The 288,358-nt window shown below is 46.7% G+C and overlaps 1 protein-coding gene across 1 annotated transcript; it reads left to right on the top strand.

Annotated features, from left to right (window-relative positions):
* Positions 1 to 55,337: 55,337 nt before the first annotated feature.
* LOC148436328 (catenin alpha-2-like) lies at positions 55,338 to 282,397 on the top strand. The gene is made up of 8 exons (XM_088465042.1): positions 55,338 to 55,469; positions 83,668 to 83,863; positions 158,064 to 158,230; positions 207,021 to 207,140; positions 212,944 to 213,210; positions 274,043 to 274,246; positions 276,628 to 276,835; positions 282,276 to 282,397. The coding sequence occupies exons 1-8, from the start codon at positions 55,338 to 55,340 to the stop codon at positions 282,395 to 282,397; spliced, it is 1,416 nt and encodes a 471-aa protein (XP_088321168.1).
* The last annotated feature ends 5,961 nt before the right edge of the window (positions 282,398 to 288,358 follow it).

Below are 288,358 nucleotides of genomic sequence, written 5' to 3'. Positions count from 1 at the left end.
TCCAGCCCACTTTAACCCCTATGTATAATGGCGCAATTATGGGGTAATGGTTTAAACACTGTAACTGTCTAATTTACCTGAACCCCAAAAGCATCTACCCTGGAACAATAGCTACCTAATAAAACAAACCCCATGTTTAAATTCGTCCCCTACCCTGAGTTATGCCTTCCCACAAATCCCCCATAGAGAACAGTAGAAAAGTGGTCCTAATGTGTCCGAAAAATTGAGTTGGAACTTTAGATCACTCCCAAATTCTAATTTTTTATTTTTTTGCTCTGCAATTTGTCATGCAGCACCGAGCGACAATTCTACCTGTCCATGCCACATTTCAGCTCGGTAACTCCAATAGCGTTTGAGGCGTAGCCCCTTAAACACCATGCCCCCCCCTCCCATCGGGAGTTCTTTATTGGAGAATGCCGTTTTTTTCGATTCAGCCTTAATATAAGGGCACGACTGCGCCCTTATAATAAAGCACCAGAAAACGTAGGTTGGAAATGGAGGTAGAGCTCTGACTGTTCTTCTTATCTGATCTACCAGAATCAGTCACCCAGTAGAAAGGTTTCTGGAGGGAGCAGATCTTTCCCGACTATTGATTTGTTTGTCTGACAAATATATTTTACTTTCCATCCACAATATTTTCGGCATTGCGATGTGGCCCCAGCTAATGCATCACTGTAGAAAAAGACAAATGACTGTAACATCTTGAAAGTTCTAGTTGTCTATATGTCAACACCGGGATGTGAAGTTTGTGAGCAATTTATTCAGTTTAATTGCTGCTGGCTTTTAAGCTTTTAAAAGGAGACATTAATTTGCTTGTTCGCTGTTTTCCTAATGCCAAAATGACAGTCATCTGAAAGCAAAATACTTTTTTTTTTTTTAGAAGCAAAATACTTTTAAACAACATAAAAAAAGTATAATGAGTCCGTTATATTCAGCGCCAAAGAAACCACTTTGGTATAAAGGCGGCTTAACTCTCTCACTGCAAATGCTTATAGTTATCTCTTAGGGACCTCGTTGTCCAACTTCCTTTAATTAAACAAAATGTTTCAGTTTGAGTTTTAGCTCGTCGGTTCTTCTTGATTATCTTTTCAGTCAATGCCACTAATTATCGTGGTTATTTTATTTTATCTAGCGGAATCCCCCAGTGAGTTATATTCCTTAAATAAAAAGTAGGTCAGTTAAAGACTCAAAATCATCAAAAGGTGCCTTATCTCACATAGTGCACTTACGTTGTCGACATTCATACTGTTGACACCACAATATCGACATTTTCACAATGTCGACATCTGAAATGTTGACAGAATGCCAGGGTTAGGGTTAGGCTGCCGGGGGAGGCAAGGGTTAGACTCCAGGGGGGTAGGGTTAGGGGGATAATACTTACCCAAATCACCGCTTTATCAGATGTATGCGCCAGAAGTGGCGGTCACATGACCACCGGGACCCGGAAGCCGCACTGGTGCGGCTGCAGCTGTCGGGACCAAGAAAGTGATGGCTAGGCTACCAGGGATGTTCTATCATGTTGACATTCATCCGTGTAGACTTGATGAATATTATTATTATCCTTTTAGAAAATGGGACCATGTTCTACAGTGCTATGCAATCCTGACCTGCAGTTCTCCCCAGTAAGCAGGCATAAGGGGACATGTATCCAGCGGTGTGCACCCTGTGCAGGCCCCTTCCCATACTTGCCGACGTTGAATTTATCCTCCCCGAGGGAAGTCCAGGGTGGAGAATAAGGTGGGTGGAGTTGGATGTGGGACCGGCCGAAACGCCATAATTAAGCCCTGCCCCCTCCCAGGAATTCGCTGCGGCGTCGCATATTTAATTAGAGAGGGGGGCTGAATTACGCAATTCTCATAGAATCACATCATTAGGCCCCGTCCCAAACGCACGGACCCACCGATTGCCGCTAAAGAAGTGGGCAGAATGCGGGAGTAATGCCTACCCTTCCCGGGTGTGCGGGGAGTTACCCAAAAAATCGGGAGCCTCCTGCATATTCCAGGAGGGTAGACATGTATGACCCTTCCTCTCTCCGCAGGGTATTTTAAATATGCTCCCTACCATGTGACATTATAGCAGTGTTATAATACTTGCTTATACTTACGAAGTGCTGTATCTGTAATGGGTGCAGGGTGTGTGGCACACACGGGCCCCTGGGTCCATAGGGGCCCACACCACACACCCATTTAGTATACTGTACTTACCTCTCTGGTGTCACACGTCGGCACTGCGCAAATCACTCGCCATTTTCCCAGATATTTGCGCAGTACAGAAACCACTGAGAAGATGACGCGGCTGCCATGTTCCCGGAGACCAGCGCAAGCGCAGTATGCTCTGGCACAGTTCCGTAGTCTACTGGCATCTACCCTGCGGAGAGAGGAAGGGTCATACATGTCTACCCTCCCGGAATATGCAGGAGGCTCCCGATTTTAATCACAGCATTACCGGATTCTCCTTTGAGCCATCATCACAGCATTACCGGATTCTCCTTTGAGCCATCATCACACCATTACTGGATTCTCCTTTCAGTCATCATCACAGCATTACCGGATTACCCTTTAACTCAGTTATCTGCTGTTGCACCGTCATAATAAATACCAACATTACCTAAAAAATTTGAAAAGCCTGCGAAAATATCCACGTTCTGAGAAATGGTCGCAAATTTCGTTTAAATATGACAAAGACGGCTCAAAAATACAAATATGACATACTGTATGCAACAATTACAAAATAGGCAGAATAACAATGAATGGATGTGGTTTGGGTACGAAATTATGACAGTGAACGTGTCGACATTTTTCATGTAGACAGCAATGAAATGTCGACATGTTAGACTATCGACACTTCATCCTTGTAGCTCAGCAGTGACATACCGTGTCCTGGTGGCTGCATTGGCTCCAGTGGCGTCTTCTGGGTCCTGGTGGTCATGTGACTGTCACTTCCAGGTCACAGCTCCGATCCTTCGGCGTTCCGGTAAATATTTCTCTGCGAGTCCTGACCCTAACCCCTACCTGAAACCCTCCCTCTGGTGCCTAACTCTACCCCCCTCCCCCAGTCTAACCCTATCTTACCCCGCAGCCTAACCCTAACCCGCCCATAGCCTAACCCTAATATTCTGACAATGTCGGCATTTAATCTATCGACATTACCAGTGACAACAATTATACAGTGGAACTTTTGGCTAAATCCCATGGATATGAATACAACCAAATCGCATGGCAGACAGAAGAATGAGACCTCTGACGTGAAAGACAGGCATGGCAGACAATACTCAGAATAATGTGCATTTTATGATTTATCTGCAAACTAAATGAAATCATATCACCCTACTGAAGCATAAAAAATATGCTTTACACAAGACCAATAACTCCTGACATATTAACCTGGTCATCAAATAACTTTGAAAGCAAGTGGCTGGCAGGATGTTCCAATTAATGTAATGTGTTTATAGACTCCTGTGGAGACAGTGTGGCAGACCAGGAGTAACTTAATGTTTGTATTGTTCTAATTTGCATTTAAATTATACAACACATTAAAACTGGGAAACAAGATAAAAACAAGACAAACAATTGCCTATATATCAAGCACAAAATGCTTATTAAACAAGCACAAAATTAAGTAAAAACATATATTTATGTATGTTTTCCTTTGTAATTTCATTTTATTGGAGCCGTAATAAGTTTGCAAAAAGAATAACTTTAACTTATTCCATACTGCCTGTGTTACCTAAAGCTCCATACTGTACACTTTGACATTTTTTTTTATGCATTCTTACTTGTGAATTAGAGATGACTGAATGGTTTGAAATGCGTTGAAATGTAGCCAACACGTGGGATTTGGAACATATAGCATTAGAAAATATGCAAAGCAAGGCAAACACATCTGAAATCACTAATCGTTATGGTATCACGTGGTAGAATGAAATTTGTTGTTAGATCTACTTACTGTAAATGGGTTTAACTTGTGTTTGAAATATATGCGAAACGCGTAATTCAAATATCAGATGGTATGTTGCTTAAATTATCTGCAAGCTGTAAATTGGCAATGTCTCTATGTCATCTCCAAAAATAGAAGCTTAATTTTGTTTTTCAAGGAGTAAATACTAAATTCGGAGAAACTGTGCCTTTAACCCATTTTCTTGAATATAAAATATCTGAGGAAAAATATATATACAGGTTGAGTCTCCCATATCCAAAATGCTTGGGAACAGTATTTTGGAATATTTGCATATCATAATGAAATATATTGGGAATGGGACCCAAATCTACACACAGAATGCATTTATGTGCTATATACACCTCATACACACAGCCTGCAGGTTTATACAATATTTTTAATAATTTTGTGGCTCAAACAAAGTTTGTGTACAGAAATGAAATTCAGTTATGTTTCATATACACCTTATACACACCGCCTGAAAGTAATGTTATACAATATTTTTAAGAATTTGTGCCTTAGACGAAGTTTGTGTACACTGAACCATCAAAAATCAAAGGTTTCATTATTAGTCGTGCTAAAATAATTCAGTATTTCGGAATATTTGCATATGGGAGACTCATTCTGTATTTCAAGGCATTTTACAGAAATTATTGTTCAGAAAAATTAGAAGAATGAGCAACATACAGTAAGCTGGTCATTTGATGCAAAACACTTCCTTAATACAGTAGAACAGTTCCACTATAACCGTATTTTGCAAAGAGATCTATAAGTAGATTTATATTCATTTTAACAAAGTTTTTGAGAAAACCAATCCCACTGACCCATAAAATCAAACCTGGATTTACATGTACTCTATGTATAGAATACTGGGAAAATGACTCTGTGAGAGGCCAATCTCATGGCCAAGGGGAGTAGTTAGTGTTGGAAACCGATCTTTACTCTATACAAAAACACAGGTAACTGCGGAATGTTAAGTGCAGCTCAATTCAAACTAAAGGGTCTATGTACTAAGTCAAGTGGACGGAGAGAAAGTACCAACCAATCAGCCCCTAACTGTCACATTACAGGTTGTGTTTGAAAAATGAGTTAGGAGCTGATTGCTCCTGGGGTGGGGGTTGCCTAACCCCAACCTCCCCCCAGTGGTGCCTAATCCTAGCCTCCCCCTTTCCCGAGCCTAAACCTAGCCCTCCCCGGGGGTGCCTAATCCTAAATCTCCCGGGGGTGCCTAAACCTAACCCCCCCCCCAGCTAACAGCTAAAATGCCTCGGCTTACCTTCATTCGGGATGCTGGGCGTCAGGATTTCTGGGTGGGGCTGTAGATAGGGCTCTGGGATTTGGACACCTATCTTTAGTCTCTGGTCGAGCTTCCAGCAGCGGGGTTCCGACGGGCAGCACTCCGGGCGGCGGTATCTTAACCGCATCCCATTTAAAATGACCACATTTACTGTAATGATAAAATCAATCATGATTGCTGGGACCCCTAGGAGGGGCAATCAGAAATGAGCGAGTTGAGCATATTTTATCGCACAATCTCACCTACTTGTCACAGAGAAACATGAGGTGCAAAATTAACACAGAATCTCACTGCTAAATGAATCACCGTCTTAGTATCAGATATGGCATAGAAATGTCTGTCTCCAGAAATCCCCATTCTTATAGACTCTGATGAATAGGAAATCCTCTGGAGTCAACAAATTGTTGAGCAAATACATTTCTGCAGTTTGCATCCTAAGAAAAATGCAAATACCCCAAACGATTGGCTGCTCTTAATGCTATCAAAACACATACAGTATACAATTCCATAGAAAGTACAACAGTCATTTGCTCCATCTAAGTTCATTTATGAGTTTTTTTTTTTTTTGTTTTTTTTTTAATTGTTTTCTGCCCATAAACAAAGAAATGCCCAAGGAAGCGATCACAAATCAGTGAGAACTGGCAGCAGAGCCTGGAATGCAATCTAATTGCATACGTTTTAATAGCAGGCACACGGAGAGCTGCCGGGGGTCCTGCTGTGCCCTCTAAACTAATTAAGAAAGTCTAAACTGCACCTGTCCCATACACTTCCAGGCACAGCGAGACTGATATGCATTTCCAATGTTTATTGCTAGTATTGTTTATTACCCACAAGTAGAACCTGATGTGTTAAATTTGCAAAATATGTTACATTTAAATTGCTTTACCGTCCTTGAAACTGAGAACTCATAAACTGATTAACTATTCAAATGAGCTTCCCTTACATCTATATATGACTGTACACAATCTATACGTTCTCAAACACCTACCCTCCAAACTTTACACCTGGAGTAATCAATGTGGAATTACACTGGCCCTTTAGGGTAAGATAGTATTTTCCATCTTCAGATTAATGACATATACTAGGTTGGTTATAGCAGTCTTATAGCAGCATTTTTGAAGAGCATTGCTTTATGTTTCTTGATTCAGTCTGTGTTTTTCAGCTATGTCTTTATATCATCAGACAGTATTGCTTATTGTTGCTCCTCTGGTATATGACACAAAAACGACCTCTGCAGAGAGCACAGCAAAGCTATGCCTTACCCCAGGGCAGTGTCAATAAAGGGGATGCGAACGCCAGCATCCCGTACACAACCCGAATAAAAAAACCTGTGCTTATAATATGAAGACATAGATGAAAAGCATAGATGGAAGCCAATGTATTCAGCAGGACCCCCTATAAGTGCACCGCTAGATGGGTTTAGGGAATGCTGTCATAGTTTTGTTGTACTGTTTTTTTATATGTTCTCAGTCACTAGGAGTGTTGTATTTGAATACACTCCCTGCCATAGTACTTACAATACCTATGTCAGTGAGACTCACAAATTTTGGGGGGATCTCCCGGATTCCCAAGAGAGTAAGCCAACTTCCTGGACCCCACCCAGTTCTCTAATGCAGTGGTCGTGGATTTAATGATGTAAATCGTGCTGACCAGACAAGGCCGTTGGGAATAGTGGGCGAGCGGTGCAGTCGTCTGCTGTCCCACGAATACTGCATCTGGATAACAGGATGCCTGTAACAGCACCCTGAGGCCAGTAGCACTATCTCCTGCTGCAGTTTACCACCTCCCCCCCACCGTAACGTCACAGGTTTGAGATGTGGCAGGGACAGGGTGCGCCACCACAGTGACCTAACAATACCACTTGCCCCGGGCTTGGACCTCCCCTTTGACATGCATGCACGCATTCCGAGACCCTTTTTAGTTCTTCTTTCCTTCAAACATGGTAGTACTATGGCGGGGGGCCCTTTTTTGCACCCACTATTTCTTGTATTGAGCCACTAACAACAATACGTCATTATTTTAAAGAAACCCTATAAAAATTGTTGAATTCAGACCAGAATTACTTCGTTGTGCGGCCAGTGGAAATATTGGAGTAGGCAATCGATAGTATTGAGTAAGAGCAGTGGGGTCCTGAAGGGGAGGTAAAAAGTTCCCAGGCCTGTCTGTGGGATTGCTGGGGAGGCCTAATCACACCCCCAGAAAGGTGCAGCCACGCTCCCCCGTAGCTTGTTCAAAAGTGGGGTGTGACGACGCCTCCTATTGACAGTGCCTACCCCAGTATCAGGGCCCAGCCTGGGCTCTTGTCGGTTCTAAAAGTAAACACCCAATTCTCAGCGACGCTTCCTACTTCCAAAATGAAAGGAATCGACTGTGCACTTATTTCTGAGAAGATGTTCCCAAATCATTGGTTTAGAACAGAGCAGAAGAAAACCTTTATGTATATGTATACCATTATCTATTAAACTATAAAGAGGGGTGGATTAAGTCACATAATATTAATGATCCTTGCTTGTGATATGTAGCACATGAATGGCGAACAAGTGTACCCAGCCCAGGATCCAGCCCAGATTCTGAAGCACAGGAGCCCACAGGGGCGTCAGACTCCATTTCTCCATGATAATATATATACAGTACATCAGCAGTAAATGGTCAATGGCAGTACCCCATGATATTGGGTAACCCTGGTGCACATTACTGCTTGGCTTGGATTGGTCAATGTTTGCAAAAGCTCTCAGCCGCTGTGACAGTATCTACCAGTGCGTTTTAATACAGAGAACCCTGTGTATATATTACCATCATGTCTAAGGAAAAATACAGTGCACTCGGAAATAAGATTTAAAAGCTTCATTAAATGAAAACACCACCCTGGAGCATTGAGAATCTGCTGGTTAGTGCAACCCTTCACAATGGAATTTTCCTATCAGCCCTATAATATCCTTATATTTAACAGACTGCACAGTTTAGAGGGAACAGCGCTCATCATGGTTCTCGTCCCAAAGATCTATGTTTTTCATTTGATATTGTGATTAGTAATGATGTCTGTGTGTTACATATAGCTCTTCTAGTGCGACCATTCGGCCAATGATAGTACAGTCTGGCAAAATTAAGGACATAAGCATTTTTGTTTTTGCGAACAATAGATATTTTTGTACGGCGTATGTACCGAAAAAGTCTTATACTTCCATATGCAGATTTTGCCCTTTACGCTTTGGGAGATAGAATAGGGAAGGGAAGAGGGGAAAGTTTTGGCTGGGTACAGTAAGGGCAGTGTCGGACTGGGACACAAAGGGCCCATCGGGAGAATGATGTGATAGGGGCCCATATTTAGGGGTGTGACCAGCCTCTAAAGGAGCCTCTAGAGAGTGCATGGACTGGGTTCCTTCCAATACTGCTAGTGCATGCATGATAATGTACCAGATTCATAACAGGAATGCATTGTAGAAAATGCACTATAGTCCTGTGCAGTATAATGTAACATATGTATAATGTATAGTTCAAGTGCAGTCTTGAACCTAATCAATAGAGGAGGGGGTGGGCCCACAGGCAGTGGGACCCACCGGGGGATTCTCCTGTACCCCTGTGGGCCAGTCCAACCCTGAGTAAGAGGGTAAAATGCATCTTAGCCAGACCACAACACAGATGCCAATGCGCCTGTTTGAAAGTTTATATCTTGTAGATGCACCACTCCTGGTGCAAATACGCACAAATCTTTTTCACTGCTTCCAGTTTTTTTTGAGTTACGACTACTCTGCTTCATAAATAGGCCCCAAAGTCCTATCCGTATAATTTGAATAGTGCAGACCATCAGGGCTTATGCCCTAACTGTCACGACCCTGTCTAGTTGTCACCTTTTTGCCTTGAGACTTACTCCTGTCAGCTGCCCCATGGATCTGTGTGTGTAATTTGCCTGGAGGATTTGCTCTGATTATTGCACCTGGCCTCTCCTCTGTCTGTGAGCACTGCTAGCCCTGATTGGAGTCGCAGGTGTGGTTCTGATTCTCAGAGCTGCAGAGATGAATACTCCCTCTGCATGTTGTGCCTTCCACCACTCAGAATGCTACTACCAGACCACCTGTCCGTATCCACCAATTGCTGCCAGACCCATGGTATATATATCCTCCCCTGATAGCACTCTGGGCCTGAACATCTCGTCTTCCCGTGGTGTATGGTTCATGCTGTTTCTGCATTCAAGTATATCCCTGAAACCTGCTACAGCAACCCCTGGTGCAATCCAGAAAACCTGTTACAGCTGTACCTGGCAATCCAGTAAATCTGCTGGCAGCAACCCCCGGTGCTTCCAGAAAACCTGCTACAGCTAAACCTGGCAATCCAGTAAATCTGCTGACAGCAACCCCTGGTGCATCCCGAAAACCTGCTACAGTAATACCTGGCATCCAGTCGTCCTGTTACAGCAATACCTGGCCTGTGCTCTGCTGCTAGTCCTACTCCTGGTTGGTCCCTGGCACTCTGTAAACCTGCATTGTGTCATCCTGCCTTGCTTCCTGCTGTGGATCAACTCCTGCCCCTTTTACCTACCTACTCCCTCCCTGAACCTAAAATTCCCAAACCTACCCATTCCTTCCTGAAACCTGTTATTCCCTATTATCCAATCCAGCCTGCACCTGAGTTCCAGCCTTTGTCATAGAAATTCCAGATTACCCTGTTTAGCCCTCGTCTCAGCATTACCTGACTTCCCTTCAGCCATTGTCACATTCCAGTCCAGAGTCAAGTTCTTAGTTCATCAGTTCAATTCAACAAGTCTTCCTGCCGGTCCCAGTCCGGTTCCTCCAGTTCCTGTCATTTATCATCAAAGGCAGTTTTCACTGCTACACAAGTCTTGTAAATAGAGCTATCTACATCACCCATGGTTCCGGTCCAGCCGGCCTCCAGAGAATCCAGTTAATCACCTGAGACAGGTAACTCACAAGCACCAATCATGACACTAACTTACCAACCCCCGGACTGCTCCGCAAAATGTGTCACTGAGCCTCCAGACCTCCCAATTCTCTGGGGAAAAGGCCTGACCTGGGAGGCTGTCTACTCCCTCTGGTATTGGGGAGTCTCCCAGACATGCTGCGAGAGATGGCAAGTATGGTCCTATGGGGAAGACGCTGTTTGTCGACATTTACAATGTCGGCAATTACTTTCTGGACAGCGTGATGCAGATGGGCATATTAGTACTGCGCTGGCGTTATGCCATCGGCACTACGCTGTCCACATACTAATTGTCGACATGCCCATCGACAAATCATACCACTTCCAACCTAACTTTGTTGATTATTGAATGAGAAATTAGGTAATAAAGTTGTACTTCCACTCCCCCACGTACAGTGCATGTATCCTGCAATCCCGACAGCGAAACTTCAGCAGCAGATATTCACAACTATAAAACATTCCACTTACGTGAGTGCTGAGGAGGGCAGAAACTTAGCGGCATTTTACCTCACAGCCCTGGCAACTGGTAAATCTTCAGATAATCTTACATTTTTCCCTTCCAAGAGCCGCATTAATTCAATTGAGGCCAAGTGCGCTAAAAAAAAAAAAAAAAAAAGATCAGATATTCTCCAACATGCCCACTTCATCAATTAATCAGAAAAGCTGCATGGCAAAAACCGTCTACCAATCAGCTCGTGACTAATTGACGGAGTGATTATTAATGATGAAGGATTTAAGGCGGCTGGCTTAATTTTAATGGCTGCAGATTTCTCAGAGCTTTATTCTTTGGAAAGTGTGACTGGAAGCTCGATGCATTCATCACTGAACGTCAGGCATAATTCAGATAAATTGACATAGCTGCGAAACATTTGTAAGATGGTTTCATGAATTGTGAATCAGTTTAATTATGAGACATATGTGTCGTACATCACCTAATTTACATATCAGGGGTCCTTGAAGGATAGGTGCAGACGTTGTGTCATTTGTCTTGCTAAATGTATAAACTAGATTAACAGGGTCTATTTTGCATATATAATACCTATCCAGTTGCATAGTGCCTAAGTAGGCACTTAAAGCACTGACTGAATTACGTAATGTCACCCATATAGATTTCTCCAAATGACACACCCACATGGCACCCCCATGGTGCCATCAAGGAGAAGCTGCTTCTGCTCTCCTGAGAGTGTGGCACTTGGCTACGATGTAACAGCCATTTGCCACTTCCAGCCGCAGGAGGAGAGTATGTGTCTCCCACCTCTGGCCTACTAAGGTAAGCAGCGGGGTCCGGGCACAACAAGTTTGATAAAGTGGTTCCAGTTATAATCACTCTGCTGGATAGTGTGTCTAACCAACAATGATAGACTGGATAGGGGTTATATTGCCAAAATAGATAGCTGGGTATATATTTTATACATTTTACTAAAGGGGGAAAAATTAAAAAAAACACAGACCTAAATTTAACCAGTGGATCTGATTCTGTTAAGGGTGAGCCACCCTCAGTGTAACATTTTCGTACGAATATATGCTTTTAATTCACTAGGAGCCAGCGATTTATGTACAGTACATGGTTCAGACGTCTTGAGTATTTGGTCAGGAAGCGCGTCAATAGTGTCACTGCTTCCTCGTGAGGCTACATGGTTTAATATGTGACGTGGCGTATGGTGCGCTGAATCCAGAGCACTAAGACAGCTAGTGCATTCAAGCAAGAGCTTCATCGTGAAGGTCCAAGTACATTCAAAGCAAGTTAGAGAAAAGTTTATGAAAAAAATCACCTATCAGAGTAAATACAATTTGAAAAGCTTTTACCATTCCCTGCGGCACTGTCAATCCATCCAAAAGAATATATCACAGCTGTGAATATGTCTAGAAAAAGGCAAATCTTTAAATCCAAGCATCCAAGGGACAATTCTACTTTTTTGGGAGGCACCCAGGCGGATTATCACAACTGATAGTGATATGAGAGTCTGTCCATGGTACAATAACGGCCAGAACATTTCTGTAAATAAAACCATTCATGTATTAGGAACGCCAGTGCATTATATAGCTGCAATAGCGCTAGTGTTCAATGTCCCTGTTTGACAAAAAATAAATAAAAACTACCAGCCCTGTTCGGTTCTATTGTAGAAAATAGGTAAGGTAAGAGGTGAGAATGCTCAGAGTTTGGTGGAGATGACAATCTCAGGGGATTTTAGGCATGTTTTTCATCTTGCAAATTTACTAAGGGCAAACTCTGGTGGGTTTTTTAGTGGGTTTTGTTTTCTCACTTCTTTTTCTCGGGCGAGATTTAAATCTCGCCTTAACTCGCCATCGGCAAAAATCGTTTTTTTTTTAACATGTGAGAAATACATCTCGCAAATTTACCAAGAATCGAGATTAAAATCCCGGGCGAGATGCCTGCAAACTCGCTGCCAAATTGACGTTTTAAACTCTCACCTCCAGATCTGCGAGTTTTGCTGAAACATATACAAATCTTTTTTTTTTTCCTTAATATTTTTTTGATTTCGTTAAAAAAATGACGTGAGGTCCCCCCACAAAAACACTAACCAGCCCCGGACTTGTCAGCCTGTTCTGGTACCTAAAATTACGGGGAACAAAATTAATAGGGTTCCACCGTAAATTAGGTACCAGCACCAGGCAGCAGGGTCAGAGCTGGTTTTAAATATAGGGGCAAAAAATTAGCATAGGGGTACCCCTATAATTAAAACCAGCCCTGGACTCTTTCTAGCGGGGGGCTGATGCCATAGCCAGGGGTGTCCTTTCACCGGGCCCCCCAGCCGCAGCTTCAGCCCTGACCGCTAGTCAGCCCAGGCCAGGGATCCCTGGGGAGTTGAGTACCCCTCCAATAAAGGGATACCCCTCTCCAGGGCACCCCTGGCCTAGGCTGATAGCCCGGGGCTAGCCCCGCATGCTGGTACTTGGAAAACCACAAGTACCAGCATGCAGGGCATTAAGGGCCTGCTGGCACCTGTAGTTCACATGTAAAGGAATGTGTAAAAAAACACAACACACACCGTGAGAATAAAGTTTTATTACATACATACATACATACATACATACACACACAGACTTACCTGCTGCCAGATGTTCACGTACCCTTCTCAACGTAAAGTATCCGTTTCCAAAGGAGGAGCCGCTCATTGGCTAAGTCCACGTGGGTCCCAGCCAATGAGCGGCCGCTAATGGAAGCCGCCACTTATTGGCTTGCGGGCCGGACACTGAAGTCATTCGCGATACTGTAACACCATGCTGATACATGTTGTTACAGAGTGTCCCCCCACCAAATAGGATTTCTGCGGAGAACTTCGAAGGACAAAAGGTGAGTATTGGCTTTTTCTTTCAGGTATTTCGAAATGGATACTTTACGTTGAGAAGGGGACTTAAACATCTGGCAGCAGGTAAGTCTGTGTGTATATGTATGTATGTAATAAAACTTTATTCTCACGGTGTGTGTTGTGTTTTTTCTACACATTCCTTTACAGGTGCCAGCAGGTCCTTAATGCCCCGCATGCTGGTACTTGTGGTTCTCCAAGTACCAGCATGCGGGGGGGCACCTGTAGTTCCACTGTAAAGACAATGTTGTTCATTCTATTTTTACACTACACATACACTATCAACCCGCCACCCACCGCCCAGAGGTGGTGGGGATAGCCCCGGGCTATCAGCGTAGGCCAGGGCTGCCCCGGAGAGGGGTACCCCTTTATAGGAGGGGTACTCAGCTCCCTAGGGATCCCTGGCCTGGGCTGACTAGCGGTCAGGGCTGGTGCTGCGGCTGGGGGGCCCGGTGAAAGGGCACCCCTGGCTGTGGCATCAGCCCCCCTGCTAGAAAGGGTCCAGGGCTGGTTTTAATTATAGGGGTCCCCTACGCAAATTTTTTGCCCCTATATTTAAAACCAGCCCTGACCCTGCTGCCTGGTGCTGGTACCTAATTTACGGTGGAACCCTATTAATTTTGTTCCCCGCAATTGTAGGTACCAGGACAGGCTGGCAAGTCCGGGGCTGGTTAGTGTTTTCGGGGGGGACCTCACGTCATTTTTTTTAACAAACCCGTTTTTTACAGGTACAACACAAGCAGCCAGCACATATCTCACTGATATGTGCAGGCTGCTAGCTCAGGCGAGATTTGCAGAGATAAAACACTGCAATCTCGGGAGAGAAATCTCATCTTCACTTGCAACTCGGGCGAGAAATCTCGATTTGCGTCACCATCGAAAAACTCACTTTCAGCTAAACTCGCTTCTTAGTAAATAAAAAAAAAAAACCTCACCCGAGTTGTGGCGATGCAAATCGAGGTTTAAAAAAACAAATCTCGACCAATCTTGATTCTTAGTAAATGTGCCCCTTAGTCTCTTCTGTAACTTGCAAGCAGACAGGGACACACATCTTTAGCGACTACTGTGTGAGAGATGTATGGTAAGTAGGGCAGGATCAAATTGGGATTTCAAACTGTCATCATCACCGTGAAAAAAGAAATGTGTCAAACTGTGTGATAGCACTTGTCAGGCAAAGGTAATGGACTTCAACCAGCACTTAACAGCGAGAACCAAGCGAGGGTGCCTCCTATTAAAAATCTTTTCCAGTTAAATGTTTTATCATCTCTTACAATAGGTGAAATGCTTTTGTGAAGTTGTTTTCAGTGAGAGAATGAGCTGCATGTAATGTAATGTTCTTTTCCTGTGTTCTCGTTAATTGGGTAGACAGAGCGGTGTTATTTCTAAATAACCAAGCAGGCTTATTAAAATTATAAAATAACCCAGAAGCACCATAACGAGCTGCTAGGAAAATTATTTATTTGTGGTTAGGCAGCAAAATCTTTCCTAGGCAATGGAACATATGGTAGATAAATAAATATTTACTTATTTTTACACACAGACTTAAATGAGAAATTAATGGGAAGAATGACTGGCTTGTAAGTTACATATGTTCGATGTGTTGATCAATAGTTATTGCAGGTACAGCCAGGGACTGATTAAGGGTGTTCAGCCGCCCTAGGCTTATAGAGTTGTAAACCCCTCTCCCTGTCAACGTTGTCTTAAGGGAATCGTTATGATTTACCGCGGGACGCCTGCCTGGCGGTCGGAATCCCGACAGCGGCTGCCTGACATGGGTGAAAATCCTGATCGGCCCTAAGGTAAGTATTCACTAACCTAACCTCCCCCCCTAACCCTAACCCTCCTTAGGGGTGCCTTACCCTAACCTTCCCCTCAATGCCTAACCCTAATCCCCCCTCTAAGTGCCTAAACCTAACCCCCCTTCCCCGCTGCCTAAACCTAAGTCCCCCAGGGGGGTGCCTAACCCTAAGTCCCCCCGGGGGTGCCTAACCTAACCCTCCCTCCCCCTAGCCTAACCCTAACCTCCCGGGGGGATGCCTAACCCTAAGTCCCCCTAGGTCTCCCGGCGTCGGTAAAATGACAGGCGTCTAGATTTAGACGCCTGTCAATTAACCCTCACCGGGATAAAGCAGGTAGGAAGCCGGCTGTCGGGATTATGTCCGCCGGCTTCCCGACTGCATACCGTCTTGGGGCAACTCCCGGATGCCTAGATGCCGGGGCATCGGTGTAATCCAACATGTTGGCTTTTCCTGATTTGCAGATTCCGACCAAAATATGATTAGAATCAGCAAATCAGGGATTTTTAACATGAAGAATTTCACAGATTCTCCGAATGGGACCCTGGGCTGGTGACTTGCACAGCAGTGAGGAATTCACAGTCAGTTCAGATCAGAATCTTCACAGCTCATGGGATGGAACCGGCTCTTCCTGGTTCTCTTACAAAGGGACAATGTGTCTAGGAAAATGAGAGGTGGAGCGCCAAGCTCCTTTACCCTAAATGTGCACCAAGCTCCAATCCCCTATCCATTCAGCCCTGCACCAGCTGGCAAATCCCTCGGTGCAGGGTAGGATCTTGCCAGTGGCCAGAGCCAGTGAAAGATTTTCAAGCACCCTAAGTGAAGCTTCATCCTACTGCCACTCCTCTTGCAACACCCTCCTCCCATACACTTAGAGGTGGATGTACCTTCCCCTTGAACCTAGATTCTGCCTTGGGTTCCTCCCAGCGGAATATCTGGAGTTGGGCTTTTCTCTATGATTAGTTTTGCTTCTGGCGTTTTGTTGTGGTCCTCCAGGAGAGGTAGTTTTTTATATAATTTCAATTTGGCACTTGGTGGTGGTGCACCAGGAGTGGTAGTTTTTTATATAATTTCAACTTGGCGCTTGGTGGTGGTGCACCAGGAGTGATAGTTTTTCATATAATTTGAATTTCAATGTGCTTTAAACACAATGCTGTACCTGATTTATCATATTCTTTTCATTTTCTGTTTGCATTCCAATAAAATTTTATTTGCATTTATTATGTAGGGGCAAAAACAGGATTTATAGAGCGGGATTTCCACGCACCCATCATTGGCACCCTTATGGACAGTGCCAGTCTGCTCTCTAGCCTCTTCAAGTAAAATAGTGATTTATAGCTTTCTCCATGCTTATAGAGCTTTTGCACGCTATTCAGGACGTCACCCACGCACTGCATTACTGGGAATGCTGACCTCTTGCTTTAAGTTGGTCGCGATCTAGTGGCAGGAGCTCCGCGAGCTTCCAGTAGATCGCGTTCAACCTTTTGGCTGGGCCTGATATGGGGAATGTGGCCGGGGGTCGGGGGCAGTGTGTGGGGGCCCCCTATGTGTGGGGGCCCTAGGACGACTGCCCCTGTTGCCCTGCTTATAATCCTGCCCTGCTGATATATACGCAGGACTGCAAAGTGTTACAAGTATGTGCAAAAGCGGTAGTGGGCGTCTCTATACTGGCTTTGCGAAAGGTTCCCGATGTTGAATTTGCAGATGTTGGAAGGCATGGCTCTATCGGAACCCATGGTGTAAACTTACCTCCCCCACTGCTCGGTACTGTATAGTATGGAAGGCTAATGTCACCCAAATAGTTAAGTGGAGAGACCATGAGAATTAGAAGGAAGGTTTAAAATAAATTAGAAAAGGGCTTTCTTTTCTTCCAAATATACATCCCCCAATAGATCATAGTTTGACTGCTTTTGGTGGTATTTCCCGGTGACCTGCAAGGCATATGGGGGAAAAAACTCACTCACTGTTTTCTGTCCTTTAAAAGAAAACCATTGATCTTTAAATGCTCAGATTGCAGTTGTTGGAGTAAGAATAAGGAATGACGGCTGCATCTGTGTACTGATAACGGGTAAATCATTAGAAGGGATGCAGTCAGGAAACCGACGGCCGAAATGCCGACCACCGGCTTCCTGACTGTCTAATCCCGGCAATGGTCTAATGACAGGCATCGAAATCCCGACACCTGTCATTGCCCAACGCCTTGCATACCGATCGAAGCCGGGCGGTGGGCGCGGACAGCCGCGGGGGGGGAGGGTTAGGCACCCGAGGGGGGAGGTTAGGGTTAGGCCCCCCCGAGAGACTTAGGTTTAGGCTGTGGGGAAGGGGGGATTAGGTTTAGGCACTTACAGGGGGGGTTAGGGTTAGGCACCTGGGGGGGAGGTTAGGGTTAGGAACCCCTAAGGGAGGGTTAGGGGGGGTTAGGTTAGTGAATACTTACCTGTCGGGATCTTCACTGCCGGTCTTCCAGCGTCGGGATTTGAATCGCCGGATACATGTTTTTAATACCGATCCCCATTAGAATGGGAGAGTCTGGGTCTGTCTTACCTGGAAGCATTGACTTGCCAGCTTTCTATTGCATTGGTTCTTGTACGTCAACCATAGTGGCTGCTCGCTACCTTCCACGTAAGTGCCATATGGTGGAGGCAACCCCAACATGCATTTTTCTAGACATTGGTTTGTTGTGTTGCCCTTGGATGCAAAAAGGCATCTGCTGTAGCTATAAATATATTCAGTGCAGGGACCTGAGCTATCTGTTGTAACTAGTGATGTATCTAGAGCTATCTGCTGTAACTAGTGATCAGTAGGGACTACTGGGGGCACTGCATGGGGGGTGTACTATTGGGGCACTGCATAGGGGGGACTACTACTGGGAGCACTGTATGGGGGGGTGGCCGCTACTGGGGGCACTTCATATGGGGGTAGCTGAGTAATCAGGGGCGTTTCTAGAGAGGAGGGGGCCCGTGTGCAGTCTCCGACACGAGCCCCTCTTCTCTGTCTGGCGGCCGGCTCCACACTGAGCAGTGCGCGGCCAGCACCACACTAATAGTCTCTGGGCTCTAGAGTGTGCCCAGAGTCTATAGCGCATGCACAGGTCACCAGGAAAATGGCCGTGGCGGCCATTTTCCCTGTACTGCACACGCGCAAATGACGAGAAAATCGTTGCGGTGGCCGTTTTCCAACCGTTTTTAAAGGCGCAGACACTGGAGCCGACGTGGGACTCCGGAGAGGTAAGTTTTATGGATGCAGGGTATGCGGTGCAGACCCCCCCTGGACCCATAGACTCGTGTGCCCCGCACACCCTGCACACATTATAAATACGCCCCTGCTAGTGATGGATCTAGAGCTACCTCTTGTATCCAGAGAAGTGCGCATCGATCTTCCTGAAAACGAACACACCCGAACTTCTGGTCCCAACTCAATTTGAGTCCCGGTACTTTTAGGGTTTCCGAGTAGAACTGAGTGACGGCTCGGGTCTGCTGTAAGTTCGGAACTCGGAATTAAAAAAACAGAACCTCTGGTTATGGATTGCACGTAAACAGGTCCAAATTACATGATCTTAGCTGTTGTTATGATTTTTAAACTAATCCAAAACCGAATCCGAACCAAAACACTTGAGTGTGGTTTTTTACCAAAACAAAAACTGTAATATTTTGGGGGTGGTTTTGCCAAAACCAAAACTAAAACACCGGGGTCCGCACACATCTCTAGTTGTATCCTAGGGTACGATGATAAGCAAATCTATGGGGAAAATAGAATTGTCTAAAGGTGCAGTTCCCCCTTAACAAAGTAAAACCTATTTGTTATACGTATAAATTAAAAATCTCCCATTTTGGGGTGTTTTTGTAGTTGTTAGCAGAATGTCCCCACTATCACCTCCATGTTGCACCCCTTATGCTCAACAACTCCATTATGGTTCATACAGGTTACATTAAGTATTTTACATTTTGCTTTAATATTGAATTATTTCTTTGTTTTACTTGATATGTATTTGGTATAACAAGGTGCACCATGACATTGCGCGTGTGTGCATGCGTGTGTGCGTGCATGTGTGTATGCGGGTTTGTGTTTGTGTATGTGGGTGCGTGTGTGCATTTGTGTATATGCGTGTGTGTGCATGCGTGTGTTCGTGCATGTGTGTATGCGGGTTTGTGTATGTGCGTGCGTGTGTGTGCGTTTGTGTGTGCATGCGTGTGTGCGTGCATGTGTGTATGCGGGTTTGTGTATGTGTGTGCATGTGTGCGCTTGTGTATGTGCGTGTGTGTGCATGCGTGCATGTGTGTATGCGGGTTTGTGTATGTGCGTGCGTGTGTGCGTTTGTGTATGTGCGTGTGTGTGCGTGCATGTATGTGTGTATGCGTGTGTGTGTTTGTGTATGTGCGTGCGTGTGTGCGTTTGTGTATGTGCGTGCGTGTGTGTGTGTGGGGGATTCTTCTTGTTTTTGAAATTGTATAAATAATGTATTTAGCAAAGAGAAAAGAAAGTCTCCAGCTCCTGTATGTACGAGACCGGCGTTCTGAGAAAGCTCTAGGGATTATGTTTTCTGAGTATATCCGTGTAATAAAAAAACATTCTCTATGTCTACCAGGGAACGCCAAACTTCCTACTGCCTTGTGCGGCAGGAAACGTGTGTGTGTGCTACAGCTTTTCATGCATCCTCCCGAGTCTCCCAACGCAGAAGAAATGGAGAATTTTATTTTTGTTTTCCACCACCTATAAGATAAACGAAATGACTGTATAGGAGTGGAGAGGGTTAAACCTCCTAGGCTGGGGGCAGACCAGTGTGGGGAATCATGTGATAATTAGGGCCTATGGGTTCTTAGGATTGTAGGTTTTAGCAGGAATATTAGAGTTTGTTGGAGGCGGAGTCAGCCTCTTTTGTTCCTGTCTTCAGAGTTAGTAAGTGTTTTTACTGAGCTCTGTGTTGCTGGGCAATTTATATCATAGTCCTACTTCTGTAACCTCCCCCCATTTGCCTGTGTTTCTTTCTTTCTTTAATTCCACATCCTATCTCTATTGTGTTAAAAAAATATCCTGTGCTCCCTATTTTTGTGACCCTGATTTCTTTGCCCCACAATTACAACCCCCCCCCCCATTTGTGTCATGCCCCGCCCCAGGCACGCAGCACGGACCCCTGCCCGTTAACGGGTACCGGAGGCTAACGCTGGCGCCATAGTGGGAGCTCTTGATCGGCAGGATGGTACTGAGGTGGCCAGTGGGGAGTCCCCGGCGCCACAGCGGCGGCAAAGCTTAGGCAGAGCCGCCGCGATGAGGCCGGCGACTGCTCGCCCCCAGAGGTTAGGCGCGGCGGCTCTGAGCAGCAGTTAGTGAGCCCACGGGCGGGCAGAGCCGCCGCAGGGAGGTCAGCAGATGCTCGCCCCCTGCTGGTGCAGAGCCTACAGGGGTGCGCACGCTCCTTTAGAGGAGGTGTAGGGAGTAGGGCTAGTGCCCGGATGGGCAGCAGGGATCATCCCCGCAGTTCAGGTAGTGAGGAGGTGAGAGACCTGGCCCTGTCAGTAGTGTAAGGGCTAGGTCAGGCAGGGAGGCTGGCGGCCATTACAGGGCAGTAGGAGCAGGCATAGGAGGGGAGGGGCTAGGAGACAATATGGAGGATGATTGGCAGGCTGTGCACAGCTCTGATGGCAGCAGCCTGTCAGGTCCTGTTGTACAGCCCGAATCCACTGCTGCTGGTCAGCGCTCAGCATGTGGGGGCGGGAGAAGCATTCCTGCGGTTGCAGTTTCCGGCTCAGTGGATATGCAGATCAGTAGTTGGCTTCCTAGTCAGGCTTTCGACCCTGCAGCATTCGCGGCCATGATGTCATCTATGGCATCTGCATTTGCTCCCATGGTGGCGGCATTGGGTCCTAACTATGCAGCTAGTGCGGGGGTAGATCAAGGGCAGCGTTCCTGCTAATCTGGGGCCTGCTGTAAATCAGTTCATGCAGGATTGCAGGGCTATGGGTGCCTCTGCGGCTTAGTTGGCAGCTGGTCCAGAGATGTCTGTGGTGGCTACTGCTGTGTCTTCTCTTGCCGTGTTGGCTGGGTCCGGGGTTTCGGCCCTGGGGCCAGCTTTACTGTATTTTTCAGATGCTGTTGATGGCGGGACTATGGAGCAGGATTACAGCGTCGAGGAGGCGTCATCATCAGCAGCTTCCGGGGGGGGCAAGGCTGGGTCGTCAGTTGTGACCTCAGAGGTTTTTGATGATGATATTTCTGATTCTGCCTCCTCTTTCTCCTCTGTTTCGGACTTGTCGTCGTCCTTTTCCTCCTTGGCTTCTTCAGCCAGCAGAGCGATGAAGGCGCGGAAGAGGGCTGCTAGATATGCACGACGAGAGGCGGCAAGGCGCGATAAGAGGGCAAAATGGTGGCGTAAGGGGAATAGTTTGCGTAAGTCCGTGTAGCCCCAGGGTCAGCCAGGTGTGGTGTATTGCGACAATACAGCGGTTTTGCGGGGTTTGCGTGCTTATTGCAATAAGAAAATTAGGAAGGGCGATTACGTGGACATGTTTATCTTAACTGAGCAAGCCAAAAAGATTTTAAAGCAGCTAAGCTTAAAGGCGGTGTGGGGGTGGAAGCTTTTCGCTCTTATGATAACTGGCTGGCTGGGTTTTTGCATATTCGCAGCATGCTACCTGAAAGACCGCCCAGGGGAGCACCTGAACGTAATACGGTATATCCACCTGATTCACGGGATGCAGCATAAATCCAGGGGCAACGCCTGGAGGACCTTTGATGGGGAGTTTAGGCGCAAGCAGGACGGATCCAAACACTTAGATTTTGGGTGCAAGGATGTGGAAGTGTGGCTTGACGTCACTCAACCACTTAAAGGTGGAGCGGAGGAGTCTCGGGCAGGCGGGTATACTAATAAGGGGGGGGTCTGGTGCATGGCACCCAAATTCTGATCCCTTCCCTGGGCGCCGGCAGACGGGCCCCGGGCGGCTTTCCGGGCAGACGCCTGTTAAGGGTAAATGTTTTGCTTTTAATAATGCCACCTGTCCCCAGGGCCAATGGTGTCGTTTTCGACACCTTTGCTTGCGTTGTAATGGATTGCACCCCGCCTCTAATTGCTTCCGGTTGTCGGCCCAACAGGCATCCAAGTCGGGAGGAGGAGCTATTCCCAAAGCCGGAGGTAGCGCTTGCGCTAAATAGGGCCCCAACACCTATCTGTTTGGATGCTATGTCCAGGTGGCTAGAGTGGTACCCTAATAGACAGGACGCTGAATTTTCGTTTTTCGGGTTCGAGTTGGGTTTTAGTTTACCCGTTATAGGCAAAGTTCGAGTCTGTTCCCCTAGGAATTTACAATCCGCTCAAGTTTTTCCTGAAGTCCTTCAGGCAAAGATTGAGAAAGAAGTTCAGTTAGGACGGATGGCGGGTCCCTTTGCACATCCTCCAGTGGGGAACCTGATTCTTTCCCCAGTGGGGGTAGTGCCCAAGAATACTCCAGGAAAATTTTGGCTGATCCGGCATCTGTCTTATCCATCGGGGTCCTCAGTTAATGACGCTATACCTCCTGAATACTGTTCAGTGAGGTATCAGTCTGTTGATGATGCTTTCAGTATCGTTAGGGCATATGGATGCGGGGCCCTCATGGCTGAGATGGATGTTGAATCAGCCTTTTCGTTTGCTCCCTTTGTGACCTGAATCGTTTAGGTTCAGGGGTTTTCGCAAAGGGGGGGAATACTTTATAGACAAGTGCTTGCCTATGGGGTGTTCGATTTCCTGCGCATTTTTTGAAAATTTAGCACCTTCCTTCATTGGTGCATGGATTTTTCTTGTGGGGATCATGGGATAGCGATGACTTCCTCTGCGTGGGGCCCGCTGGTTCAGAGCGTTGTAACGAGCTACTTGGTTCCATGAGAGCGCTGTTTTTTATTTTTTCTTGTACCAATGGCAGACGAGAAGACAGAGGGTCTCCTCTCGTGTTTGTCGTTTTTTAGGTATCAGGATTGATATCTTGTCTGGCTTCTGTCGTCTTCTGCGCGATAAACTTGACAAATTGCGAAAATCCATTTCAGAGTGTTTTTTTGCGCGTAGAATTTGTCTTCGGCAGGCCCAATAGCTTTTGGGTTGTATGAACTTAGCCTGTAGAGTTATACCAATGGGTATGGCATTTTGCCGAAAGCTAGAGAGGGCCACGGCGGGGACCGCACCATTTGATCGGTTTATCATCAAAAATAAAAAGAGACCTGAAAGTTTGGGTTTCCTTTCTGGCGGATTTTAATGGGGTCAGGGTCTGGTATCCCCTCTTGTGGACAATGTGGATTTGCAGCTTTTTACTGACGCAGCAGGATCTTCGGGGTTCGGTTGCTACCTGAAGGGATCCTGGTGCATCGCAACTTGGCCGGAGGAGTGGGTTTGTACAGGTTTGACAAGGGATATGCTGCTCTTAGAGTTGTTCCCAATAATGGTGGCCTTGGAGGTCTGGGGCGAGCGCATCTGCAATCGCAGCATTTTGTTCAGATGTGACAATCTGGGCGTGGTGCGATAAATGGTCAGAGAGCAAAGTTTTTACGGGTTTTGCGTGTGAGAGTGGGAAGTTTTTTCCGTGGACAAGGCCTCGGTGGTAAGGGTCAGCATCAATTGATGCTTTCTTTTATTTGGCAGCTGTACGTATCTGGCAGGTCAAGAGCAGTAGTCTCACGATATCTGGCAGGTATTTCGTTTTCTCCAAATTGAAGGGAATCCCTGACCTTACAAGGAGTTTTGTCATCACAAAGGCCTTGAAAGGATGGGCGCGCGCTGAGCCAGTTACCCCCGATAAAAGATGGCCCATACAAATTTCCTTGTCACCGTCCATCCTAGGAGCAGTTGCAGACGTGGCGGTTTCTGGTTTCGAAATGCTTTTGTTTGAGTTAGCTTTCTCCATGGCTTTTCATGGTGCTTTCCGGGTGTCAGAATTATGGATAGTTGGCCATTCATTTGTTTTTGGGCAGCTCAGTTCATGACCGCGCAGGAGGCGCCATTGTTTCCGGGATCTAGTGGAGTTAGATGGCTAGGGATCAGAGGTATGTTGAGGGAGAGCCTTAAGCCTAAACTATTGCAGCAGCTTTAGCGGTATGGCTTGCCGAGAGTCTTGGTGATACATCTAGGTGGGAATGTTCAGGGCAAGGGACATCTCTGGAGTTAAGGCATGTGGTGGTGGATGCGGTGGTGGATGATTTGGGTCAGATTATGATGGCTTGGCCATCTTGCATAATAGTCCGGGCTTTCATGTCCCTAGATTGTTGGCGTGGTGTGGTTGACGGCAGAGCCATTGACAAAGCTCAGAAAAAAGAGAACTTGGCTGTTTCAAAATATGTGTTGAGAAATGGCGGGGCGGTGGTCAGACATCCTAGTATTAAATTTAGGTATACTTACCTTTTTCGGTCTGACGGGGTACACTTAGCTAAGGAAGGTTTGGTTCTTTTTCTTGAGGATCTGTTTGAGGTTGTGGTTTCTGTGCATTAGTTCTATGGTGGCGGTGCAAGGTTTCTGTTAGCAGAACCTTGCTTTTGGCGGGAAAGAACGGCAGGTTACCTATTAGCACTGTGAATATTGGTTTACTTTTTGTTTCGCTCACCTTCGTTGACTGTTAAAGTCTGCTGGACCACCCCGCCGGGGGCAGCATCATCACCTTTCCGGGTGGGTAGTCAAGGTAGAAGGCTTGAGCGTATTGTGTTGTGGTTAGAGTGTTTATAGTGTTAGGCTTGGGCTGTTGTTAGCCGTTCTTTCTTTGCCACCATATTTAAATTAATTTAATTAATTTTAGTAATTAATTCATTATCTGTTAATTAAATAAAATAGCTAACAATTCTGCCAAATACAAGTCTCTGTGTCTTTATTTCAATTGCGTATGTTTTATTGTCAATGATTCACGCACTGGTCAATCCTCAGACGATGGGAGGTTTAGATAAACGAAATGACTGTATAGGAGTGGAGAGGGTTAAACCTCCTAGGCTGGGGGCAGACCAGTGTGGGGAATCATGTGATAATTAGGGCCTATGGGTTCTTAGGATTGTAGGTTTTAGCAGGAATATTAGAGTTTGTTGGAGGCGGAGTCAGCCTCTTTTGTTCCTGTCTTCCCACCCTCCCTCCCTAAATTTTATGTTATGGGCTCTCTTTGATTTGGGTTTGGTGATTTCTTCGTTGGCTATTTTAGGCGGGAAAGAACGGCAGGTTACCTATTAGCACTGTGAATATTGGCTTACTTTTTGTTTCGCTCACCTTCGTTGACTGTTAAAGTCTGCTGGACCACCCCGCCGGGGGCAGCATCATCACCTTTCCGGGTGGGTAGTCAAGGTAGAAGGCTTGAGCGTATTGTGTTGTGGTTAGAGTGTTTATAGTGTTAGGCTTGGGCTGTTGTTAGCCGTTCTTTCTTTGCCACCATATTTAAATTAATTTAATTAATTTTAGTAATTAATTCATTATCTGTTAATTAAATAAAATAGCTAACAATTCTGCCAAATACAAGTCTCTGTGTCTTTATTTCAATTGCGTATGTTTTATTGTCAATGATTCACGCACTGGTCAATCCTCAGACGATGGGAGGTTTAATTATAGGAAAACAACTTATTGTTATGAATGATGTAATAAAGGGTGTATTGGGCCATTGAGCCATACCAAAGTTTGTTTGAACCCATAGCAAGAATAGCCCATTAAGTACAATTTAACATGATATGCTAGCACTGTACACATGTATTTTGGACATACTGTAGGACCTGATTCTCTACGGATCGCTATTGCGATCGCAGCTGAGATTACACACGCAGTTCAACTGCGATAGTATGCTAATCCATTGCGATCGCTATGTTCTCGCAGCACTACACAATGACGCCCACTTTACCTTACACACATCGGCAATGCTTAGTAAGACTGCGAAACCATCGGTACAATGGAGAACCATCACAGCCTCACACACACTCGCACAAGCTCTGACCTTACTCACAAATTGCTAACTTCCTCGCACGCTATGAAACCTAATTTATGCACGCCCCTGCAACGGCGTTGAAACGCACTGGGACGCCTGCGTTTTGCCGGCCACCCCACCAAACGGCACTTCCTGCCAATCACTCTGCAATGGGTCTGCCTGGTCACTGCCGAGTCGTGCACGCACACTGCGATGCATAGTGCGCAGAGCGCGACAATCATCCGTTTGCGTGCGTATTAGCAACTGCAATCCTTGCTGAATCAGGCCCATAGTGTATAGCATGACCGGGTGACCCCCTACTCTGTATACAGTTAATTACGGGCATTTTGGTAAAATAGCCATGTCCTCACAAGAAATGTGCATGACGTGCAGATTGTGTAGAGTGGCCCGATCTATCTAGGATTGAGGGCACCTCAGAGTGTAGGTCACTGTGGGTGCCTGCCAGAGAGTCCCATTAGGACATAAAGCAATTAAAAGCAAATATGACCAGTGCAACCAGTGCTGCCACACCGTCCTAAGGACGCTGAGGGTGACTCTGGGGAACCTCTACAGGCCCATTCCAGGCACCCTAGAAGCCAACTGTAGGGGCCACAGGGCAGTGGCAGCAGGGCCGTCGAGAGCTGCACGGGGCCCGAGAACTGGGGGGGTGTGGCCAAATCAGAAAGGCATGGCCACACCCCTATAAAAAAATAAATAAATACCATGCGCAGAGCCGCGAGCTACATCCCACTCAGCACCTGACCCGAGCTCTCTAACTAGCTTGGGCCAAAGTAATCAGTACCCGCCAGCCCCCTCTCAGTTCACCTGAGCTGCACTGCCGTCCCTTAGGTCCTGCACCCAGGGTGGCGACACCATACGCACACCCCTACTTACAGTACGCCCCTGCATAGCCACAGGGGCATATCTATAATGGGTGCAAGGTGTGCGGGGCAAATGGGGTCCAGGGGGGCCCCGCACCGCACACCCTGTACCCATAGTATTACCTCTCCGCAGTCCCACGTCGGAGCGGGGGTCCCGCGCTGTAAAAATTACGGGAAAATAGCCGCCGTGGCCATTTTCCCGTCGTTTGCGCATGTGCAGTACAGGGAAAATGGCCTGCACATACTCTATAGACTCTGGGCGCACTCTAGTGCCCAGAGTCTATAACTCCAGCGCTGGCCGCGCACAGCTCAGTGCGCAGCCGACTGCCGGACAGAGAGGAGGGGGCCCGTGTCGGAGACTGCACACGGGCCCCCTCCTCTCTAGAAACGCCCCTGTATAGCTTTGTATTTAAATAATATTTGAATCAATGTTTTTAAAATGTGTACTTATATTGACTTATGATTTACTACAATATTAAGTTCTAGAAAAGTTGTGGCAATAAAGCTAGATTACACTTCATATCAGTGTAAAAGTATTATCAGCGAGCTATATAAGGAATCTATGAATACTGGCTCTATTGGGAGTTTCTGTCTTCCCTGTGCAGCGACCTCTGCTTTGATTACTGTGATTATATCCCCATAGGTGGCGGCGTATTATCGAGTCTGCGTCTTGATTCGGAGCTGATTTCCGGCTGATTCTGCTGGGGGAGCAGCAGACTCCAATTTGTTCATATTGTTAATGTGAGCTTGATGCTTTTAAAAATATATTGTTCTTTTTCCTATCGGGTAGCAGAAATTCTTACCTGTCTTGGGGTTACCTCTTATTTCCAGGCGGCATTACCCTGAGAGGCTAACACAAGAGCGGCGGGAGATTTTTCGTGTTACTGTGCGCTGAAACAATAATTACACTTTATTTGTTTTATCATTTACCGACTTTGGGCCTGATTCAGCACCGTACGCAAATGCGATTCCACGCGCAGGTCGAGCGATTGTTTAACGCGCGTATAAGCCGCACTGCAGGTGCGCAGCAATCGCAGTGCGATTACGGACGCACAGAGGAATCCATTGCAAAATGAGTGACAGGCTGACATCGTTTGGGGGTGGTGACAGGGGGGTGGTCAGAAAAACGCAGGCGCGTCTGTCCGTTTGAACACCGTTTCATGGGCGTGCATAAATTAGCCACTGAAATTACATACGCAGCATGAAAGCTCTCTGCGTGCGAGGAGACTTGCAGTGTCTGCGGCTGGTCAGATTTGTTGTAAATGCGGCGTACTTCACCGATGTGCGTCGATGGTTGCGCAGAAGAGCGATGGATATGACAAAGCAGCAGCGGGGGTCTTTATGCGCGGCTGTGCTGTGGCCAGCATTAGCATATTTTCGCTGCTGCATTAGGCACGAAATCGCAGCTGCAATTGCAATTGCGCACGCTGCTAGATCAGGCCCTTTGACACTAATAACGTTTTTAAGTAGTAGTTATTTTATCCGCCGATTTCTGGTTTGGTGAAATAAATGAATGGAAAATACTGCACAAAAAATCCATTTTGGAGTAAAACTAATATCGCAGCTTAATCAGGGCGTATAGAAAAGGTGACAGCAGCTCAGTCATGTCCCCGTCCTTCCTCGTCGCTTTGGAAAGAATTTAGCTTGAAGGAATTAATCCAGATATATATCGAAAAAGCAGTATTGACATGATTTCCATCTCAGTAAGTTCTCCTCCACCTACGGCTGTAATCGGAGTACTACACAAGCTGATGTCCTCAGGCATAATACATTGCACCAAGCGAATGTTCCTCTAAGGGGTGACTTCTGTGACCTTTATTGATTATCAGTGATCTCCAGCGTGACACATCTAATGGAACTAAGACAAGTCTTTCTCAAACACTGTAACTGCAACCTTGCATTTATGCCTTCTAACCTCATTACAGAGACATTATATTCAGGACCGGACATTTCAAATCCTTTAGGGAACTGAAATTTTCCAAACTGTTGCGCAAAATATAGTCACCTTGAAGTTTTGCACCAGCCAAACCATACAGCAGGCTGCGTTCCCAGTTTTGAACTGGGCAGAGCAGGGGAATTAACGCCCGAGGGGGCCCGTATACATTGGGCCCTAGGGATGGTCATCGACCATAGATGGTCAACAATCACTGATGGCCAATGGTTTTGCCTTCGATGGTGGAAATCCAATGGTCCTACGCCATTGATAGCACAAAGCCCCACATTGTTTTCTATTTCCTCCCTGGTTCCTGGACACGGAGCCTAGCCCCCCGCCCTTCCAATGCGCCCTGCAATGACCCGCGCCACTTCTGATTGGCCCGCTGTCTGGTGATAAATAGAGCAGGAATGACCACCTGTGGGCAAAATCATCACTGCTTCATCATCAAATGTTTTCTATACCATCAATGTTGACCATCGATGGTACCAATTGCACCATCAACTATAGCCATTGATGGTAAACCCATCGATTCCCATACCTAGCGGGCTCCCCTCCTCTGAGCTGTGCCCCTACCATCTCTCTAACATCTCCGGGAAGTGGGTCCCACCTCCTACGCAGCGCCATCTTCCACGGCGACATATTCTGGAAGATGTCACATGAACACAAGAGCAAAGCCTCTGGCCCTGTCTATGCTTTCACTGTGCAAGGCATCTTTCCAAAGATGTTACTGGAAAAATGGCGCTGTTTAGGAAGGGAGACACACTTGCCTGCGGCATTAGCTATGATCTGGGTGCAGGGTGTGCCTTGTGGGCTTCCTATACCCAGGAGCCCATGTGCAACGCACACCCATCACCCATTATGAATACGCCTATGGGGCAGGGAGGTACAGAAGAGCAGCTCTTAGCCAAACCTGCCATCACCAGAATGCTCCAATCAGCACAGAGTATTTCAGGGGATGAGAGAAATTATCTTGTGGAAGGCAGTGACCTAGTCAAATGAGCAGGGTCCCGCAGCACCACAAGGTAGTTAGAGGTGGGCTGAGCCGGGGATGGGGGGGGGCAGTGAGTTGCAATTTAGGTGCTTCGGGGAGCACCACCACAGTGCAGTCCATAATTCAAATAGGGGAGTAAACACCAACTGCCAGTGAGTCCCGGCTGGCAATGTTTGGCAGCATTAGAGGTGGCAGTTGGTGTGGCTCCCTTATTTCAATTTTGGACGGCGCTGCAGCCTCACCTCTGGAGCCGCCACTGGTTATAAAATATAAATACAATCATTGCTTCTGGGCATCATCTCCTGCCCGTCTATCACACACGGAGCGTCCATCTCCTCAATGTTACACCAACCAGAGGTCATGACATTATAAGGAGAGTGGGTAGGTTGATTGAGGCCCCATAAATCAGCTTTTTTTTAATGGGGGAAGGGGAGGGGGTTGACGTATAGAGAGGGCATGATATTTAATGAGTGAGGGTGGAGGTAAGGAGTCACATCTGGGGTATGATGTTTAGTGAGGGAGGGGGCTCCGATTTAGGATATGAATTGATGGAGTATGGGGGTGCAATGTAGAGTATGATGGAAGGGGATTGTGGCTATGACTTTTGATGAGGGGGGGGGGGTGTGGGTCAAATCCGGGTTACATTTTGTTAATGAGGAAGACGGCAGATTTGGGCTATAAATTGCTGAGGTGAAGGGTTTAGATCTGGGCCATAATTTTTAGTGACAGAGGGGAGATCACATTTTGAGGATGATTTTTAGTTAGGGATGTGTAAAATTTGGGTTTGATTTTAGACAAGGGGGTCAGATCTGGGGTCTGATTTTAAATGAGGGACGGTCAGGTCTGGTGTCTGATCTTATTACACGTGTAATAAAAGAAATCTATTGGGAATGATAATTTGTTATTTCTTTCAACACTATAAGGCGGCCACTATTTTGCTCTTAAATCAATGTAGATTGTTTGTGTAAATAAATGTATGTGTCTTTGCCAAGTCAGTAAGTCTATGGGGTCTATTTACTAAGCAGTGTTAGGAGACAGAGTGAAAAGTGATAAGGTACCAGTCAATCAGCTCCCAACTGTCATCTCACAGGCTGTGTTTGAAAAATGACAGTTGGGAGCTGATTGGCTGGCACATTATCACTTTTCACTCTGTCTCCTAACACTGCTTAGTAAATAGACCCCTAGGACTTTGCTATCTACATTGTTTTGTCATGCCCATTTATTCCGGCATAGATTGCTGGTAGAAAAGCCGGAGGACCACCTGCTCATGCTTTCCCCCCTTCCCAGGCTGAGATTTGCCAGCCAGCCCCTGAGCGTGGTGAATGACACGAGGCTCCCGTCACCCAGGAAGATTTTGCTGTCAGTGCCAAGTCTGCAGGAAGTGTACATGTCCAACTAGCTCTGCGTAATTCTCATTACCGCCTTGGTGCTGAGTGAGTTAATCCTACAGTAGATGCTCTGGGGAACGTGTGGCAGTAGAAAGCTTGAGCAATTACACTGACAGATAATCTGAGATACCTGAGGTAGTAGAGCTACTTCTGGGTCTCTGCAGCTACAGTTCAGGATGTCAAACACTGAACACTTATCCTGCAATTTATTTCAAAGTGCTTGAGCGCAAGGATCCGCTGTTAGGCCTGCGTCTCTGCATTTGTGCAGCTGCGAGCCGGCGCCAGAGGTCAGTGCACCAGCTCAGATGATGCGCACTTGACGAGCTACAAATGCTATTTCTCATTCTTTGGATTTCGCTTGGCACTTGTAAGATTTGTTGATCTTGAAAAGCTTAATTAAGTTTCCCAGCATCATTTCACTTTCCTAATAATCCCATAGGTTGCATGGCGCGTCTTCCGAAGGCCACAATTACTAAACACTGCACTGCTTCCAGCAAATTGCCCGGAATACAGAGGTCTTACACGAGGAATTCATTCCTGCTCCAAGCCCGCGCTGTGCCGGGAAATTAAAGTATTATTTTCTTTCACATCTATCATGTTTTTACTCTCGTTATTAGGGATTATTGCTAATTAAGGATTTGGAAACAATAGTCACATGCTGTGTGTAGTGTGATTGTGAGAGTTACAAAGATGCCGGTAGGATTACTGGAGGAAGAAATTTGATATTGCCAGGATTTTGGGACGGCTAATAAGTTTGTGAATCATCTATAAATAAATGATGATAAATTTGTGACAAAAGTGACCTTGAAATTATGCAATGAATTGGTAGAAAAAAATTTGAAAATTCAACTGATTTAAAAAAAAAAAGTGTTATACCCCTTTTCACTGCTGCGATAACCTGGGTTATTGCTGGGTCTACCCGGGTCACAGCTCAGTGTAAAAGGGTCCCTGGTAAATAACCCGGATCAAGTGACCTGTGAATCCAACCCAGGTAACTACCAGGATCGGACCCAGGATGGACCTGGGTAATGTTGCAGTGTAAACGGTGCAACCCAGTTTATCTGACCTGGGTCATGCCTAAAATGAGCTGATTGGTGGTTGTGGAGCAGTCACCTCCCACTTTTTATGATCTCACAAGTTTAGCAGGGCAGACCCAGGTTCAGTGTGAACGGGGCTGACCCGAGAATAACCCAGATCGATGGTGCTGTGTAAATGGTGTCTGACCATGTCTGAAAACCCAGGTCGGACCCGGGTTTTTGGTGGAAAAGAGGGATTCGATTATAACGGGTTCGACCATGTTCAAGTCAATTTCACCACATTTGATCTTGAGTTTCGGTATAGTATGCGACAGTGACATACATGAAGACAAAACAACGACATATTGATCATATTGACATGCAGCAAGTCAGCATACCGCATGTCGACACTGATGAGATGTCGACGTGGTCATAATAACGACAATGCATTTCTCAGGGATCCCTAATGCTAACCCTAAACTCTAAAGCAAAGCCTAGTGTCGTCATTTTGTCCATGTCCATTCATTCATTTTCCAGTTGTTGATTTGTTAGATTTCAACATCACAACTGTTGATATTCTGGTCTTGACATTACAAATGTTGATATAGTGAACGTCGACATACTGACTGCATACCGCAAGCTTAAATGAATGTACTTTAACTGATTCTAATGACGAATGTGAACTTTGAAAACAGCAATTTTACTTTTTGTGACTTTATGAATAAAGGGTAGTAATTATTATTATTTAAAGAATAATTATGCTGCATACTTCATTTTACTGTTATAACTACTGGCACTTAAAACAGGACTGCTATATGAAATTGCCTGCTAAAGACACAGAAACACAGCATTGCTGCAGTTTGTTGAGAACTGATTGTTCAAAGCTTCCTTTGCTACCATGGAAACAGTCAGAGCAGTAAATGTGTCATCACCAGTGTTTATATGGGCTTCAGCAGGCAATTTCAGGCACTAGTATTATTCCAAGTGTTAAGAGTTATTATAGTAATATGCAGTACCCAGGATAATGATTTTAATTCTGTAACATTTTTGTTATTACCGTTAAACCGTATCAATATTGTCTGTTCCCAACTCTAACCGGTTTATGGATCACCTGTGTATGTTTCAAGTAAAGAAAAGTACATCTTGTTTCATAGAATTTGGCTTTCAGTATATTGTATATTGTAACTCACAGCTTTGCCAGTCCTTAAATCGGGACAGATGGTGGTTGGATGTGTGACTGGGGATACATCTCAATGGGGGTGTGGCCACACTCTCAGGGGCGTGTCTAGTGTTCTCTGAACTTGGGAGGTTAGATTTTGGGTAATCAATTTTAAGTTTCAAACTGATGGACATATTGTATTTTTTTTATTTATTTAGCAACGAGACTATTCCTAAATGAAAATAATATTTGTGATACTTGTGATGTGGTGTGGAGGCTTAATAGCTAGCAAAGCCCTTTTTTGCAAATTAAGAAGAGATTGTTATTTTAGGGGAATTTAAGTCAGTCTATGTGTAAGCGGGTTGGTATTTTTCTGCATGTTAGATTGGTAGGATGCACAGGCAGTGATGCGTTGTCTATGGTCACTCTAGAAGAGGGGTGGCGAACCTCAGGCCCGGGGGCCGTGTAAGGCCCCCGGATTCACTTGATCTGGCCCTCTGAGCTTTTTTCTGCTAGTCTCATCTGATTCCGAGGGCCTTATACGGACCCTGGGCAGGAGGTTCCCCATCCCTGCTATAGAGGGTGATAAAACTCTGCATAGCCCAAAACTCCATTGTTATGACCTCTCTGATCTCAGCCTTAGTGCGAACGCCCCATTAGCACCCAATTACACCCTTACAGTCACAAGCAAAGACGCGACTCTACATCGCCCATACCTACAGTACTGTACGCTCGTCTACGTAGCAAGCACAGTGCTGAACACACGCAAAATACGCCTCCAAGCCAACTTGCGTTCAGCGCTGTACCGGCCTCAGAATTGGTGTTGTAGTCTGTACTTGGTTCCCTATACTACACACTATACAATTATTATTTGTGCTGTATATTTGACACTTATGCGGTTTGATATTTGTGATAAAGAGAAGTTTGACACAGTAGGTTTCTATTATTTTGTTTGGTCAGTTATAGTAATTCATGTTCATATACAGTACATTAAATAAATATTTAATCATTTATACAATTCATACACTGAAACTGTAATACATTTTCCTTGGATATTCTTTATAAGATGTCAACATTTTTATTATAAGACATTGTACTGTTTCTAAATTAAATCAGCCTAATTACGGTTAAACACAACTGAGAGATAATTACTTGTTATATTTCAGTTAGCTCAGTGGTTAATTATCCCATTCATTATACTGTATAGAAAATGACATACTGTATATTTTTTTTATGACATCATTTTTTTTAAAGATACTTTTCTTAGGAAATCATGCATCATTTTAAGCGGAAAAAGTAATTATTTTTAAACGGTTTAACACGTGGCTGTATTAGGGAATAAAAATGGGTCCCCCGGCACCAACATCTGCGGGGCCGCTGCCATGCGAGCTGCTTGTCGTATAACCATGGAAACGCGTAGACAGGGCGGTGCTTTGTGCAGAGGTATAAAACAGCCTGAAGTGTTCCTATGTGGTCACTTTTTTCTTCTGTAAATGTAAGTGAATTGATAAATATTTTAAAAAAAATTTACTGTGTTTAAAAGCTCACTTGGTGTATTGGATATATATTTGATCTCCTGTCATGTTCAGCACCCTCCTTGCTTATATCCTCTCAGTATGTACTACACATGACCGCCTGCTCTGAGAGAAAGCAACATGGCGGTCTCCCGTCATCCATTTTATATGCCCGTAAAAATTATCCATTAAGCGCTTTCCTATTCCAGAATAGAGGCCCAAAATATGCTAATGGTAGCAAAGATCACCCGAGCATAAATACGCCCACTGCTGCCTTCTTACCTGCGTGCGACGACGAATACCTGCGTAAATATCGGTAACATCAATGCACATTGGCGACCATCTTGCCCTTGCGGTAGTTCTGACCTGCCGGAGCTTTGGGAGCTATTCTGACACGCAGAGCTGCACATGCACTTGCAGTGGCTAATTTATGCACGCCCATGTAACTGCGTTAAAACGGACAGGCGTGGCTGCGTATTTCTGACCACTCCGCATTACCACCCCCCAAACGCTGACAACCTGTTGTTCGCTCTGCGATGGGTTCCTATGTGCGTCAGTAATCGCAGTGCGAACTGCGGCTTATACGCATGCGCGATGGCAAACAATCGCTCCACTGCGTACGTAATTGCCATTTGCGTCCGTCTCTGGATCAAGCCCTGAGTCCGCACGATATGCTGATGTCGGACATAGTTTTTTACTGCACACGCAGCCAAGTTGCACCACGAGTCCCGATTGTACCCGCTCGCAGTCGCAGTTGCGATTTCAGGCGCAGAGAGAAGTAGGCTGGGCGTTCCTGGGCAGTGACCGGGAGGTGGCTCTTCAGACGCACGGTGATGGTCCCTCTTATGGGCCTGTTATGGGTTTGTCGCGGGCATTTCGCTGACGTTTTCACAGACACTTAGTCGCTTACAGTGTAGGCCATAGACAGACAGGCAATCTGCACCCAGCATAGGGCTGGTGCAAGTTTTAATGGTGAACTGCAGCGTCTGGAGACCCTTGAAGTGAGCGTCTCTGTCCTTGCACATTCACATGCATGCCTGGCCGGCTCGAAGGCCGTTCCAGCGATGCAGCCGCAATGGGGCGCCAACCCCACAGGGGGTGCTGTGTAGGCGCCACTGGGGCAGGGACTGATGACTGGCAGCAACCGGTAGCGCACAGCAACCTCCACAATGAGTGACCTAGCTTCTGGCTGGCCCATACAGTGCTGGGTTCATTGTCCAAGCAGCCCGAGCCATGACCTGCAAACAGTGATGCGGCGACTGCATGATGTCATCACAGGTAACGCAACTGCTTGCTGACCTGCCCAGTGCACTGCAGTGCCAGTGACTGACTCACACACTGAGGTTGCTATGTGACGCGGCTGAGGGATGGACTGGGAGCTCCTCTCCTGCAATTAGGTTGTCACTCTTCTGTGTGATTTATTATATTACTGGGTTGGGTACGGGATGCTGACGGTCAGAATCCGGATGCCAGCATCCCGGCAGAGTCACAACCCCAACAGAAGGTACGTATACCCTACTTTCCCTTCCCGTAGCCCTCCCTCCCCACAGCATAAACTTAATCCTCCTCCCCTAGTGCCTAACCCTAACCACCCCCGCCTGCAGCATAAACCTAACCCATCCCCCATAGTGCCTAACCCTGACCCATCCCCCTAGTGCCTAACCCTCCCCCCTAGTGCCTAACTCTAACCCTCCCCCTAGTGCCTATCCCTAAACCTCCTCCTAGTGCCTCACCCTAACCCATCCCCCTAGTGCCTAACCCTAACCCTCCTCCTAGTGCCTAACCCATCTCCCCTAGTGCCTAACCCATCCCCCCTAGTGGCTAACCCGAACTCTCTGCCAAGTGCCTAACCCTAACCCTCCTCCTAGTGCCTAACCCTCCTCCTAGTGCCTAACCCTAACCCTCCCCTAGTGCCTAACCCATCCCCCCTAGTGACTAACCCGAACTCTCCTCCAAGTGCCTAACCCTCCTCCTAGTGCCTAACCCTAACCCTCCCCTAGTGCCTAACCCTAACCCTCCTCCTAGTGCCTAACCCATCCCCCCTAGTGGCTAACCCGAACTCTCCGCCAAGTGCCTAACCCTAACCCTCCTCCTAGTGCCTAACCCTAACCGTCCTCCTAGTGCCTAACCCTCCTCCTAGTGCCTAACCCATCTCCCCTAGTGCCTAACCCATCCCCCTAGTGCCTAACCCTCCCCCCTAGTGCCTAACTCTAACCCTCCCCCTAGTGCCTAACCCTCCCCCTAGTGACTATCCCTAAACCTCCCCCTAGTGCCTCACCCTAACCCATCCCCCTAGTGCCTAACCCTAACCCTCCTCCTAGTGCCTAAGCCATCTCCCCTAGTGCCTAACCCATCCCCCCTAGTGGCTAACCCGAACTCTCTGCCAAGTGCCTAACCCTAACCCTCCTCCTAATACCTAACCCTAACCCTCCCCTAGTGCCTAACCCTAACCCTCCCCTAGTGCCTAACCCTAACCCATCTCCCCTAGTGCCTAACCCATCCCCCCTAGTGGCTAACCCGAACTCTCCTCCAAGTGCCTAACTCTAACCCTCCTCCTAGTGCCTAACCCTCCTCCTAGTGCCTAACCCTAACCCTACTCCTAGTGCCTAACCCATCTCCCCTAGTGCCTAACCCATCCCCCCTAGTGGCTAACCCGAACTCTCCTCCAAGTGCCTAACCCTAACCCTCCTCCTAGTGCCTAACCCTAGCCCTCCTCCTAGTGCCTAACCCTAACCCCCCTAGTGCCTAACCCTAACCCATCCCCCCTAGTGCCTAACCCATCCCCCCTAGTGGCTAACCCGAACTCTCCGCCAAGTGCCTAAACCTAACCCTCCTACTAGTGCCTAACCCTAACCCTCCTCCTAGTGCCTAACCCTAACCCTCCCCTAGTGCCTAACCCTAACTATCCGCCTAGTCCCTAACCCTAACCCATCCCTCCTAGTCCCTAACCCATCCCCCCTAGTGCCTAACCCTAGCCCATCCCCCCTTGTGCCTAACCATAACTCTTCGCCAAGTGCCTAACCCTAGCCCTCCTAGTGCCTAACCCTAACCCTCCCCTAGTGCCTAACCCTAACCCATCCCCCTAGTGCCTAACCCTAACTATCCGCCTAGTCCCTAACCCATCCCCCCTAGTCCCTAACCCATCCCCCCTAATGCCTAACTCTAACCCATCCCCCCTAGTGCCTAACCCTAACCCATCCTCCCTAATGCCTAACCCATCCCTCCTAGTGCCTAACCATAACCCTCCCCTAGTGCCTAACCCTCCCCTAGTGCCTAACCATAACCATTCCCCCCTAGTGCCTAACCCACCCCCCCTAATGCCTAACCCATCCCCCCTAGTGTCTAACCCTCCCCTAGTGCCTAACCCATCCCCCCTAGTGCCTAACCCTCCCCTAGTGCCTAACCCTAACCCTTTCCCCCTAGTGCCTAACCCTCCCCCTAACCCTAATACTTACTATTGGAATGACAGTCGGGATGCCAGCGCCAGGAATCTGACCGTTGTCGAGATTCTGGCACTGGCATTCTGAACGCTGGCATCCCGGCAGCCAAGATAATAACTACATCCCATTATCCTGTGGAGGCCAATGTGTTTTTTTTTCCGGTGGAGAATAATATGTGTTTTATTTTTTTTCCTGTGGAAGACAATGAGGGGAATTCACCTAGGTGCGAGTTTGAGAATATGAGGTAGTTTCATGAAATTCACACACCCGAGAAATGTGCAATCCAATTAGAAATGCCAATTCACACTACTCACTGAGGTGTTGCGCAAATTTTGTACAAAATGTGAACTGGGAGATGAGTATGGCAACGTGGGGAAAAATGTGACAACTCGGATAGTAGAACCATACTGGAGGCACTCTGGTGCGTGCCTAAGGTGCACGTGTGCGCCCGAAAAGGGGGCATGACCACGGGAAAAGGGGCATGTCTTTAAGATGCAACCCCTTTTTATACCACTTGGGGGCGTGCCCTCCATTTACGGACATGCTGGGCTGCCCCCAAGCGCACATGTCTCTGCACCCAGCATCCACTCACCAGCGGTAACCGCTTGAACACAATTTTTAGGCTGTTTTAGCGGGGCGCTGCCAAGGGGGCATTGATCCCAGGTAAGTTACCATTTGGGACCCTTGTTTAGGGTTTTCTAAGATGGAGCCTTCGGCTAGTGATATGTAGCGTGCAGGTGTATCTAACTTTATTTAACGTGGTTTCTGTGGGTATAAGAAGTTCTTATATAAAAAAAAAGTTGAAATTAATATACAAAAAAATTCTTTTCATCGTAACTACCAGGGATGAAACTCGCAGAATTGTAATTTCATGAAGGCAACATAAATTGAGCAGCTGTGTGTGATTAGTAATCACTTTTGTCAGAAAAATGTTATGTAGCCGTCTAATCAATCTAGAGTACTGAGTGCACGGGCAGACGGTTTGAGCCTGTTCCAAAGGACATTTTTTAATCATTCAGAACAAATCAATCACATCTTTTGGTTCCGAGCTGGATTAATGCCGTAAGTCTGTCGTCAAACATCTGCATTTCCAGAACTAAGCTGTCCCCTACTTGCCCTTAACATTTCTGTCATTGCCACAAGGTACCAGAGCACAAAGGGCCACACAAGGCAAAATGAGGCAGCTCTCTGGGGCAGCTGGTATTATGTACAGGAAAATGTACAGAATTAATTTCCAAAAGCATAAAGGTTACATAGCTATAGAGACATGGATACAAACCTTCAGAAACAGTTTGTGTACCCATATGTCAAACTCACCATACAGAAATAGGGCCCTTTGCATCTTAACCTGGTATGAAGACATACATATACCCAGGCCTGTACCACCAAATCATCAACCAACATCAACTATCTGACCATGACCATGCTCTAAGAGCATACAAAATGGTACCTCCTGGTATTATGAAACTTTCTCTTCCTCCTCATATCTGTTACATCCCTGGCACCCTGGCTACGCTAACATTTGTGGAAAAAAACCTGGGAGATTACCTCCACCAGCTTCAAAAGACACAAGTTATTACCACACTTACTGCCACACAGCACCGTGATGATCCAGTAACACAGTGGCAGTTTAGTGCATATGCAGATACTTTTATAGGAACAAGTAAACAAGTATTGCATCTGGAGTCTAGACAGCCTGACCTTTAAGTTTGGTGAATAATATTTGCTCAGATGTGATGTTATTTAGACTGATGAGTCATGCGTAATAACACACAGTTAAGAGAAAGCACATAGTGATTAACCATTTAAGAACATATCAAAATCGCCAAGGCTTAGTAAATCTCTCCCAGAGTCCTAACACTGAGTAGGAGAATGGTGGTTATATTCTGAGTAGGAGAATGGCGGTTATATGCTGTGTAGGGGAATGATGGTTATATGCTGTGTAGGGGAATGACGGTTATATGCTGTGTAGGGGAATGATGGTTATATGCTGTATATATGAGAATGATGGTTATATGCTGTGTAGTGGAATGACGGTTATATGCTGTATGTATGAGAATGGCGATTATGTGCTGTGTAGGGGAATGACGGTTATATCCTGTATGTATGAGAGTGGCGATTATATGCTGTGTATGAGAATGGCGATTATATGCTGTGTAGGGGAATGACAGTTATATGCTGTATGGATGAGAATGGTGATTATATGCTGTGTAGGGGAATGATGATTATATGCTGTGTAGGGCAATGACGGTTATATGCTGTGTAGGGGAATGACGGTTATATGCAGTGTAGGGGAATGAAGGTTATATGCTGTGTAGGGGAATGGCGATTACGTGCTGTGTAGGGGAATGACGATTATGTGCTGTGTAGGGGAATAGCGATTATATGCTGTGTAGGGGAATGACGATTATATGCTGTGTATGAGAATGGCGATTATATACTGTGTAGGGGAATGATGATTATATGCTGTATAGGGGAATGGCGATTATATGCTGTGTAGGGGAATGACAGTTATATGCTGTGTAGGGGAATGGCGATTATATGCTGTGCAGGGGAATGACGATTATATGTTGTGTAGGGGAATAGCGATTATATGCTGTGTAGGGGAATGACAATTATATGCTGTGTATGAGAATGGCGATTATATGCTGTGTAGGGGAATGACGATTATATGCTGTATGTATGAGAGTGATGGTTATATCTATGCTGTGTAGGGGAATGACGGTTATATGCTGTATGTATGAGAATGGTGATTATATGCTGTGTAGGGGAATGATGGTTATATGCTTTATGTATGAGAATTACGGTTATATGCTCTATGTATGAGAATGACGGTTATATGCTGTGTAGGGAATGACGGTAATATGCTGTATGTATGAGAATGACGGTTATATGCTGTGTAGGGGACTGACGTTATATGCTGTATGTATGAGAATGGTGATTATATGCTGTATGTATGAGAATGGTGATTATATGCTGTATGTATGAGAATGATGGTTATATGCTGTATGTATGAGAATGGCGATTATATGCCGTATGTATGAGAATGGTGATTATATGCTGTATGTATGAGAATAACGGTTATATGCTGTATGTATGAGAGTGGCGATTATATGCTGTGTAGGGCAATGACGGTTATATGCTGTATGTATGAGAATGGCGATTATATGCTGTGTAGGGGAATGATGGTTATATGCTGTATGTATGAGAATGGTGATTATATGCTGTATGTATGAGAATGACGGTTATATGCTGTATGTATGAGAATGGCGATTATATGCTGTATGTATGAGAATGACCGTTATATGCTGTATGTATGAGAATGACGGTTATATGCTGTATGTATGAGAATGGCGATTATATGCTGTGTAAGACAATAGATGAAAATCAGTGGCGTAACTAGGGTATTTGGAGCCCAGGGCAAATTTAAAAATGTAGCCCCATGACACCCCCCCCCCCCCCCCATATTCACGTGTGGCAAAAAAAGGGCGTGGTCACAAGGGGCGGGGTCACTTAAAAATGGGGCGTGTCAGCAGGACACATATATCCCTTTCTGGTCACTCTTAACATTCCTTTCCATATGCACCTTAACACCTGCAGTGCTCCTTATACAGTCCGCCCTATGCAGTGCCCCCCAGTAGTGGTCCCTCTTATGAATTCAGGCCCACAGTAGTGCCCCTTGTACAGTACCCCCAGTATCCAATGTCCCCAGTAGCAGTGGCTCTAATGCAGGCTCCCAGTAGTGCCCCTTGTACAGTACCCCCAGTAGTGGTCCCCCTTATGCAGCTCCCCATTAGTTCCCCTTATACAGTGCCCCCAGTAGTGGTCCCCCTTATGCAGGCCCCCAGTTGTGCCACTTATACAGTGCCCCCAGTAGTAATCCCTTTTATGAAGGCCCCTTGTAGTGGTCCTCCCTATTTAGTGCTCCCAGTGCAGTGTACCTTGTGCTTCCAGTAGTAAGCCTCTTATATAGTGCCCCTAGTAGTAGACCACCCTTATGCAGTGCCCCTTATATAGTGCCTCCAGTAGCAGTCCCCCCATGCAGTGCCCCCACTAGTGCTCCGGCTATGCAGTTCCCTTTATATAGTGCCCCCAGTAGTTGTCCCCCTCTATGCAGTGCCCTTTATATAGTGCCCCGAGTAGTTGTCCCCCTCTATGCAGTGCCCTTTATATAGTGCCCCCAGTAGTAGTCCCCCCCATGCAGTGCCCTTTATATAGTGCTCCCAGTAGTAGCCCCCCTCTATGCAGTGCCCTTTATATAGTGCCCCTAGTAGTAGTCCCCCCCTATGCAGTGCCCTTTATATAGTGCCCCCAGTAGTAGTCCCTCCTATGCAGTGCCCTTTATATAGTGCCCCCAGTAGTAGTCTCCCCAGTAGTCGTCCCTGATGGAGTGCCCCTAGTAGTAGTCCCCCCGATTAGTGCCCCAAGTAGAGGTCCCCCCAGTGGTGCCTCCAGTAGTAGTCCCCCCAATTAGTGCCCCCAGTAGAGGTTCCCCCCAGTAGTGCCCCCAGTAGTAGTCCCCCCAATTACTGCCCCCAGTAGTAGTCCCCTCGATTAGTGCCTCCAGTAGTAGTCCCGAGTAGTGCCCCCAGTAGTAGTCCCCCCGATTAGTGCCCCCAGTAGTAGTCCCCCCGATTAGTGCCCCCAGTAGAGGTGCCCCCCCCAAATACAGAGTAAAAAAATAAAAATAAAACTTACCTGCATCCACGCTCCTGCTCTCGCCGCTGCCGTCCGCACGTCAGCCCTCCCGGGCTGGCGCGCTCTGCATTATGGGAGAGACATCATGACGTCATGACATCTCTCCCATTACCCACTGCAAGCTCCGGGGCTGGAGCTCATGAGTGAGCTTCAGCCCGGCTCTTGCAGTGGGTGCTGCAGCAGTCAATGAGAGTGTCTGACTCTCATTGGCTGCTGTTTAACACACACATCGCCACCACACTGGAGGCGATGTGTGTGTTAGAATGCACAGCTTGAGCCCGCCTCCCACCCTCCGCCTGGCGCTATTGGGCAAGCACTCAGGGGGAGGGAAGGGGCTCGGCTGTGCGACACAGGACCAGCGCTGGGAAGCCTAGCGCCGGTCCTGTGTAAATGTGTAGTGCTGACCGCACTCTCTGTGGTCGGCACTACACTGGGTAACTAGGACGGGCCGGCACCGTGGCCGTCGGCACCCCCCCCCAGCTCTCTGCTGGTCCCACGGCACCAAGGGCACGTGCCCCGCTCGTCCTGTCCAAGTTACACCACTGAGGAAAATTCCTGTGTAGAAAACCGCATGGTGGAATATACTATATGCAGGGGTTAAAGTGGGCTGGGGCTGAGGGGCTGCCGAGATCGCAGTCTCTGCAATCTGAGGGGCTTCCATCCGGAGACAGGTGAGAGGGGATGTAGCTGGCAGCATTTCTGCACTGTAACCACAGGGCGCGGCCATCTTGGATCCAGGTCACATGTCTAATTTGGGCCAATCAGCTTGCAGCTTGGGCTGGAGTGCTAGCAACCAATCCTGCACTACCTCAGGGTACTAAAGGGCTGTCAAGAGGCTCTTTAGTTCCAAGTGCAACGTCTATCACAGCTTATGCTGTGAGCTAGTTCTCTGTGCTCCCTTGCCTCAGTATTCCACAGTATCAGTGAGTTCCAGTGTGTTCCAGTATCAGAGTGTTCCAGTACCAGTGTGCTCCAGTTCCAGTGCTTCCCAGTACCTCTGTCTCATAGCCCACTTCCAGTCCGGCTCCTGGTCTCCAGCCGCCTCCGGCACTCACCATCTGAATACACCTGGCTTACCCCGGTTCGCTGGTACTGCCAGTATAGCCATAACCGTCCTCGCCCTACGTGTATCCTCCATTCATGAGTTACACCCCGATAAGACCGGCTGCCTTCCAGTACCAAAAAGCAACCCTTCCAGCACCGTCCAACTCCACTCCAGGTTCGCTCCTAGCCGTGACACTGACTATATGTATGCTTTGTTTACATGGAATCACAGCCACATTCCAAATAAAGCAACACTTACTATTACTCATAGAATCGCGTCATTAGGTCACAACCTCTACTCGCGGTCCCGCCAGTCCGCAAGAAAATTCTCCTTATTCTGCCCAATTCACTAAGAAATGGGCAGAATGTGGGAGAAGTGCCTACCCTTCCGGGGGTGCGCGGGGGAGGGGGGAGGTTGGCCGTAAAGTCGGGAGTCTCCCGCGACTTCCGGGAGTGTAGGCATGTATGAATCACAGCCACCTATAAATTTGCACCGATCACCATTAATTATATATTTTTTTAATATCTTTTAAAGAAAATTTCCAGGTACGACATTGGTCGTCATCACATTCATCACCCAGCTACTTTCCATTCTATTATGTTGACTTTTCCATGCAGCAGAGATGAGCAGCTAACCACCTGTGATACGTTACATAACATCTTGACTTTGCAGAATGCTCTCAGTGAATCTTTGTGCGCTTATGTTAGAGAATAATTGGCAATCTTAGTACTGTGTTGTCAACATAGACGTACAGTCTTTTTTATTCCTTACTTCAACCGTGGGCAGTTTTTACTGAGAAAATATATCAACAGGGCTGCAGTAGTTCCATATTCCATGGGTGACCTTATTAATACAAAACAAAATATGTTACGACAGGTTTCTTCCGTGACCCTGAAAATATGTCTTACAGCCAGGGCCCACCCTAGATCATACGCCCCCAGTGTGAGAAATTTGTCGCACCCCCCTCCAAACACATACAGGAAAAAATACACAGATTGGCCCACACAGGGAAAAAAATAAAACACACACACATTGGCCCCCACTGTAAAAAAACATATTACCCACATTCATTGCCCCCACAGGAAAAAAAATTAACATTCATTGCCCCCAATGTAACAAAATAAAGTACACAGAAGACTGACGGCAGGACAGACTCTTTCAGAGGACTTGTAAAGGATGTTGGCGTTGCAGAACTTCACTAGAGGAACTTGCAGTAGCTCCCTCCCGGGCCAGTCACTCCTCCTCGCTCTCAGCCACGGCGCGTGGAAGCCTCGGTGAGCCACCAGTCACTGCAGTGTACTGTGACCTCTGATAAGCTCCGCCACCTACCCTCTTGCATGAGAGGAGCTGCCACTGCTGATGATCTGGCTGACCGGATCCCGGCGCCTGTGTAATTGATCTGGCTTGTGCCGGGACCAGCACATGCACATAAGTGGCAGTGGTGCCGCACATGAGCATAATACCAGCATGTGAGGACTGCATACCATCGGCTGCAGCACCTAGTGCCCAAAAAGGCAGAGCAGCGCATCCACTGGAGGCACAGTCTCTGCTAATCGCAGCCCGGACTGGCAGTCCCAGGAGGGGACACCTTCCCCTGGGGCTGCCTGTCCTGTGCGTGGCTGGCAGGAGGGGCTTCCAATGGGAAGCCACTGCCAGTCCCAGTGTAGACAGTGCAGTCACGGACCACAACTGGCTCACTGAGGTGACGGATATTCCTGGGAAGGGGGTGCAGTCTTGCAGGCCCTAGGCCAAATATGCCACTGCGCTATGATGTCACTCCACTGGGGAGCCCTTTTATAGGTCAGAGCCACCTAGAAGATGAGGCCAGTGTTGCCAGGGCCAGAAGTTAGTTTATAGGTCCTGCAAAATATGGCCGTGGTGCTGCCACCAGTCACCGGGCCTCAGCCCCACTATGTGGTGGCACCCTCGTGTGCCCCAACTAATGGTCCTAACTTGCTTTGGGTCCTTAGGCTTATTTTGTAAATTTTTTGCTTCATGAGAATATTTTATAGGAAAGAGTTCCAATGTGGTTTCCTCAGTGTGCCCAAAATGCCCGCATCTTTGTGACCCCCCCCCCCACCAACATCTCTCATTGGATTATTGTGAGTCGCTCCACCTGCTTTAGACCTTGCCAGTGCTAATTTTCCCAGCATGCACTTGGTGAATTAACCTTTTTTATAGAAATACCAGCAAAATATACTGACAATATTTTTTTCCCCCTGCACCATGTATTATTGCAGGCAAGTTTGACCTGTTGTAACTGGGTGAGACCTGACTTGTCAAACAAGATGAATCTCCAGCATCTTAAGCTGTGCTTTATTGTTTGACATTTACAATACAGTTACATCAGGCAGATGTCGCTTCTCACAGGACAAAAAAGGCTAAGTAGTGGCACTACAAGTGGAAGTATTCACTGGCGACCATGTGCATGTTGTCCTTGTATTTCCCTAAGAGCGTGTATTGTATATTTAGAGTATGACCCTGGTTCTCACCGGCCATAGGTACTTTACCAGGATCGGGCACGATACTACTCACCACTGAGTCGGCCGGTGCTATAAAGGTGCGGGGGCCCCAATGTTTTTAGGGTTCCCTAGAGGACCAGTTCCAACTAAGTATACTGGGCATTGTGTTAATGTAAAAGAAGGCAAGTTATCTCATACAGCTTATTGTCATTGTGGGCCCCCCAACCCCATTGCATTTCACAGCTATTCTCCCACCTCGCACACCCCACCCGAGAAGTGACGTCATGCGGGAGGTTTGTCCACTTTCCCGGGAGAGGTAACTTGCGTTCCAACTACATCCTATACAGACCCTCCAACATGACCCGTTCCATTAGGTACAGAATGATCTGCTCCTGGACTTCCCTATTAATTGATGATTGCAGCCACCTGTGGTGAAACACCTGTCTCATCAATCACCTACAGTAGTTCAACACAAGTGGCTGCAATCAATAATTAGGTGGGAAGTCCAGGAGCAGAGCATTCTGTACCTAATGGAACGGGCCATGTTGGAGGGTAGGCCTATATCGCTGCAATGTGCAGCAATACAGTACCGGCACCGCCACTGAACTAAAGCAGCAGATATTTTTATGTACAATACCAATAGCAAAGATGGCTGCCGCGGTACAGATGTTAGGATGTAAAATATACATACAGAACACAGTGTTTGGGGGGCTCTGTGTGTGTGTGAGATCTCTGTACTGTAGTTCTGCACTGCAGTGGGATCTGAATACATTGTTAATGAGGAGCAACTTTTAGGAGAATAAGTAATAATTTAGATTTATGTTGACTTCACTGAGATAAGATAAAATACAAACGTCTACCTGCCGTTCCCCTACCCTCTCCTCTACAGCTCTGGAAGACCAGAGCGCACCTACTGTACGAAAAAAGATTAGTGTCTTGGTAGGGAAGGGGGGGTGTAGTGTATATTGTGGTTGGAGAGTATTGAAGTTATGTGGGGAGGTAAGATACAACAGGGGGGCTGAACTAGCACCCTGCTGGGGCCCATGGCATCTTAATCCGACTCTACACAGATGCAGAAGGCCCACTCATGCAAATGTAGAGCTGGAACTTTGAAACTTTCCCGGGAAACCACCTGGCCGAGACAATATTGGAGGGAAACTCAGTAGAATTTCCTTTCTATCTTTCTTAGCGGACTCCTTCCAAAAAGTTGAGTTATCAGGTAACGGTATCCTGCAAAATATGACAGAGACAGAGACCATGGATATATATTTTTGCCGCTGCGGACTAGAATAAGTGGATTGTTCTTTTATAAGCGACATTTCTCCAATACCATATATTCTGAATTTATTATTGCACTGCCTGCGTAACACGGCCAGAACACGCTGTGCGCTTTCTTTTTTTTTTTTTCTAAAGCCTGATATTAGAGTCTCCTAAAAGGGCACCGGAGAATATAACAAGAGCGACTCGACAGGCTAGAGAGAAACACACTGCAATGTTTTGACAGCGAGAATACCGGCACCAGCGAGGAGAAAATTCATCACACAGAGAGTAATTGTTCCTTTGTCTGCTCCTGGTTCTGTCTGCCAGCTACAGTTGAACATAATTGAACATTTGTATATGTTGCATGTTTTCTGTACATGACAAATGATTTATATTCCCGTCCTCGCAGCAACATGCTCACTCTACTTGTTCATGTGTGACAAGCAACTTAGCTAGTGGTTCCCCCAGTAGCTCTTATTCCTTTTGGTGCAGGCAGTGTAAGAAATATCGCTGTAAGAAATGCAAATGGCGCCTGGCATAGCCGTGCGTGAGAATGCATATAGTAATGATGGTCTCTAAGGAGTAAATGTCATAGCCAGGGACGCCGAGAGGGAGGGGGGGAGACTAATTACTCAGGTGCGGGCTTGTTGGAGGGGCCCGGGTTCGATGCCACCCACCTCCCTCCTACCTGTCAGCAACCTAGCACACGCTGCTGTTTGCTAGGCTGCAGTGGGAAACCTCTTGCTGCTGCTGCAGCAGTTTCCTCTACCTGTGGGGGGGGGGGGAGCGGTCACACTGATCGCCCCCCCCCCCTTCCTGGATTTGCGACAGGCTGAGGGACTCACAGCGCCCCCCTCCCCAGTGTGGCAGGCGCTTTTCGGCACTGCAAAAAGGAGTTTGTCCTAAGGGGGCGTGGCCATGCCTTCCCCAATTAGGCCAGCGTCCCCTTCCCCAGGCTCTCTATGGCCCTGGTCATAGCCTGTGACTTGCAAGCATTGGCGAGTTTCCGGCAAGTCTGCCTCCGATATTATAAGAGATCGGGGGCGGAATGCGGCAAAGCAAGAAATACGGTCAAACCCCCAAAAATGCACCAAGCCCAGGAATGCCCGGGAATGCGATGCTTTCCGGGGCTTTGATACGGTGGGCAATGGCATCTTCAGATGCACAGGGACAAATTGGAAGTGATCTTAACTCCCCAATCTTATATCAAACTTCAGCCCCTCCGCTAACCATCCTTTTGGACAACCCCCGTCAGCTAAACCTCAAACCAACCCGGTAGTAGCCACACCGCGGGAAAATGTATATTTCGAACAACAAAGCCAATATTTTCCTCAGGCCGATAAGGGCCTTACGTCGTTTTGTTCTTTAGTGGTACTTGTAGTAATTCTGCTCTCGCTGGTTGGTTTTATTGGACTAGTAATGCTGAAGCTGGTGCGTAAAACAGATGTTTGAAGGAATGCTTTGTCAGCTTCTGTGTCACATTAAGGTTCTGTCTGATCTTTTTCATAAAAAATAACACCTACATTTTGCAACTGAAAACAAAATGCCATCTGCTATTGTACCGAGAAAGAAACATAAAGTTTGAGGTGTAAAATAAGGACAGGGCATGTAAGCCCGCAGGTTAACTTGTACATACAGTACATCAAAATCACAGGCAGGCATTCCCTGCCAGTAGCTGAAGGGGTCTATTTACTAAGCAGTGTTAGGTGATAAGAAAGTGATAAGTGATAAGGTGCCAGCCAATCCGCTCCCAACTGTCATTTTTCAAACACAGCCTGTGAGATGACAGTTGGGGGCTGACTGGCTGGCACCTTATCACTTTCTTATCACTTATCAGTAACGGGAACATATAATTGTGGAAACGTTTACAGAAGATAAATAAACTGTCCACCCAGGGCAAAGGTACATGGTCTCCCTTCTGCGTGTTGCCCCACAAGGTTTGTTAAACAAAGCAAGCCTGGTAAATTCGCTAAAGCCACCGCTGTTTGCATCAGCGCGCGCAGGAGCCAGCAAAGGTGGTGCCGCAACCCCCCCCTGCCGGTCATGACCTATCCTTTACCCTCCCACCTCCGAGACATAAACTACCCATCTGGGTGGTCCAGTTGAGCAGTCTATGTCCGAGAGTAAGGGAGAGATAATCATGACACATCGGGGGGGGAGGGACCGTTGCGGCACCCCCTTCGCTGGCTCCTGCTCACGCCTAGGGCTGTTTGGACATGCTGATCTACTGAGTAAAGGCATTTTTAGTAAATACCCGGTCGTCTTCCTTCAGAATCAGTAAATCAAACTTTAATTGCGACATTGTGGAAGGATTTTTTTTTTTTTCGGGGCCAATGTACTAAGCCTTGGAGACACAGATAAAGGACCATCCAATCAGCTCCTGTCACTTTGCAAACACAGCCTGTAAAGTGACAGGACCTGATTGGTTGGACCTTTATCTCTGTCCACTTTTTCTCTCTGCAAGGCTTAGTACATAGACCCATAAATATTACAAATGTTAAATATACGCCAACAGAACAATTGTTTATTTTTAATTTATCTAATTACAAATATTTCTGTATGTATAATACTTTATAAAGTCTGCTTGCATAGCTCAGCTTTTTTTTCTGTACCATCTTTTTTTACGCTGCTCCATAATCCCCTTGGTACCTCCCAGAGAGCTCCTGTCAATCTTATTCATGTGTAAGAATTTGTGTTAACTTATCTGTGAACAACCAGAACCCTTTAGTGTACAACCTTTCACAAGCAGGGTCCTCCTCCCTCTTGTCCTCTCCTTAGCACAATCCCTGTCACCTGTGCTCCTTGCCATTTGTCTCATCCGATGCTGTATACCGGCTTACAGAGGAGTCATGAACTGCCTCCCATCCCTGCGACTTACCACTGCTTGTCCTATAAGACTGTTGGCCTTACCCCTTGTCTTCATCTTACCGGTTTTATCATTTTGTTGCTGCACGTTGTCATTGTAGAGAAGGAGAAAATTGATGAGGTAACAGAGGTACCCTGAATAGCCTGAATTCGTACAGCTGACAGGTGTCTCATTTTGTTTACATTACTTTTACGTTTCCACTCACAGCACTGAGGTCGTTGGTTCGATACCCACTACGGCCCTAACTGTGTGGAGTTTGTATATTCTCCCTGTGCTTGCGTGGGTTTCCTCCGGGTACTCCGGGTTCCTCACACACTTCAGAAATATACTGGTAGGTTAAATGGCTCCTAACAAAATTGCCCCTAGTGTGTGTGAGCATGTGATAAGGAACATAGGACCTCATTCAGAGCCGGTCGCACAGAGCGTGCGGTCGGTCTGAATGAGGGGAGGACGTCTTGAATTTTCAAGATGTCCTCCTTTGCGGTGGTAAGGCTGTGCGTTAACACCCACAGCCTTACGACCGCCTAAGGTGATGGTCGCGATGGTCAAGACCATCGCGACCATCGGGGCTTACGACGAGACCCTAGGGTAGGGTCTCCCTTGTCGTAAGCCCCGGAGAGCTTACGGCTCTGTCTGAGCCGGAAGCTCTCCACTGACATCACTAGTGATGTCAGTGGGGACGCCCTCAAACGGTAGGCGTTCCCATGGGAATGCCCCTGTTTGGGCTGCCACCCCCCCGGCCCGTCTTCCAAACGGGGCGAGCTGTCAATCAACATCGACAGCTTGCCCCCTTTGGATCGGTACCCGCTACGACCGGCGCTGTCGGTCGTAGCGGGTCTCGCGCATGCACACGACGGCGCCGGCGTGCGCATACTCTGTGGGGGGCCATCGACCCGGTCCGAGCGCATCGGCGCTAACGACCGGGTCTGAATGACCCCCATAGAGTGTAAGCTCAACTGGGGCAGGGACTGATGTGAATGGCCGAATATTCTCTGTAAAGCGCTGAAGAATATGTGTGCTCTATATAAATAACTGGTAATAATAATAACGTATATGGAGATATTTCTTTTATGTCCATCGCTCTCATCAGCAGTCTTCCAAGCAGTAAGTGATGGCTTAGAGAACAAAATAAACAACTGAAAGAATCGGTATTGACCAATAGCCTAAGTGTGCATATGTGTTAATTAAGAAAGTAAATGAAAATGTTAACAGCTACTGTATAATATGCAAATTTTTAAATGGGGGCATGGAGCCATGGCCCTACCTGCATCATGGTGGGCATGGCCATGCCCCAAGGCATGGTTAGCATTTTTGACTTGCTAGGCCTCCCTCAGCCACTATTGAATTGGCACATACATGTAGTGTCACCGGCTTCCACTCCCCATAGTAAGGGCGGCGTGTTGTATGTATCGCCAACAACATTGAGATACATCCCGCCCCTATTCACATGCATACTGGGATTTTTTAACGCCGGTATGCAGGAATATTCCAGATCTTCCTATATAGAGTTGTCCCAGCGGTGTACAGACTTCCGGATTTATGACCCAGGAGTCCTAATGTGCATACGTGGCCATCAGTCAACCCATGTGCAAGCCAGGGTGGACGGAGAGGGGGTTCTTCTCTGGAGGCTCTTGCAAAAAGAAGCCCATAAGCTTCTATAGGTAATGCCATGTATAGATGGTTTTGCCTATTGGGCGGAAGCTGAGGAATGTTGCGCTTGCCAGACCTTGCTACATATCGGCACATCACAGCACCATAGAATTCTGTGGGGGCTGCTGCGCTGTGGACTGCGGCAGATATGCGGAGCCCTGTAAAACATATGGGGTTCCACATCTATTGCGGTAAACCCCTGTAAATGGTCGTTTTCAGAGGATAAACCACAGTTTCGGCTTTAATACATCTTGCCCGAATTGAGTGAAGACTGTGGGCCTGATTTAGACCCACTCGCAAGCACTATGCGCTCACGAGTGGGTCGATGTTTGGCCACTGCGCATGCGCACGCCGGTGCCAGCTCCGACGTTCGCATGCACGAGACCCAGCTAGCGACGGGCGCTCCGTCGCTCCGGGTCTTGCACCAAAAGGGGGCGGCTGTCGATTTTGATCGACAGCTTGCACCGTTTTGGAGGCGGGCAGGGGGGGGTGGCTGGCCAAACGGAGGCGTCCCCGATGGAACGGCTGCCGTTTGGGGGTGGCCCCACTGACATCAAGAGCCAGAAGCTCACTGGGGCTTGCGGGAATGAGACCCTACCGCAAGGTTGTCGTCGCGACCATCACCTGGCCGCTCGCAATAGCTGTGGGTGGTCACCCACAGCTATGCGAGTGGCCCGGAGGCTGCACCAAAAAAAAAAAAAAAACGCCCTGATTCAGAGCGAGCGCTATTTCAGAGCGTCCGGCTCTGAATCAGGCCCAGTATCTCCTAACTTGCCACAAACCGGTATGAAAGCGCCAATTGTGGGAAATCTGGTCAATTGGGGGTTACTTAATGTAAGACTTAATTGGGCAAGATTTCTAACACTGTGACAGAAGCGTGGAGTCTGAAATCCTGTTCACCCAATGACTAATTCAGTATGGCCAACGGGACCCGCTGAATATCCGCACCACCAGTATATAATGATAGAAACCGTAATGCAGACTGCCATGGAATGATGCACACTTACTTCACGAACCCATGGTGGAACCTCTGTCCATCTTCAGGAGGTTCAGGAGTAAATGAAGCAAGAATAGCCCCAGAGGTATATTGCTCTCACTAGACCATTGCTGGATGCTTGTTGTAATGTTTTCAGACATACTGTACATGTGGTACCCCAGGTGTTGGTGTGGGCACAGATAAGTTAGATTTAGAAGATACCTTACAGCTGAGATGCCAGCTCCAGTGGATCTTCCCTCTTCTCTGGCAACAACTGCACAAGCTTATCTGCCCCAGGCTGTAGCAGAGAGGCAAGTGCCATACACACAGTAACATGACATAACATGACAGCCAACTCTTCTCAAGCTGTAGCAGAGAGACAAGTCCCATACACACAGTAACATGACATAATGTGACAGCCTTGGTAAATAGAATAATCAAGTAGATTTAATAAGTAGCTCTCAATAGTTTTCAGTAGGGATGTTTCCATTTATCAGCATTTACTCACACAGCATCTATGGATCTCAGCTGCGTCTCCCAGTGCTCACGCACTGTCTCCGAATCTCAGCCTCAACCTGCTGGTGCTTCTGCAGCGATCCCCAGCACACCATCAGCAGGTATTCAGTGGCGCTTGGCACCACTTCAGCGTAGTCGCATGCCCAGGCTCTATTCCTCAGACCTGCGGCATCTCGTTCCGCTATCCTGCTCCGCTTCTCTGCATCTCCCCATCTCCCCAACTTTACTGCACATGTGTAACCACAGAACTCCCTTTCCGTTGCCATCTTGTCCCTAGTGGCAGCCTCCTAAACTACCATTCTCTCCTATAGAGCCAGGGGTATTGCATACATTTTGAATGAAGAACCTTTATTGCTGTTTGACATGATACCACATCCATACTATCTCTTTAGATTAAGGGCCTGATTCAGAGCCGTTCGCTATTTGCGGTCGTTCGTTCAAAAACAAGGGGTGGCTATTCAAATGATCCGTTCGCAAATTGCAGTCTGTTCACACCTCTAAGTCTGAACGAGCGAGCAAAACATACGCTTGTTTATTTGTTAAAAACGCCCCCTGGCCGCTCGCACCGTACGTCATGTCCGCTATTTATTAGATTAATCGAGTACATCGACCAGCGTATGAACTGCTCGCTATTCTTGTGGTTGGTTTTTGCTACCACAATCTTGCGAGCAGTTCTGGCTATAAAATAACCCAGTGACGTGGTCAATGACGCTGCTGTATTAATTATGCACACCCATAAAACGCCCGTTTTGACCTTTAAGCACGCCTGCGTTCGGATCTCCACTCCCCATTTTCAAGCACCTTCCCCTGTTACCACCCACATACGCCTCATTCTGTCACTCAAAATAGCAGGCATTCGCTATATTGCGAGCACATGAATTTCGGCCACACTGACTGGTTCGCGCATGCGTATAACGATCCGTACGCATGCGCAGATGTGCGAACATCGCTCGGAACGAGCGTACTGCCGCTAGCGAGTGGCTCTGAATGAGGGCCTAAGTTCGAGATCTGCTCTCAGAGGCCTCCAAAGAATTGCCCAGACTGCAATAATAATTGGACACATTAAGAATTGAAAAGTGTTTAGTTCACAGATTTTCTGATCCATTGCCTCCATTAGGAGAAAGTCAGCGTTGAAAGAACAGGATCAGATTAAAGGAAAGCCAGAGATATTTCAAATACTTAACACAGGTACAAATTAGGAAAGGGATCCTCAGATGTGAAGATTTAAATGGCACATTCTGTGGTCAGCCAAGTGCTGGTATTAGCAATAAGTGATATGTAGCTTACAGGGAACGGATAAAGTACTTTGAATGGCAAATATAATAGTTCTGGTAATGAGGGGTAACACTCAGCTTACCTTTAAATGGAGATTACCAAGGAGATGGAAGAGCTAGTAATAGATCTAGTGCAGCAAAATACGTGCTCCAATCTGGTCATTACAGTATATAATGTCACAAATGGAAAACGCAACGTAATAATCAGATTTTACAACAGTGTAAGTACTAAGTATAAAACCTTATACATGCCTTTATAATTGTGACTAGACAGTTGGTATTTGTCTGATTTTATAAAAATAAAATAAAAAACAGTTGCCTAGGGCAGAGGTTCCCAAAGTCTGCCATTAGACTCCACATTTTAGGGATATCCATTCTTGAGCACAGGTGACTTAATTAGTACCTCAATCCATTTGATTTAACCATTTGGACTCAAGCTTGGATATCCCTAAAACGTGGACTGTAATGGCGGACTTTGGGAACCTCTGGCCTAGGGCATCGGTTCCCAAACTGTGCGCTGTGGCACCCTGGGGTGCCCCGGGACACTTGCAGGGGTGCCTCAGCACCAAATCAAATTATTTATGGTCCATGTAATGTTAGTATGTGGACAAACAGAAGGTCAAACTTGTCCACCACCCATAACTGAGCCTAAGGTTTAAAGGTAATCACAATTATCTTCACTTTACTACATTTGTTTCTGAATTTCTCAATAACAAAGTTTGGCTTAGGGGTGCTGTGAAAACAATGCTGATACTCTATGGCAGTGGTTCTCAAATTCGGTCGTCAGGACCCCACACAGGTCACGTTTTCCAGGAGCTCAGGTGTACTCATTACTCACTGACATATTTTAAAAGCTCCACTGGTGGTGCTAATTATTTCACTTGTGATTCTGTGAGGAGACCTGGAAAACATGCACTGTTTGGCGGTCCTGAGAACCGAGTTTGAGAACCTGTGCTCTAGAGCGCCGTGATTCTAAAAAGTTTGGGAACCTCTGGCCTAGGGTCATGGAGTATATCCACCTGAGTATTATTAATTCCCCCTTTCACATCGCAAACATCGGGTCGCACCAGGGATTTTGTACACAGGTCCACCCTGGGTGAGACTCCTTTTAGACTGGCGGCCCGACCTGTCTTATTGCCGAGTCGATAACGTCACCGCCATTAAGTGTCAAGTCGGCGCTTGGAGATGACACCATCTCCGAGCGCTGGCTCTTCCTATGCAGTGAACGGGACCCGGGTCACACCGCAAGCCGTGTTGAACTGGTGTTCAACCCTGCTCGTTACCCGGGTGATTTCAACTTGCCCCTCTCACACTGTACAATAACCCGGGTTGCTGCGTATTTACGTGCAATAACCTGGGTTATGGCTGAAAGTATGAAAGGGGTATTAGACTGTTGAATGATTCCAAACCAAAGTACAGATGAGTTCATCAGAGAGCAATCTGGCATAGAGGACCTTATTCAGAGGCGGCCGTACGGTCTACGACCGCACAGCCGCCTCAATGTTTTGCCAGTGCGCATGCGCACGAGGGAGCCGGCTCCCTTGTGCGCATGCGTGAGACCCACTACGACCGACAGCGCCGGTTGTAGCGGGTCTCTTTCCAAAGGGGGCAAGCTGTCGATGTTGATTGACAGCTCGCCCCGTTTGGAAGGCGGGCCGGGGGGGTGGCAGCCCAAACGGAGGCATTCCCATGGGAACGCCTGCCGTTTGGGGGAGGCCCCACTGACATCACTAGTGATGTCAGTGGAGAGCTTCCGGCTCTGACAGAGCCAGAAGCTCTCCAGGGCTTACGACAAGTGAGACCCTACCCTAGGGTCTCGTCGTAAGCCCAGATGGTTGCGATGGTCTCTGACCATCGCAACCATCACCCGAGCGGTCGTTAGAGCTGTGGGTGTTAACCCACAGCCTAACGACCGCAACAGAGGCGGGCGGTTAGGATGCAAGTGGCCGCCCAGTTCCTGAGCGACCGCTTGCGTCCTCCGACCACCTCTGAATGAGGCCCAGAGACCCCGTGATGTTTAAGATAACTTCTTCCAAGCATATTACATGCATGGGTTTTATACACTTACAAGATACATATGACATGCACAGTATATAAATAAACTCTAGCAGGCAGAGCAACAAGGAAAGACTAAAATAAAGACATACTCGGCCTGATTCAGAGATGGACGCCGGGATTTGTATTCAGACGCTGACCGGCGGCTTCGCAAGTCCAAGCGATTGCGTACAAATACGCAGCTCAGTTTATCGATGGTGTGAGTAACCCTATAGTTGCTCAGAATGGACGCCAGGACTGAGACGCCGGAGCCATATTATCTGCGTAGGGGATCGCAATCGCAGTCTGGGACCCATCCAAAAACGGTCGTGACCGGGCATGCATTTGAGCCACCACTCCCCCGTTACCTCCCACAAACGGCCCCCGACTGTCAATCACACTGCGGACAAATCCTCGCTGCGACCATCACCGGTAAATAAACCTGGCACATGCTCAGTGTGACTCACACATGGATGTAGAACACCGATAATCGCTCAACTGCAGAAACATCGGCTTTGTGTACATCTCTCAATCAGGCCCAGGGTGTCATATCAAATTTACTTTCATTCTAAACGGAAATCTTTCATCATATTTAAGCAGCACTTTGAAAGGCGACAATCTAGTATAATCCTGCAAAAGAACATACAGTATACAAATCATAATTCTATGTCCTATTTCAGAACCTAGTGTTCAAAGCCATGCAGTTCCCTCCAAGGGGGGACAGTTACTAAAGTACGGCTTCTCGAAGTCGCCATTTTTTTTGTGCAATCTTTTTGGCAGTTTTGCTAACAGTAAATCTGCTGGTTTTCGAATCGACACATTGAACGTTGGTGGGTTTTTTTATGTCAAAATGTTCCATTTATCAAGTTGTGGTTTAACAAACTGCTGGAAATACCGTCCAAAGTAAAGAGTTGATTGTGAGAGGTGAGCCAGCTCAAACCACATACTCTCTGAGCTATCCTGCCTGTAAAATCTAATTCGGCAGATAAGGAATTAATAAGGAACCAAGGGGGTCAATCAGACCCACTCGCGAGCGGCAGTACGCTCGTAAGTGGGTCGATGATCCCCACTGCGCATGTGCACAACGGAGGGAGCTCCGTCGTGCGCATTCGCGCGAGACCCGGCGAGCGAAGGACTTTCCATCGCTCCGGGTCTCGCACCAAAGGGGGCGTGCTGTCGATGTTGATTGACAGCACGCCCCCTTTGGTGGGCGTGCCGGGGGCGTGCCTGCCAGACGGAGGCGTTCCCATGGGAACGCCTACCGTCTGAAGCCGGCCCCACTGACATCACTAGTGATGTCAGTGGGAGTGATTTTGGCTCTGATAGAGCCCAAATCACTCCAGGGCTTGTGGCTGGGAAACCCGACCCCAGGTTTTCCTTCGCAAGTCCGATGGTCGCGATGGTCAAGACCATCGCGACCATCTTGTTGGATGCTCGTATATGCTGTGGGTGGTCACCCACAGCTATACGAGCGTCCAGGAGGACGCTCCATTTTAATGGAGGAGGGCCCTGATTCAGAGCGAGCGCTCTGGTCAGTGCGTCCGGCTCTGAATCAGGGCCCAAGCGTGGTTCTGCCGGTTTCTCATTTTATGGCACCTGCAGTGGGAGTGCAAGGCTGTGGCTGATTTTTGGACTTAGGTGTGGGATTGCATTAGAGATACGCTCCCAGCATCCCAAAATATGTTTATATATGATATGGCATGTCGCCGCAGGAACTTTAGTCTAACGTTGTATATAAATATATGTCTTTATTGTGACAACGCTAGGTAAGGCTGTTATTGTCAGAACGTGGCTGGCAGGGGAACCCCCCGGGATGGTGAAGTGGAAGGCGCTTGTGAATGATACCATGGATCGTGAATGTTTTATGTACAGACGCCCCACAATATCATTAGATCTGATCACACTGGTATCAGTCTAGATAGGGGAGGCGACCTGTTGTGGTGTCTTTAGATGGTGCCTGAGGGAACTAGTTTTGCAATAATGTATTTTAATTTGTGCCCATAGTTTTTAAATTGCTTTCTATACAATTGCTTTAATTGCATGATCAATGCCATAAAAACTGTAGATGGTACTCCAAACACAACGGGGTGCAAATAGACCAAAAAGTGCACCTTTAATCACCAGCCTAGAGTTGAGATACACTGGGGTCACCCTATAGACCCCTAAATTGGCATGTGTACATATAAAAATGGTATCACTAGTAGTATAGGCAAATAAGAAGGCAGGATGAGAATAAATAAATAAAAATACTTTCCTTAAGACTGTATTTTTCTCAGTAGTCGGTCAAAATGTCATCATAAAAATAAAAATATGAACAAACATAGTATAATTCCATAAAATATGACTTATTCCAAATAGGATCATCAAAGTATATTAAACAACAATACATAAACACTAAAATTCACAATATATACTGAGGGTGGCTTCTGGTGTAAGTGCAAAAATATCTAAACTGGTAAAGTGCAGGTAGGCTTTACACTGTGCAAATAAGCAACATACAACACAGACACAGCAGCCAAATTAGCACACCGTACCAGAAAGCCACCCAGATAGGCTTGGGGCGCAAATAAGGTGACTCCGAATTTCACCTTATGTGTCTAACAGTGATAGTCCTTAGTAGTCCTTGGTCATCAGATGTGAAGTAGCATGAAAGTTGTACCAATGCATTTTGAGCATAAGCTCTTCCTCAGAGCATAGCCCATAACCTACATAAGGACGCCCACTTCACCTACACGTACATCCGTAATGGTTAGCAAGACTGCAAAAACATCGGTTCAATCGAGTACCATCGGACCCATACACACAGCTAAGGCAGGTCAGACCTCAATCACGGAATTGCTAACTTCAGCGCACGCTATGAGGCTTCAGGCTGCGTATGGTATCATAGTGTTAATTTATGCAAGCCTGCGTTAAACTCACCACCCCCACCCCCGTCACGACCCACAAACGGCACTTCCTGTCAATCACGGTGCGATGGGTCTGTGTAGTCACTGCGATCGCAGTCCCGATCATAATGATTGGTTTGCACAATCGCACTGCGATGCATACTCCTGCATATAAGCTACTGTGGGCCTGATTCAGACCCATTCGCTAGGCTGCATTCGCACGTAGCCTACCGACGTTTGCAATGTGCGCATGCGTATAAGACGCAGTGAACGTGAACCAGTCCCCTTGTACATAGGCGCCTCGCTAGAATAAGTGACAGGACGAGCCGTTTGTGGGTGATGATGGGTTGGTTGATGGAAATGGGTGTGTTGTAGTGCGAACGCAGACATGTCTGTGCGTCTGAACGCCATTTCAGAGGCGTGCATAATTAAGACGCAGCATCATAGTACACGTCACCTGGCTGCATTAAACACAGCAGCACTCGCAGTGAATCCGGAAGGGTATGGTCAGCCACAATTGCTGCGTATGGGTCCGATGTTACTCGATGTTATCAATTGTTGAATACACTTCCTGTAGATGACGTGTGTTACTAAGGGAAAGTGGGCGTCTTAAGACAGGCTGGTGGGCGTCTAAAAACACACCGCGATCGCACGCCAAGACATAGTGGGCATGTTAATGCCTTGCCGTGCGATCGCGGAATTTGCATACTTTGGCAGCTGACGGCTGCGTGTGAACGCATCTAGCGAGTGGGTCTGAATCAGGCCCTCTGTTCCTTGCTAACTCAGGCCCAAAGATGTTTGAAGAAAAGAGAAAGAAAAACATATAATCACGGTGTACGGTATCAACCACATAACAATCATTGAGGACTTTATCAGTCATATGCTGGAAGCAGATGGGTTACAGAGAGCAGTAACATGAGGCAAAAAAACCCCATGGAGCTAATTCCTCTAACCTACTGGCACAATGGGGTGTAATTCAGGAAGTTGCCACTTACTGGGGGTCCTCCGTCCTCCCACCGCTCACAAGTTACTATTGTGGAGAGATGTTTTTAGAACTTTGAATGATCAGAGATACATTTAGTGAGGACAAACTACAGAAGTGTTCATCAGAGAGCAATTCTCACAACCGTAATACTGTAAATACAGCAGTTATTACATAATTACATAATTAAACTTTAGCCTACGCAGCAGATATGTAGAAACATTCTCAAGAGAAGACTGACCGAAAGACACAATATATTGATAATAACATATGAGGAAGTCAGCAAGTATGAAACATGTGCTCCCATATCTCTGAATCAGGGCGTTTTTTATTTTTTTGGAGCCGACCATCGACCCGCTTGCGAGCGCATAGCGCTTGCGAGCGTGTCTGAATCAGGCCCAGAGCTCTATGTTTCCATCCCTGCATGCGATTATCAATACATTCTTGTGAAAATAAGAAAACTCGCCATGTGAGTTCAGTCGTTATCTTTTTACATCACAAATGCAAATTAACTGCGAATTGTGATTAATAGGTTACTCAGGGTTTATTACCGTTCCACAGATCGTAGGGTCTAGCCATAATAGATTTTCATAGGAGACAACATCGTAGGTGGGTTGCTGTCATCAATTCTTCCTCCCAAAGTTTATCTGGAACGTTTCGGTCCATTAAACTACATCTGGATATCCCCACAAGAGGGCAGATCTTCCGTTCTACAATTCTGCTCTGCAGTTTTGGTTGCTTGGTGCCTCCTGCTCCTTAAAATATGCACGTTCCCCTCTGCTGATATATTCGCCTCCTTGTAGACTTGCTCTGACATTTGACAAATGAGGCTGAAATGTGTTTTCTACATTATCCACTTTTTTATACTCCATTAGGTGCATATTTGTGCCCCTGGAGAAGATATCTTAGTCACAAAATGCTTGTTTTCAGCCTCTGTTCCCACTGGCCTGCACACATCACTATAGATCGGTTATAATGGATGATTTGGCATGCGGAAAGGATAGCAAAACACTCCTTCTTGTGCTATAATGCAGCAGGTTCATGCCAAACGTGTATTGTACGGTGAGACATCTAAATCAGAAGTCTTGTGTTTAGTTCAGCAGCCCATTTGTTGCAGCCAGATGCCTGTGTCCCAGGCACATATGCAATGAGGGAAATTAGTGGTAATTTTAGCTTCATTGTCTCCACTTTTGAGCCCTTACAAGCGACAATCTGCCATTCCCTCAGCTGGGATTTCTCAACCATGTTGGATTGTGTAGATTTTGCATTGGTTCCATGTATAGCACAGCAGGCCCCCGTCTCACTCGGAACATAGAGTCCATGTATAACACAGCAGGCCCCCATCTCACTCCGGAACATAGAGTCCATGTATAACACAGCAGGCCCCCATCTCACTCCGGAACATAGAGTCCATGTATAACACAGCAGGCCCCCATCTCACTCCGGAACATAGAGTCCATGTATAACACAGCAGGCCCCCGTCTCACTCCGGAACATAGAGTCCATTTTATTTGACAATGATTTTGTGTTTTTGTCTAGCATGGGGAAAGCTGGGCCAGTTCCTTTCACATGGACGTTTTCCCCATTAGCAAGGAAACACCCAATCTACTGAGTAGTTACAGTATGCTGCTGAGAATCTTACTAGCTATAATTTCTCCAGCTTTAAGAATTGTTCCTGCTACCAAGGCTTCTGTCCCAGCTCTGATTATTCTTCCTGCTGTTGGAAAATTAAACACTTCAGCGCAAAAATATCAGGCTATAATTGGCAAGCCAAAGGAATAAAGGGAAGTTTTCACCGTACTTCTCTGGCAATAGTCATCGATTAATTTGACAAATGCCAAAGCAAGTTCGATCCCTATCTAATTAGTGCGCTATGTGGTTATAGGTAGCGACGATCTGATCACAGTCTCCTCGTGACTGGGGGCTGGTTCGTTAATGGTTCATCCTGAAGAGCGGCGAGCATGCTTATCGAATGCAGTCGTAAGGATTTCTGAAGAGCCACAAGCTTGCGAATGGTCAAGAATTTCCATTTGTTATATTATTCATTTAAGTAATTAGACACTACATAGCAACGGACAGAATGTTTGGAGTTTTATTGTCATCCTATAGTACCATACCGAGGGGATTGCCAGAGACCATCGATGGTTAGTGTGCATCAATGGTACATCCCAATATTATTGTTACAGTCTCCTAGGACTCACCATGCAAGACCTCTAGAACCACTGAGATGAGGTTTTCACCAATAACAGCCACCCGCTGTTCCCATAGAACTGGAAACGTTCACCGGTACTAAGGTGGCCACCTGAACTTAACTCGAGATAGTAGAGGCCTGCACGGTTAACCTAGGGCCGCTAGATGTTATGCAACTGATGGAGATATGGCTTTGAGAGCCGAGGTGGTACAGACTAAGATGCAGCCTTATAGGCCGAGGTGCGGCTAGACAGCCGGGAAGCGTCTTTGAAACCCGAGATGGTAACAGACTGAGATGTGGCCTACTGGGCCGAGGTGCGTCTACACATCCCGTGTGTGTGCGGGCTTTGAGAGCCGAGATGGTAACAGATTGAGGTGCGGCCTTGTGGGCCAAGCTTTGGCTGATAGCCGGGATGTGGCTATGAGAGCCTAGATGGTAACAGACTGAGGTGCGACCTTATGGGCTGAGGTACGACTGATAGTCGAGATGTGGCTATGAGAACTTAGATGGTAGCAGGCTGAGATGGTAATAGCTAACTACAACGAGCGGTGAGACTGCAGGCACAGCACAACCAGAAGAACCATAGGCAGCCCAAAATTAACAATCTAGATGACAGAGTGAGAGTGTGGAATTAGAGTTCTTGAACTTAGCAGAACAGGCACAGATGAGCAGGACCACGGCTGGCAGGAAGGAACCGGAAGGACACATTATAGCTGGCAAGCCGGCGATGAACCAACAGGCTTAAGAAAGGTGTTGAACCACTGGATGCAAGGCAGGTGATTAATGGAATCTACAGGTGAGAAAGAGGAGTCATCCAGTATCATGAGCCGTAGACCGACGTTCCAATCCCCTAGTAACTGAAGGATTCTGGGAAAGTGACTGGCGACCAGGAGGAGAGACACACGGAGCACGAGTAAGTAACAAGGCGCACTGGCGACTTGCAACAATTATATAGTTTCACCATCGATTGAGGGGTTCCAATGACGAGATACTTTGATTTCCAGTACCGCACATCCCTGTTCCTTTGTGCAAATGCAGACCTGAGCCATTGATGGTTTCTCCCGATGGTTAAAAACCCCATCGAACATCAATGGCTAACCTGTGAAGAGCCATCCCTACGCAGGGGTGGAAAACCTTACTGCACAGGGATCCAAGAAGTAAGCAATGAAATAGTAAAAGGGCTCTACATTACCATCTAGTGGCCACATGTTGTTCTACACTCCGGGGGGGAATTTCTATGGGAAACTGTCATAACATTTATTCTCCGAGATAATCAGTACAGTGGCAAAAAAAAAGGTCCCTGACAATAATTGCAAAGAAACAGCTGAATCTAATAATTAATTAGTATTTAGTTTCCTGGAAGTCTGTAGTAGCGCCAGTGTGCAATAATAGGCCAATTCCCAGTAGCCAAGAGAAGACAATAACAGCTCCCTGGCTACACAATGGGTTACACTTACACAGACACAATAATATAATATTACAATGCAGTTACATCTCTACGAGCAGGCAGCAAAGGAGGAAGGTTATTACCACCTGCTCTCAGACACTTCTAAGATTCTCTCCAGCCATGCCACAGTGTTAGTAGCCCATTCACAAGGTGAAATCATAGCACTAAGGACATCTGAGCGATTATTTGCAACTACGCATGTGCGAAAAGCAGACCCAGCGACAGGGGAGAGGGCAAAGGGGACACTCGCACTGGGCCCAGAGGGGTCTGAGGACCATGGACACAAAAAATGCAGCACCAGAGGTGTATTAAGAGAGGAGGGGGCCCATGTGCATTCCCTGTGCGGGACCCCCTCCTCTCTCCCCAGCTGCTAGCTGCGCACTGACCACAGCAGTAGACTCAGGGCACTAGTCTGTGCTCAAAGTACACTTGTAAGAGGGGTGCAGTGCAGTGCCTCCTGCCGTGCAGGTGTAACCTTGTGGCTTACCTGGCGTTGCACCCTCCCACCTTCAGGCCGTATGTTGATAAGACAGTCCTGGAATTCCAAACTGGACATGGGCACGACTACCTAGGCGGAAGGAGATGATGTGAGAACCATCCTTCCTCACGTCGACCGACTGACCCTACTGGACCGAGAACCGAACAAATATATTCGGATTTTAAGTGAAGATCATCACTGGCACTTTTGGCCACAGATCCCGAGTTCACCTATAGGTACTCACGCACCAGGTAAAGACTCGACCTTGCCTGGGATTCAAGGTCCACTGTCCACCCAGAAGGAAGAAAGACAGAAAGGGACAAACAGAGGGCCTGATTCAAACCCGCTCGCAAGCGCTATGCGCTCGCAAGCGGGTCGATTGTTAGGCAGTGTGCATGCGCGAGCCCCGGAGCGAGCGCAAAAAGCACTCGCCCCGGCGCTCGCATCCAAAAGGGGCGGCTGCCGATGTTGATCGACAGCTTGCCCCGTTTGGAAGGCGGGGAGGGGGGGGGTGGATGGGCAAATGGAGGCGTTACTGCAGGAACGCCTGCCGTTTGTGGGCCACTCGTGATGTCAGTAAGTGGACTTCATGCTCTATTAGAGCAGGAAGTCCACTGGGGCTTGCGGCAACGAGACCCTACCGCAAGGGTCACAAGCCCGATGGTCGCGATGGTCTTGACCATTGCGACCATCACCTGGCCGCCCGCTATAGCTGTGGGTGGTCACCCACAGCTTAGCGAGCGGCCAGGAGGCCGCTCTGATTCAGGGTGAGCGCACGCTTTTTGCGAGCGCCTCTGAATCAGGCCCAGAGAGAGACAGTACGTATAGATATTGATCACCATGTCCACTCTTGTTCTTCGTCTGCTCACTTGCCTATAGATCCCTGTAAGGAGATAATCAAACACAACAGCTACTACACATGCTGTGTCACGCTGCTACACATACAGTGCCTTGCAAAAGTATTCACCCCCCCCCTTTGCATTTTTCATGTTTTGTTGCCTCACAACCTGGAATTAAATTGGATTGTGTGAAGGTGTGCATCATGTCATTCACAGAACATGCCTACAACTGTGACGTTGTGTTTTTTTTTATATTGTGAATCAAACAACATTTAGGACAACATATCAGAAAGCTTCAGCGTGCATAATTATTCACCCCCCTAAAGTCAGTACTTTGTCGAGCCACCTTTTGCGGCAATTACAGCTGCAAGTCGCTTTGGATAAGTCTCTATGAGCTTGCCACATCTTGCCCCTGGGATTTTTGCCCATTCCTCAAGGCAAAACTGCTCCAGCTCCTTCATGTTGGATGTTTTCCGCTTGTGAACAGCAATCTTCAAGTCTGACCACAGATTCTCAATTGGATTGAGATCTGGGCTTTGACTAGGCCATTCCAACACATTTAAATGTTTCCCCTTAAACCACTCGAGTGTTGCTTTAGCAATATGCTTCGGGTCATTGTCCTGCTGAAAGGTGAACCTCCGTCACAGTCTCAAATCACAGACAGATTGAAACAGGTTTTGCTCAAGAATATCCCTGTATTTAGCACCATCCATCTTTCCCTTCACTCAAATCAGTTTCCCAGTCCCTGCTGCTGAAAAACATCCCCACAGCATGATGCTGCCACCACCATGTTTCACTGAGGGGATGGTGTTCTTGGGGTGATGGGATGTGTTGGGTTTGCACCAGGCTTAGCGTTTTCCTTGGTGGCCGAATAGTTAAATTTTAGTCTCATCTGACCAGAGCACCTTCCTCCATACATTTGGGGAGTGCCTTTTGGCAAACTCAAATCGTGTCTTCTTATTTTTATCACTAAGTAATGGCTTTTTTCTGGCCACTCTTCCATAAAACCCAGCTCTATGGAGTGTACGGCTTATTGTGGTCACATGCACAGATACACCAGTCTCTGCTGTGGAACTCTGCAGCTCCTTCAGGGTTACCTTTGGTCTCTATGTCTTCCTTGCCCGGTCTGTGAGTTTTGGTGGGCAGCCCTCTCTTGGCAGGTTTGTTGTGGTACCATGTTCTTTCCATTTGATGACGATGGATTTGATGGTGCTCCAGGGGATCATCAGAGATTTGGATATTTTTTTATAACCCAACCCAGAATTGTACTTCTCAACAACTTTGTCCCTGACTTGTTTGGTGAGCTCCTTGGTATTCGTGGTGTGATGCATCTTGCTTAGTGGTGGTGCAGCCTCTGGGTCCTTTCAGAAAAGGTGTGTTTATACTGACAGGTTATGTGACACTTAGATTTCACACAGGTGGACTTCATTTCACTAATTATGTGACTTCTGAAGGTAAATGGTTGCACCAGAACTTTTGAGGGGCTTCATAGCAAAGGGGGTGATTACATATGCACATGCCAATTTTCAGAATTTTATTTATAAAGATTCTTTTTTATATATATATTTTTCTAATTTCACTTCACCAAACTAGACTATATTGTGCAGATCCATCACATCAAATTCAGATAAAAAAAACAAATAAATTACAGGTCGTAATGTAACAAAAGAGGTAAAAAGCCAAGGGGGGTGAATAACTTTGCAAGGCACTGTACTATGACAATATCACCCTCAATCTACAGTCTGTGTAGTGCAGCTTGTATAACAATAAACTACTAGTAAACTTTTCTCCTGCAGGAATAACAATCACAGATGGTAATCACACATGAGTAAAACACAGTGCTGTCCCTTTAAATGCTTGCTACCTGCCTATCGAGAGCTGGCCAGCTCCTCTTATAGATGACTGAGGAAACACTACCTTTTGGTGGGAGCCTGACAGCTCTCCACAGGGTATTTGGAGGGTGAGTGCCGTACAGCAACTCACACCTCTCTTGCACATTTACACAGGGGCTACCTACTGCAGGGCACAAAGGGGCTTGGGCCTAATGCCCAGAGTCCCCTTCCATACTGTGGCCTCAGGCCTATGGGCCTGCCTAATGGTGGGCTCAGGTAGTGGCCTGGACCTAATGCCCAGGGCCACTTTATACAGGGCTCAGGCCTATGGGCCTGCCTAACCGTGGGGCTTAATGAATTGGGCCTGGTGCCATCTTATATGTGTACAGGCCTAAGGCCTGGCTGATGGCCACGGGCCTAGTGCCCACCTACTTTTTTTATATGTGACCTGGGTGTAATACTAAGGTCACTTGCACCTAATAGGGGCAATTAATCCCAATAGGGCCTAATGCCCGCTTTGCAGCGCTCGGGCCTAGCGCCCGCCTATATGCCCAACAGGCCTAATGCCTGACTGTGCTGCATGGGTCTAGTGCCCGACAACCCTGGTGGTCTAGGGAGGGGTTAATTAATACCGGTGGCCTAAGGCCACCTACCGGTATGTTGGGAGAGGCTGCAGTGGAGAGCTGCGTTAGCTCTTTTGCTCCCCACCACTGCAGCACTTCATCGGTCCTCAATTTCTTTCTTCTGCCGCTGACCCATCCTGGCCAGTGGCGCCACCTCTTCCTCTCTTCACCCAGGCGCCGTCGATCTTCCCTCTTGATCACGGCGTTTTCTGGCCTCTTCCGCGGCCGCTGGAACTGTTGCCGCAATGCTTCTCTCTTTGGGAGGTCTTCTCTCCTCCCCCTCCGCCGCCGGACTGACTGTCCCCGCTCAGCGGCATCTAATACAAGATGCCGCAAGTGGGTGGGGCTATGACGTGGTGAGCCGCGATTGGCTCGTCACGCCTGCCTGCTATTGGCTGCTGGTCTGCGAGCCGTGTTCGGCTCGCGGCCAGAGACAAACACCCGCCGCAGCTTCAAGGCTACTGGATGGCCCCCACCCGGAGTAAGCCCGCGCCCGGAGCCTAGTACTGCCCGCCCCACCCGACGCTTGACCGCCGCTGGGAACAGATACTCTGTCCCAGCGTCGGCTTTCCGTCGCCTATACTCACTCGGCGCTGGGAGCAGAAACAACATCCCAGCGCCGGACGCCGATGTGCCGCGCAGGGGACACATCTCTGCTTGCTGTGCTGGGGTCAGACACTTGATCCCAGCACGGCTTTCCACATACTTTGCATACCCAGGTCACCAGGAAAATGGCGCCGAGTTTACATACAAAGATGCTGTTGCGATCGATTCAGACGGTATAAGAAGATGGCGGCAATATGATGGGAGTTCCTGGGCAGTGACTTCTCGTTTGTCTGGGATTTGCACGTTATCAGGTTATCAGCAAGTTAATTGCTGCAGGTGGACAAATGAATGAATCCATTAGAATAATTGGTTCACTAGCGCTGGGTGGGGGGGGGGCTGCCAGAATGTCAGTAAGTATGGTTTGTAGGTCATTTGCATACAGGCGACCACCAATAGATGCTGCTGCGTGTGCTTATGCAGAATCAGACCCTAAGGGTTAATGGTCATGATTGCAATTTAATACACTGCCCTGTCAGACTAGGTGTAATCAGTCTATAAATGACAATAATAATGGCACAGTCTACTTTAACACTCTGTATAAGCTCTATAAATAGTTCTCTATCAATGATTATTTTAAAGGGATGAGAGTCCCCTCGGACAATATTTATCATGATCAGCCAAGACACTCGGAGATAACTTATTACTATTCACCCCGACCCTCCTGTGCTTCACTGTTTAATGCTAATTGCTAATTATCATAATATGAATATTTGTGTTCTCCTTCTGTGTTTTTAAATTGACATCTTGGGCCAAATGTAATAGGGTGAGGGTTTAGAAAATGTGAGCGTTTAGTAATAAATTCTCACACTTTTTAAACTCGCCCAACGTAATAGGGTCTGAGAACAGGCAAACTGGCATGTGTTTCAGATTCAGAAAACTCTCACGATTTAAACTCTCATCCAGATGTTTTCCCATTTTGAAGATACAATTCGACCAATGTGAGAATTTACTGCTAATTACCATTGATTTATAAACGTGGGCCTGATTCAGACCCGCTCGCAAGCGGGTCAATGGTGGGCCATTGCGCACACGCGCGGCGTGAGCCCCGGAGCGAGTGTGAACTTCACTCGCTCCGGGGCTCGCTACAAGACAGGGCGGCTGTCGATGTTGATCGACAGCTCGCCCCGTTTTGTAGGCGGGTGGGGGGGTGGTTGGACAAACGGAGGCGTTCCCGAAGGAACACCTGCAGTTTGTGGGCGAACCTACTGACATCACACGTGATATCAGTAGTGGACTTCCTGCTCTTTTAGAGCAGGAAGTACACTCAGGCTTGCGAGACCTGAGACCCTACCACAAGGGTCTCCTCGCAAGCCCGATGGTCGCGATAATCGCAACCATCGCCAGGCTGCCCGCTAAAGCTGTGGGTGGTCACCCACAGCTTAGCGAGCAGCCTGGAGACAGGGTTTAAAAAAATATACAAATTCCCTGATTCAGAGCGTGCGCTCACAAATAGCGTGCGCCTCTGAGTCAGGGCCTGTGTTTTAATCAATAACTGTTACTTGGTGTTCATCTAAAAATAGGTTGGTCATGCGACAGGTGGAGCGATATTTTATAATTAATTATAACATATTAATTAATAATTAACCCTCACCCCAAAGATGATGAATTACTGTATTGAGGACATGACTGGCGATTAAGTTCTCCGTCTACAACTATCTTTATTCTGCTGTTGTCAGTGCCACGCCCCTTCTTGCTGCTTTGTGATTGGCTGACCGTAGCAGTAACCTAATGAAGAGACTGGAGACAAGCACTATGGCAGCACTGTGAAGACGCAGGAAGGCATAGACAGCGGTTAGCGGATGGTGTCTCCTTTATCTATAGTGCAGTGTACTATAGGACCCAGGTCGCGAAAAGAGCAAAAGGGTCTCCAAAAAATAATCAGGGTCCAGTGACCCGGCAATGCAACTTGGGTAGCGAGCATGGTTCTCTCCTGGTAAAGACCCCGGTTACAGGGCAGTGAAAACGGATGACCCTGGTTATTGAACCCGGGTCCCGTTTACAGCATGATGTCATCTCCAAGTGCCAGCAGAAAACACAACCATGCTCCCGTGTGCAGTGTAAACTGCCCGACCCGGGAATAACCCGGGTTGGAGCCGCAATGTGAATGGGGTCTGTCCCAGGTTGGAACTGTGTTACACTGCAGTTAATAAACTGGGTTATTGCCGGTTTAACCCGGGTTGCTGCTCGGTGTAAAAGGGGCCAGGGTTGGATTCCTGAGTTAAGTGACCCGGTAATCAAAAGCAGGTAGCTTGCAGGGTTTGACACGGGAACGACCCGTGTAAACCTGCAGTGTAAATGGGTAACCCGGGTCGTCCGTCCCAGGTCCCGTTTACAGCATGGGGAGATCCGGATTTTCCAGTGCTTGGAGATGGTCATCTCCAAGCGCCGGCAGAAGAGTTTGACCGCACGAGGGTGCAGGGCGATGTCACCGTTGGTGCCACAGTATGAAAGGGGTATGTCCCGGGTCTGACCCAGTTTGGAACCATGTTCCAAATCTTGAGTGAGACCCGCCACATAGGTGTAAAAGGGGTATAACAGATACGGGTTGGGTATGAGATCCCAGCGGTCGGGATGGCGCTGGTCAGAATACCGACAGCGGCATCCAGACACCTATAAGGAAAAAAGGTAAGACTAACCCTTACCCCTAACCTCCCCCCCAGTGCCTAAACCAAACCTCCCGCTCCCCGCACCCTAAACCTAACCCGCCCCCTAGTGCCTAACCCTAACACCTGATACTTACCTTCGGGATGCTGGTGGTCCGGACTCTGGTGCAGGGATCCCAACGCTGTCGGGATTTCGGCGCCCGTATTTAGCCCGTTGGCATCCCGCACGCCCGGATGCTGACTACATCCCAACAGATACATTGTATCACCCTGAGTGACTGAGCATCTAGCAATGCTACAGTACTTTATCATGTCGATCATATTTCCTAGAAGGAAGACAAGCTGGGAATGATTTGCGTCTGACCTACTCGGCCAGACCTGGCAACATGACATTTGTTGATAGTGTGAAGTGTGAACGTGTTTACGCTGTTCTGATGACTGAGGAGGCCGATTGCTAATATCACAGAGTGTCTCACAGAAATGGGATTGAAATACCGGCGGCTGTTCGGACCAACTCCTGGGGTGGTGCCTAACCCTAAGTCCCTACGGGGGGACCCTAAACTTAACCCTCCTGGGGAGTGCCTAACCTCCCCCCAGTGGTGCCTAACCCTAACTCCCCCTTTCCCCCTACCTAACGCTAACCAACCCTGGGGAGTGCCTAATCCTACCCCCACCCCCACGCGCGCTCGGCTAACACCTGGGTGCGGACTCTTACGGTTGGGATGCCGGCTGCCGGGTTTCCGGCGCTGGTATCTAGATCGTAAGAGAGATAGCGGCGTCTGTATTTTGGTATTTTGCCCCGCGTCGGTATATACCGACGGCCGGCATCTCGTCCTCCGGGATATTGCCTACATCCCGTCTCACAAGTGGAATGTCTTAAATTAGCCACAAAATGTTCAATCAACAGTCGGCAGCAGCAGCAGCATCATGTATAAACGTAGGGATAGCTACATGTGGTCTAAGTACAGTATTCTGAGCGTGTCCCTCTGTAGGGCACGCCGGATATACGGGGTGCTATCTTGTGTGGTGTTTTGTACCCCATGTGTACGGACAGCTTCGCACAACAGTGCTGGTGCCTATTGTCTTTTGCAAATTGCTCTCTAGAATACGGGGCATATTTATCACAATCTGGACTTTTAATGTGGATGTGATAAATATTTCACGGGCAAAATGTGAAAATAAATATTTTTGCTGACTTTTACAAAGTTTCTCGTCAGGGAACGGGCTCTGATTGCCGAGGTAAATGGAGGGACCGCTTCAGATATTGGAGATACAGTATCTGCTATGATCCCGCCATTGAACATCTGGGAGGCAGGGGAGTAGCGTGTAGCCAGGGCGCCCGGAGCACGTGCGTGCTATGGCGCAACCCCCCCCTCCTCAAGTGTTCCAGGGAGGAGATGGGTCCATATGGGATTAAAGAGAAGTAAAAATAAAGAATTGGGGCAGCCCCCTGTAGTATGCCCATATGCAGTGCCCCCTGTAGTAGTGCCCATATGCAATGCCCCCTGCTGTGGTGCCCACATGCACCCTGCTGTGGTGCCCACATGCATTGCCCCCTGTAGTTGTGCCCCTGTAGTTGTGCCCCTTAAAGTAGTGCACCCCCCATTCTGTGCCCCCAGTAGTAGTGCCCATAAGCAATGCCCCCTGTTGTGGTGCCCATATGCAGTGCCCCCTGTAGTGGTGCCCATGTGCATTGCCCACTCTAGTGGTGCCCATATGCAGTGCCCCTTGTACACTGTATAGGTGCCCATATGCAGTGCCCCCAGTAGTTGTGCCCCTTAAAGTAGTGCCCCTGTAGTTCTGTCCACCCCCCTGTAGTTCTGTTCCCCCCCTGTAGTTCTGCTTCCCCCCAATGTAGTAATGCCCCTGTAGCTCTGTTCCACTCCCCCCCCCCTCTCCCAGCACTTACCTCATCCTTCGCGGGCGTCGTCCGGGGTGTCATTGCCACTGCCGCAATGATTGGATCTAGCTAGATCCACCAGGCGCGGCCATACAGGCTCCTCAACGCGCACTGCATCACTGGGAACGCTGGTCTCTGAAGTGATCGGAGGCTTCCTTAGCCTCCAATCACTTCAGAGACCAGCGTTCACAGGACAATTCTGGCACCCGGCAGGCTGTTAGCTTAGCCAGCTCCGGGTACACAGCGCGCGGCACCTGCTGACAAATTTGGCGCCTGTAGCTTGCGCTCCACTGGAACCGCCCTCCCTACACCCCTGCTGGGAGATACTTAATATTTGCAGGTATCCCATGACAACAGCTGCTTCAGGGGAACATTCCACCAATGATAAATAGGCCCTTTAAATCTCACCCACTGCATCTTCATTTTAAACATATCAGAACACTTGTCTGCTTTGAAGCTACACTATTACAGAGTATCATCCTTGCTCTATTATAATTCAGTCCAGTCTTGTAAATTTTATGGCAAGGAGGAAATGCATTTTGTACTCTTGTATAGCATAAATATTAATTAAATCTGCTGGTGGAAATAATAAACGTGACATGAGAACTACTGTGCTGGCGCAATAAATACAGAAGAGGAACAGTGTTTATTGGTGCTTATGTTGAGGGATGCTGCGATATAATAAGGCAATAAAGAATGTTTTTGTTAGCTCTTTTCCCTGTGAATATTTGTGCATCAATGAATTATGCTCTTATAGGTGGATGTCGATGGCGACTCTGGATAGAGTCGCCAACCCCGACACCTTCCTAGGAATAGACACCAAAGACTGGACAGTGCATGTAGGCTCATTCGCAGAGCACATCGTTCCTGTTTTTGCACACAAGTACAAGCGCTAGAGAGTCAAACGCATTTCAGTCTCTCCACTTACAACTGGAAAGGTATAACTGGACTGTAATGGGGCGTTCTCAGGAGGCTAGGTGTAGCGAGGACATGTCAACAAAATTACAGAAATGCAGAGTTGGAGATATGTCTGATTTCAGGTGGATCTTTTGCACCTAGGATTGAGCTGGTGCAAGTCCGCGTTGATAATGATGATTAGTAGCAAACTAGGCCTATGACTAGGATGGCGAATGCACCGCAATATGGGTATGGGTGAATGCACACATTTTTACCCCCTTGTATACAATGCTAGAGCTCGTACTGTACGTCCAACTTGCATTCAACTCTGCAGTAGGCCCTTCAGTGGAATGATCTTCATTATCAGAGAAACTCAAAAATGCCTGTTTTGGGGGGGATATCCAGCGAATAATAATTGATAAATAAAATAGTCCCCTGTCTGGGTGGCTGGCAGGCAAACCTTTTTTTTTTTTCCCCAGAGAGATTTTGAAAGGAGATACAGTAATGATTTGTAAGAGGACAGTTCAGAAAAATGTCTGCCAAGTGCATTCTTAAAGGGCACTAAACTTGCTAGTTAATCAAAAAGATGAACCTATAGTACAGTATATGGGATTGCTCCTTTAAGTTATATCACTTATATGCTCCAGTTGAAATCTGCGTTAATAGATCTCCTCTCATAGGTCAGCTCTTTGGAGTTCTTACCTGGGATGCTGTCTCTCGCACGTGAAGTGTTTCCTGCTGCATCGCTAGTGGCTGCTGTCTCTGTAGTTGCTGCTTGCACTCTACTCTCTCTCTAGCTGTCACTTTGCTTGCTGTTGCTATTTTGTGCATACTTATAATCCCCCTCTATACGCTTTCCCTCTCTATGCTACTCTGCCTGTCATTTCACTTCACTGACTATAATTGCTCCCTGTTCAGCGTCTTCTATGTTTATTGTCATTTAACCTGTTACCTCACCTAAGACCATTTCATTTACCTTTTTCGTCTTCCTCCAAATCTCTCACTGACTTTCTGTTTAGTCCTAAATATCTTCTGATGACTCTGGCCAATATTATCATTGTCACCTCAAATCCATAGAGACCTCCACCCTTAGTACAAACCACAGAGCAATATCTTTATTAAACGTAGAGCTTTTTATCTAGGCCAGAGGTTCGAAAACTCCGTGCTCAAGGCACCCTAACAGCCCAGGTTTTAAGGATATCCATGCTTGACCACAGGTAATTTAATTAGTAGTTCAGTCAATTTGATTGAACCACCTGTGCTCAGCCATGGATATCTCTAAAACCTGAACTGTTGCGGTGCCTTGAGGACTACGTTTGGGAACCTCTGAGTTAGCTACCTCTTCCCAGGCTGATCCATCCCGATTATGGCCCGTATCCAATTTGAAGCGTTAAGTCCGGATCCACGTTAAGTTACCGCCGATGATGTAATTATCGCCTGTTTTGGTTTTACCCCATATTCAATATGAAAGACTTTCCGTCTAGGCGGAAAGTCAATGCAATGTAATAGGCGGTAAAGTATCGCGTATGAATGGCAGGCGGAAAAAAGTGCAGAATTGGGGTTTTGGGGTGCAAAGTTTCGGGAACCCCCGTGCAGCCTTCAGACAGTCCCCAAAGGTAATCTGTGTCAAAAAAATAAAAAAATAACTTAAGGACACCCCAAAAATTCACTTTGAAAAAGGGGGCGAAATAATAAATGTTGGGGTACAAACTTAAAAACTAGCGAACTTGACTCTGGGGGGGTCCCCAAGTATGCCCCAAGTGTTTTTTTGATTGCAAGTGTTTGCGCCAGGTGGATTTTTCATGATTTTTCAACTTCACTTTAGCAACTTTTAAATATGCTGACCCCCATTTTCATGTACCCAAAATTTGCTGGGATAAGTTACTTTCTGGAAAAAATACTCCTGAATACTATTCTGCACCAGGTAAAGAAAAACGCTATTTAGCAGCTACTGAGCCCATTTAAAAACACCAAATACCTTTAGCAAGCCAAATCGGGGGGTACTATAGGGAACCCCCATGTCAGAGCAACTTTTGGGGGGTGTCAGGCTGATTTCCCCAAATCTGACAGGACTTTCTGCTTGTTTCAGTTTCACCGGGTCCCGTTTTCACCTACTTTCAAATTGAATACGGGGATACGCGGGCATGCGCGCGATACTTTTTCACCGGCAAAACAGTCGAAGTAGCCAAATCGGGGGGTACCATAGTGAACCCCCATGTCAGAGCATCATTTGGGGGGTGACAGGCTGATTTCCCCAAAAATGACAGTGCTTTCCACTTGTTACAGTATTGCCGGGTGCCGTTTACGCGTACTTTCAAATTGAATACGGGGTAAAGCGTGCACGCGCGCGATACTTTAACGCCTACTAAACAGGCGAAGTTGGCGTTAAGTCCGGGCCGCATTAAGTTAATGTGACTCAGCTCAAATTGTATACGGGCCTAAGTTGGGTTTTATCACTTATTCAGGATGGATATATATATAATATATATATATATATTACATACACACAGTAAATGTGGCCGTCGGCACGCTGCATTATATATGCTATGCCTCAGGCACACAGAACCTCAAGTGCAGTGTCTACCAAGCACTGGATGCACAGAATTCTAACTGCAGAGATCACAATGATAAATTGTGTCATGATGTTTCGTGTGTCTGCTCTGCTGTTTCTGGTGAGAAGGTGGAGGAGGATCTCTGATAGTTGTGATCACTTACAACTTGGTTCTAAAATCATAAGCTGCAATTGTCAATGTGCTTGATCGCCTCCAGGAACTTTCCTTCTCATGCCTTAAACATTCTGCACATTTTACTCAACACATTGCTGTTCTTATCTTCCTGCTGTATTATGTACCAAGGCCTTTATACATACCCCCCCCCCCCCCCTACATTTGAATTTGGGTAATTGGACCAGAGAGGACACTCTACCACGCATGTCCAAATATAGAGTATGGTCATGTCATGCTGGGGGCATCATTACATCATGTTGAGGTGTGTGCTACATCCTTTGGGATCCACCTAGTGTTTGTGAAACACTAGATTGCCCAAACCTATCTTCCCTCCCCTGTAAACACCCCAGATGCACACAGGACCTGCTCACGCCTTTCAGGCAGCAGGACAGACCCCTAGATACAATATGAGGACAGCTGGGAGGTATGCTCTATATAAGTAGACAGATTGGTTTGGTTTCTGTTCATCTTGGATATGGCACTGCTCGTTACAGCTCGGTGTACTGAGCACTATAGTAGCTGCCAGCAAAGAAAGTACATGTGGCTAGTGTAAGGCAGAAGTATTAGCTGCCAATGATAAAGCCACCATTGATGACGGACATTTCTATTTCCTCTTCTGGTTCTTTTGTGCTGCATGGTCACCAAGGGCACAGAGAGTGTGTGGTGGTGGGGGGGTGAAGCACTCGGGAAGCCGACGGACGGAATCTTGACCGTCGGCTTCCCGACTGTCTAATCCCGGCAAGGGGTTAAATGACAGACGTCGAAATCCCGACGCCTGCCATTTTACCTACGGACAGCCGCAGGGGGGGAGGGTTAGGTTTAGGGTTCCGGGGGGGGGACTTAGGGACAGGGTTAGGCTAGGAGAAGAGAGGGTTAGGGTTAGACACCCCCGGGGGGAGGTTAGGGTTAGGCACCCCCGGGGGACTTAGGTTTAGGTGGTGGGGAAGGGGGGGTTAGGTTTAGGCACTTGGGGGGGGAGGTTAGGATTAGGTACCCCTAAGGGAGGGGGGCTGGTACTGTTTACCTGGGCCTGATGGAGGGGTCCAGCAGGAGCCTGGGCTGGCTGCTTCGGGGGGACAAAGGATCCCCTTTGCATTGTTGGCACCGCTTCACAGCACCGCGCATCGTGTTGTTAGGGTTTTTTAATTTGGGAGGTGGCATGACCAAACCTCCAAGATTTAGACGGGGAAACATTGATGGTTTACACCATCATTGGTCAGCATTGCTAGTGAAACCAGCGGATGGTTGCGGCACAATCAGCCCATATATGCATCGACAATAGTTGCAGCTGCCAGACATAACTTTATAATATTCACACACACCATGTAGATATTATAATGAATGATTAGCTATAATGAATTAGAAGGAAAAGTGGAAAAGGCCATGGGGACAGCTGTTTATGGCAGTGTTGTGTTTATTATTTATCTTGCTAGTGGGTATCTGACAGCCTTTTCCTTATTTAGGAAGACCATGAGCATAGAGAGTGTCCAGCAATCCCAGAGTACTACAATACTCAGCAATGACACATTATTTGTATTCCATCACCAACACGTGGGATCTTCATCCTCCCAGATGTCACAGCTCCGCGCTCCCTCCAGCGGCACGGCAGTAATGATGCTGATCGTACGGTGTCAGCTCTAAAATGTCCCAGAACTATATCAAATAATTGTATTTAAGCATATCAGAACAAATGCACTGGCAAATTACAGTACAGGAGCCCTTCCAGGCCTCACGTATAATGCTGGGCCGACCGCATCTCTGTACAACACTGAGAAAATACATTCGGGATCACGGATGTTTCCTGTCTTGAGACGAATTCACACTCTTGTGATTAAAATATTAGATTTTTTGAGAAATATTTTAGTTTAAACCTTAGAGGTGAAAGGCGTCACCTCCCATGTATCATTTTGCTAAGCTCACCATGTCCGTCCGCTCGCTGTGACGAGGATGTGATTCCAAAGGAGACACTTGTAAAGTTCCCTTTGTTTTACAGTGTGGGGATTCTGGCCGCAAAGGAGGGGGGGGAGTACTATTAATATAATCAGTCAGGCAATAAGGCCAGGCGCTCAAGTGTAAGGATGGCATTATACCTGGGAGCTATAGGTGACGCGATGAAATGTCAGCCGTGTCTTTATCCAGGTCATTGGCTGTTCCCCTGCAGTTTGGTGATCCATTAGCACAGTGGAAGGGAGAAAATTAATGCACGACTATTGGCATTTGCATTAAGCTATACGGTGGAGGAAAACAGTGCATGGAGGCTTATAAAAAATATCAGAGGTATTCATTACATGTTCCAAATATACTTTTACGTAATTAAGTATTAATTCCCAGCAGGTTGCTTCCGGTATTTCATCCTATTACAGCTGATGACATGCTACCACCTAAAATCCATCTATATTATTATTATTATTATCATTTATGTATATGGCGCCTCAAGTGTTCCGCAGCGCCTTACATAGTACATAAACAAATAGGTGACCAGCGACTTACAATACAATACAATACAGGACAAGGACAATATACATTGCTACATTAGCGACCATAACACCCACATAAGCAGCAGAGCATAAGCAGCAAAGTGTTAGGTGCCCTAGTGGGGAGTAAGAAGTAGATGAAAGTAAAGTAAGGAGAAGCACAAGAGGGTAGAGGGCCCTGCCCATAAGAGCTTACATCCTAAATGGGAGGGGCAGACAAATAGGTGTGACACAAATGGGGTAGACAGGGAGGAAGGAACATGTAACAGCAAGTTAGGATGAGAGCCAGAAGGCTTTAATAGTAGTGGGTCTTGAGAGCCCGTTTGAATGATTGTAGAGAGGTGGAGAGTCTGATGGGAAGAGGGAGAGAGTTCCAGAGGTGGGGAGCAGTGCGGGAAAAATCTTGGAGGCGGGAGTGGGAGGAAGTAATAAGCTGGTATGAATAGCGGCGTGCATTAGTTGAACAAAGAGGGTGCACAGGAAAGTGAAGGAAGATGAGATCAGAGATGTAAATGGGAGAAGATTGGGTGAGGGCTTTGTATGCGAGCTTGAGAACCTTGAACTTAGGGCCTGATTCAGAGCCGGACGCTCTGAAAGAGTGCTCGCTCTGAACCAGGGCGTTTTTTTTTTTTTTTGGAGCAGCCTCCCGGCCGCTCGCATAGCTGTGTGACCACCCACAGCTATAGCGAGCGGCCATGATGATGGTTGCGATGGTCAAGACCATTGCGACCATCGGGCTTGCGACGAGACCCTTGTGGTAGGGTCTCGTTCATCGCAAGCCCCAGAGAGCTTTCGGCTCTAACATTATTTGTATTCCATGACCAACACGTGGAATTTTCATCCTCCCAGATGTCACAGCTACGCGCTCCCTCCAGCGGCACTGCAGTAATGATGCTGATCGTACGGTTTCAGTTTTCCAATTACATCACTTGTGATGTCAGTGGGGCCACCCCTAAACGGCAAGCGTCCCCTCTGGAACGCCTCTGTTTGGGCAGCCACCCCCCAGGCCGGCCACCAAACGGGGTGAGCTGTCACTCAACATCGACAGCTCGCCCCCTTTGGAGCGAGACCCGGAGCGACGGATTGCCCGTCGCTAGCCGGGTCTCGCGCATGCGCACGACGGAGCCGGCTCTGTCGTGCACATGCGCTGTGGGCCACCATCGACCCGGTTGCGAGCGCTCAGCGCTTGCGACCGGGTCTGAATCAGGCTCATCATTCTGAAAGGGAAGGGGAGCCAATGTAGGGCTTGTAGGAGAGGGAAGGCAGATGAAGAGCGTTTGGAGAGGAAGATGAGCCGAGCAGGAGCATTGAGGACAGACTGGAAAGGAGAGAGATGGGATTTGGGGAGGCCAGACATGGAGGAGGTTACAATAGTCCAATCTGGAGATGACCAGTGAGTGTATGAGGATTTTAGTAGCATCCTGGTTGAGAAAGGATCTGATCTTGGAAATATTTTTGAGATGGAAGCGACAGGAGTGTGAGAATTTCTGGATTTGTGGTTTGAAGGAGAGGGATGAGTCCGACGAGGAGAGACGAGGAGGGGGTGGTCAGAAGAGGGAGTTGAAGGTGATGAATAGACATTGGTGATTTGAGGACTAGGAGGAGATGAGGTTCTTGAAATATGACTGTTAGAGAGGGAAAGGGCAGCACTGTAGGATGAGAGCATACATTTGAAATGGAGAAAATCTGCCTTAGAGTGTGATCTTCTCCATTGTCGCTCGGCGGTTCGGGAACACTTTAGCAGGTATCTGGTGCATTTGGAATGCCAAGGTTGAGGTGTGGTTCTGCGAGGGTGAGAAGTGATCGCCAAGTCAAGAGCAGAAGTAAGGGAGGCATTGTAAAGGGAAGTGGCTTGTTCAGGGCAGGAGAGAGAGAGAGGATAGGGGAGAGAAGTGAGTCAAGCAGGGAAGAAAAGGAAACGGTGTTGATAACCTCAATGTTGCGCTTAGTGATGGTGGCTTTAGGAGGTAGAGGAGGGGAAGGAGAGAGGGATAGGATAAAAGAGAGAAGGTGATGGTCAGAGAGGGGGAAGAGGGAATTGGAGTAATCAGAAATATCACAATGGTGAGTGAAGACCAGGTCAAGCGAGTGCCCACTCACATGGGAGGGTGAGGAGGTCCATTTTTAGAGGCCAAATGAAGATGTGAGGGTGAGGAGTTTGGAGGAAGAGGATTCTGTGGGGATATCAATTGGAATGTTGAAGTCACCTAGGACAGGGTTGCCTACCTTTAACATTCTCTTCCCGGGAGAAGCCCGGGTAAGAGATACAGCAGGGGGCCGACGGGGGCAGAGCTTGACGATTGCCGCGGGTATTCTCCTAATTCTGCCCACTTCACTAGGAAGTGGGCAGAATGCGGGAGAAATGCTTACCCTTCCGGGGGTGCGGGGGGTTACCCGAAAAATCGGGAGCCTCCCGCGAAAACCGGGAGGGTAGGCATGTATGACCTAGGATGATAGAGGGAAGGACTGAGGAGAGGGGGCCAGGAAGCAAAGCTGTCAAGGAACTTCGTGGGAGAGACTGGGGAGATGTATCAAAGCTTGGAGAGCGATAAAGTACCAATCAATCAGCTACTAACTTTCACGGTACAGGCTGTGTTTGAAAAATGACAGAAACTGAGGTACTTTATCTTATTGGGGGTATTTATAGAGCCCCATTTATTACAGGGCAAAAATCCCAGTGGCCGGCCGTAATGGGTGTTATAGACTGCGATAGGGCTTCGTTCTATAGTGATAACACGTTTTGGGGAAGCCTATTTAACAAGCATCACGGCTGTACATTGCCAAAAAATGATGTGTAATGCTTTATTTTGAGAACAGAGAGCATTTTCCTTAGTTTTTCTGGGCAACTTAACTACTGGGCGCCATACGGAGCAATTGATTTGTTACTCCATTCGGGTGAGAGAGACGCCGGTGCCGAAATTTCTGCTTGCACCATCCTGCGGTAGCTAGTAGCAATGTGCGAAAAATCCATGGATTTTACACAGAGTTTAGATGGGCTGAAACACCTTGCGCAGCTAAACCCGGTGTTTTGCCCGCGACTAGTGCAATAATTAATTGGTGGCCAAAACAATTAAATTGCTCCGTCAGGTGCCATTAATTATCGCCACCCAAAAAAACAATTGAATCCCCCCATATGACTTTTTTTTTTTTTTTTAAATCGGAATAATCTGATGAAAAAAAGACTACATTGGGCAAACATCACAAACAGGTGGATGTACTGAACAGCGGGTGAGCGCATCATTACTTAGTTACTTAGCTGGTACAGTATGAACACTCTCTGGACTTGAGATGACTGACAGATCACTGAATTGAAGGAGAGGCTCTATGGGGGACAATAGATCTCGGCAGAGACACGCATACCATCCATTTAATGATATATAAGTCATCCCCTGGCTGACGTTCCCCTGGAGGACAGTCTGCACATGGATAACATAAGCGGAACTTCCAAGTCTTTCAAATAAGGACAATCGTGCGAGGTGTGCACACTCCATCAATGTCACCCCTTTCTTCTGGATGATAATGCAGTGAAATATCAGTCTTTAACCTGTTAAGAGAGCAAGGGTTTCTGTATGGTCACAATATGCTGTAACTTTGCATTAGTTCCTTAGTATACCGCACTGGCGAATGATGTATGTACAAATAAAAGTTGATGTTAATAAAAAAACAATAACGATTAAACAATTATAGACAATACTCTCGCATGCTCTGTAAGTGCAAGTTAATTATTTAGGAGTAGGAGTTAGGGACGGTAAGAATGGTTTCAGTAGGAAAATATGGGCCAGTCCTGGGGTATCTGAGACCTAGATGGGACCTCTAAACGTGATCGCATTTTGTGGGTGAACGGACTCTATATGATAGCTATGTACAGTATGTGTTCTGATTCATCTTCATTTATCTCGCAGGTGACTACTCTAGTAAACACAAGCAACAAAGGCCCATCCGGTAAAAAGAAAGGACGGTCTAAAAGGGCCCATGTGCTGGCGGCTTCCGTGGAACAGGCCACCCAGAACTTTTTGGAAAAGGGGGAGCAGATTGCAAAAGACAGCCAGGATGTAAAGGAGGAGCTTATCTGCGCCGTGGAGGACGTCAGGAAACAAGGTACATACGAGATCTTTTTCTTCACCCAAAGTGTCGCACACCTGCCATGAGTCCTGGTTTTACCAGGTTTGTCCTTATTTTGTGGAGAAGAATGGTGTCACATTGGGTGGGGTTTCGAATCATCTAGGGTTGATTTGGTCTGGTCTGATCTGGTTGAGGTTTGGGTTAATCTGTAAACTGGGTGTGTTTTTGATTGATCTTGGCATCGTTTGGGCTTAACTGGGGGTAGTTTGGTCTGACATGGGTGTGGTTTGGTGTAAACAGGATGTTGTTTAAACGGATCTAGGTGTGGCTTGCTTCGATATGCTTTGGTCTTGCATGGTCATGGTTTGGGCTGATATGGGCATGGTTTAGCCAAACATGGTCACCGTTTTGTCTTATCTGGGTGTGGCTTGGGCTGATCTGTGCTTGGTGTGATCTGATCTGACTGTGGTTAGTACTGATGTGGTCATGGTTTATTCCATGCTATTATTCCTATTGGGAATGTTGGCAGGTCTTGTTTTGGAATTAAACTTTTCTGCATAATAATCAAACTCCATGTCCTACCCCAACCAAACCACTAAAGAAGAGTAAAATCCTGGTAAAATCATAGTTTCTCATAGATGTGTCACTATTCAGCGTACTGCCGTTCCCCACTGTGAATGTAATTGTTCATGGAATTAGTAGTCTGCAAATAGAGGTGGGACACGGAGGATTTATTCATACTGCTGTGAGGAGTGTTTGAGGCAGGTCTGGGAAAAGCAATTTTTGCTGGCAAAGAATGAAGAATATGTAGGATTGGGTACAGGTTGGTTGCCGGCAGTCGGGATCCCGTTATCAAAATCTTGACGCCGGGATCCCGAGAGGCTTAACATATCTACACTTGTTGGTCGGTATGCACACCTTCCCCCTCTCCCTACCCTAACCCTCCTTTCCTGGTGCCTAACCCTAACCTCCCCCCCTATTGCCTGAACCTAACTCCCCCTTCCTGCACCCTAAACCTAACCCTCCCCCCTTAGTGCCTAACCCTAACTCTCAACCTAGTGCCTAACCCTAACCCTGGACCCTAACCCTCCCACCAACCCCTGATACTTATTTTCGGGGTGCCGACGTTTGGTATTCCGGCGCCACTATTTAGACCATCAGCTTTCTGTCACCCGGGATGCTGGCTACATCCCGTTCACGCTATTTACTGTAACAATAATCTGTAATATCTCCTGTAAAGCGCACCGGGGACATGGTTACACCTCCCTTGCACTCCTGGACCCCTACAGAGGCTCGGGTGATCCATGCCCATGCTTATCCTCCCCTCTCAACACCCCTGGTCCGGCATTAGAGGCTTAATATATTGCTTTTTACTTCATTTAGTGGTAATCAGAGCTTGATAAATAGGCTACATAGTATTCTGACTGTTCAACTTATTGATTCTGATATCTGACCTTTCTGAGTACCTGCCCTGGGTCTGTGCATAACTCCCAACATCCTCAGGTCTTGACAGCCGGACATGGGGTGTGACCGCGGAAAAAAGGTGGCATTTTTTTTTATTTTTTTTTTTAAAAGCCAAACTTTTATTCCGTACATTGTTAAGACAACTGCCGCCACAGCAGGCAGCACTGCAAAAGCCCCCCAAACCCCCATCACAACCCCCGCAGGACGAATATCCTGATCACAGGACAGTCACAATTTTGAAGCTTTGTGACCTCGGCTTCCATTCACATAACCTTTTGCTCACCTCAGGCCTATCTTTGCTCTGTCTCTTACACATTAACATGAGCTGATGATCTCTCCATGCCCTCTCTGTCCTTCCTAGTTCACATAGATAATTATCTTGGAGTCCCCAACCCCTCTGCTATTGACCAGTACTCTCCTGCTGACCATCACAGCTAATGAGCTCAGGTTGCCCGGTACAGAGGTCAGGTGCTAAGTACTGCCCTGCAGGCCCTGGGCGCAATCAGTTGTGCAATTACCGCCTCTGGTATCATGTGATGAGATACCACTAGTGCGCTCTTTCATTAATATTATATCTCACCATTTTATTTTGTTTGAAAGTCTTATTTCTACACTTCTCTGATTTTACGCTGATACAGCTGACCGCACTGCCGCTAGCGGCCCATTTATAACGTATTGGGGTTTTTACCCGATAAATATAATTTCTTACCTCGTGGCAATAAGAAATGAAGTACCATCGGCATGTATCACAGCTCACACGCAGGGACGGGGGATATTAGCGCTCACTTTCCGCATGTGCGCTCTGCTGGCAGCGCATGCGCGACTGGGGACAGGGGGCGCGCAGAAGATACTGTATCTGCGATATCTGCTGCGGCACCCTGTACATATCCAGGGGATATCCAGGGGATCCATAATATTTGCGGGTACCCTTAGGAGAACGGGTGTTTTGGGGGGGATATCTCGCAAGTATTAATTGATAAATAGGCCCCATTATATAAGTCTGTTAAACCAACTTTTCAACTTTGGAGTTTGCAAAGCGCAGAGTAAATGTAACAATGATAATAACAGCTCAGCAAAAGTTTCTTTTTAAAAACCGTTCTTACAGCGTTGTGCCCCCTATTCTCTGTCTGCGAGCTTGGTCTGATCAATACGAAGAAGTGGCTAGTTTTCTGTAGCCGACTGAAAGTACAAGCCAAGAAAAAGTGTCTTTCTAAAGAAACCTTTCAGGTATTATAAACATTAAAAACAACCTTTCTTGCAGGTAAGATAATGTGCAGCAGACAATGGGAGGGGATGAGATCCGCTGTATGAAATGCCTCCCTACAGACAAACATACTGAATGCATCCTTTCATCCTCAAGCACAGCAGCAAGAGGGTACTCGCCGTCTATTACGGCCGGGCACTTACTGCAGCACTTTTTATAGTTTAAAGTAAAAATCGCAGAGCAATTTTGGTCCATCAAAATTAGAGACACGAGCGACGTTTAGTTCCTGCAACCAAAAAAAGGCATCAATTCAACACAATGTACATTGAAATCGATGCCAGTTTGACCAATTTGGTATTTTCAGTTGTGCTAAATGTCTCTGGGACATGTTTATTAAATATTGGGAATTGGTCCCAAAACGTATAATTTCTTATTGCTTATTACGGCAATAGGAAATAATGTATTGCCAATAAGTATTAATAAAACACATGCAGGGATATAATAAAACACATACAGGGATAGAGGCTCTGATATAAGGGCCTGATTCGGCAAGGATCGCAAGTGCTAAGACGCACGCAGTCGGCCGATTTTCGAGATCTGCGCATGCATCGCAGCAGTGCGCGTGCGCGAACTAGCCGCTGCGATCGGGAATGAGATCGCAGTGTGTACGCAGACCCATAGACCCATCGTGATTGACAGGAAGTACCGTTTGTGGGTGGTGAAGGAGGGGGTGGTCGAGCGAACGCAGGCGTGTCAGCGCGTTTGTACGCCGTTACAGGGGCCTGCCTAGTTAAGCCCTTGCGACGGCATATGCAGCCTGAGCTCTAGATACCGACGGGAAGTTTAGCAGTTTGTGAGTGAGGTCTGACCTGCCTTAATTGTGCGTGAGGCCCCAATGGTACTCGATGGTACCGATGTTTTCACAGACTTGCAGGGTATTATGGATGTGAGTAAAGGCAGCAGTCCACCGTACATACAGTACATCAAGGCGGTTGTTAAAATTTTACCTCAGTATTATCTGAGGCTGCACATGATAACATAGGGGCCGATTTATCAAAGGGCAAAGGTTCCAGCACAAACTGGTTCCAAATCCCCTTAAATATGGTGGGGGTTACTGACTGATATAATACTGCTGATTGATGAAATAGATAAACTAATTTTTTTCCAGTACAGATTTTTTTTAAATATAATATGTACAGTATAGCGCTATTCCAGTATAGCCCATAATTTAAGTATTCTGTATAAGTATTAATGGTTTGATTCAGCACGATCACACGGCTATGTTCGCACGCACCCACTAGCTGCGAAAATATGCAATCGCACGGCAACCGCAGCGCTGTACCAAAACGCCCGTCACTGTATAAAGCCGCCCACTTCCCATCCGCAAGTCAGCAATAACATTGGTAACATCGAGTAACATCGGAACCGTCCGCACAGTTGTGGTTGACCTGACCCTACCTCACAAACTGCTAAACTTCCAGTCGCCATCTAGACCTCTGCCAGCATATAAAGTCACAGGGGCTTAATTATGCACGCCCCTGTAACGGCGTTCAAATGCACAGGCACGCCTGCGCTCCTTCGACCACCCCCAAACGGTCACTTCATGTCAATCACTATGCGATTGGGCTGCGTGCTCACTGCGATTGCTTCCCGATCGCAGCGGGCAATTCCCGCATGTGCACTGCGATGCATACGCAGGCGCAGAGCGCAAACATTGACCGGCTGCATGCGAACGCAGCCGTGCGATCCTTGCTGAATCAGGCCCTAGGTGCGGTATCCTATTAGCCGTGGCAATTTCCTGCGGGTAATTAAAGCCAATGTGACTATGCATTTAGCCCCAATGCCGCCACTTAACGGGGGTTTTGTTTCGCCTACCTCAGGGAGGCGAAACCAAATCTCCAATAAGTTTTTTTTTTTTAATGAAAGTACATGGGTGCATCGAGATAAGAGCCCGTTGTTTTTCGTGTGGAAAATTAGCATAGGTAATAGGATAACCCCCTAAGTATTTACCTACACTTTAACATTTTTGTTTAATTTTTTTGATGAGAATAAAAGCTGAGCACGTCCAGGGGGTGGGGCTATTGATATAGCACTACCCTGAGTTTCCTTAGGATGCAGCAGTTGTGCTGTGGGGCAGCGATGGTGCCATCCCCAGAGCCCTCGCCCTGTGCAACGGCAACGCATGCACATCCCTAGTTACGATTCTGGTGACTGCAATACAGAAAGCACCTTAGTGACCGCCTACAGTACAGAAAGTGTCTTTGTGCCCACCATACTATACAGAAAGCATTCTAGTGGCCTCCACACAATCTTGAGAGCATTCTAGTGATACCTAGTCAATACTGAAAGTATTCCTGAGACTGTTATACAGTACAATACATAGATTATTTTATCAACTGATATACAATACAGAAATAATTACAGTAAATTATATACAATACAGAGAAAATTATAGTGACAGATTTATGAAATGGAAAACATTGTATTGATTTCTATAAAATACAGAAGTCATTCTAGTGACCACTATACAGTTTAGAATTTATTCTAGTGACCACTGTGTAATATAGAGAGCATTCTAGTGATCTCTGGGCCTGATTCAGACCCGCTTGCGAGCGCATAGCGCTCGCAAGCAGGTCGATGGTGGGGTACTGTGCACGCGCGCATGCGCAAGCCCCGGAGCGAGAGAGAATTTCTCTTGCTCCGGGGCTCACTACAAAAGGAGCAGCTGTCGATGTTGATCGACAGCTCGCCCCGTTTTGTAGGCGGGGAGGGGGGTGGCTACACAAACGGAGGCGTTCCTGAAGGAATGCCTGCCGTTTGTGGGAGGCACCACTGACATCACCAGTGATGTCAGTGGAGAGCTTCCTGCTCTGTTAGAGCAGGAAGCTCTCTGGGGCTTGTGATGGATGAGACCCTATCAAGGGTCTCATCGCAAGCCGCGATGGTTGCGACCATCACGACCATCACCTGGCCGCCCGCAAAAGCTGTGGTTTGTCACCCACAGCTTAGCGAGCGGCCAGGAGGCTGCAACAACAACAACAACAAAACACCTTGATTCAGAGCGAGCGCTCTTCAAGAGCGTTCGGCTCTGAATCAGGCCCTCTGTACACAGTTCTCTGCCCCTTTCCTCCGCCCCGCCTACTGCTAATGTGACATCACAGAAACAGTACAGTAAGCAGAAAAAAGGGTAGTTTTAGAACTTTCTATGTTCCATCCTGCAAGCTGGCTGCGGCGCCAATTACACATTACTATATAGCGAGCATTATAGTGACTGCTATACAGTACAGGGAGCACTCTAGTAACTATACACAATACAGAGAGCATTCTAGTGCTCTTTATGCGCAGAGGGCATACTAGAAGTTCATATACTATACAGAGAGAATTCTAGTAACAAATATATAGTACAGTGAGTATCTTAATGAATACTTACCAACTCTGCCAGAATATCCATGGGAGCCCTGAATTTCAAGGGCCCAGTCCGGATTCTTGCCCAGTCTTCTACATTAAATTGTAGCCCTACACATGCTATTCAGTGCAGCATGACATAACCATGAACATGGGAGGCGAGGCCGCAATGGTGCGATCATGGTAGAACCCACACTTCCCCAAGGTTTTTTTTCAAAAGTTGGCAAGTATGTATTAATGATCTTTATACATGAGAGAGACTCTGAAATAATAAGATGCAATACAGAAAGATTTTTAGTGACCTCTATACAATACAGAGAACATTCACATGACCAGGGCTGCAACTGGGGGGGGGGGCTGGAGGCGCCGTGCATCGGGTGCACCGCTGCACCCACCGCCAGTGTCCTCCAGCCCGATGCCGCAGGGGGGCTCCAAGCCGGACGTCTGCTGAGATTTTATTACCAGCGGCCGCCTGGCTCCTTCCCTGCAGTGCCGCGGTAGCCGGAGGCTGGAGTTCCCTCCTGAAGTTCAGCTTCCGGCTCTCCCCACGGGCACTATGGGAGAGACGTCTTGACGAGGAGCAGCCAGGCGGACTGGACGGTGGCGGACTTAGGAGCGGGGTTTAAGGTAAGTATTTTTTTTTTGCGTGTAAGCGGCACTAAAGGGGCATTATTATATGGGCACTGCTACAGGGGCATTACTATGGGGGCATTACTATATGAGCACTACAGGGGCATTACTATATGGGCACTACTACAGGGGCATTACTATATGGGCACTACTACAGGGGCATTACTATGGAGGCATTACCATATAGGCACTACTACAGGGGCATTACTATGGGGGCATTGCCATATGGGCACTACTACAGGAGCATTACTATATGGGCACTACTACAGGGGCATTTAAATGGGGACATTACCATATGGGCACTACTGCATGGGCACTACTACAGGGGCATTTAAATGGGGACATTACCATATGGGCATTACTATGGGGGCATTACCATATGGGCACTACTACAGGGGCATTACTATGGGGGCAATACTACAGTATATGGACACTACAGGGGCATTACTATGGTGGCATTATCATATGGGCATTTCTACGGGGGCATTACTATGGGGGCACTACTATGGGGGCATTACTATATGGGCACTACTACAGGGGCATTACCATATGGGCACTACTACAGGGGTCTATAGGTGCAATGCTGAAGGGGGCATTGCTATAGGGGCACTGCTGCAGAGGGCATTACTATGGAGGAATTACCAGGGGGGATGCCAAATTACTGTCTTGCCCCGGGTGACAGAAATCCTAGTCTCGGCTCTGACATGACCACCAATCAACACTTAATGCAAATTACTGGCCAGTATCTCCAACTCTTACTACAAAATGTGGACCCCCCCCCCAAATCTCGAGTGGCCTTGCCATGCAGCCCCTCAGATCTCTGGAGGGAATACTGGCAGGCAGTAATAAGAGCCGTCTTACCACTTTGCCAGCCAGTCCTGGATGCCAATTCTGGCCCACACCTGGTAAGATACTTTCCAAAGTCAGAGGTATCCCACCAGAAACAAAACAATTGGGAGACTGAGCTGCTCTCTCCTACCTGTTATTATAGCTTAGACCACCTGCTGCTTCTGCTGCTGCTGGTGATGTAACCTCTGTTACTGCTGCTGCTGGTGATGTAACCTCTGTTACTGCTGCTGCTGGTGATGTAACCTCTGTTACTGCTGCTGCTGGTGATGTAACCTCTGTTACTGCTGCTGCTGGTGATGTAACCTCTGTTACTGCTGCTGCTGGTGATGTAACCTCTGTTACTGCTTTGCCAGATCTTGAAATGTTGTAAACACCAGTGCCCGGCAGTAGTCCTGTGGTGCCGGTAAGGACCTCATTCAGAGTCGGTCGAAGCGGCCACACGGTCGTACGCCACCGATGTTCGCTATACTGCGCATGCATAAAGTTCGCAATGCGCGTGCGCAAACTAGCCGCTACGATCAGAAATTTCTCTCTCCTAGAACACAGCCAGGTCGGTAGTTTGAGTGACAGATGGAGGCGTTTGTGGGTGGTAACAGGGGAAGGTGCTTGAAAACGGGGGAGTGGAGATCCGAACGCAGGCGTGCCTCATTATGCGAACGGCGTTTTGTGGGAGTGCATACGGTTTATGGGAGTGCATAATTAACAAAGTAGCGTCATGGCACATGTAACATGGGAGGTTTTTACACTGACATGATCGTAGAGCTTAAGAGAGGGTATGGTCAACCTTAAGCTCTACGACCAGTTCCGATGGTTCCCGATGGTCTCGATTAATCCTTATATGCCCAGAGATGACGTGTAATGCGTACGAGAAGGGGGCTTATTTTTTTGTCTTCCGACCGCTTCCTCCCCTTGGTCGGCCAGCTACCGATCCGAACTTAGGGATGCAACTTGCGAGGGAATCATTTGCATATACGGCCCCTTTTCCCGTACGACCGAGCGGCCGCTTCGACCGACTCTGAATGAGGTCCTAAGACCCCAGTCAGTGTGCTGGACCCCTGTAAGTACATCAGGAAGCCCAACATGTGACAGGGGCGGTAGAGAGGAAGGAACAGTTCAGTCAAAATCTTCATATGTCCAGAATGCAAAAAGAAACCCAAAGACTTCCATTAGGCAGCGCCGTCTATAGATTACATTGCCTAAAAGAAGCGGTTCCCTCCCAGAGTCGCCCGTGGCTCGTGCATGAACTGGCTGACGGCTGCGCATGCGCAGAAGTGCTCACAACGCAAAGGACAGCTCTTATCAGAAGACCGATCCTTTAAACGCAATTGTACATGCATACGGTATTAATAAATGCTGCTTGCACACGGTAAGTGGAGAAATGTATCGCAGTCAAAATGCAATGTTTGATACATCCCACCGTAAGTCCTATGTTGAATATAGAACAGAAGATTCACTTCTCAGCATCTGCAGATGATGTAACAAGGACCAGCGGATGGACAGTCCGGCCGTCCTGCCAAGACCAATCACTTCCTTACAGAAAGTCTGACGCTGCTCATCTGCGCTAAAGTGGCTCAGCCTCAAGCTGTACAGGGGAACGTGACGTGTGCACTATGGGCCTGATTCACTACGGATTGCTATTCTGCTTATACGCATGTAAAATGTTTGCATTCGCATTGCAGTCACTGCCTGGCATAAGGACGACCACTTCCCCTTACTCACATCTGTATACTTTGGCAACATAGCAAAATAATCGGTAACATCGAGTAACATCGGACCCATACGCACAGTTAAGGCAGGTCAGACCTCACTCAGGAATTGCTCACTTCAGCGCACGCTATGAGGCCTCAGACTGCGTATGGTATTGCAGTGGATAATTTATGCACGCCCCGGCAACGCCGTCAAAATGCACTGGCACGCCTGCGTTCGCCTAACCGCACTCCCCCATCACCACCCACAAATGGCACTTCCTGTCAATCACTCTGCCATGGGCCTGCAGTAGCTTGTCTGCGCATACGCATGCACAGAATGCAACAATCGGTCGATTGCGTGCGTATAAGCAACTGCATTCCTTGCTGAATCAGGCCCTATGTACATAGCAGCGTGTTCATCCTATGGAAACATAGGGCCTGACTCAGCAAGGAACGCACAGTAGAGAACGCACGCATTCGGCCGATGTTTTTGCACTACACATGCGTATGGATCGCACTGCGGGTGCGTGACTAGTCATTGCGATCGGGTTAGGATACGCAAACTACACACAGTGTGTACGCAGACCCCTCCGATATTGTTTGACAGGAAGTGCAGTTTGTGGGTGGTGACGGGGGGTGGTCAGGCAAATGCAGGAGTTATAACTCCGGAATAGGGGCGTGCATAATTGAGGCAGAGCAGTGGCATACGCAGCCATACCGTAAGCTGTACACAGGAAGCGGCCAAAATCCTGCGGCAGGTCAGGTCAACCATTAATATGCTACTGGGTCCGATGGTTCTCGATGTTACCGATGTTTACGCTGTCTTGCGTGCTGATCGGGTTGTCAGTAAAGGGAGATGGGCACCTTAGTATGGGGCTGGGCGTCTGCGTCTTGTGCTGCGGTCTCCGTGCGTGTGCACTGATTAGCATTTACTCGCAGCAGACAGGTGCGTGCTTCTGCTAACGTGCGTTCCTCGCTGAATCAGGCCCATAGTCACTAACATTGGTGACGTCCGACAAGCAACTCTGGGTGAGACGGCTTTATACTGCATTATTACTGACAAAGTATTTACTGCGTATCTGCAAAATAAATCGCCCGTGATAACACCCAGAGAACATAATAAGATCTGCCGGGTGTTTAGTCATCCGCTAAAACTCGCAAATGGAAAATAATAATTGTAGTACAGACAAGCTCTCCCGCGTTATCTGTTGTCTCTCCCGAGCATCCAGCCTGAGCGAAATGAGGTGTAATTTATACGTACTGGCGGATTTTGCAGCGTCTGTATTGTGTAAGCAAATATTGACCTTGCCCGCTCCGCTTCTATAGCTAGTTACTATGGGACAGGATCAAACGGAGAAGGGAGCAGCATTTACAAAAGAAAGACCATATAAATATAAAAAGCAATCGATTGCGAACATGATTATTGTACAATGAAGGTGTAATTTCTAGGTTTACTAAACTTTCCAAAAATGACAAGAGGTGGTGTTACCCGTAGCAACTAATCAGTTCCTGACTGTCATTTATCTATTGCATCCTAGAAAATGATAGACAGAATATGATTGGTTGCTATGGGCTGCCCCATTATCCCTTTCCCCTCTACGGGGTAACTCCTGTTAGGGCTGATAGGAGGTATGCATCTGCTCTATATGTGAAATCAATTGTTTTCTGAAATCAGCAAAGATACATTACCGGTTAAAAAGTTTGGGGTCACCGAGACAATTTCGTGTTTTACATGAAAACTGACTTTTATTTATCAAATGAGTTGTAAAATGAATAAAACATATAGTCGAGACATTGGCAAGGTTAGAAATAATGATTTTTATTTGAAATAAGAATTTTGTCCTTCTAATTCTGCTTTCGTCAAAGAATGCTCCTTTTTGCAGCAATTACAGCATTGCAGACCTTTGGCATTCTAGCTGTTCATTTGTTGAGGTAATCTGAAGGAATTTCACCCCACGCTTCCAGAAGCATCTCCCATGAGTTGGATTGGCTTGATGGGCACTTCTTGCGTACCATACGGTCAAGCTGCTCCCACAACAGCTCAATGGGGTTGAGATCTGGTGACTGCGCTGGCCACTCCATTACAGACAGAATATCAGCTGCCTGCTTCTTCCCTAAATAGTTCTTGCATCATTTGGAGGTGTGCGTTGGGTCATTGTCCTGTTGGAGGAGGAAATTGGCTCCAATCAAGCGCTGTCCACAGGGTATGGCATGGCGTTGCAAAATGGAGTCATAGCCTTCCTTATCCAAAATCCCTATTACCTTGTACAAATCTCCCACTTTACCAGCACCAAAGCAGCCCCAGACCATCACATTACCTCCACCATGCTTGACAGATGGCGTCAGGTACTCTTCCAGCATCTCTTCACTTGTTCTGCGTCTCACAAATGTTCTTCTGTGTGATCCAAACACCTCAAACTTCGATTCGTCTGTCCATAACACTTTTATCCAATCTTCCTCTGTCCAATGTCTGTGTTCTTTTGCCCATATTAATCTTTTCCTTTTATTGGCCAGTCTCAGATATGGCTTTTTCTTTGCCAATCTGCCTAGAAGGCCAGCATCCCGGAGTCGCCTCTTCACTGTAGACGTTGACACTGGCGTTTTGCGGGTACCATTTATTGAAGCTGCCAGTTGAGGACTTGTGAGGCGTTTATTTCTCAAACTAGAGACTCTAATGTACTTGTATTCTTGCACATTTGTGCACCAGGGGCTCCCACTGCTCTTTCTACTCTGGTTAGAGCCTGTTTGTGCTGTTCTCTGAAGGGAATAGTACACAGCGTTGTAGGAAATGTTCAACTTCTCGCATGGCATAGCCTTAATTTCTAAGAACAACAATAGACAGTTAAGTTTCACATGAAAGTTCTCTTTTTCTGGCCATTTGGAGAGTATAATCGAACCCACAAATGTGATGCTCCTCTATACAACTATGTAGATATTTCCTTAACAGCCGCTTGCAGCTAGTGTAGTCATTTACCACATTAACAATGTATAGAGTGTATGCATAGGAAGGCATTGCGTAAAAATACACATACAAGCACTTTTAACCATCGCGACCTGGTCACGATGAAGGATGGCGTCGGCCAGCCGGGTAAGACTCAGCTTACGCAGGCTGGCTGGCTTGCGAGGCCAGGAAACTGCGTCCATAGACGCAGATCCTGTCCTTTTCATTCCTGGCCTTGCGACTCGCCCCTCCCCCGCACCGCCCAATAAATGCCTCTGCCTGTCAGTCAGACATAGGCAATGCTGAATCAGCCCCTTTGCACACTGCGTGCTGCTAAAATATGCAAAGGCCAGAGGAGGCCTTGTGTCTTGTGTAATAAGACGCCCACTGCCGGCTTCTGTGATCCAATGGCTGCGTCCAAAGACACAGCCTCGGATCAACTGCGTGACCATCGGACATCTGAGTAACCCTCCGGTCTGTCTGTCTTTCTGTATTAGAGAATAGTAGTATAGGTATAAATTACGAGCGCTAAATTACTGACTACACTTCCAAATCAATAATAAATTTATTGTACTCTAGACAATATACATAAAACATATAACACAAACTGTACAAAAATAAACTGATTGTAGGCACAGCATCTAGCTCACATCAGACCTTTCAAATATTTACAAACCCACAAACAAGAATGTAGCAAAAGATGTTGCAAATACTGTTGCAGTTCAACAGTATAACAGCAGCAGCAAAAACAAGAGATATGGTAAGAACTTACCTTTGTTATCTCTGTTTCTACGAAGTCCATAGGGTCCACAGGGTTGACCTTGGGGATATAGCTGGATCAGGATCCATGGGCACCACACAGTTAAGCTTTTAGCTCCCAGGATGCACTTGGGTCCTCCTCTATACCCCGCCCCCGAGCAACAGGCACCTCAGTTGGTAAGCAGCCTAGGCCGGAGGAAGAGACTAAACAGAGAGAAGGAAGACTGGAACACACAAGAAACCATACTCACAGAAATGGGAGACGGAAAACCGGTGACCAGCCACACAGCCCATTTGAAGCCAGGTGCGTCAGGGCAGGCGCCCTGTGGACCTTATGGACTTCGTAGAAACAGAGATAACAAAGGTAAGTTCTTACCATATCTCTTGTTTTCTACTTCAGGGTCCATAGGGGGTCCACAGGGTTGACCTTGGTGATGTCCCAAAGCAGTTCAACTAAGGGCGGGGACGCTCCTGTGCTGAAAGGAGCACCCGGCGCCCAAAGGATGCATCCTGAGAGGCGAATGTGTCAAATGCATAGAACCTCAAAAACGTTTGAATTGAAGACCAAGTGGCCGCCTTACACAGCTGAACAGCAGAAGCGCCACGTCTAGCAGCCCAAGAAGGACCCACAGAACGAGTGGAATGAGCCTTAACAGAGGCTGGCACAGGTAAACCCTCCTGTGCATAAGCCTCACAAATAACGGAACGAAGCCAACGGGCTAACGTTTGTTTGTTGGCAGGCCAACCCCTCTTGTGAAAACCAAAGAGGATAAACAAGGAATCAGACTTCCTAACCGAAGCCGTCCGTCCACATAGATTCTAAGTGCCCGGACCACATCTAAGGAAGTCTCACCAGCTGAAAGATCAGGGGACTGAAAAGCTGGCACAACAAGTTCCTGATTAATGTGGAACTTCGAGACCACTTTGGGCAAAAACTCAGGACGAGTGCGGAGCACCGCTCTGTCCTGGTGAAAAATCTGGAAAGGAGGGCGATAGGAAAGCGCCCCCAATTCAGACACCCTCCTGGCAGAAGCAATTGCCAGGAGAAAAAGTCTTAAATGTCAGCCACTTGAGCTCCACCGACTCAAGAGGCTCAAACGGAGGACCTGCAGGATCCGCAGAACCACCGCCAAGTCCCAAGGAGCCACAGGAGGCACAAAGGGAGGCTGGATCCTGAGAACACCTTGGAAAAAGGTGTGAACATCCGGCAGTATTGCAATCCGCCGTTGAAACCACACAGACAAGGCGGACACATGAACCTTCAGAGATGCAAGGCGTAAGCCGAGGTCCAATCCTGATTGAAGAAATTCCAAGATCCTAGAAACTCGGAACACCTGAGGATCATAATGTCTGGACTCACACCACTGAAGGTAAGTGTGCCACACCCTGTGATAAATCCGTGCTGAAGCAGGCTTGCGTGCCCTGAGCATGGTACCAATAACCGAACTGGAGAAGCCCCGAGACCTCAAGACGGCTGTCTCAAGAGCCACGCCGTCAAAGACAGCCGACCCAGATCCTGGTAAAGGCAGGGCCCTTGAGACAACAGGTCCCGACGCTGAGGAAGAAGGTACGGCGCGTCGATGGAGAGGCTCCTGAGATCGGAGTACCAAGGCCATCTGGGCCACGCCGGAGCCACCAGCACGAGTGTGCCGCCGTCCTGCTTGAATTTCCGCAGAACCCGAGGAAGTAGGGATATCGGAGGAAACAGATACGCCAGGTGAAACGTCCATTTCACCGACAGCGCGTCCACCAGACTTGCGCCTGCGTCTCTTGTCCTTGACCCATAAACGGGCAACTAGAGACTTCAAGTTGAGGATAGGGCGATGAGAACCATTGGGTTTCTGCACCAGAAACAGAGACGAATAATATGCCGTCTCTCGTTGTGATTGAGGAACGGGAACAATGACCCCTGCTTTCAGCAAGGACTCTATAGCCTCCTGAATCTGTAACGCCTTGGTCTTGTCCTGAGAAGGACTGGTGCAGAAAAACTGGTGGGGTGGTCTGTGCCGAAAAGACAGGGCGTACCCCTGGGAGACCACTTCTCGAACCGAGGCATCCGTGGTGGTATTGTGCCAGCACTGGGAAAATAGAAGAAGTCGGCCTCCTACTCTGAGGTCCCCCAGAGGGAGGCCCGTCCCATCAGGCCGCAGGTTTATCTTCCTGCTTGGAAGAAGGGCGCCGAGCACTCCAGACTTGCTTCTTGGGTTTAGAGGCAGTCTTACTCGCAGACTGTCTCGGGAAGGACTGACCTTTTGCCTTACCCTGAACCCGAAAAGAACGAAAAGCTGAACTCCGAACCTTAGCAGGCAGTGCCACCGAAGGGAGGAAAGCCGACTTGGATTTAGCCAGGGTATCCACTATTTTGTCCAAGTCCGGACCAAATAGTAATTCCCCATTGAAAGGTAAGGCCTCCAGGCCTTTCTTTGAATCAGAGTCCGCTCTCCAGGACCGCAACCATAAGGATCGGCGTGCAGACACCGCTGCAGCCGATACCCGTGAAGTCAGCAGACTAGCATCTAAAGAAGCTTCCCCAATGTAAGAAGCAGAGTCCCGCATCTGTCCCAACAACGCCCTCTAGACATCCGGAGCGTCGTCCGGGAAGGTATCTTCCAATGCATTGGCCCACCCCTCAATGGCCTTGGCCACCCAGGAGATGGCCATGGACGGTCGGGCCACCACCCCGGAGGGAGTAAATAGACTTTAAGCAAGTCTCAACTTTCCTGTCCGTGGGATCCTTCAGCGAGGATATCGACGGTAATGGTAAGGTAGCGCCCCGAGTTAAACGGGTGACATGGGAATCCACCGCCGGTGGAGTTTCCCATTTTTTACAATGTGCCTCAGGGAAGGGATAATTAGTAGCCAACCGCTTCTGAGGAAGGAATCTCTTACTGGGCGCCTGCCAAGCTACCGTCATATGATCCGTCAACTGATCCGACAGGGGAAACACCGCAGAAGCCACCTTAGTTTTTTTGAAACTAGGAAACTTCGACTAAGGAACCGGTGCCTCATCATCTGTAAGAAGAATGGCTCGCACCGCCCTAACCAGTGCATTAATGGACGACTTGGTATCCATTTCCTGGACCGAGGCGTCCGAGTCAGTGTCATCAGGGACCTCCCCATCATCTGAGGAACCCTCTGAGTCCGATACCTGAGCCGCCCGCGCCATGAGTGGGCGTTTTGAAACCCTAGAAGGCATGTCAGTCTGCAACATTGACTGAAAGGCCGAGGATGCGGCCGCCAAATTTTGCACGGAGTTGGAGAGCACATCCACCCAGGGTGGAGGAGTCGCCATAGGGGCCTGCAAAGGTACCACAGGCTGCTGTGGCACAGGGGAAGCCTGTATATACATAGGCAACCCCGCATATGGACCCACAGACTGAGACCCAGGAGGACTCCGCAATAACTGCGGGACACCCGGGGAATGGGGGATGGTCGGCTGGGGTAACGCCCTAGTAGGGAGAGCAGTCGGGACCGACAGATGGTCCGCAATAGACACCAGCACTTGAGAAAACATCGCCCACGGTGGTTCCTGCGTCAGAGAAGGTCTGGATGGGCCAGGAGCCACCTGGTACCGACTACACAGGCCATCCTGTGACAAATCCTCCCTATCCACTCCTGCAGAACACCGTCCGCAGGAGGCCAACACCGGAGCCACTGAGCGCTCAACCTCCTCGTCTGACATGACAGAATATATTATATATCTGGCAACAGGGCAGAAGTAAACGCACTCACCAGTGTGTTGAACAACAGCCCACAATATGGCACTGTGTCGCACACAACTGTATGTGACGAACCTCACAAATACGTGATTTATATAGGTGAGGTCAGTAGAAACACCCTTCCCCCACACACCTGTAGGGCTTGTAGGAGAAGTAAAGGGACAGGTATAAGCTGACAGTAAGCGGAAAATAAGCACAGACAGGCAGCACTAGCAAAAGTCACATACCATGCAGGAAGATATACTCACTGCACCTTTCCACTACAATCAACCTGCCCAGATTCAGTGTCTGGGAGGGCTATAGTGCTGTGTACACTGTCCTTAAATCAGGGGAGAGGTACACAGGGGGACCGGTCCGCGTGCTCCCTGAGATCTGCGTTGCCACAAAGAAAATGGCCCCCAGAGACCTCAGAGGAGGAGTGGCCGAAGAGTCTGCAGCTCAGCGACGCCAGACTGCGTGCTGAAAGGCGCGCTGAGCTGAGGGGAGGAGCCGCTGAACAGGGAAGGCTTCCTCCCCTGGCTGGCCATAACCCCAGGGATGCTGGCTTAACGCTTGCCTGTTATCCCTGGTGGTCTAGTGGTCCCACGGGTTATGGGGGGCCCGCCGCCACTACCAGCAGCCTAAAGGACTGCATCTTAAGGCATTCCGCGCGCCGCCGCTAGCCAGTGACGCGCGGCTTACCTGAATCCCCGGCGACTCCGGCAGCAGTCCTGGGAGGTAGACAGAGTCCGGCTAGTACGGACTCTGTCCTCCCACCGCGATCCCCAGATTAGTACTGGCATCGCGGCGCCAGTCGGGGATCAGAGCGGCAGTGTGGGCATCTGTATAGACAGCCCTTCGCTGCCGTCTGTAGTAAAAAGAGAGATTAAAATAAATAAAATCTACCCTAAAATAAAAAGCTTCTGGGGGCTGCTCCTGCAGCCCCCCTGCGCGGTGACCGACTCCGGCCGGGCACCAACTTACACTGAGGTGCCTGTGGCTCGGGGGCGGGGTATAGAGGAGGATCCAAGTGCATCCTGGGAGCTAAAAGCTTAACTGTGTGGTGCACATGGATCCTGATCCAGCTATATCCCCAAGGTCAACCCTGTGGACCCCCTATGGACCCTGAAGTAGAAAACATGTTTCATCCTCCAATTGGTGTCATTTTGCCCAAGTACCATCTGAGTAGGACGATACCAGTACAGAAGAATGCAAAATTTGATTTACTATTTGAATAAAGCTGTTTTTTTTATGCGATACTGTTTACATCATTTAATTTATTAATTAAAAAACCCCGACAAAACTTGTTTCACAGCTTATTAGCGTCATTGAGCTACCAAAAAAATGGTTCCTTCTCATCCCTAATGTCCTATTAAACGTGTTTGTGAGGAAGAAAATCCTTCCATCCTTATATTAAGATGAAATGTACAGTATATATATACAGTGTGTGTGTGTATATATATATATATATATATATATATATATAGTAGATAGAATAAAGCTGTTTGTGGAAATGTTTCACATGGATAATTTTATGTTACTGTGATTGGTTTGGAATTATTGTAGGCCCTATACAAGCACGTTCTGGACCCTGAGGAAGTCAGAGCTGACGAAACGCGTTGGTTGGTCCTGCAGCTTATCCATTCTGCTCCATATTGGGTATCTATTCCAGTAAGGAGCTCCCACTTTTCTGAAGTGTTGTCTTGGATACAGATAAATTCCATCCTCCAGGAGTTATGGTGAAATTTGTGATATGCTCTAATTACATTTTATTGAAGTAGGGTTTTTAATCTTGTATACTTGTATTATTTTTTTTGGAACATACTACACTATTCTGTCTGGTGTATTTGGTGCTGGACCCTCGTTTTACATAGTTTGGATTGTTCTTCTGATTGACCCCAACAATAGAAGAAGTCGTGGGTGTAAAGACTACCAGATAAGCATCATTTGCTCTGTTATTCTAAGTATGCAGTTTCAAATGGAACGCTAATTGATACTTCCTGTTTTGATATATTTATATGTTATTTTAAATCAGATTTTTTTTTCTGCCCCTCATACTGTAGCATTCTAGAAATTGTATTAGAAATACTGAAAATATTGAGCAATAAACCTACTAGAATAATTCCTGATAGGTGACACTGCCTGCTGAAGACTCAGACACTTTAGCGACAAACGCTACCATGGGAACAGACAGTTCAGTCCACAGTTTGCTACCATGGTTACAGATGTTGCTAATGCAGCTGCGTTGTGCACACGTTCTATCTCCCAAATTCCAGCAACAGTATGTTTCAGATATTACAACAGGCAATATCAGGCAGATGTACTATTTAAAATACCAAAATAGCTGCATTTCTTGTCAGGCTGTATATAGATGCTAAAATGTAACACACAAATTAAAGTGCTTCTACTTTACTTTGTACATCTCTCATGTAAATAACACAAACAATCTATTTTCTATCATAGAGATAGATGTATGAAGGACTTAGGGCCTGATTCAGAGCCGTTCGCTATTTGCGGTCGTTCGTTCAAAAACAAGGGGTGGCTATTCAAATGATCAGTTCGCAAATTGCAGTCTGTTCACACCTCTAAGTCTGAATGAGCGAGCAAAACATACGCTCGTTTATTTGTTAAAAACGCCCCCTGGCCGCACGCACCATACGTCATGTCCGCTATTTATTAGATTAATCGAGTACATCGACCAGCGTATGAACTGCTCGCTATTCTTGTGGTTGGTTGTTGCTACCACAATCTTGCGAGCAGTTCTGGCTATAAAATAACCCAGTGACGTGGTCAATGACGCTGCTGTATTATGCACACCCATAAAACGCCCGTTTTGACCTTTAAGCACGCCTGCGTTCGGATCTCCACTCCCCATTTTCAAGCACCTTCCCCTGTTACCACCCACATATGCCTCATTCTGTCACTCAAAATAGCAGGCATTCGCTATATTGCGAGCACATGAATTTCGGCCGCACTGACTGGTTCGCGCATGCGTATAACGATCCGTACGCATGCGCAGATGTGCGAACATCGCTCGGAACGAGCGTACTGCCGCTAGCGAGTGGCTCTGAATGAGGGCCTTAATTTTTACATAACATCAGGTCGTCTTATACACACACATTCCGCAGCACATATCCTAACCCACTGCTCCATGCTCCTTCTTCACTATCTACCCCTCTGTGTCGCCCCTGTCTGTCTGCCCTTCCCCTTTAGAATGTAAGCTCTCACGAGCAGGGCCCTCATCCTCACGTGCTTCTCCTCCCCCTACTTATAGTATAATTTACTCCTAACTCCCTACAATGGCACCTACCACCTGGTTGCTCATGTCCTGCTGCTTGTGTTTTGCAGCTGAGTTTATAACCTTTCCCTTGTCCTGCATTGTTTTGTATTACTATTAACTGTTTTTCTTGTGTGCTCATTTATGTACTGTGTAAGGCGCTGCGGAACCTTTGTGGCGCCATATAAATAAAGGATAATAATAATAATAATAATACCAGGGGCTATCTGCTGACTTGCAGGACCCGGCACAGAGGAGTTGCGCAGATCATTGAAGAGCTTTTTCCGTTTTCCTTCCTTCACAAGAAGCAACCACAGACTCATCACAGACAAGCAAACAGTACTTCAGTGTTTGTTCCTTTGTAAAGATTAATGATTTGCGCAGTTCCCTAAATGATTTTTCTGTGCAGTCAACACAATTTATAACCCTGCATCCATAAATCAATATTTGGGAAAAAAAAAAGTGAAGCAGTGTATGTACCCTTCGCTATTACCATATTCTACTACAATACTCTGAAGCAATATCAGGTACTGGTACCTGGAGAAAATGTTACAAGCAAGACGATCCAAGATTGATCGCAGCTTCCAGACATAGATGGTTATTTCTTTCCTGTTTCCCGGAAACACCTATAAGAATTAACAAATATACAGAGAAATCGGTGTGTACCGTACCTAAACTGAGTACCTGTACTACTGCTTACCTATACTAAGTACCTGTACTACTGCTTACCTATACTAAGTACCTGTACTACTGCTTAACTATACTGAGTACCTGTACTACTGCTTACCTATACTGAGTACCTGTACTACTGCTTACCTATACTAAGTACCTGTACTACTGCTTACCTAAACTGAGTACCTGTACTACTGCTTACCTATACTAAGTACCTGTACTACTGCTTACCTATACTGAGTACCTGTACTACTGCTTACCTATACTAAGTACCTGTACTACTGCTTACCTATACTAAGTACCTGTACTACTGCTTACCTAAACTGAGTACCTGTACTACTGCTTACCTATACTAAGTACCTGTACTACTGCTTAACTATACTGAGTACCTGTACTACTGCTTACCTATACTAAGTACCTGTACTACTGCTTACCTAAACTGAGTACCTGTACTACTGCTTACCTATACTAAGTACCTGTACTACTGCTTAACTATACTGAGTACCTGTACTACTGCTTACCTATACTAAGTACCTGTACTACTGCTTAACTATTCTGAGTACCTGTACTACTGCTTACCTATACTAAGTACCTGTACTACTGCTTACCTAAACTGAGTACCTGTACTACTGCTTACCTATACTAAGTACCTGTACTACTGCTTAACTATTCTGAGTACCTGTACTACTGCTTACCTATACTAAGTACCTGTACTACTGCTTACCTAAACTGAGTACCTGTACTACTGCTTACCTATACTAAGTACCTGTACTACTGCTTACCTATACTAAGTACCTGTACTACTGCTTACCTATACTAAGTACCTGTACTACTGCTTACCTATACTAAGTACCTGTACTACTGCTTAACTATACTGAGTACCTGTACTACTGCTTAACTATACTGAGTACCTGTACTACTGCTTACCTATATTAAAGTACCTGTACTACTGCTTAACTATACTGAGTACCTGTACTACTGCTTACCTATACTAAGTACCTGTACTACTGCTTACCTATACTAAGTACCTGTACTACTGCTTAACTATACTGAGTACCTGTACTACTGCTTACCTATACTGAGTACCTGTACTACTGCTTACCTATACTGAGTACCTGTACTACTGCTTACCTATACTGAGTACCTGTACTACTGCTTACCTATACTGAGTACCTGTACTACTGCTTACCTATACTAAGTACCTGTACTACTGCTTACCTAAACTGAGTACCTGTACTACTGCTTACCTATACTAAGTACCTGTACTACTGCTTAACTATACTGAGTACCTGTACTACTGCTTACCTATACTAAGTACCTGTACTACTGCTTACCTAAACTGAGTACCTGTACTACTGCTTACCTATACTAAGTACCTGTACTACTGCTTACCTATACTAAGTACCTGTACTACTGCTTACCTATACTGAGTACCTGTACTACTGCTTACCTATACTAAGTACCTGTACTACTGCTTACCTATACTAAGTACCTGTACTACTGCTTACCTAAACTGAGTACCTGTACTACTGCTTACCTATACTAAGTACCTGTACTACTGCTTAACTATACTGAGTACCTGTACTACTGCTTACCTATACTAAGTACCTGTACTACTGCTTACCTAAACTGAGTACCTGTACTACTGCTTACCTATACTAAGTACCTGTACTACTGCTTAACTATACTGAGTACCTGTACTACTGCTTACCTATACTAAGTACCTGTACTACTGCTTAACTATTCTGAGTACCTGTACTACTGCTTACCTATACTAAGTACCTGTACTACTGCTTACCTAAACTGAGTACCTGTACTACTGCTTACCTATACTAAGTACCTGTACTACTGCTTACCTATACTAAGTACCTGTACTACTGCTTACCTATACTAAGTACCTGTACTACTGCTTACCTATACTAAGTACCTGTACTACTGCTTAACTATACTGAGTACCTGTACTACTGCTTAACTATACTGAGTACCTGTACTACTGCTTAACTATACTGAGTACCTGTACTACTGCTTACCTATACTAAGTACCTGTACTACTGCTTACCTATACTAAGTACCTGTACTACTGCTTACCTATACTAAGTACCTGTACTACTGCTTACCTATACTAAGTACCTGTACTACTGCTTAACTATACTAAGTACCTGTACTACTGCTTAACTATACTGAGTACCTGTACTACTGCTTAACTATACTGAGTACCTGTACTACTGCTTAACTATACTGAGTACCTGTACTACTGCTTACCTATATTAAAGTACCTGTACTACTGCTTACCTATACTAAGTACCTGTACTACTGCTTACCTATACTAAGTACCTGTACTACTGCTTACCTAAACTGAGTACCTGTACTACTGCTTACCTATACTAAGTACCTGTACTACTGCTTACCTATACTGAGTACCTGTACTACTGCTTACCTATACTAAGTACCTGTACTACTGCTTACCTATACTGAGTACCTGTACTACTGCTTACCTATACTGAGTACCTGTACTACTGCTTACCTATACTAAGTACCTGTACTACTGCTTACCTATACTAAGTACCTGTACTACTGCTTACCTATACTAAGTACCTGTACTACTGCTTAACTATACTGAGTACCTCTACTACTGCTTACCTATACTAAGTACCTGTACTACTGCTTACCTAAACTGAGTACCTGTACTACTGCTTACCTATACTAAGTACCTGTACTACTGCTTACCTATACTAAGTACCTGTACTACTGCTTACCTATACTAAGTACCTGTACTACTGCTTACCTATACTAAGTACCTGTACTACTGCTTAACTATACTGAGTACCTGTACTACTGCTTAACTATACTGAGTACCTGTACTACTGCTTACCTATATTAAAGTACCTGTACTACTGCTTAACTATACTGAGTACCTGTACTACTGCTTACCTATACTGAGTACCTGTACTACTGCTTACCTATACTGAGTACCTGTACTACTGCTTACCTATACTGAGTACCTGTACTACTGCTTACCTATACTGAGTACCTGTACTACTGCTTACCTATACTAAGTACCTGTACTACTGCTTACCTAAACTGAGTACCTGTACTACTGCTTAACTATACTGAGTACCTGTACTACTGCTTACCTATACTAAGTACCTGTACTACTGCTTACCTATACTAAGTACTTGTACTACTGCTTAACTATACTGAGTACCTGTATTCTCTACTTATACTGTGTACTATACTTTATACCTGTACTGCCTACCTATACTGCATACCTGTACTCTGGGCCTGATTCAGAGCTGGACACTATTTGCGCTTGCTCGTTCAGAAAAAGGGGCTGGCTATTTAAATGAACTGTTCGCTCTTTGCGGTCTGTTGACGCCTCTATGTCTGAACGAGTGAACAAAACATGCGATCGTAATTTTGAAAACAACGCCCCCTGGCCGCTCGCATCCTACGTCATGTCCGTTATTTATTAGATTAATCGAGTACATCGAAAGGCATCTGAACTGCTCGCTATTCTTGTGGTTGGTTTTTCCTACCACAATCATGCGAGCAGTTCAGACTTTAAAACAACCAAGTGACGTGGTCAATGACGCTGCTATATTAATTATGCACACCCTTAAAACACCCGTTTTGACCTTTAAGCACGCCTGCGTTCAGATCTCCACTCCCCGTTTTCAAGCACCTTCCCCTGTTACCACCCACAAACGCCTCATTCTGTAACTCAAAATAGCAGGCATTCGCTATTTAGCGAGCACACGATTTTTGGCCGCACTGACTGGTTCGCGCATGCGTATTAAAATCCGTACGCATGCGCAGTTGTGCGAACATCGGTAGGATCAAACGAGCGGCCGCTTACGAGCGGCTCTGAATCAGGCCCTCTGTACCTACTGTATACCGCATATCTGTACTGAGTACCTGTACTGCGTACCTATACTGATACTGAGGACCTCATTCAGAGTCGGTCAAAGCGGCCGCACGGTCGTACGGGAAAGGGGCCGGATATGCAAATGATTCCCTCGCAAGTTGCGTCCCTAAGTTCGGATCGGTAGTTGGCCGACCAAGGGGAGGAAGCGGTCGGAAGACAAAAAAATATGCCCCCTTCTCGTACGCATTGCACGTCATCTCCGGACATATAAGGATTAATCGAGACCATCGGGAACCATCGGAACTGGTCGTAGAGCTTAAGGTTGACCATACGCTCTCTTAAGCTCTACGATAATGTCAGTGTAAAAACCTCCCATGTGCCATGACGCTACTTTGTTAATTATGCACTCCCTTAAACCGTATGCACTCCCGCAAAACGCCGTTCGCATAATTAGGCACGCCTGCGTTCGGATCTCCACTCCCCGTTTTCAAGCACCTTCCCCTGTTACCACCCACAAACGCCTCAATCTGTCACTCAAACTACCGACCTGGCTGTGTTCAAGGAGAGAGAAATTTCTGATCGTAGCGGATAGTTTGCGCACGCACATTGCGAACTTTACACATGCGCAGTATAGCGAACATCGGTGGCGTACGACCGTGCGGCCGCTTCGACCGACTCTGAATGAGGTCCTGAGTATCTGTACTGTATAACTGTACTGTGGACCTATACTGCATACCTGTACTCTGTACCTACTGTATACTGCATATCTGTACTGAGTACCTATACTGCATGCCTATACTGCTTACCTACACTGCATACCTACAGTCAGGTGCATAAATATTGGGACATTTACAGAATTTTCAGATTTTGGCCTCTATTCACCACCACAATGGCTTTGAAATAAAACAAACAAGATGTGCTTTAACTGCAGACTTTCAGATTTAATTTGAGGGTAATTACATCCAAATCGGGTAAACGGTGTAGGAATTACAACGGTTTCTATATGTGCCTCCCATTTTTTAAGGGGCCAAAAGTAATGGGACAAACTAAACAATCCTAAATCTAACTTTAACTTTTTAATACTTTGTTGCAAATCCTTTGCAGGCAATTACAGCCTGAAGTCTGGAACGCATAGACCTCACCAGACGCTGGGTTTCATCCCTGGTGATGTTCTGCCAGGCCTCTACTGCAAATGTCTTCAGTTCCTGCTTGTTCTTGGGGCATTTCCCCTTCAATTTTGTCTTCATCAAGTGAAATGCATGCTCAATCGGATTCAGGTCAGGGGAATGACTTGGCCATTGCATAACATTCCACTTTAAGCCTTAAAAAACTCTTTGGTTGCTTTTGCAGTATGCTTTGGGTCATTGTCCATCTGCACTGTGAAACGCCGTCCAATGAGTTCTGAAGCATTTGACTGAATATGAGCATATAATATTGCCCGAAACACTTCAGAATTCATTCTTCTGCTTTTTTCAGCAGTCACATCATCAATAAATACAAGGGAACCAGTTCCATTGGCAGCCATACATGCCCACACCATGACACTACCACCACCATGCTTCACTGATGAGGTGGTATGTTTTGGATCATGAGCAGTTCCTTTCCTTCTCCATACTCTTCTCTTCCCATTACTCTGGTACAAGTTGATCTTTGTCTCATCTGTCCATAGGATGTTGTTCCAGAACTGTAATGGCTTTTTTAGATGTTGTTTTGCAAACTCTAATCTGGTCTTCCTGTTTTTGAGGCTCACCAATGGTTTACATCTTGTGGTGAACTCTCTATATTCACTCTTGTGAAGTCTTCTCTTGATTGTTGACTTTGACACATATACACCTACCTCCTGGAGAGTGTTCTTGATTTGGCCAACTGTTGTGAAGGGGTTTTTCTTAACCAGGGAAAAATTCTTCTGTCATCCACCACAGTTGTTTTCCGTGGTCTTCCGGGTCTTTTGGTGTTGCTGAGCTCTCCGGTGCATTCTTTCTTTTTAAGAATGTTCCAAACAGTTGATTTGGCCACACCTAATGTTTTTGCTATCTCTCTGATGGGTTTGTTTTGATTTTTCAGCTTAATGATGGCTTGCTTCACTGATAGTGACAGCTCTTTGGATCTCATATTGAGAGTAGACAGCAACTGATTCCAAATGCAAATGTCACACCTAGAACCAACTCCAGACCTTTTACCTGCTTAATTGATAATGAAATAACGAGGGAATAACCCACGCCTGTCCATGACAGTGGCAAACGCAGGAAATTTTAGATGGGGGTTTCCAAATGCTAGATTTTAGAGTGCGTGTGGACAATCCATGAATAGGGCATAATTAGCACTTATATAGGAGGGGGGTTTCCAGGCAACAGGAAACCCCCCTGCGTTTGCCTATGCATGAAATAGCTTTTGAGTTGATAGTCCCATTACTTTTGGCCCCTTAAAAAGTGGGAGGCACATATAGAAACCATTGTAATTCCTACACCGTTCACCTGATTTGGATGTAATTACCTTCAAATTAAATCTGAAAGTCTGCAGTTAAAGCACATCTTGTTTGTTTCATTTCAAAGCCATTGTGGTGGTGAATAGATGCCAGAGTATGAAAATTCTGTCAATGTCCCAATATTTATGCACCTGACTGTATACTGATACTGAGCACCTGTACTGTGTACCTATACTGATACAGAGTACTTGTACTGTGTACCTGTACTGTATATATATACTACGTACCTATAGTGTACCTGTACTGCGTACCTATACTGTGTACCTGTACTGAGTACCTATATTGTTTACTTGTACTGTATACCTGTACTGTATACCTGTACTGCGTACCTATACTGTATACCTGTACTGCGTACCGATACTGTGTACCTGTATTGTGTACTTGTACTGTATACCTGTACTGTGTACCCATACTGCGTACCTGTACTGTATACTTATACTGCGTACCTATACTGTGTACCTGTACTGAGTACCTATACTGTGTACTTGTACTGAGTACCTTTACTGCATACCTATACTGATACTGAGTACCTATACTGCGCATTTGTACTGAGTGCCTATACTGAGTACCTATACTGCGCACTTGTACTGAGTGCCTATACTGAGTACCTATACTGCACACTTGTACTGAGTACCTGTACTGAGTGCCTATACTGCACACTTGTACTGAGTGCCTATACTGAGTACCTATACTGCCCACTTGTACTGAGTACCTGTACTGAGTGCCTATACTGAGTACCTATACTGCACACTTGTACTGAGTGCCTATACTGAGTATCTATACTGCCCACTTGTACTGAGTACCTGTACTGAGTGCCTATACTGAGTACCTATACTGCACACTTGTACTGAGTGCCTATACTGAGTATCTATACTGCGCACTTGTACTGAGTACCTGTACTGAGTGCCTATACTGCACACTTGTACTGAGTACCTGTACTGAGTGCCTATACTGAGTACCTATACTGCACACTTGTACTGAGTGCCTATACTGAGTATCTATACTGCGCACTTGTACTGAGTACCTGTACTGAGTGCCTATACTGAGTACCTATACTGCGCACTTGTACTGAGTGCCTATACTGAGTACCTATACTGCACACTTGTACTGAGTGCCTATACTGAGCACCTATACTGCACACTTGTACTGAGTGCCTATACTGGGTACCTATACTGCGCACTTGTACTGGGTGCCTATACTGAGTACCTATACTGCACACTTGTACTGAGTGCCTATACTGAGTACTTATACTGCGCACTTGTACTGAGTACCTGTACTGAGTGCCTATACTGAGTACCTATACTGCACACTTGTACTGAGTGCCTATACTGAGTACCTATACTGCACACTTGTACTGAGTGCCTATACTGAGTACTTATACTGCGCACTTGTACTGAGTGCCTATACTGAGTACCTATACTGCACACTTGTACTGAGTGCCTATACTGAGTACCTATACTGCACACTTGTACTGAGTGCCTATACTGAGTACCTATACTGCGCACTTGTACTGAGTGCCTATACTGAGTACCTATACTGCGCACTTGTACTGAGTACCTGTACTGAGTGCCTATACTGAGTACCTATTCTGCACACTTGTACTGAGTGCCTATACTGAGTACCTATACTGCACACTTGTACTGAGTGCCTATACTGAGTACCTATACTGCGCACTTGTACTGAGTGCCTATACTGAGTACCTATACTGCGCACTTGTACTGAGTACCTGTACTGAGTGCCTATACTGCGCACTTGTACTGAGTGCCTATACTAAGTACCTATACTGCGCACTTGTACTGAGTGCCTATACTGAGTACCTATACTGCACACTTGTACTGAGTGCCTATACTGAGTACCTATACTGCACACTTGTACTGAGTGCCTATACTGAGTACCTATACTGCGCACTTGTACTGAGTGCCTATACTGAGTACCTATACTGCGCACTTGTACTGAGTGCCTATACTGAGTACCTATACTGCGCACTTGTACTGAGTACCTGTACTGAGTGCCTATACTGAGTACCTATACTGCACACTTGTACTGAGTGCCTATACTGAGTACCTATACTGCGCACTTGTACTGAGTACCTATACTGCACACTTGTACTGAGGGCCTGATTCAGAGCCGGACGCTCTGACCAGAGCGCTCGCTCTGAATCAGTGCGCTCCTACCTTAAAATGGAGCGGCCTCCAGGCTGCTCGCATAGCTGTGGGTGACCACCCACAGCATATGCGAGCGGCCAAAAAGATGGTCGCGATGGTCTTGATCGGGCTTGGGACAAGACCCTTGTGGTAGGGTCTCGTTGCCGCAAGCCCTGGAGTGATTTTGGCTCTATCAGAGCCAAAATCACTCCCACTGACATCACTAGTGATGTCAGTGGGGCCGGACTCAGACGGTAGGCGTTACCAGATTTTCATTTCAACCAATCAACTAGTTGGCTGGTTGGATGTAAGTTGGTCTAGTGTGTGGCCAGCTTTAGTGTGAGACCCATAACGACGGCTTGGCCGCCGTTATTTGGGTCTCGCACATGCGCACGACGGAGCTCCCTCCGTCGTGCGCATGTGCATTGGGGGAACATCGACCCGCTTGCGAGCATCCTGCGCTCGCGAGCGGGTCTGAATGACCCCCTGAGTACCTATACTGAGTACCTGTACTGCGCACTTGTACTGCGCACTTGTACTGAGTACCTATACTGAGTACCTGTACTGAATGCCTATACTGAGTACCTATACTGCACACTTGTACTGAGTACCTGTACTGCGCACTTGTACTGAGTACCTATACTGAGTACCTGTACTGAGTGCCTATACTGAGTACCTATACTGCACACTTGTACTGAGTACCTGTACTGAGTGCCTATACTGAGTACCCATATTGCATATCTATACTTCTTACCTGTACTGCGTAGCTATATTTAGTACCTACAGTATATTGAGGACCTATACTGTGTACCTATACTGCATTCCTATACTGAGTATAGTATCTTTTAGCATCTTTTAGTATCTGGACTTGCAGCCAACCATGATGTGCCAGAAACAGACATCCCACCTTTGTCTGCAAGCTAAGATCGAGCTAGAAATTCATCCTACATGCCCACAACTCTCCTACTAGATGGAACAGGCCCATGCATTCCCAAGGTCGCCGCCCAGAAATGCCCATTTCGCAGTTAGTGTGGTCCGTGGAAGGATGGATAAATAAGCAGCACTAGCGAACTCCGTCTGTGTGAGCACCTCACTTATTCTGTGATCCCCCTTATCATCACTGTGTATAGTTTTATCCTTCATCTTTATAAAACGAATAATTGGAGATGATTGATCACTAACTGGGCCCATGGTTAGCTGTTTCTAATATGTGAAATATGCCTGGTCTGTGCATACTCGCCTACTCTCCCCGACTCCTGAGAGAGCTGGGTACCCTCCCGCATCCCGCACAATTTCCTAGAGCAGTCAGCATGGCAGGAGCTGGATGACACGACTCTCTGTGAATTGCATCATCATGGCCCTGCCATGATGTCATAATGGTGTGACCCGGAAGGTTAGACTGTGGGGTTTGGGCCATGTGGCATGTTACCTCCGGCTCAGTGAAAAATGGCGCGTCGTGGCCCTGCCCTGACCATACAGTGCCATGAAATAACAGCATTATGGAGTCGGGGGCGGAGCCTTGATGGCGCAATAAAGCGTGAAATGTGTTATCGGCTGCCCGAACCGCCCACTTCACTCAGGGAGACTACTCTTCCGGGCATCCACGGGAGCCACCCGAGATTCTAGAATGTCTCAGACTTTCCAGAAGACTAGGCCACTGTGCCATGCTGTAAAAGGGTTTTGGTATGTAATGCCGACGGCTCATTAGCCGAAGGATGAAATACCGATGCCGGAAGCCCGAACGGTCTACATCCCGGCAGGGCATGGTAAATACCCTAACCCTCGCATGTCCCCCCCCTAACCCCACTTAGGGGTGCCTAACCCTAACTTCCCCCCCGGTGGTGCCTAACCCTACCCCCCCTTCTCCTTGCCTAAACCTAACCCTCCCTGGGGGGGGTGTCTAACCCTAACTTCCCCCCCGGTGGTGCCTAACCCTACCCCCCCTTCTCCTTGCCTAAACCTAACCCTCCCTGGGGGGGGTGTCTAACCCTAACTTCCCCCCCGGTGGTGCCTAACCCTACCCCCCCCTTCTCCTTGCCTCGGGATTTCAACACTTAGCTTTAGTCCCGGGTCGGGCTATCATTGTTGGGATTCCGGCCGACAGTAATCTATCTACAGTTATGGGCCGATATGGTCTTCTTGCCAATCTGGCTTGGCCTGGCGATTACACTTTATAGATGATGCCTCACCTGGGGGAAGATGTACTAAGCTTCGGAGAGAGATAAGGTGGAGATAAAGGACCTCATTCAGAGTCGGTTGCGAGCGCCGATGTGCTCGTAACCGACGCGATGGTTTGGCCTGCGCACGGGAGAAACTCTGTCGCTCCAGAGCTCGTTACCAAAGGGGCGGCTGTCGATGTTGATCGACAGCTGCCCCCGTATGGTAGGCCGGCCGGGGGGAGGGTGGTTTCCAAAATGGAGGCGTTCCTTTACAAACGCTTACCGTTTTGTGAGCGGCCGCACTGACATCATCAGTCAGTGGGGAGCTTCCTGCTCCATCAGAGCAGGAAGCTCCCTGGGTCTTACGAGTGCCCAGACCCTACCCTAGGGTCTGGTCGTAAGCCCCAATGGTCGCGATGGTGATCACCATCAACCTGGTCGGTCGTTAAGCTGTGGGTGGTAACCCACAGCTTAACGATCGACAAAGAGGCGGCCGTTCAGGATGCAAGCGGCCTCCCTGATTCTGTGTGACTGCTTGCATCTAACGACCGCCTCTGAATGAGGTCCAAAGTGCCAACCAATCAGCTCCTAACTGTCATTTTTCAAACACAGCCTTTAAAGTGACAGTAACTGATTGGTTGGTACTTTATCTCCTTTCCACTTTATCTCTCTCCCTGGTCCCTTACTAACTTTATTTAATCCTTTATAGTTTATTTCTGGATCTAGAAAAACAGACAAAGGATTCAACAGTTTTCTTTCATTTTTTTTCCCCCACCCTCAACTTAACGCAGCGACTGTCACCCATAAAATTATTGCTTTAATCCCAGATGTAGAAACAAATGAGCAAATTTTTCTATAATGTGTGTCTGGATCTCCGAGCCTTCGGGACGCAGCTTTTCAAAGTACGCAATGTACCGTGCTGAATTGCTGTGAAACAAATGTGACATTTAAGCCACGAGATTTATCGTGACAGCCACAGACAACAAGTTATGCAAAAGCTTCGGAAATCGGCGGAAGATGAAATTCCTCTGCTGAAACCGCGATGGGCTCGCATCTTTTATTGAACTGATTTGTCCACATAATAGTCAAAGGTTTAGCTTTCCGATGGTGGCATGAAGGAGAGACTAACTCACAGCAATAAAACACTGCGAGACACAAATTACCAGGAGATATGAAGCACTATCCTCTGCTAACCTTGGCTGTGCTTCACCTCTCGGAGGTCTGACAGCTCTGCTTGCGGAGCACTCGCCTCTGCATGCTGCACTGCGTTTGTTTCATTTTTTATTTTATTTTATTCATTTTATCGCCCAACTTCTGCAGGGTGGGGTCCGTCGGGCGCTTAGAACGCTAATGTTCATTTTTTGATTGACATATGTTTATACTTTATTTGAATATGGTATACCAAGAGGAGATTTCAGTTAAATGTTCTGCGTCGCAGTGCAGCCACAGCACAATGCACCATAGAACAGTCATACATTATAATACAGTGCAGAACATACGGTACGACATCTCACACTATACATCATGCCCCGCGCTATTCATTCATTGCATAAACAAGACACATTTTCCTACAAAGTACAGTGGGTGTGAGGGAGGGAATCCCAGGCTGAATTGAAATGCAGATGGGTGTCTCGACACCCAGTGCTGTCCTGTGCACCCCCCCCTTCCCTCACTGTGCCCTCCCCCAGAGCATATAAAAAAATAACAGAAGCAGGTGGTTGGAAGGCGGGGATCTTCTGTAGCCGGACCCAGGCGCCCCTGTGCGGCCGCACTAACGGAGTGTGCCTGCTACTGTGCGGCCGCACGCACGGAGTGTGCCTGCTACTACGCATGCACGTTCTTGTGTCGTAGTTGCCCAAATTTAGCCAAGTGCCATCAAAGGCTGCCCTTGGGCACACTGAGGAAGGGTGAGCAATACACCATAATGTCTAATCTTTTTTTTTTTTTTATCTTTTCTATATGACAATAATTTTTATTGAAATTATATTTTCCAGTAACTTGCCAAAGGAAAACCATAGTACAGTGATGGGCGACAGGCGGACCTGAAGCACCCCTGAGTCTTAACTTTCGGTCCCCAGTTCCTTTCTGCTTTATTATCAGATTTATTTGTTACAGCATGTGATACTTATTTAAAATGCCTGCTGATATGTTATTGCCTATAGCAGTGGTTCTCAAACTCGGTCCTCAGGACCCCAAACAGTTCACGTTTTCCAGGTCACCCAGCAGGTGCACAGGTGTACTCATTACTCACTGACACATTTTAAAAGATCCACAGGTGGAGCTAATTATTTCACTTGCGATCCTGCGAGGAGGCCTGGAAAACATGCACTGTTTGGGGTCCTGAGGACAGCGTTTGAGAACCTATGTCATATAGGGCTGAATGTAATAGGGTGAGAGTTTAGAAAATGTGAGAGTGAGTTCCCCTCTAATGTAATAGAGTCCGAGAACAGGCAAACGCGCATGTTTTTCAGACTCAAAAATCTCTCATGATTTAAACTATCATCCAAATGATTTCCCATTTTGAAAATACAACTCGACCAGTGGCGTAACTAGGGTATTTGGAGCCCAGGGCAAATTTGAAAAGGGAGCCCCCCCCCCTTGTGCGTGCATGTCGAAAAATGGGCGTGGTCACTTAAAAATGGGGCGTGTCAACATGACACACACCCCTTTATCGTCACTCAGGACATTCCTAGCCATATGCACCTTAACCCCAGTAGTGCCCTTTATACAGTACCCCCAGTAGTGGTCCCCCTTATACAGCCACCCATTAGTTCCCCTTATTCAGTGCCCCCAGTAGTGGTCCCTCCCAATGCAGTGCCCCATGTAGTGGTCCCCCCTATGAAGTGCCCCCAGTAGTGTTCCCCCTTATGCAGTGCCCCTTATATAGTGCCCCCAGTAGCAGTCCCCACAATGCAGTGCCCCCAGTAGTGGTACCCCCTTATGCAGGCCCGTAGTGATCCCCCCATCCAGTGCCCCATGTAGTGGTGCTCCCTATTTAGTGCCACCAGTAGTTTTCCCCCAGTGCAGTGCTCCTAGCAGTAAGCCCCTTAGATAGTGGTGCCCCCAGCAGTAGTCCCCCCCATGCAGTGCCCCCAGCAGTAGTCCCTTCCCATGCAGTGCCTCCTGTAGTCGTCCCCCCTATAAAGTGCCCCCAGTAGTGTTCCCCCTTATGCAGTGCCCCTTATATATTGCCCCCAGTAGCAATCCCCACAATGCAGTGCCCCCAGTAGTGATCCCCCTTATGCAGACCCCCAGTAGTGATCCCCCTCTATCCAGTGCCCCTTATACAGTGCCCCTGTAGTGGTCATTCCTATTATTGCCCCCAGTAGTGGTCTCCCCAGTGCAGTGCCCTTACTAGTAAGCCCCTTATATAGTGCCCCCAGTAGTAGTTCCCCCCCCCCCAGTAGTAGTCCCCAGTAGAGATTCCCCCTCCGGATACAGTGCCCCAGTAGTAGCCCCCCCTCAGTAGTAGACACCAGTAGTGCCCTACCCCCAGTAGAGGCCTACCCCAGTAGTAGCCACCCTCTCCCCCTTTGTGACCCCAGTAGTGCGGACACATTAAAATAAAAAATATATATATACACTTACCTGAATCCACGCTCCGGCTCCGGACACCGCTCCCGCCGCCGCACATCAGTCCTCCCGTGCTGGCACGCTCAGCATTATGGGAGAGACGTCATGATGTCTCTCCCATTACCCACTGCATAAGCTGGATGGCGGAGCTCATGAGTGAGCTCCAGCTCGGCTCTTGCAGTGGGCACTGCAGTAGCCAATGAGAGTCTGTCTGACTCTCATTGGCTGCTGGTAAACACACACATCGCTGCCAGGCTGGCGGTGATGTGTGTGTTAGCACAGCCAGAGCCCGCCTCCCACCCTCCTCCTGGCGCTATTGGGCAAGCGCTCAGGGGGAGGGAAGGGGCTCGGCTGTGCAGCACAGGACCAGCGCAGGGAAGCCTAGCGCCGGTCCTGTGTAAATGTGTAGTGCTGACCGCACTCACTGCGGTCAGCACTACACTGGCTAACTAGGGAGCCCCAGGGAGCTTCCTGCTCTGATCGAGCAGGAAGCTCCCCACCGACATCATTGCTGATGTCAGTGAGGCCACCCCAAAACAGCAAGCGTTCTGTCGGGAACGCCTCCGTTTGGCCGGCCACCCCCCCTGCCCGCCTCCCAAACGGGACTAGCTGTCGATCACCATCGACAGCTCACCCCCTTTGGTGCGAGACCCGTAGCCACGGAGCGCCCATCGCTAGCCGGGTCTCGCGCATGCGCACGTCGGAGCCGGCTACGATGTGCGCATGCCCAGTGGCAAACATTGACCCGGTTGCGAGCACTCAGCACTTGCGACCGGGTCTGAATAAGGCCCAGTGTGAGATTTTACTGCTAAACTCCCACATTTTCTAAACTCTCACCCTATTACCGTACATTTGGCCCGTAGCCTTCTGTTTATTTGATTAAATGCATTGTTTTAACAGAACCTATTATGACAATTAAGGTTAATGTTAGAGGGCCCCTGAAGGGTTCAGGTTCTCTATTGCTATTGAGAGGGGACAGTGGCCTTCATTCAGAGGCGCTCGCAAAATGCGAGCGCGCGTTCTGAATGTGGGTGGCCGCTTGTATTTTGAAGTGTGGCCTCCTGGTCGCTAGCTAAGCTGTGGGTTACCAGCCACAGCTTTAGAGACCGACCAGGTCGATGGTCACAATGGTCAAGACCATCGCGACCATCGGGGCTTGCGACGAGACCCTAAGGTTGGGTCTCGGCAACCGCAAGCCCCAGGGAGCTTCCTGCTCTGATCGATGCCAGTGCTGATGTCAGTGCGGCCACCCACAAAACGACAGGCGTTAAGGAACGCCTCCGTTTGTGAAACCACCCCCCCCCCTCCATGCCTACAAAACGGCGGCAAGCTGTGGATAAACATCGACAGCCGCCCCTTTTGTAGTGAGCTCCGGAGCAAGAGAATTTCTCTCTCGCTCCGGGGATTGCGCATGCGCAGTGCGGCCGCTGCGCGTGCGCAGGGCCTAAACATCAACCCACTTTGAGCGCTCAGCGCTTGCGAGCGGGTGTGAATGAGGTCCAGTGTCTGTGCTACCTCTCCCTCTGTAGTCTACAGGTCTGGGACTCTGGTCTTGATTCAGCCCCGCTCGCTGGATGCGTTCGCACGCAGCGAAAGTATGCAAATCGGCGATCGCACAGAAAGGCATTAGCATGCCCGCTATGCCTTGGCTTGCGATCGCGGTGTGTGTTTAGATGCCCACCAGCCTGTCTTAAGACGCCCACATATGCACATCATCTCCAGGATGTGAATGCAACTATCGGTAACATTGAGTACCATCGGAAGCGAACGCAGCACTTGTGGCTGACTATACCCTACCGCACGCACTGCGAGTGCTTCAGTGTGTAAAACAACCATGTGACGTGTACTATGACGCTGCGTATTAATTATGCACACCTCTGAAACTACGTTAAGACACACGGACACGCCTGCATTTGCACCACCACTCCCCCGTTTCCATCGACCATCCCGTCACCACCCACAAACGGCTTGTCCTGTCACTCAAGCTAGCGGGCTGGCTATGCGCAGCGAGCGAACACTTCCCGATCGCATGGACTAGTTCGCACACGCGCACTGCGATGCGTATGCATGCGGATTGCAAACATCGTCAGGCTGCGTGCGAACGCAGCCTAGCGAGCGGAGCTGAACCGGGCCCTCTGTTCCTTAGAAGCAGAGGTATGCTGACATCAACGCGACCTCACATGTCTTTTCTCCTCCGTACTTGATCTCAGAGGGTACAGACCCTGCTACAATCCAATGTGTCACCATCGCTTCGCTGGATGTGTATAAGTCACTGCCGCCACTGGCTATGATTCTATGTAGAGTGTGCTACACTACATGCACTACACCTGTATTAACCCCATACCTTCCTGGCTGCATCTGGGCACCTGTCATACCAGCATTAACCCTGTGTTACCTGCATCCTGTTATCCGCCGGTTAATAAACCACTCACCTTGGTTAAGTTATCTACTGTGTGACTTCTATCTGACGTCACTGACACCTCTACCAACATCTATAGGTCCTGCCAGTTACCTATCACGGTTACCAAACGTTATCATACATAAGAAACATTAAATGATCTCACTGTAGACCCTATAGCACGTTCATCCTTTTCCGATGGCGTTGTCATGGGCCCCCACAGTTATTTCCCCCTCTTTCCCGGGTATTGCTGAGGGGTGGTCTGTATCTGCCCGGAAGTGGCTATAGAAGAGCAGTGTTTACAGTGCTGACATTTGTTTCTTTTCCTCTGAGAATGAAGTAGGTGAAATGCTTTACGCAGACGCCAGATGAGCTGATATGCTGCCTGGCACCTGCGCCAGGAGAGTGCGGGGAATGTAAGGGCGCCCAGCAGCTGGAGTAATTCTCCACTAAATTGTCCCTTTCAATCTTCCGTCTGTCACTTTGTTTTAGCACCACGAGGAAAAGCAAAATCAGAACAGCCAGGGAGCTTTCTAAATGGGCAGTGATTGAAAGCGACGATTGCCCTGGTGGCATTCACCTCACAAACCGAGGCAGGATATCATTATATCCGACACTATCATGAAAGCTAATTTGGCTGCAGCAATTTGTACCTGGGTCCTGTCCGCAGAGTATTTGTTAGAGGCGTGCCCTGGTAATTAACCCCTGCTGTTATATTCTGAGTACAGGGAGGGCGGGGGTATTTGTTCTGGAACACCAGCCATTCTAAGGCCATTACGTCACTGCAAGAAGATAACATTTCCTTTCTTAACAGGAATAATGTGCAGTATGTCAGCGGTGGGGAAATGTACAAAGGAGATTAGTAGTTGTGTTGTGAGTTTCTGCAGGCAAGAAGAAAAACTTTTGCTGAATGCGACAGTATTGTGTTTGTATTCATATATCATAGAATAATACATAAAGGGCCTGATTCTGAGTAGCTCGTAGAATCACCCACAGCAGTGCCTATTGGTGGGCACCCGTCTGCGACTTTATGCAAATGCCGCTACAAACGCCTACCCTGATGTACATCCGTGTGTCCGTGCACGCTATAACACCGAATGGTGTGTCCTCATACGCTACTACCGGTCGCAACAGTCCTAAGGCAGGTGCCATTTCTCCGTCTGCCCGTGACCGCGTCTGTGCGTCTGTGAACGCACTGACACGCCTGCAACACTACGCAGTTTTATCCACTGTCCAGGAACGGCCATCAGTTTTCTACATTACTTCTAACACCGTCTGTCTCGACCTCCAGGATGCTTTGGTGCGTAGAAAAGAGAGGGGGTTTTAACCCCCTATTGTTCCTCAGCACACCGAATCATACTAGCAACAATACATGAACACTATATGGTAATAGAATTTCAGAGAGATTGGTTGCATGCATTTGCAAATACATGGGAAGCTGCTAGGCCTTGTCACGGCTTCTCTGTCACTAACAGTCCCTAACACTAAGGGGTAGGGGTGTGCACCGGCCACTTTTCGTGTTTTGTGTTTTGGTTTTGGATCTGGATCTTTCTTCGTGTTTTGGATCTGGATTGGTTTTGCCAAAACCACCCTTCCGTGTTTTGGGTTCTGGGTTTTGTGTTTTGGATCTGTATTTTTTTTTAAAAAAGCATAAAAACAGCTAAAATCACAGAATTTGTAGGTTTTTCTGCTCCTATGCTATTATTAACCTCAATAACCTTAATTTCCACTCATTTCCAGTCTATTCTGAACACCTCACACCTCACAATAGTGTTTTTATGTCCAAAAGGTTGCACCGAGGTAGCTGGATGACTATGCTAAGCGACACGAGTGGGCGGCACAAACACGTGACCCATCTAGGAGTGACACTGCAGTGGCAGACAGGATGGCAGTTAGAAAAACTAGGCCCCAAACTGTACATAATGCAAAGAAAAAAAAGAGGTGCAAGATGGAATTGTCCTTGGGCCCTCCCACCCACCCTTATGTTGTATAAACAGGACATGCACACTTTAACAAACCAATCATTTCAGCGCCAGGGTCTGCCACACAACTGTGGCTGAGATGATTGGTTCGTTTGGGCCCCCACAAAACAAGCTGGCAATTAATGTGTCCCTGCACAAACTGGCTCTACGGAGGCAAGATGTCATCCTCATCCTCCTCATCCACCGATTCCTCACCCTCTTCAGTGTGTACATCCTCATCCTCACAAAGTATTAACTCGTCCCCACTTAAATCCACCACCACAGGTCCCTCTGTACCTTCTGGAGGCTGGTCTCCCTGGAAGAGCTGATAATTCATTTTGATGAACATCATCTTCTCCACATTCTGTGGAAGCAACCTCCTACGCCTTTCGCTGACAAGGTTCCCGGCTGCACTAAACACTCTTTCGGAGTACACACTGGAGGGGGGGCAACTCAGGTAAAATAGAGCCAGTTTGTACAGGGGCCTCCAAATTGCCTCTTTTTCCTGCCAGTACAGGTATGGACTGTCTGACATGCCTATTTGGATGCTGTCACCGATGTAATCCTCCACCATTCTGTCAATGGTGACAGTATCATATGCAGTGACAGTAGACATGTCAGAAATTGTTGCCAGGTCCTTCAGTCCGGACCAGATGTCCAAACTTGGTCCTGCTTGCCCTGCATCACCGCCAGCGGGTTGCTTAGGATACTTAAGTTTTTTCCTGGCAGCCCCAGTTGCGGGAGAAAATGAAGAAGGAGCCGTTGACGTGTCACGTTCCGCTTCAGCTGACAGTGTGTTCACCAGCAGGTCTTTGCACCTCTGCAGGCTTGTGTCGGCCGGAAAGAGAGACACCACATAGGCTTTAAACCTAGGATCGAGCACGGTGGCCAAAATGTAGTGGTCTGATTTCAACAGATTGACCACCCTGGAATCCTGGCAAAGCGAATGAAGGGCTTCATCCACAAGTCCCACATGCCGAGCGGAATCGCTCCGTCTTAGCTCCTCCTTCACTTTCTCCAGCTGCTTCTGCAAAAGCCTGATGAGGGGAATGACCTGACTCAAGCTGGCAGTGTCTGAACTGACTTCACGTGTGGCAAGTTCGAAGGGCTAAAGAACCTTGCACAACACGGAAATCATTCTCCACTGCGCTTGAGTCAGGTGCATACCCCCTCCTTTGCCTATGTCATAGGTGGATGTATAGGCTTGTATGGCCTTTTGCTGCTCCTCCATCCTCTGAAGCATATAGAGGGTTGAGTTCCACCGCGTCACAACCTCTTGCTTCAGGTGATGGCGGGGCAGGTTCAAGAGTGTTTGCTGGCGCTCCAGTCTTCGGCACGCAGTCGCTGAATGGCGAAAGTGGCCAGAAATTTTTCGGGCCACCCAAAGCGTCTCCTGCACGCCCCTGTCGCTTTTCAGAAAATTCTGCACCACCAAGTTTATTGTGTGAGCAAAACATGGGACGTGCTGGAATTTGCCCAGATGTAATGCCCGCACAATATTGGTGGCGTTGTCAGATATCACAAATCCCCAGGAGAGTCTAAGTGGGGTAAGCCACTGGGCGATGATTTCCCTCAGTTTCTCTAAGAGGTTGTCGGCGGTGTGCCTCTTACTGAAACCGGTGATACACAGCGTAGCCTGCCTTGTAACGAGCTGGCGTTTCTGAGATGCTGCTACTGGTGACGCTGCTGCTGTTGCTGCGTAAGGTGATACATCTACCCAGTGGGCTGTCACAGTCATATAGTCCTTAGTCTGCCCTGTTCCACTTGTCCACATGTCCGTGGTTAAGTGGACATTGTGTACAACGGCATTTTTCAGGACACTGAGGACACTTTTTCTGACGTTTCTGTACAGTCTCGGTATCGCCTGCCTAGTGAAGTGGAATCTAGACGGGATTTGGAACCAGGGACACACTACCTCCATCAATTGTCTAAATCCCACTGCACTAATGGCGGATACCGGACGCACGTCTAACACCAACATAGCAGTCAAGGCCTCAGTTATACGTTTTGCTTCAGGATGACTGCTGTCGTACTTCATCCTCCTCGCTAAGGACTGTTGGAGGGTCAATTGTTTAGTAAAAGTAGTGGTGTTCCTACTTCCTCTCTGGGATGATGAACGACTCCCAGCAGCAGCAGCAACAGCAGCAGCGGCAGCAGTAGGCGTAGCAATGCAGGATCCTCCGGAGGAATCCCGGATAGGAGAGTCAGTCATGCCAGTGATATGGCCTGCAGGACTACTTCCGATCCTGACTAAGGAGGAAATTGACGAGGAGGGAGTTGACGGTGTGGTTTGCAGGCGCTTGGATACAACAGGACAACGGGATTTAGGTGTCCCTGGACTGCTTACGGTCTGAGCCAAAGTTTCTGAACTTGACAGTAACTTTTTATGAACGCGCTGCAGGTGCCGTATAAGGGAGGATGTTCCTAGGTGGTTGACGTCCCTACCCCTACTTATTTCACCTTTACATATGGTACATATGGCAAGACAGTTGTTGTCCGGATTTGGATAGAAATATTGCCAGACCAAAGAGGTGGAATGTTTGGTCTTCTGCCCAGGCATGACCGTGATGGGCTTTTTCATCCCACGGACAACAACTGTCTCCCCCGGAGCCTGATTTAAACAAACCACATCACCATCAGAATCCTCCTCGCCAACTTCCTCCTCAGCGCCAGCTACACCAGTATCCTCATCCTGTTGTACTTCAACAGTGACATCTTCAATTTGCATATCAGCAAGTGGACTGTGGGTGCTCCTTTCAGCACTTGCAGGGGGCGTGCAAATGGTGGAAAGAGCCACCTCTTCCCGTCCAGTGCTGGGAAGGTCAGGCATCGCAACCACCACCACACTTGGACTCTCTTTGGGGATTTGTGATATCTTCTTAGAAAGCACAGTTCTTCGCTGTGCTTTTGCCAGCTTAACTCTTTTGATTTTTTTAGTGGGAGGAGTGCTTCCATCGTCATGTGAAGCTGAACCACTAGTCATGAACATACTAGGGATCGACCTTAGCCGTTCCTTGCCACTCCGTGTCGTAAATGGCATATTGGCAAGTTTACGTTTCTCTTCAGCTGATTTAAATGTCTTTTTCAAGGTCATTTTCCTGAACTTTGCCATTTGGGATTGTATGTGCCCTCTACTATGACATTGGGCATCGGCCTTGGCAGACGACGTTGATGGCATGTTATCGTCTATGTCATGACTAGTGGCAGCAGCTTCAGCACTAGGAGGAAGTGGTTCTTGATCTTTCTCTATTTTATTTTTATCGGAGAAAGTTTGGTCCTCCATTTATGTTATATCGATTTGATATATACGTGCGGCTAAACACAGAAAATAAATTTTTTTTTGGTTCGGACTGGAGTGTACTTTGTGGGTTACAGCACCCTTTAACGGTCAAGCCAGCCGGCCCTTTACTTATGACACAGGCGCACTCTTGGCACTACTTTGTTGATGCACGTGCGGCTACTGCGCACACAATTCACAAACACAGAAAATAATTTTTTTTTGGTTTGGACTGGAGTGTACTTTGGGGGTTACAGCACCCTTTAACGGTCAAGCCAGCCGGCCCTTTACTTATGACACAGGCGCACGCTTGGCACTACTTTGTTGATGCACGTGCGGCTACTGCGCACACAATTCACAAACACAGAAAATAATTTTTTTTTGGTTTGGACTGGAGTGTACTTTCGGGGGTTACAGCACCCTTTAACGGTCAAGCCAGCCGGCCCTTTACTTATGACACAGGCGCACGCTTGGCACTACTTTGTTGATGCACGTGCGGCTACTGCGCACACAATTCACAAACACAGAAAATAATTTTTTTTTAGGTTTGGACTGGAGTGTACTTTCGGGGGTTACAGCACCCTTAACGGTCAAGCCAGCCGGCCCTTTACTTATGACACAGGCGCACGCTTGGCACTACTTTGTTGATGCACGTGCGGCTACTGCGCACACAATTCACAAACACAGAAAATAATTTTTTTTTGGTTTGGACTGGAGTGTACTTTCGGGGGTTACAGCACCCTTTAACGGTCAAGCCAGCCGGCCCTTTACTTATGACACAGGCGCACGCTTGGCACTACTTTGTTGATGCACGTGCGGCTACTGCGCACACAATTCACAAACACAGAAAATAATTTTTTTTTAGGTTTGGACTGGAGTGTACTTTCGGGGGTTACAGCACCCTTAACGGTCAAGCCAGCCGGCCCTTTACTTATGACACAGGCGCACGCTTGGCACTACTTTGTTGATGCACGTGCGGCTACTGCGCACACAATTCACAAACACAGAAAATAATTTTTTTTTTGGTTTGGACTGGAGTGTACTTTCGGGGGTTACAGCACCCTTAACGGTCAAGCCAGCCGGCCCTTTACTTATGACACAGGCGCACGCTTGGCACTACTTTGTTGATGCACGTGCGGCTACTGCGCACACAATTCACAAACACAGAAAATATATTATTTTTTTAGCACTTGGGGGGAGCACCCCTGATGGACAGAGCACCCCCTGGACAACACTACAGCACCCCTTTAGGACTGGGACACTGCACAGGACTTTGGAACTGACTGCACAACACAGTCCAGCCAGCCCCTATGGACTTTGAAGTAGTGGACACAGCCCCTATTAACAACAGCAGCACAGCACAACACAGCCAGCCCCTATGGACTTTGAAGTAGTGGACAACAGCAGCACTACACTACACTACACTACACAGCACTAACTCCCACCCTCCCTCTTCACTGTCCACAGCCGAGTGAGAAAATGGCGCCGACGCGGGTACCTTATATAGGATCCAAAACCCGCGAGACTCGGAAGGCGGGATGATGACGTTTTGCCTCGATGTCAGATCCGAGTCAGGCGGGAAAAGTCGAGCCTGACTCGGATCGGACTCGGATCGGGGGGGCTCGGGGGGGTTCGGATTTCAGAAATCCGAACCCGCTCACCCCTACTAAGGGGTTCACGTCCGGGGCACAGAGCACCCCAAAAAATGTCCAGCCCAGGACCCCCCCCAGGGCATCACACGAAAATGGAAAAAGAGTGACAGTGCAGTGTAAAGTATAGATGTGTGCGAGTAATTACTAAGTGATGAAAGAGATTAAAATATATGTGAAAAATTACATGAATAAAAAACAAACATATAAGGTGATGTGAAAAGTAACTATGTGTATTAAGTGGTGATGCCCTGAGGAGGCGTAGCCAGAGTAGCCCCAGGGGCCCTACGCCCAAACGCTCACCCCAAATGTAATATATGGCAATTAAAGCCTCATAATAAAGGCACATATGTATTTTGGCAAATGTAAGGCCTCATGATAAAGGCACATACAGCACATAAATGCATCCAAGTTGGGAGTCACCCGTGGGAACTCCAACTAGCACTACTAGAACCAGCATTCCCTGCCTTGGTGCGTATACTGTGTAACGCATGCGCCATAGAAGTTTTCAGACATTTTTGAGCATACGCAGTCGCAAAACATCCCAAGCCCCGCCCCCACGCAGTGCTGATCTGGCAGCCATAAGGTCGGCAGGTATGCCTTCCCTGCATGTTTGATGATTGAGCAAAAGTTTTGTTCCTGAAATTAAGCATTTTAGTAGATTGTGAGCTGGGGGCAGCGAAATGTAAGGAATTTATTTAAAAAGAAGGTAATTTGTTTTGCTGCAATAAAGTCGTTGCATAAAGACCACATTATTAATTGCAACAAAATCTCTTAGGGTATATTATGTCCCGTGTATTACGGTGGTGATGTGAGAGAGCGGGGGAGAGGGTGGGTAGTGCCTCTGGAACTGCGCTAAGGTTACAGCAATACGCTGATATATTATATCCTCTCTCTGTTACTTTCTTAGTAGGTCTTTTCATAGTTTAAACCACCACAGTGAATATAACTAGCTGCAGGGCCTTCAATAAAATGCCATAAAAAGGAAGGAAAAGTCAAAATAATCATAAATCACTCGTCTTCACGGAAGACATAAAAATGTGCTCTGGGATGGAGTGCGCAGTGTTTTACAGGCTTAACACGAAGACTTTTCTTATGTAAGCAAAGACCAACTGCCGCCGTTCCGATACTGCGACGTGTGGCCTCGCAGTTACCGGCGGTGCTGTTCATACACAGAGAATATAGTATTATACAGTAGCAGATAGGACTTTCACTTACACAACCTGTGGGTTTTAATATCAGTGTTGAATAATTGGTAGTCCGATGCACAGTAAAAGTACATTCATTTCTGATTTCATTGCAGCAGGGGATTACATCACATCGGCCATCGCGTGGTGCTAGTCTACCTGGCAAAGTTTCAATACACAAACTTCTTACTCCTAATTTTGTACCAGCTCCTTATAGTTACTAGCTCACTACATTATGTAGTTGAGACACTACTATGTCAGTATAGTATGTCATATATATATATATATATTATATATATAATGTAAAAACATCAATCTTTTAAAGTGAAAGAGCTTAATTTCTATTGGCCTTATGTAAATCTCCAGGGAATAGTAATTGGTCAGAAGTCTGTAAAATTCCAAGGACAGTTCATACATCATGAGTTTGCATTAAGTCCATGACTGCACCAACTTTTCTGGCACAATCTCCATGGTGTCAGAAACCCCGGATCACTGGTGACAGATGGCTTGTTGTAATATCTTTGGATAACAGATGGTCAGGTTTTGGGTACGTGATATCATCTTCCAAGATCAGGAGGTATTGCTTGCACAGATTACACTAAGCACATCTTATCATTGGTACCATACACTTGCTACTTAATACTTATGCAGGGTGGGTACACACTGGCCAACATATCGGCCATTCAATTGAACGGTCGATCTATCGAGTGTCCGTCGGCCAGTGTGTACCAGCCATAGCTGGTACACACTGTTAACGTTAACGTCTGTGTCTGTTAACGTCGTCGTTCACAGGGGATCGGTATGAATGACCGCCGGACATAGGTCCGGCACTTCAAATCTCGACGCCGGAAGCCCGGCAGTAGTGAAGATCCCGACAGGTAAGTTAACTAACTATACCTAACTCTCTCCCCCCCCTAACCCTAACCTTCTCTTAGGGGTACCTAACCCTAACCTCCCAACCCTAGTGCCTAACCCTAACCCCCCCGTAAGTGCCTAAACATGACCCCCCGTCCCCGCAGCCTATACCTAACCCTCTCCCCCCCTAACCCTCCATTAGTGGTGCCTAACCTCCCCCCCTAGTGCCTAACCCTAACCCCCCCCCTAGTGCCTAACCCTAACCCCATAGTGCGCTGTCTTGGAGTTATCCTGGACTCCTCCCTCTCCTTCAAGCCACACATTTAGCACCTCTCACAGTCCTGCCATCTCAGAGATATTTCCATGACCAGACCCTTTCTCACCCCGGAGACAACTAAGACCCTCATCCACTCACGGGTCATCTCCCGATTTGACTACTGTTATCTCCTCCTATCTGGCCTCCCTGACTCCCACCTCTCTACACTCTAATCTGCCCTCAATGCAGCTGCTCGGCTCATCTTCCTGTCCAAACATTCTACATCTGTCTCCCCTCTCCTACAAACCCTAGACTGGCTCCCCTTCAATACATCGCTGGGCGGGACTCACTGGCAGTTGGTGTGGCTCCCCTATTTGAATTTTGGACAGTGCTGCAGCCCCACCTTTGGATCCCCCACTAGTTCTCACACTCATTTACAAAGCCCTCACCCATTCCTCTCCCATTTACATCTCCGACCTCATCTCCCTTCAAACACCTGCCCACTCACTTTGCTCCACAAATGCATGCCGCCTCTTCTGCCAACTGATGACTTCCGCCCACTCCCACCTCCAAGAGTTTGCCCATGCTGCTCCCTAATTAGAGCTCTCTTCCTCTCCCTACAAGACGTTCTACCTCTTTACAAATCTTCAAATGGGCTCTCAAGACCCACTACTTCATCAAAGCCTTCCAGCTCTCATCCTAAGCCACTGCGCCATGCTTGCTCACTGTTTACTCCATCTGTGTCACCCCTGTCTGTCTACCCCCTCCCCTTTAGAATGTAAGCTCTCACAAGCAGGACCCGCTTCCTTCATGTGCTTCTCCTTTCCCTTACTTATACTATCATATACTCCCTACAATGGCGCCTAACCCTTGGTTGCTGTCGCCTTGCTGCTTATTTGAGTGTTATGATCGCAGATGCAGCAATGTTTATAAAGGGATGTAGTTCAGTTCAATACCGACCTCCGAATCCCGACAAGGGACTTAAAAGAGGTGGCAAAATACAGACGCCTATCTTCTTAATCCCGATGCTGGAACGCCAGCCCAAACGAGGTAAGTGTTAGCTGTGGGGGGAGGGGGAGGGCTAGGTTTAGGAAGCGTATCAAGGGTCAGGTTTTGGGGGGTGGTGGTTTGGGTTAGGCTTCCGGGGACTTCATACTCATTCCGTTTATAAACCATGTCCTTGTCCTGTAGTTTTTGTACTATAAGCCGTTGTTTTCTTGTTTCGTTCATTTGTAAGGCACTGCGGAACCCTTGTGGCGCCATAAAAAATAAAGGATAATAATAATATTAATGTTACGCTGCAGGTGGGACAGATTTAAAATGTGCAGAGAGATTTAGATGTTAGAGGGGCGTGTCCAAACCCAAATCTAAATTGCAGTGTAAAGCTGCATACACACACAAAGATTTTCTGTCCAACCATCCAACTAGTTGATTGGTTGGAATGAAAATCTGGTAACGTATGGGAGTAACTGATGATCAGCAATTTGCTCCTAAATGCCAGAAAACAGATGAAAATGGTCGTCAGACAAGTTTGTTAAATGTTTGATCTAAATAATTTGTTCAAACAACAGTTTTTGTCCATTTTCCGGCGTTTGGGAGCAAATTGCTGATTGTCTTGTGCTTAAATTCATACCTTACCAGATTTTCATTCCAACCAATCAACTAGTTGGATGGTTGGACAGAAAATCTTTACGTGTGTATGTATGCAGTGTAAGAATAAAGCTGTCCAGCATTTGTGGGCTGCATGCAAAAGCAGACAGTATTTACCCTGTATGCAAAAATACAGCTTCCCTAGTCAGCATAATTATACACCATATATACAATATAAATCATAACCCCTCTTACACAGTTTTGTCATATACTGTGTGTGTTTAATACTGTAAATGGCCAAAAAAAATGATCTTCTTTATTTCAAGCTAAAGCCTCGTTTGTTTAGGAATTTTATTTCTGTTCCTGCTCTCTGCAATGTGTACTTCATTTTTTATATTGTTTTGTTTTTTTATATCCTGCGACTGTATTTCCCATTCCTGCACTTGTTCTCACAATAAAGCTTTTTTATGCTTTCTCCCCAGTCTTTACATTTTTGGAGAAAAAATACCATATTTTCTCCTGGGCTTGGAACAGTAGTACATTAATACTGTTCTAGTAATAAGAAGACAGCAATAAATAGTCGGGCCAGAGTAATTGAAAACTCCAGCCCAGTAACTCATTATCGCGGCAACTTAGAGGGCAGGATTACAGCATTACGGATCGAGAACTCGACCCGGAGAATTGAGGAGTTAATGGCGTCTTCTGAACTCTCTGTGTTTTTTTTTTTCGTCTCTATTTTTTCCTACGTGAAACGTTAAATAAACAAAAACTCCCCGGGCTGTCAGAGGCAGAACGCTACAGAGAAGTTAAGTCAAACCAGTTACTCTGCAGTGAAGGCAACAAACGGATAGCTTATGTCCAGATAAAACGCTTGTGGTTACAATCTAAATAAGTAATAATTTAAAAGACAGTTACTGTCGATCACCACCTAGGGGTCCGTTTGAACATACCTTATGTTAACAGACTATGAGGGAGATGTATCAAGCTTTTGAAATTGTGGAGAAGTGGAGAACTTGCCCATAGCAACCAACCAGCTTTTACTGTACCTATCATTTTATAGAATGTACTTGATAAACGCTACACTGAAGCAGTTTGGTTCCTATGATACATTTCCCCTTATGGGGAGTCTATATATGAAATCAGTGGTAAGCCCTTTCTCTGGGTCAATGTATTCAGAGGTCTGGTCTTGGCAGAAGACCAGAAGGATATTTTATCACTCGTTACTATTCTTAAATAGTGCTCCAACCAATCAGCTCATATCATGTGTTTGGAAACTGACGGTGAGGAGCTGATTGGCTGGAGCACCATTTAAGATTAGTAACAAGTGAAAGCAAGAATATCACTTGTTGATAAATGAGGCCCCTAGATAGATCCATCACATCTCCCAGTGTCCACTAGTTATCTCTAGGAACCTATATAAGCAGATGAGGGAATTGGGTCTCTTTTCCACATTGTTGGCACTCAACCCCACCGCCCGAGATTATACCTCTTACTGCTGCCCACACAAATCCTGCTCTAGGATTGATACGCCAGTAGGTTACAATGGTAACTCCCAACTCTAACTGGAATTACAGACTCAAACTACTGTAAAGCTTGGTTCAATCTACTGCAATACCCAAACCAGATCCTTTGGACTGTACCAGCTATTGTCTAATAAACATCCTCAATATTGATCTTCAACTATTCACAAATGTCTGGGCCAACAGTCTCAATTCAGTTTTGCCAACTTTAATGGTGCGTACACGCGGTCCGATATTTATGAATGATGATGATATCGTTCAATGAAAAATCGTTCATATCGTTCATTTTTATGCAGTGAACGACCAACGATGCGCGAATCCCGCATGGACGATAACGATATCTATGGTCTTCCATACATGCAGGCCAACTTGGACGATTTCATCACGGTTTACATGTTCAGAGATGTGGCATAGATATCTGTCAGTGTGTACAGGGCCGTAGAGAGCCCGGCCGGGCTCGGGTAAAGGAGGGGGCGTGGCCTAATCATGGGAGGCGTGGCCATGCACCCTTGAAAAAATAAATAAAAATAAATTACCTTTACAGCGCTGTAAGCCCCCAGCCCGGTGTTAATCGGAGGGGGGGGGGTGCTTAGTGCGATTGCTCCTCCCACAGCCATAGGAGACTGCTCTGGCTGCTGCAGCAGCCGCAAGCAGTCTCGCACTGCAGAACAGCACAAGTGTGTGCTGAGCTGCTGTGAGGGAGGGGGAGGCGACGCCGGACCCGGGCTTCGCCGGGCCCCTCTAGCAAGCGGGGGCCCGGGTAAACTACCCGCTCCCCCCCTCTTGGCGCCTATGAGTGTGTACACCCAATATCGTTTGTCCTGCACTACAGAAAAGTTCAACAGAATTTGTTCAGCGATATCGTTGGTTGTACAGATTGTACCGTGTGTATGCAGCTTAAGTCATCCCGGCCAAGTGGGCTTTGTCCTGTCCAGGAATAAGGTAGACAATAGGGGGTATATTTAGTAAAGTGAGCGTTTTTAGAAGTGAAGATGTTGCCCATAGCAACCAATCCTATTCTAGCTATTATCTTCTAGAAGTTGCAAGATAACTGTTAAGTAGAATCTGATTGGTTGTTATGGGCAACAGCTCCATTTTTAAAAACTCTCACTTAATTGTATCAGACCCTCCAACATGACCCGTTCCATTAGGTACAAAATGCTCTGCTCCTGGACTTCCCTCTTAATTTAGGATTGCAGACACCTGTGCAGAAACACCATTCTCGTCAATTAACTAGTTCAACACAGGTGACTGCAATCATACATTAGGTGGGAAGTCCAGGAGCAGAGTGTTTTGTACCTAATGGAATGGGTCATGTTGGAGGGTAGGTTATATATACCCCTAGGAGTTTAAGGATTGAAATGAAGCATTATATCAATAAAATTTAAATTCCTTCACTATATTTGTTCTGGATGCACAGAAGCATTTGGCAGTGTTGTTGGGCCTGTTATGAATGAAATGTTATTGAATCATGGATTTAACTCTACATACAGGAAAGTAGTGGTCTGTCTTCCTGGTGAGTCTGCACGGACATAAATATAATCGTCTACATAGCAATACATGTTGGTAGCTGCTCAATCACTTCAGTAATATCACTCAGGTGCATGTAAGGGAGGGAATGGGTCAGCGGCAGCCCGACAGGAGCAGAGTGCGACGCAGCGGAAGCCCGACAGCGCTGGAAATCCCGATCGTGGATAGGTAAGTATCCACTATCCTAACCTAACCCCCCTAACCCTAACCCTCCTTAGGGGTGCCTAACCCTAACTTCCCCCCAAGTGCCTAACCCTAATCCCCCCTCTAAGTGCCTAACCCTAACCACCCCCTTCCCCGCTGCCTAAACCTAAGTCCCCCGGGGGGGTGCCTAACCCTAAGTCCCCCCCGGGGGTGCCTAACCCTCCCTCCCCCTAGCCTAACCCTAACCCTGCCGGGGGGGTGCCTAACCCTAAGTCCCCCCCGGGAGCCCTAAACCTAACCCTCCCCCCGCGGCTGTCCGCTCGCGGCGCACGGCATCACTATGATCGTGATGTTGGGCGCCGGTTTCCCGGCGTCGGGGAAATGCGGGCGTCTACATCTAGACGACCGGCATTTCACCCATCCCGGGATTAGACAGTCGGGAAGCCGGCTGCCGGTATATAGGCAGTCGGCTTCCCGATTGCTTCCCTAAGGGAGGGGTTAGTCTAAGGGAGGGGTTAGTCTAAGGGAGGGGTTAGTCTAAGGGAGGGGTTAGTCTAAGGGAGGGGTTAGTCTAAGGGAGGGGTTAGTCTATACAAGAAACAACAAAAAGTATTCCCCCAGCACTCAGAATGAAATCAGCAATAAGATCTGAAAAACTACATGGTGGTAGATAATTCAGAGATCTCAGTTGCATATATTTACAAAAGTATGGCTAAGCCTCCGGGCCACGTCACGGCGTCTCTGATAGCGGAGGTCCCTATCACTTGGTCAGAGTCTGGGGTACAGAACCCCAAAAAAGCTGGCGAAGGCCAGCCACCCCAAGCAAGCACACCAGTGAGAGACTAAAGTTTTAGTATGTGTGAAAATGAAGTGATGACGAATAGGCCCCTAAGACATTATCGTCTCTGCGATTACAGAGGAATATACAGTATACACCGTTTACAGCAGATAGGAGTAAAAGCAGCTATTACTGCACTTTGCTAAATGCCAGGCACTATTTTCCTGGGAAGCCTCGGAATTCATTCAGGCAGATAGCAGTAAATGTCAGATGACCTTTTTATGCATTAGCATGAATTGATTTGGTAGAAAATCCCGCAGCTGAAATGTTAAAGCGGCAGAGAGCACCTGCTCGGAGGTGTAATGCTCTCACTGTATAGATGTCACTGAGGCGAGTCCCAATGCTCTCTGAAATGTACCATATTGCAGCGTTAGAGATTGGCTGCATTTATTTATTCTTTATGTTAGAGTCAGAGGTTTATTTCTGGTCTCTACAGACATCATTTACACACTGCTGCTGGAGGTGAGATTCTGCCTGACATTTGGGTGTTGCTATCATCACCGCGGGTAATATTACCGTATGGCATGCTCGCCTACTTTTGAAAAAGCATTTCAGGGAGATTGTGAAAGCAGTACCTATGAGCGTGGCGGTAAAGTGGGCGTGTACTGCTACATCTGGGAGGCGTGTCATACATCGGAGGGGCGTGTACTGCTACATCTGGGAGGCGTGTCATACATGTGATGGGCGTATACTGCTAGATCTGGGAGGCGTGTCATACATCGGAGGGGCGTGTACTGCTACATCTGGGAGGCGTGTTATACATGTGATGGGCGTATACTGCTACATCTGGGAGGCGTGTCATACATCGGAGGGGCGTGTACTGCTACATCTGGGAGGCGTGTCATACATGTGATGGGCGTATACTGCTACATCTGGGAGGCGTGTCATACATGTGATGGGCGTATACTGCTACATCTGAGAGGCGTGTCATACATGTGATGGGCGTATACTGCTACATCTGGGAGGCGTGTCATACATCGGAGGGGCGTGTACTGCTACATCTGGGAGGCGTGTCATACATGTGATGGGCGTATACTGCCACATCTGGGAGGCGTGTCATACATCAGAGGGGCGTGTACTGCTACATCTGAGAGGCGTGTCATACATGTGATGGGCGTGTACTGCTACATCTGAGAGGCGTGTCATACATGTGATGGGCGTGTACTGCTACATCTGAGAGGCGTGTCATAATACTGACTTACATCCAAATGTACACGAGCCCAAAAGCAGTTAGTAAGATCTATTTAACACACTGATATATTACAGAAAATGCATGTAGCCATAGGAATCACTGTGCCTTATAACAAATGCAGGGGAATGATACTAATGATCCCATTTAAATGTAAACATCTCTGTTTACTTTTATGTATAACATATTCATAATGGGGATAAGATAGAATCAGGGACACTGCTAGGCTCTTCAGGGAGACAGGGAGATTGCTACTGTTTCAGGGAGACTCCCTGACAATCAGGGAGAGTTGGCAAGTATGCCGTATGGGCACGTCGTCAGCCTCCAGGGAGTAGCTGCCTATCCTGGCTGTATTTATCGGTTTCTTACCTATTTCTGACATTTTACCTTCCCTACCTTTCTCCCAGAGCCTTGTACACATCACATATGTGCAAGATCTCTTTGTGATATACTCATGTATATTCCTAGAATATTCAAAAAGTCAGTGGCATCTAGGGCTTCCATGTGTCCCCATTTTCTCAGGACAGTCCCCTTTTTACTACTCCAGATCTCTAACACAAAATGCCTGTTCCAGCATAAGTCCAGAGGAAATAAACAGATTAAGAGACAATAGGTTTCTATAAGTTATATGAGGGCTTTATGGCCACGGAAAACTTGAGTTTCCGTTGGGAATCAGTGTGATTTACCACAAATCCCGACAGCGTAAGCCCGGCAGTGAAGATCCTAACAGGTAAGTATTTTTTCTATTTACTAACCTAACCTCCCCCCCTAACACTAACCCTCCATTGGGGGTGCCTAACCCTAACCCGCCTCTAAGTGCCTAAATCTAACCCCCCCTTCCCCTAGCCTAACCCTAACCTCTCAGGGGGTGCCTAGCCCTAAGTCCCCCCTGGGAGCTCCTAACCTAACCCCCCTCCACACCCGTGGGTGTCGGGCTCCCGGATTAGGTCTAATGACAGGCGTCGGGATTTTGACGCCTGTCAATAGACACTTGCCGGGATTAGACAGTCGGGATGCCGATGGTCGGCATTTAGACCGTCGACATCCCGACTGCATACCTTCCGTTGCATAGTTATTGAAGCTCTAGTGATGGGACAACTATGTGTTAGGATATGCCAAATCCCAGCTACAGATAACAGGTGGCAGAGTACTGTCAGCTGCAACATGTGAGGATCTTACGCAGTACCAGCTACAGATAGCAGGCGGCAATGCATTGTTAGCTGGAACATGTGTGGTTCTGCCGCAGTACCAGGTGGCAGTGCAGAGTCAGGTGCAACATGTGAGGATCTGCTGCAGTACCAGGCACAGATAACAGGTGGCAGTGCAGAGTTAGGTGCAACATGTGAGGATCTGCTGCAGTACCAGGCACAGATAACAGGTGGCAGTGCATTGTCAGCTGCAACAAGTGAGGATCTGCCGCAATGCCAGGCACAGATAACAGGTGGCAGTGCATTGTTAGCTGGAACATGTGTGGTTCTGCCGCAGTACCAGGCACAGATAGCAGGCGGCAATGCATTGTTAGCTGGAACATGTGTGGTTCTGCCGCAGTACCAGGTGGCAGTGCAGAGTCAGGTGCAACATGTGAGGATCTGCTGCAGTACCAGGCACAGATAACAGGTGGCAGTGCATTGTCAGCTGCAACAAGTGAGGATCTGCCGCAATGCCAGGCACAGATAACAGGTGGCAGAGTACTGTCAACTGTGACGTGAAAATCCGCCCAAAAAAACAGCCACAGGTGAAAGGTGCCAGTCTTCCGATTCATCTACTGCAATCATCACTTCCTGAAGGCCAAGTCAGTTATGACTATTAAGCTGGGTACACACTATGAGATATGTTGTATGATATATTGTGTGGATCATATAGTGTGTACACCCATGCACGCCAGTCATTCATTGCATCATCCCATATTCTGTTCTGCACGGCAGGAAAATGCAATGAACGGCACCATTGTACGAGTGAGTACGGCAAGTGCAATGTTCTGTCGCTGGGTACACACATCATATAGTATGTACCCAGCTTTAGATGTTACCTGTTTGCAGCGGGTCCCATAGGTAGACGTGGCAACGCTATGCTGGTTATTGTGAAGCTCATACATCGATGTGTCTGAGCCTGCGGTTGGACACAAAATTCAATCGCACATCTCTGATGTAATCTCACAGACACGTCTTCCTCATCCGCCATGACGAAATGTACGAAGATCTTCCACTCGCTGTGACCAAACAAACAAAAAACTATATAGCAGTCCAAACGCAGGTTCAGAAACATCGATGTATGAGCTTCACCATAACCAGCACAGCGTTGCCACGTCTACCTGTGGGACAGAAAAACAGAAGCAGTCTCATTACATTTCAGTCTGCCCTCGTATTTAAGGCCCATTCTTCTACCAATTACCGTAGCAAAGTTGTAATTAAGGAGGTGAAGTATCAAGCCTTCTAATGGTTGGTGAAATGGACAAGTGAAGATGTTGCCCGTAGCAACCAATGAGTTTCTGGTTAGTATTTATGAAGCACATTCTATAAAATGGCAGATAAAAGCTGATTGGTTACTAATGACAACTTCTCCACTCTTCAGAAGGTTTGATCCATCTCCCCCTTAGAACATTCTGTTCAGGTGCCGGTTTATTGACTTTGGTTTCGTCCCTCACGATTCTACATCCTCCAGCCCATCAACTCTAGGCTTGTTTCTTATGGTTCTACCTTCTCCAACCCATAGACATCAGTTCCTCCTTTTCCAACCAACAGACATCAGTAAACGAGAGTTACTACACACTTGCAGCACTGTTTGATTGAATCAACAAGATAGTTCCTTTTACCATAGGTAAGTATTTTTCTTGGTGTTGTTGGACCAAGTCGTATACAAAAGATCTTGTTGTCCCTCCCTGAGTGTTTTTCTTGGAAAGACGACTGTTATTTTCAACTGGTTCTCCCAGTTCTTTCACACTCAAAAGTAGAAAAAAGGGCAACACATAATGCACATAATGTAGTACTTGAAAAACTTCAAAATATGTAATTCACATATATGTTCACACTCGGCTATAGACATATGACCATATGATAAAGTGTGCAAGAAATCCAAACGTGTCATAAATATGCTAAAACAGAGTATATTGCAAAGTAGATAATGCTAATAATCAGGGGAGGTAGATAATACATAATACAAAAGAGGGACTCATACCGTGATCAGCACCAAACCTCGGTGCTAGGAAGTGAGTATGGATGAGAGGTTTCCGGAAGCCTTCCCTTCCTCCCTTCGAGCAGAGCTGTCTGGCCATTCACGGGGAGTTCCAATTCAAGTCTAGGAATGTGTAGACAAGTCCATATAATGCCACCAACACGTTTCGAGTGATCACACTCTACCTCAGGGCTGTATGGACTCACAGGGCTACATGGTGGCTATTTAAAGCTCCTCTAACCCAGTAGTGCAAACAAAGCAAATCTAAAAACTTTGTTCGTGTTTATAAAAATACATAAATAAACATTTCTAGTTAAGAACATTTAACATAAAAGTAACATGGAATAAATACAATTGTAAAATGATCAAGGAATTTGGAGATCATAGCCCTCATTCTCCCCATTTCCGGGTCCATTAGGGATGCAGAATGTCGCCAGTATGGGCATGTATGTAAATTTTTGATCTTGCTAATAATAGTTAATTGTTAAAAAATCACCGGAAGTGACACAGCCGCTTGTGAGCAAAGTATACACTGGAAAGGTGGGCGGGGTAACGCCAATTCTGGTAGTCAGGCTATATAACCGATAGACAAAGGAGGTCAGAGGTTGTTCTTTAGATGCAAAAACTTTTTAACATCTTGACAGATAACTGGGCACAGAGCTTGGCCCTATGATACCGGTATATAAAGGATGTGACATTTATATGGGATGGTCCCAAACAGGATCTAGAGACCTTCTGCTCCTCATTAAATAATAATGAGGCGAACATTACTTTCACCTTCGATATAAGTATTAAGTCTGTTAATTTTCTAGACCTGACAATATATCCAAAAGAAGGCCGCCTAGAAACTATATTAAACCCACTGACTCACAGAGCTACATAAATAGGAAAAGTCATCATCATAAGAATTGGATCAGAGGCATTCCCAAAAGCCAAGTCATTCGCCGGAAGCGATTTCATCTCACCAGGTGAAAGTACAAGTAATAAAATCCTGTCACAGGGATACGAAAAGGAAACTGTAGAACAAGAACAACAACAGGTATCGCTAATGAAGTGAGAGGATCTCCTTGAATCCAGAAAACATATAAATATGGATAAAACCAAATATGATTTTTCCTTCATCACCTCCTACAGTGCTAACCATAAGAAATTAGAATTAATTATCAAACGACATTGGTACCTTTTAAAAGATGGACCCCCTATTAAAAGGCAGGATTCCGTGTAGTTCCATCACTTATATACAGGAAGGCGCCTAATCTACAACAACACCTAGTACATACGACGCTAACAATCCAATAAGAACGGAGGGAGGGCTTCCACAGGTGTGGTTTGTGCAGTTTCTGTAAAGCAATTACAAGCAAGACACCATCTAAAACTACAAACTTTAATTTACAGGACAAAGAATATGAAATCAAAAATGTTATTATCACACTAGTAATGTAGTGTACTTAATAGAATGCACATGTGGACTTCTCTATGTGGGCTACACTTCCAGGCAGTGTCGGACTAGGCCATGAAGGGCCCACCAGGGGGATGCAGTGATAGGGGCCCATACTTAGGGGTGTGGCCAGTCATCAGAGGGGGTGTGGCTAAACATTAAAGAATGCATGGTCTTGGCCCCTTTAAATCAGGGTTGCGTAAAATTGGATTTTTTTACAAAAAAAAATCAAAAACGGATTTATTTCATTTCAATAGGATTTTTTATAATTATTTTTTAAATAAATGTTTAAAAATTTTAATAAAAAATCCTATTTAAAACAAAAAAAATCTATCTATCTATCGATATATATATATAATATATATATATATATATATATATAAGCTACTGCTAGAGCATGCATGATAATGTACCAGATTAATAACAGCAATGCATTGTGGAAAGTACACCTTAGTCCTGTGCAGTATAATGTAGCATATATATGTATCAAGTGCACAATCTGGAACCTGATCCCTTATGGAGGGCTGGGCTCTCAGGCAGTGGGGCCCACCTGGGGTTTCCCCTGTAACCCTGTGGGCCAGTCCTACCCTGCTGTCAGGGCCCTAAAAACACGTATGTCGGAGCATGCAAGTAACATAAAAAAAGGGCCTGGAAAGTGGAAACATATAATTTACCATCTCATTTTAATACCACACACGAGTGCAATCTAAGCTGTGTGAAACAATTCTTAGGAATCCAATCTATTAAGGTATCATGGAAAGACAGAGAGGAGGAAAGCATGCTAGCAAGGGCAGAAATGTCCTGTATATACCAGCTAGAAACCATTGCCCCTCGAGGCCTGAATAAAGAATTTTAATTAAAGTGGTTGATATAATACCCCCCTAGTCTTTGATACCTTTAGCCTTGTTATTTTAATCTGCGTAATTTTAGCTCCTTTTTATAATTTCAGCCTCTTTTATGCTGCCGTTATGGATGCCATACGGTTGGGAAGTCCACGCCCTACAGGCTTATGATTTCAGGTCTCTGATACATACCGTATCCACGTAGTATTATGCACCCTAGTTATTTTAGTTTATATCAGATTTCTGTCATTCTTCTGGGTTATCCTTATATAATTATTTTACTAATTTAGGAATATGCCATTATATATATTAACATGGGCAATTTTATAGGTCTTATTGATATACATATGTTTCTATTTTTATATATTAACCAATTGTTCAGACACTTTTCATGTTTTAACTTTATTGTCATTTGGTGGAATTTTTAATGTTCAAGGACTTGGTTAAATTGCAATTTTCATAGTTGACCGAAAGTACACGATCATACATTCCACGGAGGGAAAGGTTTTCCCAGATGTTTATAAAAATCTGCATAGCCACTCCCATAAGGGACAAATAACCTCTGACCTCCTTTGTCGATCGGATATACACCCTGCCTACAAGAGGCGGCATTACACCGCCCGCCTTTCCGGGGTGTACTTTGCTTACAAGCGGCCGTGTCACTTCCGGTGATTGCCGGAGGTAAACATTGACAAAGGCTTTTTTAACAATTAACTTTATTAGCAAGATCAAAAATTTACATACATACCCGTTTTGGCAACATTCTGCAACCCTAACGGATCCGGAAACGGGGAGAATGAGGGATATGATCTCCAAATTCCTTGATCATTTTAAAGCCCTGTGAGTCTATACAGCCCTGAGGAAGAGTGTGATCACTCGAAACGCGTTAGTGGCATTATATGGACTTGTCTACACATTCCTAGAAGGGAAGGCTTCCGGAAACCTCTCATCCATACTCACTATCTAGCACCGAGGTTTGGTGCTGATCACGGTACGGGTGCCTCTTTTTTATTACGGATTATCTAGCTCACCTGATTATTAGAATTATCTACTGTGCAATACACTGTTTTAGCATATTTATGTCACGTTCGGATTTCATGCACATCATATGGTTATGTCTGTAGCAGAGTGTGCACATTTATATTAATTCAATATTTGAACTTTTTGAAGTACTACACTATGGCCCGTATTCAATTTGAGGTGAAAAGCCATTTTCTCGTGTTTTTGGTGGAAACTTATTGCCGATGACGTCATTTTCGCCTGTTTTGGCTTTACTCTGTATTCAATTTGGAAGACTTTTCGCATAGGCGGAAAGTCAATGCAATGTAATAGGCGGAAAAGTTTTGCCTATGAATAGGAGGCGGAAAAAAGTGCACAATTGGGGCTTTGGCGTCCAACGTTGCAGGAACCCCCCTGCAGCCTTCAGACAGTCCCCCAAAGGTAAACTGTGTAAAAAAAAAAACACTTAAGGACACCCCAAAAAATGACTTTGAATTTGGGGGCGTAAAAAAAAAAGTTGGGGTACAGAGTTAAAAACTAGCGAACTTGACTTGGTCCCCAGGTATGCCCCAGGTGTTTTTTTGATTGCAGGTGCATGCGGCAGGTGGATTTTTCATGATTTTTTTTCAACTTAACTTTAGCAACTTTAAAATATGCTGGCCCCCATTTTCAAGTACCCCAAATTTGCTGGGATAAGTTATTTTAAGCAAAAATTTCTCCTGAATACTATTCTGCACCACGTATAGAAAAACGCTATTTAGCAGCTATTGAGCCCGTTTAAAAACCCCAAATACCTTCAGCAGGCCAAATCGGGGGGTACCATAGGGAACCTCCATGTCACAGCATCTTGGGTGTCAGGCTGATTTCCCCAAATCTGACAGTACTTTCCACCTGATTAAGTTTCGCCAGGTCCCTTTTTCGCGTACTTTCAAATTGAATACGGGGTAAAGCGGGCACGCACGCAATACTTATCCGCCTACAAAACACGCGATGTAGGCGAAAAGTCTGGGAGGCAGAAAAGTATTGCGGTCCGCTCAAATTGAATACCGCTCTATGTGTTGCCCTTTTTTCTACTTTTGAGTGTGAAAGAACTGGGAGAACGAGTTGAAAAAAACATCCGTCTTTCCAAGAAAACACTCAGGAAGGGACAACCAGATCTTCTGTATACGACTTGGTCCAACAACATGAAGAGAAATACTTACCTATGGGGAAAGGAACTATCTTGTTGATTCAATCAAACAGCGCCGCGAGTGTGTAGTAAGTCTCATCTGTTGTTATTTATCAGACTTTATTGGTTGCAGTGGATACCAAATCACTACATACTTTGGCAGCCACGAGTTGGTGCGCCAATGCCTATTCAGACTATTTTCTATTGACGATAGACATTAGTGTTGTCCCTCAAGGTCTAAGCGTCTTACCTGGTTGTGGGGTGGATCGCTACCCCCCACCACGTGGTTCTCTCCAGGGAGCGAATACCTTGCAGTGAGGACATAAGGAGTAAGCTTTGCTCTCATACACAGCAACCAATCAGAAGCTAGATATTATCGGCCTAATGCAAGTTAAACAATGACATTGTGTCTGATTGTTTCTTTGGTTCTTTGCCAGGGGAGTTGAACACGCGATCCTCCAGCTGTTGCGGAACTACTCATCCCAGCATACCTTGCCACGGTTTTAGCATACCCAAATAGCAAAGCTGTGGCAGGGCTTGCTGGGATGTGTACAGTAGTTACAAAACAGCTGGAGGGCAAATTTAGCGCTTAAATACATATATAAATATAGACAGAGCATTCTAGGGGGTCTATTTAGAGTTAGGAGATAATGTGAACAGTGATAAGGTACCAGCCAATCAGCTCCTAATTGCCATTTTTCAAACACAGCCTGTGACATAGGAGTTGATTGGCTGGTACCTTATCACCGTTCACTTTATCTCCTAACACAGCTTAGTAAATAGACCCCCTAGGGGAGCTACTGTACAGGAAGTTTTTGTTGGTGGTGTGGCCCTTCTTCAAGTGTAACTTGTCTACTCTCCCAAAGCTGGCTGGATATTTCAGAATTTCGGAGAGGCCAGTAAAACAGCCCTTATAGGATGACATGTAAAGTTTGCAAACAAAAAGTATGGTGGTCGCTCATATCAGCTTAATGACTTTGCACAGGTGCTTGTAAAGGGCGGGGTTTACACTGAACCACAGAAAAAAAAGATTCCCTCCAGCTCACTGCAGCAATATCAACAAAAACATACTTAAATCCTACATGATAATAGAGATTCAGAGGTATTAGTTACATACATTTGCAAATATATGAATAAGCGCCAGGCCATCGTCAAAGCTTCTCTATACTGGCGTCCCTAACATTAAGGGGTTCACATCCGAGAAGCAAGGTACCCCAAAAAATTGCAGTCAAGGACAATCCCCAGGGCATCACATGAAAAGGGAAAAAAGGTGATAGTTAAGTGTAAAGAATAGATGTGTAAAGATAAATCAATAAGTGTTAATGAAATGAGAAAGAATTAAAATGACATAAATAATTATCATTATCATCTATTATCATGTAGGATTTAAGTATTTTTTGTTGATATTGCTGCAGTGAGCTGGAGGGAATCTTTTTTTTTCTGTGGTTCAGTGTAAACTCCGCCCTTTACAAGCACCTGTGCAATGTCATTAAGCTGATATGAGCGACCACCATACTTTTTGTTTGCAGTCTTGAGAGGCATGAAGGGAGCCAGCATTGTGCTCATACGCAAACGCAGGGGGGGGGGTCCGGTTGCCTGGAAAACCCCTCCCCAGGCCACACTATAACCACAATAGAAATAGTAATATAATAAATTTTACTTCTTCTCAGCATCACAAATGAAATAATTAGCACCACCTGTGAATCTTTTAACATGTGTCAGCCAGTAATAAATACACTTGTGCACCAACTAGGAGATATGGAAAACACGCACCGTTAGCTGTGCACTGCTAATCAATACGGCTAATTATTGATACTGCATAATAATACACTATCCAGTGCATGAGACCAATATGTACATATATGTCCAGGGCAGGGCTAGGTTCTTCTGTTGCTCCCCCAGGCTCCCGGACTGGCTCCAATGCTCTCGAAAAGTGCCCACATCTGAAATAAAAACAAACATTCAACTCAGGCAGGATGGCCCTACTGCCACATATAATGGCATACTGTGATCGCTGGTCCTGTATATGCTTTAATTATGACACACAATACACTTCGTATGATGCAAAATAAAGCTGGATAAGTGCTAATTATGCCCTCTTCATGGACTGGCCACACTCACTCTAAAATCAAGCATTTGGAAACCCCCCCTCTAGAAATCCTGCGTTTGCCACTGGTGCTGGTCCTTATAGTGCCATGTGGAGATTTCTGGAGTACCTCCTAGGTGAGTCAGCTCTCAGCTTATACATGTGCTGTTATTATGCAGTACACTAATTTGTAATTATATGACCCAGAGAGGGTGCTACTATTATGTAGCAATAATTAGTTTGGGGTGAGCGTTTGGGAGTGGGGCCCCCGGAGTTGCTCTGGCTAGACCTTTTTCAGGGCATCACCACTTAATTCACATAGATATTTTTTTTATCACTTTTCTAATTGTTTGTTTATGTCATTTTAATTCTTTCTCATTTCATTAACACTTATTAATTTATCCTCACACATCTATCCTTTACACTTCACTATCACCTTTTTTCCACTTTTCGTGTGATGTCCTGGGGATGGTCCTTGGCAGGAATTTTTTGGGGTACCTTGCTTCTCGGACGTGAACCCCTTAATGTTAGGGATGCCAGTATAGAGGAGCCTTGACGATGGCCTGGCACTTATTCATATATTTGCAAATGTATGTAACTAATACCTCTGAATCTCTATTATCATGTAGGATTTAAATACTTTTGGTTGATATTGCTGCAGTGAGCTGGAGGGACTCTTTTTTTTTCTGTGACATCTAAAGTTTGTTGGGGATATTTGACAGTTTAAATACAAGATAAAATTCTGGCATGGATGAAATTTCAGTTTCACTTTAGATAAAATTCTTGCGGCTGCCTTACTTCACCAGCCCGAGCAGTATACCACACTACTTACCCTGCCAATCAGAATTTCTGAAGGTGTCGTTTTATGTTGTTCACTTTTCACAGAGCTGAGAATGTAATTATAAGGTCTAGAAATTTTAATTTAATTATATGGTGTATTGTAGAGAATCAATTTTTTTTTTTTTTTTTTTTTTTAAGGCTAACTCTGTATATTGCCCTGTAGCTCCGCAGTTGTAAGAATTTGTGGAGTCCACATATGAACGCCACATGTGATTAAAATCTATATGTTATTATAGCAGGAAGCCATTTGTCGCTTTGATATAGAAAATAAATATAGTATAGTCCCTTTGCCCTAAGTTCTTTTAACAGATCGGCACAGAGAGAGACTGGCGATCCTAGCAGGTCATCTCTTGTGGTACTACAAATGCCATCATTTTCAGATCTAAATGAAATGAAGGCCCTGAAAAAAAAAACCCCAACCCATCTTCCGCTCAAAGTCATGTGTTATAAAATGATAATTGCACTGGGACCTGCAGAGTCATGCGCACTAGTGATTACATCACCTCAGCCAACTGGAAACTTGCGTCAGTCATTTTAACCACTAAGTGCCAGCATGTATTTATATTTTAGTAGTATTTTAGGCATTTGGGACCCAAATGGAGGATTTCAGGTAATAAAGTGCAAATAATTATTATTTACCATGTTCAAAAGATATAGGGGTCTATTTACTAAGCAGTGTTAGGAGACATAGTGAAAAGTAATAAGAAAGTGATAAGGTGCCAGCCAATCAGCTCCCAACTGCCATCTCACAGGCTGTGTTTGAAAAATGACAGTTGGGAGCTGATTGGCTGGCACCTTATCACTTTCTTATCACTTTTCACTCTGCCTTCTAACACTGCTTAGTAAATAGACCCCATAGTAATATAGAATAGATTTTACATAGTACAGTGTACAGTATATACTTAGTGCTCCAGAGGAAGGCCCCAAATTCACTTCAAAAAGTCCACTTTTAAAAAAATATGATTCGTAATTCATTCTGCTCTCACGGAATGGTCTGAAAGCTCTCGAAAATCAGGTCCCGGCCGCCCGGAAAAGTGGGCCGATCTCCCGGCCGACTAAAACCCGCCCGCACCTCCTCCGCAGCCGTCCACTTGAGTGTGGTCCAAGGAAGGGCAATGAAGCGATTCATCGGTATGGCCCCACCCCCTGCTTCACAATGCCGGTAATCTAACCATTGTGTAGACTTGTCGCCAACTATGAATTACCTTAAAGAGAAGACAATAAAGAGTTGTTTGTGAACAGGGGAGTCAAATGTCAGATTTTAATATATCTAGATAAGAATATAAAAATAGCAGAATTGGGACCATACACTAATCAGGGTCACATATATATCTGAGGGCAAAGCACCAGGGACAGTGATTGAAAGCAAAATGGAGGTCTGCTGCACTCTCCTGTCAGCACGTGGAGCTGCACCCCACCCACTGCACCTCCCCTCTAACGACCCCTCATTACCCCATGGGTGGACTTTGCAGAAGAGGGAGAAAGTCAGGTGTATGGCAGTCACAGCTCTCCAACAATCAAAAGTACAATTTAGAGAATAAACAAATATATCATGATGGCTTATCAGAGGTCAGTTGGCATGGTAACAACAAGGATGTAAATAATTAAACAGCAAGCAGCATCAGCTATGATATAAGTAATGCTAACCCTGAGATTTATGTTGAAAAATGGAAAAATTTTATACTGTAACTTGCATTCATGACCTAAGTATATAACAAAGGAACCTATAAATTGATATTTATACACAAAAATATTTGTATACAGCAATAATTACACTGACATAAAGAGGGATAATATAGTAAAACATCCAGTGAACTCACTATGTAATATTTTTGTTTATCGTCCCCCCTCCCATGTGCCATAGGTCCAATACATAGGTCCATAGGTCCAGTAATCCTATACTCTAATGTGGATAAATATGAGGTACTTGGCAAAAAAGCCCAGCAACAGGATGTTCATTACTATCGTCATTCAAGGTGGCTCGGGTTGCCAACCTATCGAGAGCCACCCATTCCTTTAATTGGTGGTCGGGTTTTACCAATATAAATCAGTCTTTTGGGCATATTATCATGTGTACCTCAAACCCAAAGCTACAGACAAGATGTCGTTGTATATAGAATGTTTTTGCCTGAAAAAGGATGATGAACGTATGGCTCGTTATAAGTACCAGCATGTTGTACAATTTGGCCATTTAAAACAGCCATTGTGATTAGACAAGAAAGGTGTAGGTCCTGGTGTACCCAAATGATCAATATCATTTAACAAGGATCTCACATATATTTCTTCCACGTGAATAACATGGCATGAACCTTATATCGCTAGAAAAGAGGACCAGATCTGATTGAATCATGGGCCACAGCTTTTTTTGAAGATTGGATAATCAATGTAATGGCTACACTGATAAAGGTTCAATGTAATCAGATATAACTGGCAGTGGTCTTTTCTTTAAGCAATGTTACCTGGTTAATAGGGCCCTCATTCAGAGCTGTACGCTCTGAGCAGAGCGCACGCTCTGAATGAGGGCCGCCCTCCATAAAAATGGAGCGTCCTCCTTGACGTTCGTATAGCTGTGGGTCACCACCCACAGCCTATACGAGCGTGCATTTTGATGGCCGCGATGGTCGTGACCATCGCGACCATCGAAACTGCGAGCCGGAGCCTGCGGTTGAGGTTTTCAACCGCAAGCTCCGGAGTGATTTTGGCTCTATCAGAGCCAAAATCACTCCCACTGAAATCACTAGTGATGTCAGTGGGCCGGCTTCTGACGGGAGGCGTTCCCGTGGGAACGCCCCCGTCAGGGAGGCACGCCCCCGGCACGCCCACCAAAGGGGGCGTGCTGTCAATCAACATCGACAGCACGCCCCCTTTGATCAGACACAACGAGCGAAGGACTTTCCTTCGCTCGTCGCGTCTGGCGCATGCGCACGACGGCGCTCCCTCCGTCGTGCGCATGCTCAGTGCAGAACATCGACCCACTTGCGAGCTGACAGCCGCTCGCGAGTGGGTCTGAATCAGGGCCAAGGACTCTACTTTTGGTACTTTCCACAAATTGTCACTCATACCCACTCACAAAAATCTTTAAACTCAATTTGAATTGGCAAATTGAATTGGCACCCACTGGTGCTCTTTGTATTATATGACGGTCGGATGCTCTCTATTTTATATGACAAACACTGATGTTCTTGCATTGTATGGCAATCACTGATGCTTTCTGTGTTTTATGGCTGTCACTGAAGTTCTCTGCATTTCATGCCATTAACCGATGCTCTCTATTTTATATGGCAGTCACTGATGCTCTCTGCAAATATATGGTGTTCATTGGTGTTGTCTGTATTATATAGTGGTCAGGTGCTCTATATATTATATGGTGGTACCTGATGCCCTCTGTATTAACTAGCAGTCGCTGATGTTCTCTGCATTATATGGCAGTAATTGTGATGGTGTATGAATTATATGTATGAATTATATGGCAGTCACTGTGATGTTTTCTGTATTACATGTTGATCAGTGATGCTTTCTGCATTGTATGGCGGTCACTGGGGCTCTGTGTTATATGGTGGTCACTGATGCTCTCTGTATTATGTGGTAGTCATTGATGGTCTATGCATTAAATGGCAGTCATTGTGATGGTCTCTGAATTATATGGCAGTCATTGTGATGTTCTTTGTATTATATGTTGATCAGTGATGCTTTCTGCATGGTATGGCAGTGACGGTGCTCTATGTACAGTATCATATGGTTGTCACTGATGCTCTCTGTATTATATGGCAGTCATTAATACTCTCTGCATTATATGCAAGTCATTGTGATGGTCTGAATTATATGGTGGTCACTGTGAAGTTCTCCGTATTATATGCTAATCAGTGATGCTCTCTGCATTGTATGGTAGTGACAGTGCTCTATGTACAGTATTATATGGTTGTCACTGATGCTCTCTGTATTATATGGCAGTCACTTATACTATTTGCATTATATGCAAGTCATTGTGATGGTCTCTGAATTATATGGTGGTCACTGTGAAGTTCTCTGTATTATATGTTGAACAGTGATGCTCTCTGTTTTGTATGGCGGTCGTTAATGGTCTCTGTATTACATGACGGCCACTGTGATGTTCTTTTCATTATAAGGTGGTCACTGTGATGTTTTCTGCATTATATTGTGGTCATATAGGTAGAGCTTGGCTACCATCTATCGGGGGAGGGGGCGCCGACCCGGGTGACAGAAAGTATTAGAAAAGTCACCAAACAATAATATATTAATGCTAATAACTTTAAGTTCCGATTATTCCTAAAATGTGTGTGCAGTGGGCAATGCCAGATTAACATCTGGATGGATGGGACTATATATCCCCAGGCTCTCACATGAAAATAGGCCCAACATCATGACAGCATGATAATGACCAGTCCCCAGCTGGCCACATACAGTAGTCTACCATAAATCATATGTATTAAAATTGGATGTCTATTTTTCACACAAAATTATGACATTTTTATATTTTGACATGTTTAGTGAGACATTAGGGCTGATAGTGTAGGGGATTCACACGCCCACCTGACACTGACCACACCCACATGGCACTAGCCACACCCACACAGCACTGGTCACTGCTCTTCCCCTTCTCACAATAGGTCCTTCATCATTTTCAGCACCCGGCCCATATAGTGCTTAATCCAGCCTAGGCAGCGGGTCCTCCCTTACTGTACTGTGCTATGAGTCCCGTCCTTTCCTTGGTCAAACATCGATACAGCAGGTTTGCAAAATTGAAGCAAGCGCAGAAGATGGTGCCAGAGCTTTAGCTAGCTCCTGTGCGGATCTATCTTTCCAAATATATCACCATAAACATGGCACCGCTGGTGAGTATGGAAAGGGGGGACGCCGCACGTCTAGCCACAGGGTATACAATCGGGAAGCCGGCTGCTTTTATACCGACAGCCGGCTTCCCGACTGTCATATCCCGGCGAGGGTGAAATGCCGGGCATCTAGATGTAGACGCCTGACATTTTCCCGTCGCCGGGAGACAGGCACCCGGCATCCCGATCGAAGGGATGCCGGGCGCTGCGAGCGGACAGCTGCGGGTGGGAGGGTTAGGTTTAGGGCACCCGGGGGGGACTTAGGTTTAGGCACCTCCCAGGGAGGGTTAGGGTTAGGCTAGGGGGAGGGATCCCCGGGGGGGACAGGGTTAGGCAGCGGGGAAGGGGGGGTTAGGGTTAGGCACTTAGAAGGGGAATTAGGGTTAGGCACTTGGGAGGGAGGTTAGGGTTAGGCACTCCTAAGGAGGGTTACGGTTAGGGGGTTAGGTTAGTAAGTACTTACATATCGACGATCGGGATTTCCAGCGCTGTCAGGCTTCCGCTGCCGGGAACTCTGCTCTTGTCGGCCAGGCGCTGCCGGGAATCGAACCGATTCCAGCCACAGTGGTTGGTCCTGGGTGCAGGGCGAGTAGCGCAGGCTCCTCTGGGCCCAAGTGCACCACAAACCCTGCACCCATGATAGATACGCCACTGACTAACTCCCGCCTGCACCGGGAGAGGTTGGGCAGGGGAAGGAGGGGGCACGCTAATGTAGACCGTGTACAGTAAAGGTGTTTACATAATGCGACTTATGCGGACCTGCAGAAAGACAAATGTCCAGTGTCGTAACAGTGCGCCGCGTGCTGCCCCCACCACCTGAGTGTATGATGTTATGGCGTGGATGTTCCTAGCGGCTGTACAGGCTGCAGGGTGTGTGCCTGGAGTGCGGCACTGCAGCAGCGATACTGGTTGCCGGTCTTTATTCCAGGCACCCTGCTAATCAGATGCAGGCCTGTGGGGCAGCGATGGTGCCACCCTCAGGGCCCGGCGCCCTAACTGATGACATCACTCGCACACTCTTAGTAAGGGCCCTGCACGTGTTTGTTAGACGGCCACTACTATAGAGCTGGTGCAAATAAATGCTGATTATTGCTTTTTGCAGCCCACACTGTATACTGCTGATGCAGAGCCCCTTAAGCACATCTTTCTTACAGCAATTTACTCCTATTTTCCTAACAACTCTGCATCACCCCCACCGTGCCCACATTCACTAACCCATCCATCTTCCTGCCGTGTTATCAGAAGGGATTGAAGAAATCTGTATTAATATTACTGCTACATGGCATTTTGTGGGAACGATGTCCGCTCCCCTCCTCCGATCCCTTGCATGCTGTTTCCGGCTTGTAAATCCTGCACACCTGCAATCAGTAGTCCTGTACAGAAATGGAAGTCATTTGACAAATTGTCTTGCGGAGCTCTGTTCTGCAATTTGAAAGAAAATAGCACTTAAGGTTTGACAAATCTGGTGCCTAAAACACAACACAACAGCAACCTGTAATGCAAAGCGTGTCTGATCGCTAAAAGCGGGTGACGGGGGGTTTACTGATTGCAAGTCCCCCGACACCGGCTGCACAGGTCAAATGATGGCGTTTGAAGCAGAGGCAGCTGATTGGAATCTTTAAATTCCACTTCATTCGGCTAAAGTGTCCACAAAACAGGCGTTTAAGGTGCCGTTTAGGCAAATGGTTAAAATGTACATTTTGTAGGGAGTGCAAGATGTGATTTCAAACTTTTTGTCTGATGAATTATGTTTTTCAAGAGGATTTGACCACTGGGTGGCAGTGTTCTATTGATCCCTAAGTCTGGGCAGAAAGAAATGCTACGAATTTCAAAACAATCAAAAGTAAATGTATAATGTAGAGTTACTGCAGGATCTTTTTTTTTACAGAATGACTTAAATTTGTTTTGACAAACGTTCATACAAAACTACAACCAATACACAAATCAATTTAAAATACAGTTTTTGTCATTTGTATACACAGCTGCGCTATTCCTCGTAACATATTGTTTTATCGATTCTACAATTTATAAGCAGAATTACAAAGACACCGGTATGATACACACACACACACACACACACAAATCAATATCAGAGGCAAAATACGCACATTACAATATTGAAAAATTAATTACACAGAATACACTACACATGTTCTAATTATGACATAGAAATCACTCTGAATGGGATCGATAAATATGGAGAAAGCCATTCAAAATTGGCTGCAAACATAAAATCAGTTTTTAATCTGCCGTATATGACAAATGCAACCAGCTATAGAAAATGAGAGTCTGGGACGGCGCTGGCCTCAATCAGCCAGGAGACGTCTCTGTCAGCAAGAATGAATTTGAGTCTAAAGTGACAGACACAAGTCAGCAGGCACTTCCATCTATTTCATATTTATTTTGTTCATTTATAATAGAGCATTACAGATTTACACCTCTCAGGTGCTGGAAATATTGATGATGGCATCACGCGGTCGCTGCAGGTGTGTCGGCTGAACGATCACGCTGTGAATCCCCCTGTTCCCAGAGGTGCTGTGTTGAATTGGGATCTGATGACTATAGTCAAAGGAATGTATGGGGCTGATACAGGAGCGTATTTATAATGGGTGCACACCCTGCACCCATATTATACTTACCTCTCCGGAGTCCCACGTCGGGGCCGGTGTCTACACTGACCGGCACATGCACTATAGACTCTGGGCACATTCTAGTGCCCAGAGTCTATAAGTGCGGCGCTTGCCTCGCTCCGCTCAGTGAGCTGCCGGCCGCCAGACGGAGGGGAGGGGGCCCGTGACGGGGACTGCACACGGGCCCCCTCCTCTCTAGAAACGCCCCTGGGCTGATAGATCTGCAACAGATCACCCCAATTCCTGTTCTGCTGACGGCGGGGAATCGAGGAAATCCAATATGGTGGACAATTTAGATTCGGAAATTCTGACCAGAAAATGGTCGCAATCAGCGAGTCGGAGATTTTAAACATGTTGGATTACCCTGATTCCCAAACGGATCAGTGATCATCGATGTCCGCCGATCAGGGTTTTAGATTGCTGATCGGCGGATTGGATCGGCATCGGCAGAAAGGGGAATGGGGCCGTAGATGTATGGCCCGCATTAGATTACATTTCTTCCCTATTGTGGTGTTTGGTCTGAACAACAACTGAACCTCTTGACCATGTCTGTATTCCTCCTTTATGACAATGGTTCTCAAACTCAGTCCTCAGGACCCCAAACAGTTCATGTTTTTGAAGTCACTTAGCAGGTGCACAGGTGTATTCATGACACATTTTATAAGATCCACAGGTGGAGCTAATTATTACACTTGTTATTCTGTGAGGAAACATGGAAAACATGACCTGTTTGGTGTACTGAGGACCAAGGGGCCTATTCATCATCACTTATTTTTCACAAAACTTTTGCAAAAAATAAGTGTCAGGGTTATTCATCACATTCCGAAAGAGCATTCTTTTCGGAACTTGATGGTGTTACTGAAGATTTACAAGGCAGCCACAGCTATGGGACTGCAAAGACCGCACTTCAGACATGTGACCCGGACTACCACTGTGGGCACTGCATAAGGGACACTACCACTACAGTGGGCATTGCACAAGGGGCACCAGAGCCGTAACTAGACTTTTTGGTGCCCTGTGCCAGAAAGAGCATTGGCGCCCCCCTCATTTTTCAAAGGGACATAATGCACCCAAAAAAGGGCCATGGCTTCATGGGGAAGCGTCAAGGAAGAGAAAAGAGATACCAGGAGATGCTGGGGATGAAATAAGAGGAAGCTACAAGCAAGAATGATAATAAACAGAATTTGACAGGCCCAAACAGCGCCCCCTGACCTGTGGTGCCCTGTGCGATGGTACCGGCCGCACTACCCTAGCTGCGGCCCTGAGGGACACTATTGCTGTGGGCATTATGTGTAATTGGCACTACTGCTGTGGGCATTATATAAGGGACACTACTACTGTGGGCATTATGTGTATTAGGGGCACTAATGTGGGCATTGTGTAAAAGGGGCACTACTGTGTGTCATAACATGAATAAGGGACACTACTATGTTTTGTAATGTGAATCGGGCACTATGTGCAGGGTAGTGTGAATAAGACTGTGCTACTGTGTGGTGTAATTTGAATTAGGGATACTATTGTGTCCACGCCCCTTTTGAGACTATGACCCTTTTTTGAGACCACACCCCTTTTTGTGGCGCGCATTGTCTCTTTATTAAAAAATCTGGGGGGGGGGAGTGAGTTCCACCATGTCTCTAGGACCACTTTAAGCAATGGATAGATAGATAGATAGATAGATAGATAGATAGATAGATAGATAGATAGATAGATAGATAGATAGATATTATGATCGAGCATTTTGCTATTTAGTTTTTATTTTTTTCTTTAGTTAATATAATGCATATAATGATGGTAGATGTATTTTTCTGGTAAAACTTTTCTTTATAAAGTACATAAATCATAAAAAGACATAAAAAAACCAATGTTATTGGGTTTCACAGTATCACCTGCAAAATATACTTTATGGTGATAATTTTGTGTATAATTCTAAATCTAAAGGGGCATACTGTATGTATTAATAATCTCGGCACTGCCGCCATTATTTACACTCTGGCCTTCATTCAGAGGCGGCCGTACGGTCTACGACCGCACGGCCGCCTCGATGTTTGTCAAGCGCGCATGCGCACGAGGGAGCCGGTCGTAGCGGGTCTCTTTCCAAAGGGGGCGAGCTGTCGATGTTGATTGTTTGGAAGGCGGGCTGGGGGGGTGGCAGCCCAAACGGAGGCGTTCCCATGGGAACGCCTGCCGTTTGGGGGAGGCCCCACTGACATCACTAGTGATGTCAGTGGAGAGCTTCCGGCTCTGACAGAGCCAGAAGCTCTCCGGGGCTTACGACAAGTGAGACCCTACCCTAGGGTCTCGTCGTAAGCCCCGATGGTCGCGATGGTCAGAGACCATCACCCTAGCGGTCGTTAGAGCTGTGGGTGTAAACCCACAGCCTAACGACCGAAACAGAGGCGGGCGGTCAGGATGCAAGCAGCCGCCCAGTTTCTGAGCGACTGCTTGCATCCTCCGACCGCCTCTGAATGAGGCCCTCTGTATCGCGACGGATATTTTCATTTTGAATGAAAATAACCCTGCTATGTACTAAACTGAACCTGCGAGCTACTTCCCCAGCATTTCCCAGTGTCAGTTTCCCTTGAACCACTGTGAAATCTCCTGCATTGTGCTATTAGTACAGAGCAACAATTCATACAATTCATACAATCTTGCAGAAACTACGTAGTCTACATAATTTTATGAAAACACGACTTGATAAATAGCCTGTTAAGAGACATCATTCTCAGAGATTTATTGGCGATGATGCACAAATTATTTTAAGAGGCATTTACTCTAACTAGGGTTACCAGGTCATGCAGGTAGATACGTACACAAGCAGCGTAGTTGTACTGAAATCACATGCACATTGCAGCAAGAGCGGAACTAAACATTTGTAGGTTTATTATTACAGAGAATTAAATTATCTGTATAAATAATAACAGATTCCGCCATATGTGAGCCCAGTGCCGGCGGTATGAGAACGTTGCTTATCCCAGAAATGTCACCTTTTCTTTTCTTCATTACAGGAGACACCATGCGGATTGCCTCCTCAGAATTTGCAGATGACCCTTGCTCATCGGTGAAGCGCGGCACCATGGTGCGAGCTGCCCGAGCGCTGCTGTCCGCTGTTACCCGCCTGCTCATATTAGCAGACATGGCTGATGTCATGAGGCTCCTGTCCCATCTGAAAATTGTAAGTATTCTAAGCTCACTATTAGATGTAGTGCTGTAACCTGGACATTCTGTACAGTCCCTGCTGAGTGCATTCTGTACAGTCCCTGCTGAGGGCAGTCTGTGTACAGTCCCTGCTGAGGGCATTCTGTGTATAGTCCCTGCTGAGGGCATTCTGTGTACAGTCCCTGCTGAGGGCATTCTGTGTATAGTCCCTGCTGAGGGCATTCTGTACAGTCCCTGCTGAGTGCATTCTGTACAGTCCCTGCTGAGTGCATTCTGTGTACAGTCCCTGCTGAGGGCATTCTGTGTACAGTCCCTGCTGAGTGCATTCTGTGTACAGTCCCTGCTGAGGGCATTCTGTGTACTTTCCCTGCTGAGGGCATTCTGTGTACAGTCCCTGCTGAGGGCATTCTGTGTACAGTCCCTGCTGAGGGCATTCTGTGTAAGTCCCTGCTGAGGGCATTCGGTGTACAGTCCCTGCTGAGGGCATTCGGTGTACAGTCCCTGCTGAGGGCATTCTGTGTACAGTCCCTGCTGAGGGCATTCTGTGTACAGTCCCTGCTGAGTGCATTCGGTGTACAGTCCCTGCTGAGTGCATTCGGTGTACAGTCCCTGCTGGGTGCATTCTGTGTGCAGTCTCTGCTGAGTAATGAGGTTTGGGTGAGTACCGAGGGTTTGTGTTAAGTATCTGTGGGGTCTAGTTACTAAGCAGTGTTGGGAGACAGAGTGAAAAGTGATAAGGTACCAGCCAATCAGCTCCCAACTGCCATCTCACAGGCTGTGTTTGAAAAATGACAGTTAGGAGCTGATTGGCTGGCACCTTATCACTTTTCACTCTGTCTCCCAACACTGCTTAGTAACTAGACCCCTGTATAACCATTTGCATAGAGCGACTCATCTGATGACCTCAGTTTCTTCTACTTTAACATTCACACCTGAAACATACAAGACATGTAACCAAAGCAGCAATACCTTTATATCCAGTCTACATTATTTATGTACTGTGACCTCCTTACAGTGTGTCGTCTTCTGATGGCTACGGTGCTTTAGAAGATATGGCTGTGATCTTGTTACAGAGTGATGCTCCTGAGTGTGGCCGAGCAGCTCTCAGGCCCACGACTTCATTTTGTACTAGGTGGTTTTACAGCTTTTAAAATATCAGTAGAAGTGTTGACATTTCCAGTCTGTTATCTAGTGTATCACTGTTATTCTGAGCACGGCTGGATTGGTGCTGTATAAAGGCCAAACGGTATATTCTGGATATATCAGGATTGTCCAATTTGCATGCAGTTCAAATCTCACACATACTGTACACACACAACCTGCAGATTATTATGCTCCATTTGGAAATTGTAACAGTCCCAGTGGTACATTTATCAATATGCCCTATCTGCCCCCCCTCCATAAATTATGTATACCACTCACGGCAAGTTGCAGAGACAGATTAAATACTATCCGATGCAGGAACAGCTGCTCCGTACAGCAGGTATCCCCGCGAGTACTAACATTACTAATTCCGTCCCTAGTAGTTACAATCTGCCGGCTGTACACATACACACTGCCAGAGGGGGTGCAAAGCTGAAGGGAGCAGAACGATCCAAACCGATCCATCTTCGCAACCGAGACCTCCGGGGCTCTGGGAGCTGATGGCGTTAGTACCCACAATCAAATTCAGAAAGCGTTCAGTTTTACTGGATCACTCTCGGCACATTTACCGTGGGGGGTTACAGAGCACCTATCTGTATCCCATATCTCCCAGCTGTCATGATTTAAGGGGACTGGTCTGCCACCTTGACAGTCACCACCTTAACCCCAAGTCAATGCATTTGAGAAATATATCCTCGGCAGGGCCGGCCCTAGCCCAAATAGTTTGGTAAGCGAGTATATTTTTTGGTGCCCCCAGGCATATTGTTGCGCGTGCCCAAACACCAAACATATTAAGGGGCCGTGGTCTCATGGAAAAAGTCATAACCGTGACACACGCCCCTTTCTCATCACTCTGGGAACAGTCCTTTCCATTCCATATGCACCTTAATGCAGTCCCCCCCAGTAGTGCCCCTTACACAGTACCCCCAGTATGCAAATCCCCCAGTAGTGGTCCCTCTTATGCAGGCCCCAAGTAGTGCCCCTTATACAGTACCCCCAGTATGCAATGCCCCCAGTAGTGGTCCCTCTTATGCAGGCCCCAAGTAGTGCCCCTTATACATTGCCCCCAGTAGTGGTCGCCCTTATGCAAGCCCCCAGTAGTGATACCCCCTATGCAGTGCCCCTTATACAGTGCCCCCAGTACTTGTCTCCCCTGTGCAGTACCCCTTGTGCCCCAGGAGTGGTCCCCCCTTATGCAGTCTCCCAGTAGTGCCCCTTATATAGTGCCCCCTGTAGTGCCCCCCTATGCAGTGTTCCTTGTGCCCCCGGTAGTAAGCCTCTTATATAGTGCCCCCCTATGCAGTTCCCCTTTTACAGTGCCCCCAATAGTGGTCCCCCCTGTGTAGTGCCCCTTGTGCCCCCAGTAGTAAGCCCCTTATATAATGCCCCCAGTAGTAGTCCCCCCTATGCAGTGCCCCAGTAGTAGCCCCCCTTGTAGTGCCCCTAGTAGTAGTCCCCCCTTGTAGTGCCCCTAGTAGTAGCCCCCTTGTAGTGCCCCTAGTAGTAGCCCCCCTTGTAGTGCCCCCAGTAGTAGTCCCCCCTATGCAGTGCCCCAGTAGTAGCCCCCCTTGTAGTGCCCCCAGTAGTAGTCCCCCCTATGCAGTGCCCCAGTAGTAGCCCCCCTTGTAGTGCCCCTAGTAGTAGTCCCCCCTATGCAGTGCCCCAGTAGTAGCCCCCCTTGTAGTGCCCCTAGTAGTAGTCCCCCCTTGTAGTGCCCCTAGTAGTAGTCCTCCCTATGCAGTGCCCCAGTAGTAGTCCCCCTTGTAGTGCCCCTAGTAGTAGTCCCCCCTTGTAGTGCCCCTAGTAGTAGTCCCCCCTATGCAGTGCCCCAGTAGTAGCCCCCCTTGTAGTGCCCCTAGTAGTAGTCCCCCCTTGTAGACACACACGTAATAAAAATTTAAAAAAACACTTACCTGAATCCTCGCTTCGGCTCCTGCTCCTGCCACCGCCATCCGCTCCTCCGTCCGTCCTCCCGGGCTGGGCCGCTCTGCATTATGGGAGAGAGGTCATGACACCTCTCCCATTACCCACTGCGGGAGCTGGAAGATGGAGCTCATGAGTGAGCTCCAGCCCGGCTCCGGCAGTGGGCGCAGCAGCCAATGAGAGCGTGACAGACTCTCATTGGCTGCCAATTAAAACAAACACACAGCAGCCGTTGCCGGCCGCTGTGTGTTTGTCAATCACTGTGTATTGCTGACCGCACTCCGTCTGGTCAGCGATACACGCGCGGTGCAGCTGTGTCACAGAGACACAGTCTGCCCGCATGGTCGCAGCTGAGACGCCCTCCACTATATGGCGCCCTACTCAGCTGTGTACCATGCATATGGGTAGAAGGGAGCTGCGGGAAGTGACACCGGTGTGCGCAGAGGTTGGGGAGGATGGGAGATGGGATGGGAGCAAAAGTGCTGGGCACGTCCCAGGATCCCGGAAATTGCGCCATTGAACAGCTGCGGCGGAGCCGTGAACTTTCCCTCTGGAGATACAAACGTAGGAAGCGTGAGTGACGGGTTACCAAGCTTTTTTTAGGGTGGATGACAGTTAGAGTTATTATCTGATAATACTTGTACTTAAAAAACAAAAACTTTGTCCGAAGAGTTAGCGGTAAGTAAGAGGTTATTTACCATTGCATACTGCAGCCACCGATGCAATTGGAGAACCCCTAACTGTCCATCTTATATTAGCTCTGGAAGCTCATTCTCTCACTGCTAATGCTTGGTTACCAAGGACCATAAACTCTATTGTCAGATGATGGATGTAACCAGACGTTCTTTAAAACCATATTTCTCAAAATAAAGACACAGACAAAGTTAATGCCATTCAAAAATAATAGGTCAGCTTTATTTACAATAATGAGTATGGTGGCAGAGGAAAGAACGGCCAATCATCGGCGCCCACTTGACTTAGGCAAAAGATGTCCCCCACTTACCAGGGCCAATATCCCAGTTAATGGTAAGTGAGATATAAAATACTTGCAAGGGCCACTCTCCCTTTATAGCAAGTGAGACGATATCCAACACCCATACCGATGCACCATTTTGGCCCACCCGGATGAGAGGTGCTGCTGACCCCAGTAGGGTGAAGTCAGCCTAACACGTGCATGAAGGGGTGTGCACTGCTACTACTGCAGCAATATGGACGCTATACAGATTGCCGGTCTTTCCCGCCATGAAATAAAGCTAACACAAGACACAATAGGGAAGGGAGGGCGGAGATCAGAATCAAAGAGGCAGAATATCCTACAGACATTACACATACTCCAAGTAACCACTCCCTCTTAACAACAAACAACCTATCTCTGTGACTTAACAACTGTCAATCCTAAATTACCCCTCCTATCACTTTATTAACCCATCCATCCCTGTATAGAGGTTTATATGCCCTCTGTTCTATGCAAACCTGTTATCTTTATTAAATAAGTGTTATACTACAGAGAGACTATTGTGTTCTCTACAACCAGTGTATCATTATTATTATTACTATTACCAGTTATATATATAGCGCACACATATTCCGCAGCGCTTTACAGAGAATATTTGACCATTCACATCAGTCCCTGCCCCAGTCGAGCTTACACTCTATTTTCCCTACCACATGCTCACAGTAGAGTTAACTTGGTTGTTGGGGGCCAATTAACCTGCCAGTATATTTTTGGGTTGTGGGAGGAAACCCATACAAGCACGGGGAGAATATACAAACTCCACACAGTTAGGGCTGTGGTTCTAACGATACTGGATCAGAACCTCTATACACACCTTCCTATACCTTCTAATGTCCTGCCTATACCTTCTAATATCCTGCCTATACCTTCTAAGGATGATGCTAATTTGCGTACGCAGTCATACCACAAATAAAGACTTAGACGTGGAATCTGTGGTTCCAAAGCACAAGTGTTATTCAGGTAAAAGTTCAGACAGTTACACGCAATTGATCTAGACACAATTTAGGTGCAAAAGGAAAATTATACAGACCCAAGTACAGTATACATACGCAGGCGCTTCCGGACCCGTAGATAGGCATCAGCAAGAGACCCCTAGTCATACAGCGTTCAGCACGAAGACTGAGAACCAGCGTTCGTGCACACATATTTATACCCCCCCAGAATAATAACAATAGGGAAGTTAGTTGCTGATGTCATTGGTTCCCAGGGGAGAAGCATCTGTTACAGCACATTTAACAGGCTGGTTCAAATATACTCTCCCTGCCTCTAACAGCTGGGGATCTTTCTCTTCACGCCCCCTGCAACATCCTAACAGTTGTTCCTGAAATATAAATTTTGTTGCTTGTAGGCTCTGCGATCCATAACTTGAGTTTGCATGATGCGACCTCCCCACCGATAACACCGGAATACTGTAAAAAGAGTACGCATCAGTACAAGACCAAACACGACTTGTTTAGCATGTATAATACCTTAGTTATCAAATCTCTTTATTTCTCAGCATTTAAACTAACTGACCCAACTTAAATCATACACTTTAAAGCTTATTGAACCTTATGTGTGAATATGTAATGTGTGGATAATGACGGTTTGATATAAGGACGCTAGTTAACTTGGGGCGGATGCGTGCGCATAAAACTAATAAAACAGCGGTTTCATACAAAGTCCTATGTATTCGCTAATATGCGACTAGTTAACAGCGCAATTGTGCGTATTAATGTGTGTATGAGAAATGGTGAAAAATGCAATCGCATGGTGCTAATAGTATCATCGCCACATGTACTAAAATGTGAGTTTATCATTTTCAAGATGGCGTCTTGCGGCCAGTCACAAGATGGCGTCACCGCGATTAAATTTTAAACTGAACTTGTCTCAGCCAATTATTCAGCTTCGACAGTTCGAATCAAACCGAGTAATGCTAACCATTACGCCATCCATGCTGGCAACATATTAATGCAAATAAAAAGTATGGTGTCGCTCACATCAGCTTAAATGACATTGCACAGGTGCTTGTAAAGGGCGGGGTTTACACTGAACCGCAGAAAAAAAAGAAAGAAAAAAAAAGGTATTTTCCCTCCAGCACACTGCAGCAATATCAACAAAAATACTTGAATCCTACATAATAATAGAAATTCAGAGGTATTAGTTACATACATTTGCAAATATATGAATAAGCGCCGGGCCAACGTCAAGGCTCCTCTATTCCGGTGTCCCTAACATTATGGGGTTCACGTCCGAGGCGCAGGGAACCCCAAAAGATTCTAGCCAAGGACCATCCCCAGGGCATCACACGAAAAGGGGAAAAAAGGTGATAGTGAAGTGTAAAGTATAGATGTGTAAAGATAAATCAATAGTGTTTATATAATGAGAAAGAATTAAAATGACATAAATAATAGACAAATATAAAGGTGATGAAAAAATATCTATGTGAATTAAGTGGTGATGCCCTGAAAAAGGTCCAGCCAGAGCAACTCAGGGGCCCCACGCCCAAACGCTCACCCCAAAATAATTGTTGCTACCTAATAGTAGCACCCACTCTGGTTCATATAATTACAAATTAATGTACTGCATGATAACAGCACATGTATAAGCCGAGAGCTGACTCACCTAGGAGGTACCCCAGAAACCTCTGAATCTCTATTATTATGTAGGATTCAAGTATTTTTGTTGATATTGCTGCAGTGAGCTGGAGGGAAAATCCCTTTTTTTTCTGTGGTTCAGTGTAAACCCCACCCTTTACAAGCACCTGTGCTATGTCATTAAGCTGATGCGAGCGACCACCATACTTTTTGTTTGCAGTTCTGTGAGGCATGAAGGGTGCCAGCATTGGGAGGATGTGCTGGTCCGTATAGTGCCATTTTTTTAATACAAAATAAATGTCCGATCAGGACATGGTGGACTGACAGGGGCGGAGTTGTAGCCGGAAGGAGGGGCCATGGAAAGAACACTGGCAGCCGCGCAGGGGAACAAGTACTGTAGAGAAGCATCAGCCGCACCGGGATGGAAGGGGTGGGAGCGGCCGTGGACAGAGCTGGTGGAGATGGTGGACAGGCCGGCTGTCAGGCACGGGAATCTGTGCTGGGAGGGGGTTCACGCCGGCAACAGCTGTGGCTATCGGGAGCCACAGCTGCTGCTTTCTTCTATTGAAAACAGGCTGCCGGGAGGGGGTCATGCTGGGTGCTCGATCACTGTGGTCAGCAGTGATCGGGACACACTGGCGGGGAATCTGAGGAAGCAGAGGGACCAGCAGGTCCCTCTGACATCGGCGGCTGTGGGAAGATTAGCTTCCCGCAGCTGCCTAGTGGGCACTTCTGACTAGTTGTATCAGATACGACCGTGCCAGGCAAGTGGTTAAACAGCCAAAAGCTGAAGCCATCCACACCTTCCAAATATTGGTCTAAAACAGTGATGCTGAAGCTTGGTCCTCATGGAGCCCTAACAGTGCATGTTTTCAAGGTGACCTCAGGAATAATTAGTGCAACCTGTAGCTCTATTGTATTAGTCAATTACCACACCTGTGCTCCAGCTAGATGATCTGGGAAACATGCACTGTCAGGACAGTTAATAGGTGATTTATCAGTCGGAATGAGGGAGGGGAATGGGAACATAGTTTATTAGTGGTGGATTGTACTGCCATGCAGCGCCCCCTGTCCCTTCAGCCAGATATCTTTTCAAACTTTACAAAACACTATACAATGCTGCATACAATAGTATGGAACAACACATAAGACATAAATCACATGATTTAAGATTCAAACGCATTGTCGTACCCACTACCTCCAGCCTGTGAGCTATTACTGTTATATATAGCTGTTCAGTAATGGCGTCTAGGGAGTCATTCATTATATGCACAGAGTGGGAGGGGCTAGTTCTGTAGTCTAAATGAATAAGATTCTGAGGTCCATTTATCATCACTTAATTTTACAAAAACAGGTGAAAATTAACATATTCAGTTCACCTACTTTTGTGTAAATGAAGTATGAGGCCTATTCATTATAAAGGTAATGCAAGAGATATCCTGCTTACTTTTTAGCCACGATGTGGCCTGCTGTCCCCATACATTAGTATGGGGACCAACATTAATCAAACTCCAAAAATAATATATTTTTGGAGTTTGACTGTGGGAAATGACACCGTCTTAAGATGGTGTTTGTTCCCGCACCACAGCTTCTTTCTATGGGAAGGAGTCCCAGGTTGCGAAGAGAGATCCTCCACCTCTGTCCAGCTCCTTCCGCTGGAGGTGGCTCGTGGTTGAACCAATGCTTATGCACATGCAGTCAGGGGAGCTGAGAGGGGGGGAGCGGGTAGGGGCCCGGTGTGGGCCCGAGTCCGGCACCGCTCCCCCCCTCTTACATCACAGCAGCCCAGCACATGATGCTGTGTGCTGCAGTAGCACTGTTGAGTCAGACTTGGAAGTGCTACCCTACCTCCCCTGAGATCCCCGGCTTGGGCTGACCAGCTTGGGGTGTGAATGCTTTGGCCATGGAGCCCCGGTGATAGGGTCTCCTTGCTGCAGCATGTCACCCCAGTCGGTTTGGGTCCAGTGCTGGTTTTAAATATAGGGGGACCCCTATGCATTTTTCCCCTCTATATTTATAACCAGGACTGGACCTGCAGCCACGTGCTGGTTCCTAAATTACGGGGGAACCCTACCCCATAATTGTAGGAACCAGGACTGGCTGAGCAGTCCGTGGCTGGTTATGCTTTTGGGGGGAACCCTACATAATTTTTCTTTACATTTAACCTGTTTTTTACAGGTACAACACACAAGCAGCCTTCATATGTATCACTGATATGTGCAGGCTGCTTGTTCAGGAGAGTTAGGCAGAGTTAGGTGAGTAATCTACTTCAAAACTTGCTACTCGGGGGAGATATCTCCATCTGCTTCACCGTCGGCCATCTCACTCTCAGCTAAACTCACTTCTTAGTAACTTAGGCCCTCATACAGAGCCGTACGCTCTGAGCAGAGCGCACGCTCTGAATGAGGGCCGGGCTCCATTTTCATGGAGCGTCCTCCAGGACGCTCGTATAGCTGTGGGTCATCACCCACAGGCTATACGAGCGTGCATTGTGATGGTCGCGATGGTCGAGACCATCGCGACCATCGAATTTGCGAGCCGGAGCCTGCGGTTGAGGTTTTCAACCGCAAGCTCCGGAGTGATTTTGGCTCTATCAGAGCCAAAATCACTCCCACTGACATCACTAGTGATGTCAGTGGGCCGGCTTCTGACGGGAGGCGTTCCCGTGGGAACGCCCCCATCAGTGAGGCACGCCCCCGGCACGCCCACCAAAGGGGGCGTGCTGTCAATCAACATTGACAGCACGTCCCCTTTGATCGGACACAACGAGCGAAGGACTTTCCTTCGCTCGTCGCGTCTGGCGCATGCGCACGACGGAGCTCCCTCCGTCGTGCGCATGCTCAGTCCATAACATCGACCCACTTGCGAGCGGACAGCCGCTCGCGAGTGGGTCTGAATCAGGCCCTTAGTTTCAGGAGCCTCAAATCACACAAGTTTCGGCGATGCTAATCGAGTTGAAAGAAAAAAAAACTTGATCAGACTCGATTCTTAGTAAATTTACCCCTATGTGTTCCTTTAGGTATATCAGGGAGAGTGTCGCTGTTATTGCGGATGGTTGCGTCTAGTATACAGTACCTGCCATTCTGCACGGCAATACTAAGAAGCATTGCACTGCCATGTGATTGGCTAGCAGCAGATAGCCGGTGGCGTGTACAAATATATATTATATTATTACTGATAAGTATCTCTCTCTGAAATATGAATCAATGGAAGGTGATGAGCTCCAGCATTAACATCTTAAATCATCATCACGGTGGCTTTATTGTGGCGCTCAGTATTCCAGACATGGAATCTCCCCATCAATTTCCTATACCTCTCACCATGTATCATGCTCAGCTGTTTATTAATTGTTGTTCAGCCGAACAGTCAATAGTAATTATGTTTTTAAAAATGACTAATAGTCCGTGAAGAGGGTTCTTGACACAATATTGATATCCAGCCTTATTGCTTCTATATTAAACAACTTATAAAGAACGGTAGCTCGATTTATTGTGCTTTTTCTTTTTCTTTTTCTTTTTTAAAGGAAAACAGAGATGAAAAAAGTTGTCTTCTAAAAAGTTGTGACCAGTAAGTTTTCTGTATGTTGTAAGAGAAGTTGAGAAGTTGATATGCCCCCGCAGCTAACGCCATCTAAAAGTGGCTATTCAGACGCACAGAGATGGACGTGTTATGGAATCTATACGTTTAGTTTCTGAACGTACATGGACAGTAAGAAATACGCCATTGTTTTTTTTAAAAAAATCCACTTTTCCATTTTGGGTGCTGATTTTCATAGAAATACTGGAAATAAATAAATGACATCAGGTAGCTCAGGGGAGGAAAAAGGTCCAGGTGGGAGAGAAGGGATGTAGGGATAGGGATAACGGCCCCAGCCTTATTATGGGGGCATGGGAGCATTGACGCGTTTCATAGGGAAATATGTTATAACCGGAGAGATGGCGGGATGCTGTGTGGTGATAGTGGGGTGGGATGAGGGATAGACAGAAGACTGCATATGTCTGACCTCGCAAAGATCAATAACTTCAACCAATAATATAGGTGATATATACTATCGAGGAGAGTATCTCTAACAAATAGTAGGACTATATTTTATTTAATTATTCTCACTCATATGTAAGGTAAGGGTAGGGTAATGGTAATTTTCTCTCTTCCGTCATCCCCATACGAGACATTAGGTGTTGGAAAATATAAACAGAACTGATGGTGTATTCATGGGATGAGTGGGGCCATGGTCCAGCTCCTGTCTGAAGCTGCAGCAGGCTGTTACATTCTTCACTCTCCCTCTCCCTCACCCCTCTGTACACATTGCAGCCTCGATACTCAATAATCTACTCCCTTCTTGTGAACACACATGAGCTTTTTACTTATTTGCCGTATATAAACTGACAATAACACACTCAACTTGTCGCCATAAAATATCACAACATCCAGACCCTACCCACTCACAATGGATTATAAATCCAGCAAACCTCAGACACATCACATGCCTACCAACACCCTCCAATCCACTAAAATGTGCCTTATGGAATGCACGCTCTTTCTGCAATAAGCTAACATCCATCCATGACTTCTATATTTCATATAACCTCAACCTTCTGGCAATAACAGAAACATGGCTCACACAATCAGACACTGCCTCCCCTGCAGCACTCTCACACAGTGGCCTACACTTCACACACCTCCAGGCCTGGCAATAGTAAAGGAGGTGGAGTAGGAATATTACTGTCACAATCTTTTACATACACAGTTCTCCCACAGGTACCATCACTCACATTTACATCGTTTGAAGTACATTCTATCAGGACTTTCACCCTTTTCTCTATGCGAGTTGCTGCTATCTTTCGCCCACCTGGACCATCCAATCAATTTCTGGAACATTTTTCAGCCTGGCTCCCTCACTTCCTATCCTCACACATCTCCACCATCATTATGGGTGATTTCAATATCCCTATTGACAGTCCACAATCTCCTCATGACTCCAAACTTTTCTCTATAACCTACTCTCCTTGGCCTCTCCCAATGGACTGACTCCTCTACTCATCAGGATGGCCACTGCCTTGATCTTGTATTCACCAGACTATGCTCAGTTTCTAATTTCACTAATACTCCTTTCCCTCTCTGAGATCACAACCTGATCACCTTCACACTCTCCTCCATTACATCAACCTCTTTGTCAATCAAATCAACCAAGCCACCTCAAACCAGCAGAGATATTAATGCTATTAATTTTCAACAACTAGCCACCTCTCTACAACAATTATACTCATCAATTTCTGCACTCACTTCTCCTGAGACTGCTGTATCACAAGTGGCTCCAGCTACCACACTCCACGTAGACTTAGACATCAACCGTGGCATTCTAACTTAACAAGACACCTACAAAAACGTAAAGTAGAAAGTCAGTGGCATAAATCTCGTAATCCAAGTGACTTCCTAACATATAAGGCTGTTTACCACTCTTATCGTTATGCGCTGGACACTGCCAAACAAACATATTTCCAATCTCTCATCTCTGCCCAAGCCTCTAACCCCAAGCGACTTTTTTATACATTTAAATCACTTCTTACCCCTCCCTCACCCAACTCACCTGTAACTATCAGTGCACAAGATCTTGCTTCCTATTTCAAGGACAAGATTGATAATATCCGAAATGAAATGGTGGGCTCTTCCCCAGCCAGAGACCTGCTCAATTCCCTACCTGAAGCCTCTGGCACATTCTCTTCATTTGACCCCACACAAGAAAATAAAGTCTCTACACTCTTCTCATCCACCTACTCTACTTCCTCTCTTCTGGATCCTATACCCTCGCAAAATGGTAAAGCTCTGTCTCCTGTGCTCATCCCACCCTTAACTAAATCTGTAATCTCTCTTTCTCTACTGGTATCTTTCTAACACTGTTCAAGCATGCAGTGATTACTCCCATTTTGAAAAAACAAAATTCTGACACTAACTTTCTCTCAAATTACCGTCCCAGCTCCCATGCCCTTCCAAGTTACTGAAGAGACTTGCCTACACCCGCCTCACACACTTTCTTAACTCGCACAACTTATTCACTTCAGTCCGGCTTTCATTCCAAACACTCCACAGAGACAGCACTGACTAAGATAGTAAATGATCTGGTCACTACCAAGGCTAAAGGCCATTACTCACTCTTTATTCTTCTAGAGCTCTCTGCTGCCTTTGACACTGTTGACCGCTCTATTCTCATACAAATACTACAATCCCCAGGTCTTCAGGACAGCCCTTTCTTGGTTCTCATCCTACCTATCTAATTGTTCTTTCACTGTTCGCTTTTCTGATTCTGCCTCCTCTTCGCTACCTCTATCAGTTGGAGTACTGTAAGGCTCAGTCTTAGGTCCTCTGCTTTTCTCAGTCTATACCACGTCTTGGTAAACTAATCAGCTCTTTTGGTTTTCAGTATCATGTGTCCGTGGACGATACTCAAATCTATAAATGATATAAAAATGTAACTACACCTGGGCGCAACAAATAAGGCAGCAAACTATAATTATAGACAAGTCACCAAAATCCTGTCAAATCATAACAAAACAAAAACATAAAGTATATGATTCTTGCGCCGAACGTTTACACGTTGGAACAAGTTCAGTGCAAGAATCAGATACTCAAATCTACCTATCCTCCCCAGATTCATCACCATCTGTATTGGTCCGTGTCACTGGATGTCTTTCTGCCATTTCATCTTGGTTGTCATCTCGCCACCTCAAACTTAATATATCCAAAACAGAATTAATTATATTTCCACCGGTCAATAGTAGTTACCAACCTGATATTTCTATCACTGTTGACAACTCTACAATCAACCTCACCCCACAAGCTCGCTGCTTAGGTGTCATCCTTGACTCTGAACTGTCCTTTGTTCCCCACATTCAAACTGTCTCAAAATTATGTTACATACATCTAAAAAACATATCCAAAATTCGACCTTATTTTACACAAGACACTGCAAAATCTAATACGTGCACTCATTATTTCCCGCATTGACTACTGCAATAGTCTCCTTACTGGTCTTCCCCAAAACGGACTCTTGCTGCTACAATCCATTTTGAATGCAGCTGCGAGGCTGATCTTCCTCACCAAACATTCATTGTCTGCTGATCCGCTCTGTCAGTACCTCCATTGGCTGCCAGTCTTCTACCGTATTCAATACAAAATATTTACACTCACACATAAAGCTATTAACCAAACCACACCAACATACATCTCTTCACTTATCTCATAATATCTTCCAACCCGACCTCTCCGCTCTGCACAAGATCTGCGTCTCTCATCCACTCACATTAGTTGTTCCCATGCACGGTTAAAGGACTCTTTTCGGCTGCTCCCAGCCTGTGGAATGCCCTCCCATGCACAATAAGACTTTCCGCTAGTCTCCAAACATTCAAGCGTTCTCTGAAAACTCACCTCTTCAGACAAGCTTATCAGATTCCAGGACCGCCCACATAACGTCATAGCTTCCCTATCTAACTCCCTTCCTACAGTATACACACATCACATATTTTCTTCAATTTCACATCCTCCTGACCTTGGCCAACTTTCCTGTGTGACTGGAAAATACAGGCCAACAATATCCTCTGCAATCTGGCTGGACCAATTTGCAGTATGTAGCACCTATCCTTGTGTATCAACACCTATTTCCCTATAGATTGTAAGCTTGCGAGCAGGGCCCTAGTCTGTGTTACTGTCCAGTGTTGCTCTATTAATGTTGTTTCCATTTGTAAAGCGCAACAGAATATGCTGCGCTATATAAGAAACTGTTAATAAATAATAATAAATAATAAATTATGTTGTGATCACATCCCCTAATTGAGCCAAAATTTAAGACACTCTGGGACTCTTCACATTGGCCACCGACTGGTGTTCTTAGGAACTGGGTCACATGAAGCGCTGGCTTCCAGCCATAGTGGAGCATGTTCCAGCCGTTGCCACATTAAAGTTGGAATGTCTGCATTCATTTTAGAAACCTGTAATATCCCTAAGACAGACATTCCTGTCTCACTGCAACTAACTGGAATGCTCCTTCCTAAGTAAATAGTACTATAATCTAAGTAGTAGCGTGTACTTGCTGTCTGTGTACATTCTGTCTACTCCATGTTAATTGCTGGTGATGGTTGGTATGTCTGCTTTTTAAATGGTAGATGATGGCAGTCCTTTAAACGTTTCGTATTGCAAGTCTCATGAAAAGTAATTTTTTTTGCAGGTAATATAGCATGTAGGTTCCAAGGACAGTCTGGTGCCACCTTGTGGAAAATATCAAAATTTCATGTACAGGTTTTAGATTTCTGAATGAAGTACAGCAAAATATGACATGAATCGAGTTTTGCAGAAGAGCAAAGTTGCGGCCCTACAATCCTCCAGTTCCACTCTTGCGTCGTTTTTCTGCAGAATATATTTCCGCACTAAACGAGTACATTCAAATTTTTATAAAATGTATAGTCTGTGACTAGGTGAGGGTAGGGGTGGATATATACATTTTGCTCCATGGTGTGGCCAGGATACGACTGGGGACTCCTCAGACTAAATCCCGCCAGCAAGAAGCAATAAATACAGCATCATTTTAATAAAACAAAAACAGTTGCAATATTTATATTTAGAGATATAATATAATGGGCTCTATTTACTACAATCCGCATATTGAATGCGGATTGTAGTGTGATATTACCGAGTGAATTCGCATTGCGAATTCAGGCAATATCACAGGGATTTACTATAAATCCCTTGCAGGGACAGAGCTTGCGATAAAGCTCTGTCCCTGCGGATCCCATCCGCACTCTAGTCGCGGTATTTTCGGAAAAAATACCGCGACTAAGAGCCCGCGCATGCGCCGACCGACCACCGCTACTACCCCCCCACCGACGCTAAGCCCCTCCCCCGGCGCTAAGCCCCGCCCCCCGATCACGGACCCCCCGCGACCCCCCCCTCCCCCCCCCGCGACCCCCCCTCTCTTCATTACACTTACCTGCATCCTCCTGGCCTCCGGTGATCTTCTCCGGGCTTCCCGATCAGGTGATCTCCCATACTGCACTGGGACCCGATCACCTGATGACCGGGCCCCAGTGCACTGTGGGAGACCAGCTGACCGGAGAGGAGCCATCACCGGAGGCCCGATCACCGGTCCCTGGATTCAGGTAAGGAAAAAAAAAATGTTTAATTTTTTTTTCTTTTTTTTACAGTAATCAGCTTGCGGTCTACTTAGACCACATAGCTGATTACTGGTACCGGCTCCCGCCTCTGCTCTCTCCGTTAGAGCAGAGTGGGAGCCCGGTAACCGGGGGAGACCCTGGATAACGCCACCTCCAGGTGGCGTTATTATCACAGGGCTTCCCCCGGTATTTTTTTACAATTTATTTTTAGTAACTTGCACACAGATCACATTTCCCATTACAATTATGGGAAATGCGATCTGCTTTACTAAAAATAAGTGATACTGGGGGTTGGAGTAGAATTTTACTAATTCTACTCCAATTGCCCTGTAATAACTACAGGTGAAACTAAAATAATGTGAAAAGGGTGTGAAAACACCCTTTTTCACTTTATTTTAGTAAAAATAATGTTAATAAATAGAGCCCTTAGAGTTTTATTAAACATTATTATTCTGTGCTCTGTGATACATTCCGTGGCTTGCATTGGTGTGTGCGCAGACGCCGGCACAGGGGGTGCCACTTCGGCACTTCCCCCTCCTCCAGGTCATGGATAACCCTGTCCACACCACCCAAAGGGACGTAAACTACTCACCTGGATGGCCAGGTGAGTCCAGGTGAGAAGTGTATGTCCCGGAGGAGGGGGGGACGGGGGTAGTTCATGACCTGGCGGAGGGGAAATTGCCGAAGCGACACCCCCTGTGCCGGCACCTCCGCACGCCTATGGGGGCTTGGATACGGAGGGTAATGCCATCTTTTGATGGAGTTACCCTATAGAAGCCTATGGGCTTCTCTTTGCAGAGTGATGTGAGAGGGATCCCCCTCCCAGCACCCTCCGTGTCGCGTGTGTCATTCTGTGCGTGCGTAGAATTACACCAGAGGGAATTCTGGGTCATAGAAAAGGGTAGCTCTTACCGAGAGACTTGTCCTTTACGTTTTTGTTCATGCATACCGGCGTAATTAACGTCAGCATGAATGCGAAGAGTACTGGGATGCATGACGCATCCCAAAATGCATCTCAAATACACAAACATACAAAGTGCACAATAACAGTAAGAGTCAAAGACAGTATTTATGACACTGTTAGTGGAAACGCAGTGTATTTGTAAAAAATATTGTGACATTGTTGGTGGACAACGCAGTGTATTTGTAAAAAATATTGTGACGCTGTTGGTAGAAACGCAGTGTATTTGTAAAAAATATTGTGACACTATAAGTGGAAAAGCAGTGTGTTATTCTTTTCTTTTCCTAAAAAATCTTGTGACACTGTTAGTGGAAAATGCAGTGTGTTATTCTTAGAAAAAGTCTTGTTACGGTATATTGATACCGCAGTGTAATATTTAAAATTGGTACAAATTGACGTGTGTGCTGTACCCTACTTCATTTGTGTTTGTTGATATGGAGAACAATCAGTTGAGAGGAGAGCAGGAGCCACATACTAGTGCTGGAGCTGCTGCCTGTCATGACAATACTAGTCCATCTACATCATCTACTAAAGCTAATGCCCAAGGGCATACAGGGCTTAAGTCAGGGCATCTAAAATCAAGCAAGCAATGTTTTACAGTGTTAAAGAAAAAAAAATTAAAAGCTAAGTTAGCTGCAGAGAAACAAAAAATTATCAATATGCCATTTACTACACGAAGTGGCAAGGAAAGGATAAGGCCTTGGCCTTTATTATGACTGGTGGTTCTGCATCTTATGATGATGTAAGCCCTTCTCCCTGTAGAAGTGTAAAAAATGTTAATCTCTAAGGTACATGAACCAACTGTGTGCTCAGAAAAGTCACAGATCCCTGAGGAGAGTCCAAGTGTGTACGCGTTTGCCATGTGTGAGCCTGACCTTTCTAATACAGTACTTGAAGAGGATCTTCCTTCCACCATTTGTGTACCCTCTGCAAATGTGGGGATGAGCAGCACAAGTCAACATGCTGATGTAGAAATTGAGGATGCTTCTGTGGAATTGCACCAGGAGGATGAGGAGGATATTTCTGTAGTTGGTGCTAACAAAGATCATAAGGATGTTGATGATGAGGATGTTGATGGCAAGGATGTTGTTTGTGTAAATCAGGCAACAGTTGTTGGCCATGGTATGAAAAAGCCCATTGTCATGTTCGGGGCAAAAGATGAAAAAAAATCCACTTCTCATGTATGGAATAATTTCCATCCAGTTGTCAAGCCATCTGTAACGTTTGCCAAGCAAGAGTGAGTAGAGGTAAGGACCTTAACCATCTAGGAACCTCCTCCCTGTTACGTCACTTGCAGCGCGTTCATCAAATTCCAAAGTGTTTGCAAAATTCAGAAACTTTGGCTAACAATCAGTCCAGCGTCACCTAGCTGCTCCCTTCTCTCTGTTAGATCCAAGAGCCTGCAATCTCCACCACCAACACCTGCATCATCAACATCCTCAATCCTGATCGGTAGTAGTCCTGCTGCATCCAATTTCATAAGCATGTCTGACTCCTCTCTAATCTGTGATTCCTCAGAAGGATCCTTGAGTGCTACGCCTGCTGCTGCTGCTGCTGCTGGGAGTGGATCTTCATCCCAGAAAGGGACCAAGAATACTACTACTAGTAGTAATTTACAAAAACAATTGACTATTAAACTATCCTTTGAAAGAGGAAGTAAGTATAACAGCTGTCACCCAGTTTCAAAGCGGATCACTGACGCCATGACGGCTGTGCTAGTATTAGTTGGTGAAATAATAGAAAATGAGGATGATAGTGTGGAGGAAGTGCAAAAGGAGGATGAGGGGAAAATTTGTATCCTATCTGACGCTAATGAGGATGTTGATGATGAGGATGTTGTTTGCGTAATCAGCCACCAGTGGCAGCAGTTCTTGCTCGTGATAAAAAGAAAGCAAGAAAAGCCACATCTTGGGTGTGGAATTATTTTAATCTAAATTCTGAGAACATTTGTGAAGACATCTGTTCCATTAGTAAAGTCAAAAGTTAGCAGATGAAGGAACGTTAACCATCTAGGCACCTCCTCCCTGTTACGTCATTTGCAGCGAGTTCATGCAATTTGTTTAACGACATTATAATAATTAGTAAATTAATAACAAGCAGTCCAGTATCAGCTACCAGCAGTTCTACCAGCACATGCAATCTCTACCACCAACACCCTCATCATCAACCTCCTCCTTAATAATTGGAGGTAGTCCTTCCAAAAAATGTTTTGTGGGGGCCCAAAAAAACCAAGGAGTTCAGCCACGAAAGTGTCAGTCCTAGTGGCTAAAGTGCTTGGTTTGTTAAACTGTCTATGTCCTTTTTAATATCCCACATAAGAGTGGGTGGGAGGGACAATACCATCTTGCACCTCTTTCCTTTACATTTGGCACAATTTGGGGCATTGCCGACTGACATTACTATAATATTAAACTGCCATCCTGTCTGCCACTGCTGTGTGGTAATGTTTCATAGACGTCCTATATTTTTTTTTAAACTGCCGTGTGTTTGTGCCGCTGCTCTGTCACTTACTTTATCCATAGTCTCCCGAAAATTTGTATCAATTTTATGAATTCTACTCCAATTGCTCTTTTGTAACTTTAGGTGAAACTAAAATAATGTGAAAAGGGTGTGAAAACACCCTTTTTCACTTTAATTTAGTAAAAGTAATGTTAACAAATAGAGCCCTAAGAGTTCCTACTAGACTGTGAAACACTTAGATGAGCTCTCTCGCCAGTAAAGTGTCCCTGACAGTGATAGAACATTGAAAACGTCACTGCTAGTTACACAAGTCAACAAGTGCCTGACACCATGGAATTGATCAATGTTAAGTGAGTCAAACCAATCCTGTATATATTCCAAACTGCGGACGATAGAGTTTTTGCTAATGTCTAGAAACACAAAGTCATTGGGAGTCATGGGGGCTTCTGTTGCGGTTTTGCAAATCTATTCACAACCTACAGTTCTGAGGCTAATTTGCCGAGGCTTGACCTCAGCCATGCAGATACAGTAATTGAAATTTCTTATTGATTAAGTCAACTGCTGTAAATTGAAGTTACGTCTACGAGAAGCGAGTGTTTGACCTATACCGGTAAGGCGTGACCGCAGCAAGCACGTGCTGGGTCCTGGTGTGGCTCTGCAGCACCTGCAGAACAGCTCTGCACCACCGCAGAGAATTAGATTGTCATTTAAGCAGCACATCTGTTCCCTCGTCAAATATCCAGCGAGAAATGTGGAAAAAAAATGTCAACACTGGCGAAATAATGGCCCCGTCCCACGGCTCGTTAATAAAATGTTATGCGTCTACTCAAGTCACGTAGGGATTTCAGAGAACCCGTTGCTAGTTTGTTCGTTGTTTACATAGAGCACTATGTAAATTTACAAGACGTCTGCTTTTCCTAAGCTCCCACCTGAATGGGAAAGAGCATAGATAAACTCTGCTCCTAGTACGGGGGGTTTAACATTTAATATATTTGCTGCTGACATTATGACTGGTGTTGAAGGTAGAGTTTGCCTTTTCTGCAGATGACACGAGTAAAAGAAATATGACGCCCTTGGTTCTCAAAGAATCCGAAAGCTGAATATGGTATTATGGCAGCTACAGTGGCTGGATCTAGGGATCTAGGGGTTACCATCCTAGGAGACCTAAAGCTGGACTGACAGTGTAGCAATGCAATGGGGCTGGTCAGTCGGAAGCTGCGCTGTATAGGGACAAGGAATTAAAATCAGATAGGAAGAGGTGTGATGATGTTATATATAGTCATGCTCCCCGGGAGAAGCCTGGGAAGGAGAAGCAGGTGGGGGGCGGAGTTGGGTATGGGGAAGCCGGATTGTGTCATTAAGCCCCGCCTCGCGAGAATTCACCGCAAACGTCCGATATTTTAAATTGGGTGCGGTGGCCAAATGATGCGATTCTCATAGAATTCTATGAGATCGCCCCCAAACGCACAGGCTTGGCGATCCCCGGTAATATTCTCCCAATTCTGCACACTTCACTAGGAAGTGGGCAGAGTGTGGGAGAAATGCCTACCCTTTTGGGGGTGCGGCGGGTTACCCGAAAAATCAGGAGCCTCCTGCGACTTCTGGGAGGGTAGGCAAGTATGTATATAGGTCATTGGTAAGAGCACGGCTAGAATATTGTCTTCAGTTCTGGAGATTTTGGATATTATGGGGGAGATTTATCAAACTTTGGAGAGAAATAAAGTGGATGGAGATACAGTACCAACCAATCAGCTCCTAACTGTCATTTTTCAAACACAGCCTGTAAACTGGCAGCTAGAAGCTATTGCTGTGCTGCCTACTGTCTCGGCCGGCAGACACCCGAGCAGCCAGAATCGAACTCTCTCCGCCCCCACACCCTGACTCCTGATCACGCCCTCCCCACGCCTCCTGGTCACCCCCTGCCTCCCAATCACCCCTCCCCATGCCTCCTGGTCGCCCCCTGCCTCCCAATCACCCCTCCCCATGCCTCTTGTTCGCCTCCTGATTGCTCCCACCTCCTGATTGACCCCCTCCCCATGCCTCCTGTTCACCCCAGTCTCCTCATTGCCTCTACCCCTTGCTTCCTGATCACCCCCTACGCAGTGCCAGTGAACCCTATGCAGTGTAACCTATACAGTGTATTTATTTATTTTATTTGTTACCAATTATGTATATAGCGCACACATATTCCGCAGCGCATTATAGAGAATATTTGGCCATTCACATCACTCCCTGCCCCAATGGAGCTTACACTCTATGTTCCCTATCACATGCACACACACACATACACACTAGGCGTAATTTTGTGGGGAGCCAATTAACCTACCAGTATATTTTTGGAGAGTGGAGAAGACCCACGCAAGCACAGGGAGAATATACAACAGCCCTATGTCCCGTATGCAGTGCGATGTAACCCTGTGTGTGCTGGTGCAGTGTAACCTATTCAGCGTAACCTACTGTACTATATGTATGTAACCCTATATATGTATGTAGCCCTATGCAGTGTAACCTATACCATCTAACCCTGTCCCTCCATATGCAGTGTGGTGTAACCCTCTGTGTGCCGGTGCAAAGTGGTATAAACCTGTTTTTCCCGGTGCAGTGCACTGTAACTCTATGTGTGTGCTGATGCAGTGCAATGTAACCCTGTGTGTGTCGGTACAGTGTGGTGTAACCCTGTGTGTGTGTCGATACAGTGTGGTGTAACCCTGTGTGTGCTGGTGCAGTGGGGTGTAACCCTATGCAGTTTAACCTATACAGTGTAACGCTGTGCAGTGCAATGTAGCACTTTGTATGTTGGTGCAGAACGGGATAACCCTGTGTGTGCTGGTGCAGCATGGTGTAACCCTGTGTATGTTGGTGCAGTGCGGTGTAACCCTGTGTGTATGTTGGTGCAGTGAGGTGTAACCCTGTGTATGTTGGTGCAGTGCACTGTAGCCTTGTGTGTATGTTGGTGCAGTGCACTGTAACCCTGTGTGTATGTTGGTGCAGTGCACTGTAACCCTGTGTGTATGTTGGTGCAGTGTGGTGTAACCCTGTGTGTGTGCTGGTGCAGTGCAATGTAACTCTTTGTTTGTGCTGGTGCAGTGCACTGTAACCCTGTGTATGTAGTGTGGTGTTACCCTGTATGTACTGGTGCAGTGCAGTGTAACCCTGGGTGTTCTGGTGCAGTGCACTGTAACCCTGTGTGTGCTGGTGCAGTGTGGTGTAACCCTGTGTGTGTGCTGGTGCAGTGAGGTGTAACCCTGTGTATGTTGGTGCAGTGCACTGTAGCCTTGTGTGTATGTTGGTGCAGTGTGGTGTAACCCTGTGTGTGTGCTGGTGCAGTGCAGTGTAACCCTGTGTGTGTGCTGGTGCAGTGCAGTGTAACCCTGTGTGTGCTGGTGCAGTGCACTGTAACCCTGTGTATGCTGGTGCAGTGCAGTGTAACCCTGTGTGTGCTGGTGCAGTGCACTGTAACCCTGTGTGTGCTGGTGTAGTGTTTCTAACCCTGTGTGTGCTGGTGTAGTGCGGTGTAACCCCGTGTGTGCTGGTGCACTGTAACCCTGTGTGTGCTGGTGCAGTGTGGTGTAACCCTGTGTGTGCTGGTGTAGTGCGGTGTAACCCCGTGTGTGCTGGTGCAGTGTAACCCTGTGTGTGCTGGTGCAGTGTGGTGTGGTTTAATATATTTGCACCCTGGGTGGCTCCTTCATTTGTATGTATTGGAGGGGTGTATATAATCACAGTATACTGGGGGATATGTGTATACTGTTACTGGGGGTTGTATACAGTATATGCGACCCTCCAGCTGTTGTTGAACTACAAATCCCAGCATGCTCTGCAACATTTTTAGCATGGCCAAATAGCAAAACTTTCGCTGGGCATGCTGGGATGTTATAGATTTACAACATCTGGGGGGGGGGGGGGTCAAGATATGAGCTAGTTGTAATTAGTCTTACTGCTCCCAGCGAACTGTATCTAATCAGCCACCGCTGTGTATTGATAGCTGTGGTTCTCCTGGTGTTTAAACAAATATACACACAAGAATGAGTCCTTGGCCTCAACTGAGACAGAATATAAACCTCACTTTAATGAAAAAAATAAATAAAAATAATGTTGTTGATTTGAAACTGGCAATAATACCATATACTTATAGCATTATATAACACCTCACATATATAACACTTTGCAAAAAGAAATGGTCAGACAATTAATAATAATAATAAGAAGAATAGATGCAAATAAGTTTATCTGCCAGATAGTAACAAGTACATAGAGTGGGGGGGGGGGCAAATGACAAGCCCCACCCATTCTCTGTGCAGTTTGCCGTGATGAGGGCGGGGCCTAATGACATAGAAACCCGCCCCCCTTCCCATAGTGGCCAGCTTTGTCTGCTCTCCGGGGATCAGGTAATAAATGATTCATCAACTAATACTGTATAATATTCTGCACAAAAGCATGCAGTACTTGCCAAATTCCTGGGATATCCCGGAGGGGAGGAACAAGTGCAGACCCCCCAATTATCCCGCTTTCCAGGCACTGTCCCGTCGTGAACACCGGGGGCAGCCCAGAAGTTCAAAGAGCACTATGCACACCCCCAGAGCGGTGCAATGCCACGTTTTCATACCCTCCCCCCCCCTTCCCACAAGGCCACATCCCATTTTTGGGTTTGGGATGTACCACGCGGAAGGAGAGGAAGGGGCGAGCAGATCGCCTGATGGCATCGCAACAAAGAACTTATCAATAATTACACCAGCGAGAAGGGAGAGGAGTGAGGCGTAATCCACCAGATGTTAGGAAGGGAAAAGGCTTTAATGTCATACAGGCTGTGTTAGGTCTTCATGTCAGGTGCATGTATGGATAGGGCTTTTGGGGCATATTGGTTAAATATCAGGTTTTAGACCCGATTATTATTTTTTTTGATCGCCGTTATTCGCAGCAATAAGAAATTAGGCGTCACCCAAATGTATTAAAAACAGGCAGGGACAAGGGATAACGCGATCACTTCTCCACCAGCGCTACTTGGTAAATCCGACTGCCTATTGGGGCCGGTACTGCTGTTGGGAATGTAGGTCCCCCCATGTTACATTCAGGGGATACTTTCTTATATATTATTTGATATATAGGCCCCTTTTGTCTCTTTGGCCTATATGTTATTTGTTATATGCGATAACCTTGCCAGCATTACCCGTGACCAGCGCAGGTTCCCTATGTTCTTGCAGGGATGACACAACTGATCGACTGTCACAAGCGCTCTCAGGACGCCATGATCAGAAGCAACTACCAAAGAAATTAATGTATTGATTAAATTAATTATTTTATTAAATTATTATTTTTCACAGCAGGTCTCTTCCCCACAGAAGTAGGTGTGGGGGGGACATTATCACGTGAATCACGTCATTACCACCCTGACACCGGCAGCCATCTTGGCAGGGGTGTTTCTAGAGAGGAGGGGGCCCGTGTGCAGTCTCAGTCACAGGGACCTGTCCTCTCCGGCCAGCGTCCGGCAGCGCGCTGAGCAGTGCGTGGTCAGCGCCACACTTACAGACTCTGGGCACTAGAAGTCTATAGGTCACCGGGAAAATGGCTGCGGTGGCCATTTTTCCTGTACTGCGCATGCGCAAATGACAGGAAAATGGCCGCGGCGGCCATTTTCCAGCCATCTTTATAGTACAGACACCGGCGCCGACGTTGAACTCCGGAGAGGTCAGTATAATATGGGTGCAGGGTTTGCGGTGCGGGCTCCCCCTGCACCCATTAGAGAAACTTGGTAAGGAAATGAAGCATCATCCCTGGAGGAGCCATATTGGAGAATGTGCAGGTTACGTTCTCCCATTCTAACAAATGCTGACATCACACTTGATCCCATCTAAGTTGAGTAAAGTAATTGAATATGTTCAGTAGTGATTGGTGCCCATTGATTTGTGGCCTCCTGTCATCGCCGTACCGGGAACCTATCATATAGCCGCACTGAGAACAGAGATTTAGGGGTCTATTTACTAAGCAGTGTTAGGAGACAGAGTGAAAAGTGATAAGGTGCCAGCCAATCAGCTCCCAACTGTCATTTTTCAAACACAGCCTGATGACAGTTGGGAGCTGATTGGCTGGCACCTTATCACTTTTCACTCTGTCTCCTAACACTGCTTAGTAAATAAACCCCTTAATACCAATGCTCCAAGATGCACATAAAGCAATTACTGAGTCAGGTAGAAGAATCACCTAAGGACATCCTGGAGCTGATTCTGAGTTGGAAGCAGACCTGAAAAAAAAAGCAAAAAAAACCAAGTAACTGTGGGCCTGATTCAGTAGCGATCGCAACTGCAATTACACACGCAATCGGGCGATTGTTACATACTGCGCATGCACGAACACTCCAATGCGATCGAGACTACGATAGCAGTGACTGCGCAGACCCATCGCAAAGTGACTGACAGGAAGTGCATTTCACCGACCACCCCTCTGTCGGCGAAATGCAGGCATTTGAACACCATTGCAGGGGCGTGCATAAATTAGGCACTGTGATGCCATACACAGCTCAGGCTTTCACTGCGTGCGATGAGGTTAGCAATTCCTGAGTAAGGTCAGACCTTGTGCGAGTGTGCATGATGCTGCGATGGTACTCCATGTTACCAATGGTTTCTCAGTCTTGCTAAGTATTACGGCATACTTACCGACATTGTTAAATTCCTCTCCGGGAGTGGAGATGATTCTGGCCGGTTCGGGGAGCGGGGTCAGGCTGCAGCCATAATTAGACCCCGCTCCTTTCCCATTAAAGCCCTCGATTCGTGGGTCAGAGAGGAGAGGGGCGAGTCTAAAAGGTGCAATTTGCGTCATTTAACCCCGACCCCTAACTACAGACCCACAAATTCCCCATTAAAACTCCCCATCCTGCCCGCTTTACTAGGAAGTGGGCTAGATGCGGGAGATCTGCCTACACTTGCGGGGGTGCGGGGGGCTACCTGAAAAATTGGGAGCCTCCCGCAACTTCCGGGAGTGTAGGCAAGTATGTATTACGGATGTGCGTAAGGTAAAGTGGGCGTGCTGATGTCAGGCTGCGTATGACATTGCGATTGCAATAGAGATCCTTGCTGAATCAGGCCCAGTGCGCCTTGGTAACACCATGCTGCACTGCAGGTGGGGCCGATGTAACGTTCATGTCCAAACTCAAATCTAAATTGCAGTACAAGAATAAAGCTGTCCAGCATTTGTGGGCTACATGCAGAAGCAGCCAGTATTTACCCTGCATGCAATAATAATAAATGTACTTGCAGCCCTAGCATTGCAGCATGGTTTGTTCCAGATACAAAGTTACTTGCTTGTTTCTGCTTTGCTCCCAACTCAGAGACAGACCTTTCTCTGTGCGTCACAAAATGTATTCATTTTACAGAAATCAATGCTTTTAAAAGACATTAACGCTTGAAGGCTGAACAGCAAACGGCAGCGTTGGGCTTAGAAGTCCATGTTTGCAGTGTGCTTCTAAGTCTTTGTTATTGTGAGACATGGACGCCTGAGAGAAACAAAGACCTGAAAAACGTCAGCAGGCAAACAAAACGGGAGATTATCTGCTCTGTGTCCTCCCGACGGAAACATGCTTCTCCTAATTCATCCACCTTGAGGAGGGGGCCATCCTTCCAGGCTGTGATTTACCAGATGATACACGGCCCTGCGCCCTAATGAACAGCCCATGAATGTGGAATTTACTCTTCTCCATATGGAGTTCCCGTACAACATGAAATATCACAGCCAGGAGCAAATTGCTTCTTTGGAGTCTTTGCGGTTACAGCGACTTAACCCTCCTCCTTCCAGAGCGGTGAGGTTGTAGTGAGGAAGGAGCCACAAAAAAAATGGCAAACAAGGATTAGTCCAGGTGATTGTTTGCTTTACACAGAAAAGTGTATTTTTAAACTATTTTCACCTCACAAACAGCTGGAATCATCGTCATTATTGCGTTGTTGCCAAAACAAATAAGGTTACCAAGTAGAAGTAAGGCCTCAATTCAGTTATATGAAGATTGTGTGACCCCTAGGGGAGCATACAAAAATCTGAATTTCACACGATTTACAGTAGGGTGTACAATATATGGCAAAGATGACGCATCGCTGGCATTGTAACCTCTAATGGAATTGAGCCCTAAACATTTGAGCAGGTGACGGGGGCTTGTCTGCCTTGTCTATCCCATGTTACTATGTGAGGTTTCTTTTGCCATTGAGCGGCACATTGGACCCTTTTATATGGTTGCCATTGGGCTCACAAGTGACTTCGATGTAGTTACCTTCATTGGTGTCAGTAGTGGGGTTCAGGCAGCATCGGAGTAAAACTGCCCATACAAAGCTGATCTTCGGATTAGATTATCACAATCAGATTGGATCTGGCAGCAATAAGGGGACTCGCGGAGGTTTTCCACATCTGATAATATCTAGGACATCATCCGATTCTATCGGGAGGAGAAAAAGAAATTATCTGCGCGCAGTTTATTATTTAAAGGCTGATTTTGGCGATTTGACAGTATATTGTGTATAGGAATTGAGGCCACTTATTCAAGTCTCTTACATAAGAGGCAGCTGCGGGGATTTACATTACTCGAAAATAAAGGCTGTTTTGGTTTCTCTGTATGAGCATCTGTGTAATATATGTTATTGTGTGTCTCTCAGGGAGACAATGGCTCATGGCTTTATTCTGCATATGATGAAGGAAAATGACTAAAGGTAGTAAATAGAGCACTGCAAGGCTGTTTCTCCAAGCTGCTGTTATTAGGAGATGGTCAGTCTCCTGGATATGGTGGAACAATATAATAGAAACAGCGCTAGAAACAATGATAATAGTAAAAAGTATTAAACATCATTTAATATCATATGAGAAAGAAAGTATAAATGAAAAGATAAAGGCCGGGATGTACTAAAGGAAAAATGCGGTAAAAACCCTGTTTTCTGGGTTTTTACCGCATTTCCATATGTACTAAGACCCGCCGCACTTTTATCGGTGCAGAGGGTAACGCCAGAAAAACCTGGCGTTACCCTATAGAAACCTATGGGTTTCTTACCGCACCCTGCTCCTGACAGTTTGCCGCCACCCCGCCGTCGCCCAGTGCTGGCCCCCACTCACCTGTTGTCCATCGTCACTGGCCCGCACTCCTCCTGGGTCCTCCGTTTCCTCCTCCTCCTAATCTTTTTCCGGGTGCAGGGAGGAGGAGGAGAAGCCCGGGGCTTCCTGCACATGTGACCAGCAGGAAGCTCCCAGGGCTCAGAGACCCCATCACCCGGCGTGGGCTGCTTCGCAAAGGGCAACTCTTATCGCAAGAGCTGTCCTTTGCGATACTAATCGCATATGTTAGTACACATGCGATTAGTAAGGTTGCGGTGACTGGCGGAATGGTCACCGCAACCTTAGTACATCCCGCCCAAAAACAGCTGGCATGTGCAAAACAAGCAATAATGGACATAGATATATAAATAGGTATGTAGTCAGGAAGCCGGCAATCGAGATGCCGACCGCCGGCTTCCCGACAGCGAAATCCCGGCATTGGACTAATGATAGGCGTCTAAATACCGATGCCTATCATTAGCCCCACGCCGAAATCCAGATGCCCGGCATACCGATCGCGTAGGTAAGCCGAGCGTCGGGAGCGGATGGCCGCGGGGAAGTGTGGGGGGGGTGTTAGGTATAGGGTCTCCCGGGGGAACTTAGGGTTAGGCACCCCCTACGGGAGGGTTAGGCCAGGGGAAGGGGGAGTTAGGGTCAGGCACCCCGGGGGGAGGCTAGGCAATAGGGGGGAGGTTAGGGTTAGGCACCACTGAGGGCTAGGGGGTGGAGAGGGGAGGGTTAGGGTAGTTACTCACCTCAGTGGGGATCTTCATCTGCCGGCCTTCCAGCGTCCAGATTTCATCCGCCAGGCTAAGGTCCGGCAGTCATACATACCGATTCCATATAAATATATGAAGCTAGTATTGGTATGCCTGAATGGACACTTGGGTACTAGAATAGTCTGTACAATTCTGGTAAATCAATGGGGTCCGGCGGAAAATGATTGTCCAGCTAATTAAAATGTCATTGCCAGCTTATGGCAACAAGGATGAGGATCCTAATAAGCGATGGTTCTGGTCTGCTTGAGAGTCCAACGCAAGTAGTGGAATCCTTGGCCTGCAGTCCCGGTGATAAAGGTGCCGGTGTTCCAAATCCGGATAATGTCCCCAGTGAAGTCGGGGAAGTTCCCATATAGTAACCCAGTGTCCAGGAGTAGCCACCTAAAGCATTTCGCTGCCGCCTTGCAGCTTTATCAAAGGTAACAGGCTATATTCAAAATTGTCCTTTATATAGGGCTGTTTAATCAGTGTTAAAACAAAACCAGCTGTTTCAGGCAATACATATTAACAATCCATCAAGGAAACTATTCTCAGCGATAAACAGTAGGAGGCAAACCAAATATCTCATAAAGGTATCTAATGTATATACAAACTTACTTTAAAAACCGAAATCCAGAGAAAAGTAAAATAATATACTGTACTCCGAGTGCCGATCACCTGACAAGCGTGTTCATCCTCTGTCTCTCATTGGCCAGTGCACTGACAACTGCTAGAGCTACACTTCCTGATTCTGGAGCATGTTCTTGACCCCAGCCCACGTTCCAAGCATCAGTAGGGCTATGGAACACAAGTGGAAGGTGGAGCTGTGTTCCAGACCTCGATCTATATGTTATTATGTATCTCTCAGGGTGACGATGGCTCTTAGGAATGTTCTGCAGTAAATAAACAATATGCAAATCTATATCGGCATCACCGGGAATGACGTTTCTAAAGATGGGTACACACTAGACCAGGACGACGGATCAGCTGTCCGGCTGATCCGCTGTCCTACCTGTAGTACACACTTACCAATTGTCGGCGCGATGTGTTGTGCCTGACATAACAACTGGGCGGGTATTTACATGTGCCCGCCCCAATTGTGATGTCAGTCGCCCGCGGCCTCTGCAGCGAGTGTACAGGCGGTACACAGCAGGGTGAGCCGACATATCGGCCATCGGATGTGCAGCACAAAATATCTGCCAGTATGTACCCAGCTTAAGTCCAACTAAACTAAGCAAATTGTACTTGTAGGTCTTTCATTTGGAAGTATGTTGAAATAAGGGGTGTACACCGGCCACTTTTCGTGTTTTGTGTTTTGGTTTTGGATCTGGATCTTTCTTCGTGTTTTGGATCTGGATTGGTTTTGCCAAAACCACCCTTCTGTGTTTTGGGTTCTGGGTTTTGTGTCTTGGATCTGTATTTTTTTGAAAAAAAGCATAAAAACAGCTAAAATCACAGAATGTGTGTGTTTTTCTGCTCCTATGCTATTAGTAACCTCAATAACATTAATTTCCACTCATTTCCAGTCTATTCTGAACACCTCACAATATTGTTTTTAGTCCAGTCCAGTTTTGGATGAATATGCTAAGCGACACGAGTGGGCGGCACAAACACGTGACCCATCTAGGAGTGACACTGCAGTGGCAGACAGGATGGCAGTTAGAAAAACTAGGCCCCAAACTGTACATAATGCAAAGAAAAAAAGAGGTGCAAGATGGAGTTGTCCTTGGGCCTCCCCACCCACCCTTATGTTGTATAAACAGGACATGCACACTTTAACAAACCAATCATTCAGTGCCAGGGTCTGCCACACGACTGTGGCTGAAATGATTGGTTCGTTTGGGCCCCCACAAAACAAGTTGGCAATTAATCTGTCCCTGCACAAACTGGGAGGCACGATGTCGTCCTCATCCTCCTCATCCACAGATTCTTCACCCTCTTCAGTGTTGTGTACATCCTCATCCTCACAGAGTATTAATTTGTCCCCGCTGGAATCCACCACCACAGGTCCTTCTGTACGTTCTGGAGGCTGGTCTCCCTGGAAGAGTTGATAATTAATTTTTATGAACATCATCTTCTCCATATTTGGTGGAAGCAACCTCCTGCGCCTTTCGCTGACAAGTTTCCCGGCTGCACTAAACACTCTTTCGGAGTACACACTGGAGGGGGGGCAACTCTTGCAAACTTGTACAGGGGCCTCCAAATTGCCTCTTTTTCCTGCCAGTACAGGTACGGACTGTCTGACATCCCTACTTGGATGCTGTCACCAATGTAATCCTCCACCATTCTGTCAGTGGTGACAGTATCATATGCAGTGACAGTAGACATGTCAGAAATTGTTGCCAGGTCCTTCAGTCCGGACCAGATGTCCAAACCGGCCCTTGACTTATGACACAGGCGCACGCTTGGCGCTGCTACTGTGTTGATGCACGTGCGGCTACAGCGCACACAAGTCACAAACACAGACAAAAATTTTTTTTATTTTTTTTTGGAGCACTTTGAGGGTTACACCACCCTTTAACAGACTTATGGGACAAAGGCGCATGCTTGGCGCTGCTCCTTTGTTGATGCACGTGCAGCTACAGTGCACACAATTCACAAAGACAGAAAAAAAAGAAGAATTTTTTATTTTTTGTGGAGCGCACTTTGGGGGTTACACCACCCTTTAACAGACTTATGGGACACAGGCGCACGCTTGGCGCTGCTCCTTTGTTGATGCACGTGCGGCTACTGCGCATACATTTCGCATACAAACACAGGAATTGTTTATTTTTTGTGGAGCACACTTTGGGGGTTACACTACCCTTTAACAGACAGACGCACGCTTGGCGCTGCTGCTTTGAGGATGCACGTACAGTGCAGACAATTCACAAACACAGAAGAAAATGTTTTATTTTTGTTGGAGTGCACTTTGGGGGTTACACCACCCTTTAACAGACGAGCCAGCCGGCCCTTTACTTATGACACAGGCGCACACTTTGTTGGTGCACGTGCGGCTACTCTGCACACAATTCACAAACACAGAAAAAAATAAATATTTTTTTTTGGAGTGCACTTGAGGGGAGCACCCCTGATGCACAGATCACCCCCTGGACAACACTACAGCACTCTAGGACTACAGCCTTTATGGGACACTGCACAACATAGTCCAGCCAGCCCCTATAGACTTTGGAGTGGACACAGCCCCTATGGACAACTGACTACACAACACAGCCCAGCCAGCCCCTATGGACAAAAGCAGCACTACACAGCCCAGCCAGCCCTAGCTCCCACTATCCCTCTTCACTGTCCACAGCCAAAGTGAGAAATGGCGCCGACGCGGGGACCTTTTATAGAATCCAAAACCCGCGAGATACGGAAAGCGGGATGATGACGTTTTGCCTCGATTTCAGATCCGAGTCAGGCGGCAAGAGTCGAGCCTGACTCCGATCGGGGGGGGGGGGCTCGGGGGGGGCCGGATTTCAGAAATCCGCACCCGCGCATCCCTAGTTGAAATATACTGTATAAATATTCATATTACCTAAAAGGAAAACAAAGTGGAAAAATCACTCGTCTTTTCTATTCTTTTGTTTTCTTTTACCACAAGAGACATTGAGAAGTCACCATAGACTAAAGATTTTTTTATTTCAGTCTCTGAATCGGCATGCGAAGTGCTACGATGCAGCTGCCGCAGATTTTTTTGGCACGCCAACTTCCGTTTATAGACTCAGTCGCACACAGATATACAAGTGTCGCATATCCAATTAATCAGTCTCCTGGTGCGTTCAATTTATCTAAAAAAAGACGCCCAACGCTAGCAGAGTTTCACGGAACCTGGTGGCTCAGTCGCACCGGGCATGTCACGCTGCATGGCGTATTCAGGATAGATGTAGGAGGACACATCTGTATAAAAGGTTTTCCAAGAACACAGCTAATAAAAAAGTCATATGAGAGTTAAGCTGTATACACACACAACGATTTTGTAAATGAACGATTTTAGTAAACCATTTTTGTTAATTTTTTCAAGGGAAAAATTTACGGAAATCGTTTACTAAAATCGTTAATTTACTAAATGTAATGAACGATTTTTTGGAACTACAAACTATTTTTGCATATTCCCTTAATGAAAATCGTTGAGTTGGTCAGCCTGACTGAACTACAAACTACAAAAGTGAACGCGCATGAACAATAATCGTTCATCGTTTTAACTTAGAAAGTGAAGATTATTGTCAACGATTGAACGATAATCGTTCAAAAAATCGTTGCGTGTGTAACTGTGTATGCAACTTAAGAGTACAGAACTAAATAGATTTAAAATTTTTCTGACATCTCTGCTACTTAAAATTGCCTAAAGTAACCCCCCCCCCCAGCCTTAGCTCTAATCCAGGAGCTTGGACAGCTGTGTGGCGCTGGTTTCCCTGGGGCTTCTCTGTCTCCCTGACAACCCTGAGAAAATGGGAGCTGGAGGTAGATTAGATAAGAGCTCTCATCCCACCCCTGCTGCCATTTTAAACGGAATAGCATGTATCATCCCTGGGGGGAGGGGTGCGTTAGTAATATATTTTACCTAGGTGGTGGTGCAGCTTTAAACTAAACTAAACTACTGATTAAAAAAAAAAAAACCTGACAATATTGTGCATTTTTGTAGAAATAAATTAAGCACAGTATGATTTCCGCCTGCGTGGTGACACCAATTTAACGCTCAATTTAAAACTGAGTACATCAAAGTATAACAAATGAGCTGGGTCTGCAAGGTCTGCGTTTGCTAGAATATTATTTCATTGAAATAATTCTGTATCTGTATCTTAGTTACTGTTACTTTGCTTTGAAGGATTCTATCGTAAAAAGCAAGAAGATGAGAGAGCGAAAAGTTGCTCTTTGCAAATTGTGTTCCATTTATTCATGAATATCGACTTATTGCACTCTTTGATAGACATAAAAGAACGTTGCTTGGTGCTGACAATAATATTATGATTACGTAATCATTTGATATGTTTTCAACTCTCCATTATTCCCATTGTTATTCTGGGAATGTAGCAATAAAGTGTATTTAAAAAAAAAGTTGTGCAGGACATCAGACAAAATGGCTGCCCCCTTTGTGTACAGCTGACAGGTTGTCCTTAAGGATATGGATTTAGTTTGTCTTTCATATTATTTTTATACTTTTTTTTTATTGTAACCCCTATTAATTCCTTAACTAATCTTTTTTTTTTCCCCTCAGCTACAGTATTTATAGCCTTCAGTTAGCTGACCGGCAGCGACCCCTAGCAATATAATAACAGGAGGAATAGGTTCTCCATTGTTCTAATGACGGCATAAGTACAGCTAAAACCACAATAAAATAATGAACAAACAAACCAGGCTTATTCTAATGACTTTATGGCCTGAGAAGTGCGCGGGAGAGGATTCGCATGGACAGAGCATCCTTGCGACGCATTCAAATATCGCAATGCGAATTTGGGCAAATTTATCACATTCCATATACATCCGAAATACGGATTGTGATAAATATGCCCCTATAGGCGGGATGTACTAAAGACTGAAATGCAGCCAAAACGTCCGTTTCCTTATGTGCCGAGCTCCGGAATTCAAAACATTGCAGAACTTTGGACCCAGAGGGCTTCTTTTCGCACTTCCCCCTGAGAGGAATCCAATCGGTTCCCTCCCAGCACCCCTCCGCAGAAGGACGCCATCGGGACTTCTGGGTCATAAACCCAGAAGTCTCTCTATTGTAAAGGACAGCTCTTATCGGGAGAGCTGCCCTTTGTGATTTTAATGACATTTCTAGGTACTGTACACACCAGCGATAGCACCGGTATGTACTCGATAAGAGCATTGCGTATGCCATTCTTAGTACATCCCGCCATCTGTGGCTTATAGCTACGGTGCCATAGACTAATAATTACTAAACTAAACAGGAGCATTGATCATTATTGTTTGAAAAACATTAGCCATAAATAATTAAGGTGTCTATTTGACATACTGTACATTATGAGGAGTGCTTTTCATTAATATTTATTGGTACTTTATAATGCAATAGACAGATGAGGGCTATAAGACATAGATGCTGGCTTGTAACCATCATGAACACGTCCCCACGTCTCCCGCAGCAGAATACCAATTTGGTGTGACTGAGGGATTGCGGAAGGAGGCCGGGGCTCTCTGCAAGGGATAATCAAGGCTTGTTACCTCTCTATTATGTGTTCCAGGCTGTACGCAGGCCCTCTATCCTTCAGAGATCGGTTTTATTACAGCCGTGACAGCTGTAATACACATTTTATTCTGTGATTTATGACCCTTTACTCAAGATAACAGCAAAACGTCTGCATCCAAGGAGTGTCAGACTTTTAATTACTCACAGGCTGCAGTATAGCACGGAGCAAGGCTCACAGGGTCTTATTTAATATAACGGTCATACGCACAGGACACATTGGAACCAGTCAGGTGTTGCTATGGGTTGCAGCACATTTATGCACATGGTGCCTTGTCCGTAAAGGAGAGTGTCACCATATACAGTCAGGTCCATAAATATTGGGACATTGACAGAATTTTCAGATTTGGCCTCTATTCCCCACCACAATGGCTTTGAAATGAAACAAACAAGAGGTCCTTTAACTGCAGACTTTCAGATTTAATTTGAGGGTAATTACATACAAATCGGGTGAACGGTGTAGGAATTACAACAGTTTCAATATGTGCCTCCCACTTTTTAAGGGGCCAAAAGTAATGGGACTATCAACTCAAAAGCTATTTCATGGACAGGTGTGGGCTATTCCCTCATTATTTCATTATCAATTAAGCAGGTAAAAGGTCTGGAGTTGATTCTAGGTGTGACATTTGCATTTGGAATCAGTTGGTGTCGACTCTCAATATGAGATCCAAAGAGCTGTCACTATCAGTGAAGCAAGCCATCATTAGGCTGAAAAATCAAAACAAACCCATCATTAAAACAACATTAGGTGTGGCCAAATCAACTGTTTGGAACATTCTTAAAAAGAAAGAACGCACCGGAGAGCTCAGCAACACCAAAAGACCCGGAAGACCACGGAAAACAACTGTGGTGGATGACAAAATAATTATTTCCCTGGTGAAGAAAAACCCCTTCACAACAGTTGGCCAAATCAAGAACACTCTCAGGAGGTAGATGTATATGTGTCAAAGTCAACAGTCAAGAGAAGACTTCACAAGAGTGAATATAGAGGGTTCACCACAAGATGCAAACCATAGGTGAGCCACAAACACAGGAAGACCAGATTAGAGTTTGCCAAACAACATCTAAAAAAGCCATTACAGTTCTGGAACAACATCCTATGGACAGATGAGACAAATATCAACTTGTACCAGAGTGATGGGAAGAGAAAAGAAGGAAAGGAACTGCTCATGATCCAAAACATACCACCTCATCAGTGAAGCATGGTGGTGGTAGTGTCATGGCGTGGGCATGTATGGCTGCCAATGGAACTGGTTCCCTTGTATTTATTGATGATGTGACTGCTGACAAAAGCAGCAGAATGAATTCTGAAGTGTTTCGGGCAATATTATATGCTTATATTCAGTCAAATGCTTCAGAACTCATTTAACGGCACTTCACAGTGCAGATGGACAATGACCCGAAACATACTGCAAAAGCAACCAAAGAGTTTTTTAAGGCTAAAAAGTGGAATGTTATGCAATGGCCAAATCAATCCCCTGACCTGAATCCGATTGAGCATGCATTTCACTTGATGAAGACAAAACTGAAGTGAAAATGCCCCAAGAACAAGCAGGAACTGAAGACATTAGCAGTAGAGGCCTGGCAGAGCATCACCAGGGATGAAACCCAGCGTCTGGTGATGTCTATGCTTTCCAGACTTCAGGCTGTAATTGCCTGCAAAGGATTTGCAACAAAGTATTAAAAAGTGAAAGTTAGATTTAGGATTGTTTAGTTTGTCCCATTACTTTTGGCCCCTTAAAAAGTGGGAGGCACATATAGAAACCGTTGTAATTCCTACACCGTTCACCTGATTTGGATGTAATTACCCTCAAATTAAATCTGAAAGTCTGCAGTTAAAGCACATCTTGTTTGTTTCATTTCAAAGCCATTGTGGTGGTGAATAGAGGCCAAAATATGAAAATTCTGTCAATGTCCCAATATTTATGGACCTGACTGTATATGCTCGGTGACTGGAGATGCACGCACTCTATAGCCCAAATGTAATATACTGCGATTTGTGAGCACCAATGCAATTTCACTTATATTGGCACTAGATTTAAAGTAGCAATTAGTTTTAAGGCCAAAGCCAACTTAAGGTGCATACACACGGAACTATATATTGTTACGATATGAACGATAACGATATCGTTCAACGATATATCGTTAATATTGTTCCGTGTGTATGCAATGAGCGACCAACGATGAGCGCTCCCGCTGGACGATAACTATATCGTTCATCGGGCATGCATGCAGACCAATCTGGACGATACTGTGCATTTTCCATAGGGGTTTGCGATTGGTGGTCGTTTATCGTTGGTGATATCTTTGGTGTGTGGATGAACAATATTGTTCATCCAGCACACCAGGAATTTCAGGGGGGAGATCGTTCAGCGGTATCGTTCGATGAACAGATCGTCCCTTGTGTACCCAGCATAAGTTTTGTCTTAAAACTCATTTCCACTTTAAATCAAATGTGTTAAACACACTGTATGGTACCCAGTTCACATTATGCTACAGAGAAACCTCAGTTCACATTATGCCACAGAGAAACCTCAGTTCACATTATGCCACAGAGAAACCTCAGTTCACATTATGCCACAGAGAAACCTCAGTTCACATTATGCCACAGAGAAACCTCAGTTCACATTGTGCCACAGAGAAATCTCAGTTCACATTATGCCACAGAGAAACCTCAGTTCACATTATGCCACAGGGAAACCTCAGTTCACATTATGCCACAGAGAAACCTCAGTTCACATTATGGCCGGGATGTACTAAAGTTGCGGTGACCATTCCGCCAGTCACTGCAACCTTACTAATCGCATATGTACTAACATATGCGATTATTATTACAAAGGACAGCTCTTGCGATAAAAGCTGCCCTTTGCGAAGCAGCCGACGCCGGGTGAGGTGGTCTCCGTGGGACCCCGTCCCCTCCGAGCCCCGGGAACTTCCTTCTGGTGGCTTGTGCAGGAAGTCCCAGGCTCCTCCTCCTCCCTGCACCCGGAAGACGATTAGAAGGAGGAGGAGGCAGAGGACCCAGGAGGAGCGCGGGTCGGCACGCAGGACACGCAGGTGAGTGAGGGCCAGTGCTGGGCGACTGCGAGGCGGCATTGAAACGTCAGGTGCGGGATGCGATAAGAAGTCCATATGATTCTATAGGGTAATGCTAGGTTTTTCTGGCGTTACCCTCCGCACCGATAATAGGGTGGCTGGGGCTTAGTACATATGGAAATGCAGTAAAAACCCAGAAAACAGGGGTTTTCATGTATTTTTCCTTTAGTACATCCCACCCTATGCCACAGAGAAAGCCCAGTTCACACATGCCACAATGTCCCCACACTAGTGTTGTAGGGGTCCCCCTCATGTGTGGAAGCCCCTGGATAACCTCCCCTTGTCGCCCTGTTGTTAATCTGGCACTGGGTATATAGCATGCCTGCAAACTCTCCATAAATGTCCAGGAGAGAACCAGATTTGGGACGGCTTTCCCGGCAGAGTTAGCCAGTCTCTTTATTGAATTGCGTCTTCCTAGTCCTGTCCCCTGTTGTAAAATACAGAGAATTTTGTACTTGAACAGCTGGGGGTGGGACCATGATGACATCTAGCCCCGCCCCTGCTGTAATATTCAACAAATTGTGGCTTTAAACAGCAGGGGCGGAGACACGATGATGAGAGTGCAGCACCTTGCCCCATGGCCATAGGATAGGGTTGACTCCTCTGGGATGGGGGGAATTTTCTTGCGAGTGAATATGTGTGCTTAATTCCTGCAACAAATGCAGGAGCAATTATGGACGACTTGTGTTCATCTCCACATCAGACCCTTCGGGTGTTATTTAGGTAAATTTACAGAAGAGGCTGCGGTATCCCATAGTAACTAATCAGATTTTTTTTTTTCTGAATTGGAAATTTTTTTCCGTTGCACTCGTCTAAGCGATAATCTCCATAAACGTCACCCAATACGTTATTTTCTACACTGAAAATCTGTGCATAAAAAATTCACACCAAGCCTCCATTAAGAATACTGTAAGTGGTACAGTACCTTACGGGTAATTACGATGAATAGTTTTTTTTGTATGAAAAATGTTTAAAACAATGTCAATTTTTATTTTTCTTAATTCTGTATATAGCATATATTAACTATCACAGTGAAATAATTTGTTCTGCAAATAGAGTTTTTAGGCATTCTGTTAAAGAAGAAAAAGTATTTGCCGTTTATTAATTTTAATATTCTGTCGCTGCAAATTACAGACACAGCCATAAATCCACACATTGCTCACAGGGACTGGTGTTACCAATAAAATGCACACTGGGGATATTTCTGCCATCTAGTGGTTGAATATCATATAACATTGTATATGCACTGTAATAGGATTTCCTGCACAAAGTTTCAGTAAAATTTTGCGGGAATTCAATTGTGCAGCCGAACAGGACATTAAGCAGAGGTGCAATATTCCTGCAAAGCATTCTGCAAGTACTGACTTCGCTTCTTGGATATTCTTGTTTCCATCTGTGAACAGCTCTATTGCATGCATCTGAATCCCTGTGCTGACATTTTTTTCAGTAATATAAGCAGTGGCGGATTTTACCTCGGGGCAGACGATAGACGGCATTAGGCCCCGCCCCCTTTACAGGAAACCCCCGTGATTCACATGTCCATGAGGAGGGGGCGGGGCTAAATGACACAATTTGCGCCATTTAGTCCCGCCCCTTCCCTAAGGACCCGAAAATTCCAGGTAAAATCTCCCCATCACTAGGAAGTGGGAGGGATGCAGAAGATATGCCTACTCTTCCGGGGGGTTACCCAGAAAAATCGGGAGCCTCCCGCGATTCCCGGATGAATAGGCATGTATGGTCTAGTTAGACAAAAGATAATAGATCGACATGGACAAAAAGTCGACAGGCAAAAAAGGTCGAAACACTTAAGGTCGACAGGTAAGAAGGTCGACATGTGCAAAACGTCGACACAAAAATGGTCAATGTATTTTTTTTTTCTAGTGTTGGGCACTAACCCCGGAGGGTTAGGGTTAGGTACTTACTCCGATGGTTAGGGTTAGGCACCAGGAGGGAGGGTTAGGCACTTATTCCATTGGTTAGGGTTAGGCACCAGGAGGGAGGGTTAGGGACTTACCAGAGAGTTAGGGTTAGGCGCCAGAAGGGATAGTTAGGGTCAGGCACTAGGAGGGAGGGTTAGGTACCAAGGGAAAGGTTAGGGTGAAGATTAGGCTTAAAAAAAAATGTCAACTTTTTTCTGTAGACCTTTTGACCCTGTCGACCATTTGTGTCTGTCGACCTTTTTACATGTCGACATTTAGTTTGTCGATATTTTGTCCCTGTGGACCTTTTGTCCCTGTCGACCTATTGCCTGTCTAACATCTGATTTCTATCTAGACACTGTCAACCTTTTTACTGTTTATCTTTCAATCCACACCCAGTTGTTTTGCAGCAATTTTGGGGACTCGCTGTAAAAGGTAAGTATCCACTGGATGTAACAAAGTAAGTGTTCCCTGGATGTCCCCGGCAGCTAATGCGTCATGTTTCTTTTTGGAGAGGGATCCTCAGGATCCCTCTCCATCGGACTCCACTGACGCATGCACATGCAGGTCCGTACATGGAAGCAAAGTGATAGCGGTAACTATCGTGCTGCTTCTAGACATTTCCCTGGGGTAGGGATTATTATCGGCGCCCGCAGAATGGTAAATGCAAGCGGTAATTCTCCTGCACATTTCATGCAAATTCTGCAATTTTCTTTATTACTGTAGTTTAAAGACTGATGTAATTCTCATTACCGCATTACGTGTTGGAGCATCATTATCACATCCCAAACACATTGGAACTGCAGTGGGTGGTAGATATGCCCCTTACTATACTGAAGGCTATATTTATAAAAAGGTTGTCAATCCCTATGGCTGACGAAAACTGAAGAAGCATTGCTTTAGCCGGCAGTAACCGCCATTGGCGGCAGTGGAGTTTGAAGAGAGGAGGGAGCCCATGTTCAGTCTCCATCTGAGCCCCTCATGTCATGCCCGCACATGCACCCTATAGACTCTGACACTACGCCTATAGAAAGAGAGGGAAGTATAGACTATGGGTGCAGAATCAGCCATGTGGCCCAGGGGCCTGTGTGCACCGCATACCCTTCCGCCATTATAGATACACCACTGATCGACGGTAAGATTTGCTTCCCATGGTGAAGCCTATTTTACAAGGTACCCGGCGGTACATGTAATGCTGCAACGCTTGTTCTGTCTCAGTGGAAAATTAATTAAAAAAAAATAGGGATGTGCAGGCTCGGATAGGTTCCAGTTTGCACGCCGAGTTTGGATTTTTCCCTCCAAAAATCGGGTCTCAGAAAGAGGCAAAACAACATCTTTCATGGACAAACATCATCTTCCATGGACAAAACTCCATGGAAGATGATGTTTGTCCATGAAAGATGACGTTTTGCCTCTTTCTGAGACCCGATTTTCGGAGGGAAAAATCCAAACTCGGCGTGCAAACCCGAACCTATCCGAGCCTGCACATCCCTAAAAGAAAAAAATGCTTTATTATTTAAAAAAGGCATTTTTTTCAAATATCAGTAACGTTAAAATATTTTATTTTTTTTCACTAAGTGGAACCTTAGATCTGGGCTTCGGTTACGCTGTGCTTTTGCGGATCGGTAAGGAAAAGAAAAATGACAACAATTGTCAAGCTTATTATACTGAGGGCCTGGTGTCTATGGCCAGAGACCTTGTGATTGTGAGTAGTGGGTGGCGTTTGTAAATTACTTCTCATAGCAACATTTATTCAAAAGGGTGCTGAGAGGTGTGACTGTAAGATTTTAGGGGGTTAAATGTAGCAAAAGCAAACACTTGGAATGGGATGTTATTATAGTGGAAATACAGTAAGTAAAGCAGGAATTCTGCCATGTCTACAAAAATTATGGTTATCCGGGTATTTCCCAATGATTAAAATGGATGTTACCAGCTTGTTGAGGTGTAGGAGTCCGTACAGTGGGTGATTAGCAAGAGTCTTTCAAAATGATGAATGGCGGACGGTGAACACAGGCTGGAGAGAGGCATCCCCAGGTGTAACAGGCCCGGATCACTTAGTGGAAGGCAGTCATATTTATTTACATCTGATCCATATCAGCATTAAAATTGCATATACAGTCAGGTGCATAAATATTGGGACATTGACATAATTGTCATATTTTGTCCTCTATTCACCACCACAATGGCTTTGAAATGAAACAAACAAGATGTGCTTTAACTGCAGACTTTCAGATTTAATTTGAGGGTAATTACATCCAAATCAGGTGAACGGTGTAGGAATTACAACAGTTTCTATATGTGCCTCCCACTTTTTAAGGGGCCAAAAGTAATGGGACAAACTAAACAATCCTAAATCTAACTTTCACTTTTTAATACTTTGTTGCAAATCCTTTGCAGGCAATTACAGCCTAAAGTCTGGAATGCATAGACATCACCAGACGCTGGGTTTCATCCCTGGTGATGCTCTGCCAGGCCTCTACTGCAAATGTCTTCAGTTTCTGCTTGTTCTTGGGGCATTTTCCCTTCAGTTTTGTCTTCATCAAGTGAAATGCATGCTCAATCAGATTCAGGTCAGGGGATTGACTTGGCCATTGCATAACATTCCACTTTTTAGCCTTCAAAAAAACTCTATGGTTGCCTATGCAGTATGCTTCGGGTCATTGTCCATCTGCACTGTGAAGCGCCGTCCAATGAGTTCTGAAGCATTTGACTGAATATGAGCATATAATATTGCCCGAAACACTTCAGAATTCATTCTGCTGCTTTTGTCAGCAGAAACATCATCAATAAATACAAGGGAACCAGTTCCATTGGTAGCCATACATGCCCACGCCATGACACTATCACCACCACGCTTCACTGATGAGGTGGTATGTTTTGGATCATGAGCAGTTCCTTTCCTTCTCCATACTCTTCTCTTACCATCACTCTAGTACAAGTTGATCTTTGTCTCATCTGTCCATAGGATGTTGTTCCAGAAGTGTAATGGCTTTTTTAGATGTTGTTTGGCAAACTCTAATCTGGTCTTCCTGTTTTTGTGGCTCACCAATGGTTTACATCTTGTGGTGAACCCTCTATATTCACTCTTGTGAAGTCTTCTTGATTGTTGACTTTGACACATATACACCTATCTCCTGAAGAGTGTTCTTGATTTGGCCAACTGTTGTGAAGGGGTTTTTCTTCACCAGGGAAATAATTCTTCTGTCATCCACCACAGTTGTTTTCCGTGGTCTTCCAGGTCTTTTGGTGTTGCTGAGCTCTCCGGTGCGTTCTTTCTTTTTAAGAATGTTCCAAACAGTTGATTTGGCCACACCTAATGTTTTTGCTATCTCTCTGATGGGTTTGTTTTGATTTTTCAGCCTAGTGATGGCTTGCTTCACTGATAGTGACAGCTCTTTGGATCTCATATTGAGAGTCAACAGCAACTGATTCCAAATGCAAATGTCACACCTAGAATTAACTCCAGACCTTTTACCTGCTTAATTTATAATGAAATAATGAGGGAATAGCCCACACCTGTCCATGAAATAGCTTTTGAGTTGATCGTCCCATTACTTTTGGCCTCTTAAAAAGTGGGAGGCACATATAGAAACCGTTGTAATTCCTACACCGTTCACTTGATTTGGATGTAATTACCCTCAAATTAAATCTGAAAGTCTGCAGTTAAAGCACATCTTGTTTGTTTCATTTCAAAGCCATTGTGGTGGTGAATAGAGGCCAAAATATGAAAATTCTGTCAATGTCCCAATATTTATGCACCTGACTGTATTATCCAGGCAATAATGGTATTTCATTAATGTAATTACCTGCAGTGTGTCCATCGGATCCAGGTCACGTGATTTAAACAATAGACATGTGACCAGGCGGAGGCGTACCAATCCACAGTTAGATCCTTAATCTATCAGGATTATCAGGTGACCTACTAGTGGATGTATTATCACTGTCCTCTAGTAGGGTGGTGCTGGCGACATTTTCTTGGAGATGTGGCTGCAAGGTAATTATATTACAAGGCCTCCCTTCCTTGACTAAGGGGCCCATGCGCACCACACACCCTGTACCCATTATACATATGCCAGTGTGATGCACTAACATTATAGACACTGTGATGAGATCAAGGTAGGGGTGCCCTCTCCTGCGGTAAACAACTCACCGGTCCAGAGTTTCCGTCCAAAGCTAGTTTATTGTACAGTAAAAAGAAAACCTAAAACAATATCCTAACCCGTCTGGGTTCTAATTAAACACACAGGTTCCCTCTCTCATGACTATTGCTCCTGCAATACAGTAGGCATATGCACAGTACTCACGGTCAGTAAATCACAATGTCTACTGTAAGCCTGCTGCCTATTTCCACTGGTAGTGAGACACTGAGTAAGACCCCTGACATACTTTTATCAGCCTCTTACAGGTGCAAGTGCTAATTAACCTGTTCTCAGGCTGAACACCCGAAATGGGCCTAATGGATGGAGTCCACCTTCACTCTCCATCCATAATCTCAGGAACCGTTATTAGGCTTTTACTAAAGCCCAAACATCTATCAAGTCTGTTTTGCATCGCAGACAATTTTTTAACACATATAGGTCAGAAACCTGGGACAAATATATCTCCTGTGTATAACCTAACCAGTGTTTTGTCATAGCACATATACTGTAACAAACACACACTAACAAATACTTACACTAACATATACATTTATTTTTTCAACATTATTTTTTGTATTTACAAAATATACCCTAATAAACCCCCGGGCACCACCCATCAATACCCCACCTACCTGCTCTCCAGAACGCGGACTTGAATTGTTGCCTTTGAGACCGTTTTTATGCTGGTTCGCTACAAATGTTTACAAAGCTATAGACTCATGCCACTGCCAAATGCCCCAATGAAGGCACTCTGCCATACCATGGGCATGTCCAGTACTGATATGCCCCTTTGTAATAACTAAAAATATTTCAAAAGGGAGAGTATTTCAGCTGAAACTGGCTTTTACACGTTATAACTGCGTGCGATAGGAGACCCGGAGAGGTGCAGAGGGACGAATAAGAGATACAGAAGAAGATCTGTCACCCAAGATGAAACCATGGACATAACTTCTGGTACAGAGGAACTTCAGAGAGAGGAATCAAAGAGTCGCTGTCACTATAGAGCTGGTACTTCAGTATTTTTGGGAAGCTCTAGAACAATGCCTCAACTTTAGGTCACAAAGGAATGGAGACTCTTTGCCTTAATAAGATGGAAAATCAGAATATATAGTTTTTAATAGTATCTAAAAACACTGGACGTTGAGTTGCACATTACGTTGACGGAGTTGAGGGAGTATTTGCTACAAAGCGTCAGTAGTGATTCATGTGCACACAGGAAGTACTGTATAGGCAAAGTGTGGGGCGTTACTGGGCGGTGACTGGGAGGCAACTGGGGGCGGTGGCAAAAAAGGTGTACGTGAAGACAGTGTATTATGGGCGTGTTGTGAGAGTGTCACAGTTATGTCGCTGAAAGTGGTTGCGTACAGACGCTCTATCACTCACCCCGGACACCATACTCAGCCATAGGGCTGGTGCAGGTTTTGATAGTGGGACCGATATTTGTGTCTCTAGGAACCAAAGGGTAAATCAGCGCCTATAGGTGCTCCAAGTGGGCGTCTCAGTCACTGCACATTCATACGCACGGATGTACGCCAGGATGGGCCGTGTATCGGCAATAGCATAAAGCCGCAGGCGCGACTGCGACAAAAGACGATAAAGCTTGTTCGTGCAACTTACAAGAGTGCAAATACTTTATCACTGGCTACACAGAATATTTCATGACTAATATATATATATATATATATATATATATATATCATGCTTTAAATGACAGAGCTGGATCTTTATTTATAGAGCAACACAAATTTGCAGAGCTTTTCTGTCATCTAATATTCTGCTGAACATCGTTCCTTGGTAATCCCATGCAAGCTTTTCGCCTGTGCTTATAACGCTGTGACCACATGGGGGCACTGTAGTCTTTGAATCGGTATATGATATACAGTAACAATGCATAATTAGTTATACAGTAGTACAGTGATTGCACTTGGCTGTGACATAAACATGACAGCTCCCACTCACACTAATGCATGGCAATATGAAGAGGAGCAAGGATCTAGCAGAATAACATGTATATGAAAATAAATAAAGCAACACATCTAGTTGCCAACATTGTTATATGTTTTCCAGCTGCTGATGAGCAGGTTACACGGGATACTGGGCAGACTTTGGGGGACTGTCATCTGCACGTTTACTAATAGTCTTATTAGTGTGCTTTGTTGCATTTGGAATTCTCTCTTTCAAAATAAATGTTACCTTACAGATGGTAAGAACAGCTTCTAAACTGCAGAAAAATAATAAACACAGTTATGCTAGCGATGAGTGGGGGTAGCATTGCATTCAAAGTGTGATGCGTCATGCAACCGCCCACTGGGTCATGGTCATAGTCTGCCTCTCTCCTGGAATTCCCAGTAGACTCCCAAACTTAGGGGAGTTCTCCCGGCTCCCTGGAAAGTGGACACTCTCCCGCATCCTGCCCATTTGTCCCATAAAGTGGGTGGGGCAGGGCGTTCGATGAGGCAATTCGCTGTGACTGGGATGATTGCAGCCCCGCCTTCATGTAATAATGCAGGGGATAGTGGCATTACATCACAAGGGGTGGAGCCAGGGCCGTAGCTAGGGTAGTGTGGCCGGTGCCATCGCACAGGGCACCACAGGGCAGGGGGCGCTGTTTGGGCCTGTCAAATTTCTGTTTATTATCATTCTTGCTTGTAGCTTCCTCTTATTATATCCCCAGCATCTCCTGGCCTCTCCTATCTCTTCCCTGGCCCTTCCCCATGAAGCCAAGACCTTTATTGGGTGCATTATGCCCCTTTGAAAAATGAGGGAGGCACCAATGCTCTTTCTGGCACAGGGCACCAAAAAGTCTAGTTACAGCTCTGGGTGGAGCTACAGTGACACAAACTATAGCGCCATTCTCCTGCCAATCACACCTGGAGCTCCCCCCACGTAGATCTCCCAGAGGTTGCATACAGTACCAACAGTTGGTACTCTTTGCTTTCGAAAGATGCAAAATAGAAGTGCGTCTGCGAGCACGAGAGGCGGACAAGGCCCCCATTCTGTGCAGATGATTGACTTTATCAGAAGTATAAATGTAGGATCATTTATGTTTTGCATTATGATTGTGTTGAGTAACTGCATCCAGTCTGCGAAAGTAATATGTCACCCATGAAATGCAGCCCTACTGTATTGCTGTAGTATTCTCATAAACATAAGTTGCCTTATGTGTCAGTAATTTTATCTGAAATGTCAGAAATCTGTCAGAACTGAAGACATCTGAGTTACAGCTACGATTAGACATGTCCAACATTTGACCCAAATTATATTTCATGGCGCTGTACTGTCGGCTGTATAACATAGATGTCAGGCTCCGTATTGCTTTGTCATGCATGGTTTAGTAAGTTCCACTTATCTCTATACAGCGATGCGTAATATGATGGCGGTATGTAAATAAGCAATAATAATATTCCTGAATATATAAATTCTAATTAGAGCTTTGATGATGGTGTTAATGTAATCAGGTTTGTGATGTGGTTGGGACATAACAGGGGAGCAATCTGGGTCCTTCAGAAACGATAGGGCAAAAGCGTGCAAAACTCTGCAGCCAAATGTGCCATAAGTTGAATATCCTGAGGACACTGTCACTTATCATCCTTAGGCCTGCCTATTTTATACACACATACAGTATGTCTATAGATCACGTTATTGTCAGTACCCGTGGAGTAGGGGCCTGATTCAGACCCGCTCGCGAGCGCACAGCGCTCGCAAGCGGGTCAATGGTCCCTGACTGCGCATGCGCTGCCTCCGGCGTACACATGGGCGAGACCCGTACTGCGACGGCAGCTCCATCGCAATGGGTCTCGCTACAAGACGTCGCGGCTGTCAATGTTGATTGACAGGTGGGGAGGGGGGGGGTGGCTGCACAAGGAACGCCTGGCCTCCCTTAGGAACGCCTGGTGTTTGTGGGTGGCCCTACTGACATCACTCGTGATGTCAGTAGTGGACTTCCTGCTCTATTAGAGCAGGAAGTCCACTCGGGCTTGCGAGAGCTGAGACCCTACCACAGGGTCTCCTCGCAAGCCCGATGGTCGTGATAATCGCGACCATCGCCAGGCCGCCCACAAAAGCTGCGGGTGGTCACCCACAGCTTAGCGAGTGGCTTGGATGGCGAAAAAAATAAATAAATCCCCGCCCTGTTTCAGAGCGAGCGCTCGCAAACAGCGAGCGGCTCTGAATCAGGTCATAAAAGTTGTAGGTTGAATGATGCACAGCGCATATCAACTTCCTGCTTTAAAACTATTGCAATGTCTACATTATACATTATCATCACTACACAGAATGAATCACAAAAGTTGACAAAACGCAACTTTTTAATTGGAATTCACTCAGCCGTTAAAACAAAAGAAATGCATAGTGTGTGTGATTGCATTGAAATGTCATTGATTATTTATTTGTGTGTATTGTGCAGGTAGAGGAAGCTCTTGAAACCGTGAAAAACGCTACAAATGAGCAAGACCTGGCTCACCGCTTCAAAGAGTTTGGCAAAGAGATGGTCAAACTGAACTATGTGGCTGCACGAAGGCAACAGGTAATATACAGAAACCTCTGTTCTATATGGTGCTGATAAATGATACGTAGCTATCATACCAGCAGAGGGAGCATACCAGCTGGTCATATACACAGTACTGAGAGGACAGCAGGGAGCACCTGTAATGATAAACTATAGGAGGTAACTTGTATTTATGAGAACATTAACGTTTGGATCTATTATGCCTATTTCATTTAACAAAACATTAAGAAAAGTGTATGTATCCTTAAAGTTAGCATTGCGGAGTTACAAATTACTAATTACTAGTATCAAAGATGATGGACAGGACCTGTACCCACCTTCCTATTATGGAAAAAAAGCACAAAAGAGGCAATGACATGGGCCGACTGCATGGGCCAGTCTCTGCCATTTTATTTAAAGTACAGATCCACCTAGGGGTGTAAGTTCAAACCAGGACATTGGAGCATTCACTGCCAACGCCACAGTAGCACCCAGACGTATACTCGCCTCACTGCATTCACTTCTAACACACCAGCAGCACCCAGTCACACACTCTCCTCCTCCTGAATTCACTTCCAACACACCAGCAGCACCCAGTCACACACTCTCCTCCTCCTGAATTCACTTCCAACACACCAGCAGCACCCAGTCACACAGTCTCCTCCTCCTGAATTCATTTCCAACACACCAGCAGCACCCAGTCACACAATCTTCTCCCCCTGCATTCACTTCCAACACACCAGCAGCACCCAGTCACACACTCTCCTCACTGCTTTCACTACCAACACTCCAGCAACACACTCTTCTCCCCCAGCATTCACAACCAACACCCCAGCAGCATCCAGTCACACACTCTCCTCACTGCTTTCACTACCAACACTCCAGCAACACACTCTTCTCCCCCTGCATTCACTTCCAACACACCAGCAGCACCCAGTCACACACTCTCCTCCTCCTGCATTCACTTCCAACACACCAGCAGCACCCTGTCACACACTCTCCTCCTCCTGCATTCACTTCCAACACACCAGCAGCACCCAGTCACATACTCTCCTCCTGCATTCACTTCCAACACATCAGCAGCACCCAGTCACACACTCTCCTCACTGCTTTCACTACCAACACTCCAGCAACACACTCTTCTCCCCCTGCATTCACTTCCAACACACCAGCAGCACCCAGTCACACACTCTCCTCCTCCTGCATTCACTTCCAACACACCAGCAGCACCCAGTCACACACTCTCCTCCTCCTGCATTCACTTCCAACAAACCAGCAGTACCCATTCACACACTCTGCTCCTCCTGCATTCACTTCCAACACACCAGCAGCACCCAGTCACACACTCTCCTCCTGAATTCACTTCCAACACACCAGCAGCACCCAGTCACACACTCTCCTCACTGCTTTCACTACCAACACTCCAGCAACACACTCTTCTCCCCCTGCATTCACTACCAACTCCCCAGCAGCACCCAGTCACACACTCTCCTCACTGCTTTCACTCCCAACACTCCAGAAACACACTCTTCTCCCCCTGCATTCACTTCCAACACACCAGCAGCACCCAGTCACACACTCTCCTCCTCCTGCATTCACTTCCAACACACCAGCAGCACCCAGTCACACACTCTCCTCCTCCTGCATTCACTTCCAACACACCAGCAGCACCCAGTCACACACTCTCCTCCTCCTGAATTCACTTCCAACACACCAGCAGCACCCAGTCACACACTCTCCTCACTGCTTTCACTACCAACACTCCAGCAACGCACTCTTCTCCCCCTGCATTCACTACTAACACTCCAGCAGCACCCAGTCACACATTCTCCTCCTCCTGCATTCACTTCCAACACACCAGCAGCACCTAGTCACACACTCTCCTCCTCCTGCATTCACTTCCAACACACCAGCAGCACCCAGTCACACTCTCCTCACTGCTTTGACTACCAACACTCCAGCAACACACTCTTCTCCCCCTGTATTCACTACCAACACCCCAGCAGCACCCAGTCACACACTCTCCTCACTGCTTTCACTCCCAACACTCCAGAAACACACTCTTCTCCCCCTGTATTCACTACCAACACCCCAGCAGCACCCAGTCACACACTCTCCTCACTGCTTTCACTCCCAACACTCCAGAAACACACTCTTCTCCCCCTGCATTCCCTACCAACTCCCCAGCAGCACCCAGTCACACACTCTCCTCACTGCTTTCACTCCCAACACTCCAGAAACACACTCTTCTCCCCCTGCATTCCCTACCAACACCCCAGCAGCACCCAGTCACACACTCTCCTCACTGCTTTCTCTACCAACACTCCAGCAACACACTCTTCTCCCCCTACATTCACTACCAACACCCCAGCAGCACCCAGTCACACACACTCCTCACTGCTTTCACTCCCAACACTCCAGCAACACACTCTTCTCCCCCTGCATTCCCTACCAACACCCCAGCAGCACCCAGTCACACACTCTCCTCACTGTTTTAACTACCAACACTCCAGCAACACACTCTTCTCCCCCTGCATTCACTACCAACACCCCAGCAGCACCCAGTCACACACTCTCCTCACTGCTTTCACTACCAACACTCCAGCAGCACACTCTTCTCCCCCTGCATTCACTTAAGACACCAGCAGCACACAGTCACACACTCTCCTCCTCCTGCATTCACTTCCAACACACCAGCAGCACCCAGTCACACACTCTCCTCCTCCTGCATTCACTTCCAACACACCAGCAGCACCCAGTCACACACTCTCCTCATTGCTTTCACTACCAACACTCCAGCAACACATTCTTCTCCCCCTGCATTCACTTCCAACACACCAGCAGTACCCAGTCACACACTCTCCTCCTCCTGCATTCACTTCCAACACACCAGCAGCACCCAGTCACACACTCTTCTCCCCCTGCATTCCCTACCAACACCCCAGCAGCACCCAGTCACACACTCTCCTCACTGCTTTCTCTACCAACACTCCAGCAACACACTCTTCTCCCCCTACATTCACTACCAACACCCCAGCAGCACCCAGTCACACACACTCCTCACTGCTTTCACTCCCAACACTCCAGCAACACACTCTTCTCCCCCTGCATTCCCTACCAACACCCCAGCAGCACCCAGTCACACACTCTCCTCACTGTTTTAACTACCAACACTCCAGCAACACACTCTTCTCCCCCTGCATTCACTACCAACACCCCAGCAGCACCCAGTCACACACTCTCCTCACTGCTTTCACTACCAACACTCCAGCAGCACACTCTTCTCCCCCTGCATTCACTTAAGACACCAGCAGCACACAGTCACACACTCTCCTCCTCCTGCATTCACTTCCAACACACCAGCAGCACCCAGTCACACACTCTCCTCCTCCTGCATTCACTTCCAACACACCAGCAGCACCCAGTCACACACTCTCCTCACTGCTTTCACTCCCAACACTCCAGAAACACACTCTTCTCCCCCTGCATTCCCTACCAACTCCCCAGCAGCACCCAGTCACACACTCTCCTCACTGCTTTCACTCCCAACACTCCAGAAACACACTCTTCTCCCCCTGCATTCCCTACCAACACCCCAGCAGCACCCAGTCACACACTCTCCTCACTGCTTTCTCTACCAACACTCCAGCAACACACTCTTCTCCCCCTACATTCACTACCAACACCCCAGCAGCACCCAGTCACACACACTCCTCACTGCTTTCACTCCCAACACTCCAGCAACACACTCTTCTCCCCCTGCATTCCCTACCAACACCCCAGCAGCACCCAGTCACACACTCTCCTCACTGTTTTAACTACCAACACTCCAGCAACACACTCTTCTCCCCCTGCATTCACTACCAACACCCCAGCAGCACCCAGTCACACACTCTCCTCACTGCTTTCACTACCAACACTCCAGCAGCACACTCTTCTCCCCCTGCATTCACTTAAGACACCAGCAGCACACAGTCACACACTCTCCTCCTCCTGCATTCACTTCCAACACACCAGCAGCACCCAGTCACACACTCTCCTCCTCCTGCATTCACTTCCAACACACCAGCAGCACCCAGTCACACACTCTCCTCATTGCTTTCACTACCAACACTCCAGCAACACATTCTTCTCCCCCTGCATTCACTTCCAACACACCAGCAGTACCCAGTCACACACTCTCCTCCTCCTGCATTCACTTCCAACACACCAGCAGCACCCAGTCACACACTCTCCTCCTCCTGCATTCACTTCCAACACACCAGCAGCACCCAGTCACACACTCTCCTCACTGCTTTCACTACCTACACTCCAGCAACACACTCTTCTCCCCCTGCATTCACTTCCAACACACCAGCAGCACCCAGTCACACACTCTCCTCCTCCTGCATTCACTTCCAACACACCAGCAGCACCCAGTCACACACTCTCCTCCTCCTGCATTCACTTCCAACACACCAGCAGCACCCAGTCACACACTCTCCTCCTCCTGCATTCACTTCCAACACACCAGCAGCACCCAGTCACACACTCTCCTCACTGCTTTCACTACAAACACTCCAGCAACACACTCTTCTGCCCCTGCATTCACTACCAACACCCCAGCAGCACCCAGGCACACACTCTTCTCCCCCTGCATTCATTACTAACACTAACATGGCCCGTAACACGATTTAGGAACTAACTGGTTGCTACCTTACTTCTCTCCAGTTTATCTCTCTCCACGCTTTGATAAGTTTTCGCCTTTATTGCTCTCCACTTTATCGCTCTCCAAGGGTTGATACGTCTCCCCCACAATCTTTTTTTTTTTTTAAATAAATTCTTTATTTTCAGCTCGAAAAGTTTCACAGCATATAAACATAAGTACATATCAATACTGGTAAAATTTAAAAGGTAACAAGTTCTTGTGTTGATCCAAACATATATTAGATGAAAGACCCGTTATATAGCCCCTCATACCAAGATATACATATAATTTATAAAACTGAAAAAAAAAACCAATAGAGACATATACATCCTACCTGTTCTAATAGGGAAGGGGGGAGCCGAGACAAAGGTAGGAAGTGGAAGGAAAGTGTCGTCGTTAGGGAGAACAAGGAGGCGCAGAGATTAATTAATGACTGTAAAAATATAATGGTCAGAGACGAGCAAAATGATATATGTTTGCACTTGATTCAGAGGGACTAGGGCTTTATATGAGGGAGAATATTTGAACTCCATCCAAATAAAAGAAGTTGCCCCCTCCCCACGATCTTTTAGTGCACCTATGCACAGGGGAGGAAGCCATCTTGTGGCCTAATCCATTCTTCACAAAAACACAGCCTACAGATGCGCCCAGTTACATTGTGGCTGATCGCGCCACAAACGCGCGCACTCATCGCGCCATGTGATTCCCTGTGCTTGCATACGCTACGGTACGCTATGGCACACACTTCGGGGCATTACTATAGGGGCACTATAGGGGCACTACTACAGGGGCATTACTTTATCGGCACTACTATAGGGGCATTACTATGGGGGCATAACCATATGGGCACTACTACAGGGGCATTACTATATGGGCACTATTACAGGGGCATTACCTTAGGGAGCATTATTATAGGTGCACTGCTGAAGTGGGCATTACTATAGGGGCACTGCTGCAGGCAGCATTACTATGGTGGAACTACCAGGGGGGGGGCGCCAAATTATTGTCTTGCCTCGGGTGACAAAAATCCTAGTTTTGTCCACATGCAGTTTTCTATCTTCATAGGCTGGGGCAGGACAGAGTTGTAGAAAACAGTGTAAAAGCGATGTACGTTCACTCCTACTGCCCCTGAGCCGTCTCTGCTATTTGTTACAGGAGCTGAAGGACCCTCATTGTCGAGATGAGATGGCAGCTGCTCGGGGCTCTCTGAAAAAGAACGCCACCATGCTGTACACGGCGTCGCAAGCTTTCCTGCGCCACCCTGACGTGGCGGCCACCAGAGCGAACCGGGATTACGTCTTCAAGCAGGTGCAAGAAGCCATCGCAGGCATCTCGAACGCTGCCCAGGCCACCTCGCCCACTGATGAGAAGCAGGGTCACACGGGCATTGGGGAGCTGGCAGCCGCCCTCAATGAGTTTGATGTAAGTGTCTCAGATGCCGGATATGTGTTATTATTCAATGTTGTGTCCTGCATGATGTCAGGGCCGGATCTAGATCATTTCCCTCCTTATCCAGAATTTATGATGGTTTCTTTTTGTTTGTTTTTTAACTTAATTCATTAAAAAGGGTATTGCTTGGTATAGAGGCTTACTTTGGGTTTTGGAGATAAAAGGTTCTGGGTGGAGTTCCAAAATGTGGTGGGTCCATTGACGTCTGCTGCGTTTCCATGATGCCGTCCTCACTGGTCCATAGTACAGTAGATGCCAGCTGGAATCCCGGGCCCCAGGTAGTAGGGTTCTGTTATACAGAAGTGTATGACGTAGGGAACTCAGCTGAAAACTGAATTAGCATGACGTTATCCTGTAATAAGCTCTGATTTATAAGTGATGTTTGGAAGTTACAGCTATCTGTGAGCCCCTCCTCTGCAGGTGGAACCTAAGGTTAATACTTTCCCTGCCTGGACCATCTATACACCATATTTCTGTATATACTTGTATCTGCTTATGTACATGTGTTCTTCTATCTATAATTGTGCACCATGTCTCCTCTATGGGCCTGATTCCGAGGTGTACGCTAATGCCGCCCCCTCTGTTTCTGCGTACTCAGCTGCTATGCAAGAATATGCAAATGGCGCAGACGCCGGGAGATGTACTGAGACGCTCACAGTCTCGGCATCGACGCACATGCAAGTCGCAGCGTCGTTTGCAGATCACTCAATTATCGCTGTCCTGAGTGAGTCTACGGTTCCGCCAAACGGGTGCGGGAGCTGTGACGCCGGAGCCATATTCCTTGCTTATGGTGCGACACTACCCCAAGATGGCGGCGGCACGCCTGCGTTCATCGCCGCCACTCCCCGTTACCTTCACCATACGCTCCCTGCCGGTCAGTCACGTTGCAAGTAAAAAGTCAACTACGGTCATGTACCGTGACGCATGGATTGTACGACTTGGGACACATGCGCAAGCGGCCGATAATCGTTAAACTCCGTAAACATCGGCAATGTGTACATCTCTGCATCAGGTCCGATGTTTACTTATCCTACGTAATTCCGGATGTCTGACTTATAGCAGAGGATTTGGGTATTTGAGTATAAGAGAGGGGAGGTGTGACCAGTGTCGGGCAGAGGGGCCCATTGAGATGTGGTGCTGAGTGTTATTACCCTGATACAGTGACTGTAATAGACAGTCCAGGGCAGTAGTGCAAGTAGAAAAATAATGGTGGTGCTGTATGGGCAAAAAAAAATGGACGTGGTCACGCGTCACGAGGGCCGCGGCCACTTCAAATGGGGCGTGTCCGCATCACACCCCACCCATTTCTCGTCCCTCTGGGAGCATTCCATTCCAAATACACCTATATGGTGGTTTCTCTGCAATGGGGAACTAATCCTCTCTGGGCAGACGGTGTCTTCAGTCAGTATTCACTATTCATGTAGGAGATCACATGGTCCAGAAGATGCCTGTTTGTGTAGGAATATAACCAATGTCATCATCACACAACAGAGGTTCAGCCAGGCTCGAGTCCCTTGTGTCACCTCCCCTGTATCCCCCCTAGCCTCCTGCCCCTTGTGTCTCTCCAGCCTCCTGTCTTTCCGTCCTCCTACCCCCTGTCTGTCCTGAAGGGCACAGCCCCCTGCACTATCACTCCAGCCTCCTGTCTTTCCGTCCTCCTACCCCCTGTCTGTCCTGAAGGGCACAGCCTCCTGCACTATCACTCCAGCCTCCTGTTTTTACAGCAACTTCCTGCCCCCTGACTATTCAGCTTCCTACACCCTGCCCTGTCTCTCCAGCATCCTGTCTTTCCAGCCTCCTGACCCCATGTCTCTCAGCATCAACCCCCTCCCCTGTGTCCTACAGCCTACCCTTCTGTGTCTCTCAGCCTCCCCCTGTGTCTCTCAGCCACCCCCTGTGTCTCTCAGCCTCCCCCTGTGTCTCGCAGCCTCACCCACTGAGTCAATCAGCCTCCCCGTTTCTCTCAGCCTCCCCCTCAGTGTCTTTCAGCCTCCTCCCCAGTATCTCTCAACCTCCCCCCAGTGTATCTCAGCCTCCCCCTCTGTGTAAATCAGCCTCCCCTCCGGGAAAATCCGCCTCCCCCCGTTTCTCTCAGCCTCCCCCGTTTTCTCAGCCTCCCCGTGTGTCACTCAGCCTCCCCCTGTGTCAATCAGTCTCCCCCCTGTGTCAATCAGTCTCCCCCCTGTGTCAATCAGCCTCCCCGTGTCTCTCAGCCTCCTCCTGTGTCAATCAGCCTCCCCCTGTGTCAATCAGCCTCCCCCCTGTGTCAATCAGTCTCCCCCTGTGTCAATCAGCCTCCCCGTGTCTCTCAGCCTCCCCCTGTGTCAATCAGCCTCCCCGTGTCAATCAGCCTCCCCGTGTCTCTCAGCCTCATCTCTAAAGTGGACTCCCCAGCCAGCCTGTGTCTTCATCTGCAGCCCCCAACCTCAACCCGTGTGTCCCCAGCCCAGCACAGCTCACACTGACCTTCTTCTCCTGCTGCTGCCTGTGGCTGGGCTCCTCTTTTTAGTGTCCAGTGGCGTGGCATCATGACATCATACCACTGCAACTTTAGACATACATTTTTTTTTATTGTGCCGGCCCACCGGCCCGAATAAAGTTTTTTTCTTTTCATTTTTGTTTTCTAATACAAATCTCTGGTAAAAGTCACAGACAAAGCGTAAATATAACAAAATACCCTATCTCAGAGCCTCCAGACAGGACAGACTCTACCCAATAAAAAGAGCAGTGCCCAATCCGCCTCTCTTGGTGCAAAGGTTTGCAAATGTAGTCTGCAAATAAAGCTAAATTGGCTCAAGCGAATTATCATAGCTGGGTACACACTACACGACGTGTATACCCAGCTATGCAACCAAACCCCCCCCGCCGATGGGCCAGCGTATTGGGCGCCCAGTACACACTGGACGATCTGGTGCCCAACCGCTGCCACATCCCGCTGCATGTGGTTGTCAGCGGAATTGTCAGGTTGGCCTGCATGTAGGGCCAACCCGAAGATGCGGCTGACAATCCCATGGGAGCGCACACCGCCCAACATAGAGCGTACGCACTTAACTATTTTGACGATTTGCCATCTGATCCGTCGGAATCAGGCAAATCGTTAAAAAAAAATGCGTGTGTGTACTAAGCTTATGTGCTGCAAACAGACTGCTCTAAACCTGGCCCATTGTGCCATATACTTCAGCAAAAATGCTTTCTAGAGACAGAAAGAAAATGTATTGTAGAAAGTAACAGTGACATCTGGTGGCTAAAATTAGACATTGCAGTAAAGATAAGGAGCTAAACCAGTGGGTCCCAAACTGTGTGCCTTGGCACCCTGGGGTGCCTCAGGGCACTTGCAGGGGTGCCTTGGGTTGGTGGTCCAGTATCAAATAAAATGAATTTTATTCAGTGTGATAGGCAAAACCAGTGCTAATGGCTGTCAATCAAACAATGTGTGGACAAAAAGAAGCACAGGCCTGTCAGCCACCACATAACTAAACCTAAGACTGACCTATAAGCACAATTTACTTCATTTCATTTTTTTCTGAATTTCTCAATAAGAAACTTTTGGCTCAGGGGTGCCGTGGAAACAATGCTGATACTCCAGGGCGCCGTGAGTCAAAAAAGTTTGGGAACCACTGAGCTAAACAATAAATATACCGTACAAAAATGATGTTTTTCCTAAAGCAGTTATACTGCACAGTTACAGTACATTCTATTTAATTTTTCAATCTGTTTAAAAATCATACCTTGACATTACCACAGTACAGGGCGTGTACAGTATCTCTAAGGTACAGTCATTGCAACAGTTAGCCATGTGACCAGTGGCGTAACTAGGGTCTTCGGAGCCCAGGGCAAAATTAAGATTGAGGACCCCACCCACATAGGAAAATAAGTTTAGCGTGGCAAAAGGGGCATGGTCAAACAACGAAAGGGGCGTGGCTACTGAAAATGGGACGGGCCAACATGACACGCCACCAATTTCTTGTCAGTCTGTGAACATTCCTTTCTATTCCATATGCACCTTACCTATATGGTGGTTTCTCACAATGTGGAACCTCTGAAGAAATACATCCTCCCTGGGATGACGGCGTCTTCAGTCGGTATTCACTATTCATGTAGGTCACATCATCCAGAAGATGCCTGTTTGTGTAGGAATATTAACAAGGTCATCATCATACGATAGCGGATCAACCAGACTCCTTCCCCCTGTGTAACTTCCTTCCCCCTGCATCTCTCAGCCACACCATCATCTCCCTGCATCATCTCAGCCACACCATCATCTCACTGCATCATCTCAGCCACACCATCATCTCAGCCACACCATCATCTCACTGCATCATCTCAGCCACACCATCATCTCAGCCACACCATCATCTCAGCCACGCTATCATTTCACTGCATCATCTCAGCCACACCATCATCTCACTGCATCATCTCAGCCACACCATCATCTCAGCCACACTATCATCTCACTGCATCATCTCAGCCACACTATCATCTTACTGCATCATCTCAGCCACACCATCATCTCACTGCATCATCTCAGCCACACCATCATCTCACTGCATCATCTCAGCCACACTATCATCTCACTGCATCATCTCTTAGCCAAACCATGATCTCCCTCAGTGTCGTCTCTTCTTAGCCACACCATCGCCTCCCCCGGCGTCATCTCTCAGCACACCATCGCATCCCCCGCGTCGTCTCTCAGCACACCATCACCCCCCCGCGTTGTCTCTCAACACACAGACACACACTGACACAGATACACACAGACATATACACACACACTGACACATATACACACACTGCCATAGATACACATTAACACATATACACACATATATACACACACACTACCATAGATACACACACACATATACACACATATATACACACACTACCATAGATACACACATATACACACACACTGACACATATACACACACTACCATGGATACACACTGACACATATACACACACACTGATAATATACATACATACACACACACTGACACATACTGACACACACTGACACATATACAGTATACACACACACACTGATAATATACATACATGCACACTGACATATACACCATAACACATATACACGCACACTTGCACACACACAAAGCCTATACAGAGACACACACTTACACACACACACACAAATGCAGCCAGCAGCCTCCCACATAAAAAATGAAGACCCCCCTCCCGCGGAAACGTAGCCATCCAATCCCCAGCCTGCGACAACGGAGTTTAGCCATCCAATCTCCACCCCACCCCCCTCTTCCCGACACTCCCCGACCCTCCCCCACCCCCGGGGCAGTTTAGCCATTAGATACCCCCCCCAAGAACTTACCTGTGGTGAGCAGGCAGCGGCGATGGAGAGCACCGGGGAGGGAAGAATCACTCCTCACCCGGCGCAGACGGCAGCTCTAATCCAGGACTCCAGCAAGCAGGTCTAGAGGAGGATAGAGCTGGTAGGAAGCCTGCCTAGGAGGGGCTGCGAGCCTTCACTGCAGGCAGCCAAGCCAACAGCATGCTAGCAGGCACACTTGCCTGCTTGTTAAAAAGCAGACTCAGGACACAATGGTGGTGGGGGTAGGGCGTGCAGGTACGATGCTTACCATGGCACCCGGGGCATGTGCCCCGCTCATATTGTCCTAGCTACACCACTGCATGTGACTAAGGGGCCTGTTTATCATCACTTAATTTCATTTTCACCTACAAATTGTAGAAATTAAGTTTTCGGGTCATTCATCAAGAAGGTAAAGCAGGAGATATAACAGATATCTCCTACTTACCTCCCTCTGGCGAAATGGCCCGCTGTACCCATACACTATTATAACAGATATCTCCTACTTACCTCCCTCTGGCGGAATGGCCCGCTGTCCCCATACACTAGTATCACAGATATCTCCTACTTACCTCCCTCTGGCGGAATGGCCCGCTGTCCCCATACACTATTATCACAGATATCTCCTACTTACCTCCCTCTGGCTGAATGGCCCGCTGTCCCCATATACTAGTATCACAGATATCTCCTACTTACCTTCCTCTCCAGGAATGGCCGCTGTCCCCATACAGTAGTATCACAGATATCTCCTACTTACCTTCCTTTGGCGGAATGGCCCGCTGTCCCCATACACTAGTATCACAGATATCTCCTACTTATCTTCCTCTGGCGGAATGGCCCGCTGTCCCCATACACTAGTATCACAGATATCTCCTACTTACCTCCCTCTGGCGGAATGGCCCGCTGTCCCCATACACTATTATCACAGATATCTCCTACTTACCTCCCTCTGGCTGAATGGCCCGCTGTCCCCATATGCTAGTATCACAGATATCTCCTACTTACCTTCCTCTCCAGGAATGGCCGCTGTCCCCATACACTAGTATCACAGATATCTCCTACTTACCTTCCTTTGGCGGAATGGCCCGCTGTCCCCATACACTAGTATCACAGATATCTCCTACTTATCTTCCTCTGGCAGAATGGTCCGCTGTCCCCATACACTAGTATCACAGATATCTCCTACTTACCTTCCTCTGGCGGAATGGCCCGCTGTCTCCATACACTAACATCACAGATATATCCTGCTTACCTTCCTACAGCGGAATGGCCGCTATCCCCATACCCTAGTATCACCGATATCTCCTGCTTACCTTCCTCTACCAGAATAGCCCACTGTCCCCATACAATAGTATCACAGATATATCCTGCTTACCTTCCTCCGGCGGAATGGCCGCTATCCCCATACACTAGTATCACCGATATCTCCTGCTTACCTTCCTCTACCAGAATGGCCCACTGTCCCCATACACTAGTATCACAGATATCTCCTACTTACCTTCCTCTGGCGGAATGGCCCACTGTCCCCATACAGTAGTATCACAGATATCTCCTACTTACCTTCCTCTGGCGGAATGGCCCGCTGTCTCCATACACTAACATCACAGATATATCCTGCTTACCTTCCTCTGGCGGAATGGGCGCTATCCCCATACACTAATATCACAGATATCTCCTGCTTACCTTCCTCTACCAGAATGGCCCACTGTCCCCATACACTAGTATCACAGAAATCTCCTGCTTACCTTCCTCTTGCGGAATGGCCCGCTGACCCCATGCACAAGTATCACAAATATCTCCTTCTTACCTTCCTCTGGTGGAATGGCCCACTGTCCCCATACACTAGTATCACAGAGATCTCCTGCTTACTTTCCTCTCCTAGAATGTCTCGCAGTCCCTATACAATAGTATCACAGCTATCTCCTGCTTACCTTCCTTTACCGGAATGGCCCGCTGTCCCCATACACTAGTATCACAGATATATCCTGCTTACCTTCCTCTGGCGGAATGGCCCGCTATCCCCATACACTAGTATCACAGATATCTCCTGTTTACCTTCCTCTTGTGGAATGGCCTGCTGTCCCCATACACTAGTATCACAGATATCTCCTGCTTACCTTCCTCTACCAGAATGGCCCGCTCTCCCCATACACTAGTATCACAGATTTCGCCTACTTACTTTCCTCTTGCGGAATGGCCTGCTGTCCCCATACACTAGTATCACAGATATCTCCTGCTTACCTTCCTCTACCAGAATGGCCTGCTGTCCCCATACACTAGCATCACAGATATCTCCTGCTTACCTTTCTCTCCCGGAATGGCCCGCTGTCCCCATACACTAGTATCACAGATATCTCCTACTTACCTTCCTCTGGCGGAATGGCCCGCTGTCCCCATACACTAGTATCACAGATATCTCCTACTTACCTTCCTCTCCAGGAATGGCCGCTGTCCCCATGCACTAGTATCACAGATATCTCCTACTTATCTTCCTCAGGCGGAACGGCCCGCTGTCCCCATACACTAGTATCACAGATATATCCTACTTATCTTCCTCTGTCCCCATACACTAGTATCACAGATATCTCCTACTTACCTTCCACTGGCGGAATGGCCCGCTGTCCCCATGCACTAGTATCACAGATATCTCCTACTTATCTTCCTCAGGCGGAACGGCCCGTTGTCCCCATACACTAGTATCACAGATACTTACCTTTCTCTGGCGGAATGGCCCGCTGTCCCCATACACTAGTATCACAGATATCTCCTGCTTACCTTCCTCTGGCGGAATGGCCCGCTGTCCCCATACACTAGTATCACAGATATCTCCTGCTTACCTTCTCTGACGGAATGGCCCACTGTCCCCATACAGTAGTATCACAGATATCTCCTACTTACCTTCCTCTGGCGGAATGGCCCGCTGTCTCCATACACTAACATCACAGATATATCCTGCTTACCTTCCTCTGGCGGAATGGCCGCTATCCCCATACACTAGTATCACAGATATCTCCTGCTTACCTTCCTCTACCAGAATGGCCCACTGTCCCCATACACTAGTATCACAGATATCTCCTGCTTACCTTCCTCTCGCGGAATGGCCCGCTGACCCCATGCATAAGTATCACAAATATCTCCTTCTTACCTTCCTCTGGTGGAATGGCCCACTGTCCCCATACACTAGTATCGCAGAGATCTCCTGCTTACTTTCTTCTCCTAGAATGGCTCGCTCTCCCCATACAATAGTATCACAGCTATCTCCTGCTTACCTTCCTTTACCGGAATGGCCCGCTGTCCCCATACACAGATATATCCTGCTTACTTTCCTCTTGCGGAATGGCCTGCTGTCCCCATACACTAGTATCACAGATATCGCCTACTTACCTTCCTCTACCGGAATGGCCCGCTGTCCCCATACACTAGCATCACAGATATCTCCTGCTTACCCTTCTCTCTCGGAATGGCCCGTTGTCCCCATACACTAGTATCACAGATATCTCCTGCTTACCTTCCTCTGGCGGAATGGCCCGCTATCCCCATACACTAGTATCACATATATCTCCTGCTTACCTTCCTCTCCCAGAATGGCCCACTGTCCCCTTACATTAGTATCACAGATATCTCCTGCTGCATAACCGTGGGTTTCGTTCTGATCGAAATAAATAGTTACACACGTGACCATTTGAGTGAGTAGAAATGACAACACTTTATTTGCAAGTAACAAACAAACAATAAGCAAACAATTAACATACAAAGTATACAGTATACTCAACTTTGGTCTATGTATTCAGATGACACCAGTCGTTCATCATCTTCAACATAAGATGTAGTTCATCTTCATCTGGGGAGCCCTCGTTTCAATAACGCCCAGGCAGTTCAATTTACATTGCAGGCACCCTACTGCAGTCTCAGGTCTTTACACGAGCCAAAGAGTCTTTGTCTAAATCTTGATTTATATACCATAGTCTGGGTGTTGGCTTTCCGGATAATAAGCCCATATTAGTTGCAAACTGGGTATCAAGCACTGATTGGTACAGCATAGTATGGACTATTCTTATCTCTTGCACATGCTCTGTAAGCATTAAGATATACTACCAGACAAAGAAATACAGTAATGACGTGTTCTAATGTCTGGAGATAAACTCTCAAAGCCCCTTTGTGTGGAATAACCCATAATGCTTAGCATCTCTACAGATCTGTGTGTGGTTTTCACCATGTGTGACCAATCGCACGCAGTCCATACTTACCTACTTTTGAAAAAGCATTTCAGAGAGATTGTGAAAGCAGCACCTATGAGCGCGGCGGTAAAGTGGGCGTGTACTGCTACATCTGAGGGGCGTGTCATAAACCTGACTGACATCCAAATGTAAATTAGCCCCAAAGCAGTTAGTAGGATCTATTTGTTGAAGAAAACACACTGATACTTTTTGGAAAATGCATGTAGCCATAGGGATCATTGTGCCTAATAACCAATGCAGGGAAATTATACTAATGATCCCATTTGAATGTATATATCTCAGCTTCATATTGGGGGTTGTACTCAGGGAGATTGTAAGGCTTTTCAGGGAGTCAGGGAAATTGCTATTATTTCAGGTAGTCTCCCAGACAAGAATGGAGAGCTGGCAGGTATGATAGTCCCCGTCATCAACTTTACACTTACACCAGGGTCATCATAGCAGACAGGTATCAGACCCCTCTAGAAGGCTATGGGGCAGGTTCAAAGCCGCAGGGTTTTCCCCGCGACTAATTGCCGTCCAAAATCCCCACGGCACTGGGAAAAGCTATTGAATCAAATAACCTTTTTCCCGCACCATAAAATCGCGCGGAACCACACTGATTCCACGTAAACTACGGAATCGATGGGTTTTTTCCCCGTGCGCGAGGCCGATTTGGTTGTTTTTTTCGAGGATTTTACCTCGCACCTCATGAGCTGCGAGGTAATGTCTGACTGCGGGGACTCGCACGTGGGGTCAGGGGGCCTCGCGCACGAGGAATCCCCGGTAATTGAATTGGTCCGAAGCAGCAATTAGCCGCAGCTAATTGAATCTGCCCCTATGTGTGAGACTTTTCAGCAGCCATTTTAGTGGCTTGCCAACACCACACCCTTACTGTACTTTAAGTGAATGCCCACTGCTGGCATATGCACACCCACTTACCATGACTGCATGCCCATTCCAGACCAAATTTCGTCCCTCAAGTTTGTCACATTTGAGACTGAAAAAGTTGCGGCGTGTGAAAATCTATGCATTAGTAATATGGGAAAAAAGAACTAAATTAGATACAAAATCACAAATCACATGTCAGATGGCTGAATACGGCCCCGTGTACAGTACAGTGAGGAATAATCTGCTAGAACTTAGTAGCTGTATGTTGGAGCCCAGCCAGCCCCTGTCACTGTGCTCATCAGCGCTGTCTGTACAACTCAAACTGTGCGCACTCGGTAATTTAACCATCATCTCCACTTAGAAATAACGTAGACTTAAATTGACTGCTGATGTTCCTATTTACATAGAATGACAACTATACAGTGCATCCGGAAAGTATTCACAACGCTTCACTTTTTCCACATTTTGTTATGTTACAGCCTTATTCCAAAATGGAATAAATTCACTTTTGTACTCAAAATTCTACACCCAATAACCCATAATGACAACATGTAAAAAGTTTTTTTTGCGATTTTTGCAAATTTAATATAAAAAAAACCCACTAAGAAATCACATGTACATAAGTTTTTTTTTGCCAAGAAGCTCAAAATTGAGCTCAGGTGCACCCTGTTTCCACTGATCATCCTTGAGATGTTACTACAGCTTAATTGGAGTACACCTGTGGTAAATTCAGTTGATTGGACATGATTGTGTGAAAGGCTTAAACCTGTCTATATAAGGTCCCACACTTGACAGTGCATGTCAGAGCACAAACCAAGGAATTGACTGTAGGCCTCCGAGACAGGAATGTCTTGAGGCACAAATCTGGGGAAGGGTACAGAAAAATATCTGCTGCTTTGAAGGTCCCAATGAGCACAGAGGCCTCCATCATCCGTAAATGGAAGAAGTTCGGAACCACCTGGACTCTTCCTAGAGTTGGCTGGCCGTCTAAACTGAGAAATCGGGGGAGAAGGGCCCTAGTCAGGGAGGTGACCAAGAACCCGATAGTTACTCTGTCAGAGCTACAGCATTCCTCTGTAGAGAGAGGAGAACCTTCCAGAAGGACAACCATCTCTGCAGCAATCCATCAATCAGGCCTGTATGGTAGAGTGGCCAGATGGAAGCCACTCCTTAGTAAAAAGCACATGGCAGCCCGCCTGGAGTTTGCCAAAATGCACCTGAAGGACTCTCAGACCATGATGACACAAAGATTGAACTCTTTGGCATGAATGACAGGCGTTATGTTTGGAGGAAACCAGGCACCGCTCATCACCAGGCCAATTCATCCCTACAGTGAAGCAAGGTGGTGGCAGCATCATGCTGTGGGGATGTTTTCAGCAGCAGGAACTAGGAGACTAGTCAGGATAGAGGAAAAGATGAATGAAGCAATGTACAGAGACATCCTGGATGAAAACCTCCTCCAGCGCGCTCTTGACCTCAGACTGGGCTGACAGTTCATCTTTCAGCAGGACAACGACCCTAAGCAGACAACCAAGATATAAGTGGCTTGAGGACAACTCTGTGAATGTCCTTGAGTGGCCCAGCCAGAGCCCAGACTTGAATCCAATTGACATCTCTGGAGAGATCTGAAAATGGCTGTGCACTGACGCTTCCCATCCAACCTGATGAAGCTTGAGAGGTGCTGCAAAGAGGAATGGGCAAAACTGCCCAAAGATAGGTGTGCCAAGCTTGTGGCATCATATTCAAAAAGACTTGAATCTGTAATTGCTGCCAAAGGTGCATCAACAAAGTATTGAGCAAAGGTTGTGAATACTTATGTACATATTATTTCTTAGTTGTTTTTTTTTTAATTAAATTTGCAAAAGAGGACAAAAACTAATTTATTCCATTTAGGAATAAAGCTATAACATAACAAAATGTGGAAAAAGTGAAGCATTGTGAATACTTTCCGGGTGCACTGTATACTGTATGACACAGTTATAAATATAATACACACACATTACCATGTACCTATTTCTACCACACTGGTAAGTAAAGTCCAACTGCCCGCCTTTTCTCACCTGTTTGCTCCAGACTGCGGCCCGTCTCCTCTCATCTGCCTGCCCCCGACTGCTGCCCGCCTCCTCTCATCTGCCTGCCCCAGACTGCTCCTTGCCTCCTCTCATCTGCCTGCCCCAGACTGCTGCCTGCCTCCTCTCATCTGCCTCCTCTCATCTGCCTGCCCTAGACTTCTCCCCGCCTCCTCTCATCTGCCTGCCCTAGACTGCTCCCCGCCTCCTCTCATCTGCCTGCCCCAGACTGATGCCTGTCTACTCTCATCTGCCTGCCCCAGACTGATGCCCGCCTCCTCTCATCTGCCTGCCCCAGACTGATGCCTGTCTCCTCTCATCTGCCTGCCCCAGACTGCTGCCCGCCTCCTCTCATCTGCCTGCCCCAGACTGCTCCTTGCCTCGTCTCATCTGCCTGCCCCAGACTGCTGCCTGCCTCCTCTCATCTGCCTGCCCTAGACTTCTCCCCGCCTCCTCTCATCTGCCTGCCCCAGACTGATGCCCGCCTCCTCTCATCTGCCTGCCCAAGACTGATGCTTGTCTCCTCTCATCTACCTGCCCCAGACTGCTGCCCGCCTCCTCTCATCTGCCTGCCCCAGACTGCTCCTTGCCTCTTCTCATCTGCCTGCCCCAGACTGCTGCCTGCCTCCTCTCATCTGCCTGCCCTAGACTGCTCATTGCCTCCTCTCATCTGCCTGCCCTAGACTTCTCCCCGCCTCCTCTCATCTGCCTGCCCTAGACTGCTCCCCGCCTCCTCTCATCTGCCTGCCCCAGAATGATGCCTGTTTCCTCTCATCTGCCTGCCCCAGACTGATGCCCGCCTCCTCTCATCTGCCTGCCCCAGACTGATGCCTGTCTCCTCTCATCTGCCTGTCCCAGACTGATGCCCGCCTTCTCTCATCTGCCTGCCCCAGACTGCTGCCTGCCTCCTCTCATCTGCCTGCCCCAGACTGATGCCCGCCTCCTCTCATCTGCCTGCCCCAGACTGATGCCTGTCTCCTCTCTTCTGCCTGCCCCAGACTGATGCCTGTCTCCTCTCATCTGCTTGCCCCAGACTGATGCCCGCCTCCTCTCATCTGCCTGCCCCAGACTGCTGCCTTCCTCCTCTCATCTGCCTGCCAAAGACTGCTACCTGCCTCCTCTCATCTGCCTGCCCCAGACTGCTGCCCGCCTCCTCTCATCTGCCTACCCCAGACTGCTGCCCGCCTCCTCTCATCTGCCTGCCCCAGACTGCTGCCTGCCTCTCTCATCTGCCTGCCCCATACTGCTTCCCACCTCCCCTCATCTGCCTGCCCCAGACTGCTGCCTTCCTCTCATCTGCTTGCTCCAGACTGCTGCCTGCCTCCTCATCTGCCTGCCCCAGACTGCTGCCTGCCTCCTCTCATCTGCCTGCCCCAGACTGCTGCCTGCCTCCTCTCATCTGCCTGCCCCAGACTGCTGCCTGCCTCCTCTCATCTGCCTGCCCCAGACTGCTGCCCGCCTCCTCTCATCTGCCTGCCCCAGTCTGCTGCCTTCCTCTCATCTGCCTGCCCCAGACTGCTGCCTGCCTCCTCTCATCTGCCTGCCCCATACTGCTTCCCACCTCCCCTCATCTGCCTGCCCCAGACTGCTGCCTTCCTCTCATCTGCTTGCTCCAGACTGCTGCCTGCCTCCTCATCTGCCTGCCCCAGACTGCTGCCTGCCTCCTCTCATCTGCCTGCCCCAGACTGCTGCCTGCCTCCTCTCATCTGCCTGCCCCAGACTGTTGCCCTCCTCCTCTCATCTGCCTGCCCCAGACTGCTGCCTGCCTCTCTCATCTGCCTGCCCCATACTGCTTCCCACCTCCCCTCATCTGCCTGCCCCAGACTGCTGCCTTCCTCTCATCTGCTTGCTCCAGACTGCTGCCTGCCTCCTCATCTGCCTGCCCCAGACTGCTGCCTGCCTCCTCTCATCTGCCTGCCCCAGACTGCTGCCTGCCTCCTCTCATCTGCCTGCCCCAGACTGCTGCCTGCCTCCTCTCATCTGCCTGCCCCAGACTGCTGCCCGCCTCCTCTCATCTGCCTGCCCCAGTCTGCTGCCTTCCTCTCATCTGCCTGCCCCAGACTGCTGCCTGCCTCCTCTCATCTGCCTGCCCCATACTGCTTCCCACCTCCCCTCATCTGCCTGCCCCAGACTGCTGCCTTCCTCTCATCTGCTTGCTCCAGACTGCTGCCTGCCTCCTCATCTGCCTGCCCCAGACTGCTGCCTGCCTCCTCTCATCTGCCTGCCCCAGACTGCTGCCTGCCTCCTCTCATCTGCCTGCCCCAGACTGTTGCCCTCCTCCTCTCATCTGCCTGCCCCAGACTGCTGCCCGCCTCCTCTCATCTGTCTGCCCCAGACTGCTGATCTGTAGAATTTTGAGGACAAAAACTAATTTATTCCATTTAGGAATAAGGCTATAACATAACAAAATGTGGAAAAAGTGAAGCATTGTGAATACTTTCCGGGTGCACTGTATACTGTATGACACAGTTATAAATATAATACACACACATTACCATGTACCTATTTCTACCACACTGGTAAGTAAAGTTCAACTGCCCGCCTCCTCTCATGTGCCTGCCCCAGACTGCTGCCTGCCTCCTCTCATCTGCCTGCCCCAGACTGCTGCCTGCCTCCTCTAATCTGCCTGCCCCAGACTGCTGCCCGCCCCCTCTCATGTGCCTGGACTGCAGGCCACAATGTGACTCACAGTCACAGAAATCCACCCTGAACTGTCTGGAGGAAACATTTCCTGCAGCTGCAGGTAAAGTTACCCCATCATCTTTAAGTTTGGAAGCAATTTAAAATTTCACTGCAGCAGAGCTGTATATCTGCAAGCTTCTATTGTGTAGGTAGGTATTATAATTTTTATTCTGGATAGACCAACATAAAGAAACCACTGCTGGAACCATGTTCCCTTGGCCCTCTTGGAATACTTTTCTGTGTTATACCACTGTAAAAATAATGTTTGGTGGTTCAAACCTTTATTTTTTTTAAATTGTGTTTCAAAGCTGTTATTAAATATTTTTGAAATTAGATATTATTTTGCTTTAGGCTTTTTTTTCCCTCAACAGCTGTGATGTAACTTGTGCAGTGAATTGCACTGAGGCATATTAGAGTATAAAAAGACCTTTTTACCTTTGGCCACTAGTACATTTTAATCCCCAGGTGACCAAGCATCTTTTTTTTTTTTTAAAGTCATTGCAAGGATCATTGTAATGAAGTTGCTGCACTAGTCTTCGCTCTTTATTGTATAATGGTAATAAATGAAATGTTGCTGTTCTAACTAGAGATACATTAAGCTGAGGGCTCTGATGGCATAAACAGATGGTATATAAAGGGGCATGTGGAGGGCTCTAATGGCATATAACGTCCATGAGGATTCTCTGATGGCGTATAAAGTGCATGAGGGGGCTCCGATGGTATATAAAGTGCATGAGATGGCTCTGATGGCATATAAGGTGCATGAGGGGGCTCTGATGGCATAGAAAGGGGCATGTGGAGCAGATGCCATATAAAGGGGTATGTGGAGGGCTCTGATGGCATAGAACATATATGTGGAGCAGGTGGCATATAAAGCAGCATGTGGGAGCCTGAAATCTGAGAAATAAAATGGTTCTAACTCCATTGCAGATGTGACCATGGCCCTTTGTCGCCCCCCCTGTCCAGGAATCTGAAAATGAAAAGGTAGTATCACCAGTTGTAAGGGCCTCTGTTAGTTGTAAGGGCCCCCGTCTATGGTCAACATCTAATTATTCATAGAACTGTTTACATATTATTGTTTGTTGTTTTGCATGTTTCCAATAAGGTTTTTCCTACTTTTACCCTCTACATTGTCTGTTAGAGTCACCTTGGTGTTTTTCCTATATGGACTGTAACTTCATTTTCTTTGCTTAAATAGGAATGTTCCAGTGTATGTGGAGGCTTAAGAATACGTTTCTGCTACCTTTTGCTTGCACTTATTTTCAGTTATTTGTAAACTTGGGTGAAAACTGGCTTAAATCTATAATTGCAGAAATATCTGGGAAACTCCTAAATTTGAGAGAACAACTTATTTTCCTGGGAGGCCGCTCTCTTGCTTGCAAAGCAGGTAGGGGGATGTACCCTGATGATTCAGTTTGGTGGGGAGATTTATCAAACTTTCTAAAGAGTACAAATAGAGATGTTGCCCATACCAACCAATCAGATTATAGCTATTGTTTTACATAATGTACTAAGAGCTGATTGGTTGCTATGGGCAACACTCCCACATGTCCTCTTTAGAAGGGTTGATAAATCTCCCACGTTCAAGTCCTGTTCCTCTCACCTACTGCTGAGCGGGCAGGTGAACAATGATGAAAGTAGCCTTTTCCTGCCCACTTCACAATGCATACTAATGCATACCGTACTTGCAATCTAACAAAGACGGAGGATGTTTTTGAACTGCCAGCTTTTTTAAACTAAAAAGAAAATTAAAAAATGGGGAAAATTAATACGTAATTGAACAGATGCTCATTATTTATTTCTTAACTTTTATTTACATAGAGACAGTATTTTCCTCTGCCCTTTAAGTATCACTTTTTATACACTTGAACAGTTTATGTAAGCTTTTTCTTTACGGAAATATTAATAAACCATTTGTTAAATAATTTGCATAATGTAGAACCATTGGCCACAAAACCACAACATCTGTAGGCTGCAGGCGTGACGCTGCTTACTGTTCGGCGACTGGGCCGGGTGATGAGTAGAAGAACTGAGCCGGGTGATGAGAGGGACAACCGGGCTGAGAGCTGCATCAGAATCTGGGGTTCTAGGACAAGACTCAAGTCTTTTGTGGGATCAGTTGCAGCTTTTATTCTAGAGACTCCATATGGGGGGGGTGTAATAGATTATTTTTGTTGATCTGTAGTTAATTGGCTAATTGCTACGTGCTGTCTCTTAACTGTGTGTTATTGTACATTAATAACATCACATGTCTGAGGGTCTTATTTAGCAGAGGATGCATTAGCTATTGCAGCTGCTAACATGTTAACAGCTGCGAAAGCTTTAATATGGTAATGCAGTAGGAGGCATCCTTGGACGCAGCATCAGATCACTCCTCCCCCATCTCCGTTTTGGGAAATGGAAACAGCAGCAGACTATTAATCACTGACAGTCTGCTGCCAGACTGCGTGCGTGATCCCAGACCCGTAATGCACATGCTTAGTACTGGTCTGGCGCATGCACAGATTCCCAAACATTGGGAATCTGCAATCAGCAGTGCACGCTGAATCAGGCCCTGAGTCACCAGGCTTAAAGGTCAGGTTGATTAGACTCCAGGTGCAAGATTTGTTTACTTGGCTCTATAATAATATCTGCATGTGCCCAAGACTCTCACTGTGTCATTTGTAATTGGAGCGTCATAGTGCTCTACGGCTATACAGTACTTAGCCCAAGAGAGATTGAACCCTTGTCATATTGACATTGTCATATTGACTTCTGTTTGTCTTCTATCACCTGTATCCTGTTATCTTCAATAAAACCAACTCTGGTTTGGAATGTAGATGTGGACTAACCTCCTTGCTCACATCTGCTATGCACCTACCAACTAGTAGTCATCCATCAATGATTGTGTTACAATACACTACTGTTGTCATCTGTCTCTAATTTTGAAAGATTTGACCCTGGATTTTTTGTCCCCATTTTTGAATATTAAAAATTGCTGTATGCAATGTATATTTGCATGCCAGTTGTGCTATCTTTGTTAACTGGGGTACAGCTAAGATAATACTAAGTTCCTTGGATTGCTCTCATAGTATTAGACTTGCACGTGGCGCTATATTTAAACAAAATAATATTAACAACAATAGTTTTGGATTCGCAACATTTCAAAACGACTGTGTAACCATCAGCAGAATCCCCTCGCCTGACAAAACATTGTGTTGTATGATATCTGTTCATTGTTTTCCACTAAACCTTTTATAACCTTTTTACCGAAAATAGTTGTGTAGCTTTATTCACTACCTACATCTGTTGGTATACAAATAGGCACATCATTTTCTTTACATAGAGCTCAACAGAATATTTTATCAAATGTCGCCACCTTGTGCACACTTGTGATATTACACCACTTTGCAAAGCATTGCACATGAGTTGATAGCATCTCAGGGGTAAATTTACAAAAGTTAGAGTTTTTAGAAGTGGAGATGTTGCCCATAGCAACCAATCAGATTCTTGCTATTATCTTCTAGAAGGTGCAAGTTAAATGTCAAATAGAATCTAATTTGGTTGCTATGGGCAACATCTCCACTTCTAAAAAACTCTCACTTTAGTAAATTTACCCCGCAGTCTGGCAATACGCTAATGTGTAGATAAAGACTTTTGATTAAACATAGATGTAACAGACCATTTTATTTTTAAAGTCTATTTGTATAATAAGGAATTAGTGATTTAGTCACCTATCCTTTCTTTACAGACACTTGATAAAAGAAGAAGTAAATCTCTGTGGAGATTATACATACAGTATATTTATATGTACATGACTCTTTTATTATTACATGATCAATATTTTCCCATGCAGTGAATACCAAAACACACACATTAAGTATAAGCACATTATGGGTCTGCTATTGCATAGGAAGCTTGTGACAGGAGGATTTTGCCATTTTTTTTAAGCTGCGCTTGCGTGCGGACTAATGAGCAACTATGGGCGGTTCCCTGTCGTATTCATCTCCACTTGCAGCTGAATGGATGTACTGTAGCTGGGGGGTAATGGGTGGCACTCGGCTAAGGTGAGAGGGGCCATAGAGTACAGTGGTGAGTGATGGAGAGGCGTGTCCAAATTATAAGGGGTGTGGCCACAACTGTTAGAGAATAAAATAAAATAATTGACAACTATTGTCTATCCCCTGCACAGCTGGCGCTGGCCCCTGCCGGGCCCCTTAAACAAGCCCAGGCCCGGATAATTAGTACAGTGAGAGCAGTGTCGCACTGTATTTTTCTTTACATTTTGCAACTTGTATGCATTGCAGGATCAGCGAAAAGCCACTGACAGTGTACTAGAGACGCGGGGTGCGACTTTAGCCGCACGTGAATTGGGTTTACACACGTACAAAGTCACAGATGATGCTCAACGGACCTCGGCGCAAGGAAAAGCCGTGACCGCTGCATCGGAGCCCTTCTTACACAGATTCAGACTCAGTCGCAATGTACTAATGTCGCACTTAAAATGTATCAGTGTCATCTAGCAGAGTAGTTTTGTCGCTTCCAGATGTTTTATTTGTAGGAATAAGATGCTCATTTTGAGCGAGAAAGACAATCGGCGCTTCTGTGTTGCCCGGGACCTGGCACACCGAGATGTGCTATTTGATTATTGGATATTCAATTATATTAAAGACAGCATAGTGCTGAGCTGAGTAATACACCTGATATAAAATATTGTCTATACCTTTTAAATGTGCCCAAAAAGCTGACAGCTCGAGCTCTTTGCCTGCTGCTGCTTAGTAGGGTGGTGCTTCTCTGTATTTCATGATTATGGAACAAGGGTGAAGGAGTTGGGAAGCATGATTGGTCTGCAATCTCCCAGGTGTCTGGTTAGTTTACTAGTTAAAAATCATCTAAATTGCTAGACTAAAAATCTATCTAAATCGCTCAACATCGATGATGTGTTTCAGGGGCTAAATCGCACTTTTCCAAACACTTCAAAATCGATATAAAAAAAACGAGGATAGCATCCACAGGCAGCACTTGTTGGATGGTAGCAAAATATATAAAATTAACTTTATTTTGCTGTTAGAATTGCTGGCTTCTTCCTTGTCTGTAGACCTAGCAACCTTTAAAGTAGCAATATTTGTATTTTATAGCATAGCGCTCAATAAATGATTATAGTAGGGGTCACAAGGGCACCAAACCAGTTATTCCGAGGGCAGTAGAACGACTGGACTCATAACCCTCATAGTAAGAACATCCCGGCCACTCAGGGCTGTATTTTATAAAGGAGGAAAATTCCTATTATTATCCTTTATTTATACCTATGTATCATAGTGGTAACTTGCATGGGGATACCTATTTACGAAGCATGTGCAGCACTGCGGAGACTGGACCAGCAAAGCTGCGAGTTAACTCTTACCCCTCTAGGATACCGGGTAACGCTCAGTAGATTTGGCAATATTTTTAATTAATAAATGCTGACGATCTGTGATCTATTTATTTTTTATCTGAATACAGATATGGATTTATAAAAAATAAACTTTGCACCCTGAAAATTTGAGACTAAAAATATGTCATAAGTTGGTGAATATCTGTGTGCAGACTGCAGACCCCACCAATATGTATAAAGTCCTGATGAAATATCTTCAGTAACCCACAAATGCTGCCGGGTTTGCCTTACCCGACTGCTAAATGCACTGCAATAATAATCTGGATGTATTTAGCGTAACATTTAAATGGAAGGGAAGTGCCTAAAACAGACAGGGTGCCCTTTGCAAATTGACAAAATGAGAATTATTTCCATGCATAATTTACACGACGCACCAACGGTTTGTAAGATCATTAACACAGCCGCGATAAAACTCCACGCCATTATTTCCCAGAGCTTTTTTATGAAACTTCTTCTCATCTTCTTGATTAAAAACTAATTGGCGGTGCCTCGTCTATCTGGCCGTTAATTGTTTTTTTTACTAATTGTCTGCATTTTATCGCGGGAGGTTGGAACGGTTCTGCTTAGCTTTGTGTTTTGTGTCAGAGAGGAAACATCTTGGTTGTTATGCAACCTCGTAAAAATTAAAGGGACGGTTCTCACTTTTACGAGCTGAATTTACTGTACGTCACTGAGGAAATTAGACAGCAGACTGTGGAGCAGGATAGAAGACGTTGATTTTATCTCCATTCCTCCAGATCTGATGAGACAGCGGTTTCCTCGCCGTTTGATAGGTGACCAGATGGGAAGAGGGGCACGTGTCGGAATAAAATATGAACAGAGAGAGTAATTAATCAGTGACAAATTGTGAAAAGCTTTCTAATAAATTTCTTGTATCGGCAGATGCCTACAGGTTGGTAGGTGCGTAGCGGATATGAACAAGGAGGTTTGTCCACATGTTGATTCAAGGACGTAGCTATAGTAGGTGCAGACAGTGCGGCTGCTATGGGGCCCAGGCCGCGTATGGGGCCCGGCCCTCTCCCTGCACTGAGTGACAGTGCCATCTCCTGAGCCCCGGCTTTCCTATTCTCACCAGATACTGCTGCAGGGCATCTGGGCCCAGAGATGATCTAAGCTACAGCCATCTCTAGCTGCTGCCTGCATACATTGTGATATCACAGTGCAGGTCACAGCCCTATATAAAGGATGTCCAACTACTGGCAGCCATTTTGTGGCTACAGCCATCTCTAGCTGCTGCCTGCATGCATTGTGATGTCACAGTGCAGGTCACAGCCCTATATAAAGGCAGGCTTGCCTACCCTCCCGATTTTCGGGTGCCGCTCCCGGCCCCCCCGGAAAGGCAGGCAAGCCTCCCGAAAGTCTCACATCCTCCCCACCTCCCCCCTGAAAAAAACAGAGAAATACCCGCAGCGGGGGCCCGGTGACGCGATTCGCGCAGAATCGCGTCATCGTGGCCCCCGCCCCCTGCTTCACAATGCCGAAAATCACGGCATTGTGAAGAGGGGGCGGAGTCACGACTACGCAATCGTGCGGATCCGCCCCCAGTGTGACCTAAAATGGCTGTGCCGCCCCCGCCCCCAATGGCCGGCCCCGCCCCCCGCTATTAGCCGACAATCAGCTCCCTCCCGGAAGGCTGGAGCTGATTGTCGGCAAGTATGTATAAAGGATGCCCAACTACTGGCAGCCATTTTGTGGCTACAGCCATCACTAGCTGCTGCCTGCATGTATTGTAATGTCACAGTGCAGGTCACAGCCCTATATACAGGATGCCCAGCTACTGGCAGCCATTTTGTGGTTAGAGCCATCTCTAGCTGCTGCCTGCATGCATTGTGATGTCACATTGCAGGTCACAGCCCTACATAAAGGATGCCCAGCTACTGTCCTACATTGATACTCTCTGAGTAGCTCCTGCTTTATTTAAGCGAGTTTGGATAATGTCTACTGATACGGACTTTCGATTATATCTTCCTATATGGTCCTGAACAGCAACATCTTCAGAAAAAGAATCTGAATAACATCTTCAGGTAAAGACTATATAACACATTTTGGCCTGTCACCCTTAACCCTTCAGACATCTCCCTTTATTTTATCTGCAGTTTTCAATTTAGAAACAACAGATAAAGCAAATTATTCTTCTGATATGACACTGCATGACTTAATATTCAACTTGCCGACATTTAGCTCCCTCCTTCCGGGAGGGAGCTGTCGGGCTTACAGTGCAGGGGGCGTGGCGTGTCAAAGGGGGCGGGACCCGGCAGCGACTCGTCATTGGGGGCGGAGCATGGGGGCGTGGCAGCGTGATCGCGTCATCATGGCTCCGCCCCCTCTTCACAATGCCGATATTAATGGCATTGTGGAGCAGGGGGCGGAGCCACGATGACGCGATTCAGCGCGAATCGCGTCACCGCCCCCCCCGCTGCCGGGCTTTATACTTACAAGTCCGTGGGTTGCAGACACGTCGCCGGAGGTCGGGAGACTTGCCTGCCTTCCCGGGAGGCCGGGAGCGGCACCCGATTTTCGGGAGGCTCCCGACCAAATCGGGAGGGTAGGCAAGTATGCTTAATATGGGTGCTCACTTGTCCATTCCTCCTGGAATCCAACTGTTGACACAATCCTACTGGAGACCCTGGACGTAGATTTAAGACCCAATATATGCCTACACACCTGTCCAAGTTTGCAGCAGATCTCAGATCTGCATCAGCTGAAACAATCTACTGAAAGGATTCTATCACCCTACATACACTATTCCAATCTTTGGCAGACCAGCTGCCACGCACAGGCAAGGGCGTAGCTGCAGTAGGTGCAGAGAATGGGGCTGCTATGGGGCCCAGGCCACCTCAGGGGCCCGGTCCTTCTCCTGCACCGAGTTACACTGCCATCTCCTGAGCCCAGGCTTTTCTATTCTCACCAGAGTGCTGCCTCCGTCTCTCCTCACTGTCTGATTTACTAGTGAATCATAGCCTTCTTATATACCACATTATATCGTAAGCATTTAGGATTAGGGAGACGATATCATATATTAGAAAATATATTTTTTCCTTTATAATACTTACTATCTGTTAATATCCATTGATTTAATCCTGAACGTCAGCTAAGCAATCAGATGGCAGAGTGCAAATATTAGACCATTTACAATTAAAAATGGATAAACTGCAAAATAATTTGCACAGGGGGCCCCCATAGGTCTTGCTATGCCCCTGCGTTGAATGGAAACAAAAATAGGATTTAATGAATATAACAGGATACAGGTGATAGAAGAGAAACATCAGTCAATACAATAAGGTAGTAATCTCTCTTGGGCTGAACAGCCATACTGCACTGTGATGCCCCAATTACACAGTGATAGGCTTGGGCACATGCAGACCCTATTACAGAGCCAAGTAAACAAGTCTTGCACCCAGGACCGTAGAGAGCCAGCCCGGACCTCAGTACTATCAGGGGCGTGGTCTAATCACAGCAGGCGTGGCAACACACCCTTAGAAAAAAATAAAAAAACCCTGTTTGTGCTGGGGAGGGGGGTGCTGTGAGCCCCTCAGCCTGGCACAAATCCAGGGGGAATTCAATCAGTGTGATCGCTCCCCCCCCACAGGCAGAGGAGACTGTTGCTGCTGCCCCCTGGTCTCCCACTGCAGCCCAGCACACAGCAGCGTGTGCTGGGCTGCTGACTTGTTACAGGGAGTGGGGTGGTATCAGACCCGGGCCCCTCCAAGAAGCCCTAGCCTAGGTAATTAGTACCCGCTCCCCCCCTCCCCTCTTGAACGCCCTGCTTGCACCTGCAGTCTTAATTGGTCAGGCCTTAGGTCTGGTGACTCAGACATGTGAGGAGTCATGTCCAATAGACATGTGATGTTATTGTGGCTGATGAGTCATGCACAGTTAAGATACAGCTTGTAGCGTTTAATCATTTAACAACATGTCCACAACTTGTTCTACAGAGCGCACTTAGACAATCTCAAAACTTCAGGCTGTAACGCAACAATGCATTGAAACTGCAGCACAGCGTATCTTGTCCGGTGTGTTTGCAGTGTTTTTGCAGATTTGCTGGTGGTGGATCTGTACTCTGAAATTCTTGATTGATCTCTTCCCACATGCAATTAGTGGAATTTAGATCTGGGGGGAGGGGGGGCACTTAGTTTGTCTGATTTCACTGTAATATTCATGGATTGTGGGACATTGCCTTGTAAAATACCCTGTTTGCAAATGCATACACGGTTGCCAAGAAATTATCCACCTACTCGGCAGCGATGTCCAGTGGCCCTACTTTAACGAAAAAGATACAATATGTCATGAAGATACACTGCTACAGTACCATCGCCGAAATCAGCTCTATATGGTACTAAAAAGTAGGGGTGAGCGGGTTCGGATTTCTGAAATCCGAACCCCCCCGAGCCCCCCCGATCCGAGTCAGGCTCGACTTTTCCCGCCTGACTCGGATCTGAAATCGAGGCAAAACGTCATCATCCCGCCTTCCGAGTCTCGCGGGTTTTGGATCCTATATAAGGTACCCGCGTCGGCGCCATTTTCTCACTCGGCTGTGGACAGTGAAGAGGGAGGGTGGGAGTTAGGGCTGTGTAGTGTAGTGTAGTGTAGTGCTGCTGTTGTCCACTACTTCAAAGTCCATAGGGGCTGGCTGTGTTGTGCTGCTGTTGTTAATAGGGGCTGTGTCCACTACTTCAAAGTCCATAGGGGCTGGCTGGACTGTGTTGTGCAGTCAGATCTCCATAGGGGCTGTGTCCACTCCAAAGTCCTGTGCAGTGTCCCAGTCCTAAAGGAGTGCTGTAGTGTTGTCCAGGGGGTGCTCTGTCCATCAGGGGTGCTCCCCCCAAGTGCTAAAAAAATAATATATTTTCTGTGTTTGTGAATTGTGTGCGCAGTAGCCGCACGTGCATCAACAAAGTAGTGCCAAGCGTGCGCCTGTGTCATAAGTAAAGGGCCGGCTGGCTTGACCGTTAAAGGGTGCTGTAACCCCCGAAAGTACACTCCAGTCCAAACCAAAAAAAAATTATTTTCTGTGTTTGTGAATTGTGTGCGCAGTAGCCGCACGTGCATCAACAAAGTAGTGCCAAGCGTGCGCCTGTGTCATAAGTAAAGGGCCGGCTGGCTTGACTGTTAAGGGTGCTGTAACCCCCGAAAGTACACTCCAGTCCAAACCAAAAAAAAAATTATTTTCTGTGTTTGTGAATTGTGTGCGCAGTAGCCGCACGTGCATCAACAAAGTAGTGCCAAGCGTGCGCCTGTGTCATAAGTAAAGGGCCGGCTGGCTTGACCGTTAAGGGTGCTGTAACCCCCGAAAGTACACTCCAGTCCAAACCAAAAAAAAAAATATTTTCTGTGTTTGTGAATTGTGTGCGCAGTAGCCGCACGTGCATCAACAAAGTAGTGCCAAGCGTGCACCTGTGTCATAAGTAAAGGGCCGGCTGGCTTGACCGTTAAGGGTGCTGTAACCCCCGAAAGTACACTCCAGTCCAAACCAAAAAAAAAATTATTTTCTGTGTTTGTGAATTGTGTGCGCAGTAGCCGCACGTGCATCAACAAAGTAGTGCCAAGCGTGCGCCTGTGTCATAAATAAAGGGCCGGCTGGCTGGACCGTTAAAGGGTGCTGTAACCCCCGAAAGTACACTCCAGTCCAAACCAAAAAAAAATTATTTTCTGTGTTTGTGAATTGTGTGCGCAGTAGCCGCACGTGCATCAACAAAGTAGTGCCAAGCGTGCGCCTGTGTCATAAGTAAAGGGCCGGCTGGCTTGACCGTTAAGGGTGCTGTAACCCCCGAAAGTACACTCCAGTCCAAACCAAAAAAAAAATTATTTTCTGTGTTTGTGAATTGTGTGCGCAGTAGCCGCACGTGCATCAACAAAGTAGTGCCAAGCGTGCGCCTGTGTCATAAGTAAAGGGCCGGCTGGCTTGACCATTAAAGGGTGCTGTAACCCCCAAAGTACACTCCAGTCCAAACCAAAAAAAAAATTATTTTCTGTGTTTGTGAATTGTGTGCGCAGTAGCCGCACGTGCATCAACAAAGTAGTGCCAAGCGTGCGCCTGTGTCATAAGTAAAGGGCCGGCTGGCTTGACCGTTAAAGGGTGCTGTAACCCCCGAAAGTACACTCCAGTCCAAACCAAAAAAAAATTATTTTCTGTGTTTGTGAATTGTGTGCGCAGTAGCCGCACGTGCATCAACAAAGTAGTGCCAAGCGTGCGCCTGTGTCATAAGTAAAGGGCCGGCTGGCTTGACCGTTAAAGGGTGCTGTAACCCCCGAAAGTACACTCCAGTCCAAACCAAAAAAAAATTATTTTCTGTGTTTGTGAATTGTGTGCGCAGTAGCCGCACGTGCATCAACAAAGTAGTGCCAAGCGTGCGCCTGTGTCATAAGTAAAGGGCCGGCTGGCTTGACCGTTAAAGGGTGCTGTAACCCCCGAAAGTACACTCCAGTCCAAACCCAAAAAAAATTATTTTCTGTGTTTGTGAATTGTGTGCGCAGTAGCCGCACGTGCATCAACAAAGTAGTGCCAAGCGTGCGCCTGTGTCATAAGTAAAGGGCCGGCTGGCTTGACCGTTAAAGGGTGCTGTAACCCCCTAAGTACACTCCAGTCCAAACCAAAAAAAAAATTATTTTCTGTGTTTGTGAATTGTGTGCGCAGTAGCCGCACGTGCATCAACAAAGTAGTGCCAAGCGTGCGCCTGTGTCATAAGTAAAGGGCCGGCTGGCTTGACCGTTAAAGGGTGCTGTAACCCCCGAAAGTACACTCCAGTCCAAACCAAAAAAAAATTATTTTCTGTGTTTGTGAATTGTGTGCGCAGTAGCCGCACGTGCATCAACAAAGTAGTGCCAAGCGTGCGCCTGTGTCATAAGTAAAGGGCCGGCTGGCTTGACCGTTAAAGGGTGCTGTAACCCCCGAAAGTACACTCCAGTCCAAACCAAAAAAAAATTATTTTCTGTGTTTGTGAATTGTGTGCGCAGTAGCCGCACGTGCATCAACAAAGTAGTGCCAAGCGTGCGCCTGTGTCATAAGTAAAGGGCCGGCTGGCTTGACCGTTAAAGGGTGCTGTAACCCCCGAAAGTACACTCCAGTCCAAACCAAAAAAAAATTATTTTCTGTGTTTGTGAATTGTGTGCGCAGTAGCCGCACGTGCATCAACAAAGTAGTGCCAAGCGTGCGCCTGTGTCATAAGTAAAGGGCCGGCTGGCTTGACCGTTAAAGGGTGCTGTAACCCCCGAAAGTACACTCCAGTCCAAACCAAAAAAAAATTATTTTCTGTGTTTGTGAATTGTGTGCGCAGTAGCCGCACGTGCATCAACAAAGTAGTGCCAAGCGTGCGCCTGTGTCATAAGTAAAGGGCCGGCTGGCTTGACCGTTAAGGGTGCTGTAACCCCCGAAAGTACACTCCAGTCCAAACCAAAAAAAAATTATTTTCTGTGTTTGTGAATTGTGTGCGCAGTAGCCGCACGTGCATCAACAAAGTAGTGCCAAGAGTGCGCCTGTGTCATAAGTAAAGGGCCGGCTGGCTTGACCGTTAAAGGGTGCTGTAACCCACAAAGTACACTCCAGTCCAAACCAAAAAAAAAATTATTTTCTGTGTTTAGCCGCACGTATATATCAAATCGATATAACATAAATGGAGGACCAAACTTTCTCCGATAAAAATAAAATAGAGAAAGATCAAGAACCACTTCCTCCTAGTGCTGAAGCTGCTGCCACTAGTCATGACATAGACGATAACATGCCATCAACGTCGTCTGCCAAGGCCGATGCCCAATGTCATAGTAGAGGGCACATACAATCCCAAATGGCAAAGTTCAGGAAAATGACCTTGAAAAAGACATTTAAATCAGCTGAAGAGAAACGTAAACTTGCCAATATGCCATTTACGACACGGAGTGGCAAGGAACGGCTAAGGTCGATCCCTAGTATGTTCATGACTAGTGGTTCAGCTTCACATGACGATGGAAGCCCTCCTCCCACTAAAAAAATCAAAAGAGTTAAGCTGGCAAAAGCACAGCGAAGAACTGTGCTTTCTAAGAAGATATCACAAATCCCCAAGGAGAGTCCAAGTGTGGTGGTGGTTGCGATGCCTGACCTTCCCAGCACTGGACGGGAAGAGGTGGCTCTTTCCACCATTTGCACGCCCCCTGCAAGTGCTGAAAGGAGCACCCACAGTCCACTTGCTGATATGCAAATTGAAGATGTCACTGTTGAAGTACAACAGGATGAGGATACTGGTGTAGCTGGCGCTGAGGAGGAAGTTGGCGAGGAGGATTCTGATGGTGATGTGGTTTGTTTAAATCAGGCTCCGGGGGAGACAGTTGTTGTCCGTGGGATGAAAAAGCCCATCACGGTCATGCCTGGGCAGAAGACCAAACATTCCACCTCTTTGGTCTGGCAATATTTCTATCCAAATCCGGACAACAACTGTCTTGCCATATGTACCATATGTAAAGGTGAAATAAGTAGGGGTAGGGACGTCAACCACCTAGGAACATCCTCCCTTATACGGCACCTGCAGCGCGTTCATAAAAAGTTACTGTCAAGTTCAGAAACTTTGGCTAAGACCGTAAGCAGTCCAGGGACACCTAAATCCCGTTGTCCTGTTGTATCCAAGCGCCTGCAAACCACACCGTCAACTCCCTCCTCGTCAATTTCCTCCTTAGTCAGGATCGGAAGTAGTCCTGCAGGCCATGTCACTGGCATGACTGACTCTCCTATCCGGGATTCCTCTGGAGGATCCTGCATTGCTACGCCTACTGCTGCCGCTGCTGCTGTTGCTGCTGCTGGGAGTCGTTCATCATCCCAGAGAGGAAGTAGGAACACCACTACTTTTACTAAACAATTGACCCTCCAACAGTCCTTAGCGAGGAGGATGAAGTACGACAGCAGTCATCCTGAAGCAAAACGTATAACTGAGGCCTTGACTGCTATGTTGGTGTTAGACGTGCGTCCGGTATCCGCCATTAGTGCAGTGGGATTTAGACAATTGATGGAGGTAGTGTGTCCCCGGTTCCAAATCCCGTCTAGATTCCACTTCACTAGGCAGGCGATACCGAGACTGTACAGAAACGTCAGAAAAAGTGTCCTCAGTGTCCTGAAAAATGCCGTTGTACACAATGTCCACTTAACCACGGACATGTGGACAAGTGGAACAGGGCAGACTAAGGACTATATGACTGTGACAGCCCACTGGGTAGATGTATCACCTTACGCAGCAACAGCAGCAGCGTCACCAGTAGCAGCATCTCAGAAACGCCAGCTCGTTACAAGGCAGGCTACGCTGTGTATCACCGGTTTCAGTAAGAGGCACACCGCCGACAACCTCTTAGAGAAACTGAGGGAAATCATCGCCCAGTGGCTTACCCCACTTAGACTCTCCTGGGGATTTGTGATATCTGACAACGCCACCAATATTGTGCGGGCATTACATCTGGGCAAATTCCAGCACGTCCCATGTTTTGCTCACACAATAAACTTGGTGGTGCAGAATTTTCTGAAAAGCGACAGGGGCGTGCAGGAGACGCTTTGGGTGGCCCGAAAAATTTCTGGCCACTTTCGCCATTCAGCGACTGCGTGCCGAAGACTGGAGCGCCAGCAAACACTCTTGAACCTGCCCCGCCATCACCTGAAGCAAGAGGTTGTGACGCGGTGGAACTCAACCCTCTATATGCTTCAGAGGATGGAGGAGCAGCAAAAGGCCATACAAGCCTATACATCCACCTATGACATAGGCAAAGGAGGGGGTATGCACCTGACTCAAGCGCAGTGGAGAATGATTTCCGTGTTGTGCAAGGTTCTCCAGCCCTTCGAACTTGCCACACGTGAAGTCAGTTCAGACACAGCCAGCTTGAGTCAGGTCATTCCCCTCATCAGGCTTTTGCAGAAGCAGCTGGAGAAAGTGAAGGAGGAGCTAAGACGGAGCGATTCCGCTCGGCATGTGGGACTTGTGGATGAAGCCCTTCATTCGCTTTGCCAGGATTCCAGGGTGGTCAATCTGTTGAAATCAGACCACTACATTTTGGCCACCGTGCTTGATCCTAGGTTTAAAGCCTATGTGGTGTCTCTCTTTCCGGCCGACACAAGCCTGCAGAGGTGCAAAGACCTGCTGGTGAACACACTGTCAGCTGAAGCGGAACGTGACACGTCAACGGCTCCTTCTTCATTTTCTCCCGCAACTGGGGCTGCCAGGAAAAAACTTAGGTATCCTAAGCAACCCGCTGGCGGTGATGCAGGGCAGGCAGGACCAAGTTTGGACATCTGGTCCGGACTGAAGGACCTGGCAACAATTTCTGACATGTCTACTGTCACTGCATATGATACTGTCACCATTGACAGAATGGTGGAGGATTACATCGGTGACAGCATCCAAGTAGGCATGTCAGACAGTCCATACCTGTACTGGCAGGAAAAAGAGGCAATTTGGAGGCCCCTGTACAAGCTGGCTCTATTTTACCTGAGTTGCCCCCCCTCCAGTGTGTACTCCGAAAGAGTGTTTAGTGCAGCCGGGAACCTTGTCAGCGAAAGGCGTAGGAGGTTGCTTCCACAGAATGTGGAGAAGATGATGTTCATCAAAATGAATTATCAGCTCTTCCAGGGAGACCAGCCTCCAGAAGGTACAGAGGGACCTGTGGTGGTGGATTCAAGTGGGGACGAGTTAATACTTTGTGAGGATGAGGATGTACACACTGAAGAGGGAGAGGAATCGGTGGATGAGGAGGATGAGGATGACATCTTGCCTCCGTAGAGCCAGTTTGTGCAGGGACACATTAATTTCCAGCTTGTTTTGTGGGGGCCCAAACGAACCAATCATTTCAGCCACAGTTGTGTGGCAGACCCTGGCGCTGAAATGATTGATTTGTTAAAGTGTGCATGTCCTGTTTATACAACATAAGGGTGGGTGGGAGGGCCCAAGGACAATTCCATCTTGCACTTCTTTTTTTTCTTTGCATTATGTACAGTTTGGGGCCTAGTTTTTCTAACTGCCATCCTGTCTGCCACTGCAGTGTCACTCCTAGATGGGTCACGTGTTTGTGCCGCCCACTCGTGTCGCTTAGCATAGTCATCCAGCTACCTCGGTGCAACCTTTTGGACATGAAAACACTATTGTGAGGTGTGAGGTGTTCAGAATAGACTGGAAATGAGTGGAAATTAAGGTTATTGAGGTTAATAATAGCATAGGAGCAGAGAAACCAACAAATTCTGTGATTTTAGCTGTTTTTATGCTTTTTAAAAAAAAAATACAGATCCAAAACACAAAACCCAGAACCCAAAACACGGAAGGGTGGTTTTGGCAAAACCAATCCAGATCCAAAACACGAAGAAAGATCCAGATCCAAAACCAAAACACAAAACACGAAAAGTGGCCGGTGCACACCCCTACTAAAAAGTAGGGATGTGCGCCGACCCCCGTGTTTTGGTTTTGGATCTGTATCTCCTTCAAGGTTTTGGATCTGGATTTGGTTTTGCAAACCACCCTCAAGTGTTAAAAAGTTTTAAAAACAGCTAAAATCATGTAATTTATGCAATCCAAAACCCGAAATTCGGATTTAAAATCCGAATTCCCGAACCGCAAAAAGATTAGAACCGCAACCCGGATTTACCCGGACCTCCTCAGGAGATTAGAACTGCGACTCGGATTACCCGGATTCACAAAATCCGGGTGGATTTGGATTTCTGGAGAACCGAACCGCACCGAACTAAAAAGCTAAGTCATACATCAAGACAGTCTCAATCCATAAAAGCTAAATATTAGACAAAGCCAAGGGGTGTATTAGTTAGGGGGTAAAATGTTAAAGGTTTATTTTCTGAAAGGGGCGGTTCTAAGGTGGCCGGAGGCAGGTTCTGGATCATCGGACCTTCTAATTTGGGCGTGCGTCAGCAGAAAGCAGTGGTTAGGAGTGCGCCCTAAAGTGTGTTGGGTAGATCATACTGGTGCGTTGCAAAACTGATTTGCCATGTGCCCCTGGTGCCCTCGCTAAATGAGGCCCACTGTCATGTGCCTGAAAAGAACACACGCAAGATTATTTTAACTTATTTTTTCTTTCTTGCTAGTCAAAAACTTCTTTTATACAGTCTTTTACAGCTGCACTGCCACAATAATTTAAAAGCAACAAGGTGGAACAAGCCTGTATGAGAGGCAGCCTAGATGGAGCAGTCAGTTATTTGCTGTATGATTCTGTGATACATCAGCAGCTTGAACTCCTATCACCTCTTTGCAGTATAATATTAGCTTTTAAAAGGTTACCAGCTTTCTAATGGAACCCTCCAGTAAATGGAATATGACCTTTTACAACATGGAAGTCGATGTGCTGTGTGTAGGGTTTTTTCTGCACTAGGTCAGACGGGATAATGTCGCTAATCTCAATGTTCCATGTTCTTATCTCCATAACATGACCCAGGGGCAGAACTGCGTCTCCAGTAAGAAAGCTGTTAGTCCGCAAATTAGATTACAGCTCCTCAGGGGGGTCAGCTATCTCCCTCCATTCGCGTCTGTCAGTGAGTGTACGGTATTCCTTCCAAACTTAGTCTATACATGATTGCAAGCTTATTGTTAGGAGATAAAGTGAACGGTGATAAGGTACCAGCCGATCAACCCCTTACTGCCATTTTTCAAACACAGCCTGTGAGATGGCAGTTAGGAGCTGATTGGCTGGTACCTTATCACCATTCACTTTATCTCCTAACACAGCTAAGTAAATAGACCCCTATATCTCTCAGTGACGTGGGGATGCATTCGGGAAGCCGGCTGACATTCTACCGACAGCCGGCTTCCCGACTGTAATATCCCGGCGAGGGTGAAATGCCCGGCGTCTACATGTAGACCATACTTGCCTAACCTCCCGATTTGGTCGGGAGCCTCCCGAAAATCGGGTGCCGCTCCCGACCTCCCGGGATGGCAGGCAAGTCTCCCGGCTGCCGCTGACCCTTCCTGTCCCACCGCAGTCTCCCGGCAGTGAAGGGGGGCGGTGACGCGATTCGCGTCATTTTGGCACCGCCCCCCGCTTCACACTGCCTGTAATATCGGCAGTGTGTAGCGGGGCGGGACCAAAATGCTGCGCTCGTGTGGCTCCGCCCACGTCCCACCCACAAAACATCTCATCTTGCCGGCCCCGCCCCCGTCTGCTGGCCACGCCCCCCCAGTAACGCCGATCTGGCTGCTCCCTCCCGGAAGGGGCATCCAGATAGTCGGCATGTATGATGTAGACGCGGCTCATTTCACCGATGCCGGGAGACCGGCGCCCGGCATCCCGATAGAAGGGATGCCGGGCGCCGCGAGTGGAAAGCCGTAGGTCGGTTTAGGGCTCCCGGGGGGGAATTAGGGTTAGGCACCCCCCCTGGGAGGTTAGGGTTAGGCTAGGGGGAGGGAGGGTTAGGCACCCCCCTGGGGGACTTACGTTTAGGCAGCGGGGAAGGGGGAGGTTAGGGTTAGGCACTTAGAGGGGGGATTAGGGGTAGGGACTTGGGGGGGAGGTTAGGGTTAGGCACCCCTAAGGGAGGGTTAGGGGGGTAGCTTAGGTTAGTTAATACTTACCTAGGGATGATCGGGATTTCCAGTGCTGTCAAGCTGCCGCTGCCGGGATCTGTTCCAGTGTCGGGCTGCCGCTGCCGGGAATCGAACCATGCGGCCGGTGGTATTACCAATTCCATGACGTGTCCCTGCTTCCCATATGTTTATCGTATTCGCAATTGGTGCTTTATGCTGTGGCAAAGCAGCTGTCAATGATGGGGTATTGTTGGTGGGATGTACTAAGGGCAGAAATGCGGCCAAAACACTGAATACCAGTTTTCTGAGTCGGCGCACATTCCATTTGTACGCGATACATTCCGGAGCTTGGACCCGCGGTGGTATTGCCATTTAGATGGCGTTACCCAAAAGAAACTTATGGGCTTCTTTACACATTTCTTATGGGAGGGATTCGATTGGTCGGAAGTGTCTCATGCAGTTGTGTCTACTGATCTGCGCATGCGCAGGGGAATAAACCCAGCAGTCCCGCTGCCACTCTCTTATCAGGAGAGCTGTCTTTTGAGATTAGATTTGCGCAATTCTAGGTACATCCCGCGTAATTTAGCGCTGGTTTGTACCCGATAAGTGGCGGAATGTACCGCATCGCGGATGCAATGCTTAGTACATCCCGCCCAATATCTGTGAAAGGAATAATTCACAGTCTGCGGCCCTCAACATTCATGAATAAGTAACTTGTAGTGAAATAAATCATTATGGTACATACTAGCCAATAATACAGGTTTACGGGCATAATAAATATATGCACTTGCTTGATGGTATGAGGTTTTTATGCAGTGTTCTCCCTTCTCCAAACATAACTCTTCTCGTTTAAGCCAACAAGCTCTATTTTGGACTCATCTGTCCACAAAACATTGTCCCAATAGTCTTCTGGCTTATTCAGGTGATCTTTAGCAAACTGCAGACGGGCAGCAATGTTCGGAGAGCAGCGGCTTTCTCCTTGCAATCCTGCCATGCTCACCACTGTCGTTCAGTGTCCTCCAGATGGTGGCCTCATGAACATTAACATTAGGTAATCTGGGAAAGGCCTTCAGTTGCTTAGAGGTTACCTTGGGATCCTCTGTGACCTTGTAAACTACAGGTTGAGTCTCCGATATCCAAAATGCTTGGGACCAGTGGTATTTTGGATAACGGAATATTCCGTATTTTGGAATAATTGCATATCATAATGAAATATCTTGGGAATGGGACCCCAATATACACACATAATGCATTTATTTGTTATATACGCCTTATACACATAGCCTGCAGCTCATTTTATACAATATTTTCAATAATTTTGTGGCTCAAGCAAAGTTTGTGTACATACATGAAATAAATTTATGTTTCATTTACACCCTATACACACAGCCTGATGGTAATTTTATACCATATTTTTAATAATTTGTGCCTTAGACAAAGTTTGTGTACATTGAACCATCAAAAATCAAAGGTTTTGTTATCTCAGTCATGCCAAAATTATTCCGTAATTCGGAATATTCCGTATTTCGGAATATTTGGATATGGGAGACTCAACCTGTATTAGACGCCCTGCTCCTGGCATGATCTTTGTTGATCGACCACTCCTGGGGGAGGGTGATAATGGCCTGAAATTTCCTCCATTTGTACACAATCTGTCTGACTGTTGATTGGTGGAGTCCAAACTCTTTAGAGATGGTTTTGTAACTTTTTCCAGCCTGGAGAGCATCAACAACTCTTCTTCTAAGGTCCTCAGAAATCTCCTTCGTTCGTGGCATGATACACTTCCACAAACGTGTTGTGACCATTTTTGTGTCGATCATTTTCATTTCGAACTTTTGACCCTGTCGACCTTTTATACCTGTCTAACTATTCACTGTCTAACATCTGGTGTCTATCTAGACATTGTCTAACTAATTACTGTCTATCTCTTATACCACACCCATCCGTCTCTTCGGGCACACTGAGTCTCCCTCCCCAGTGCCCAGCCCCCGCACTTACCTTATTTGTTCTCCGGCTGCTCACTGTAGCACAGCTCCTCGGCTGCCTGCTCTCTTTCAATGGGTGCAGTGCTGGATTACGTCATGACATCACGCACGCTGCACCAATTAAAACAAAATAAACTTTATTGCACCGACCACTGGCAACGCCGGTTCAATAAAGTTACTTAGCGCAGCGGATTTCCGGACTGTCTCCTTACAGGTATCTGCCTGCGCCTTGCCGATCATGCAGCAGCGCAGGCAGCAGTCCACCTGTGCCCCTAGTCCCCGCGTCGTCTGGTATGTGTGTGGGGGCCCTCATGTGTGTGGGGGCTCCGGGACGACCGCCCCTGTCGCGCTCCCCCCCTTAATCCGGCCCTGAATATACACCTATATGACTGAGGGCCTGATACAGCAAAGAAAGCGCAGGCGAGAACGCATGCACTCAGACGATGTTTTAGCTCTGCGCATGCGTACGAATCGCACTGCGCATGCGCAAACTAGCTGTTGCGATGGGTACTGCCTGTGCAGAGGCTACGCAGACCCAGAGAAAAGTGATTGACAGGTAGTGCCGTTTTGTGGGGGTGGTTGGGCAAACGTAGGCGTGTCTGTGCATTTGGACAGCGTTTTAGGAGCGTGAATAATTAAGCCCTTGCGGCGACGTCCGTAGCGTAAGGTCTAGTTGCACGCAGGAAGCGGCACACATCCTGCATGGAGTCAGGTCAACCACTAATATCCTAATGTGTTTGATGGTTCTCGATGTTACCGATGTTGCCACTGTCTTGCGTGGTATAACAGAAAGCACGTTAAGGGAAGTGGGAGGTATTGTGTAGTGCTAGGCATCTGCTTATTCTGCATGCGTGTGCATTTATTAGCATCTGCTCGCAGTGGAAGGATGCGTGCGTCTGCATCCGTGCGTTCCTTGCTGAACCAGGCCCTGAGTCTATATGGAGTTACCTATGTGGGCACATGAAGGAAGACGTCTGAGGTGGCGGAAATGACACAGGAGTTGTTTGTTAGCTGGACAACTCACATCTAAATTATATTTCTTTTATAGCGAAGAGGTGACAATTATGTGTGCATGTAATTTCAAAGGCGTTGAGATTATAATTGATTATATTATGCGATGGTTTCATGAAACATAGCACAAAGAGCACTCGTTAATTAACATTAGCTGTTTCATACATAGCTCATCTGTAGTGTATTTTGTGCTTGATTACAGATCTGTGAATTACTTATAATTATACATGCAATGTCATGAATAGTGCTTTGTTTATTTTGAAGTGCTTATAGATAATAAGCATCTTATGTTGTCAGTTATATGTACATGAGCATATAATGTACTTTATAGAACAGTCATGCTGAAAGATAACATTCTACAGTATTTACCCCCTGGGGAGATTTCTAAGTAACCTGCAAGAGCTGAGAACCAAATCTGATACAATAATAATATCTCATGCTATATGCTGCCATGGGGTTGGGTACTGGATCCTGATGGTAAGTTTGCTGGCAGTTAGAATAGTCCATACATGCCTACCCTCCCGGTTTTTGCGGGAGGCTCACTATTTTTCGGGTAACCCCCCGCACCCCTGGAAGGGTAGGCATTTCTCCCGCATTCTGCCCACTTCCTAGTGAAGTGGGCAGAATGAGGAGAATACCCGCGGCGATCGCGGGTCTCCGTGTAGGGGGCGGGGCTTAAAACATGATTCTACATGAATTATGTAATTTGGCCCCGCCCCCTATGCAAATTCTAGCCTATCGCGGCAATTTACCACGAGGGGCGGGGCTTAATGATGCGAATCGTCAGGCCCCGCCCCATCACCCCCCTCCTGCTTCTCTTACCCGGGCTTCTCCCGGGAAGAGATCTGAAAAGGTAGGCAACTCTGTAGAATACCAACCCACGTAGGTAAGTTCCATAACCAGTACCCCTAACCTTCCCCGTAGCCCTAACCCACCTTTCTCGCAGCCTAAGCCTCCTCCCCGCAGCCTAAACCTAGCCTTCCTCTAGTGGCTAACCCTAAACCTAACCCTCCCCCTAACCCTAATACTTACCAACGGGGTGTCAGTGGTCAGGAGTCTGTCACCAGGATTCCGAGTGCTGTCGGGATTCCGGCACCGATGTTGTGAGCACCAGCCTCCCGACCGCCGGGATTGTAACTATATCCCGCTCCCTGTAAAAATACAGACAAAACTTTTGAGTGGATATTTATTGTCACTACCAAAGGGGGTGTGGCTAATAAAGGAGGGCATAGGAAAAGGCTATTCAATGATATAATAATCACATGCATGTCATCCTACACCATTTACCAGTAATAATAGGGCTTTCCATGCTTTGATAAATTTGCCCTATCATTGTTATGGTCTCCTTGGACTCACCATGTAAGACCTCTAGAATCATACAGGCGAGGTCTTCACCAATAACAGCCACCTACTGTTCCCTTAGAGCTGGACACGTTCACCGGTACTTAGGTGGCCGCCTGGACTTTACTTGAGATAGTAGAGGCTTACACGGTTATCCTAGGGCCACTAGATGTTATGCGACTGTTCGAGGACTGGAAAGGTGAGGTAATCTGGATGAAGTCTACAAGGTAGAGCTTGAGTAGTTGAGAAGCGGCTTGGATAGCCAAGATGCAGCTAGAGAGCCGAGAGGTGACCTTGAGGCCCGAGATGCAGCTATGACTGATGGGATGCGACTTTGAGAGCCGATATGGAAACAGGATGAGAGGTGACTTTGAGAGCCGAGGTGCGGCTAATGAGCTGATAGTGCTCAGATTGAGATGCAACCTAGAGGACAGAGGTGCGGCTTGACAGCACGGATGCGGCTTTGAGAGCTCAGTGGTAACAGGCTGAGGTGCGGCCTTTTGGGCCATCTTACTAAAACGATCCACCAGAGTTCAAATGATGGTACATGTAGAAGAGGGAGGTAGGTCCACCACAAAATCCATAGAAATATGGGTCCAGGTTTTAGAAGGCACTGAGAGTGGCAGCAGTAGGCCAGTGGGAGCAGCACGGGGAGTCTAATTCCTGGCGCAGATGTCACAGGCCAGAACAAATTCACGGACATCTGAAGATAGAGATGGCCACCATACTAAAGACAATTCTTGTACTTCCTGAGTAAGGGCTTGAATCTATGTGTAGCAAGAACTTGGGCAGGATTGAGACTTGGATCAACGTTAGTTGCACTCTATTGGCCGGCTATAATGTTACGGTCTTCTAGGACTCACCATGTAAGACCTCTAGAATCATACAGACGAGGTCTTCACCAATAACACCTTAGATGACGAAGTGAGAGTGCAGAACCGGAGTTCTAAAAAACACAGCAGAAGAGGCACAGATGAGCAGGACCACGACTGGCAGGAATCGGAAGGACACGTACATACGCTATAGCCGCCGTTGAACCAACAGGCTTAAAAAAAAAACAATGAACAAGCAAGCAGGTGATTGAGGATAATCCACCGGTGAGAACACAACTTCAGCCAGTATTCCCAACATCGCATGCCACAGTCTGGCGTCCCGGTCTCCTGGCAACAGTGAGCGTCGCCCAAGGCGGTGAGTACGTTGTACCGAGGGAATAGTCTGGACGTGAGGCTGCAGAACAAGAGAACCCAGAAGAGGGGAGACGGCCGTAACCTGAGTATGTAACAAGGCGCGCTGCAAAATTTTCAATATGGAATCCCTGACTGCAGGGTTTTAAAACCCCTTTTATTGCTGAAACATACAAACACAAAAGGGGCTATGAGAGACAAATGGGGAGACACAGTTGTCCATAAAAAGAGACAGGTACACATACAATGGTGAGACAGATATAAAAACGATACCAATATTGTGGCTAGTATCCAATACTAAAACCAATCACTTGGCTAGTATACAAAGGTACATCCAATCTGGTTGTTAATATACAAAACTTAATCCAATCTGGAGGCTATTATACAAAGCTAAACCAGATTTGTTAGATAGTTTACATAGCTTAGACTAATAAAATTGTAAACATTAGGCACAAATCTCAGTCTGGTGCCTAGTGTACATTACAATCCCAATCTGGTGGCTAGTGTACAGTACAATCCCAGTCTAGTGGCTAGTGTACAGTACAATCCTAGTCTAGTGGCTATAGTATAGTACAATCCTAGTCTAGTGGCTAGTGTACAGTACAATCCTAGTCTAGTGTAAAGTACAATCCTAGTCTAGTGGCTAGTGTGTAGTACAATCCCAGTCTAGTTGCTAATGTACAGTACAATCCCACTGTGGTCGCTAGTGTCCTTTACAATCCCAATGCAGTGGCTAGTGTACAGTACAATTCCAAATTGGTGGCTAGGATACAGTGCAATTATTATTATTATTATTATCGTTTATTTATATGGCGCCACAAGTGTTCCGCAGCACCTTACAAAGTACATAAACAAATAGATTGATTTACAGTGACTTACAGTACTGTAAGTACAATACAATACAATACATTACAGGACATGGATAATATACATTGCTACATTCACGACCATAACAACCAGGTAAGCAAAAATGCAAAGCAATCAAGTGTTAGGTGCCCTGGTAGAGAGTAAGAAGTAGATGAAGCTATAGTAAGGAGATGCACAAGAGGGTAGAGGGCCCTGCTCATAGGAGCTTACATTCTAAGGGGGAGGGACAGACAAACAGGGGTGAAACAGATGGGGTAGGCAGGGAGGAAGGAGTATGTAACAGCAAGTTAAGATGAGAGCTGGAAAGGCTTTGATGAAATAGTGGGTCTTGAGAGCCCATTTGAAGGATTGTAGAGAGGTGGAGAGTCTGATGGGAAGCGGGAGAGAGTTCCAAAGGTGGGGAGCAGCGCGGGCAAAATCTTGGAGACGGGAGTGGGAGGAAGTAATCAATTGGCATGAGTGGCGGCGTGCATTTGTTGAACGAAGAGGGCGGACAGGAGAGTGAAGGGAGATGAGATCAGAGATGTAAATGGGAGAGGAATGGCTGAGGGCTTTGTAAGTGAGTGTGAGAACCTTAAATTGGGTTCTAAAGGGGAAGGGGAGCCAGTGGAGGGCTTGTAGGAGAGGGGAGGCAGATGCAGAGCGTTTTGAGAGGAAGATGAGCCGAGCAGCAGCATTGAGGACAGACTGGAGAGGGGAGAGAAGGGATTTGGGGAGGCCAGATAGGAGAAGGTTACAGTAGTCCAATCTGGAGATGACCAATGAGTGTATGAGGGTTTTAGTGGCATCCTGGGTGAGAAAGGGTCTAATCTTGGAAATATATTTAAGATGAAAGCGACAGGACTGTGAGAGATTCTGGATATGTGGTCTGAAGGAGAGGGAGGAGTCCAGGATAACTCCAAGACAGCGCACTTTGGGGCTAGAGGAGATAGTTGTGCCATCAACTGATAAAGAAATGGTGGGAAGTGTGGTTATGTAGGGGGGAGGGAAGATGATTAGCTCAGTCTTAGACATATTAAGTTTAAGAAATCGCTGGGACATCCAGGAAGAAATGGCAGAGAGACAGTTGGAGACACGAGTGAGGAGAGAGGGAGAGAGGTCAGGGGAGGAAAGGTAGATCTGAGTATCATCAGCATAGAGATGATATTGGAGGTCAAAAGAGCTGATGAGTTCACCTAGTGAGGATGTATAGAGTGAGAAAAGGAGAGGTCCAAGAACAGAACCTTGGGGAACACCCACTGCAAGAGGCTGTGGGGGAGAAGAGGAGTCATGAGAGGAGATAGAGAAGGATCAGTCAGAGAGGTAGGAGGATTGCCAGGAGAGGGCAGTGTCACGCAGACCAAGGGAGTGAAGGATTTGCAGAAGGAGAGGGTGGTCCACAGTGTCAAAAGCAGCAGAAAGGTCAAGGAGAATGAGGACAGTGTAGTGGCCCTTGAATTTAGCAGCAAGGAGGTCATTGCTGACTTTTGTGAGGGCAGTTTCACTGGAGTGGAGAGAACGGAAGCCAGACTGAAAAGGGTCAAGGAGGGAATGAGAGGAAAGAAAGGTGGTAAGGCGCTTGAAAACAACACGCTCAAGGAGCTTGGAAGCAAAAGGGAGGAGAGAGATGGGACGGTAGTTGGAGAGAGTGTTAGAATCAAGGGTTGTTTTTTTTAGTATGGGGGAGACAAGGGCATGTTTGAATGCAGACGGGACAGTGCCTGATAATAGGGAGAGATTAAAGAGGTGGGCAAGATGGGAGCAGGCAGAAGGAGAGAGGTAGCGGAGGAGACGTGAAGGGATAGGGTCAAGGGGGGAGGTGGAAGGGGGGGAGGACTGGATGAGGGACATGACTTCCTCTCCAGATACAGGGCAGAAGAAAGTTAGAGTCGGTAAAATTGAAGGAGAGGGGTGATCTGGGAAGAGAGGAGGTGGATAGCAGGGGGACTGGTGGGATACGATGTCCTGACGTATGGAGTAAATTTTAGATGTAAAGTAGGTAGCAAATTCAAGGGCAGAGAGCGAGGAGGGGAGGCGAGGACGGGGTGGGCGGAGGAGGGAGTTGAAGGTGGTAAAGAGATGTTGGGGATTTGAGGACTGAGAGGAGATGAGGTTCTTGAAATATGACTGTTTAGAGAGGGAAAGGGCAGCACTGTATGATGAGAGCATAAATTTGAAATGGAGAAAATCAGCCTTAGAGCGTGATCTTCTCCACTGTCGTTCGACAGTTCGTGAACACTTTTGCAGGTATCTGGTGCATTTGGAATGCCAGGGTTGAGGTGTAAATCTGCGAGGGTGAATAGTGATCGCCGGAGCAACAGACTCCAGAGCAGAAGTAAGGGAGGTATTGTATAGAGAAATGGCTTGTTCAGGGCAGGAGAGAGAGAGGATAGGGGAGAGAAGTGAGTCAAGCTGGGAAGAAAAAGAAACGGTGTCAATAGCGTCAATGTTACGCTTAGTGATAGTGGCCTTAGGAGGTAGAGGAAGGGAAGGAGGGAGGGATAGGTTAAAAGAGAGAAGGTGATGGTCTGAGAGGGGGAATGGGGAATTGGAGTAATCAGAAATATCACAATGTTGAGTGAAGACAAGGTCAAGCGAATGCCCACTCACATGGGAGTGTGAGGAGGTTCATTGGGAGAGAACCAAATGAAGACATGAGGGTGAGGAGTTTGGAGGCAGAGGCTTCTGTGGGGATATCAATAGGAATATTGAAGTCACCTAGGATAATGGAGGGAAGGTCAGAGGAGAGAAAGTGAGGAAGCCAGGAAGCGAAGTTGTCAATGAATTTGGAAGGAGGGCCAGGGGGACGGTAAATGACAACTACTCTAAGGTAAACTGGTTGGAAGAGGCGTATAGCATGAACCTTAAATGTAGAGAAAGTAAGAGATGGTTCAGAAGGTAGGAGTTGGTAGGAGTAACCGGGGGATAGAAGGACCCCTACCCCACCACCATGGCGACCCCCAGGCCAAGGGGTGTGAGAGAAGATGAGGCCCCCAGAGGAGAGAGCAGCAGGGGAAGTGGTGTCAGAGGGTGCAATCCCAGTCTGGTGGCTAATTACAGTACAATAAGAATACGGTGGCTAGTGCAAAGCACAACCCTTAGTACAATCCCATTCTAGTGGCTAGTGGATACAAAAATCCCTGTTTGGTGGCTAGTGTATAGTAGGCCTCATGATCTATGTTCCCGGTTTGGAAATTAGTTCAGCTTTAGAGAATGGAAGCTTAATGTACTGTAGAGGTAAGCGGTTCGGTTTTGCTGAAAACTGAACACACCCAAACTGTGGGGTTCCAAGTCGAACCGAGTCCCGACTCAGATCACTTTTGGCTTTCCGAGGAGATTCGAGTCCCGGCTTGGGTTTTCTCTTAAATTCGTAATTTAAAAACCAGATATCGGGTTTTAGATTGCATGTAAATAGTCCAAATTACATGATTTTATTTGTTTATTATTACCAGTTATTTATATAGCGCACACATATTCTACAGCGCTTTACAGAGAATATTTGGCCATTCACATCAGTTCCTGCGCCAGTAGATCTGACAATCTATATTCCCTATCACATGCTCACACACACACACTAGGGTTAGTTTTTGGAGTGTGGGAGGAAACCGGAGTACCCGGAGGAAACCCACGCAAGCACAGGGAGAATATACAAACTCCACATACTGTAGTTAGGGCCGTAAAGGGAATCGAACCCACAACCTCAGAGCTGTGAGGCAGTAACGCTGACCATTACACCGTTTGTGCTCCCCTATGATTTTAGTTGTTTTATTAATTTTAAAGAAATACGAAAAACCAAAACCGAACCAAAACACGAGAGTCCGCGCACATCTCTAGTTTGATGTTGCAAAGTAATATCCAACAAGTACTTGTACTTAATTGTAGACGTGACTCACGGCTGATCGGAAAACACCAGTGTAAAATAAGTATATCATAGGGGGCCTGATTCAGAGATGAATGCAGTGGCGATTCCGTACGCAGATGGAGCGATTGTTTGCCATCGCGCATGCGTATAAGCCGCACTGCACGTGGGCAGCGATCTCACTGCGATTACGGACTCAATTAGGAATACATCGTACGGTGAGTGACAGGTTGTCAGCGTTCGGGGGTGGTAACGGGGGGTGGTCAGAATCCAGGCGTGTCTGACTGTTTAAACGCTGTTACATGCAGCATGGAAGCCCTCTACATGAGAGAAGAGCTGCCGACAGTATTACCAATATGTACGCAGGTAAACCCCGTCGTATGCAGGTATGCCCCGTCGCACGCAGGTAAGAAGGCGGCGAGGGGTGTCTTTATGCTCGGGTGATCTTTGCAGACATTAGCCTATTTTCGCAGGCGAAAACGTTGCTGCGATCGCATTAATGTCCATTTATGAATCAGGCCCAATGTACATAGAATTCGCTAGCTAAGCTTAGTACGAATAGATTGTGGTATAAGAGGGCTGGTTATTGTATTGTGATCTGGTTCCATTCCGCCGGAAAACAAAAATATTTGTAGAAGGCAATAAACTTAAAAAGTCCACAAAACTCTGAATGGTTGAAATTAAAAAGTTTATAAAAATGAAGTAGTGTAAAACATGTAATGTGTAATGTGTCTGAGCTCACCGCATCCAGCCAGGCTAATGTGAGAGATGAAAACAGAAGCATATTATAAATGAGAGGTGGAATATGTAATGTGAAATAAACAGTTGGTGGAGATGAGTATGGGCATCATTGATTATTACATCATTCTCCACACGGCAGCTTCACAATCTGCGGCTCTGCCATCAACTGTTGCCTGCTAAAAAGTACAAAAAACACATAATATTTTAACCTTTTAGGAAGCCCTTTCCCCCAATTGTAAGTCCGATGAGGGGCTCTCCCCTAAAGGCCTCCATACACGGGGCTATAAAGCAGGCAATCTGACTGATTGGTGCGATTTCTCTACTATATCACACCGTGTGTGGCCCTGATGTCGGGAGAGCGCGCTCCCCTGGGGTCGTACATCGCACCCCCTGATCTTTCTGCTGAACCATAAGATCAGGGGATACGATGTGCGATCCCATGGATTGCTATGCAGGTGAGAGAGGGGGGAGCCGTCATATCGGGCAGTCGGCCACCCGATCGCACCATGTGTGCAGAGCGCCCAAGATTTGTCGGACAATGGATCTCAGGTCACCTCGCGCGGTGTATGGGGCCCTTTAGACTCACGGGTTTATGGCCTGTTTGAAAGTTATCACAAAATCTCAACTTTGGCATTTGCCAATTATTTCTTAGAGTCGTTTGGGATATTCCAAAAGGCAGGAGCAGGCGGGAAGTGCAAGGGGCTTGGGGCCTGATTCAGACCCGCTCGCAAAGCTCAGTTCCCACGTAGCAGTCAGCTGCCTGAGTATGTGAATCCCGCGATCGCTAGATTAGCACGCCCACTATGTCTTGCTGTGCAATCACAGTAAGTATTTAGACGCCCACTAGCCTGACACAAGACGCCCACTTTCCCTTAGTAACATACATCATCTCCAGGAAGTGTCTTAAACAATCGGTAACATCGAGTAACATCGGACCCATACACAGCACTTGTGGCTGACCATACCCTACCACAAGCACTGCGAGTGCTGCTGTCTTTAATGCAGCCATGTGACGTGTATGCTGACGCTGCGCCTTAATTATTCACGCCCCAGAAACGGCGCTCAAACGCCTGCGTTCGCACCACCACATCCCTGTTACCATCAACCACTCACAAACGGCACGTCCTGTCACTCATGCTTGCGGAGCGTCTGTGTACAGGATGCGAACGCTTCCCGATCACATGGACTAGTTCGCGCATGCGCACTGCGTCCTCTACGCATGCGCAAATTGCAAACATCAGCAGGCTATGTGCGAACGCAGCCTAGTGAACGGGTCCGAATCAGGCCCTTGGTGCGGTGAGACGCACAAATGCTGTTCAATGCCGAGATATGTAGTATGGCATCATCAAACCACCGTCACTGGAAGGCTGCTGCTCTCATGGGACTCCTGGGTAGCTCCAGAAATTTGGGATTCTTTGGGAGACTGGGCAACCTAATACACTTCAGGGGCCACACTGGGCCCTCTGACCATCAGAAGGGCCGAACATTACTCTTAATATCACCATTAGGTTAAATAAATACATTTAATCAATTAAAGAGACACCAGTCTGTAAATATATCAGCAGCCCTTTTATACAAGCTAAAACAAACAAATATGACAACAAAGCAGGAGGCAAGCAGGGGATGCAAGTAAAGGCTTGGAGTGCCACAGGTGACCCCAGGGCTATCTGTTGCACATCACTGGTATAGATGGTGGTAAAATGCAGAATTATCCTGTACAGCAGGGATGGGGAACCTCAGGCCCGGGGGGCCTTATAAGGCCCTCGGAATCAATTGGTCTGGCCCTCGGAGCTTTTCTCTGCTAGCCTCATCTGGTTAGCAGGGTGCCTAGAATGGCACCCTGCAGCCAGAATCTATGCAGCAGTGCTACCTGGAGCGTCCTTAAGACGCTGCAGATGGTCAAACTGCTGCCCTTACAGCTCCCCGGAGCATCCTCAGGATGCTCCGGGCATTGCTGTAATCGCCAGCGATTGTGGCCCTGCCCCCTTGTGACATCACACGGAGGGGGCGTGGCCTGCACTGGGCCCACAAATAATGTTATATATATCAAAATGGCCCTTGGCAGAAAAAAGGCTCCCCACCCCTGCTGTACAGATTGGTTGACCGGGTATAAGACACTGCTATGCAGCCTTCTGTTTGTCTGGCCGGCCCCTATCCTATTCTCTGTGTTACCTATTCTGCATCTGTCGGGTCTGTGCGGCACAGACGTGTCTTGCCCAATCACGCTGCACGCAGCTTTGCAGATGATGTCACAGGGGAGCGCCAGATACTCTTTAGGCTGCCGTGGAAACATTGCTGCAGCGTAACATTAACTGTGAAATATGCAGCCATTAGCCTATAATTGAGCAAGCCTCCCCAAGAATCTACTCGGGAAAGGTGACTTAATCCTACTGAATTATTGAAGCGTGACCATCTATTTCAGCAAGAACATTCCAAAACCCATAAATCATTCCTTAAATGGCCTGACACTTTCTCTAATTTGTTAACTCCAATATTTGCTTGAATTATCATGAATTGTAAATTAACCCGACACGGCTAAGTACAAAAATTGCTTCTCTCTCTAACCTTAGGAAATACAAGTTGGCATTTTTTTTTATAACTTTTGGAAAAGCGCTACATTTATATTAAAACTGATGTTTTGTAATCAGATTAGTGACATTTCCATCATGAAAACTCTCGGTAACGAACACATCTTGGCTAATTGCAGCCGCATATTTACGGGCGGAGGGAAGTTGGCTGTTACTCCATTTATTTCTGGCAATTGTTAGTCAGGAATTGTATAACATACTTTGCACTTTGTGTTATGTGCCAGAGTCAGGATAGCCCTGAGAGCCAGCTTTAAAAACTTTTGCTAAACTGGATTGTTACTAGGTGACATTTTAGGGCCTGATTCAGACCCACTCGCTAGGATGTGTTTGCACGCAGCCTGCTGATGTTTGCAATGTGCGCATGCGCAAACCAGCCCATGTGATCGCAAAGCGATCGCCCCTTGAGCATAGATGCCTCGCTAGCTTGAGTGACAGGATGAGGCGTTTGTGGGTGGTGACAGGGGTTGGTCGATGAAAACGGGGGAGTGGTGGTGCGAACGCAGGTGCGTCTGAGCATCTTAACGCTGTTTCAGAGGCGTGCATAATTAAGACGCAGCGTCACATGGCTGAATTACACACTGAAGTGCTCGCAGTGCTTGCTGTAGGGTATGGTCAGCCACAAGTGCTGCGTACGCTTCCGATGGTACTCAATGTTACCGATTGTTGCATGCACTTCCTGGGTACATACCAGCTATAATATCGCTGGTATGTACCTAGAAATGCGATTAAAATTGCAAAGGACAGCTCTCCCAATAACAGCTGTCCTTTGCGATAGAGGGACCTCCGAGTTTATGACTCAGAAGTCCCTTTGCCGTCATTTGCGCATGCGCAGAATGACGCGCGTGCAGCGGCGGGTGTTGGAAGGGATCCGATTGTATCTCTCTCATGGGGAAACACGAAAATAAACCCATAGGCTTCTACTATGGCATTACCCACTGGGTCCAAGGTCCGGAATGTATCGTTTTCCGGAGCTTGGTACATATGAAAGTGCAACCAAAACTCTGAAAATGGGTTTCAGCCTTTAGAACATTCCTGCACTGGGTAGGTATTTAGTTTTTTTTTCTAAATTCATAAATTATAGGGATGTGCAGGCTCGGATAGGTTTTAATTTTCCCGCCAAGTTTGGATTTTTCCCGCCAAAAATCGGGTCTCAGAAAGAGGCAAAACGTCATCCTTCATGGACAAACATCATTCCTTGTCCATAAAAGACGACTTTTGCCTCTTTCTGAGACCCGATTTTTGGCTGGAAAAATCCGAACTTGGCGGGAAAATTCAAACCTATACGAGCCTGCACATCCCTAATAATTTATAATGTCGCCATTGGTTGTGATGTTGATATTGATCACATCAACATTCATCTTATAGAAAGTAATGAAATATCGACAAAACGTCTCTGGTGGGAGTGTTCTCTCCAGGTGCAGGGTGCTGAGCAGCGAGGGAGGGAATATTTTAATTTCGAAGGGGAAAATTTCACATGTGATGTATTGCTACAGCTACTGCCCTTCAAAATTAAAATATACCCTCCTCACTGATCAGCACCCTGCACCTAGAGTGAACACTACTGGTAGTCTAGTGATAACTTGCCTGGTATGAAGGGTCCGGTGGCTCCAGGAATGTCTTCTGTGTCCAGTGGTGACATCAGGATGACTTCCGGCGGATCCAGCATCGCTCCTGGACGTAAGTATGGCTTAACCCTCCCCCCTAGTGCCTAACCCTATCCTCCCCTCCCATAGTCTAACCCTAATATCCCCCCTAGTCATACTAGCCAGGGCGGCAGAGAAGAGGCCTGGTGGCCAGGAAAGTTGGGCAGTGCGGGGGGCGTGGTGGCACGTGTGTGTCATCGAGGCTTCACCTCCCGCTACACAGTGCAGAGTAGACAGACATTGTATAGCAGGACGGCCTACGATGACGCGATTCACTACGAATTACATCATTGGACCCTCCCCCCGGACTGCCCACTTTGCTCTCTAAGTGGGCGGCCGCAGGGGGATGCGCTCGGGTGAAGGGGGGCCGCGGGGGGTCCGGGCAGTGCGGGAGACTTGACTACTTTTCCGGGTGGCTGGGAGCACCACACGATTTTCCCGTTTGATGCTTTGTAAAGAGGTGAAATGTCTGATTGGGAGAGAGTTCCAGAGGTAGGGAGCAGCACGGGCAAAATCTTAGAGGCGGCCGAGTGAGGAAGTAATCAGTTGGCAGGGAAGGCGGCATTAATTTGCAGGAGTTGGGTACAGAATCCCAATGCCGGCATCCCCACAGGGACAAAATACCGACAACGGCCGGTAATGACCTAACCCAACCCCTAACCCTCCCATCCCGCACAATAAACATAACCTCTCCCCCCCAATACCTAAACATAACCCTCCCCCTAGTGCCTAACCCTAGCTGCCCCCCCCCCCTAGTGAAGAGGGTGGGCAGGAGTGTGAAGGGAGATGAGGTCAGAGATGTAAATGGGAGAGGAATGGGTGAGGTCATTGTGAGTGTGAGAAGCTTGAATTGGCATCTGAAGGGGAAGGGGAGCCATGATAGGGCTTCTAGGAGAGGGGAGGTGGATGTCGTATGTTTGGAGAGGAAGATGACCGGCCCTGAGAGCTGTCAGTCAGGGCCGGTGCTGCTTAATTAATGCTGAGCCAGAGTGAAAGGCAGTTGCCTAGCAACCTCAGCACCCACAATCCCACTATCACAGACAGAAGTGTACTAACAGGCTGCGGCTCAGCGTCTGACAACGTCCCAGAAAATGGGGGCGCGTCATTACCTCGTTTTCTGCACGCGCTGAAGCCATTGCCTGCATCCTTGTACTCAGCATCACGGGCTACGGCTGCGTGAAAACACTGCCACCCTGAGTAGCTACATGTTACCCAGATGACTGACATTCATGCAGAGTGATCCGATGATGTATCCTCGGGTGCAGCAGCGGATCACAGAGCCGGCAGGAGGCCTACTACGGCATTAGATGATTCTAGCATCGCTGCTGTATCCAAAAACGCAACAGCGAAGCCAAAAGCTTATAACTGTGAATCAGGTCCTGTGTCCAGTGTGTAACCGTGTCTAATGGTGGGTACACACTAGACGATATGCTCCCTGAACGATATCGTCTAGTGTGTCCCCGGCAGGGTGTGCTCAATGTCGTTCATGACATTGAGCACAGCCGCTGAACGATATCATTAACGATATCGTTCAGCGCCGGGCTCTCTCCCCCATTCCCCAACATGCAGCAACCTGACGACATGTTAACCCGATGAACGATGATGACGAATGACACGCGGGAACGCGCGTCGTCGTTATCGTTCATCGTTTTTGTGATAAAAATGGACGATAAAGTGGACGACTGAACGATATCGTTATCGTTCAGTCGTCCACTTTAATCGCCCAGTGTGTACGCACCATAAGGTGCACTAGGGAAAAGAGAGTTTTATCGTTATAAGTAACATTGGGCCTGATTCAGACCCACTCGTGAGCGGCTGTCCGCTCGCAAGTGGGTCGATGTTATGGACTGAGCATGCGCACGACGGAGGGAGCTCCGTCGTGCGCATGCGCCAGACGCGACGAGCGAAGGAAAGTCCTTCGCTCGTTGTGTCCGATCAAAGGGGGCGTGCTGTCAATGTTGATTGACAGCACGCCCCCTTTGGTGGGCGTGCCAGGGGTGTGCCTCCCTGACGGGGGCGTTCCCACGGGAACGCCTCCCGTCAAAAGCCGGCCCACTGACATCACTAGTGATGTCAGTGGGAGTGATTTTGGCTCTGATAGAGCCAAAATCACTCCGGAGCTTGCGGTTGAAAACCTCAACCGCAGGCTCCGGCTCGCAAATTCGATGGTCGCGATGGTCTCGACCATCGCGACCATCACAATGCACGCTCGTATAGCCTGTGGGTGGTGACCCACAGCTATACGAGCGTCCAGGAGGACGCTCCATGAAAATGAGGCCCGGCCCTCATTCAGAGCGTGTGCTCTGCTCAGAGCGTACGGCTCTCAATGAGGGCCATTGTGCAAAATTGATCATTTGAGGTACAATGCTGGACAACTGTTGCTGCATTGTATACTTAGCCTGATTAAATGGTTTGTTTGTTTGTTTTTATAAAAGGTAAATACAGTATTTAAGGTCTGTCTTGAAATAGTTAAATGTCAAAATAGTAAGATATCAGAATAAGAGCACGTTGTCAGTATATTGTTATATGAGATTGTTATGTTCACTGTGCTGTGTAGAGTTTGCCTATGTCTAGGGCAATGCTCTGCAGATCCCCAGATAGGGCAGTAGGTGAATAATCTGCACCGGCCATAGATTTATCACTCGGAATCCCATGGCATGGAGCTGCTGTGCTTTTATAGGCCGGAGTTTATCAAGCAGTGATAAACCTTTTCCAGAGCTCATCTAATTCTGTAGCGGTGATTTATGACTGAATGTACAGTACACAGCCTAGGTATATCAGGCAGGGCTGTTTCTCAGGATGAATTGGATTATTTTAACTGTATTTTATTCTTCCTTTTAAACATAAAACTTATAATTCATATAACATATTCCGCGTTTGAAGTATTATTTGTTTATATGTTTAAAATGGTGGCTAGCGGTATAAGCACGTCATTCATTAGGAGACCTTTCCCACGACTGCCGACATTACAGATTTAAAAACTGGGACACAGAGCCGGCCCTAGCCAATTTGGTGCCCTAGGCAACATTTTGACTGGTGCCCCCTAGCATATAATCCCACCACCAATCTTATTGTTTATACACTGACACCAAAAATAACACAGCGGTTTATAACTTTTTATTGTTAAAGAAACATGTGTTTATATATATATATATATATATATATATCATACATGCCTACCCTCCCGGTTTTCGTGGGAGGCTCCCGATTTTTCGGGTAACCCCCCGCACCCCCGGAAGGGTAGGCATTTCTCCTGCATTCTGCCCACTTCCTAGTGAAGTGGGCAGAATGAGGAGAATACCCGCGGAAATCGCGGGTCTCCGTGAAGGGGGCGGGGCTTAAGATGTGATTCTGTTTGAATCACAGCATTTGGCCCCGCCCCCTATGTAAATTTTAGCCAATCGCGGCAGTTTTGCCGTGAGGGGGCGGGGCTTAATGACGCAAATCATTAGGCCCCCCCCCCCATCGGCCCCCTGCTGCTTCTCTTACCCGGACTTCTCCCGGGAAAAGATTATAAAAGGTAGGCAAGTATGATATATATACATGTGATTACAATAGAGAATTGGATTCTTTATTGTGGTCATCTTGTACACAAGGGTTCATTTCTACATCTATTAAGAAAGCCTTAGAGGTTAAGTTCCCCATTAGGCCCCTCTTCTACTTAATTCCGAAAATACACAAGGACCCGGTAAAGCCACCGGGTCATCCTATCATTGCAGCCCGAGGATCATTGGGCCTGATTCAGAGATGAACGCTCTGACCAGAGCGCTCGCTCTGAATCAGGGCCCTCCTCCATGAAAATTGAGCGGCCTCCTGGCCGCTCGTATAGCTGTGGGTGACCACCCACAGCATATGCGAGCGGCCAAAAAGATGGTCGCGATGGTCTTGACCATCGCGACCATCGGACTTGCGACGTAGACCCTGCGGTAGGGTCTCCCTGCCACAAGCCCTGGAATGATTTTGGCTCTATCAGAGCCAAAAATCACTCCCACTGATATCACTAGTGATGTCAGTGGGGCCGGCTTCAGACGGTAGGCGTTCCCATGGGAACGCCTCCGTCTGGCAGGCACGCCCCCGGCACGCCCACCAAAGGGGGCGTGCTGTCAATCAACATCGACAGCACGCCCCCTTTGGTGCGAGACCCGGAGCGATGGAAAGCCCGTCGCTCCCCGGGTCTCGCGCATGCGCACGACGGACCTCCCTCCGTTTTGCGCATGCGCAGTGGGGAACATCGACCCGCTTGCGAGCGTACTGCCGCTCGCGAGCGGGTCTGAATGACCCCCATTGTATCAGACCATCTCCACCTATTTAGATGCCCTCCTGCAACCATGTGTACAGGCTAGACCCACTTTTTTGAAGAACACCAGTAGTTTGTTGGTGTCCTTGGAAACACTGCCTGATTTGCCTTCTGATTGTGTTTTGTGCTCAGTCGATGTTTGTAATTTGTATACTTGTATCCCTCATGTTCAAGGGTTACAGGCTACGAAGTTACTTATTACCAATAATCCACTTTATAAGGGACCTCCTGTAGAGCTCTTCTTACAGTTGCTGGAATTGGTATTAACTCGCAATTATTTTATGTTCAACGGGCAATATTTTTTACAGGTATCCGGCTGTGCGATGGGGTCCAATGTGGCCCCCATCGTACGCGAATGCCTTTATGTTTGCAGTAGAATTTGACATATTTTGTTCAGATCCGAGTGTGGCCAGTAACATCTTAGCCTATTATAGTTATATCGACGATCTTTTTATAGTTTGGCGAGGTTCGCAACAGGCGTTTGCAGATTTGATTGACCTGCATAATAGGCGTACTGATCCTGTTAAATTTACGTATTCTGTCGACATGCATAGCGGAAATTTTCTTGACGTTACTATAACTAAAAGAAATGGTCGACTTGTGCCTTCTTTGTTTGCAAAACCTACCGATAGAAACAATATTCTATTGGCGAGTAGTGCACATCCTGTCCCTTTGAAAAATGCTCTGCCATTTTCACAATTTTTGCGAGCATTAAGAATTGCACCTGACAGGGTTGTAGCTTTACAACAGGTTGACATGATGTATGCAAAGTTCCTATAGAGAGGATATCAGAAGGTTGTTTTAGATCAGGCTAAAGAAAAAGCTTTAGCTATTCCTGTTGATAAATTACTGACTTGTGGTCATACCCGTAAGGATCGTAGTTCAGATAGACATCTCTGGATTAATAAATACAATCACCGCAGCACTGATAAAGCACTTTGGCCCATCATAACATCTGCTAAGGATTTATATATGTTGCATAATAAAAAATTGATGTCATGTTATCAGAGAGGCAAAAATTTGAGAGACCATCTGGTTCGGAATGATGTTTCATTAATGGGCAAGTCTGGCAACAATAAGTCGTTTTTGGGTACCCCGAAAGTGGGATGTTTTAGGTGCCCCAACTGTATTACTTGCCGTTCTTTACAAACAGGTTCATTTTTTTTACACCCTTATTCTGGAATTAAATATAACATTAGATATTTTGTACCATGTACCACCAAGTTTATAGTTTATGTTATAACTTGTCCCTGTTCTAAGATCTATGTGGGCAAGACGGAATGCACTCTAAAAGAAAGGATGGCTCAACACCGTTCTGCCATCCGGGCTGCCCTTGCCACAGGTACCAGTGAGCAACCTGTGGCACGTCATTTTGTCACTGCAGGTCATAACCTTTCCGCACTTCGATACAAAATGATTGATCACATCTCCCTACTGGTCAGAGGTGGTGATCGTGGACGTAAATTGTTGCAGTGCGAGTCTCAATGGATCATGCGTTTAGACTCATTATCTCCTCGTGGGTTAAATGAATCGCTTGGCCTGCAGTGCTTTATATGAATAGGCCAGTGTATGCCTGATAGGGCTTTGCTATTATTTAAACTTCCATGTGATGTTCTTGATATTTTTCGTGGTTTCCTTTGGATGGTCTGATATCAATAGGAGGGTTCTGAATCTGATAGGTATCTAATTTTGCGCAGTGTTGTTATGGACTATGGGCCTCATTCAGACCCACTCGCAAGCGGCTGTCCGCTCGCAAGAGGGTCGATGGTGTGCACTGCGCATGCGCACGACGGAGGGAGCTCCGTCGTGCGCATGCGCCAGACGCGACGAGCGAAGGACTTTCCTTCGCTCGTTGTGTCTGATCAAAGGGGGCGTGCTGTCGATGTTGATTGACAGCACGCCCCCTTTGGTGGGCGTGCCGGGGGCGTGCCTGCCAGACGGAGGCGTTCCCAAGGGAACGCCTACCGTCAGAAGCCGGCCCCACTGACATCACTAGTGATGTCAGTGGGAGTGATTTTGGCTCTGATAGAGCCAAAATCACTCCAGGGCTTGTGGTCGAAAACCCCGACCACAGGCTTCTGGTCGCACTCGCGATGGTCGCGATGGTCAAGACCATCGCGACCTTCATCCTGCACGCTCGTATGTGCTGTGGGTGGTGACCCACAGCTATACGAGCGTCCAGGAGGACGCTCCATTTTTATGGAGGACGGCCCTCATTCAGAGCGAGCGCTCTGCTCAGAGCGTCCGGCTCTGAATGAGGGCCCATGTTTCTATAACCAATAGCTGGTAAATATCTGTTGTGTATGCAGGTATGCATTTTTTAAAGTGTTTTTGTATTATTTTTTATTTATGCTGCTAACCCTTATTGTTCTTTATTTTTCTATTTTAAATTTTTCATGTGTATGTATTAATCTTGGTGCTCTGTTTTGCAGGCTAATGAGCATTTTGTCTTATTTTAAATGTTTGTTTGTATTGTCATGAGTTGTAAGTATTTTGGCCAGCATTGCGGTTGCCAAGGCAACCGTTTGATGATGCTGGGATGGTATGAGGTCACTTCCGGTTTCGGGACCAGGAAGTGATGTCTCCTTGAGGCATGGTGCCTAACTATTATTTATATGTGGTAAGTGGGAGATATATGTTTGATCTGTATGCTTGACGAAAGCGCCGAATAAAGCGCTGAAACGTTGCAAAACTACCTACTGTTGTTGGATATCTTTGTTACGGAGTGCCGCCCTGCGTTTGGTATATATATATATATATATATATATATATACCAAACATAGTTGCCGACTTTCTGGCTGCTCCTTCCGTGAGGGAGCAGCCAGATCGGCAGAGCAGCGGGGGGGGGGGGGGGGCGTGGCCGAAAAAGGGAGCGTGTCCGGACGGGTGCCTGGCTGCCCTCCCAGCAGGGGTTAGGAGTAAATTGCGGGGGATGTAGGAGGGATCGGCGGCCGCCGGGAGGCTTGTCTGCCTTTCCGGGGGGGCGGGATCTGCACCCGATTATCGGGAGGCTCCTGCCCAAATCAGGAGGGTAGGCAACCCTGATATATATATATATATACACAGTGCACACACACACATATATATATCCACAAATATATCTATACATCCATATAGATATATATATACACAAACAGACATATATATATATATATATATATATATATACACACATATATATATTTAAATGTAATGATGCTGTGGCTGGCTGTACTTTATTGTTATTAGTGTTTACTCAGTAACTCAGTGACAGTGAGTCTCTAAGTCTTACCTGCGGGTAGCAGCCTGCGTTATTCACAATGGCTGACTGTGGCTGGGACAAGATGGAGGCGGAGGCGGAGCCGTGAGTTGTTACTCTTGGCTCTGCTCCGCAAAGGCCCGTGGGAGGTGTGGCAGCGGCAGGGCATGTGCAGCATGCCCTCCCGTAGCCATCTTAGCGCCTCCTGTAGACTGTCAGAATGAGCTTCTATGGAGAAGCTCATTCTGACTAAGGGCCGGGCGTATGCGGATCCCGGTCACATGACCGGCCTGGCCATCCGCTGCACTGCCCGATCGGAGAGCTCCGAATGCGGTAGCGTTCTGCGGGAGAGAGTGGGTAGCTGCGCCGGCTCTGGGGTAGGTGGGACTCGTGGAAGCAGCGGCTAGCGGCAGGCGGCGGCGGGGGGAGGAGGACAGACATGCAGAGGCAGCCGCAGAGCTCTCAGCCTGCCCCAGCATTCTGAGTCACCCCTATGCATTTGTTTATAATGCCTATGCATGGGCCGGCTCTGCTGGGACAGATTGACCTCTGCACCATACAGAAGCTTTTATGTCGCGTTAATGGTTAATTTAAAAAATAATTCCACACTTTCAGTTTTAGGTAGAATATCCTAATTGCAATCTGTTCCCAAAAGTGACTCACCTGGTCTCCAGTAAGTTTCCCTGCGACTTCTCTGTTCCCGCCATTGTTTGGCTCATTTCCACGCTGTTAGTGGTATTAAAAGCTTGGGCTGGGCAGGAGGTTGGGTCCAGAAAAGTGTGGATTATAATATATGAGGGTTAAATAACAATTTCAGCACAAGTTACCAAAATTTATTGTTTGCTATGGACAGGAATTTTGGACAGAAGTTGTTCATTTGTTTTTTAAATGATTTTTAAAGTTATTACTGGCTAGCGCCGTCCATGATTATTGGCTAGTTTTTACGAAATGTTTAAAGGAATATTATAGTAAATAAATATTGGATTTTGTTTTCTATAATAGTGAGTTTCATATCCATGGCAACGTCTGTATTTTATTATTATGGTAATATAGGGAATTAATTTGAGTCACATTTTTGTAAATAGCATACTGTTTTGTTATATTCTTTGGCATTTGGTGTTGAGCGCAATTGGCTTTGGAACAATTGCTGTTGATATTATTTATTATCCCAGTTATTTGCCCTTTTGATTTTTTTCTATCAAAAGGGCGAATAACAGAGTTACACCCAACATACAGAACAGAGAGGTGATACTGTACAGTTGTGTATACATATACAATAATAACAGGCTCAGGGGCCTATTCATTAAACCTAAAAATTCTCTGGAGATAATTAGGTTTAGAACTCTCATGGAGTTCTAGCTAATTATAGGTGGAATTCATCATTCCTCCTCTCCATAAGTATCTATTCCGAAAAGCTGTCATTTTTGCGATGACAGCTTTTCGGGAAATAGATACTTTTCCTGCCTACACTACCTTATCGCATCTGGAAACAGTGCTGCGCATGCGCTGTTACATCTGTAAAACCAGCGCATGCGCAGCACTGCCTACAGATGCGTTAAACGTTATTTTAGTGTTGATGAATAGGCCCCTGTGCCTGTTATTATTGTATATGTATACACGACTGTACAGTATCACATCTCTGTTCTGTATGCTCGGTGTAACTCTCTGTGGGGCCTATTCATCAACACTAAAATAACGTTTTTAAGGACATTTTCCTTAAATAACGTTATTTTGGTATTCATGAACAGACTTAGCACAGGAGACATCACAGATATCTCCTTGCTAAGTTCCCCTGCGTTAATTTCCACACTCCCCATACATTAGTACATTAGTATTAGTACATTAGTACATTAGTATGGGGATGTGGAAATTGTGGTATTCATCAAATTCCGAAAATTATGAATTTTCGGAATTTGATGCAGTTACTATTCGCCACTGTGAGGTGGCGAATAGCTGAATCGACTTACCTGTATCCGCGTGTGCAGGTCCCCCAACGAGTCCCTCCGGCGCTCTGCTCCGTCCTCAGGCTCCGGAGGCTGGTCGGTCATGTGTGCTCCCCAGCAGAGCACAAGAAAGTTTAGAAAAAGAAAAAAAATTTTTTTTTTTTTCTAATCTGTCATGTGGTCTGCTGGGAAACCACATGACAGACCAGCAGGACGGAGCCGGCGGCTGCTGCGCGGACAGGTAAGTCGGGGGGGGGAGGTGAGTGGAGGGGGGTGGGGTCGGGGGGGTACACAAACTTAACGCACTGTTTCCAGATGCGATAAGGTAGTGTAGGCAGGGAAAAGTATCTATTTCCCGAAAAGCTGTCATCGCAAAAATGACAGCTTTTCGGAATAGATACTTATGGAGAGGTGGAATGATGAATTCCACCTATAATTAGCTAGAACTCCATGCGAGTTCTAAACCTAATTATCTCTAGAGAATTTTTAGGTTTAATGAATAGGCCCCACAGAGAGTTACACCCAGCATACAGAACACAGAGGTGATAACTGTACAGTTGAGTATACTATACTGTACAATAATAACAGGCACAGAGAGTTACACCCAGCATACAGAACAGAGAGTTATATTCAAACATAACTCAAGTAAAAAGTGGGGGTGGTCGGGGAACCGCAGGCGTGCCAGTGCGTTTCAATGCCGTTGCATGGGCGTGCATAAACTATCCACTGAGATGGCCTATGCAGTCTGAGGTCTCATAGCGTGCGTGGTTGGTAGCCATTACTGAGTAAGGGCAGAGCTTATGCAAGTGTGCGTGAAGCTCCGATGGTACTGTACTCGATTGTACCGGTGGTGTTGCACTCTTGCTAAACATTATGAATGTGTGCTGAGTAAAGTAGGCGTCCTTGTGCAGTGCTGCGAGGGAATAGCGATCGCAATGAATTAGCATACTATCTCAGTTGAACTGCTTGCATAATCGCTATTGCATACACAGTTGCGTACGGTAGTGAATCAGCCCCATTATCCCTTGATTCACAGTTTGCAGACCCCTGACATTCCCCGGCCCCCCCACTCACTCCATGAGCTTCCCGTGCTCTTATCTATCTGAAATACTACAGTAGTAGAGTCTATATGAGCGAGCTTCTTCCAGCAAAATGTATTCACCGCTGATTTATTACTTGCTGCCAGGCGTGAGGCTGCGCTTCCAGTATCTGATTTGTTCAGGTCAATGTCTCATTTTTTTTTTTTTGGGGGGGGGGGAACAAAAGCCTCTTATACTGTTAGTAGAACAGTAAAAGCGCAGTAAAACTCAATAAAAGTGTAATTGATACACGTTACCGGGCTTGGAGGTCACCTTGTGGTTTTGTTTTAGACAACAAAAACTCATTTAACAAAACATCTGTTGAGGGATTTCTTGCCAGATATAAAGTGCTATTCGCTCATTGTATATTGCCCATTGGATCAGAAAAAGGTTGGATTTAAAGAGCATTTTTTTATGGCGGTTGTTGTTTCTTTGCTTGTTTATTCCCAATTTGCTTGTAATTTTAGTAAATTGTGTTTCAGGCTGGTTATGTAAGTTATTAAGTATAAAACAAAACAATACAAATAGCGAAGGGGAAGAAGGCGATTGACATTTACAATCAATTGGTATCATTGAAGTCGTTTGTGCACCTTCAGACTGTTTTAATTTAACTGTATTGTGTACAACTTCCTGCCACTTTTTCTAAATGCATTACATTGCTTGGTCCTTTGTGCTTCAGTCATCGTTCAAAGGGGTCTATGTACTAAGCAGTGATAAGTGACAGAGTGAAAAGTGATAAGAAAGTGATAAGGTGCCAGCCAATCAGCTCCCAACTGTCATTTTTCAAACACAGCCTGTGAGATGACAGTTGGGAGCTGATTGGCTGGCACTTATCACTTTCTTATCACTTTTCACTCTGTCACTTATCACTGCTTAGTACATAGACCCCCAAAGTGTCGTTGCTTAAACACACTACAAACAGCCCCGGTAAGGTAATACTTATTCTATAATATGTCCCTTTTGGGTTGATCCTACAGAACAAGATCATTCTAGACCCCATGACCTTCAGCGAAGCTCGGTTCCGGCCATCTCTTGAAGAGCGGCTGGAGAGTATCATCAGTGGGGCGGCTCTGATGGCAGACTCCTCCTGCACCCGCGACGACCGGAGGGAGAGAATCGTGGCGGAGTGCAACGCCGTGCGACAGGCCCTTCAAGACCTGCTGAGCGAGTACATGAACAATGTAAGTCTCCTCTAATTGTTTCTCGGTGCGCCCTTGCACGTGGCTCTCGTACGGTTGGCAGATTGAAGGTTTTGCAAATGCCCTGGTCGCTTTGAGCTCCCGTTTAGCGACAGCGAGACAGTTACAGTGCACTGTACGCTGCCTAGGGTAGGAAAGCTAATCTTTGGAAATACTTCAATAAGTATTATATAATTGTAGGGAAAGTGTAATGGCTTTTCTCTGCGATACTCTACTGAGACTCATATTACATTATTATGGTAAAAGTGGGACACTTGGAGTTCCTGGAATGCAGCGTTAAATGACTGGAGATTATTAATTTATTTTTTTAGCATGTACTTGATAATATGTAGCCTTTAGTGACATTTTAACTGAAATCTGATGAAGACGTTATTACTGTATATAAATAATGTATTTTCTTCACTGATATTTAGCTTTTTTTTCTCTGTCATTTTATCACTTCTGCATTCTCCCTATGTGTGACACTGGTGACAACGTTACCTATCCTGCCGCTCATAGAATAATCTCTGACATGTCACTGGTGGCAGCTTTTGGTTACGTCTGGTGTCCATTCAGTGTCTCTCCCAGTGGCGTTTCTATAATGGGTGCAGTGTGTGCGCGGCACATGGGCCCCTTGACCGCACACCCTGCACCCATATTATTTTAAACTCACCTGTCCGTGGTCCCGCGTCGGGTGTCAGCGCTGCTCAGAACACCGGAATATGGCCGCCGCGGCCATTTTCTCCGGCGTTCTGCGCATGCGTAGTAGACTCCGGGCACATTCTAGTGCCCGGAGTCTACTAATGCTCCGGTGGCTGGCCAGCCGCGTCAGTCGGGGAGAGAGGAGGGGGCCCAGCAGGGGGAGAGCACGTGGGCCCCCTCCTCTCTTAAGACGCCCCTGGTCTCTCCATATAAGATAAAGTATGGCAGAGCACTCTACATGATAAAGTATTGCAGAACACAAAGCATGATAATGGACTGCAGAGCTATATACACAACCAGGGGTTGGATGGCAACTTTCAGGCTGGGGGGCAAGCCCAAGTGAGTGGCCTCAGGTTTTCTCCCAAAAAGTAAGAGTGATTAATCAAGGCAGGGAGGTGTGTCTCCTTATTCATCTGATGTGAAGTCCTGTGAGTGCCGCCCGTCATTTCTTTCTGTATACTGGACATAGCTGAGATTTAAGTCCAGGAGGGAAGGCACCGACGCATGATACACTAAAGGAATGAGTGCCGGTTTTGCTGTATGTGTTTATATATATATATATATATATATATATATATACATACACACACAGTACATAGTGTATATATATATATATATAATATATATATATATATACTACATAATAATTATGTAAGGTTGTCACGTCTCCTCAGACAGGACAGTCTGAGGAGAGGAAGACTGGCCTCCGGGGTTAGTATGGGGGCGGTGGGGGGAAGGGGGTATTGGGACATGGATGTGATGAGAAAGGAGTTGGAGGAGGACAGCAAAGAGGAAGTGGGACTATCCACACAAAAGGTGGGGAAGAGCCAGAGTGGGGGAGCGGTATATCTATACTAAGGTGTGTGTGTGTGTATGTATATATATATATATTTATTATACACACACACACACACACACACACATACAGTATACATATATATGCACACACACACACACACTACTGTGCTGCTTTACAAATATAATTAATGTAAGTGCTTACATATCAACAGTAGCAGCAGCAGCCACCAGGAAATGACACTCTAATCAGCCGGACTGCCACTGGAATCAGGAAGAATCTGTCACCCAGGTGGTCGAGCAGTCTCCACGGAGCCAATGGGGCTGGGCTCCTGCTAATGCTTGGCTGTGTTGTTGGTGGGGGCGTCACCTAGGTGTCATCACACGGAGGCGCGAATACACTATGCGGCACAGTGAGAGCCAGGGCTTGCTAGTGAAGCCTTCCACTCCACTACGCCGCTATATGATGTGTAGAGTGGAAGGCTTCACTAGCAAGCCCCGGCTCGGTGTGGGTGGACTGGCGGTTGGGAGGGCGGTACCGCCGGTGTTTCTGTGGGCAGGGCCATGTACGGCCACTGGTGAGGCAGCCAGCTGCGGCTGCAACAGCCTGTCTCCAGTCACCAGGCATTCATGCAGTGCTCGGTTGCAGGCAGTTGGCGGCCCCCCAGGACTGAAATAGTACCGGCCTGGGGGGCAGATGGCACCCTGCCCCCCGGACCAGCCAGCCACTGCAACAAAGGAATGCACAACTATATACACAATAAAGTGCACAATAATGCAGTAGTATAATTTCAACATGTAATGGCACATACTTACCGATGCTACTGGAATGTCTGTTTTGGAGAGCTCTCCCAGAACCCCGGGTAACGCCCAATTTCCCATTGAAGTTGGTGGTCTTTGATTTGATTACACAAGAAGCTTACCACAAGGCAGCTGCGAAGCCAGGAAATCTGCGTCCACCGATGCAGACTCTGGCCTCGTCAGTCCCAGAAAACGGCCACCAGCTCTGCCCATGCTCCACCCCAAACGACAGGCTGCGGCTTGGGGGGGAGGGTCTGCGAGATCGCAGGTCTGTTCTACACATGTGCAGCACAGGTAGTGCGCAAGCGCAGTCCCAAAACCATCGGAGATTTATGCTAACCAACGGTTTAGTGCAGAGAGGAGGGGGCTCGTGTGCAGCCTCCTTCATGCCAGAATCTACTGTGCATGCACGGGTCTCCGGGAAAATGACGGCAGCGCCTATTTTTTTGGGGACATCTTTCCTGCACATGCGCAGAACATTGGGAAAATGCCTGCAGTGAGTTTTTGCTGCTCTGCAGTGCCGGTCCGGCGCTGCGGAGCAGCACATTGGAGTCTTCGGAGAAGTAAGTATATTATTAACTATGGGTGCAGGGTGTGCGGTGTTGGCCCCCACGGGCCCATATGCACCACACACCTTGCACCCATTATAAAGACGCCTATGGTTTAGTATACATCTCTGAATCAGGTCCTCTGTTTTCATATTCTGGGCATTTGTATCCTGTGTGTATGGCACTATTATACCAGTAGCAATAGCTCTGCAATCATCGTGTTGTGTTGTTGTAATTCACGTAATTTATTTGTTTCATTGCTTGAGTTTAGCTTATGGTAGAAACTTTGTTTGTGAAGCCATTATTATTATTGTTATTAATAATAATAATAATAATAATAATAATAATATTTTTACATTTATTCCAAAACAGATACTGTAATTCTATGATTCCTTCTTTCCATTAAAGATTCAATTTTTAAAAAAATTTAGATAATTTTTTTTACAATTTTTCTGAGACGTTGGGATTTCTTTCCTCTGCTCTATGGTGGGCTTACATACAATTTGTCTCTCACAAATATTTAGCACTTTATGGAAGCACAGAAAACTTGCAAGCTTCTTACGACCCTTAGGACCCTTTTTAGAAAAAAAAAAAAAAAAGGCATGACCTTGTACACTAATCATTTTAACTATTAAAGGGTAAATCACATTTTTTATTTTTGACCTCTTAGCTGTATTTAGCACGCCCGGTAATTTCTTCTGAAAAGCAAAAACTGATGTTGCTGGTAAACTGGCAACAGATAAAATCATTATCAACTCTGCTTGTTTTAAAAATAAATAAATTAAGTGAAGAAACTGTCATATATTCGCTAATATAATGTATATGTTTATTTACTTCGCTGGTTGAGTAATGATCGTGTCGGTATAGGGACCTGTCTCTCACCAAGCCGATCCTGTCAGAATGTTGTTTGAAAGTAAAATTTTCGAAATGTCAAAACTATATTACTTGTCACTGTGAAATAACCAATGACTGTGTCGCAGGGTTTTCTTTTTCTTTTCAATTTTTTTATATAATTTTTTAGATAAACATTAGTAAACAACTTTTAGGCCCGTAGTCAATTTGAAGCGCAAAGCCGTTTTCACGTGTTTTTGGCGAAAACTGTTCGCCGATGACGGAATTTTCGCCTGTTTTGATCTTACTCCGTATTCAATTTGGAAGACTTTCCGCCTAGGCAGAAAGTCAATGCAATGTAATAGGCAAAAAAGTTTCGCCTATGAATACCAGGCGGAAAAAAGTGCAGAATTGCAGAGAATTACTATTCTGCACCACTTATACAAAAACACTATTTAGCAGCTATTGAGCCCCTTTAAAAGCACCAAATGCCTTCAGCAAGTAAAATCGGGGGGTACCATAGGGAACCCCCATGTCAGAGCATCTTTTGGGGGGTGTCAGGCTGATTTCCCCAATTCTAGCAGTGCTTTCCGCTTGTTTAAGTTTTGCCGGGTCCCGTTTTCGCCTACTTTCAAATTGAATACAGCGATACGCGGGCACGCGAGCTATTCTTTTCCACCTGCAAAACACACGATGTAGGCGAAAAGTCCGGGAGGCGAAACAGTATTCCGGCTCGGCTCATATTGAAAACGGGCCTTAGTATCCTGAAATTGGTAAATTATGTAATGAGGACAGACTATATTAAAAAAAAGCATGTTTATATTTAAGATGTATGAATATATATATATATATATATATATACTCACTATGTAATATCTGTTAGAATGGAGTGAAGAATGATGGCAGTCTGCAATTACTGTATGCTTAAAATAACAAGCATTGGGAGTCCTTGACATAGCATCAGTTAGTAGCTTATAATGGCATGCAATAATTTCTTTTTCATTTCCACTACAATAGAGGTTACAGGATGCAAGTTATAAGCCAGGCGATCTCACATTGGCAAAGTTCAGAGATGGCTTGTTGATGCATTTCATTGATTTCTGATACCTGAAATATAAAAATGTACATTTATTATTATCATTATTATTATTATTTTAAAATGGTTAAATTTGAAAATTCAAAAACAAGCTAAATATTTAAAATATCAAATGTTTTTCTTGTATTTGAATTCTCAAATGATGCTGTTTTTTTGAGGACTAACCCAGTCCCTTACCAGCCAATGATGATACATCCTATTGATAGTGAGATATATACAGTATCCAGGTGCAGCGATGTATCCGTTATCCCTCTTTTTGTCTTTGGTTGTAAATAAGTAACTTGAAGTACCGAGATGTTTTTTTAATTTGCAACAATAATGTTTTGCTTGTTAGCTGGTTCTGGTGTACATGAGAAATATTGTAATTATACAAGTCAATCATTTTAATCCTGTCTGTGTCTGAAAAACTGATAATCCCTTGTATTAATAATTATACCTCTGGGACGCAACTGCGGCACCAACACATTTCGCATAAACAGTCCTATCCCTTTGCTGTCTGTATCTCTGTAACAGTGTGAGCTGCTGCTGCTCCTCAGGTGGAGACAGAGCAAAGTGCTTTTGAGTCCCTGTTTGCATGGAACCAACCAATCAGTAAATATAAAACAGTGGGGTATATTTACTAAAGTGCAGGGTTTCTAGAAGTGGAGATGTTGCCCATAGCAACCATAAGATTCTAGCTGTTATCTTCTAGAAGCTGCTTGGTAAATGTTAATTAGAATCTGTTTGGTTGCTATGGGCAACATCTCCACTTCTAAAAACCCGCACTTAAGTAAATGCACCCCAGTGTCTCAATTTGAGGAGACAAGATAAAGAAATTAATCTACAGCAATTTTGAGTTTTTGAGTGTTGACTTTTATATTTCATATATATATATACAGTGCTCGAAGTGGGAATTTAGAGGTGGGGGTATGGAGATTGAATTCTCCCCCTCCCCCCCTTCAGCCCCATCTTCCATATCACCCATTGCACTTCTCACCTCCTGCGCACGTCTCCCTGCCTGCTCCCCTCTCACTCCCTGCCCTTCTCACTAATTAATTCCCTTTCTCCCCCTACAATACTAACTGCCTGCTTCCCTCTGTCTGCCCCTCTCTCACACCATTCCCTCTAAATCCCACTGACCTGTGCTGCTGGAATGAAGCCGCCGGGGCCCGGGAGCATCGTGTCTTCTTGGTTTCAGTTAATCCTGCGCCGCTATTAGCCAATGAGACACTGCAGTTGGCAGCGTCTCACTGGCTGGTGGCCCGCAAGCCCCTGTTGGCCTCTTATATCAAGATATTGCCCATTATAATATAAAGAAGCTCAAAAGGAAAATGGCGGTGCACTGACAGAGCAGTTATAGTTATGTATAATATACCAGGGCCTTAACAACCCTACCTAGGTTGGCTGAGGAGTACACTAATTACTTAGAACAGACCTGCAGATGGAAGAGGTCTCTAGTCCAAGTAAATTGATCCTCCAATGCAGGCATGGTAACAAAAGGCAGCCTGGGAGCAGTGAGAGAGGAGCACATCTGGGCTCCTGATCCTCTGGAGGAGGCCGCAACAGCCTGGAGAGAGGGCCATAGAGGATTTCTCACCTCGTGCAGACACCGGGAGCCAGGGGTGAGAAATCCTCTACGGCCTGTAAGGCCGCGTCCAGTCTGTCGTCCCAGAGATTCAGCACAGGAGGTAGGCCGTTGTCTGCACTGCTGCAGTAGGGCTGTGTAGGGCACCAGGAACAGGCCACAAAGTAGGCGGGTGACCGCGGGAGCAGACTGGGCACGGTCTGGGTGAAATTAGCCTGGGGGGGCCTCGTATATCCTAAGAGGAAGCCAGGAGCTCTAAACACCTGCGTCCACTCAATATGGCTTCCAAGCCACGCCTCAGTGAACCAATACTTTTTATAGTTTGTGTCTGTAATACACACGGATTGGCTGGCGGCCAGAGCGTGCTTACTTAGTGTAGCCGGGACCCAATGCTCTGTCCCATGTACATGCCACCGCCGCCGATCGAGATGTGTCCCCTGCGGGGCACATCTCTAAACATTGCGGCCAAAGAGAGCTGCTTACGTGTAGCCGGGACCCGATGCTCTGTCCCGGCTACATACAGCTAATAGAGCTCCGCCGTGAGCCAATGAGAAGCTGCCGCCTGGCAGCTTCTCATTGGCTGGTGGCCCGCGAGCACCGCGATTGGCTGGCGGCCAGAGCTTGCTGTTACTTAGTGCAGCCACGACACAATGCTCTGTCCCAGCTACATGCCACCGCCGCCGATCGAGATGTGTCCCATGCGGGACACATCTCTACACATTGCCGTCGCTGTTTCAGCACTGGGATCCTATACTGGATCCCAGCGCTGGTACAGTCTCTCTTCTGTGGCTAAGATGAAGTGGGGACGGGAAGTGGCGGTATATCATACCGCCGTATACCGCCCCACTTCGACCACTGTATATATCTATATATATATATATATATATATATGTGTGTGTGTATATATACTGTATGTATATATATATATATATATATACAGTATATATATATATATATATATATATATCCTTCTGCCTTTTACTGCTTTTGCAGCTTTGAGAAGTGTAACCTCCCGACGTCAGGATTTGTCAGTGAAACGCGTTGGTATGTATGTCACCCCGTTACATATTAGAAAATTTTATATCTCTCTGCAATTTTCATGCCGGCTCAGATGGGAAAGGACGAGAATTAAGATCCCTTCTCAAGTAACTATAATTTATTTCATTTATGATTTTTTCTGTATATAAAATATATATATATTTTCTTTTAAATAGCACCTGGAGGATTGGAGGAAAATCAATGGATAGAGATCAAAACACATAAAACACACCACGACATACATATTTAAAGACCCCTTAAGCAGAGCCTGCCTTTAACTACTTTGGCACGGAGAAATGTGCTCTGGGATCAGTGAAAACATTACTTATTTAAGAGCCCGAATAAAAAAAAAAAAAAAGGTGTCATATTTGTTCTTTATGAAATATTGTAGATAATGGATATAACAATTATGCTAGTTCTTACTTCCTAATCATGAATAATCTTTCTTTCATTTAAAAAAATATTTGAAAAATTGTATTTTTTTATTATTAAAATCTAAAATACTAATCTACCAGCAGATTTATTTATTTAATTTGTTTTTTGCTAGGAATTATTTGTGAGACTATAGGAAATGTCTAGAATCTGGAAGTAAGGGGATGAAATAAATATGAATGTGCGCAGTGCTATTGCTGATTTTATCATTTGGTATTTGTAAAGGATTGCCGCTGGAAGAGGACACAGATCTTTATGGGCAAAGCAAACGCTGCAAATCAGCAAATGATTCTAACAGTAGTGCAGCCAACACCTGCTGTGAACCAGTCATTGTGCGAAAGCACTAAAGAGCCGGCTAACCTCCCAGGCTCCCCGCTGTGCCCGCCAAACTGCCGGCATGTGCGTCTGCGTGAGTCTGGGTTATTTTTTGACATTTACAGAATTTAGGGCCTATTTATTAAGCCATATTAATGCGATTAATGACTTCTCACAGCAATGGTGATTTTTTTTATTTTTATTTTGCTTTCCTCTGTTTAGTCACCCCATTATCATTACTATGGGCCGCAGAGTTATTTATTTTATTTATTACCAGTTATTTATATAGCGCTCACATATTCCTCAGCATTTTACAGAGACTATTTTGTCATTCACATCAGTCCCTGACCCAGTGGAGCTTTCAATTCATATTCCCTATCACATTTCTACACAAAAACACTACTCTTACTGGAGACAGCTGTGTCTTTTTGCCTTGGCGGTACTGGGAAAAGCCTCCTACCCAGAGAGCAGCCCGCATACCCTGCTATAGGACCTGCAGGGACCATCGGAAAGGAGAGGTTTTCTCTACCCCACTCTGGCTGGAAGAATCTTAATACATCTTGGCGTTATGACTTCATAATTGCCTACTGTGAAAGGCTCCTCTCTGGGAGCTGCCCTCTTTAGTGGATGGTGCCGTGCTGGCACATCATTAGGTCCCGCCCTTGTCACAGCAAAATGTTAGTGGGGATGAGGCGGGGCTAAAATGACCCGCCCCCTCCCGACCAGTGGTTCATGGCATTATCACTTCAATAGGGAGTGGGCGGGATGCAGGAGATCCGTCCACTCTTACAGGGGTACGGAGGACTACCCAAAAAAAATAAGAAGCCACCCGCACCTTCCAGGAGAGTAGGTAAGTATGTGTTACTTCCTGCTTGGCCATGATAAGAGGTGAAGCAGGAAGAGGTCTAGTTGCACGATAAGTGCTGCAATAATACTCCCCCAATCAGGGCCGGCGCTAGGCTACTCTGTGCCCAGCGCAGTCCTGTGCTGCGCTGCCACGCCCCTTCCCTCCCCCTGAGCGTATACCCAATAACGCCAGCGGGTGAGTGGAGGGAGGAGTTTTCCAGAGCCATGCGGTGGTGAGTGCCTCTGTTTCAGGCTATGGCAATCTGGGCAACAGGCCCTGCTAGCCCGCACCTTAAACCGCCACTGATGCCAATGTACTGTATGTATGTCTGTACCAGTCTTTTGACTTAATTCTACATTTGCTGCACATTGAACCCGAGAGGTAAGGGAGATTGAAATATGTATTTGTTAATATCTATGAAAGACTTTAATTCTCTGCGCTAATTGGTATGAATGAAAAATATGGCTAAAAATAAAAATAATTTATGCAAAATTATTTCATATCAGACAGACATTAGTACAATATATCAATTTGACCGGTCAAAATAAAACAAAAAAATATATATATATTCAATGAAATATTTTAAAAAAGAACATCAAAATGTCATATACACTATAATTACTAGGGATGAGCGGGTTCGGTTCCCTGAGAACCGAACCCACCCGAACTTCGGGGATCCGGGGCAATCCGAGTCCAAGCTCGGATCTCCCTGTCTGCCCCGGATCCCTCTCCCGAGGCAAAACCTCGAGATCTGCTGTCGGATCTCGAGGTTTTGCCTCGAGCGGCCATTTAAAAAAAAATGCCTTTGCCTTTAATGGGCAAAGTGCTGATTGGCTGACAGAGCCGTCTGTCACGGCTCTCAGCCAATCAGCATTATGGTGCTCATTTGCATGTAGCACGGACTCGTGAGATCCGTGCTACATGCATCTGTGTGACTGACAGTGACACAGAACACAGATGGGTCAGTGAGACCCGTCTGTGCTGCTGTGTATTTCAATGACACAGATGCACGCACGGACCAGGAGATCCGTGCTACTTGCATCTGTGTCATTGACACAGAGCACTGACGGGTCCGTGAGACCCGTCTGTGCTGCTGTGGTAAAAAAAAAAAAAACCTGTGTAAAAAAAGAAAAAAATGGCGTGCCCCCCCCCAAAAAAGAGCAACTAGCCCCGGGCATTAGTGACCCAGTGCTGGGTGTGCTTAAATACAGGGGACAAACGACGTAGGGGTCCCCTGTACTTAAGCACAACCAGCACCGGGCTAGTCAGAACCAGCGCTGGTTGCCAAAATACGGGGGACAAACGACGTAGGGGTCCCCCGTATTCTGCGCAACCAGCTCTGGGCTCTGATCCGGTCCTGGTCCGTATTCTGCACAACCTTTATTGGGGGGGTCCCCAGCTCGCCAGGGATCCCCGGCCTGGGCTGACTAGCGGTCAGGGCTGATGCTGCGGCTGGGGGGCCTGGTGAAGGGGCTCCCCTGGCTGTGGCATCAGCCCCCCGCTAGAAAAAGTCCAGTGCTGGTCCTGGAACATACAGGGGAACCCTACTAATTTTTTTCCCCTGTATTTCCAGAACCAGGACCGGATCAGAGCCCAGAGCTGGTTGCGCAGAATACGGGGGACCCCTACGTCGTTTGTCCCCCGTATTTTGGCAACCAGCGCTGGTTCTGACTAGCCCGGTGCTGGTTGTGCTTAAGTACAGGGGACCCCTACGTCGTTTGTCCCCTGTATTTAAGCACACCCAGCACTGGGTTACTAATGCCCGGGGCTGGTTGCTCTTTTTTGGGGGGGGTGCACGCCATTTTTTTCTATTTTTACACAGGTTTTGTTTTGTTTTTTTACCACAGCAGCACGGACGGGTCTCACGGACCTGTCATTGCTCTGTGCCAATCACACAGATGCATGTAGCACGGATCTCCCGGGTTCGTGCTACATGCAAATGGGCACCATAACGCTGATTGGCTTCCTGTCTGCCACTGCAGTGCCACTCCTAGATGGGCCACGTGTTTGTGCCGCCCACTTGTGTCGCTTAGCATAGTCATCCAGCTACCTCGGTGCAACCTTTTGGCCTAAAAACAATATTGTGAGGTGTGAGGTGTTCAGAATAGAGTGGAAATTAGTGGAAATTAATGTTATTGGGGTTATTAATAGCGTAGGAACAAAAAAAGGCCCATTTTATGTGATTTTTAGCGTTTTTTTTTATTTTTTAAGAAAAAATCCAGATCCAAAACACAAAACCCAGATCCCAAAACACGGAAGGGTGGTTTTGGCAAAACCAATCCAGATCCAAAACACGAAGAAAGATCCAGATCCAAAACCAAAACACAAAACACGAAAAGTGGCCGGTGCACACCCCTAATAATTACTATGAAAAAAAATCACAGATAATAGCTTCAATATATCTAAAGGAGGTGGATCCTACAAAAGAACTGGTATATACCACTAATCAAGAGTTTTATTCAGCACCTGCAGTATGACCAGAGTCTCATTCAAATAGTAATGTACTTGGTAGTATATCTCTATATGTCATACATAATAATTGGATGGATAGGCTTCCAGACCAAATCACATGAAGTCATGCACTCAGGAGAAATCGAGAAGAAATAAATTGAACACTGTCACTTCTCCGGTGAGAGGTATCCGGCAACAATAGTGGATGTTGCTAGTGGTAACCGCTCAAGCTGGACATAAATGCATATGAGGGAGGCAATATCTCCAATGGGAGGATCGGGGGCCGCGACTACATTGCATATATGAAAAGTCCTGTAGATCACGTCTGCAGCCCCGCCTCGACCTCAGCGCTAGGTGAGCGTCCGATTAAGCTGTGAGGTGTAAGTCTCTCCGGATCTCCTGGGGTAATGGTAGATGACTGCGGATAACAAATTTGGGTCCTGTGTCCGAGCTCTGAATAGTTTCGCACCGCTATTTGGGGGCTTTTTCAAATATCTATGAAAGTTTTATTGCAAGTTGTTACAGTACCTCACAATATACACCCAGGCACAATTAGCAGGCATCAAATATCAGTTCATGCCTGAATGTCACATGAAATCCGGCCATACCCACCCAGTGTCACCTTAGGTCATTCAGGATTCTCAGCAAAACTACGCTGCCTGGGTCAGTGAAACTGTCCGAGGACCCAGCCACTGGCTGTAGCATGCCCAGAAAATGGGGCCAGCACGCCCCTTTTTTTTTTTTGGAACGCTCTCTCAGTTGCCTCCCCGAAAAACACTTGCAGCCTGTCAATCAAGCTGCAACTAACAGGGCACTGCGACCAGAGCCACAGCATCATCGCGAGACGAGCATTGCCACTCCGGCGTCTGCGCATTCCCGAAAATATTGGTTGATTACAACCGAATCAGGACGGTGTCTCATTAATAGGCTGTGATACACATACTATGCCAGGCATCACTAAGGGATTATTAGCCAGAGAGACACTGAAGTCATGAATAATTAATGTGCCAGGGGCGCCCCTACTTCGTATTCTTCTCACCCACAAACCTGTCAAGAGGTCTAGAAGCACCAACTACTTCAAACTCCATTTCTGAACTTGCTCCGAACGGCATTTGTAAATCAAACTGCGCCGGCAGATATATAGCTGCTGGTTAACACAAAATGGATTTCTGATAACAATTGTCAGCAAGGCTTTCAGCGTGATTTCTTTTTGTCGTTCCTGATTGCGCATTTGTGAATAAATTGTACAGTTAACGGCTGTTTCCCACTAACTCCCAGAACAGTATTTCTTTTATTTAGTAACCTTGAAATGTTAACATTTCAATAACAGGTTCTGGGAGGGATGACTCTACCAATGGATGGATATATAAAAAAAAACAAAAAAAACTTTTTGTTTTGTTTTTTCTCCCGCAAAATATAATAAAAAATGCCAGGGCCGCAACTAGGGGGGGGGCTGGAGGTGCACGTGCACCGGGTGCACCGCTGCACCCGGCGTCAGTGACCTCCAGCCCGGCGCCGCAGGGAGACTTTAAGGCGGGCACCCGCTGAGATGTTATTACCAGCGGGCGCCCAGCTCTTCTCTGCAGCTCCGCGCTAGCCGGAGGCTGGAGTTCTCTCCTGAACTCCAGCTTCCGGCTCTCCCCACAGGCAATAGTTCAGAGGAGCAGCCGGGCGGACCCAACGGCGGCGGATGCAGGAGCGGGGTTTAAGGTATTTCTTTTTTTGTGTGTGTGTGTAAGTGGCACTACCAGGGGGCTCTACAGGGCATTACCAGGGGGCACTACAGGGGAATTACCAGATTACCAGGGGGCTCTACAGAGGCATTAGCAGGGGGCTCTACATGGGCACTACAGGGGCATTACTAAATGGGCACTACAGGGACATAACTAGGGGTATTACTACATGGGCACTACAGGTGCATTACCAGGAGGCTCTACAGGGGCATTACTATGGGGCACTACAGGGGCATTACCAAGTGTATTACTACATGGGCATTACTAGAGGGCATTACTATATGGGGACTACAGGGGCATTACTATTTGGGCACTACAGGGGCATTACTATGGGGGCATTACCATATGAGCACTACAGGGGCATTACTATGGGAACATTACCATATGGCCACTAGTACAGGGGCATTACCTCAGCTGGCATTACTATAGGTGCACTACTGAAGGGGCATTACTATGGGGGCACTGCTGGGGGGGAATTACCAGGGGGAGGGAGGCGCCAAATTACTGTCTTGCCCCGAGTGACAAAAACACTAGTTTCGGCCCTGAAAATGCTCCTAATATATATATATATTAGCAATATGCGCCGACCCCGTGTTTTGGTTTTGTGACTGGATTCATATTCGTGTTATGGTTTTGGTTTTGCAAAACCTGCTAAAATTATGTCACTACGACCTGTTACCAGGGCCAGATTAACAATGGAGCGGATGGAGCTACAGCTCCAGGCCTCAACATAAAAATAGGCCCATTGTCATGACAACTTGATGTTGACTGGCCATCTGCTCTCCACACAGTCGGCCATAAATCATAAGTAGTAAAATTGTATTTATATTTACCTCACAAAATTAAGCATTTTTTGTCTTTTACATATTTAGGGAGACATTGGGGCTTAGAGTATAGGGGTGTACACGCCCACATGGCACTGGCCACACTTCCTCTGCTTCTCATAATAGGCCCTTGGTCAT

The sequence above is a fragment of the Taudactylus pleione genome, unplaced genomic scaffold (assembly GCF_031769625.1).
Source record: "Taudactylus pleione unplaced genomic scaffold, aTauple2 ptg001815l, whole genome shotgun sequence".
NCBI classification, from domain to species: domain Eukaryota; kingdom Metazoa; phylum Chordata; class Amphibia; order Anura; family Myobatrachidae; genus Taudactylus; species Taudactylus pleione.
This window is presented reverse-complemented; position numbering and strand designations above follow the sequence as displayed.

Excerpts from the sequence above, each read along its gene's own strand:
- LOC148436328 (XM_088465042.1), top strand. The coding sequence starts at position 55,338 with ATGGAGATTACCAAGGAGATGGAAGAGCTAGTAATAGATCTAGTGCAG. Across the intron at positions 55,470-83,667 it reads TAATCAGATTTTACAACAGT|GTGACTACTCTAGTAAACAC; the intron begins GTAAGTACTAAG and ends TTTATCTCGCAG. Across the intron at positions 207,141-212,943 it reads TGGCTGCACGAAGGCAACAG|GAGCTGAAGGACCCTCATTG; the intron begins GTAATATACAGA and ends TATTTGTTACAG.